At 42.9% G+C, this 264,739-nt stretch overlaps 1 protein-coding gene across 7 annotated transcripts; it reads left to right on the top strand.

The window, feature by feature from the left end:
- Positions 1-28,852: 28,852 nt before the first annotated feature.
- On the top strand, positions 28,853-264,202 carry TBXAS1 (thromboxane A synthase 1). 7 transcript variants are annotated; one of them, XM_075157658.1, is made up of 13 exons: positions 28,853-29,055; positions 81,905-81,998; positions 108,245-108,297; positions 132,638-132,734; positions 159,297-159,413; positions 166,723-166,811; positions 169,269-169,417; positions 171,132-171,262; positions 192,150-192,464; positions 252,059-252,147; positions 254,611-254,748; positions 258,083-258,245; positions 258,863-264,202. In XM_075157658.1, the coding sequence occupies exons 1-13, from the start codon at positions 28,958-28,960 to the stop codon at positions 258,935-258,937; spliced, it is 1,608 nt and encodes a 535-aa protein (XP_075013759.1). In that variant the 5' UTR covers positions 28,853-28,957; the 3' UTR covers positions 258,938-264,202. The 7 variants fall into 7 exon arrangements, with proteins under 7 accessions (XP_075013759.1, XP_075013791.1, XP_075013767.1 ...); XM_075157666.1 differs by lacking the exon at positions 28,853-29,055 and adding an exon at positions 30,065-30,333; XM_075157705.1 differs by lacking the exon at positions 28,853-29,055 and adding an exon at positions 30,368-30,628.
- The last annotated feature ends 537 nt before the right edge of the window (positions 264,203-264,739 follow it).

Raw genomic sequence — 264,739 nt, 5'->3', positions numbered from 1 at the left:
GTATTGTTGTCAGGGTCTTGGATCCTTTTCTTCTTATTATTAAAAAAGAAACTTTGAAATATAAAAAAAAGTGCTTATCAGATAATGAAATTCTAGCTGTGGTCAAGTCGTTCAAACAACCAGGGCCATGATTTAATTGGAAGTAATTATAGTCTTTTCTGAAGTATAATTTTTAGGGTATTTTTTCCCCTGACATTTGCAGTGTGGAAATTAAAAATAAAACGATGTCAGAATCACAAGATTTCAATCTGTCTTCAAACAATAATGTGGGCTAGTGTCAGAGGTTTGTCCTTGGCTGGAAGGAGGAAAAATTCACTGAAGAAAATCCTCCTGGTGAAAATTGCCAACAGCACCTAGTCATGCATTTTCTGTGCTCAGAAATTCCTGAGAGACTCCTGCTTCCCAGAGCTCGCTAGAAACCCTCCTACCTCCACTGCAGTGGGAAAGGGCACATCAGTACCTGGCTCCTGAGAGCACCGCATTTGTCATGCAGACTTCGTTAATTATTCCACCGGTAAGGCTGTATTAAGAGACACGCTTAGAGCAAGGAAAAAAAAATACCCGTTCTACACAACAAAGATTAAATGTAGTCCTTATATCCTGCTGAAAACAACCCAGGGTGTAACAAAGTTATTTCCATATTTCCCCCCCCCCCAATATTTTCCCAGTTTTTAAAGAGAAATTTTTCAAATGATCCTCTTTTAAATTTTGCCCTGATTTCACTTTGTAATTCCTCAGCTTCCTTTGGTGAAACCACCAGTGTGTCCCCTAAGCTCACACACTCTGTCTTACCCAAAGTGCCAGTCCTCAGGGAGGGACAGTCTCCGCCAGCATAAACTCAACCTTTTTGGTGGCCCGTGGCGTCAGCAGGGCCCCGCGGGCAGAGCCTCAGCTGCTGCCAGCCAGCGCGGCTCTGCCGGCACCAGTGAGGCTGCGGTGCCCACGGACAGATACGCATCTCTAAACACAGCCACTCGGAAGGACAGTTTGGCCCAGCCTTTTAAATCAGCTGCTCCAAACTCCAAATCATTTCTGTAGGGATGCATACGCGCAGGCGAGGAGTCATCTTGCACTCCGAACCCTGTGCTTCTGGATCTGAAATTTTAGATTTAACGCCCATTTTAAATCCATTCCTGAACACCAGTCAAAGGGGAAGAAGGAAACTATTTCAGATTAAAAAGGCAACACACATGAAAAAAAAGTCACATATGGGCAGGCTGTGATTATGGCGCTGTGTAAAGTGCCATGGAGGATTGTGTGAGGGATGCTGTGTTCTGCAAAGCGTGTTGTCTTTTTGATGAGGCATTAGGTGAGGTCCCCTATCATTATAGACTCCGTGGAGTTATTCACTGGCTGAGTTACAACCCAAATTCCCACTGGGCAACGCCTGCCTGGCCCACTCATGTACCCCACCTCGCCACTCAGCTTTATTTATCCCATTCTCCGCTCCCCATCTTAAAAAGACCCATTGTGTGGTCTCACCAGCGCAGAACAGCTATGCTTGATCTCAGACATGGCTTGGCTTCAACAGCAAGGGAGGGGACTTCCCTCTACTCTTCGGCCTCCAAAACAGCCTTTTCAAAGAAAGGTATCAGGACAGTAATGTTAACTATTTTATGGAAATTATGGGAAAAAATTTCTACAGACTGAGGTAAAATTTTGGTCAGGCCTTGTAAGACAAACTCAGTGACTTTGAAGTAATAAAACTATATGTGGCGCTTTGCCGAAGCTGATCTTCCATACTTCAGGAATAAGTATGGATGTACTGACAGGAACCTCATGGCTTCCAACCTATACGCTGTGGAGAGCCTCGTGGGATTTTCTGGAAAGCAACTGCTTTTTCTAAGTTGAACATTCTTATCCCTCCTCCCCAAATGGCCAGAAGACTAGCAGTGTTTCAACGACAAACATGCATGTTTGCCTCCATGACTTTCATGCTGTCAACAGAAAATACTTGAAATTGCAGGCAAAGTTTCCAAGAAAGCAGAGATGGAGATTTTCTTTGCTTAGATTAGATTTCCCAGTACCTTCCAGCAGTCCTCTTCCTGCCTTTGCAGGGCTCCCTCGCTCAGCCGGGAGCCTGGAGATCTGAGCCCATGACTCGACCACCGATCTGCTCGGGGACTTTGTGCATTTAGGTGCTGTGGGCCAAGGAGTACATTTGGTACACGCAGTGCCTGCCACGACACAGCCCTCAGCGTGGTGGGAGCCTCTTGGCCAGCGATGGGAAATCCTTGTAATATTTACACTTATTTGACTATTTAACGGAGGTCGTCTCCTTTTCCAGCCCAGATCTCTGTAAGAGCCAAACCTGGCCATGATGTCCATCACTGTTAATGCTGTACCAATATTAATAGCTAAGCTGTCAGTGATGGGTTCACACAACAACGTCGTGCCTTGCTGGTTAGCCGCAGCCTGTGACTATGGCTTTAAAAATTGTGCTGATGAGGTCTTGAGACCCTGCCGCCCACCCACTTCCATGCTGAGAGAGGCAAATAAATATTTACTACTTCTCATAATAACACCCAGCCGCACTCATCCTTACCGCTGCAGAGTAGTTCATCTAATTGAAATAAGAATATAAGTAAACTGTTTGTCAAGGCAGTTTATTAGGAAAAGCATTGCTGTGTCAGGAGCTCCCTCACTGTGAGAGATGCTGTGTTGTCTCTCTTAATATTTAATGCCTTTTTAATAATATTTCCCAGTTAGGGGCACAGGCTGATGCTACAGACTAAAGGCCAAGCCTGCCGAAGTGGGGAGGAAGGAAAGCTCATGGGCGGAGGTCAGCTCAACTCCATTGACTTACCCACTTGGAGGCTGGGCAAAGAGCAATCCTGCTCTTCTTCCGAGGGACTCAGCCACTCCTGGGTCCTCTTCTCAGCAACTTTATCTCAGATTTGTGGATATTGCCTTTCCTCACTCAGAAGGACACTTCAAAAGTTTGGGGCCACATCCTGAGGTGGTGGAGATGAGAAACCCACACTTCTCCTTTGGCAAACCCATTTCTCACTGCCATGCCGCTCCACTTGGGCTCATTAATTAGATAGTACCATAAACTACTGAATTTCTCTCAGGCTTGTGATTGCAGCCGCAGCTACAGCGCACTTACCTGTCTTTGGCAACTCTTGTTTTGGAAACCTCTAAACCTCCGGGTTAAAGTCAGAGGTGTTTTTGCCTAAGGAGTGGGGAGCAGCAGCTTAAGTATCAAAGTTCCCTGCTAGTAAAGCATCCACCAACGCTGCCTCCACGTCGCCCTCCAGCCCTTACAGACCCACCTGCAAAGCTGCTGCTCAGGGGGTGCCCCAGCCCCCATGCCATCCCCCAGGACTTCTCCTGGCAGTGATGCCCAGCTCAGGCTCTTCCTTGTTGTGAAAGACTCCTGGCTGAAGGAGCGGGGAGTCAGAGCCTTTTGAAGCTGCTGCATAATAAGCTGTATTTTTTTTTCCAAACATCACCAGAGAGTTCAATAATAATTACATGAACTTTATAATCAGCCAAACCAGCGTAGGCATCCACCTGGCCTACACGTAGCATTTGTGAGTAATTTTACATAAAGGGCAGGTACTTTTGAACTTAGTGCACAGGACTTGTGCACAAACAGCTATAGGAGGAGGGCCCAATTATAAATAAACCGTCCTTACTTGTCACTTTGCTGTCTCTGACTTCCCACGCATTCAAATGGTGAGACTGATTCATTTAATCTTACTCTAAAGCAGCAAGCCACAGAAGCAGTTTCCTGACAGTTGCTTAAAAAAGTGTAGCTGAGCTCTCTTAAATTGTCTTCCCTTGTTTTATATTTAGACATTGTGATTAGAATATCTGCCACGATATGCTTTTACTTTAAGGCAGAAGTTCAAGCCGCTCTCTGAAAGCAAACAGAGATGTTCCTAGGAACCGAAGGGGCACGAGCGCCGAGGTTTGGCATTTAGGAGCAGAGATCTTCAGCACCGCTTGCGCTGCCGGCTCCCCCGGCGCAGCCAGCCTTATGAAACCTGAGTTTTCAAATAAGTGCAACATTATTTACCGTAATGAGACTACTGGGAAGGGTGGAGGCAGCAAAGGACTTAGCGGCTGTTTCCATGCGTTTTAGCAATATCAACCAAGCAATTGTTATGGTCTTCCCTTCTCCCCTCCTTCCCTCTTGCCCCCTCAAACCTGGCTTTTCTTGGCAAAGGCTTGGATGCAAAATCTGGACACTCCAGTCATATGAACAAGGCTTATATATGTTTGTGTCACTGCAAAGCAGATTATAATGACTACACTTCATGCATTTTACTCTAATTAAGTCGGTGGAGGTTTCAACACAGATACAAACTCGATGTGCAGCTCTGCCCTTGACAATTGCATACCAAAGAGAATACCTGAAAGCTCTTGTTTTGCTAAATATGCTCTTTAAGATTTTGTAATGCTCAGGTAAATACAGTCGGTGAACGGGGAGTCTTACGCATTTCTATATTATTATGGAGGAGGTTATTAGAGTTATGCTGAAGGAGGTTTCCTCGTTACGTGACTTGCTTTGCCAGAGCCCTTGTCAGATACTGAACTGCAGGTTCCAGTCCTGCTGACCACCAGCTGCGATGAGAAGACCCCCAAACTCCAGCAGACTCTTAGCCACTGGTCTGGCTGCAGGAGCTCTACAGCAGGCTAGCCAACGTGACAAAACTCTGGCAGGCAGGACAAGGTGAAAGACCCTCTGGGCTCTAAGGTACATGGGGAGATGGGGAGGGCTCTGTGTAGAGGGGGAATGGTAGGGAGCAGATGCTGTACCTCCAACGCCTTTTGTTAACCTGGAATAAATACTACTGTGGAATTTAACGCACTGAATTGAAAGGTGAGTTCCTCTCATGTGCCAAATGCTGGTTTTTTAGGTTGATGTAGGATGCCTTCTTTCTCCTCTAGCTGATCTACAGAGATCTGTAAATCTGTTATTGCTTCCAGATACCCTCATAGAAACTTGTGCTTTTAGTTTAGTATGTAGAAAACTTGAGGTCCTATCTCAAGATCTTAACGTTGGTCCAAATGTGATTGGATTACCATTCTTTTAAGATCTGCTGTATTCCTTTTCTCTCAGATAAAAATGTCATGCTAGAAGATTTCCACCATCCCCATGTCTCTAGAGAGAGTCTTGGAGACTTGAAGGTGACTTTTCTGTGAAATGTTCTCAATATAATTCCAAAAATACTTCATAATTTGGAGCCTGCTCCTCAACCTCCAGCAGAGATCAAAGGGATCCCAGAAAAAAATTAAGCACCATGCATTCCTAGGAGCTGAGCCTTTGGCTGTAATGAATCAATCAACTACCTTTTTATCATCCAGATATAAATTGACTTGGGGCACTTCAGAGCCTAAGGCTAGTATAAGGCTGCTGGTTTAGGCTTTATTTCCATTAAAAGGTTTGACTCCAGAGGAAGACCTTTGTTTTCAAACGGTGTTTTTTCCATCTTCTTGTTATTTTCACCTTCAAGCTTGCTTGGCCAGTTGGGTATGAAAAGCTTGTTCTTGCTTCCTAGTGGCAAGATTATCTGTTGATGATATTTATGGGGTGCTAATTACTATCTGTCATTGGTATTTATGAGGTTCCACTTGCTACAGTACCAAGGCGCCAGGCACAATATTGAGATAAGCATAAATGGTATTGAACGTGGTCTCTGCTCTTCCCATCCTAGCGCTTGGCCCTTTTGACTTTACTTTTCTTTGTCCTCTCCCTCCTGCTCCTTTTCATATTATGAGGCATCTGAAAAAAGGTGAGTTTTGTGCTCCGCTATGAAACGACCCTGGCTTGTGAGCTCACCCGGGGGGGACCCGGTGCCCGTGGCTCCATCTCGGCGCGTATCGTGCTCCTGGCCCTCACGCTGGCAGGTGACCCAAGGCACCGGCGCTGTGACTGGCAGCACCGGGAGCAGAGCCCGCAGCAGCCTGGGTCTGCTTTGCCTGTAGCCTGTGCGCCGGCTGCTGCTGAATTGTTTTCCATAGGATGTTTTTCAAAACCCAGCAAACTGCGGCAACTGGGAGAGCTGAAATCAAACCAGGTGCTGCTTCCCAGCCTGTGCACCGTCACAGAAGGTGTCCTGGTCAGAGAGCATGGAAAGCTTTGAACTCTTTGGACCAGGAGCTGCCTAGAAGCCAGCGGAGAGCTGCTGGAGCCTGGCTGGCATTAACGTGAAGAATTTCTTCTGGCTACCGGTACTAAAGAGACAGTTTGCTGCTCAGACAAACTAGAGCCTTTGACCAGCTTGACTACCAGCTGTGGACAGAGACTGAGTCTCAGCCTGATTCTGAGAAAAATACAGGCCTGGGACTTCCTTCCTACCACTACAGAGAAATTAAAATGATCCCACAAGAAAGTGGAGATGAGATGAAAAAAATGCAGGTCACAGTAGCAGCTAGTTCCTAAGTGGGACAGGCATAAACTTCTTTAATGTGGATATAGAAGGGGACATATGTTGTTTTTATTATTACCTGATTATGGGAGAGTAGAGGGAAATTTGCTCACAACCTCAAGAAAGAAATGTTCGAAACATATTTTTAAACCATCTGAAATAAAAAAAAAAAAGAGGAAGGAAATTGAAATGAAGTATCTGTGAATATTTTTTTTCCCCACTTTTTGATCAGCTCTTACGGTTCTAATTGATGTCCAAGGAGAAAGCTGGAAATGACTTTGAAATGCAGAAGAAAGGGATTGCACCCTTGGTAGGCCCAGTACATGGGCTTAGTAACCATGGTCATAGGACAGTAACCCCAGGACATGCTGAAAATGCATAAATAAGGAAGGTGCCACGAACCAAGATTTATCTCCTGCTTACCCTTACAGCTATTTCCTTACCCTCAAATTTTCTGGAATGAAAAGCTGTAAGGCTTAGTAATTACGCTAAGACTTTTCCTTTATGTATCACCGCTCACTCCAGACTTTCAGCCCATTACACAAATAGCAGTGACGTGCTTGGCAGGAGCCCTTTGAAGCAGGTAGTGCCATTGCTGCCAGCTTGGCTTCCCCAGCAGAAGAGCAGCGGCAGCAGGAGGTGAAAGGACGGAGCCTGCGACGCCGGGATGCCCTCACCTTCCTCGCTCTCCCGAGTCGCTCGTGCCTCTCCTGCTTTGCCCCTGCATGGGTTTCTGGCCTCACAACCCATCTGAGGGCAGGCTCTGTCGGGATGAGCGTGCATTGCCAGATGCTGTGGTGCACCAGGTGGACAGCGAGTGGGCACCCAGCACCCAGCGCCCAGGGCCAAGTGAGACGGCAGTCCTGCTCCTTGGTTGCTGAGGGCTGCTCCATGATGCCAGCAGGTTTGCAGAGAACAAGCAGGGCTGGAGTCAGGTTACACTGACTCCCAAGGACCAGGCAGCAGCTTCCCAGGGAAAATATAAGCCCGCGTAAATAAAGAGGGAAATAATTATAAATGACTAACTAACTGAGCAGAAGTAAAAACGGAAAGCAGAAGCAGGACTGAAAGACAGAAGGAAAAGAAAAGCGCCTGAGATTTTTTGTAGATGCAGAGGTTTGCATTTTGCATCTAAAGAAATAGGGGAAGAAATTTAAATACATGTTTAGGAAAAAAAATCAAATGGGAAATGCAAAAAGAACCACAACCTTTTGTGAGGAAGCCACTGAAGAGACAGAGCTATAAAGGCACAAAACCAAATATCAACCTTTGTTCCTTCAGCAAAGGAAAAAAACCAAATAATTTATTTAGTACAGGGTGAAAGTAAACTTTTGGGAAAGCACCTGAGGACAGTGCTGGGAATTGCTTACCCTGTTATTTTTGCTCCAGTCATTGGGCAGTATAAGTGAGGTAGTTATTAGAAGTGTTATTTATTCCAAGAAACATTGCATTCCTTTCTTCTCACCATGACCTTGCTTATAGTCAGGTGTATTTATTGAAATGTGCTCAAAGCCCTGAGCTGCACTACCACCAGTATCCCAGCACCATCCGCTCAGCTGGCCAGCAGAAGAATAAAAGACCCCTATCCAGTGAGATACCCTTCTTCCCCATAGAATCATGGAATAGTTTGGGTTGGAAGCGACCTTTCAAGGTCATCTAGTCCAACCCCCCTGCCGTGGGCAGGGACATCTTCAACTAGATCAGGTTGCTCAGAGCCCCGTCCAGCCCGACCTTGAATGTTTCCAGGGATGGGGCATCTACCACCTCTCTGGACAACCTGTTCCAGTCTTTCACCACCCTCACGGTAAAAAATTTCTTCCTTACATCTAGTCTAAATCTACCCTCTTTTAGTTTAAAATTATTCCCCCTTGTCCTGTTGCAACAGACCCTGCTAAAAAGTTTGTCCCCATCTTTCTTATAAGCCCCCTTTAAGTACTGATAGGCTGCAATAAGGTGTCTCCAAAGCTTTCTCTTCTCCAGGCTGAGCAACCTCAACTCTCCCAGCCTTTTTTTCATAGGAGAGGCGTTCCATCCCCCTGATCATTTTTGTGGCTCTCCTCTGGACCCGCTCCAACAGGTCCATGTCTTTCCTGTGCTGAGGGCTCCAGAGCTGGATGCCATACTGCAGGTGGGGTCTCACCAGAGCAGAGTAGAGGGGCAGAATCACCTCCCTCGACCTGCTGGCCATGCTTCTTTTGATGCAGCCCAGGATATGGTTGGCCTTCTGGGCTGCGAGCTCACATTGCCGTCTCTTCATTCTTTCTTTCTTCCAGGAAAAACTGGAAAAAAGGATAGGCCTTATGGCACATCCCAAAAGCCAACAGCTGCCAATGACAAATCTCCCTTGGACTCAGATACAGAAGCTGGTTCGTAGTCCCTTCCTAGAAGGATGTCCTACCCCGTTAAACAGCAAAGCTGGTGGCGGGTGAAATTGGGGCAAGGAGGGAGGTAGAAAATGGCTTGTCAGGGAAGCAGGATCTCACTTACAGAGCTCCGGAACTGAAAACCCAGCCTTCAACTTTCTTCCAAAAGGCTAGATGGAAAACAAGTCTAAGTATGCTTTCTTTGCTCAACATCACAAGCTGCCTTCTGTACTCTGCTCTCTCATGTTTCTGGATGAAAAAAAATTCAGCAGGCAATTTATCACCAAATTAAAGTCACTGCTATCAAAATCATTCTGGATCCAAAAGAGCCGAATAAATTTGATCTTACTTGTAGAAACGTATTTTGGGCAATGATAAAGAGCCTGGACCAGCTGCTTCTCACTTAGCTCGTACGTAGGCAACACCTGCACGGATTTCAGTCGCGGACCGGCTGAGTGAGGGCTGGCTGGGGGAACTGCAGTGCCATGGGCTGAGCTGGAGACAGAGGGGCTGGTGCTTGGGGATCACACTACATTCCTCAGCCTGGGGTGCTCCAGAATCCCCGGAGACCTGGTGGCCAGGCATGTGCTGCCTTTTTTCCAGCCTGGTTAGGAGATAACGGGAGTGACACTGTAGGGAGAAGATTCAGGCAATGTGATTTAAAAAAAAGAAATAAAGAAAAAATCCCCTTGATGATTTTGTGGCTGGGTGGTGGGGCTGGAAGTACGGGAACACGGGCACAAACAGACTTTATTAGTTTAATAAACTAGAACAACTAGCATATTTTGACACTCCATCACTGTAACTAGCCTTTAATGAGACAGGGTCTTCGGCCAGTGCTATTTCTAAGGAGGATTTTCTTGTCCTTACGCTTGCCTTGCCTACCAGGCACGTGGGAGCTGTGCTGTTTAACCCTCCTTCCCCTCGTTTATATTCCCCATTCTCACACAACCCATAGGCAGTATTGTACAGCATTGCTCCCCTCCCCCAAACTTTCCCTCTTTCAATTGGTGTCACCACAAAGGAATACATTATTACTGACACTGATCCCAATTTAATCCTTTGAATAATCTGATTTTTCCAAGCCTATTTATGTCCTTGAAATGACAGTGGCGTTTAAAGTGATACAAGTACCTGAGCCTAAGCACTGGTACTATCTACACTATCCTACTCCAGTTTTGACCCTCCAGAATAAAGTGTAACCCCAAAGATTATGTGATAAATCCCTTCCCAAGTGTTGGTGTTGGTAGTGCGCGACTGGTCCTTGGCCCCTCTTTTTGATGAGTAACACTTTTCATGTTACAGGTTTACTCTGTGTTACACTGGTAACAAGCTGAGGTCCCAAAACAAGTTTTAAAGCTCATATAAATGTAGAATTTCTTTTCCCTTTGTGGATTTTTAATAACCTTCTGATGTCTGGAAATGATCAAGAAGTAAAGCTTTCATAGCAATGTAAGAAGTATAAACCCGTTCTAGTTTGTTATTTCATCCAGCAACTTGAGAACTTTTTTTATTTTCCTGGGCTTTAAGGTGATCAGCCAATGTTTTCTCCCATCCCCAATCGCCTTAAGAAGCTTATTAACGTTTTACGTTCAAAATAAAGACAAACCAATCTGAAAACAAAGCCATCCTTAGGGCTGCATATTCTAAATATGCTTGCTGGACTATTTCCGCTATTTGTAACCAATTCATTTTAATATTGCTCCTGCTTCTTGCTAGATCTGCAGAACTTCAGTTCACACGTAGCCAAGGAGTAGTTCAACCAGCAGTCAGCAGGTTTTTGTTCATTTTTTCCCCCCACTTTTATAATTCAATGCAATGTTTTGTTTATATAACCGAATCCTTTTGTTTCTCCAAAAGGGACTTGGATATTCCACTGAGCGATGACACCCGTGGTAGGTGATGGTCTGGTTTTTCCAAAGCAAAGACCTCCGTTTTCAGCAGAATTTACATTCCAGTAATAAATATTTAAAGGAATTATAACGGAACTGAAGCAAAGAATGTCCCTCTGAAACACACACACACACACACAAGCGTGCACACACACACACAGAGACACGCACAGAGTGTCAATTATTCTGGGGTCGCTCCGATGCAGATGGTGGCTCTGTTCAAACCCCAAAATATTTTGCTTTTTCCATTAGAAAACCTGGCCCCTTTGGACTTCTAATACCCTGTAAAAAGCTTATAAAATGCTATTCTTTACTGTCTATGTAGCAGATCACTCAAACGTCTGTGTCAAAGGCATTTTCTGCAGCAGGATCTCTTTCTGCCCCTAAAAAAGTGTAAGACAAGACAAAGAATACAAATCGTGCTGATTTCTTGCTGTCCTTTCTCAGGTATGAGCTTTAGGATTTTCCATCATCTCTATTTTTTCTGCAACAGGCTAAAATAAGTAGCACCAGTGTGGCAGTTTTGGAACATACCTGGGCTACACAACTACCTTTTGCCTTCAAATGTGTAGACTATTATTAAGCAAATGAGATACTGATGTACTTCTCTATTTACAAAGCTTGTATCTGCCCCTGTGGGCATAACACCAGATGATGTCTTAATTAATGATGGTGAAGATCGTATATATGACATAAACAAAAGAGCTGCTTTTTAAAAATAAAAAAAAAAAAGAAAATATTCCCACTCCCTTGAGCAAGAGGAATGAACTGATTCCAAAAAGCAGAATAATGAAAACCGAGAGGTAAAATAGGGAAGAATGCAGCATAAATATTGGAGTTACTTGCAAATGTCTCCCTCTGCAAACAAGACAGTATTTATTCTGTACGGTATGTTGTATCGTGCACAGCACTTCACATTACTCATAGGATAATCTGTACGTCTTTACATTTGCATTGAACCATGCCCACATTAGCAGTACTGCATCTGTATTATCCGCTGGCTGAGTATAGTGCCCATTGAGTGCTGCCCACTGAGGAGGAATCAGAACCTGCTGTCCCTTCTCGAGCCGTGGACCACCTTGTTTCATGAGCAGCTTCGCCGTGAGGAGGCTGATACCTGCGGAGGAGTTACCTGTGCAGAACTGACCCACTGAGACAGCACAGCGTGCTGGAGTCTGACATGGCCCTCTTCAAATTGGCAGATGAAAATGCAGTGGTGAGCACCCTGCTCACCTTCATCCGCTGTGTTATCTGCACCACAGCGATCCGGTGATGGGAACAACACACTGATGTCTGCTTATCAAGGGAAGACTATCATCTCTGACGTTCAAAGCTTGAAATATATAGGATGGGTGGGAGCTGCAGAAGGATCTGTGTCTCACACACAATCTCACCAAAAAAGCAAGTGAAAGAGATGAAGAAATGGGTGTTGGGGAGAATCAGTGTTGGAGAGGGGCCCTAAGGCAAGAGGGTGGGAGGGGGGGGCTACGTGTTATTTTTCTGTTCATTCCTGTGTCCAGGGCTAAGCGGATGGATATGTTCATGTCATGTCAGCAAATTAAACCTACTGAGCTAAGAATGACCAGATGCCCAAGGTGAAAAATCAGAGATGGAGGTTGAAATGGAGATGAAGTACTCTTCTTTCATGTTGATCCTGACTTAAACTCAGCAGAAACAGAAATGAGTGGAAAATAACCTAGCTGGCCACTACAGACAATGACACTGAACGAGTTTAGGAGAAATGGAAGGTAAGCACAGGTATGTGCTAGGTCTCCAGCTACTCAAGTTGGTCCACAGCTAAACAGCAAAAGGGTGGGTGGGTGTCTGTGGACATGTGAGCATGGACATGCGTGCACCAGTGGAGAAGCAGGGATAAACGCTTATACACTCATCAATGCTCCTTGCTGTGTTCAGCTTTCTGCAGGCACCAGTGCGAGGAGGCAGCCCTGGGAGAGGTTCACCTCTAGAGAGTTTTGGGATGGATCCTCCAGCCAAGGGAGGAAAGGAGAAAGACCCCCTGCAAGAATGGTGAGAGCCCTCCAGGGCAGGGGCAGGGCAGGAGAAGCTCCTCCTGGGAGAGGGGCAGGCGTGGATGGAGGCAGGAGGGCCTCCTGCTCCTGCAGCTCGTTCTTCCCATGCCAGCCCTGCTCCATCTGCTGGCAAGAACAATGCGGAGCCTCCTGCATTGTTCTTGCCCGCCCGGATCCAGCTCCTCCTGCGGCTTTCCCAGCCCAGATTCCCTCCATGGCCTCGTTTCATCTGCCACGAGGGCCAAGGGTGGGAAGAGCAGAGCCTTCCCCAGGCAGAGGAGGGAGAACAACCCTCTCTCTTGTGTCACAGGATGAGGAACTGCCCTCCCATGAGCTTCCTCCTACTTTTGCTTCTAACATGTCATCAAGGTTACAAAGGAGCAAATTAAGTATTGTGCACACTGCCTATTTGCCATCCGATCTACTGGTTGGGAACCTGGTTTCTCTGCTCGCTTGTGGTCAGTCTTGCCCCCGTGCAAATGCCCTGCAAATCCCCCGAGGCTGCGTGGCGGAGTGGGATACTGCTGGGGATGGGGTGAGATGGCAGCATCAGCTCCTGTCTCAGCAAGTGCCCAGGAAACCAGGGTGCAGCTGTGCAAGGTATTCAGGGGAAACATGAGCACTTTGGCTCTCTGGTTTGCTGCTCGGTACTTTGCAAGGTTATTGTTTTGGCTTTACCTCCATTTTCCCCATGCCTACTAGGTGTTTAAGAGAACGTGCTGAGGAAAGCTCTGGTCTTTTCAAAATACAGAAGCAACACAGAAAGCATTCGCCATGTATGAATGGCATTGCAAACTTGACTCGCTCTGCTCTGTGCAAGGAGATGGAGGCTGGAGCCCCAGTGCTGTGCTGGGCTGTGCAGGGGTTTTAAGAAAGCTCCCCTGTGAAAGGCAGTGGGAATTTTAGCTCTGGCACTGTTGGCACTAAATAATTTTTCCTCTTGTCCTGCCTTCTGCTATTGGGAAATCATCTGCACCTGGATTTTGCTTCTCTTTTCCATATGGGAAAAGCATCGTGTTCATCCTCCTGCGGTCCTTACAGATGGCGTCTCTTTCAGCTCCGCGTTAGAGGCGGTCAGGTGAATGGGGTGGCTGAGGTTCCCCACGTCAGCCATTCCCTCGGGGAGGGAAGAGGGGCAGCCAGTGTCAGACCGATGTTTACAGAAAGTTTAGTCCTCAGTGGATTTCCCTACTCCAACGAAACAATAGGAGGGTCTGGTGCTATATTATCCATGCTTCCTCTTTATTCAGATTTTATCTGTGAATTCTTGCAAATAATAGATGACTGAGACCATTATTGTTCTGGGAAATAGGAAGATGAAAACATTAGACAGACCTTAGCAATTTCAATGGACTTATTCATGGTGTATTTAGTTATGCAAGTCTTTGCAGAGTCAGGAACTAACAAAATACCTGTTGGAATAAGTAATAATCCTGTGTGTTCACAAAAGGAGCTCTCTTATGGCTCATTTTTAATAAGAGATACTGCCTCAGTAGACCAAATGCTACAGAGTTCAGAATAAAAAAAAGAAAACAAACACAGCTCCACTCTTAATGCCACAAGATCTCAGGAAGCAATCCATTCCAGCTCTTCTATGTCTCTGCTTTAATACAGGCATTCTCGATGTAAATTGCATGCCAGTGATTAATAGATCTTCTATCAATTGAACTTGAACTGAAGTCAAAAGAACATACTCTTTTTAAAATTTTTTTTTCTTCTTTTCTAAACCTGCATTAAAAAAGATTATTCAGAAATCTTGGAATGAAAAGTGCTAGGTCAAAACTCACATTTTTCTAGCAAGTCTATGAAAACTTTTAAAAGTCGCATACTGTAGCATCTCAATTATCCTGGAAGGCTTATCCGGGTTATGGCTTGAGTATGCTATTGATGTGCTGCCAGCTTGTTCTAGAAGTCTAAGATGGGCTGTAGTGCCTTGCAAAGCACCTAAACTCTTCCCTGGGCCAGACAGAGTCCAGAAGCAGTTCAATGGTTTGACTCGAGCGAAGAAGCCCTGCAGCCGCCCGCCAGCCCCGCGCAGAGCTGGGCTGTGCCTCAGCGCTACGAGCCACGGAGCCGCGTGGGTCTTCTGCAGTTCTGGCAGGACTCTGTGTCATCACATCCCGAGCTCTGGAAAGTCTTCTTCATTTAGGAACATTGCCATACAACTGCACAGAGCTGGCTTTGGCGTGGCGCTGTGTGGAAGCTAAGAAGTCTTCATGGGTACCACCTGTCTGTCTGTGGACTCAAACCTCCTGCATCGCTCATGTATTATTATTTTCCATTATCTAGGACCTTTCCTCCTCCTCCTCTTCACCTCAGGTAAAGGGGAGCTGTTTGAATATCCATGAGCTTAATACCTACTGGTCTTGGAAGAACTACTCTGGCTCGTTGTACATTAACATTGTTCACATTTTTGATGCATATGCAATTAATAAAATTTGGGCAAAACTTTAAAGCTTTGACTATACTCTGGACAGATTATGATTTGTTTGTTCTCAAAGAAGTATCGTTACTCACAAGGATAACGCTACCCACAAGGACTAATTACTAAGAGGAGATTTTACTCTGAAAGGAAAGCTTTCTATCCTCTGCACAGCCTTCCTCTCGGTCTTAGGAAAACAAACATTTCCAGTTAGGCAAATAGGACCATGCTCCAAAGGTTTTTTGTGGGTCTAGTAGCATTTAGTGTTCCTATTGATCTGCCAAATTCAGGACTGCAGCGATTGTGTGAGAAACTTCACTTCTAGTTTCCAAAAGAAATGACTAACTTTTGGGAAGAGATACCCAAGGTAAAAAGGTAAAGACAAGGTGAAAAAGAACATGCAGTTTAGGCTCACATTGCACAAGTCCATCAATTCAGGTGAAGGTATCTTGTGAACTGAAAGCCCGAATGGTGCAAACTAATTCAGAATAAAGCAGTATTAGCGTGAAATACATGTCCAGCACAGGGGAGGGGAGTTATGCAAGAGAAGCTACTCTGCAGCAACTCCTAATGTGGATAAGCCCTTAATTACTTATAAAATCTCACCATTACTAAGCCATGCTTATAATTTCTAGAGGCCTCGAGTTTCTGGAACAACTGGAGTATGAGATTCAATTGCATTCACTTCAGTGGAGGATACAGTTAAGTATGGGCACGTTCATAGGCTTGAGGCCAGTCATTAACTAATTGGTGTATGGGAACATTTAAGTTTTTCCCATCTGATTTTGCAAAGTTCTTTGGCAATACTTGCTCGTGAGCCTTTTTTCACTTTTTTCCCCCTCCCTTCCCAGCAAACCAAACCCCCACCAGAATCAGAATGAGCATTGCAAGTACACTAACTTCCCGTTTTCCCCTTACTGTAGGCAAAAATATTTCCTGAGTTTTACTTTTTTATGCATGCAAAGATATATATATATATATATAGGGTTTTGGTTGGTTTTCTTTTTTAAACAATAGGTTTCAGAGCGTTTCCTTTGCAGCCGTGCAAAGCCCCCCTTCCCAGCAAGGGCATGTCAGCGGGAGCGGCGGGGGGGGGGCGGTGGTGGTGCTGCCCCAGAGGAACTACAATCCCCAGAATGCGTGGCGAGGGGCAGCTGGGGGGGAGAAGGGCAGGGAGGCACGGGGCCTTCTGGGAGTTGTAGTCCCGCGGCCCCGGCCTCGCTGCTGGGCCGAGGGCAGCTTTCCAAGCACCTGTCTGGAGGCAGCGATGACTCCGCAGCCACCGCTCCCCTCGGGCTGTTGCAGTGCAGCTGCCTGCTGGCAGCTCAACCAGGAACCGGTGGAGGAGGCATGGGAGAAATTTAAAGGTAAGGATGTCCTAGTATTTGCTGTGGAGTTGGCGGAGGAGGAGGGGTGTAAATTCTGTTGCCCCCCGCCCTGGTCGTCCTCGCCCCGTGCTCTTGGCTGGCAGGTTTTGCCACGTTGTTCCCGTGGCATGTCGTTGGGCAAGTCATCTGGATTTGGGTTGGCTTGCCGAAACGTCTGCAGCATTAGCATGTGGGATTGACCGTGTAGGGATGTCATTCTCCCTTGCAGCAGTGGTTAGAAGTGTGGCTGTTGGCTCCTTTATGTAAAGGTTAGCGGGAATAAATAATCATTCAATCTTAGAAGAAGGTGGGGGAGGGAATCCCACTCCCTATAGGGACTGGAAATCTTTCTCTAGTGAATAAGGGTCTTATAACATCCAGCTTCTTGCTGATTTTAAGCTTGCTTTTTAAATTATTTTTAATTTTTTTTCCTTTTAAGTTGACTTTCTAGGTCTTAGTAGAGAGAAATAGTCAAATACAAATTTTGCATAAGTGGCTTGCAACAGTCTTTGCCTGCATATGTTTCCTTGTTCCAGTGTTTCTGCTGTTTGCTGAACTGGAGGCAACTGAAAGTCTCAGGCTGCGCAGATGACTACAGTGAAAATCCTTGGAAATGCTTCAGTTTCATGCTGCTGCTTAATAAAACAGAGCAGCGGTCAGGACAGTGCAGGGAGGAGAAACGGCTTTGTGTCAGGTAAAACACTCCTCAACATTTTGGCTGCAATCCTCTGACAAGTAGGTGCCTGGGAAGCTGTTGGTACTTACACCTGAGTGTAAATTTGCCAGAGAGTTTTGGGAAATACTTTGCACGAGGATGCTCTGCGGGCCTTCCAGGGCTGAACATACATCACATGGTGATCCCCAATGGGACTGGGTTCAATGACACAGTTATACCCTGGTGGTCCTTTCCTACAAATAGTTTACTAATTATGCTGAAGACTGCAGATTTGCTGTGTGTACTACTAACAGCCAGTGACTCTGGTTCTCAGCTACTGCTTCTGGGGTGGGACAGCAAGCAGTGGGCATGCTGAAGACTTTAGCTAAGGCTACGGATGCAAGAACCTATTTAAATGAAAAAAGTGGAAGCAAAGACAAGAGTCAGCCCCAGTAAAGGTCCCACCCTAGAGAAGATGTGAAAGGCAGTTCTCAGTTCTGCTGGGAATTGCGTTGCCCTTTTAATGGTAATAAAGTACCTTTGCCGTTAATCTCCGCAGACACTGCCAAACGCTGAACAGGTCTGGACAATAAGGCAATTCCTGTCCTGCTCGGAGACTTGGCACCTCTGGGTCAACGTGGAGGTATGGCTCTTGGGCGTGTTGGGTTTGTGCACTGTGCTGCTGTTGTATGGAAAGGCAGAAAGCAGAAAGTTAACGAGCAGGTGTCCTTCATGAATCAAACACGCAGAAATGTTAAACACAGTGCCCTCGAATGGTTACCCACAAGGAGGGGATATACATCTAAAATGAGGCTGCTGTAGCTAATGTTAGAGGTGTTGGTAAGAATTGCTAAACTTTTTGTGAACTAATCCATTACCTTAAAAAAACCCCAGCTGCTGTAGTGGGGAGGGCTCGTGGGCTGCTTTTCATGTTCATACACCTCATAGACTTCTGGCATACCTGATGTTCTCCCTGTTTACAGTATTAGAGACACTGCTAATACGTAGGTAATAATAGAAAATAATTTATGGGGGCAGTGACACTGAATCTGAAAACATTCCCTACACATGCAAGAAACTTTCCCAAATGTGAGCAGCACTAATATAAAAAATGGGGGACCATATCTGCATGCAACCTCTGGGTATCTCCCCGTACGCTGACACCACGTACACCAGCTTAACCCAGGCAATGACAGCCACTGTCTCCAGAGCAGTGGCATGGCCAGGGATGCCACCAAAACCCTGGGGCAGAGCAGGTGCCTGAGGAGGAGGAGGGTGGTGGTGGGACCTCCTGTTGCGCCGAGCCCCATGTAGGCAGCAGCAGTGGTGGGTGCCTCTCCCCGCTCCCTCCTGGAGGGGAGGGCTGTGCCAGCAAAATGCACGGACCTGCCTACTCCACCTTTCCCCATCTGCCGGTCGGGCTGCAATGTCTAAAACAGGCATAGATTTTCCTATTTACCCAACATCAGCGTACCTCCCAAAAAGCAATTGTGTCGGTTTTGTTTTTCTTTCCTCATACATATCAGAAGTCAAATAGCGTGATGTGGCTAATGGGATTATATTGACCCACCCCTGCCGTTGCTATTAATATCGGAAGAAATTCCCAAATGCCACAGCCCCAATGATAGTACAGTTGCCTGCCCATCTTTCTCTTGCCAAACAGACCGGGATAATTTTATGTTAGCAAGTCCAGTAATTGCTAGTCCAAATTTTGCTCCTTGGTAGTGTGAAGAAGCTAGGGACCAGATTATATATAGAAGAGCTTATAGAGAGAATATATAGAGAATATGCATTTTTGCAATGGATAGCAAGTTGATTTGCAATGTCATTTGAACAGTATCCAAATAGCCAATTCTTTTTTTAAAAAAAAGGAGGCTGAAGGGGTTTGTGGGGCATCGTGTCTTTTTCTTGCTGACCGTAGAAACATAACCCACCCTTTTTAAAAAAGTGCATTCAGAATCCAACTCTGGTGCACAGGCTACTAAATTTCAATTGCCATTTTTATGTCATTATTGCAATTGCAGTAACTCTGTAAAAGACAAGACAAAAGGTTGCTCTTTCCACTTTGAGCTCTTTCCATCCTCCACTTTTACAGCAAAGGTTACCCTGAGCAACGTGTACATCTGTCTGTTCTAAGTGTAGAAATACATATTATTCATACCTTGTCAATGTATATGCTGGAAAACAGAAGCTGAATTTATAGCTATATTTCCTCTCTGCCGGGGCTTTTAGAGTTGAGTGTTTCAGTGTTTCCATTATAAACCCCTGTTTTCTGAGGTTTATAACAGTCTTGAAGAGTGTAGCAGTCTTGAACCATAATAGAAAGCGTGTAATGTTGCATTTACAATACAGCTGTAACTGCACATTAAGAAGTGTAATCTTCTCAGTGTACCCACAATGCTCCAATAAGGTTAATTGGAGTTACATATACTAAGAGAAAAACAATATTTTACCCTTGGAGTTGGTGCTTTCCATCCAGAGAGCTAAGAGCATCACACAGGGACCAAGTGCATCTACCTGCACCAGACTTACAAAAATGCCATTCCTTGCTACACCATTAAAATAACGCCTGTGCATCTGCAAAGGCCCCTCCCAGCACCCACTTTCCTCGTTTGATGCCTCACTGCTTTACAGACTTGGTCAAGGGAAACCAAGGTAAAGGTGACTGGAAGAAACTGTATTTTATCAAACGTGCAGTGAGGCTTTTGTCCCGTGCGGTGTCTCTGCTGTTTCTGCCCTCGGCTTCTAGTCTTGCGTAAATATAGGTCCCATCTGAAACCCCAGGCTCTTCTCCATTTCCAGTCAGCTTGCTCCATCTGGCATCCTGCATTCATGTGTCACTTTGCTTGCGAATATAAGGTAAATGAATTACAGTTCATCATAACATCCCACTGTCCCTGGGCTGCCTGAAGTAGTCCCAGCTCCTTTGCCATGCATCTGGGTAGTTGCCGGCTTCTCCAGTTAGCCTGAACTGCCACAGGCAGAACAGGGGCTCTTAAGGAGACAGTACCCCATACATTGGGGTACCTGTCTGACAGGTCTGGCTCTCTGAGTTGCATCTCTTCCAATGCCCCTAGTTTAAATTTTTGTTGATGGCTGTAGGACTCTGTGCTGGGCCAGAGATCCCATCGTGCCAGTTCGGGTGGTGTGTGAGTGTAACCATCAGAGTTGGGCGAGGGAGAAGTGTCTGCAGGTAGTGGTGTTCTGAGTTAAATTGAATACTTTCAAATGGATGGTGAGAAAGGAGAGCTGAACTTAAAAATGGACAGTTGCCAGGCCTGCCGTACTCATACTAGAGCTGATTTATCATTGCAATTGCTCACTTGAGCTTGTTGGACTTAATTGGCTGAAGGTAAAGAAGGCAGCAGCATGTTCAGAGTAGAAAGAAACTTCTAAGAATTGTTTAAAAATAACCCCCGAGACTCTTGGAGCTTGAAGACACTGTTAGGCTCTGTGGCGAGTACAAAGTGGTCCTCTCAGATTGTCACAGAGCCAAGGTTTTCCATGAACCTTAGCTCTGATCAGCACCCAGTAAAAAGATAAGGTATGATAGCTAAAAGTTTTGTTCCATAGTTGTTTTTTTTTTTTAATTTCAGGGAAACTGAAAAGGATACGTATTTCATTTTTGCACTAGCCCAGCCACAGTCTAAGGTTGTGCTTATCTGCCTCTTGGTAGAAGGCAGCAGCAGGTAGGAAGGAGGCAGGAGGCTGGACTCACTGTGAACCTTAGGCTCAGATCCCATCTATGCTTCAGTCTGAGAGAGCAAGTTAACATGAGTGTCAGCAGGGTTGAAATCTTGTTGAGACTAAGTTCTTCTTGCTGTTTCAACTCGTATTTCATGTTATTTAGTCTTCCACTTAACCTCTCTTCCCATGGCTAACAGGTCAGCTTATTGGGTTCACGCCCTTTTGCAAGTATTGCTAACCTCAAGCATTCAGAAATCACAAATTTACTCTCAGATTCATGAGACTGCATGAAAACATGCTTTTTTTAAATTGAGCCGTTAAAATAGTTTAATTAGTATTTTAGCCCTGATCCTTTGAGTTTCACAGCTTTGGAACATTTTTTTCCTTGCTTTGAGGGCTTGACCGTCTTTGCCCCCAGTAAAACCTGTGTTTGTCACAATTGCACAAATGAAGAACTAGTGCTTTGGCAAAAACCTGAACTACGCCAAGACTTGCAGTAAGAACTTGAGATTTGGAAATGCTGGTTTTGTGATTGTGTAAGTTTGGTTTTTTCACTTTTTCTTTTTCTGCCCCCTCACCAGTTCTGCATGTCTGTGTTACAACATATCTGCTGAGAATGAGAGAGCTGAAGGGATTTCTGATTTGGTGAATTAGTGTACAAGGGGTCAGCTGAAAGGACTGCAGCAAAAAAGCGATGAATGGGAGAGCACAAAAGGCTGAACTAGAGTAAAGCCATCCGTATGTTACATGTGCTCTTCTGCAGCATGTAAGGGGCTGCAATTTCCATGTTATTTATCTGTGCTCCCTTTCATATGGGTAAGAAGGCCTTTGGGAATATTGGGCACGATCTACCAAGAATTATTTATCATGTGATGCATAAATTTAGGCAGTGAATATCCCCTGGATAGGGGCATGAGTGAAGATAAGGCTTTGCAGGGTATCTTATATTGCCCCTAGATTTGCCCCACAGTGTGAAGGTATTATATGTCTTCCTGTCACAGCTCTGTGGGCTCTGGTGCACCATATGTTTTGTGTTCTTACTGCCATCTGAAAATATCCAGCACGATTGTTCACACTGCAGTTACTGGCATTTTGAAATACTTACCATGGGGAACAGTTTCAAAGCCAAGAGAAGCAACAGGGCACCAACCTCCCCCTGCCTGTCTACAGGAGTCAGAGCAGCATTACCAGACCCTGCACCTGGTGTTCTCCAGGAGAACTTGTCCCGTGAAGGGATGTTTTTGCAGCCTAAAAGAGAGGTTCTGTGGATGCCGCTAAAGAATTGCTGAAGAACCGGGATTGATCCTCAGTGATTACTTTGAACGGCCAGGTTGAGTCTCTTTTTTCTTTTTCCTTTGTGCCAGCTTACCACCTCTTCTGTGCTGAGACTAGATGGTGGTAGTACCCAGGTTGTAATGCCTGTCCTGGTTTTGGCATGTTTGTATTGTCTAATTCATTGTACATTCTTTTGCTCTTGCTTTTTGCTTTCTTATTCATCTCGGAGGGATAATTGCATCCAATCACTCTGATTTTAAACAGTTAGAGATAAAGCATAAAGGCAGAGCTGATACTGCCCACAGTTCCCAGATGAGACCTGATTTTACCATCTTGGTCAGCCTAAGGGCCATAACTCATGGGAATGTTCTCTGTTCACATCTGTGGGGCTTCTTCTGGAAGCACATGCTATTTCAAAAAACAGTGGTGGGCCTCAAAGCATGCTTCTTTACCTCATCTGAGGTTCAAGGTTTTTATGACTTTTGGTGGCTTCTCCCTTTGTCATTTTGAGTTGAGGGTATCAATAAATGTGTTGTATTAGTGAATCTACTCTTTCAAATACCCTGCTCCCTTGTGTCTGTCATTATCTTTTTACCTGTTCCAGGCCTGAATACTGAGCCTGTCAGGTCCCTGAGGGCACCATTAGATCTTAATTGTCCTGACTGGCCTCACCTGAGACTCCCCACCTACACACTCTGCCCATGGGCCCGGGAACCCCACTGAAGGTTGGGTCTGGAGCTTCAGTTGCTAACTTGACCCCCTGGGTGGCCCCTGGTCCTGGCTCGCCCCTTGCTGTGCCAATGGACCCTGTTATCTGCCTCCTACGTTCAGCCCGGTGGGCCTTGCACCCCTTGGTGAGGGCTGGTCTGCGTGGGGGTTGCCCTCAGCTCCCAGTCTCGCTCCTGGCCCTGGCAGCCCATCTCCAGGGCACGTGTGCAGGCTGCTGGTGGTGGTCTGCATCAGCAATCATCTGGTGCTTTTGAAAGAGGTACTGGGCAGCACATTCAGCCAGCTTTTGGCTTGTCCTTTTCACAGGCAGAAGGTCGGGCGGATGGCGGCGGCTGTCCTCCCCGTGACAGGATGGTCAGATCTGCTTCTTCTTGGCTGCTGTTCTCCCCTTTGTCCTTTCTATTTGTTCTTCGACTCCCCTCCTCCCGTTAGGGCAACTCGAAGGATGCAATGGCCAGGGTTTCTCCAGCTGGCAATCCAGGAGCCATTGCACTGCTGTGGCCAAGTGCCTCCAAGGTGGGTGCCCCACTTTTAAGGAGGCCGTGTGTAATCTTTCTCTGAAGAAATCTCTTTTTATCGTATTGAAAGGATTCCACAATAAAATTATTGAACTGCAAACTGGAGAGGTAAGGTGGGGAATGTAGTAGCTACAGAGAGCACACAAAATATTTCTGTTAATTGGGGAAAACCAGCGGTCTACATCTTCCTCTTTGCAAAGTGCAGAAAAGGACTGGTATCAATCCCACGAGCTCATGGGTGAAAAAGAAGTTGATAAGCACAGCTTAGTTAATTAAGTTATAGAACAAGGTTCTTCTGTTAAGTTTTTCACAGTTCTTTTGACCTGTGGTCCAGCACTGAAACACAGTTTGGAGAATTCAAGCCTTGAGTTTGCTATCTAGAGTAGCTTTTCAATCAAACAAAGAAGGTTAGGGTTTTTTTCATGGTGTTTAAAAACTGAACTTCACAGAAGAAGTTATAACTTACTGGTTCTTACCATGATATTGTTACAAAGGCAAACATTTATCTGGCTCTCTGCAACTACAAGACTAGTCTAGGCAGGGTTCTTTGGCTTTTGCTGTCAATGTGGAGCTATTGATCCATGAACATAAATCCTTACTTATCTCCAGTCAAGTTTATAGGACAATGAAATTATAGGATTGCTTGAATCAATCAATGTTTCTAAAGCAAGCTATAGAAATATAAACAAGTTACTGATTATTTAATAAAGTCCATTTGCCTAGAAATGCCTGGCCATGGGCAGCAGATGTTACATTAATTTCTGCTTTCTCTGGAATTTCACTGGGGCTGCAAGATCTTAATGTCACTATTAGCAAAGGTAACTTTATTTTAGAAACTCATTCCGAGCTCTCACAGCAAGAGGAAGAAACTGTCATTCCTTTTGACCACAAAATCTGTGCTATTTCTAAGTGGAGTTCTTTGAAATAACTAGGATATCTCACAGCTTGTTGCTTTAGAGGGGACTTAGTACAGCAGCACTACATTTAGTTAGCATAATGAGTTTTTTAGCCCCTGTGATATTGACTGAGTTTGAAGTACCGTAACTTTTAGTCAGCTAAGATTAAATTTGTTAGTGAAGTACCACTTTGCATTATATTTTAGCTTTCCTAGAATTTTAAGCTGGGTCCCTGTTTTCTGAGAAGCATTTAGGTTAATATAACCAGGTTCTGACTTGGGGAAACAATTTAAGGATAAAAGTGTGTCTTTCTGTTTCTCACTAGGAAGTGCATGAAAGCGGCTTCCTCAGCGTGGTTTCAGAGCTACTGTGTTTGCCTTTCGAGATCCAGTTCATTGGAGTGATTTTATTCAAGGTGGTTCAAGAATCTTCCATGAGCCCATGGTGTCCTGTTAGTGCTCCCGTCCATTTTGAATGCAGAGCAGGATCTTTATAAGTGGACTTCGATGCCTCGGCGGTCTGTCTTTGAGTAGTTTGTCATAGTTTATCATGCAGGAGTACAAAATCATCTGATTAATCTGCTTGGTCAATACTTGAACAGGGATAGTAATAATGAAGTCATAGACGGCCACTAAATCCCTCTATTCCAATACATTAATATTCCCAGTACTTTGGCTATTAAGGTTGTTTTAAATATAACAAATCTCTCTGTGAAATCTGTCTTTGATCTTTTTGGTTGATCTACCTTAAAGATGTTAAGAATTCATTTTGGCTTTGGAAAGGTTTTTGTCTTTAAGATAAATTAATATCATATATACTTACACAGTTTTGTACATGGGCTTTGTTAAAGCTTATACATAAACGAGTCTCTGATTAATCTCATGTTTTTTTTAAGCTGTTCTGTGGTATTTCATTTGCAGTATTTTGTGGCTAAGCTGTCTACATAACAGAATTTCCTTGTCTGAAGACTACAAATTTCTATAGAGAAGAACTGCTGTAAAATTAAAACTTCACACCTTTCTAGACTTCCTTCATCTATCGTAAAGTTGGTGTGGCTCAGCCTTAATTAGATTATTATAGACCTAAAACATATGAGGTAGAATAGCGTGAGAGGATTTGAATTTGGTCATTAGCAGGAGTTCGTGGTTAGTCTAGCTGGTTAGTCATTAGGCTCTGAAATACATAAGACCACATTTTCCATTTGATATGCTTTGAAGACAGGTCAAAATCCTTAAGGTGCTTAGGTCTGCTGAGAAGGTCTATGATCCTGCTTTTTTAAATAAGCTCTGTAGCTCACGTCGGAACGATACTTGTGTATGTCAAGCATTGCTGAGGCTCATTGCCACACTTGTATTCATTCTGAAGTTGAAATGCATTGTTTTGGAAGAGCATTTACAGAAAATATTCCTGGAGTTGTAGCAGACAGGGCTTTAAGGCATGAAGGCTTCCTGGACAACCTGGATTGTCTGTGTGCTGGGTTTTTTTCTTTTTCAGTGGAGGAACACTTCAACTTCTCACACTTTGAATCCTATAATGTACTTCCCCTTTTTAGTATTTACTGCTGCAAACGTCCGTGCAAGCTGAAGCTCTGGCTGTTCGGGATTGAACTGCTTCTGTCGTGTAGGTCTGCCATTTGCTGGGGAGCTCCGAGGCTGCAGTTACGGCAGTGCCGGGGATTGAAGGATGAGATGGGTGTCTCAAGTGTAAGTTTGTGTTGAACATGTTTTTTTGTTGTTGTTGAAGTTTGTGTTGAACAAGGTGGTGATCTGTGGATTTTACTTGCTACGGGAGAGAAGAGGTCGGATGGCACTGCGTCAAGGAGCTGAGAACCTTGGTAGATGCAATCTTGAGTGAAGCCTTGTGGAGGCAAAGGCAGACAGCGCTGCTGACTCAGAGCAGTCTGACAGGAAAAGGCTCTCTTCCACTTCTGCTTGTCTCTGGCTTCCTCCAGCGTGCAGTTAGTGAGGACTTCGGATCTGTCTCCGTAGTTCTTTGATACCATTATCATAATCAGCCTGACCAGCGCGGCTCCACAAAAAGAACTGGGAGGTTGGTGAAAAATAGCTATGCTATTAACTAGTTAATTAGGATGGTGTTTCTCATTAAAGGACCTGTAAAGAGAGAGGGAACACTGGACAAAGGAGTGATAAATAGCCTGTTTTCATTGCTGTCTGCATCCCTGACTCCTTCCCCCCTGCCCTGGCCCCACAAGGCATCATGTGGATTTTTGTGACTCTTCAGGGAGCTGAGATCCTTAACTCTGGGATGATAACTGCGAGTGGGTCTGTGGTGAGGAGTGAGCGCTCCAGGTGGGTTTTAGAGTCCATGCTGCATGCACCCTTCTTAATGGTTGGAGGTGCCGAGTTAAAACCCTCCAGCAAGAAACAGGTGCCGAGGCTTAAAAAGCAAAACAAAAAGAAAACCCCAACATCAACAACAGAAAAGCATGGTGGTTGTTGTTGGGAGCTTGATTATGTGTTCTCTTCCAAATAGGATGCTGATGTGAGAGCCTATTTTCTTTCATAATGTGTGTGTTTAAGAACTATTCATCCCACCTACCTCCCAGTGTGACTGGGAAAAGGCTCCAGTGTACTTCTTAAAAAATAAGTATGGTCTGTACTTGACTCTGTGTTTGCTGATAGGAGTTTTGCCGTTGACTTTAATAGGAGGTCATCAGTCCTCTATGTGCAGATAAATATGTCCTTTAATTAAAAAGCCAAGTAAATTAAAGCACAGTGCCATCGGAATATTATTTCTTACCTTCTACACTTGTGGTGATTGGGTTTCTTTTTTTGAAGAGACTTTAATGCATATGGATATTTGATTTTAATTTTTTTTCTTCAAGTGCCACAGGATCAGTTACTGCTTGGGATTGGCCTGTGCCCACTGATTAATTCCTTGCGTCACTGGTCTTGAATCTTGTTGCAGTTGTTCTTGAAGAACTTGGCAGCAGCAGCACACCGGCAGAGCTGTTATTGACCCAGAATAGCAATAGCATTGTTAATACAATAAGCAAGGTTTTCTGTGAACTACCGTGCTATTCTGTGGAGCTGATGAGCTGGTTAACACCTTTTACTTATTCTGCAAGGATCTGAGGCTGGAAGGGAATTAATGCAGTTGTGAAGCACAGAGAACCAAAATAGCAGTGATTCAGTTAGAGTAGAGCCAAATCTTCTTAAAATTAAACTCTATTGTGTTAGAGACTTTACTTTTTTGATACCTATATTATTAACTTCTCTGATAAGAGCTGAAAATGTAATACAGTGATATTGGAGAAGGCTTGCACATTAAATCTAAGCTATTATCTTGGGGTTGTATGAGAAGAAACCACTCTTCATCTGGTATGTTATGGGAATCAGATGTTGCAGAATTTCTGTTTCTCAAGGTTACCATATAATTCACAAACCTAGTTTTTTGGGTAGTTTTGATTTCCTTAACTTTCAAATAGGTTGTATGGAGTACGTGGGAAGGCTGCAATACATATATGGGTATTTCTAGTTTCATAAGTAACAAACAATGTTGGACAGTTAGGGGAATTTTGTCATGGGCAAGAGTGTTTACTTGCAAGCTGTTGCTGCTGCTGATGTTGCAATCCTGAAGATTTTTTTGGTAATGGCATTTGGTAACTTTGAGTGTAACAGGTTGATGGTCTTCTCTCATAGAAATGCTTCAAGGTTTGCTTTCTGGTTGATTTTTCTAATTGGACTGGATCAGATGCTTGAAACAGGATTGACGTTTGCAGGCAGGAAAATATGGAAGAAAGCTGAGGAATTCATATACTACGGACAAACCATTTCCTGAACTGCAGTCAAAGCTTGACTGTTCATGTGTAGGTTGTTCAAGGGAGTGTGACAGCTTGACTGTGCCACAATGCAGAGATAGTAGATGTTAACCCTGATACTAGAAATATAATGCAGGGGTAGCCAAAGTATCTCTGGAGAGGCTAGTTAATGGTACCTCCAGGGGGGGCACTGCATTGATCCAGGAAAATTTGCTGTAGTACTCATGAACCTGAGATGATACAGCCAAACAGTGCTGTCTGTGTGGGTTAACCGGTGTGACAGATGCTGACTTATGGACCCTGGTCCTACAGTTGTTTTTTTCTGCTCATTAGTTTTTCTTTCTATATACGTCTTCTAGTAGTCACATTGGAAGAGTTTTCCCCTAATTCCTCCTTTTAGTTGTGATAATTTAAAGTTTACTTTGTTCCATTCTTTTAAGGTATGACTGGTTCGGAGATTAAGTGCTAATGAAGTTTTATGTTGCAGAAATGTTTTATTTTTGTTACTTCAGAGAATGCCACTGTTTGTATGCCAGTGCACCCCTGAAGGGTCTTTATATTCTTCTTCGGTGATCTGTACCGTGGTCAGGCTCTCTCCTCCTCTTTTTTCCCCATACTTTCCCCGGTTTCCCATACTTGATGTCTAAAACCTATTCAACAGCACTGATGTCTCAAGCAGTGGGTATGTAAATATTTACTGGCATGACAGTCAACAATAGCGGCGGGGGGGTGGAAATTGCTACATCCTACCATTCAGGGAACCTTCAAGTTCTCTCTCAGAGAGTGCAGTCGATGAGAACAGGAAAGGTTTGCAGTTTGTACTTGACTTGATGTATTTTTGCTCTCTTGGTTCCTGTTTTGTTGCAGATGTCATTCATATAGCTGTGGAAGGCTTTATCAGCTCTTGAGGAAACTTTCCCCTGCACTCACACCACTCGAGGCTGGAGCTGTAGTGGAGGAAAATGGAGCCTGTAGATCTCCTGGCATTTGCCTCCACAGAAATGAATAGTACAACGGTCACCCTGGCTTTGCTGGTAGTCTTCCTGGTTCTGCTGTATTGGTGAGTGAAAACGATGATACGCGCTGCATATCAGACACAAAGCCTGCTGAAGCTTCCCCAACATCTGTAGTCTTTTATTCATAAGGGGAAACTGGAAGATAATTGGCTAGAAGGGACACGGAGGGAGAGTTGGTTGGGATGCAGAGGTTGAAATAAATATTGACAAAACTCATGATGCTTTTTAGAGAATTCTCTCCTTGCAATATTTTCTCGTAAGTGCTTTACCAACAAACTGCTAACAAAAATTGTCTTCAAAATTAAGAACTTTTTTTTGTTTGTTTCTTATTAATTTCTGTAGGCGGCAGGAACATTGGTGCTGGTCAGAAATAAACCGAGTACTTGTTGCAGCATCTTGTTGGACCTCTTCTCTGTACTATGCTGCACACTTGTCCCTTGCCAGGTTTCTTGGCTGAAGTGTACAGACACTTTAACTGCTGCTTGAATTTCCTCTCTTGTTCTTTCCACACTGAGTAGTGGATACAAATCAGAATAACAACAGCCCTAATGGCTAGCACAGTAGGCATTGCAGTGAGCTGTGCTGAAATGAAAAAAAACACCCTGTCTGGATAATTTATTTCAGAAATTAAATTAGCCGAACTGGGAGTGCTTTTCTGACTGTTTTTACTTGAATACCTCTTCAAATCCCACCTTCCAGTCAACCGATGTTTTTTTCTCATTTGTATGTGTGTTCAAGAAAAAGTTTCAGGGACAGTGGTAGAAAAAGAACCTCGGAAGAAACTCAAAGCTAATCTAGAAGAGAATAATGATGGCACCATGAGTTTAGCACAATTGTTGTAGCAGTGTAAATAACAGATTACTTCTGCACATATTTCTTCATTCTTTGACCCTGTTGAGCTTTGTTCAACTTCCTTGTGTGTCAAGGGTGGGTCTAGAGAGACTAAAAAACAGTCAAGTCAAGCCCATATTTGATGTGTGTTGCCATATCAAGTAGTGGGTGAGCCTACTTTCTTAATGAGATCTGCCCAAATCATCACAAAGGCTGAGTCCTACTTCCTTTGAATTTTACTGGGAAAAAGAATGGCAGCACTAGATCTTTCAGTAAAACCATGCTGTTTAGCTGCTGACCTGTGGATGTCTGTAAGCTTAAGGGGATGAGAGAAAGGGCAGAGGCACATCCACAGTTCAGAAATGCAGCAGATCGGCTGGTGAGATCTGGCCGCCTGTGAGACAGCTGAAAGAGCCTGATGCTTCCATGTAGTACATGTCAAGATGTGCTGAGGTCTCTGAAGACACAGAACTGCTCCCTGTAAATGTAGGGTATGTTCCAGTGCGTGCTTCTTCAGAGCCTCATTTTCTGGTTCAATTTAAGGAAGGCTATTCCTCCTCTTGAAGTGAAGACATGGCAGTTTAGCATTTTAGAATTTGGTCTTGCCATAAACAAACCTAATTGCAGACTGAAGTCAAAGTTAAACGAGGCTCCTGGCTGTGGACAGTCAGCTGCTGAATTAACTGCCTACCATATAAGTTTCAAAAAGTCCAATTTAGGAGTGAGGTGGGAAATTGCCTTACAGTAGAGACACCCCATTCACTGTTCCTCCTTTCCTGGCTGAAGGTGAGTACTGTGAAGGCAGCAAGTAAAGGAAGCTCGAGTTTTATATGGGAAAGTGTTTTATACTCTTACCTGCAAATGGTTATTACTAACCAATCTTGTTGATCTACAAAAACAGGTTGATTTTAAGTAGCTTATTAGATACAGGTGCCTACAGAGTCACTCCTCCCATGAGAAGTTGGTGTTTCTTAAACTTTCAGTGAAATATGCTGGGCAACATCTGTGCGCTATTGGTAGGTTTGCCTGGTGGCTAAGCTATTCAGATCCATTTATTTCAGTAAAATGCAGTGACTGAACCTGTAAGGTTAATGACTTGAAGCATATCTGCAAGTGTGGTGGTTCTTGTTCAAACCTGTCAACCTATTCATTTGAGAGTCTATTTTTTACAAAGTTTTTTTATACTGCATGTCTGTTAAAACAAATAAGTAAAAACCAACGCGTGCTCACAGCTTCCTTTATTCATGGCTGAAACCTTGGGTTCAAGGAATTATTTAGAGAGTACATAAAGGGTTGCTAATAGAAATGCAGGTCCCTAATTCTAGAGAATGTTTTTATTACAGTCATGTTGCATACCCAATTGTCTGGCTCTTCTAGGAGTCAGAAAACACAAGTGTTATGTATGGCAGGAGTAATAATAAAGTAATAACTCTTCAAGTTCCTTTGACATTTTCATTCTAAGCCTTATTCTCGTTTTTTTAATAACTTCTGAATTCTTCTTTTTCTAGCTTTTTCTGCCAGCGTTTTATCTTTTCAGAAGGGCGGTCATGGCGAAAGGGAGGAATGAATATTTGCTGTTGTAAATTTTGTTATGGTAGTAGCTTATGATTGATCAGGGTCATATTGTGTCAACTGTTGTGTGAGTACAAAGAATAGGCAGTTTGTCCACCTTATTGGCTGTAAAAGGCTTACAGGCTAAAAGGAGGCAGTTGCAGGTAGAGAAGAGAGTCGATAGATCTAGCATAGTACACTAGAACACACTAGCACTAGAATACACTAGCACACTAGAATAGTAACATGGTGATGGCAACTGTCGTGTTACTGAGCTATTTCCTTAGCATGATTTTTGTGGATGAGGATACTCGGTGGTTTAAATGACATCCTTGAGCTGCCGCCCGTCGGCTCAGCCTCAGTTACTGTTAGCATGTGTATTGTAAAGCCAGCTGTGATTTATCACAGTTCAGCTGGCAGGTGGTATCTTGCTAAGTTGTGATAAGACCAATCTCTTCACATTTTTGGGTAAGGTGAGGTCATATGAAGCAAGGAGAGAAGCAAGGGTTGATTGGGAAAGGGAGGAGAGGCTGCAGCTGCATAAAAATAAACTTCTAGAGAAGATACATGTCTTAGGAGGAAACTTGGATGATTTGGTTATTTTTTTTAAACTGTTATTTATGGTACAATGAAGAGCATCAATAACTCTTTATAACAAATCCTCTAATGGCACACCTCTGATTTCTCATGCGTTGTCATCAGTGTAATATGATTGTAGTGTATTGTGTCAATTTTAAATCAGTGGAAAATTCAGCGACTGTAATCTCTCAGTGTTTATCCTCCACATGACTTTAAGTGAGCTGTAAGGAGAGGCTTTTTAAGGTAGTTGATTTAATGTTGGGAGTAGAAAGAACAGAGAAGCTTTTGGGTACGTAGTCTCTTCAGATTTGAAATGGGAAGAACAAACCTGAGGTTGCTTTTTTGGTAATCTGTTAATTTAACAGATGTGCTCAAGCCTGCTTGCTGTTCGCCATTGCTGAAGGACTTAGTTGTCCGCTACCCTCCCTGTCCTTACTACTTGCTCTCAGTAGGTCAAAGTCTCTTCTTGCAGACCTCATGTCATGAATTCTTCAATGGCTCTTGCTACCTTATTAATATTGTGATAGACAATGAAATTACTGCTTTACTGACCACAGAAAGGCATAATATGGCTAAATACATAAAATTCAGTAATACCAGTGGCACACCGTTGAGCACTCTTAAAAAATCTCTTGTCCAATCTCCCACCCCCTGTGATTTCTACTAGCCAAGCTGATTATCAGGGCAGTTTCTTTTAAGAGCACTTTCTTTCTCAATTGCAAGGACTGATGTCTCTATTCATAGAATCATAGAATCATGGAATAGTTTGGGTTGGAAGGGACCTTTCAAGGTCATCTAGTCCAACCCCCCTGCCGTGGGCAGGGACATCTTCAACTAGATCAGGTTGCTCAGAGCCCCGTCCAGCCCGACCTTGAATGTTTCCAGGGATGGGGCATCTACCACCTCTCTGGGCAACCTGTTCCAGTCTTTCACCACCCTAATCATAAAAAATTTCTTCCTTACATCTAGTCTAAATCTACCCTCTTTTAGTTTAAAATTATTCCCCCTTGTCCTGTCACAACAGGCCCTGCTAAAAAGTTTGTCTCCATCTTTGTTATAAGCCCCCTTTAGGTACTGAAAGGCCGCAATAAGGTCTCCCCGGAGCCTTGTCTTCTCCAGGCTGAATAACCCCAACTGTCCCAGCCTTTTTTTCATAGGAGAGGCCTTCCATCCCCCTGATCATTTTCATGGCCCTCCTCTGGACCTGTGCCAACAGGTCTATTCACTTAATCTCTGTGAATGTCAGTTTTTTTTCAGGCATGAAATAAAAACAAACACTTAAGGGAGGAATGAGGTTAACATTTACAAATCCCAGTGATAGTCTCTACTGAAAAATACAGTCGTATATCTATGCAACATATTGTTCATTTTCATTTCAAACATATGCTGAGTTGGGTATCCCATGTTTGGTTGTAGGTGCAAACATTGCTTTGTGTCTTTCTTTTTGCTGTCTGGGAAGATGTTTGATAAAATGAAAGCAGTTGTTTATCCTGCTTTAAAGTTTAATGTACCATAAGCTTAGCATTATGAAGAAGCTGTCACAACTTTCAGATACCTGTGTTAAAACTGGATTATCAACCCCTTGTCTAAACAACCCTGAGTTCTTTTAGAAACATGGAGGTTGGATGGGAGGTATTTGTTTATGTTTGTAAGATACACGTCTAATTGCATGCTTTCAAACATAGCAAAACATATACTAGCAGTGTTCTTGTCTGTTTCTGAAAAGCTAAATCATTCAGAAAGATGCCGTTGTTACATTGAAGTAATATTAATGATCACTTGTGTTACAGAAATGTATAGAGAGATTGAGAGATTTGGGTCTCACTGGGTTTAGATACTGTCCACCCATTGCATAACAAGTCAATCCTGACCCAAAGCATTTGCAGTCTCTGATCAAAAAGAATGAAAACTAAAATTAGTATTTTTTTCCTCTGGCCTCAAGCCTAGACATCTGCACACACTTAGATGCAGGAGATACTTAGACATGGGGGACAATTTGTGTTGGAGTTCATCAGTTGGTACCATGCCTGTACTAGACCACATCAGAAGTTGATCTCAGAACAGGTAGTATTTAGATACAGGTGACTTCGATACTATTGCTTGTTTGGCATTACTTTACATCTGTGGTTTTGGAAAGGACTCTGAAAGAGAAAGTTTAGAGATAATCTGTCTCCAAATAAAACTTCATTCTGGTTTTGCAGAACCTTGCTATTTGGGCTTGAGTTAGACAAAACTAAGATCAAATAGATCTCAGGTATTTTTTTTTCCAACTAGATGCCACCTAAAACTAGATCTTGCACCAGTTTTTGCTCCTCAAAAAATCAGTGTTTACAAAAGATGTTTGATTGCTAGAACTCTAGGCTTATGGCTTGAGTGCAGATACAGGGTGAGCAGGTTATTCTCCCTAATGCGTTCAGATAATGCTTCCGGACAGCTCCAGTATCAGGCAGTCGAAAACTTGGATCCTTTCTGAAAGGTGCACCAACCGTGGGTGGGTAAGCCCAAACTTTTCCAGCTATCACTGCTGCCATCAAAGGCTCAGGGCTGCAAGGACCACTATGGCTGGAAACAGGCCTAGGTACGGAGCATCAACATACCTCCGTAAAGATGTACAGCTCTGCTCTCATGTCAGGCTCGCTGAGTTCAGAGGTTCAGAGAGGTATCCTAATCCTTGGATGTTAAAGCCTGCTTGCTTCCCCCGCTGGCAGAAAGCACAGCTCTGCTGACAGCGATGCTGAGGGGCTGGTGCTCCTGCACCGCCGCTGAGCTTTGCCTGCTGAACGCTCCTCCGCCTTGCACCCCCCTCCCACAGCCCTGGCTGACCTCAGAGCTGGGCTCTAAGGTTACGGTCCCTAATGAGTCTTCCCCTGTTACAACCTTGTAGCTTCTCAGTTTGCAGTGAACCCTGCATCAGGTTTACAGGGTCAGGTGGCAGGGAAGTTTTGGTTTTTTTTATATTCTGTTAACCCCAGCTGTTTTTTTCCTGAAACGGCCATTATGTCAGTGGAAGTCATTCTGCTTCCCTCCCCTTCACTCAAATGGCGTATGAAAACTAGAAGGGTCTGACTCAACAGGAAACATCAGCAAACTGCTGTTGATGACAGAAAAAACTAACAGATTTGGAATTGTCTTTGTCATGCAGCTTTACATCAAGCAAATCTGGAATTCCCACTAACATGTTAAACATAATTTGATCCCACAGCTGTGCAATATATGGCCTCCTCTTTGAGCTAAATCAAGCATCTCTAGGTGAGCCTGAGAAGGAGCAGAGTAAGCTACTGAATTATAATTTGGAAAAGCACCATGCCATAAATGACTAAATGCTTTCTTTCTCTGAAAACAAGGTAGATTTGGTCATCCAGGATGAAGTTCACTCAATGCCCTGATTATGCTGCTTTTGGGTAGACAAAGTTCTTTTTTTTGGGGAGAGGTAGAACAGTTTTCCATCATTGCTTTTGCAGCTTCAGAGTTAAATTCTCTGGGATGTCTTCAGAGGCTGTTATAACTCCTTGGTTATCCTGATAAACATAGCTCAGCCTCTAGTGCTGTGCTCCTTTGGTTTTGCTTGCTTGCACTTCACTGCAAAACTCAGAGGCCTCTTATGTTCAAGTTTGGGTGTTTTTTTTTAAATTTAGAGATTATATGGCCAGCCATGTTTGTTTGAAGACCCTCAAGTGCTTCCTGTTTTTTTTTGCTTTTGTGAAGGTGCATTTTACCCTAACAACTCTGTGTAAAGGAGTAAATCTCCAGCCTATTCATTCCTCGTGGTCTTCATTTTCCCCTAAACCTTTTCATGCCTCTCCCCATAAAACCCCTCAAGCACAATTTGTTTTTAGTGCATGGAGATTATAGTGTTATTAGTATGTTAAGGTAGACCTACAGGGATAGGTTAGCTTCCTTTCATGAAACAAGTATATTTACCTATCTTCTGGCATCGTCTCCAGGTCTAATGTCCAATGAAACTGGCTGATGCTCACAAATGCCACCAGGCCAACAGGAGCTGGACGCATCCTATTTCTGCTTTCCCTTCCTGCAGGGCTTGGCATGGACTGGGTCTGGTCTGGACTGGGTTGCACTGGCAGGAGAGACTGGCAATGGGGCGAATTACTCTGGCTTCTCTCCATCAGGCAGTTTCTGCCTGGGTGTCTTCTCTGGAGCCTCATTTAGCTCTTCTGGACTAGCACTTTGGTTCTAACTTCTCATCTACTGTTTGCCTTGGGGCAGGTTGCTTTGTTTATCTTGGTGATATTCAGGCACCTCGCAAACTAATTTTGGGTGCTCTGAATTAGCTTGTAGGAGCTCCTGCCTCCATCTACTGACTGTATAAGGAACCTGAGGAACTTAACACACTGCTCTTGGTGCACTAAATTGAATTGAAATTAGACGATGAAAGAAGGCATCGTCTTCTCTTATTTTAAAATAAAATATTGACATATTATTGAGAGATTGTCTTTTATCAGTTCCCCTTGACATACCCGAAACCTTTAGATGGATTTTTCTATCTGTTATCTCCCTGGGTTTGTTTTTGGCTTTTTTCCCCATTGAAAACAAAGTTTACTGTTCCATGAGCTCAATGTGTGCTAACTGCTGAGAAACAGAGAGCAAAAAGAGCTGGAAGTATTTTCTGGCTTGGGTCTGGAAATGCATTTATTTCACTTTCACAGGAATAGTGGAGGAGCTTGAGAAAATGATGTTCAATGTCTGTCTCTTCATTCCCTTACTTTATGTGCCATTGCTTACACTGGTGACAATTGCTTTGAAGTTCTGCGTGTTTATTTTGTATGTATTTTCTATGGCTGGAGTGACTGTGCAGGTCAATAAGCATACTAGAGGTTTAATGCAGGGGTCATCTAGCATGTGGTAGATTCTTCATATCCATTCCTCTGGTAGTTTCTTCTCTGGCCAGTCCCTTCTTTCACGGTGCTGCAGAACCTGTGGGGTCGTTGGGAGCGTTTAATAAGGAAGCAATAAACAAGGGAAAGGGCAAAATCTGTTATATTGGTTTGTTTCTTGGATAGGAAAAGAAGCTGGATGCCCAGCAATGGCCGGAGAAGGACTGGGAAGAATGAATGGGAACAGAAGGATAGGACTCTATATGAATTTGAAGTGGGTCGTTACAGGCTGAGGTCAAGTATGTTTGGGACAGTTGAGGCTGGAGGAAAGGAGCTGAACTGAGATGTATGTTGGGAGTAGGGCATGGGGCAGTGGCTGTATGCTTGCATTCACAAAGTGAAGTCTACTTCCTTGGAAAGAATAGTTGCTTTCAGCTAGTAGAAACCTTGTGATACTTGTTAGGAGTTGAGGGGTACGGGAAGGATGAAAAGGCAGTGGACTTTAGAGGAGATCGGTAACTGGTAACTGTATGACCACAAGCTCCTGCTGTATGAATGCTCTTGGATGAGAACTATTGGCAGAGTTTTGAACCTGTAACCCTAAGTATTCTTTTAACTTATTCAGTAGCAATAAATCTGATGTAATCTGTGCATGCATGTTTGTGGTTTCTCATCCAAAAAGCTCCAAAGAGCTTTTATGTAAACACCCTCTCAGTAGAGCTATAACAAGATGAAGAGGTCGTCGAGGCACGTGGTTTGAAATGTGGGAAAGACATGAAATACAGCCACCCTGGGAGAAGAGGGAGCAGCTAAAGGATTTTCAATGTGTTGCATGCTAGCATGAGGGACAGAGAGTGATGGTGGTCAAGACTGCAGCGGCCTTCTTCCAACTCTTAAAATATCAATACGATCTGTTTGCTCTCCAAAGACTTTAACAAACCCCAGTTTTAAGATTTTCTGAAATATTCATCATGAGTTGAGATGCAGCAATCTCTCCAAGAGAGACCTCAGTATAAGCTTCATGGCAGGAAAACTGAGAAGCTGTACGTTTATATTAGGATAGATTTTAGTGAGTATAACACTAATGTTCTGGATTGTTTCATGTCTCTGAAAGTTATGACGTATTGTACCTAGCATGGGACTCCAGGTTGCCCAAATATTTCCTCGGTAGCCAGTCAGGTCAGAACTCTGGCAAAGTGAGAGACAACACAGCTTTAAGAAGAGCAAACACCCCTTGGTGGTTCCAGAAAGACTTCAGATCCACTCTGTAGCTAATGAAGCGGAGCTGTTCTGGAGTGACGTTTAGCAGCCTTCACTTCTAGATACGTATCTGGCCTGCTGTCTCTCATCTCCTCTTAAGAGCTAAGAATAGGTGGTGCAAAGATAAAGGATCCTCAGTTTTGTGATAACTATTCCTAGCTATGGCAACAAACCTTGAGCCTTTCAGATCTCAGAAGAATAGTATTTTAAACTTTGTTTGTCTACCAGAAAGTTTTAGGCTTCAGGGAATTTCTCACAGTTTGGACACCATCCTCAGTAGTTATGTTTTTAAACTTTAAAAAGTTAAAACTGTTAGCAGTAGTTAATTATTTAGTGGTTTCACAATTTATTTCCTTTCCTGAGATACGACTTTTGCTTAATACAAATGGAAGTGCTATCAACTTGAGTGGAAAACCAGCCATCTGGTGTTCTCCTAGAACACAGAGCCCTGTTGTTAAATGAAAGAGACCATCAGATCTTGGGTGTCAGGCACAGAGGAGTGAGGAGCCTCCCCAGAATAAGGTTGCAGAGAGAGCTTGGAATATCAACTGTGGGCACAAGATGGTGGGAAGACCGTAAGAATCTGTGCCTTCACAGGCCATGCATCTTGTAAGGACTGGTGTATTTACAATGTAAGGATGTTCATCCTGCCAGGACTCAGGCTGGGATTTGAGACTTGGGATTTAAGTAGTTTGTCCCTAACCTGCCTCCTCAGCTTTAGTAGAAGCAAGCTATTAACAAGCATGGTAAGGAGGCCTCATTTCCATGATAGCTGGTGATTCAGTTACTCTTTCAAACCTTGACTGTATCACTGATGGACATTTTCCTATTTCATTTTTGGCATTTCTAGGGATTCTGTGCAGTAAAGCCTTTTCTCCCTCCTCCCCTCCCTTTTTATTTACGTTCCTGAGTGAAAGCATAGCCAAGCAGTGAGCTCAGTGCCATGGAAGCATTTTATATTTTGAGCAGAGATAAAAATCTCATTCCTTCTATAAACAAAACAAATCAACAGATGATGCCCAGGAGAACCATTTCTCTATAGCCATTTTCCTCCAGCTGCTTTCTATTCTGTGCAGCTTGCAATGCACCATATGAAATACGTGTGTGCCTTTCCGTGTGTGCAAAACACAGGTTTCCTCCAGACAGTGGCAGCTCCATCATAAAAAAAAAAAAAACACCCCACATTTTTTCTTTTATAATGCTGTAATAATAAGATTACTAATAGAGTTGAGATATTTGGTTGTTTAATAGCATATAGCTTAGCAATGCAAGAGGATATGCTGGAGGAGCTCTGCAGTCACAGCCACTGCGTCTTCACCCTGAATGGGTTTGGATGTTGTCGTGGGAGGGTGAGAGGCAGAAATAATCTGAGTGAGTTTGAGTGCATCATAAAGGTGGGGGATGAGGGTACAGCCAAAACGCTCTTTTGGAGTTTGCTGTCCTGCGTGTGCTGTTGTGTGTCCCTGTGTCAGTGAGGAGCTCCTCGCCAGGGCTGCAGCGGCTTTGTGGCCGGGCACAAGCATGTTGCAGGCACAAGCCTGGTAGAAGGCAATGAGGAATGGCCCCTGCAGCCTGTTGGAAGCCCTTGGGGATGGCACCTCTTGCTTTCCTGCTTTTGTTTGGCCGTGGTGAACAGTTGGGAGGCTCAGGTGAATGGCCAAAAGCTGCAGGGGGGCAGGGGGTGAGACCCAGCAGCACCATGGAAGGAGATCATGCACGGGAAAGAGCAGAGAGTGCTGCATGAGGAGCTGGTAGAGAAAGTGCACGGCGAGGTCTCACATGCTTGGGAATAGTTGCAGGTCAGCCCTTGGCAGAGGTGCAGCTGCAGGTGTCTCTTATCTCAGCAGCATCTTTCTGCTCATCTCCCCGTCCCGAGATGTGCTTCTGTACAGGAGGAGGGTGGCTAAGCCAGATGTTCCTAAACTGGGGCCTGGGGGAGTAGTATTTATCCTTGCTGGGGCAAGGAAAGGTGATAAAAGTTTGAGCATTGCTAGGTTAATGGACTGTCTTTTTGCCATAAATAGTCAGTAGCTTCTGAGACGTGGAGGAACTTGGAGCTTGCAGGGGGGCAGGAGGGCAGTAAAATTTGGCAACACTTCTTCTGGTCGTCTTGATAAAGCGTGGTTTAGAACTGAGGGAAAATACTGTGGTTTCTCATCCAAAAAGCTCTCGAGAGCTTTTGTGTAAACACTCTGTAAGTATACATGTATGTACACACATATGTATACATTTATATTTATATATAAATACACAGCAAGTGACTCAGAACAAACAGCTTCTAAATAAGCAGCAGAACATAACTGACCTGATCCTTGGACAGATCGCTCAGTGCCCAAAGCAAGCCCCTTATCCCTTCTCTAGCCAAATGACTTCTGGCAGCTAAGGAAATAACCTTGGGTAAAACCAATAGAACTTTCATAACAGGGACGTTAGCTATTGACCCTGAATGTATTTTATGACACCACCTTGGTTTTGCCTTGTATATCTTCATTCTGTTGTTGATACGTTGTTCTGCGTTTTTGAAAAATGGCAATCTTTACACACCGCTCCAGTGTCTGTCGTGGCGGCACTCGGGCTGCGGGTTCACGCTCATCAGCACTGGACCATCCTCTAAGGCAGATCTGATCTGGACCGGGGTGGGCACATGAGACAATTTTGATTTAATTAATTGGAGTGCAAGACAAGTAATTTATACCATTTCTGCTATGCTACTGGGAGAAGATAGGCTGTACCTGATCTGGTTCAAAGTTCCCTTTTCCATATTAACAAATTTGAGTTAACTGAGCTTGTTTCTACCAGATCAATGCTTTGGGTGGTGTGGCTGGGATGGTTGTAATCAGAGGCTTCTTGCCCTAAACCTGGATTTACTGTGTCGTTAAAACAGGGTCTCAAACTCGCTTGAGAAATCAGTTCCGTTTATTTTGTGCAATTGCCCTGGTAAAGTTAGGGAGCAGCAACAAAAGGTCAGTAGAAATTTAACCGACTGCCAAGTGGACATGAATCAATTTTTTAAAACTTGTAATAGTGAATGTGTTTCCCAAGGTGATTTGCGTATGTCTGAGCATTTAGGCTTGTAGCATCTATGGAGCTTGAACTCAGAGCTTTAAGGAAATGAAAGGTAGGCGTTGTAACATAGATGACTTTTTTTTTTCAAAGAAGCAAAATATTTTAGGTGCTCAGTTCTTTTGAGAATTTGGCTTTAAATAGGGGTGGTTAACAGTCAGAAATCTTGTCCCAGTTGTTGGTGGCAGTGGCTGGTTGTTTTTCTGGATGACACTATTTTGTGTCAAGTTATAGAGCTGACTGTAAAATTTAAAAATGTTTTGTTAAAGTTTACGTGGACAACTTGTCTCGTTCGTTATCCAAGAAATTCTGAACTCTTAAATAAGTGCTCTCAGCTGATTTACTAGTGCAAGCCCTTTAAATTCATAGGCTGAATTTGGCTTGCATTGCTTAGACCAGTGATAAAACTGATGTTTTTTTCTTCTTTCTTACCTGAGAACAGTTAGAAATAATTCTTTCACCCTTCAACTTTCACATGGACTTTTTCTGACTGAAAAATGTTGTTAAACATAATATTGATACAGTAGAAGAGCAACTCACACAGAAACCCAAGCTGCACCATAAATCTTTCTCTGAAGTTGCTCACACTGGTCATGTAAATAAAAGAAAATTGATGCGGTTTGCAGAATTATGATGATATAGGGGAAATTGCTCTTACATGGTAGAAATAGTGTGCACCTATGTGCACCCATCTATCTGTCCACCTACCCACCCAACTCTTTGTTGTTTTGGTTAGCTCTGTAGCTGGCATCCATACCACAGAACCACTACCTGGGAAATGTCCTTTCTCAAGGTTTCAGGGAGAATAATTACAGTGGCTGTTTTGTCTTTTCCTTGCTTGGCAAAGACCTTTTGACTGAAAAATATATTGCTCAGTTCAGGAGGAATTACTATATGTAGTCAGACACTAATGACTTTCAGTTGAATGTGGTGGGTTTTGGTTCCCATTCCAAATAGTTTATAGAGATATAGTGCACTAAGGGACATTTCAGCCCTGATGACTGTTGATCCCCAAGGATGCAGCTGATCCATCTATGGTTTTTTTATTTGTAAATTGCATTGCATTTGTAAATAGCTGATGGCCAAAATCATTATCAATGTGTTAATTTAAAGATCAGTCAGCATTTTCAAAGGCTGGACAGTTTCAAGAGCTTTCTCTGAGCAAGTTGGAGGCTTTGTCTTGCAGGCTGTAAGCAAATTGTTACAAAACACAAGAGAGTTGGTAGGAGTTTGTGGAATCATAATTAATTGACAATGGTTTTTCAAAAACCACATTTTCCAATTTAAAATAAGCTGTTAAAATAATTTAGAACAGTGTTATGATAGTCCCTTGACACACATGGGTAGCTTTGGGTTAAACATATAAATAATGCTGAAAGGACTATATTTAGTTCCAGACTGATCCAAGGACAACTGAAAAACTGAAGGTCAAATAACAAAACTAAGAAAAGAAAATTACAGCTCTCCTTGTTCTTTTCTGCAGCATGCTGCTTGGCAGCCGTGAAGGTTCAATACTGGGGAATTTGTCACATACAACTATTTATGATTTGTACTTTAAGTAAAGCAAGTAAGCATGAAGTGTGTGTACTTATTGACAAAAGCACATCACTGAGTCTTGTCATACTGAATCTAGGCAGCAGCTCTTGAGTATTGCAGAATTTCTGGGGCCTGGATATTAAAAGATCTATGAAAGACCAATTAATCAGTGACGGCTTTCCCCATGCTCTGTCTTGACCCTTGGGCTCTAGCAGTTTCTGCCTGGAACTGAGCTAAAGTGTAACCAGGTGCCGAATGGTGGGCTAAGACCATTGCTTGATTTTCTTTTTTTTTTTGTACAAGCTATTAAAACTGTTGAACGAGAGGAACTTCAGGTCGCTACTGACTTGGGAGAACTAGGAGTTTGTGCTTGAGCTGGAGTTTGTTTAAACAGCCCAAGCGCAGAGCTCAATGCTTCCATTTGCAGAGATAAGGCAATGAGCTTCAACCCATCTAAGTCAACTCTCCTGTAGTGGTGGTTTTTTCCTCCCAGATGGAGGGCCCGATCCAGGCAGGATGCGAGTAGGTGCTAGGCTGTATTCTCTTCACCTAGGAAAAGCATTTCACTTAGGTGGCTGTGGGTAACACAGGCACTTAGAGGCACAGGACCAGATCTCAGCGGGTCATGCCCATTTGTTGAGCTGAGGATCTGCACAAGGATGGCAAAACTCTGAATGCTCAGGCTGACGATAAATTGGTGGAGATTGTCAGTGATGTGCAATCATGTTTATGCAATATTTCACTTGACCTAATCTTGCCTAGCCTGATCATGCCTGCCTGTCCTCTTGCACAGCTCCCCAGCAGGCCCAAAGCACTTGCCTGCTGGGCAACCAGGTCACAGTTCCTGGAGCCAGATCCCTTCCCTGGGGTATCCGCCACTTTGCTCCAGCCAGTCGATACATCCTGACTGCCATGCTTTTATTAGGCGATTTTGGTAGTACATGGTGTAATTAATTATTTTCAGAGGCTTTATTCCCTTTAAACTAGTTTCACACTAGCCTTCCTCTCCCTGAACTGTTTCTGAAACCTTATTCAGTTGAAACTGCAGGGTAGTATCTCACAGAATAGTGGGGTTTTCAAACTGATTAATAAACTTTACATCAAATGTGTGCATTGTATGGACAATGTCAATTCAGACAAAACATTGGCTACCAGTTGGGTGAAGATCAAATGCATCCTTAGTGGTCCTCAAAAATGAGTGGGAATACATGTGGTCCAACTTGGCTAGCAACTTGTCCCCAGATGGATGCATTCAACTCTGAAACTGCAACATTCAGAGAAACTGGCTTCTTTTTCTTCGATGGAAGCCATGTCTTGCATAATCTGTGTTTTTGAAATTTCACTTTAAATCTAGGATTTGCATGTCAGAGATAATGGGAAACAATGATTTCCTTCCAATTAATAGCTGGCTGTTGTTTACATTTCCTACAAGCAAATCTCTCTCTCTCTCTTTTTAAAATATTTTTGTGCATGTAGTGCCTAAAAATAAACCAAATTAGAGGCCCAGTAATTAGGGCCATCCCTTCAGCAATGAGTTAATCTCTTTGGAGAAGCAAAGAACAAATTGGGATTGTCCTCAGCCAAAGTCCCAGCTGATGCATCATTTTTGGTCTGGTTGTTTCTTCAGGTCCTGAATTTATTAAACGTTTAATTTTGTGTTTCAGAATGAGGCGTAAACTCTGTTATGATTTAGAAGATTGGCTGAAGTCTTATCTTGGTGAAGGCCCGTGTAAACTGAAACTTGAAGTCTGGCCTTAGAAGGTTGTGTAAAACACTAATTCTTGCAAATGTGTCTCTTGACAGACACGTTTCTAACAAATGATTGTTCGCCCACTTCTTTTTTCTTTCAGTGTTACAAGGAACACTTACATGAATGGCATATCTTTTCATTAGTTTAGTTGTGCTGTTCATTTATAGCTTCATTTCCTTTACCCCCGACTTTTACAGATTATTTACAGACTAATTCTGAGTTCATAAACTTAGATATACAAACACATGATTTTTTTTAACCACCAGATATTCGTATTTGGATGAGGAATCCCTGGGCAGAATAGGGAGTTCAGCGGTGCCACGGGTGAATGTGGGTACAGCTCTGACTTTGCTTTAGTGATGAAGCACGACACTTGCACGTGCGTGCACGAGAGGAGGAAGAGGAGATAAATTCCTGAAACCTCCATTTCTCTCGCTGTTGACTACCAAAAAGGAATTAAAAAGGAACTCCCAGCCCTCACTATGTATGGTATGTCACCGCAGCATATTTTGGAGTTGTTTTTGAAGGGCCATTAACCTCACTATCTAAAAGCAAGCAAGCAACCAGCATTCTTCTAACTGCCAAATGCAAGTTAAATGGATGCTTAAATTAGTTTTCATCTATGAAGAACATCTTGTTGTTCATGTTTAGTCTGTAAGGGTGCTCAAATGCCCCAGTTAAAGTCAGAGCCAGCCGCATCAGAAGAAATAATCTTTACACAATGTGCTATCTAACTATGCATGCCTTTGTGATGAGAGGAATACACTTTTCCTAACAAAACCAAGTAAGAAGTATCTTAGGAGCATGGAAGGCTTGATTATGATCTTTATTACCTTGCTGTAAAGCAAGAGCAGCACCACTGAACTCTGTGGAGTTGCTCTAAATTGAAGTGTGAGCTCTGAAATACAGAGCAGAATAAATTCACTTTATATACTTTAACTTGGAGAAGACAGGTCTCTGTGGCAGTCCCAGCAGGATTACCAGCATTCAATCAATTTTGGGGTTCGTATATCCCAGCATTGCAGGAAGGCTTGGGAAGCTTATTTTGCAGTAGAAATGTCACTGCTCTGCCACAGAATGCTCCGCTAACAGCCAAAGCTCCTAAATAATCGTCATCCCTACTGTTCAGCCTGTGAACACTGGGAACAGAAGTATTGGGGGAATCTTTCACAGCTCTGGCAGAAAACGTGTCTCTCGGAGAATAGGAGACTTTCCGCTGGCACAAGCCCTTACTCTTAGAGACCTGTCTCTTTGCTGAGACAACCATCTGGCCATCTCTGAGGGATGGCGGTTTGCGGCGCTGCAGCAAACGCTGGGGCTGGGTGTTATCTTTCCAGGTGGCTAGGAAAGCCTCGTACACTTGCATGCCATCGCCATGGGCAGAATGCACAACTGAAGGATTTTGAATGCTTCAGTGCATTATTCAGACTCCACAAGATTGTGCAATTTTTTTTTTTAGGGGGAAACCTGAACCCTGATGACTTTCACTTTTGCTATGTAAGCCATAAACAAGTCTTTACTTGCTCATAGGTTTTGGGACTTTGAGATTGCTTTTGGTTCTACCTAGCAACCACAAGCCTAGAAGTAAGTTTTAGTTGGAGCCCTTTATCCATGCCCAAGCTCCACTTCCTTATGCAATCGTGCAGCTTTAACACTGATGCTTTCAGAAAAATCCAAATAATGAGGGATTCGTGATAAAGCTGTGAGATTTTGTTGCCAGGTTTATTCTTGCGGAGCAGAACTAATAAAACTTTAAGGAAGAAACCTTAGCCAAGTTTTTAAAAGTAGGCTATTTTTATTGTGAAAAACAAAATAAAAAAAAACCTTGGAGGTTGAAACTCAAGTTAATTTAATTCATGTGGCCAGTGTAGGCTTTTTGGTGAGCTGGAACCAGACAAACAGGTGTCAGGTGCATAAAAAACAAAGTAGTATCGGTATGTTGGCTATGAACTGAGCCCTGCTTCCTCCTCCTCACATGCGTAGTATTACAATGAAAGATGGCAAAAGGAAATATGATTGCACGTGATTAAATGTTGACAGCCGAGGAGCTTGGCTTTCTGTTTACAGAGGTAAAAATGACAAAAAAGTTGGGGAGTAAAGCTTCCTATGTGTCTTTGCAGAGTCCTGGAAAATATGAGCTGAAAAAATGTAAGAAAGCCTGTAATAACAATCTGATTTAAAAAAAAAAAAAATTACGATCTCCAAAATGTTCTAATGAAAAAAATACTCTGATGCAAATTGCAAAGGAAAATCACTGCTCCCCCCCGGGTGTGTGCTGTATTCCAGAGCAATTGAGAAATGCATGCTAATGGGAAAGGGGGGAAAAGTTTTTCCCTTCCTGGACTTCTGATATAATTATTTAGCCAATGCTGAGAGAATCTCTGCATACTCTAAAACTTCAGTCATTTCTGAAATATTGATCTGGGAAGGTCCCTAAATTCCAGAGCTGGTGAGGTCAGGGTAATGAGATCAAGTGACAGGCCCAGTGGTACCCACTGATTTAGTTGTTTAGACACTGTAACCAAACCATGACCTTCTTGTTCTGCAGCCTCTTTGATCTAACTATGCGAAAACACAGCTGCTTACTGGATATCGCATGTTAGTGCGCATGTAGGCGTTAGGGTAACTTTTCATGACATTTACTTCAATTATTCTGGGGTCGGATTATAAAAATGAGTATCACCCACCTGTCCAGCCTTATCTGTTACTCAGAGCCGTGTTTTGCTCTCCATTGATATAACTAGTGAGAAGACGACCATGCAGGGTCTGTGAGATACTCCCCCATCTGACGTGGGGGTGATGGGGGAAGGTGGAAGAAAATCCTCCTGAGTGATGCAGGGAGCAAGACCTCCAAGTCTTCTAGAAAGATGTCTGTGGGGGCAGGGGAGCAGAATTACTGCTATTTTCAACCCTGGCAACTTTGCCTTAGGACTAGCCCTAGATCAAAATTTCTGCTAACAGACGAGTGGCTTCAGGTCACTGTGACTTGTGCAGTGGGAGCTGGCAGAGGACCCTCTGGCTCACAGGCTTTGCGCGAAGAGACTCATCGATGCCCCATTCCCAGCCTCAGTGCCGATTCCTTGGTGTCTGCTTTCCCCCGCGCCTCTCGGTGCCATGCAGCCCGTGGTACGGGTGTTCAGCAGGCAGGGCGAAGCCCCCAGCACGGGACCCAGGTCTGCCCTGGGCTCCACCTCTGCGTAAAACTGCCCGTGGTACGGGTCTGTTCAGGGGTGAACCTGTGTTTTACTCTTTGTCGATCTTTATATTTCTCTCACTTTTGGATAGCTGTTTGGTTTTTGACTTCTCTGCAACACAATGGTTCCCTCTGGAGATACTCTGCCATCAACTCTCCACTGCCTGTGCCAGAGTCCACATGGCATTTCCTTCCCCAGGCAGGAAAACACAGGTATGGAGCAGAAATTAAGCCTGCTAAAAGCTGTACCGTGCTCCCATGGAAAGACCTACCCAGATCCATATGAGATCATACACTGGAGCCCAGCTGCTTCCTGCCCCAAGTTTAAACACCATGAGCACAATAGTAAAGTTTCGTGATGTATGGATGTGACCTGGAATCACTTAGAGCAGAGGAGCGGGATGGAGAATTTATGTCTAGCCCAGGGCAGAGCACGTGGGCGCCTGGCTATTGTGTACTGTTGCCTTTCCACTTGCACACAAGCTTATCAAAATGTTTTTGCAGGCTTGCTCCAACTTCCCTGCACAGCTTTTAACTCTTCATTTGAGGACCTTTGTGAACTAAGCAGTAGCAGCCAGTGCTCAAAGAGGGTGAACGGTGAGAGCTCAGCCGGAGCCAGGCTAAAGAGCCAGGCTGCTGCCGAGCTCGGCAGGAGCTGGGAGCCCGCGGCACTGTCTCGGCAGGCATGCTGACTGGTGTCCTTTCCCCACAGGCATAAGAGTAGATGGATTTACAAATAAATAGGAAGGCAGCCTGGAGTGCCACTGTGTGTGTCCCTCTGAGCATGATTCAAAACTATGCACTGGGGAAGTTTAGCGATGATTAGACATATGGACTGGCATCAGAAATAGAAAGTGCATCCAGAGAGGCACCACAACTCCCTGCGAAGTCAAGCAAAAATAATTCTGTGATGATTTCTCTCCCCACACACACACGCACTTCCACGGAGACTGGTGTGGGGTCCGGAAACCCGGCCCCACAGTACTGGATGCTGAACAAAAGATGAAAAGATGGTTGCTGGCCTGATAATCTTGAACACATCGGAGCCCACTTTAGTTCATAGTCTCTTTCATGTGTGCAGTAAGCAATAAGGTTCGGATCCTTAAAGTATGTTTTTAGTAGGGAGATTGTTGTCTTTTGAGGAAGACAGGCAATACTTCAAACTTTCATCCACACCGAAGTAAAGAATTGAAGCACCTTCTTTCTATGATTTTTCTGTTTGTTTTTAAAAAACACTGTCTCTCCGACTTTGTGTGTAACATTTGCACAGTGCATGCATAAAAGGTGAGCAGGAGAACAGTTGCCCTAGGCACTGGCAGATTTTTGAGTATGCACAAAAGGTCTGGAAGAAGCAGTTTTGGGAACGTCTTCCCTCCTACCACAAAATGTCCCTTAGCTGCAGAAAAATAAATTACTTTAAGGTGGGGCCTTTTTCTTTTTGCACTAGAGTGTAGATGTTTTATGGTAAAATTAAGTAATTGAAATGCTCCGTTTTTTTTCTTCTTGTATTTATGTTTGTTCCTTGCTGTGGTTACCCATCAAGCACCAAACCAAATTGCTAAACATAGTACAACACCAAAGGAAAACTGCCAGACGTGGTCCAAATTCATAGCAAGGCAACAAGCATAATTTTTTTTTTTTTATTGTGGATATCTGAGGAATCAGCTGAGCATTTGTGAAGTACCTGTCTGAGCTTTTATCAGATTGATTTCTAATGCAGATTTATATCAGAATTTGTATAATGAATGTGTGTGAAAGGAATTACTTCTGCTGCTTAGCATTATCTGTATGAAATACTCACCTAGAACAGAAGACCTAGTTGAACATTTCAAAGAAAAATAGCTTTCAAAGCATGCACTTTCTCTCTGTTCTAGGTTAAAAGTATTATTCAGAGGCTTAAATAGCTAGCTGTATTCTGCCCTAATGCGATAGGGAATGATAATTTACTTTTGTGTTTAATATTGTGCAGCTGTGAGTTGGCTGTAAAGACTGGAAGCACGCTTACACCCATACGAGAGGCGTGCTCCAATTCCACTGTCTGTTGAAGAGGTGGAAGAAGTATTGCTAGAAAACTCCACGGAGTGCTATAAAACTCTGTCAGGAGCGTGTTGCTGCAGGGATGAAATAACTAAACCTGCAAAAAGCTCTTGTCTGTTCTTCTGATATGATGCATGTAGATAATAGAGTACTTCTCAAAGAAAATTCTGAAATGGCCAAATTTGAAGGGGGACGGAAAGTCACCTTGCGAAGCAATGAGCAGTTCATGTTTACTTGCTTTGTTACTTATACGCAAATTGAAAACATACACACGTGTATAGCAGGGAAAGTATGGCCAGAGCATTTTCACATGTGGCTCTTGAGGTGTTAAATCAGCCAGCACCTTGAATTGCTGCAACGCAGGAAATTGGAGCTGGGTCCTGCCGCAGTTCAGGGTGAGGCTGGTCTGCCCAGGAGACTTCTCACTGGAGTCAATGGGAGCTTTCATGGAGTGAGGTCTCTGTCTGTAACGCGCGGTATCGTGGCCCAGTACAAGTCAAGGAAATGGATTTCAAAGATGGTGTAGTCAAGGGAAAATCGGGAGAATGAAGGAAGTCAGTCAGTCAACACTGAGGCGCATGAGCAAGTCTCTGAGAAAAACGCTGTTTCAGTAGAGGGTGTTAGGTAACTGTGGGGAATGCTGGTAGTATTTTCTGCTCTACTAAAGATGGAAACACTGTTAAATTTAAACCCTTCTCTAACTTTTATCTATCCGGTTCTTAGAGCAACCCCGTGAAGCACGTATGTGATATCGAAATGGATTAGATGGGTTGTGATGGAGACTGTGGGATTAGAGTTCACTTTCCCGCCATGATCCTCTCGCTCTGGGCTGCGTTTTTGCTCCTTGTACAGCTGTACCTGGCTATGGGCATGCTCCGGCTCAAACTCTCCCTGGAGTTTGCCGCAGTCTTGCTGGTGTAACACTGCCAGCCGTGGAGCGTGTGTCACCCCAGCAGGCTGTCGGCACAGCTTCTCTTTTCTTGGAATCCTGGCATTAAGGCAAAGTGCAAAACACACGATGGGAGCTGGGCAGGAGGGGGGGGATGCTCAGGAGGAAGAAGGTGCTGCCACGGGTGGTCACATTTCTGTAAGCTTTTCTGTAAGCTTTGCTCTTCCCCAGTTTACAAGCTCTGCTGGAGAGAAGGGCTGATGTGCAGAGATGTCAGACTGTGCCAGTGCAGAGTTGTGTTCTTACACAGCTCAATATTATGCTGTATCTGGGAAGAAAGCCTGAATTATTCAGCCACTTGCATAACTGCGTGTAAGAGTGTTTATAATCAAGGGCTTGGGTTCTGTCCATATTTATGAATGACCAGGGCTGAGTCTGGGCGTAATTCCAGCACTGATACTGTGTGTGAGTTGCACAACTATTGTGGATACATGACATTGCTGCTCCACGCTAGGCCAGGGGATGGACGGGACATCTGGCAGAGTTTGTGCTCCCTGCTTTGAACAGCTCATGCACAGTGGGGACTGCTACTGTACAAGCACGCAAGCCGGGCACACTTAGAAGTCCTCCTTGGCCACTGTCTCTGGCTAAATCAGAGATCCCTCTCCTTCAGATCATTTAGTTATAAGCCACCCCTTGAATTTACCAGGAGCCTATCATCTCCAGCAAAAATAGTCATAAAAACCCCCACCCCAGCTATTAACTTCCCTGAGTACTAATTGTTGGCTCTTTTTGCTTTTTATTAACGGCATATGGATACAGGGTCTTTACTGTACTTGATGAAATGTTGGGCAAAGTGTTGCAGTTCCAGAGCTGCTTTGGTCATTGATGTTAAACACTTGTACTTCTCTAGAGGCCACTTTACATGGGAACCTGATCCAGGCCATTATTACCAACCCCTTTTGCTTTCACCTTCAGCTGAAGGAGTGGGAGCCTTGATGTTACCTGCGGGAGAAAAGTAGCAAACCTGCCGTGTCTCTCGCACCTCAAGGCTCTGCTCCGTCATGCGCTCTTCCTGCACCACTGCTGGGCTCCACCACATAGGGGATCAGTGTATTGCTTTCCTCCCCTAGTTACCACTTTGCATTGTATTTTCCTCCTTTTCAAGGTCCCCTGTGTCAGGTGGCCGGGTGAGAGCCCCTGCTGACAGGACTAGCTCCCAGAGATGGTCTTCAGCCACTCCTGGAAGTAATCAGGATCCTCTCAGCCCCCTGTCTCTGATTGTGCAAGGCATGAAGCAGAGAGACCTTCCTGCTCTGCAGATCCTATGGTCTAAAGCAGAGGACTGCTGGTAGTGCTGTATTCATTATCAGCTAATAGCTGTTGGCCAGTGTCCTGGATGAAGGCTTTGCCTGCTGTACTGACATCCATCCAATTTGGGTAAATACTGGATTAAGCAAGAGAGAGGCAGCGAGAAAATGTCATGCTGATCTCCCAGAAACAGCCTGTGATGTATGACTTCTCTGCCTCGTCCTAAATGAATTAACACTGCTGTAGAAAATGGAAAAAACCAAACCTCTCTATGCTTTCTACTTGTGCATAATAAGACAGGAAATCTTCCTTCCTGACCAGACGTTGGCAAGTCAGTAGATCCCTTCTGAAATGACACAGAATTAAGGATGTAGAATAATGTTCCTGTGGTAGCATAAGATAGTCTAATGTCACTTCCTTACCCAAAGTAACCTCTTTTTTTCAAGAAACGCAATTCCAAGTTAGTGGGAAGTTGTCCTATTTATTTCTAGCAACTATGAGTAACTACTGACAACATAAGAGGAGTTTGTTTTGAGGGGGAAGCATCATTCCCAATTGTAGCGTGTCATGGGTCATTTGGTCATGGAAATATTCTGTTGTTTGTCTTCTGGAGATACAGTGGAGTTCCCTCTGGTGCTTCTAGAAATGTGCATGTACAAAGCACACAGTACTGAAGCTCTGAAGGAGCTCATCTTTCAAAGTAGGTGCTTATCCAACTGCTTTTCAAGTATATGTTTGTCCAAAGCCAGGATGCAGCATGTCGGTCGTGCACTCTGCTTGAGGAGTTTTAATTCTTCATAGTTCTCTGACGGCTGGACCAGGGCGACAGCATCATCCCCGTCCTGCCAGGGCGGCAGGAACACAGTCCAGCCCTAAACAGTTAACTTCCTTGAGGTGGTCTGTCACCAATTATCAGGAATGGCACTTCTCTTTGAAGACTAACTCTCTTTGGGAGGAAGATGGTGGCTGCTGTTTTTAGAAAGCAAAAAATGCAATTACCTTTACCAAAGGAAGGGAGCAGCTCTAATAGGATTTTTTTATCAGACTTTTTTTTTAGACTATTTGGGTAATTCAGTGATTATTACTGCACAGCTCTTTTTCCTTAGGGGATGCTAGACTGTTCCAAAAGCGTTTGTTAGTTTACTTAGACATTAAAGGGGTCCTTATGAATTTAGATTATGCTAAAGTACTTCAAAGTGTCCCTAGAGGTCCAAGCTGCTTTGAACTTAACCTTTTCTGCCCAGCCTTGTCATATGTGTGAGCCCAAAGATTGTAAGCAAGAGGTCGGTGATTCTCAGTCTTTTTAATACTTTGACCTATGTTACAACAGGAAAAAATAAACAAACCAGATTCCCTCTGATCTAGCCAGGAAGAAAGAGAGAGGATGGTTTCAGTGGGCCTCTTTGTAACTCTCTTCTTAACCTGCTAGCTCTCCTGACCCATTAAATAGGACAAGCAGGAAAAAGCCAAACAAAACCCAACTTTAAATACCCATTGCCTTACTTCTAACTGCTTTCCTTTAAAATGTGTTTGGTCCTCAGGGCACCTTGAGATCTTAATGGTTTTTTTATATAAAATTTGAATAATGAAGCATGTGAGACACTTGTGATTGGAAAAATATGAACTTTAATAAAGCTGGTCATGCTGCTAGTGAGCTGTGTATATCACACAAAAATGTGTGGCTAGATCCTCCGCTGGGGCTGTTCAAAATAACTGCAGTGACTCCAGCGGTGCTGTGCTGATTTACGTGAGGTGAGAATCTGGCTTGCATCCCGTATTATCTTGCAATGTGACTGTGCAGCTGTAACGCAATCTTATTCAGCTCGTTGGGTTCGGGGGCAAAATAAGTGCCCATGGTTATTTCTAGAAAAGCACGTCATTAGAGGAGTTCATATGATTCTCTCTCTCTCATATATTTATTTTTTATTGCTGTTGACCTACCTGAGCTCTTTTGGTGTTTGAAGACTTTAAAAAGGATAATTCAATATTTTTCTCCACTGGGGTAGCTGCCTGGTTTTTTTTTTTCCCCTTTCTATTGCTTCACGGTGTTGGAGGCTACACAGGCAAGGCATTATTTTGCACATGATGCAACACAGCTCTTGTTTTTCTTGAAAGGTGGGTCCGACTGCACCTCTTTTCAGTTTTCAGATGTCTCTACACAGCCTGCATTCTCCTTCACTCTTTAAAATAGAAGTTGGACTGCTTGAGGGTTTTGTGGGTCATGTACTTCTCATTTTCCCATCTGAAATCTGAGCCCTCAGACCTTACAGTCATCTTGGCTACAGATAATTGTGATGGCTGTTTTTCCCATTTTGACCCTTTGCTTCAGTCCCTGGGCTACAAAAGGAGCATGAGGACTATTGGTGTCCTTGGGATCAGGGTCTGTTACCGATCAAAAAGCTTCTTGGACGTGTGCGTCCTGTTTATATGCCAATATCTCCGCTAATAATGTTAGAAAGGAGGAAATTTTGACTGTCAGTTATTTTTGTAAGCAGAAAGAGCTGCCTATTTCTCCGTGAGGCATGAGCAGCTCTTTAAGAACGTTTGGAAGCATGAAGCAACAAGGTACTACTGGGTGTTATCACCAGCATTCTTCTTTAAACTATTTTTATTTGCATGTACTTTATCTCCAGCATTTCTTCAGTCTGAGAAGATCAAGCAGACGCCACATGTACAGTGTAGCCCAGACAGCCAGATGACACAGTACTGTTTTGACTCGAAAGTCAGACTTCTGCTAAGCATCAAGGGGCAAACCTTTATCTCTGCACGTAGTGCTGAGGGGTGTAGGGAAGAATTCGTTCCCTCAGTCAGTGGAGCTAATCTAGATTTTCCATTGCAGTCTTTAACTGCGAGCCTACTAACTACAAGGCTCTTTTCTCCAAAGTAGCTCTGGGACCCCAAACGAAACTTAGATCCACCAGCCCTGTATAGGTTCCTCTCCCTCATCTATTTCTCCTCTGAAATTCAATTGCTGCAAAGAAAGTGCAGAAGCCTCTGGTGCTCACATAAAGGTAAAAGAAAAGTCTTTGCATTCTCTTTCCATCCCACCTCTTAATGAAGTGTAATCACCACCTTGGTCCTGCTGGAATGAAGATTGCCAGTGCCCCAAAGGAAGTGACTGGCTTGGCCCCAAGAAATATGTAAACCATAAAGGTGGTTCTTGAAATAAGAATTTGTCAGTAGATTGTAATGTATTGAGTCACTTGGACGGACATGGGTTCTGGGTTGCAGCTTGCTGTTAAGGGCAAAGTCTTGTCCCTTTCAAAAATCCTTAAAAAAAAATTTCTTTTAAAAGCATGAGGTCATCTTGTTCTGTGGAAAGTTTAGTGCATTTGTCTTCCCTGCTGCAAGGTAAGCATAAATCAGACTGTGTTATGATAGAGGTACTCACTGAAATAAATTCCTAATAAAAGAATAAACATGGAAGCAATCCATCTGTACCCTCCACATTCCTTAGTGAAGCCTTCCTAGAAGCACAACTTTGAAGGGAACTGGTGGGGTGGACGGGGGATACCGCTTGCTAGTAAACACTGACAAATGAGGAGAGGTGTGTTAAAGTCAATTCTGTTTCCCCAAAAGTAAATCAGATTCCCACTGTACTTTTATTTTACCAGCCAAGCTAATCCAACCCCTGCAAGCCTTTGCTTTCAAAAGCTGGGGTGCTAACACAATATGGAAAGCTCCTTCCATTAGCTCAGATGTGCGTCATCTGGACTTGCTGGTTGCAGTATTGTCCTGAATTTGGCTATTGAAGTTGGCAACCCTGTATATTTATAAATACCTTTATTAACCTCCTTCCCTGCCTATCCTTTCTCCCTTTCCAAGAAAACCGCACCGTCAGAAACAAACCACCTTGTAACAGGTCCAAATCCAAGTACACTATTCTATCTAGGTTAAATTTTGCATAGGCTTTGCCTGAGTTTGATTCTGGCTTGCAGTCTGTCTTGTCCAACCAGAAGACTACATTTAAATAACGTTGATAAATGGATACTTATGACAAGCGGCAAGAGCTTAAGAGGAATATCCATGGAGGAAGCATAGAAGATGCTTGACCAGTTTCATCCACAGTTCCAAGTTATAGATCCTAAAAACTAAACTGACTACTGAGCAGTGTTTAGATTTGAAAGTATGGTCACTGAGAAAGAAGTGAGAAGTGGCTGTCCTTTACGGAAGAGGAGTTACTCTAACACAACTTTAGCACAGAGTTGTACTTCTTATACCGGTTTCTGCAGCACCTTTTGCTTTAAGACTTCAACTGTTCAATAAACAAACCTGGAATTCTTACAAGAGCGTTGTTTTTTCCTGTCTAAAGGTGGGAGAGCTTGAACACAGAGAAATGATTTGCCACTGGTGCACAAGTCCATGTCAGAGCTGAGTGGATCTAAAATTTCAGGCTTTCTTGGCAGTGTGCTAGCTCTTAAGCATTATATTGTGCTTGTGTGAAAAATGAGTACCAAGAAACTATCTCTCCTCCCCAGTGTAGCTGCAGTGTTTCCTGCATATTGATAACAAAGCGAAGCATCTATAATAAATTCCAGGAACCTTATTTCAATTGTTCTGCAGATGGTGATTACAGAACAAGGGGACAGTTGTGGTAGCAATGAATGCCTTGTCACTGTCTGAAAGCTGACTTGGCTTGTCTGCGCCTTTCCTGCCCTGCATCATATGGACTGAGCCGAGTTCCCAGCGAGTTTGATGCACATGTTGCCTCCTAAATAAATGACTTGGACTGCAAGGAAGAATACACAGCGTTCCTCTCAACTTCATGCCCATCCTGGGCTGTTTTTGAAAAGACAGTCTGCAGTGTTAGATGGCTGCTGTTATTCTGTACTGTTAGAGAAAACACAGCTTCTTCTCACTTTTCATTGCTGCAGCTCCATGTAGCTTGTTTTACCATGAGGGCCCCCGTGCTGAATGATTAACACAGTTATTTGCCCTTGTAGACTGGGGTAGGTACCCAGAAGAGGTGGTCTGGAACCATGATGGGAAAAGGGGGAGGCTGTGGCCCGAGGTTTGCTGGTACACTTTGCGTTTCCTCACCCGCGCGCGTGCCCGAGGAGCCACCACAGACCCTCCAAGGTGTCCCTTACGCCGTGCCCGTGTGCTCGCTGGCTCTCGCAGCTCTGGCACAGCAGTGTCAGTCCCTCGGGACCATGGTGTGCCTGCCAGCTCAGCACGAATCCTGCTTCACCTGTCCCTTTGTAGGACCTGGTGGTATGCTTCCAGCCATACCTCACAGTACTGAGAGACCTTTCAGAAGCAGCATATGTATGGGGGCGGGGATGGAGGGGGGATGGGGTGGAGGGATAGAGGGGAGAGGGTTGTTTAAACTGTCTCCAAATAAAGATTTGCTCCTGCTGTCTGTGGTTAATATTGATTTAACATATTTTTGCTACAACTCAATTTAGTCTTTACTCTCACCCAGCTGTGGGAGCTCTGGTTTGCAATTGCCTGTGCGATTAATCCTTTTGTGCATTTCTTTCATTGTATGCATAGTGTCAACTCTCACCTAGAACATCACATGCTGAAAAAATCCAGAAACCTGCCTTGTTTTCATTTGCTCTGTTGTATGTACACATCAGTGTGGAGTTTTTTTAAACAAAAATATCCGTGAAAACAATGCTGTAGTGTTAAACTTATATCCCTCCCTCCTTCCCCTTCTCCCACACCCTTCCATCCTTCCTAAACCCGTTAAAGGCATATATAATCTTTTGGCTTTCCTGGCTTACTGCCATATTTATTACACGAACAGCAATGCACAACAGCACCTGTGAGCTTTATAAAGGTCTTATTCATCTGATGGGCTTGCGCAGCACTCGGCACGGAGACGAGGAATACGTACAAATGGAGCGGGAGGAAATACTGAACGCGTGCTTATGGGAGAAACTACGAGGAGCGCGGGAGGTAGGGTGAGGGGATTTTTTGAGTTGAGGCCTCTCTTGTGTACTTTCTACTGACTGATGAAGGCGAGCGCTCACCCCAGCCACCACCCGCAACTCACTCCCACATACGCGCACGTTCTTGCCTATAGATCATGCTGCCCTCTGGATGCACACGTAAAGGGCAGACGCAGCCGTCAGCTCTTCCCGCTGTCCTGTGCCTTCTGGGAAGGGACTGTCCTCCTGCCGCCGCGCGTGCTTGAGAGGGGTGGCAGTGGCACGCGATTTATGACTTTCTGCGCACACAGGCACGCCTGTGCGTCGGCAATCAAACAGGGCAGTAATATTTGTTGTGTTTTGCTCTTTCTTTTTTGGCATAGGGGATCATAAAAAACAGGGAAAATAGTTCGTGGAAGCTTTCCGTTCCTGCAGGTATGCACACACACCTGCACAGGTTTATCTGGAAGTTTGACGTTCTTTATACTGAATTAATAAAATAGTTGCAAGTTTTTGTTGGTAATTTTGAGAAATGTTCTTGCAATTTTTTTGTCAATCCGTTTAAAGAACGCCAAAGTGGTATAAATTGATTTTGAACTGGTATAAAGGTGTCCACACTATGTTGTCTGCGATGAATTTAATCAGTGGAAGTTTTATGTGAAGGACAAGATCTACTGAAATGAAATGCTCAACATCCTCCTCCTGTATTCTGCTCTGTTCTCGTAGTTTACATGCAAGTAACCCTTATTTTAACATCAGTGAGATTCTCCTGCTTGCAGACAACATAATTAATTAACTGAGGGGCAGTAATTCTGTAAGCAGTAACCGATGGAGAGTGTTAGCAGCCCAGATGAAACAGCCTGCTTGTGTATCCTCTGGAGCACCATCGTGGGCATTTCTCCTTCTACAAAGAGAGCCTGTGCTGGTGCTGTTGGGCAGCAGAGTCCGTTTCTGGAAGGGGCGGTGAGGGGTCGTGGTCGTGAAATCCCCAAGACCCAACATAGAAGCAGACGTTGCCTTCACTGACTGGAAGCCGGGCACGAATCTGAAGCTCTGCAGTGATGTGCCACCCCTCTAGTGTGAGTTCAAACTTTGTTGGAGGAGTACTTTAATTTGAGGTGAAGTGATTAAAAGAGCTGTAGATTTTTCCTCCCTTCTGCCAGAAGAGAAGCACCATCTGCCCAGGATAGGATGTGTCCCACCTTTCCATAGCAATGCTCCTTCCTTGCTCTCGGAGAAATAAACGGGGCTTAATGTATGATTCTGTACTACAAGATAGTGATGTGCAGGGAGTATGAAGAAGGGTGGTCCTTGATGGATACAAGTCTGCTGGCAGAGCCTTGGGTGCTCCGATTCCCCTGGTAGAGCCCCTCTTGGCCCTGGGCACGGTGGTTTTGCTACGCTGCAGTGGAGCACAGCTTTGCTAGTGCAGGGAGCGTCGTCGATGTGGTGTACTGGTAGTCCTGTAACAGTATGGATTTTGTACTACAGTCATAGTTTTGCCATGGCTGTGTGAAGGAGAACAGTGTTAAGATGCGACAGTGTTAAGAGCCCCGTGGTGCCTCCCCTCCTATCCCAGGCTCAGGCCAGCTGCAGTTCTGGGTTAAACCCTCAGCAGAAGAGGAGAGACTGGTCAGGACAGCGAGTTAGATATTATGAGGGTTGTAGAGTTTCTCAAGAAGCAGTTACGGTTTTGTTTACCCTTAAACACAAATTAGGTTATTTTTTTTCCATAGAAGTCAGTGGAACTATGTTGCTGTAAAATCCTGTTAGGAAAGATCGTACTTGAACACTGGCTTCTGGTTTTAGTGGGGTTTTCTGGGTCTTTCCTAAGACTGTTTGCCTGTTGGTATGTCAGTAAGAGACATGCATTTGGAATCTCATGTAGTCTAAGAAGCTTTAAAAATATTTTCCACTTGATAAGGTCTGTTTTTGAGAACATAATATGTTTATTACAGGTTATCAGATCTTATAACTTATAATTTTCTCAAAAAAGTGATCAATTTCTTAGAATAAAATGGCATTGAAAAAAAACATTCAAGTGTTTCCTAATATAGTGCCCCTTAGCCTATCTGTTGAAGTTTTCTTTTTCCTTGTAATATCTATTTGCACAGCGCCTAAGTGCTGAAGTGCATTTTCCTAGTGTTATGGTTTGCATGAAATGTAACTCAGAAAAAGTGCAGTACACTCTTTACGAAGGCTTAATATAAGACCTAAGCGCTACTTTGAGTTTAACGTAAGCCCTGTTTTGATGGGCTGAAGTAGGATACCTGCTGACTCTTTGCACAGTGATGAATTTCACCTCTACAGTTTGATTTGCAATTGATGTTAATAAGGGGATGGCTTACAGGGAAAGCAGTCAGCGTGAAGACAAGTGTGGAGGCCCTACTTTCCACTGGAAAGGATAATAGGTGTGGTGCTCTAAATTTGACATGGCTTTTTTATAGCTTGTGAAATACAGGAACGGGTAGGCCTGTCAAAAAATAAATGAAGGCATGTTTTCTACTTTCCACTGCTTACAGTGCAGCCCAGCAATAAACAGCAGTAAGCAAGCCAAAGGTAGGGATGAGAAAGAGTGTGTCAGGGTAAGTCTGGAAAGGGGGCTCCGGAGATGCTGAGCCCAATCCCCAGCGACTGCAGGCATCTGTGTTATCCCCTAAGCCTTTTCATAAACTGATAAAGCTTTAAAGCTCTATATTATTAGGTGATTTTGGCTCCTCTATGCGAATAAGCTCAGTAACACATGTCCTTGTCTTCATGCCTCAGAACTCATTAATTTGAGGAAATTTATTTAGGAGACCAGTAAGAGGTGTTGTTAGCAAAGAGGTAAAGGGGCCAAAAAATTCAGCTTAGTGGCTGGATTTGGGGAAAACTTTTGCAGAGGGGTGGGTGGTTTTCTCATATCTATGAAAACAGGAAAAAGAAAAGATGGGAAGACTGATGTCTTCGGTAGGACGGAAGGGAGGGGAGACACAAAAAGAGAGTAAGTGAAAGATGTAGGAAAGTGGTGTGTGATTTTTCAGTCCGCAAAACAAAGATGAGAAGACTTACATTTTTAATTCTGTTTGCAGAATATAAATATCGTGTTAAAGGGGAGGGGTTTTTTACTTCACTGATCGTAACAGGAAATTCAGGGACAGCCTTATAAAAGCTAAGCGCTGAGCAGAAGCCAGCAGTGCTGAGCAGTTGTGTGATACAGTGACAAGCAGCAGATGCAGAAAGCAAACATCTGTTGTGCTGCCCATCACTCACGGGCCAGCTTCGTGCCTGAAGAACAGGCCAGGGTCTGCATGTATATGGTTAAGACTTTGAAATGTCATTGGCAATGGGGAAGGGAACATATCTGAGTCCTCTATGGCACCGCCATAGAGTGGAGTGCGTGCACCCCAAGGGATGTGCAAGATAATCCATTAGAGTGCAGGAAGAAAATATTTTTTGTACTATTAATTAAAAAAAAAAATTTACTACATCTTTATCTCATCCTTTCTTAATTTCTATTTTTGTGTATGCTTTATAATATACATAATTTATTAGTACAGTAGTACATGTATATAATTTATGAATAAGTACATGTACATACATTGGGAGTGTCTGCTCAAACATGTTCTACTGTTGGGGGTGTGTGATCAAAAAAGTTTGGAGATCACTGGTCTATGGATCCCTTAGAAACAGCAAATGTAGCAAATTAATTGGTAAGATACAGTATGACAACTTGGACAATGCATTTTTTAATGCAGATATACAGTGTGTTGTGGACATTACTGCTCCGGAAGTCTTGCATAGGGATGTTCATCCATCAGAGAAGGCCAGAGCTAAAAGGGCTTCTTCACATTGCTTTGGGATGTGGCTGAGCATGGCAGTGAAGCTGGAGTGTTGGCATTGCCCATTTCTACCTCTGGCTAAAGTGTTTACAAAGGAGGGGGCGTTGGGAACAGGACCAGGTTGTCACAGTAAATTTAAGAAGTGGGTTAAATCATTTATTTGGTAGTTGAGAAGTAATAATCATGTTGCCCCAATTGTTTACATGTTTCACCCTCAGTCACCCTAGTGCCCGTACAGCAAGGGCAAAATCCTTATATTGCCTTTGTCACGCGCAAGCCTTGCTGCTGCTTTCCATAAGTCAGATTTTGTCAGCCTTCCTAATGCTCTGCAATAGTTTTTATTCTAGAAGTACAGCCAATTAACACAACCATATCAAATGAGATTACTTGCAGAGTGGGTCTGATCCAAACCCCACCGAGGTCAGCTGAGGAACTCCCATGGTCTTCAGCACGTTTAGGATAAGGCCCAGGATAAAGAGCTTGTTGAAATAGGGTGGTTGAATGAGTCCCCAGCTCTTTTCAATAGATTTGATTGAGCTGTGCTAACAATTTTTTCCAACTGGAAAAAAACAGATAACAGCATGTTTGCATACGGGCGCGTGCTCTCCTTTCTCTCCCCCTCCTCCCTGCACGCACATGTATTTAGCACAGAGGCAGACGCGTGGTTGTGTCAACTAACTGACATGAAGCAGCATATCTCTGATAAAACTGGGACTCTGTTTGATGTAGTTGCAGTCAAATGTGCTTGATTTGAATAAGAGACTTTTTTGAAATCTATTTTTATGCAGATTTTAAAGCCTGTAAGGTAATGAGTCAATAAGACAGCTATTAACACTTCAATCTTTCTGATACCCAGAATAAGAGAAAGAGATGGATGAGATCTGGCTGTTGTAGATTTAGCCAGTCTTTTCATGCTTGGGTTAAGTTAACCCTGTTTTATATGGTGAGTTTCGTGTTTGAGTAGTTCCAGATTTTTGCAAATGTGAGGTTCAACTACATGAAAGACTGTTTAGGTGTGCTGAGATGTGCATGAGTCAGATATTTCTTGACTGCATCATTCCTCCATTTCCACATTTATATTTCTCTGATAATGTTCGTTTTTCAAGGTAATCACACAATAACTTTCACTGACCTTAAAAATTGTATGCTAGGACTGCCTGCTCATGACTGTCCTCATGTTTTCTCTATATTGATCACAGCAGGCTTGAATAATGAGCTTCAACTTCTGTCATTAGTGCAGGCCATGGAAGCACTGTGTCCAATTATTTAAAAGAAAAAGCACAGAAAACACTTGATTATGTATTTAGAAAGGAATTTTCTGTTTTCATGTAAGGTCCCAGGATAAATGACCTATACTAAATCTTTTGTTTATTTTGCTTGCCCCTTTCAGGGGATGATCTTAGTTATACTTACTGAGAGTTGCCTGTATACAAACACAGGATGCTATTGAATGTATGAAGTTGCCTAACATTCACATATTTACAATTACTACATGTTCAGACTGACTAATTATACATGACAGGGCAGATAATTAGGGGTTCGTGTAGGCACGCACTTGGTAAAATTTTACAGACAGTTGTGTGTCTCAGCTGTGTGAAAATTGTGTCTCTACTCTTTAAATTACAGCTTCTGAGGGCTAAAGAAATTTTACACACAGAACAGGTAGGGCAAACCCAGCAGTTCAGTTGTTGCCCTGCAAGACACGCAGCAGGCGTGCAGCAGTCTGCTGCTTGCCGACTCGGCGTTTCTCGGGGCTGACCGACGGGTCTGTGGGTCGGCGAGATGGGGCACCCCGTTCCCTGTGCTCTCTCGAAGCCCTGGCCCCCTTTCTGAGACGCACACTTAACAGATTCCTCATTGTTCGTCTCATCCTTCCTCTCTTCTAATTTCCACTCCTTCTATACACTGTTATTTCTTCCTTGCGTTACTAGTACAGCAGCAAACAGTTTCAGCTGGGCGTTTCTGTCATCGTAACCGTTCTGGCCAATGTGGTCAAAACTTCTTTCCGCTGCTGTCTTCAGGTGCCTGTATTTGGACACTTACATGTACATAATGTGATGATTTCTTTTTTTCTTTAGAAAAAGTTGGGTGCCTGCAACTTCCCTTTGTTTCTGGAGAATTTCTGTGCAATGGCTAGTTAAGATAGAGCCCCTTTATTTGAGCAGCTAAATGTAGACTTAAAAGCTTTGTCTTTTGACACCCAAGTTTGAAAAATGTGGCTGCAGGCAGCAATGCAAACTACATAATCTTTCTCCTTTATAATGAGAGAGACACTGAAATACGTTTCTAATAAGTGAGGATAATGTGATGTGGAATATGCAGCCTCTGGGTTACTTCTTGTTGTTTTTTAATTAAATCCAGGAAAGTTTGTTTTGTTTAAGAGCTTTGTAAGCTGAGAGTTGTGGAGTTCCAGTTGCGTGCAGAACTGCTGTTTTGCTGCTTGAATAGAAACAAGACCACGGCCAATTCACTGGCAAGGTGGAGAAGCCTGAGCAGCTAACATGGGTGCTGTAATTACTGTGTGCTCAGGGTGCCTCGGCTGCCTGAGCTCACATACCATCTTTCATAAGCACTAAATTATCTTTAAAAACAAACAAAAACTACCACATGCTTGCACCGTTTTAGAGACGCGCAACCTATTTTATCACCAGCCGCAACTTGCTACTGGAACAATAGGAACCACCGTCGCCTCAGATGACTGGTCCGAGGATGTTTCATAAGGCCTCTGAGTCATCTCCCGTCTATTCGTTGCAATGTTTCACCAACCAGGTGCAGGCAAGTAAGAGACTCCTCTGCCCTTTTGCCAACATGCCAGCAGCTATAACTGTAAAAACCTCTTTGTCTAAGCCCAGTCACAAGCACTTCAGATAACCCAGTCCCTAAATTTTGTCCTATCACCATGTACTGCCATCAAACTCTTCTTTTCCTTTTTTGTTTTCCTTTTCCTTTTTCTCTTTCCTTCTCAAATGCTGGTTTCTAACATCACAGGTCAGCCTTTCACTGCTTTGCTCCATAGGAAGAAAAATCTATGATAGGGTGCATGTGAAAGCCTGTGCCAGTGGCTCAAGCAACAGGAGGCAAATTGGGCACACACACAAAAGGGCTATTCCCTGCTGTAAAATACAACTCTGTTCAAATAGACTTGTTTCAGAATCAAAAAGGCAACTGTTCTTCTGGCTCTGATCTGTCAGGAGAGAAAAGTAATAGCACAACGTTAATTTTCAGGAGGTTTAAGCCCACAGGTGGCCTGCCCATAGTAGTAAGTCTCAGGTGCTTCGTGTGTTGCTGATGGAATAATTAATCCTGCTTGCCTGCCTCTCATAGAGTGGTAAACCAGTGCAGGCATGGCTGCTGAAGGATAGGTGGTCTCCTCTGGATACTCATGTTTTAAAGTTGAGAATATACCTTATGAGGTCTAGTGTTCAGGAGCAGGCTAGAAGAACGAGCTCTTTCTCAGTTTGTTGAAGAGGAGACTTGGTTAGAAGTTCACTATATTAATATGTTCTTTAGAAAGTGCTGTACTTATTCGAAAATGCGTTTGGGTGCACTGACTTTGAAATGGTAGATTTTGCATCTTTTTTCCTCCTTCCTTAAAAGATGCTTTAGGTTATTGGCAGTTACTGTAAGTTGGAAACCATTTTTTACAGCTGTTCATACATCCACACATGCTCATCCCTCCGTACATGGACAGGGTAGCACAAAATCCTCTAATGATGTTGTGCTGTAGTTGTAAGGTTCAAAACGGTGACTATGTTGTGGTCTTGCATCTGTCTGTGATTGTGCCCTTTAATAATAGACATTCCCCTATGCACGTGTAGAAGAGTTTCTTTTGTTGCTTTTCCCCCTTTCCTTCAAAGAATCACTGTTCACAATAGCTGCCTGATTTTTTTAATTATGATGATTACTTTTTTTTTTTTTTTTTTTTTTTTATTTTTTTTAAAGTGGAAGACTTGTGGGATGATTGCTTTCCCAAACAGGCTTTTTTTGGTATGAGGAAGGGAGACATGCCTTTCTTCACAGAGGTCTTTGTGATGTCTTTAGATAGAAGGCTCCATGCTCTAAAACAGGTTTAATGAAACTGCATGGTAGGAGAAGGTACTAAAATAAAAGCCAAGTGCTAGATTCTAGTAAACCTTTCAATACAGAAAAGCCTAAACGTGTCTGAGACTGTTTGGCTAATTGTTAGCTGGCTTGGTATCTTTGCTTAGACTCCCATTTAAAGAGGCAAAGTATTTGTCTTTGCAGATAAGCTGTGGGCAATTTCTAACCAAAGCCTTTTTGTTGCTGCCTTTAGCTGTGTGACTGTATTGGTGTGGAAGGGGCCAGTTCCGTGACTTTGTCACTGATTTGTATTGGTAGCACAAATCCCTCCCTGATGGAAGAGGAGGAAAATAGTCCCTCTTCCATCGATAACAAACAACAATTGGAGCAATAGTTAATCACTTGTTTATTTATAGACCAGAATGAGCTACGCTTCCATCTAGTTTGACTTCCTGTGTATTCAGGCTGTGTGTTTTCCTTTAGACTTTGTAGCGGGAAATGCTGTGTGGTGTGGGTTGTCTTTTTTTTTTTTTTCCCCCTCTTTAAAAAAAAAAAGGGGGGGGGGTTTCTTCTGAAAGCTACAATGAGTCCACTAGCTTCCCTGGTAAACTGTTTTAATCTTTACGTGCCCTCCATCCCAAGAAATGGCATCTGAATTCAGGGTTACATGTCTGTAACTTCTATACCCAGCTCCGAGAGTGTTTTGGCTTTGTCAGGGAGGAGGGAAAGCTGCTCGCTGTCGAAGCTCGTTCCTGTGTAAGTATTTGCAGGCAGCAGTCAAGGCACCTCTCAACTTTCTGTTCAATGTGCTGCGCTAACTGAGCTCCTTAAGCTTCCCACTTAAAAGTTGTTTTTATTTTTTCTTCCTCATCCTTAGATCTCTTTCTACAAGCGTGGTTTGAGCTCCAGCCAGTATTCCCACGCCTTTCCTGAGGAGCGGCAGGGCAGGACTGTGTGTGACAGTTGTGCAGTTGTCTTACCTGTGCTCTGCCTGCTGTTTCCTCGCTTCTGCCTGGTAGCCCCTTTTTATGCTCCTGGGGATGATGTTGGTGCTTCTAGCCCCACCAGCAATGCTTCCAGCTCTAATTGAAGCAGTGACCTAGGACATGTCTGCGACCTTTCCAAGCGGAGCCTTCCAATCCTGGAGGTATGATCCGTGTTTCTGCTTCCTGGACGCATCATCAGGCTACCAGATGACTTCACTTCCCTGTTCCATAGCGGCGGCCTGTCCTTTTTGCTCTGTGCTGTCCTACCCGTCTTTGTGTCAGTGGTTAACTTTGCCACTGAGAGCAAAGACTCTTAGAGTCTTTTGACTCCAAGAGCTTTAGAGTAACTCTGTTTAAGGGAAACATTTCACGTAGTGACTGAGCTAACCTAATAGCTCATAGCTGCCAAAAGGGATATTCTCCTTCCCATCGCCCACTTGCTGGTGCTGACTCTGGCACTCATTTGGCCCCTCGGTGGACCTATGCATCTGACTACGCAGGCACCCTTCCCTCTCCTTCTAGATACAAAACCGCCAGCAAAATAAGTTCATTTCTGCTGGGCTAGTTTGCTAACTGGTTTAGTGGCTGCATCAGCCCAGGCAGGGATCAGATGAACCTGGAGAAAGCAGCAGGAGGGAATATGTGGAGGTGGGTGGTGGGGGAAGGGAACCACTTTTTTCAGCCGCAGTGAGCTCTCAGATTGTCTCAGCTGCCTCCTGCAGCCCTACTTTAATAGATGACCTGCTGGCTGGACTGTACCCATATAAATGCCATGGCCAGGACGGGTTTGTCATAGTTCGGGTGGGAGGGACCGTTGCTGGTGGTGTGCGATGCCCAACAGCTATCAAATAGCTGCTGGGACAGATTTACAAACATCAAGTCCCGTGGCCACCCCAACAGCTCTATGGCAGCAGGATGCCAGAGAGAGACCTGTGGACACGTTCTTTAGCACAGAAAATCTGGGTCAGATTTAAGTGGCTGTAACTCATGATTCTTTTTATTAGCGAATAAGAAACTATCCCTGTAAATCCTCCTAGTAAGAGTCCTGCTGTTTAATACCTCATGGTTATCAGCCACGTTTTGTGGCCAAGTATTGAGCCAACTTTTGTCTAGTGTGGTGTTACATTAGTTCTTCATGTAGCGTGAGGTCTTTTAGGCAAGATGTTACGTGGTCTAGTGATTCTAGCACACTGGACTAGCCCAAGTAGATGCTATTGGAAGAGTTTTATTTATCAACCATACCTATACCCCTGCCAAAAAAACCCCACCCTAGCCCAAAATGAAAGGCTTGTTTGACAATACTGAAAGGCATTAATTACATTTTTAGTCTCTCCTCAAATTCCTTGTTGATGGCATCCCGAATTGATATTTCCATTATTTTATCTAAGGATAATGTCAGGCTAATTGACTTATTACCTCTGCTTTCCTCTTGTCCCTTTACATTTTGGGATTATGCTGGCAATCCTTCAAATGCTCTGAGTTGTGTTAGTGTTCCAGGATTTGTTAAAAATCAGTATTGTTAGTACAGAGCATCTTAGCCATTTTGTTAGGCATGTGTTATGTGACACTACTTAATTTTGAAAAGGTTCCCCTTCAGCAGGATGCTGCCTCATCTTTTCCTCAGTTACAAATTGCACCTTTTCTATTGCATAAGTTTAAGAAATGCTTTTTCAAAGTATTGTTTGTCCAAATACCGATACCTGTGGATGCAAAAGTGAAACCAATCAATCTTCTAAACCACTCAAGTAGGCAGCCACTCCATTCCTTCCTCACATGACTTCCATTTTCCTCTGTCATCTTCCAAGAATCCTTGAGGTTTGTTCTTTTTGTATTTTGTCTTGAGGAAAGGGAAATTGTCACGGCAGAGAGCCTGTACACCAACTCGCGGGTCCCTAGGCTGCTGTGGTAGTCATGGGTGGGTTCTGTCCCTTTGCATGGATTTGAAGTAAAAGAAGTTGAGAAGGGCTCGGTTCTCCAGCAGACAGCCCAAACAATAGAAGAGAGCAGAACTAACTGTAACTGGTGGGACCGTAGCACAGAAAATCTTCAGCCTTGCGTGTTAGGCGTTCCCCGAGTGTTGTTCTGTAGGGAGCTTCCCGAGGAGAGGAAAAGGGCCCTTTCTGAAGGGGGCTAGTGTGAATGCTTAATGGCAGAGTGTCATCTTAACTCATCTGCTGCAGCAGATGCACCTTTTAAGGGACAGCTGCTTGTGAAAGATGGACGCTGAGTGTGAATAAAAGCGCGATGTACAGAACCCCTTGTGCAAAATGAACAGTTTCCAAAACATACAAAATTGTTAGGTATTCATTTTGTTCTGTGAGGAAATGAACAGACTTAGTGTGTGTGTATGCATGCACATGAATGTACGTATATGGATGTATACATAAATATAGAAGTATGGTTTCCTAAAGGTTTTGAAAGTACCTTAACTTGAGTTAGCTATTCCTAATGTAGTGACACAGTAAGTAAATAAAGCAGTCACTGTGCAGTGTGGTATGCCAGTATGGGAATGCATCGCCTTACCTGGGCTTTTAAACTGCAACCACTGTTTCACTTACCACTTGGGGGAGACATTAAAATTAAAGCTTATCTTCAGAGCTCTGGTAGTGGCCAGTGAGGGTCACCTTTTTCCAGATTGCCATGTTTGGCACACGGTATATAAGATTTGTGCACTACTACACTTTACTTGGTTTGGGTGGATTGTGCTAATGCTTTCCTGAGTGTCTTTTTTGTATTCCTCCAATTCAAAGATTTTTATCTATTGCCTTTTTGCCACAATTGGATATTCCAGTCTAGCTTCACTTAGGACAGGCACTAAGCTCGAACTGCCCAGCAGTAAGTAAAAGCATTTGTCTTCAGGCCTCCAGCTTTGTCTTATGGTTAGCTCCTTAGAGACAAACTAAAGCTGAAAATAATGATGCAGATCTGTAATAAGCCTAAAAAAAATTATCATTGTTTTAGTTAACACAAGAAGTACACAAATGCAACTGTAATAATTAATGAACCTGTTTCCTTGCATCAGAGTCTCTTCCTTATTTGTGGCTCAAGGTAGTGTTGAGGACCCTCAACATCCCCTCTCCAGTATGTGACTTCTCTGAAACTTTGACTGGCTGAGAGACCCTTTCCTTTTGACAAGCCTCTTTCTTCCTGCCAGCATTTCTGTAATTTGTATCATGCTTTGCTCTTATTCTTTTCTGCTCTCGATCCCAATTCTGTTGTGAGTCCTTTTATTTTTATCAACTTCTTAATCTCTTATAAAGCATCTGTGTATCAGCATCTAGTTTCTTTGTTCTGCCTCTGGAAAATATCACTGATCTGCACCCAGGCACTTGTGGAGAGGGTGAAGAAAACTGGCTTCTCTGGGCTTCAGCTGTCCTCTTGCCTCTCTTTGAAGGTGAATCGTTCATGGTAATGACTTGCTATCGTTACCTCCCTGTGGAATTTTAGTTCATTGTGGTAGTTAAAAAGTAATCGAATGACAGCGAGCAGACTTCCCTCCGCTTTAGGCGACCCCGTGATGATGATTTATTTATCGTTTTCGTTTCAGCAGGAGCCATGAACCCCTGTCAAAGATCAGGGCTCCACTGCGCGCATGAAGGCTGTGCGATGTAATGGAAAGATGGTTGCTGTCTCAGTGAATTTGCAGTTGAGGCGTTGAAGAGTTTTGCTTTCATGTGCCAGGAGCGTTTGAGACTGTTTGACTGAAGGAGAGAGGGTGAGCTGGGACAGGGGTGCAATAGCAGGTCCTTTGAGAGACGCTGTGAAGGGGGTCTTTAACGGATTCGTACGGTACATTACTCGTGCAACAGTATGTCAGATGTTAAAAACCCAAGAGTCAAAGGAACAGGCAACAGTAGTGGACTTTCCTTTGTTAGCAGAGAGCAATGATTACAAATTGCATCCAGGAGCCTGCCAGATAAACAGTTCGAGAAAGAACATGACCGATATGAGAGCGAAGACGCGTCATGAAAATTAGCTCGTCATGTGCACAACTGCTTCATGGAGAGGAGGACTGCAGCTGCTTGGATTATGGACGATCCAGAAAAGCAGGCTGCAGAGTAAGCTGTCATGTGCTATGACACCGAGTAATGCAAATCAACTCTGTTCCAGGAAAGCCATTTCCATGTCAGCCTCTACATGAAAATTATCTGACTTGAACAAGGGTTTCTTTATAAAGTTAAGAGAATTATTCTTAAGGATTGGAATTTGTCTGTGTCATGGAGGAATGGCCAGAACGGACTTCAAAGTGCGGTCTGAAGATGAGATAATGTGCAACAAGCACTTTTTTTTTTATAACCAGCAACCCAGAGGGGAACATGTCAGCTTAAAAAGTATATTTCTGTCTGAACGGTCCAACCTGCTGTTTTACAAGTAATGAGCGGTGTTACTGCATTTTTCAGTGATTAAAGAAGTCTATTCTGCTCTGGGTTTGACACTTTGTGCATACCCAGTGTTGCTATTCCTGCGTGTAGTTGGTTGCTCAGTCTCCTTACGGCTTGAATGGGTGATTCAGAGTTCCAGGAAACCCCAATTGCTTTTGTTTTGCTTTTAATCTGGATAGCACTTGGGAGCAACACTTGAGCCCACTTTTTTAAGGCAGTTTTTTGAGTTCAGAGGCTCTCCTTGAAGTTTGTTTCCTGTGATCCTTTCATCCAGTCTGTTTGAAATTCTGCTTTTCCTTTGGCTTTGTTTGGCATCTATGCAACTACCTTCTGTTTTGTAGTAGGTATCAGCCTTTGTTAGTGGCCCAGGATAGCTTACTCGGGCTGGTGATGGCAATTGACTGCTCAAGCACACTGAAAGGTGATTGAAATAATTTCACTGCTCTTTCTGTCTCATGCCTATGGTTGCTAAAGGGTATTCTGCTAGTGCTGGGGTAGGGAACAAAAGTTATGCATGTTCCTTGCTCTATCTACTTTGTCTCTTATGAGATGAATTCACATTATGAAAAGGACTGAGTTACTCCTCTTTCCTGTGGGCTCAACTCTTGTCAGTTCATAGGTACTCAAGAAGTCATGAATAAGGTGCAAAGGAAAAGAGGAGACTGAGTTTATTTTCTGTATTTCCACAAGCCTTTGAAACCCACTTCTGTACTTCCACTTGCTGTTCGTGTGTGCAGGAGCCTTGAGGTTGGAAGGATTGTCTCTTCTTCCCTTCAGAAATTAATGTTGTTGTTCCTTGGTGACCACAGTGCTTTGCTCCTTTTCACGAAGGGAGGTCCGGACACCCTTCACTTCAATTCTAGGGGTATTAAATCAATGCAGCAAAACCGAGCTCTGGACTCACGCTATTTAGATGCATGTATGGTAGCTTCTCTTGCTTAATTCTGAGGCTTTGCAGCCAGCACCAGTGCTACTTCGTGAAGTAGCAGATTGTCATTTGTTCCCTGAAGCATTCTCACTTCCAGTGGGTCCTTCTATGCTGCTTCATGTGGCTGGTTCAGCCACCTGCCAGGACAGGGGATCACTGCTCCAGAGGTGTTTGTGCCTCCTTTTTACCTGAATGGTGTGGAAATGAAGAGTGTGTGTGTGTGTGAAGTGTAATTTAATAATTTGTGGTGGTTTTTATTTGTGTTGGAAATGATGGAAAATGAGAGAAACAGAGGAATGAAAATCTGGGCAAGAAAAGAAAAATAAAGAGGCATCCTTTCTCCTTGTGGCATCAGAGTACTCCCAGGTTTCAAGTCGCGGGGAGCAGGCAGAGTCTCCAGTATTAATTTCAAGTTTATCATAGGCTGTCTGGTATGTACAGTATTATAGCATCTTTCCTGCAATTAGGGGTCAGGCAACATTGTCATTGTCACCCCCCTACTATAATGGATTAGAACTTGCATAAGATAACTAGCTATGAGCTGAGATTTTATGTGCGCTTTCAGACTGAGAGCCAGCACTTCCTTTATTTTTAATCTGGCATACTTAATTATAGGCGGGTCTGAGAGCACCACAAATTAAGGTTGTGTGATGCTCCCATTATACAACTTTATTTTCAATTGCCTATTGCTTTACCAAACTGTAAGCAACTAGACTTGAAGTTTTCCAGGGCTGGTGTCTGCTGTAGGTGGAATTATTGAAAAATTTCAGTTAAAATGAGCTCCATATTTTCTGAGACAAAGGCTAAAGAAAAATGTTGGTTTGTTTTATTTTTGGGATGTTTCTGGTTGTTTTTTTTTTTATTATTGCTCTTTAGAGATGGTGTTTGATTTTTATATTAGCTTTGACGCAGGGATTAAATATTTGGTGACAGGAGGTGTTTTTTGTCAGTGGATGTACTTTTTGCCTTTCTGAGGCAAATTCGGACAAATTGTAAGTCTTTGAAAAATTGCAGTTAGCACACATTCATGGAATCTCTTATGTTCGTATATAATTTTAAGCTAATATTTCTGATTCTGTCTTTGCTAAGCATATTCCTACCCTTTGTCTGCGCTGAGGGTTGACCAGACAGCAAGTCCCTGAGAGCAGTTCAGCTTGCTCCAATTACAGCGACTGAGAAAAGCGTTTCTGTAATGGATCCCCCATGCGATAGCATCAATGAGGCTTGGGCACAAGAACTGCAAGCGGGGAGCCTGTCTTGCCTCTCCACCAACCCTTTTCCCCTCGACTCGCCCACCACCTGTTTGCAGCGCTGCCGGGGAGGTGGGAAGGGTGGTGTCCTGTGGGTGTCAAAGTGATGAGAAAGGAGGGGATTTGTACAAGCTGTCCTGGGATAAATCGCTGCATGGAGGATGGCGAATGGCTGGTAGGAAACAGCATGGGACTGTGTTGCAAAAGGAGGGGCGAGGGGAGCAGTGCAGGTTTGCTCAAGTGAGAAGCAGAGATTGGGGCTGGGAGTGGCGGCAGGACTATGGATGAGGAAGAGCAGGGATGCAGCGGTGCTGCCAGAGGAGCAGATGAGGGCTCACTGGTGAGGTGTCGGCACCCAGCAAGGAGCCCAGCTTTTTGGTTAGGAACTCTTCAATTTTGCTGTCTTTTCTCTCTGAGCAAGTATTAGAGAGACCCTCTGGCAGGCTGTGCCTCGCAGCTCCCTTGCGTGAAAGACAACCTGCTTCTTCTGTCAGCTCCACCATTAGCTCACTTGGCAAAGGTCTCTGTCATAGTTCTAGGGTCTTTTGATGACCCCTGGGGATGCAAAATGATGCAATGTGATGGATTTTTAATGAGCTTTTAAAAAACCTGAGAACTCGCACAGAAAACTGCATTAAAGGCACATTATTGAGCTTGTAAAGTCAAGCACACACAAGTGAGGAAATGCCAGAACAAAGTTGGGCTGTGGACCATTAATTCAGGCTCTCTACACTATGAAATGATCTCTGGCGCTCTGATTCCATCTGTTTCTGGTCGGCAGGACCTCTGCCACATTCAGTGCACTGGATGGATGGTGGCCCCTTGATGTTAACTTTAAAAATAAATAAATTAAATAATTATTTCATGTGCCGTGTAATCAAGAGGTCTGTCTGCATTTATCCAGAACTGTCTAAAGGGAGGTGCATTGTCCCTGCAGTCTGTCAGAGCAGCTCATTTGAGTCTACAAGTGGGGAAGATGCCCGGAGGTTTGTTCCAGTAACTCTTTTTGTCTGTGCTTTGGTGCCTGCCATCCTGCCATATGTATACTGCCAGGCTGGTCTCAAAAAGGGAGGAAGGACTGTGTCCCCCACCTCGCCTTCAGGCAAGGAAGAAGTCTCAGGCCCAAAAGCACTGGGAGGCACTGAACCTCCTGAAGCAATTTTGTCTTTCCCAGGGGTTTCCCTGGCAGGGTGCGGCTCCATGCAGCGCTTGTGCCAGCTGGTTCTTAATAGCTCCGTACGTACTGTTGCTGTGGAGAAATGCGGTACAAGACCTGAACCCTCAGACCAGTTCCCTGACAGCAACAGACATCCAGCAAGTTGTCCGATAGACCAGAACTGCATGGATTAAAAAATGAAAGGCAGCTGAGGTATGTATGCGCTAGTGGGAATACAACTTGGCTTTGCCTGCACAGCACATCACTACTTGCTGTGTGTGCTAGATAACATTTCAGGAGTGCAGCCACATAGCACTGCAACCCCTTTTTGACTTTATGAAATAATGGGCCAGTGGCCTGGTGAGTCCCACCTCCTTTATGGCAATGAAAAGCTAGAATGATCAGGCTCCCAAGCAGACTTTCCTCTCTCGATTTAAGCATGAAACTGCATCCCTCATCCGTACCATTATTCCTGGTATGTAGGAAGGGTTGAGATGCATACAGAAACAGGTGCCATGTTTTCTGCAAATGGAGTTGCATCACTAGGTTATGAACTTGCATAACAATTAGAAAGACTAATTAAGCTGCAACTTCATGTCTTTTTAATTATGCAATTAGATGTCCAATTACAAAATTAAGATATGTAGTTACGTAGGGAGGAAGAAAAAACTTTACAAAATTTTACTATGGTTTCTGAAAACTGTGTTTCTAGCAATGCACCCGTTTGTGCAAACTTCAGTCTTCCTGGCTGAAGCAAGAACGTTTATGGCTTGAGGTGGTACCATTTTCTTCTGTGTGCCTCACAACATCTGCATGAATAAAAAGGAGGAAGAGGAAGCTGGTCCTTAAGAGAGGTACGGTACCAGTGGTCCTAGGGAGCGAAAGGAAGGCTTGGCCTGTGGTTAAGGCAGTGGGGCTGTGACATGAGAGCTGAGCTTAGCTATCAGCTCTGACCCAGGCTTCCTGCGGACATCGTGTATGGCCTCACATATGCACCAGACCTCAGATATGCTGTGGACACTCCTCCTGGTGAGGAGACCACCCTTTACATCCACATGGGGTGGAGGTCCCACCTCTTTTCCCAAGGGTATATGTTGCTATCAGGACACAGAGATGCAAGAGACAGTGCTGACCTCCATCACTTTGTTTAAAGGTGTTGAGCCAACGATGAAGGGCTGAAGCTGTGGATTTATGACTCTTGTTCTTTTGCTCTTTATTTGGAAAAGTCACCGCCCAGTGTGAAGGGGCTGCACTCTGAGAGAGGTGATGAAATATTGTCATTGGCCTGCTGTACGGACCATCTGTCTCTCCCAGGGCTACTCTGGAGCATGGTGAAGTGTGTTGCTTTTCTGTACGGGCTTTTTCATTTAATTGGCCTTGATTCAACTGCTAATTTTTTTTCCTTTTTTTTAAATCAAAGTAACCCCCAAAACTTTAAACATGCTGTGACAACCTGCAGCCTTATTACAACCAGTCCCTTGAGCCTTCGGTTCTCTTAAGATAAGAGACACTAAAAAAATTGTTCAGCAGACCAGAACAGTATGGATTAAAAAATGATTGTTAACAGATAGATGAGGTATAAATTTAATATTCGGTTTATAATTTGGCCTTTCCTGCACATTATTCCTGGTGCATTAGCAAATGTTTCAATGAAATAATAATCCTATGGTCATTTAGGTTTTGCAGCTGGAAAACATCTGCCCCTGTGGAGGCAGATGGTGCAAGTGTGTGTAATGTCTGTCTTTTTCTTGTGCAATTATGTCAAAATTAAAACACTGGGAGTGCATGCAAGTCATTAAGGAGAGCAAGTGTTACATGGAAGTTCTCATTATCTCTGAAACTGCTATTACAGCCCTACAAATTCATAGTTAAAAAGTATAGATTTGTTGAGCTTGAAAATGAAATTGCAGTACTCAGATAGCCTTATCCCAAACTGGCTAAAGCCTCTTTTGAAGCTTGCCTCTAGAATGTACTGAAATTATACTTGTGGATATTCTGAATCTTTTTTTGGAGGAATAGTAATCATTCCTTACTCTGAGCCTGGTATTCTACGCAACCAAGTGTATTTTCTTTCAGCAAACCCCTCCATTTTTAGGGTACTGCTAGGTAATAGTAAAGGGCAATTTGGTAACCTTTGTGGACCAAGGTTAGAACAGGTTCTAAGAGGGATTTACTTTCCCTATTTTTCTCTCTTCTGCTTTGTAAGAGAGTGCTTCAGGACCTACCTGTCTTTTGGGGATGGACAGCTGATTTAATTTTGTGTTTTGTTTTGTTTTTCTTTTGGTGAGTACACTTTCTGGAGGTAATAACCAGAGGTGGTTGTATTTATCTGGGGTGGTATCCACTTTGGCTGCAATACTCACCCACTTGCAAGACCTGGGTTCTGTGTGTTCCTCTATCAGAATGGGACCAGATAATGATTTTCTATCTTAAATATCCTGAGCATCAGACTAGAGGAAAGACTTGTGTGATGGCAGCTCTCCAGTGACCTGTAATGCAAAATTTCCCAGAGAGGGCTAAGAGCAGAAAGTCTAACTCTGTAGCCAGCCCAGGAATGATATCAATGTTTTGGTGAGACTGTGCTGTCTAGGCAGTGCTCCCAGGAATGCTTGTATATTTTCATATGAGCCATCACTGTAATGTTGGGGAGGCTACCATTATTTTGTATATTATCACTACTCTGTGAGCAAAACACATCCCAGTGTTAACTGGGATTTGGTATGGGTATATGTAAATAGAGGCAAATAGGTGAAAATGCATGAGGATTATCTCTTGTTTGGCAGGAATGATTTCCATTACCTCAGCAAAATACTTTGTTTTCCCATTCAGTCTTCCAAAATAATGCACCTCCCAGCTCCCAACAATGAGATTAAATAACATCACTTTTTTATCTGAGTGTCCTAGTTTATAGCTTTCCGATATTATTAGGTTGTGCATTACTTAGATGTAGAAGGAATGACGCACTTTCTCTATTGAGAGAAATTTGGGGTAATTTCACTGGTATGTTGAATTGTGTGATGCAGAATTGGCAACTCTGTAATGTTATCTGCTGCACAAATTGATTGCACTTAATGGTAGACTGTATAATACTTTTTCTTGCAGTACTAATCAGTACTGACCTGGCTGGGCAGATGGCTAGTTCTGTTGATTACATATCCATCACAACTTCTGTTAATTATCTGTTGATTTTAACTCTTTCTTCTTATTTTTTGCATGGTGTTTTGAGGAGAGAAGTTCGTATTTCAGAGAGCTTAAATCTGCCATGCTGGCCTACAAGAATGTATTTGGCGTGTTAACTTTCTTTTAACAGTCATGTTTAATATATACAGAGAGCATCTAGCTCTGAGAAGCCATTTGAACGTCTTCAAAGAGTTATTGAATTGTTTATTGATCTACTTCATTACTGCTGTTCCTCTGGTTTCTTTTGATGTCTTGTCACTTTGTTCAAAATACAATGCCAGGGTTTTAAATTAATAGTTGTGCAGGAAGCCCTACATGTGTAAATATTAGGGTATGTTTCTCCTTTGAGTGAGAATGTGTTAGATTGTCCAGTAAATATTGCTGCCATCAGAGTCTTATCCTTTTTCCTGGCCCTCCCTTTGCACAAATACTCCTTCCTCTTTTCCTCTTAGGAAAACTGAAGTGTCTGAAGTTTAATCTTTTAGGTTTTATAACAGTCTAATCTCTTATTCTGCCATTGGAAGCTTACAGACTAGTTCCCTTCTTAGGAAAATAAATTTGATTAATTTTCCCTCCTTCCCTTTAATCTTTTCCATGTGATTCTCTTATATTTGTTAAATTCACAAATTAAAAGTGCCTGCTGATTTTTTTTTCCTTTCATTAATTTAACACTTTTTGAAGCTTTTTAAGCTTCTGGAATAAACATCCTATGGCAAGGAGTTCCATAGTTAGTATATTGATTACTTGGAAAAGTGCTGCATTTTTAATCCTGCCACCTGAATATTCATTTGTGGATTTAAATTTTTTTTTTTTTTTAAATAGTGGGTAATAATTCTTTCTGTATTTTCTAAGCCGTGCAGGATCTTAAATATATTTGTCATATCGTGCATCAGTTGCTTCTATTTTCCAGGATTAAGATTATAGCCTGTTTGCTTATTCCTTGTAGAGAAGTTGTTGCATATCTTTGGTCATCTTGGTCACCTCTCAGTATCTTCTCTTTTTCTAGATTTTGCATTTGACTTAGCCCTTCTAGTCCATTAGCTGGTCTTCTACCCTCCGTGTGCACCCACAGCAACAGAAGGAGCTTGCCTGATACCAGATTAATTTTTGTGATGAAGTAACACAGAAGTGTGTAAGTGGCAGAGTGAGAAATAAGACTTCCCGCTGGTGATAAGGCAGGCTCAGAACTCTTTCATTTAGATGCTTCTCCAGACGAACGTCTTGCGACTGCCTACAAGGCAACCCTGCCTGTTTGCACTCTCCCAGCTTCTAGCCCACCCCCCCTTCCCAGCAACAAAACTCGGCCACTGTTTTCCCAGTGTGCTTCCCAGCACACAGCTCTGTGAGTTACTGGCCAAGTGTGTGTCATGGGTGTGCTGAGTAGCCGAATCACATAAATTAGCCTGTTCGAGTTATCGGTTGCTTCTGGCTGAAAAGGCAAAGGTTTGTGCCATGAAGCTGTCAGCTTCATGAATTGCTGATGTTCATTGTGTGTTATACAGGACAATTTTTATTTTCTTCTTTTTTAAAAGAAGCCCCCAAGTCGCTCCTTCCTCTCTCTCCCCCACCCAAAATGGTGGGAATGAGCTGAAATATTGCAGAGGTGGGGAAAAAGGCTCTTAAAATAATATTTAAGGTTGCAGAACATAAGCCGTTACATTAGAAATGGCCGAAGTCAAGATTACCCGTGCAATGGTAGATCGTCCTTCTTCCACGCATGCAGCACCATCAGTCTTTAAGCACTTGCATACTGTTTTCTTTTCTGCAAAACTGCAGATATTTCGACAATACCAGAAATATTGTGAAATCATAGGGTAGAGCCAGATGTGTTTATTGATGAGATTTCTTTTTTCCTGCTGGCCTTACCCTTTCGTTGTTATATTTCAGTGTGTAGCTTGACTACAGCACTTCTGTTTTCCATCTCACCGTAAGCCGTGTTTCCTTACCTTTTGAAAACCTACTTCAAATGTAACTTTGTAAAAAGCATCAGAGAAAACCACATTGGGAGGGGAAAAAGGAAAGCCAATCCTCAGCTGCGTGGAGCTGCCAGTAATGTTCAGAAGCTGACAAAGATGAACGGCTCATCTAAGCATAAATAGTCTTCAGAGTCTGGGTGTTTCTTGTCTTGTGAAACTGAGTGCACTGTACTCATTAGTTCTGCTCCTTTTTAAATATTTGGTGATCACATTGTTCACTTTGTGTACTGTAAGGCTCTGTTGCAGTCGCTTTTCACTTTGCAGTATGTGGAGACCGGGAGTCTACAGAGTGTCTGGTCTACAGTGAAATTAGCAGTTAACTGTAGCCCAGCCTGGTGTTTTGTGATCTGCCATGTATTTTACAGTGAAAACATCCAGGATAAAGTGCCGCAAAATTGACGGGTTTCCATTGAGAGAGATTTACATCTTTCCCACTGTTTACATACTGAAGATGGGGACTTTGCTATGACACAAAGACACTTTAGGAAGATTTCAAACTACAGCGAAAATTCCTCTCTTTAGGGAAGAAAATGTATCGTGTAGGCTGTTTGTTGTTTTGAAGTTTAAACACTTTGTTTCCCCAAGAGTATTAGCTGTTTCAATAAGGAAAAGCTCTTATATTTTTTTAAAGCGGTTAAGTAACCAAAAAGTCAATAATATGTATAAAATGTGTAATAAATGTCGACTTCTGTGCCTTTATTCCACGATACCCTGTCATACTGAAATAGTGCCCTTGCACAGACTGAAGACACATCATTTCTATTGATACGGCTTGTGTTTGTGAAGGTTTGTACTGCCCCATAAAAACAACATTGTCGCTATTTAAAAATGATCAAATCTGTATCTTCTGATTATGATTTTTGAAAAAAATATCTTCACAAAAGAAAACCCCTTAAGACAATAGGTACTGCGCTGCAAGGAAATCTCAGGGAACGGAAGTACAAAAAACTACTAACTCGATACTAACTCTCTTCTTTTCTCTTCCCTCTCCTCCCTGACCCCCAAGAATTGTGCGCTGTTTGCCCATTAAGTTAAACCGGAATATTCCTGCCTGCATCATGTAGGGCATTTCAAATGAGGCATGTGTCGATTATTGGACCTGAAGGGGGAGAGGTCCAAGTCATAGCAATGGGTTAGCATAGTTTTCAGAGTCAACAAGGCTGTACACTGGGGTTAAGAGGGAGTCAGCCCGTCGGGATCTAAGGGCACTGCTTCTGCTGTCTCTCTATTATCTCATTGGAATGACTTGCAGACTCGGTGGACTAAAGCAGTTGATATCGTGACCTCTACGCTATATGCAGTTCACCGTTTTTATTTTGGGCTGGATTTAATTTGCTCCCCAGGACTAAACAGTCACACTTGGGGTTCAAAGCTAAAGGACCGCTCATTAGTTCAGACCTGCCCTGGTAAGAGATGAAGGATTGGAGCAGAGCTTCAAGTTCAGTTTCCTCTCAAAAAAAGGATGGTTGCATGTGTCAAAACTGCCCCAGACATGGAACCATCGTGCAGGGGGAGAGCTTTACCACTATACTATTGCTCTGAGCTACAGTGTTAATATAGACACAGCCTTTATTAATCTTAAAGCTCTTTTGCCCTGGTCCTCCTGGTGATAGTGTTCAGCATGCTGGTATTCAGCATTATTGTGTTTTTGGCTAATCAAAGCTGCTGCTGTTAGCTTGGTTTCTTTCAGGTTTCACTAATTGAAGTCCACTGACTTAAATCCATTGTTTGTATTAAGAAATCAGGAGGGGAGGGAGCAAAAAAGACTTTGGGTTGGATTTTTCTTTTTTCTTTTTTTGCTAGCATTGTCCTTGTCAACATGCCACAGTTTCATCTGAAACAAGGGATGCATGAAGCTTTTCAGTCTGGGGGTTGTTTGCCTGTATTTTTTATCTTTGTTTAATTTGCTGACTGGCAGCTGGAAAATCACTTAATCAGCATATCTGGCCCAAATACTAGGCTTGACTTGAACATACTGACAGTGTCTTGGCTCATGCACAACTGAGACTAGTTTGAATTCTTGTTCTGTGATCTGTATAGGTAGCGGTGATGGAAGAAGAAGAAAATAATAGTCTGAAGATCTGTCTTGTTCCCTTCCCAGCTGTGCCACAGTAGTCAAGACCCAAATGCCTATTTTGATCTCGTTTGTAACCTCATGTAGCTTCTGACGTACAAGACCTCTGTGGGAAGAGGAGCAGCTCTCTATTTCCACTGCTCAATTTGCAGGCCTGTGTTTGAGTCCCTTTGTTCTTTTGCCCTCTCTGAAGCACAAGTGTGTTGCATTTATTTCTGTGACCTAAGGAGCTGCTGAGCAATTGGAAAAACAGAACATTGGCAGTTCTGTTTGACCAACACAGAAAGCATCTTCTCCCTCTCTGAATCCAGGGAAGTCATCTGAACCAATTACCATGGTAAGTTCTATCATGACAAGATTCAAAATTAACTTACTACCTTATTTTTTCCAGGTACTCCACTTCTGCATTCTCCAAACTAAGCAAAGTAGGGATCCGACATCCTCCACCTCTTCCTTTCATTGGAAACCTGCTCTTTTTCCGTGAGGTAAGATATGGTTTTCTTCGTGTCTATCCAAAGTGATGGGAAGAGTGGATAGGAAGTAGGAGGAATTGAAGGGAATCCTACACTTCAACAGTACCGTCTCTTTAAGCGTCTCCTTCTGGAAAGAACAAGCAAACATCAGCTTTTTTGAGTGAATTGGTAGAAGCAGTTGTGTGCAAGCAGCTCTAATTTCAGGGTAAAATAAACTTGAGGGAAAGAATATGTGTAAGCTCCTGCAGTTAATTACTTGAGCTTTTCCAAGAAAGTTCATGCCCTCAGTGAAACAAACTTAGTTATGTGAATAGAGCAGATTATGTTAACTAGCCCCAACTGGTTTGTTCTGAGTGGTTTTGGCTCCTACGACCTTTCTGTTTGTTTGTGCTTTTGCTGATTGTACACATTATTTTAAAGCTTATAATGTTGCTTGCTCCTAAGCAGTAACTGGAATTAGGTATCACTGAACGCTGTTGCTCTGTACCCCAGATATTGGGACTGGGAGGAGGGAAGAAGGGGAAGTATTGGGATTCTGCCTCCAGACTTCATTCCCTTATTTTTCTCACCCATCCCCTTTAATTAGTCTGCTAATGCTGCGTTTTTGTTCCTTGCTCTATTTCAACAATGCTTCTGAGGGTCCAAGATCTCTTAATAATGAGGCGCTGCCATTTCTCTGATTGGATCTTACAATAAAATCCTTCTTGTGCATCTCTCTTGCGTTCCAACTACTTTTCAGGAAATCTGGGCTAACTCCAGCTGCTGCCCAATTTCCTTTTTTAAGTGCATGGTCATCAATATCCATGCTGAGATTTGAATTATTAATGTGAATATAGTGCCTCTTACCTTGGTCTTCACTGTGATTGTTCTGTCAATACCTGACTCATTATTAGGTAAAACCCATTTAAATACCAGTTTTACATGTACATCTGTTTTCATTTAGAAAATAGCATAAAAGGGAGACTTGATCCGCTCTTGATTAATTTGAACTGGAATTGACAGGGTGACTTTAACATACAGGGGATGCTGGTAGTGTGGAATACAGACCAGTTCACTCTTCTGGTTTCAGTTCAGCTGGATGGCATGAAGTTACTCGTTCTGTAGCTCTTTGGTGATAAAATCCTTTTATCATTAGTCACCTCCTAACACTTGCTGTAGGAGAAGGTGCCTAGAGACTAAGTTATTTTGATATGCTGTAGATAGGCTTGCCCTGTACCAGCGTACAAGTGGAAAGTTTTGGTGAACCATTATCTATGATCTGTTAGGCAAATTTCATTACCAGAGTTGCATTCACTAAATTCACTTAAAGCAGGCTAATGAAGAAAAGACAAACTTGATTTAACTAACTTTTAGAAAAAAAAAAAATCAAAGGTAGCTGTGAAATTGTATCCTGGAGTACCAAGAAATAAGAATTCCAGACAGGATTTTTAAACAGAGTGACGCAAAACCACAAGCCCCACCAGGCTGTATGTCCAGCATTACAATATTTCACCACCTGTCTTCTCTATAGTCCTGTCGCTGCCAGTAGGAACAAGCAGGGATAAATCCAGGCTCTTTGTAATTTTTCTTTCTTCCCTCATATATTTTGCCATGTTTTCTGGATCTGCTCCTGTGGCCGCTTTCTTAGAAATAGTGCCCATAGCAACGTGCTGGTAATAGGAGGGCTGCTTTTATACTGCAGGCTGTTCTCTACGAGAGCGTTTTCGGGGGCACAAGTGCTCTCACTGCAGTCAGTAGAGGACAACTTCCACTCTCCTTTCCCCAGCAGGGGACAACCAGAGGTTGCCCATCACCTTCCTGGGGACGGGGACAGTTTTAGGGGCTTACCTGCAAGGGGCACAGCTGTGCACAAACAGCGGTTTGTTGGGGGCTGGGGTTACTTTTTTTTTTTAATAGGAAGTAGCAAAACATTTATTTGTTCTGTTGCTACATCTGTAATGTTAAGAAGTTCTTGCACTTGCATGTGTATGCAATCATGTCTTTTCACTGAACTGGCTTTTTAGAGAGTCTCATTTCTAAATAGACCAGCTCCTTCTTGGTATTGCCAATGTTGTGCAGGGAAAACGCACAAGCCGCACTCCCACTAAATCATCCGACTGGCGCTTTTCAACCCATGAACATTTATTTCAGAGGAATTCATGAATGGTAACTAAGAGGAATGAATTGATACGTGCCATATGGGAATCTGCATATGTGTAATTCATACGTTTCCAGTGTTGAATTTGGTCTGCAAATCAACACAGGTTGAAAAGCCCTGCACAACAGTGAGATCTAGAAGAGAAAAGGAAATCAAAACACTTCAACATATACAGCCTTCCAGTCCAAAAAGTGTCCTCATTTCATGGTTTTAGGCTTTCCTCCTAGAATATGATTGCTAGAAACTTTAGGAAAAAATAAAGGAGGAGAAGGAGTCATCATCAAGTAAATCTAGGCCTGGGCACTTAAGAAAAAACATTAAATATCAAAAGCTCTCAACAAAATTGTGGAAGTAAGCAGTATTTTTCCATTTGTAATGGCATAAATTCAAGGATTTGGTTGTCTTCTCCCTTACTTGGGTGTAAATCAGTTCTACTGAAGTGAACGGATGTTCCTGTTTTGCTCTACTGTATATGTGAACAGAGCATCAGGCTTCATCATCCCTTTTTTGCTATTCTTCTTCTTCTGTAAGTGTGCCTGAAAACGAATGAACAATGCAAGCAGGATTTGACCAATAGTGCTGGGTTGTGGGGTTTTTAATAAACTTTCAGATGTATTTTAAACAAGAAAATGTTTACTCCATGAGACTTTTTTGAAAGAGTTATTTCAGGGATTTCTTGAACAGTGTATTTTCTTTTTGTAAAATAAGAGTTGCTGTTAATACAGTGTCTCTGAGAGAGGAGGTGCAGAAAGTTAAGGGGCTAAGGGAAATGCAACAGGAAAGACCTATCTCCATCACAGAGCAGCAGACTTTAAGAGCTGACTTGGGGAAAACAAAGTTATTTTACTGTAAGTCCCCCCTTCTCTCTCAAGTACAATAAAGGCAGATAATCGCACCCTGAAACTAAAACATATCCAAGTTAATCAGCTTATCTCAAAAATGAGAAGATAGGAAATTATTGCAGTTCTGCAGCTGGGAAATTATCCGAGTCCAAGATATTAGATTAAAAATTCTTCCATTGCATGAGAACAATTTGTGGTGGGTAAGTCTGATGTAACAGTAAATATGATTAGGCTGTTTAAAAAAAGCAGCATGTTCAATTTTCCCAATAACCAAGCAGACTTGCAGCAGACAGACCGCTGTTTTGCTAGAAACTCCTGACTGTTCCTCCACGTCTCCAAATACTGCATTTTTCCTACCAGTCTGTGGAAAAACGTGAGGTTTGTTTGCGATGGCCGCGTAATGGGAGACACAAGGGTATACGCAGCATGGACTTTCACACATGGATCTGCATGGGCTTCGGAACAGCAGGTTGCAGAAAAACTAAACAAAACTCTCCTACTAATTCCCAGGTTAATGACTTTATTAGGTGACAAATGCTCTGAAAACCGAGAAGGCACACGCGCTGCATTACCCTTCCTCCCGAAGAACTGCAGCAAACACTTGACCTGTTGCTATGGCTGTGCTGTGCTTTTCTCCCCCTTTCCCATCCCTTTTCTAAAAAAGGCAGCTGTGCTGTTTTTAAATGTCGTTGGCTCTGACATTTGCACGGCTCTGGTCGCCTGGTACTGTACCTGCGTGCACTGCTCCCTACTCAGCCTTCCGGAGAGCCGCGCTGCGCTGCTGCAGCAGCCTTGGGGCTGGTGTCTCTGGTGTTTTGGGGTGGTGGTAGGTGTGTGGTTGGCTGCCTTGTTTCGGTACGCGGTAGGCGGGATGTGCAGTCGCGCCCTGTGTGCATCTGGGTGATGTGCTTTGGGTCCTTACAATGGCGTGATCATGTGCTGCTTTCCTCCCGGTACTCCTAGCAAGCTCCAGGGATGCTTTTGACTGGCTGTGTGCTTGTATCCCTGCCTTGCATTTTAATGAAAGACATCACTCTCTTTAGCCCCTCTCTGCTTGGACAGGATACTCTTTGTTTACTCTGTTTATTTCTGTCTGGCCTACTTCTAGATCCTGGGCTACCCCGGAGCGGCCCATTTCTGCTGAATGGAAGTGGGGGCTGTGTGGGTGCTTTGTCTTGCTTTCAGTTTGGGATCTGCCTGGGCTGTGTTGTTTTATGGCTGATGGGTGGGAGTGGAGAAGGGGGGAGTGCAGGGAGGAAGCGGAGAGCAAACATGATCTTTTTCCACTATGCATCTGCCAAAAGCATCCTTTGAGTTGGATGTAAAGAAAAATAAAAGGCAGAGTCCTTGCAGGAATGAAATTAACCTCATGTCTAATTTTCAGCCTAGAAAGCAGTGCGTCAGTGCTTAGAGAGAGAGGCTGCAGTGTTTACTGTTCTGGAATTTAATGACACAGCATGTAAACCCAAACAAGGTTGGAGAGAGGCAAATGGTGAGGGGAGCAAAACGGGGGGGAGGGAAGGAAAGGAGCTCTCAGATAGGCTGTGGACCTGGATTTAATTACAAGAATAATATGGCTTACACTGACAGTGAAAGCCTGCATATGGTTTTGTGTTGCTTCACGCAGACAAACAAGAGAGGAACGGGATAGGAAGCGTGTTTTTTGCCACTTGATAGCTATCTGTGTGGAACCAGAAAGGGCGGCTGTGGCATGGCCAACCAACCTGGCTTTATCTCCCCCAGTCGGCTGTGTGCATCCACCACGGGCTACAGACTGCCCGAACAGACCTCATGGGGTGCCTCAGGTCTTCTCTTACGTCCTGGGAAACCCCCCTTGATTGGGAGGCCTGTGATGCATGCATTTCATGTGACATGAATACATGTGGTGCAGATCTAAACCTAGCCATGTCACAGTCTGCAACATGACAGAAAACCTGGGGTGAGGCGTGTTTTTATGTGTATATTCATATGTCTATAAAACCAGTTTCTCTCCCCTTCAAATACGTGTATTTTCCTAGTTTCAGCTGATGCTCTGTTCTACCTCCTTTGATCAGACGTTAGTGTTGTCAGATACCCTGACAAAGTCGGTGCAGTATCTGTTTGTGGGAACCTAATGCAGGAAATCAAGACATCGCAATTAGCTGACTCTCACTTGACTAAATGCTATTTTCACCCTTCAGCGAGAGCTGGACTGCTGGTTTCTCAGAAGAGCGTCGGGTGGAGCTGTGCTGTGGCTCACCCCAGCTTCTCCCTGAGCTTCTCCCTGAGCTTCTGGGGTCTCAGCAGGGTGAGCCTGCCTCTGGGGGAGCGCAGCGTTCTCCTCAGAGACCCTTCTGTAGAGGCACAATGTCCTCGGCTTTTTTGCACTCGACGTTTCCGATAGCTGCGTTCACGAGGAATCCCTGGATGTGATGTCAACTTTACATAACTTTTATGGAAGCTGGCGACAGTATTAGGATACACAAAGCAACTGACGGGTCTTACGTGACAGAAAAAGGGGAATGAATCATTGCTGCTTTGCTGGTGAATAATGGTGACCCAAACTATGAAGGTGGTTGTGGTCATGACAGATGCTTTTGCTCTTTTGGACTATACTGTTTTTCCTTTGAGGGAAGAAACAGGTCCCTTTTGTATTCCAAGGAATGGTGTGTTGACTGTGGCTTCTGCCTAGAGCAGCTCCCACATCTATTTTCTGTTCAGGGCTGGTTGGGTGTTTCCTGTAGACCTCAGCAGTTGCCCTTAGAAGGAGACGCAGACTTCGTTGACGAGCAACATCATGGTTTCGGTATTCTTTAAGCCATGTTTTGGTGTTCCTTTTGGCAAACTTTATGCTTGCTTTATTAAACAATGCGTGAGGCGTAGAGGGAATGGCTGATGCAACTGCTAGCTGTATGTGAAGGTCTTTACCTGTTAAGTGGAAAGGGGATGATGTTCTCCATGGCAGCACAGCGAGCGAGAAGAGAGACTCTCCAGTCAGGCTTCCAGCTTTCCCCAGGCTCCCAATGTGATGATGGGCAAGTCTGAGCGGGGCAAATGTTTCTTATTTTCTGGGTAAGCAAATCTCCTTCTTTTGCTTCACCTTGTGCCTCTTTTTACCCACCTGCAAAATGACATAGATGGTGTTCTGGAATAGATAGGTCTTGCTTTTTCATCAGGTTATGGTGAAACACTTTGAGCAACTTCTCTGGGGACTTTCCCTGGTAATTTGGGGAGGCTGATATCACTGCTGTCTCTAAGTCTGGGCAGTTTGAAGGCTGGAGGGAAATTAAATGATTTGGCAATAGTCACAGAGAAGTGGGGCTGTGAATCAATGTCAGGCCTGAGCTCTGGACTATAAATGAAGGTGTCTGAGTAAGGTGGGTCCCCAAGATAACAGCACTGAAGGACACCTCTCTGCTGTTCCATTCCATCCTTGACCAAAACCATTGCTTTTTGATGGGTTTCTGGGGTCAACTGAGACATGGCTACCCAATATCCATCACAGCAGAAGTCTACATGATAAATGTCACCTGGCTCCCGAAGAGTGGTGTAGCGGAAGTTTGCGATCTGTCGTGCCTTTTGGAGACTATATTTGCATGTTCATCACATAACCCTCTGGAATTTGCTATGTAGCCCGCTCTTTAAGCAGCGTGTACTGCTAAATTAAAGCCAGCTCTGGCATGACATGTAGCAACAGTGAACACAAACCAGCCGTGCTATGCAGTAGGTGGGTTAAGAGAATGAAGATAATGTATAGTTGCAATGGTAGTAACATACAGATAGACCCAGTGTAATCACTTAAACTGGAATTTACCTTGGACTCCAAGATCCCTGTGAATTGTTGAATAATACACAAGGAGTAGAATTCCCACAAGAAATAGGGACCTGCACCTTGAAGAGCAGCGCAACAGTGATATATGACTGAATAGGAGCTATCATGTAGCTGTTGTTGTAAACTTAATGGGTTTGTACACATGGACTTAAAAAAGCAAGAATATTTCTTAGGTGTGATTGTCTTCTGTTCAATTTTGGCTGTAGTCGTATCAGTGTGACACTGGCCTGGAAAGAATGGGGTTGGACTAAATAAAATCTTTTAGTCCTTGAAATGAAAAAAGAAAGCAATAGACTCAGAGCTACAATGAATAAGAGCAATCTCTGTTGTTTTAAATGAAGTTGTAACTTGCTCACATTACATGTAAATCTGGTGTTTAGTGGCATCATATGCTGCTCACCTTCTTGTGATGTGGAGAAATCCATATTCAGAAAACCAGTTCTTCTATGTCAGCAGAATCAGTATGTATAATAATGGCCAGGTATCAGTTGTAATGCTAAAATTATAGCAGGCTCAGATTGGTTGTTGAGAACAGTTGTTATCCATGAGCCAACAAATTTAGCTGAGTCTTAACTTCATTAGCAGTGTCTAAATGCATTAGCCATATGCTCCTCAGCATATGGGTAAATACATAACAATTTATTTTCATTAGGGTTTTCTTACAAGTGCTGCTAACCCAAGCTCCACTAGAAATGTTTACAGCATGACATGCCTCTTCAAATAAGAAGTTGGCCTTCTGTACAGCAAGTCATCCTGAAAGGGTGGCAAGCAAGATACTTCCCCCACCCTTTCCGAGAGTAGGAAAGTACAGCTGCTGTGGGTCTGATCCGCTGCAGCTAGCCGGGCTTGGTTTCTGCAAGGCTTTATATTAAAACGAATAATAGAAGGCTTTGGAGAACTGCCTGTTCAAACATATGCCATTAAATCCCTGGTATTCATTGTGGGCTGTCTTCTGGCTGCCTACGGCGCACCTTGGGTGGCATCGCCTCCTGGTAGCTTTATCTGGACGTAAGACTCATGACCCTCTGGGTTCCCCCCCCTTCTTTGGCTCCCCAGGCAGGACGTCTCTATGTAGATGAAATATAACTTTCTCTGAGAGGGACTGAGTATGAAACTGGGTCTTAGTCATGGCCCATAGTCAAAGGGATGCAGTGCTGGGAAGGGCAGTGTGGGTTTGCAGGACGGGCACTGGGGCAGGGCTGTGAGGGCTTCAGTAGCTGCGGATGTGGGACAGATGTCAAGCAGCTGTTGGTGCTTGGGATTCTCTTAATTTGTCAGAAATAAGTGAAACATCATTTTCTGGATCACTCTTTTTTTGAGAAATATTTATGCAATTTGATCCAGAAATGCAAGTTGCCTAGAAAGACATGGAAGTGTAAGAATGGACCAATCTTGTCAGAGAGGTATAGAGATCAAAAGTTAATTCTTCACATCCTCAGAGGCCTCAGCACATGTTTAAGTGTAGATGGTAATGTGAAACCAAAGTCGACCAGAGTTGGATTCTAATCAGGTTTGTTGAGAACTGACTGGTTTTCTTAAAGAAAAGAAAAAGAAAAAAGGAGTTTTTCAACAGGAAGTCTAAACAAACCTGTGTGCTTTAAAAACATGTATTTCAAATTGCTGGTTTTAATTTCTGTTTTCACCATGCGATGCAGTGAAATGGATGATACAGTCTTGGGTTGTCCTTGTACTTTTTAACTTTTCATTTTGTTCCTTTGTTATTAACCTTTTTTTCCTGCTTCCATTTTGTAATTTTTAAATATTCTATGAATTTTAGAAGATTTCTAATAAGGTAGAGGGAAAAGAGAAATGTTCTTTGGACAGTTGCACTGCAGCACTTTTAAATATTCAGGTAGAAAAAACAACTCACTGAACATTGGTGATTTTTATTTTACCCTATGACAAGAAAAATGAAAATTATAAACAAAAGAAAAAGAAATTGAAACCTAAATATATGTTTAAAAATATTCTTAAATACACATTTTCATAATAAACTATGCAAAAAAACCCCATTAAAATAATTGCAAATTAGTCTTTACTATTTTATGAACTTCTGTAGTTTTTGTGCATTATATCTGATGGCTTTTTTCAATTCTGGGGATATGCAAAGCTGTTAACTTTTCATAGGTAGCATGATGTCAGAGGTGATTTAGGTAGGATTAGTGAAAGCTGGGTTACAGGAGCCATAAGAAGTCACATGTGATGATGAGGTAAGGAGTTTAAGTGTTCTCTGGGAAGTTGAGTGGGACTTTAAACACGGTGATTATGTTACACTCAAGAAGGGGGGAAAAAGATACATGGCAAGAGCAGGGGTTGGAGGGAAGTGCCCCTCTGGATACGCAGAAAAAGGGGATGAGGAACCCCAAAGTCTTCATTAATTTGCCTCTATTTGCCTTTATGTCTATATATTGAGAGGAAAGAGCAGGTGGTAAGCCCTGGGTAGGATGAGGCACCTTGTGCCTCTGGAGAGTAGTCTAGGAAAGAAGTACAAAGAGCTGTGAACAAGAAATTGGTGATCGATACATGATTCTTGCAAAGGTTACAGCTTGCAAAGGGATGAACAAATCTACCTTGATCAGTTAATATGCTGCAACATATAATGTGTTCTGAAAAGCGCGTGGCAAGGCAGCCGGAGGAAGAGCGGCGTTTGAGTTATTCTTCTTTGTGTTCCACATCTGAGGACAGTCTTGGACAGGAGCACCTTGCAGCCAAGGTGGGGTGGAAAAGGCACTTGATCACACACAAGGAGGACATGGGAGAGCTTTGGGGAAAAAAGCTGCAGTTGGTGACCTTATACCAGGGGTCTCCATTTTAATAAAGAGTCTCATATAGTTCATGACAGATAGAATTAGGGACCATGCAAGTATCCTGTAGTTATATTTGTGTTTATATTTTTCACTACCTTTTTTTTTTTCCCCTCAATGCCCCAGGGAGCCATCTTGAAGACCTCATAAATGTGAGATTTCATTTTCTAATGCTATTTCATTTCCTGGATGGAGGACCTGCCACGAGAAGACCAGACCTCAAATTATAATAGCCCTATAAATAACTCCCTAAGGCAAAAGGAAAAAAGAAAGCCTTTGAAAGACAACCGCAAATGCAAAAATGGAGGTGTTTGGGTTCTTGCAGAACCAGACTAAGCAGCTCTAGTTAGAACATCATTAATTTAGTCTAAAGTTTTTTTGGGTTCCCCTGTTTATCTCTGTGCACTGTTTACTTACAAACCTATATCTCAAAAGTCCTCTGAGGTGTTTTGCTTGAGCTTAATTTTCTACAGTGTTTTGATACCTTTTGGCCTGTCTTTAGAGCCTGCTAGAAAATGCAGTTTCCAGGTAAAATTTAAAACAATCCAACAAACTGACTAAAACAAATACAATCATGAATCGAGTAAAAATAGTCTGAAAACACAACTTTTTCTTCTTTCTGGGTGAAGTTGTTTTATTTCAGCAGACCCAGACTGTCTGCCTGCTTTCCACTGGAAATCTGTGCAGAATTGGCACATCGACTAGAATAAAAACATTCCCGAGGAATCGGCATGTTCTGTCAAAACATTTGAACAGCTCCCGTCTCCCGGAGCACAGCGCTGCTGCCGAGCCGGCAAAGGGAGCTCTGCCATGTGGCAGTGCCGGCTTCCCCTCCAACCTCCCAACTCGAATCCACCTTTTTGCATAATTACGGGCAAAGTGCTTCAGGTTAAATTTATGTTTAGCTATGATGGGAGCAGAGGAGGAGGTTTGTGAGAGCCTTTTGCACCCTGGTGTGACCTATGTGAGGGTTGTCCTTCCTCTGTTCCCACTAAGCTGCGTTGTATATGTGAGAGAAAGGTCAGGAAGGTGAGGCTGTAGGACCCCAGTATCTTCCTATAGCAGCCTGGGTCAATGTACTGGCCAGGGACAGCCGGGCTGGCAAAGCTGAGCTCCAGGAGAAGTCCTGCTGTGCAGGACAGGATTCCCCCTTGACAGATGCCTCTGTGCCATGCCTCTCGCTGCTGCGTGACTCTCTGCTGCGTGTGAGCTCAACCTCCAGCAGCAAAGTTTAATCTCTGTGTTGTGGAGTAATGATAATTTTTTTTTTATGACTTGATTAATTAAATAAAAAAGAAAGAAAATTGTAATACACAGCAATTACAGAATGTAACTAAGCAAAGTGTGATTAGCCTCAACCTTTGCAGCAGGACACTGATTACTTTACTTTTGCTAAGTAGTGTCTTAGTCCTCTAGCACTGAAATGAAGGGGGTCTTGCTGGTAGGCTCTACTTGGTATGAATGAGAGTGGTAAAATTGGGCCTGCAGCCAATTTACCAGAGGTGCTGTCTGTCTGTTATTGAGACCAATTGCTCGGGAATGTAATTGTATCATTCTTGTTACCAAAATTGATATCCCCTGACTGACCGCAGCTAAATGAGGTTTTATTTTTGCAGAATTTCTGAGCTGTTGCATGATAAGACATTGTGATGGACAGGATGCAGTCAGTGGTTTGAAGCAAATGAAGTTTTTCTTCATATTTGGAATAGTGATGTGTATTAAGCAATGTTTTACTGTGCTGATGAACTAGCAGATGGTGTCCTTTAAGGCTGCACATGTGACAGTAGCCTGTTTGAATGAGTATTGTACCTACTTGTCTAAGCCTCGTGCAGCAGAAAAATCCTTTATAAAATAACATAAAAGTAAACAAGGTGGGAAGGCAAGCAACCCTACCTATGTGCTTAGCTTATACACCGTGGCACATGCCCACATAGCAATTCAGAGCCATTTTGATAAAAGTGGCATCACTGAGAAATGTGATAGAAGAGAATGATCCGTGCCTTGCGGAGCAAGAAGGGCAGAGGTGGCTTATACACCAGCCCTAGCTCTGCTTGGGTTAGTGGCAGCGCAGCATCTTGCAGGGGGTGGGTTGTGAATGTGCATTCCTAACTCTATTACTTATCCCCTGGGCCAGAAGGGCCAGATGTGTTGCATTGGCAACATATTTGATCTGTGAATGATCATTCCTGATGGATCCCCTCCAGCCAGTCCAAACGTTACATTACTGGGCCCCAGCCCACTTCACGTAGAAAGACAAGACCACCCAATCTGGTGCCTTCAGGGAAGGGGGAAGGCGGAATTACTGTGATTACTATGGTTAATAATTTCACATTTTATGCAAGCGCTTGTACACTCTATGGCCAAATGCTTATATACTGGTGTCTAACCCAAGGCAGCTAAAGCCACGCTGTGGCACCTAAACCGTATGACTCTCACAGGAGTTAACAGGCATTGTTACTTTCAAATGTTGCTATAACTCCTTTTATTTAGTTATGCAAAGTCTAGCATGCTGCATTTGTAAACTTTGGCCTGAGTATAAACCATGCTGACAAAATATGGTCACCCCTGGGACTGAGGCGAAGGCAATTTACCACAGTATGGCCATATGGGAGGGGAAAACCTGTTAAAGTCCTTTTACGGACACTTATGGCAAATATATGTTAAAAGGCTTTGAGACCTTGCACAATGATGAGCCCATCTCTTCCTAGGAGAGGTAACAGGCTAAAACAACAGTGTCGGAATCGAGGCCTCTTAATATATTATATTACTGTCTTGCAAAGATCTGAGGCTCAGGTTTGTGCAGACTTACTGCTGTCCTAACACAGGAGCAGTCACTTAATTTGCTAAAAGCTTATCATCTGCAGAGGCAGACCTGGAAAAAAGGAAGTGTTCTGGCAGTTTTATGGGCAAGGAAACTAAGGGCTGTGGCTATAACGGTTTTGCTTCACTATCTGTTGAGATCAATGGCCGAGTGCCCGCTGTCTTCGCTGGGCACGGGAGCAGGTGGCGAGTGACTCCTCCAAGCTTGCGCAGAAAGAGGTGGTGGCAAGGCTGCGAACTGCATTCTCATCCAGTGGGCTTCTGGCTCAGCGCTGCGGTCGCTGTCGCCTTCTCAGAGCCTCCTGTTGCTGCAGGAAAAGTTTATATTACGTGGAGGAGGATAATGCCTCAAAACATCCCCACTGGAATACGTAAGCATCTTAAGTCGGGAGTTCAAACACAACTTCCTTTTCTGCTACTTCTGTAGTCAGTCTGGTAATTTTTGTTTGACTTAGGAAAAATAGGAATAAATGTTAAATTCATGCTTAAAAGATTGTCTCTCTTCAGAGAAATTTGTTACCCTTTTTCTCATTTTCAACAAGGAAAACTTGCTTTTGCAGCAGAGATTTTGACATTAAGTGTCTTGATAGAATAATAGGCGTGAGATGGATTGCAATCTATTGCCTCAAGACTTTGCCAATCATAAACTAAAATCAGTTAATGCATTGAGTTAAATCTTGCTATATTGTGCAATGTGCTAGTAGTATTAAAAAAATCAATCCAGAAAATATATTGATTATATTATCTCCATAGCAACAAACAATAATGGGATAATGTTAGCTTAATAATTGTGCTCTGTGAAAACCTTTCAGAATAATTACTGCATTGTGGTCTTTTCACAATGTGGAATGCAATAACGCTTCTTCCTTGACTGCAGTCACCATCAGCACTGCGTCAAGAGATGCTGTTTTTGTGTGCATGCATATGTATTCATGGGTAATTTTGCTCCGGGTGAAACAATTTAGCAGACTATTTTGGGATCCATTTTTAAATGGTCAAGACCACAAATTGGCAATTGTTTTCTATGTGGTTTGTTTTCTCCCACCTCCTCTGACAACTGGCTACTGTAAAAAGAGGCCGTAACATTCTTTCTCCTCTGTCTTTCTTTACAAGGCACAAAGATTTTGGCATGTCACGAAACTAAATGTCCAGCTACTGTGTTAAGGATTTGGGGGAGAGAGGAACTCTGCTCTAAAGGCAGTGCTTCAAAGCTGTTCCTTTCATCCTCTAGAAATGACCTGTACCACAGGAGCTAAGATACTTGCCTGTATTTTGGAGGACCTGATTCTCTTGTGCATCCTGCATTGTCATATAAATAACCTGAGGTTGTTATGAATAAATATATATATATTCTTACATATAAGTAGGGGTGTGTGTATAACATTTTTAGCTTGAAATTTTAGCAGGAGAGTCAGAGGAATAGATATATACACTCTTCATCTGGTCTTGCTTTTATTTTTACTTCCAGATCAACCCTGTAATCTTGGTCTTGAATTAAAAGAGGTGTTGACCCAAATCTACAACGGAGAAGCCAAATTTTTAGAGTGGTCAAAAAAACCCAGTTTAATCCCTGAAATTTAAGCAGCCCCTAAGCTGTCCTGTCTCTATGAAAGCCCTCGGGGACCTGGCAGTGGATCAGGTCCAACGATCGTGCCTTCTGGTCATGCCACTATTTCCTGACGTACCTGTTGTGCAAGGGTTGGGTTTAGAGATCAGCCAGCAGAGAGTAGGCTGCTGCCAGACCCTGCACCGGCAGGAGGTTCCCCATAGCTTTTGCAGGGTGCCCCGTACTATCCCCAGTGGTATGGTGGGATGCCCCTTTACTTCCCAGGGCATGAGTGGATGCCACGTTCTCCACCAGTCGCTCCTCCAGCCCTTTTCCTGTGGGACAAACACTGATGTCAGACAGGTTAAACTTTTAGCACAACTTCTTAACAGTGCATCAACATATTATTTTGATTCTTACTACTGGACAAAATTTGTCCTTCAGATGGCCCGCAACTTGATTTCTTACTGTTTACCAGACAGGGGTCCCCTTTTCTTTGAGGACCCCCAGGAGAAAGCCCCTGCTTTGGAACTACTGTTTACAATACGTGACCATCTTGGAGCCAGGAACGTGCAAACCCTCAACTCTATAGGTGGTGGCACTTTGGTACAGTATACATAAGAAATGCAGTACAGTGCAGGCGCTGACCATTTTCCATTTGAAATGACATCTTCATAAAGAGCTTGATTGTGCTGTTGTCCCCTGCTGTTGTTTTCCTCTACAGCCCCTCCAGGTTGTTGCTTTATGGAGAGGGTGTGATGGAAGAGTTGTTTTCTGTCCCAGGCAGTGGTTACTTTCTGCCAGCGGCCCAATCCCCTAGGAATGCGGTTAATTCACAGGGAGAGGGAGGAGCAGTGGTTGCTCTTGACTTTGTGCCTTGTGCCAAAGCATCTAGTTCTGTATAGCCGTTGTACTGAACGAGGGTGCCAAGTCCCTCTCTCCTTTTCTGGGTGCAGATGAATGCAGTTATGAAAGGGTAGATAAATGCATCCGTTCCTCTGGAAAATATCTGGTATTTGCAGGTGTGTAGCATCACTCATTTTTTAAAAAAAAAAAAAAAAAAAAGAGCCCAGATGGGTTGATATGGTGCTTTTTCTGATGCTGCTGCAGAATCCAGCCCTGACTAGTGATCTAGAAACAGAGCTGAATGGCTGACACGACCCAATTCAATCCCCACCTCCAAAACCAAGCTCTTCTCTCTATGAAACTGTCACAGTTGAAGCTATGTGCTTTTGCTTGGCACCCCCTGTGGTCACCCTGGGTGCTGGCCAGTGGCCTTGCTGATCCCTAGAGCTGTCCCAAATTCTCGTTCCACTGCAGCCTCCCATTTAGTTTCCTTGTGCTATCTCAGCTCCTACTGCTCTCCGTGATCCTCTCTCCAGCCCACGCAGGGCTTGGCACTGCATGTTTCTGTCTGTCTTCTTCCTAATCCCTTGTTCCAGGGAGGCTTGATATGGCTTTCTAGAGTGTTTGTTTTCTATGCTTAGATCCTACCAGCTACCACATGGGTGGCTTGGGTCTTAAACAGTGTTTGGCTCCAGGACAGAACATGAAGAGTAACTTACCTTGTGAAAACAAGATTTTCTTGGAATAATTATTTTAAGCTGGGCAAAGAGTCAACTGCCTTGTGTGATGTGGCTGTTGGGGCTGCAGCTTGTCTTACTCTCACAGGGATAAAACTATTTTCTGTTCTGCATAGGATCTCACAACACATTTCTGTCCGTAGTTGTATAGAGTAGGTCTGTCCTACCTGGTGGACTGTCAGTCTGGGAGCAGGATGAAGCACACTGAGTGTTTGTTCACGTGGCTAGGGTGAAGATGCTTGTAGCTCAGCAGCCGCGTGCCCCCTCATGCCCTGCTGAATGTATGGGCTCACCTCAAGGCTTGTGGGTGTCAAGCTGACTTGTCTGCCCTTAACCTTGTGGCTTTTACAGAGGTGCCATGTGATAGGTGGTAGTAAAAAGGGACCTGTCATGCCTATGCCTGGCCTGTCCATGCTACAGATAGCAGCATGCTCTGTTCTGCATCAGAGGCCAGTACAATCTATAGGGACATTTTTCTCCTTTCATGCTTGAGAGCCTGCATCCATACAAGGTTGAAATTAGACAAGAGGAAGCTGGGCTTGTCCAGCTATGTTAAAATACAGAAATAGTCCTAGTATCTTTCGTAATGCATTAAGTGGCATGATTAACGTCTGTCACATGTAATGCTCTTTCCAGGTCTCTTCCCTTGATGGACTACTCTGCGTGCAGCGTACTGCTTTGATTTGGGCACTGTTCTGTGTCTTAGTGTCATCAGGATAAAAGATCAAAATTTGGCAGCTGAACACAGATGGAGTTTGTGATAATCTTTAGTTCTTTCAGATGTATGTTTCATAGTTTCAAATTTGGTGGTCACAGATAATTAAGTGGCATTGATTTTATAATCAGTTCATAAACAATGGTAGAGACCCCTAGCACTATACAAGGGAAATGTCTCTGAGAAGGCCAAGATGTTATCACTCACTGAATGAGTAATGTTGCTTCCTAAAGCTGAGGTTTTCTTGAAACCCACCTGACTAAATAGTATCCACTTAGGCACTAGTGAGTTAAAGCAATATGAGATAGTTCAGAGTTTACATCAAAAAAGAAAGCTTAAATGCTGTCATCCTAATTCTGTAGGTGAAGATGCAAGATTTGCACTTGGACATGTAATTTTTCCAGTACTTATTTCAAAGTCTGTTTGCACTCTGTGGCACCTAAGAGAGGCTATTGCACAATGGCATTGGTTAATATCTTTTATACTTAAAAATGACATTTTCATAATCTTGAAGGAATCTGCTGTTGATGGATCTGAGAAGGAGGGGGACGCTCTTCCAAAGCCGAGAAACTCCTTAGAGAGAAAAAAAAGTCCCTGTCTCCCTTTCTTAGGAAAGAAGTCAACTTTCATTTCTCCAGATGCCAATTTGTTGCCCCCTAAAACAGTGCTGTGTTGTCAGAGTACTCCTGAGATGTTTGTTTTCCCTAGATTTAGTCAGCATGTCTGTCTGTCCTACAAGAAGTTGTTTCCATTTCTTTAAACTACTGCTTTGCTTCCCTTAAGGGAGGCCAGCAAAGAAAAGTAATGAAATTCATTCACCATTAGTAAGATGTGCTGAATGCTTACGCTAATCCATCTGAGAGACATTGAGCACACAGTGAAAATACCCATTGCAATGGTCTTCTGTTGCACAATGAATTCCCTCCTATAGAGAGCACTGTAATTCTCTGTTTTCCTGTTGTAATTTGAGGATGTGGTAATATTAAGAAAGGTAACGAAGATGGTTAGCAATCCAGTAGAATTATGTACAAGAAGAGATTCTGTAGGAGAGAATTACACTCAGTTTGGAAAGAAGACAACTTAGAAGAGATTTAGTGGAAATTACATAGTCCAGTAAACAAAAAAAAATCCATCATTCCTTTCTCTTTTCTTCTAGTTTCTTGACTTATTATAAATATATGTTTATCACAGGATCAGAAATTGCAATAAGTCTGTAAGACCTCATATGGAGCCTTTCATGAACACCCATTGCACAAATTGTATTTCTCTTTGTACATGTCTTCATAATGACATGTTTTCTGTCTTTGATAAAGGTTCCTAGAAGCCTGAATAGGTGTCTTCTGTGACATTTACTATTAAGTAAAATAAGGGCCTAGCAGGTTTAAGTGTTATGTAGACAATAGTCCTAATAAAAATAGTAAGGTGGCAATTATAGCTCTATAGCAGATATAAACAAGGTCTAAGCTAATGGCAGGCAACTTCCAAATAGATAAAAAGAAATATTATTTTAGCCAGTGTAATCAGTCTGGAGAATTCATTATTGCAAGAATCAGGGAGTCGAATACAGCAGCTGGAATAATTTGAGGGTCTGGATAATTTTATGACTAATTACATTTGTAGCTATGCATATTATGATAAGAGTAATTGAATCTTAAGCTAACAGTTGGGTGAGGAAGAAACCTCCCTCTATTTAAAGCATTTTAGAATTAACCGTGTATGTAGGGTTGTTTTCCTCTTGCCTTTCTCCAAAGCCTCAGGCATGTGATGTGTCTGAAAGCTCAGAAATAGATCGAATTTGTTGATATTCCTATCTCATATACTGTCTGTGTTTCTGTGGCAGAGAAGGAATGGTTTTGTAAGATACCAAGAAGGAGGACCGAGAAACCTGCAACTTGTCTCTGGCTCTACCATTGACTTCTTGTGTGGCATTTGGCAAATTGCTTATTCTTGTGTACTTCCAATCCCCCACCTGTGACAGATGGGCACTCACCATCCCAGAGATGTTGTGGAAATGAAGTTTGTAAAGTGAAATGAGGTTGAAAATAGAAAGACAAAAACAAAGTGAGAATCTCATTGCAGTATGCCAAATTAATGTCTCAGGCCATATCTATGTGGGAATGCTTTGGAAAGTTAAGGTGAATCAACTAGAAGTGTGAATGCAGTGTGCACATATGAAAGTGCAGTAAATCTTTTCCACTAGAGAAGAATCTCTCTTATTCTGGAAGTGGCTGTGTATCACCTTGAGGGGCTGGCGTAGATGGCCTGGGTTATTCATTTTTCTAAGTACCCACATCTTATCTCCTGTGCCTCAAAACCCTCCTTGAGGTTCTTGCCCCCACTATTCTGACTGGGAGGCTGTTCTAAAATCTTACGACTTTGATAGTCAATAACTTTCATCTAATTTCTAGCAACATTTATCCATGGCCAGTTTATACTCATTTGATCTTTCAGTAATGTAGGCCTTTATATTAAATAGTTATTTTCCCTCCCTGAAGATTACTCCCAGTACATTTATAGACAGCAAGCATGTCTCCTCCCTTTGGTCTGCTCAAATGAACCTTTGGTTTGCTAAAATGAACTCTCCTAATTACTACTTGTAAGACAGACCTTCTGTTCCCTGAGGATCCTTGTAACCCTCTTCTCCACACTTTCCATTTTTAATTCATTCCTTTTGAATGTGGCTCATCAGATTTGCATGCAGCATTCCAGAGAAAGTGTATCCCAGATATTCTACATTTGTAGTTTCCATCATACTTGCTGTTCATCATTATCCTGTGGTTGATGTGTCCATCCAGGTTTTTCCCTTCTCTGTAATTTTCAAACAATAATCTACTACTACAGAAATTCTTGGAGTTAACATAGTCCCGCTAAGGGCATGAAGCTTTGCCTTCAACTAAAGGCTCTCCTCTGTTGCAGTTTTTCAGGCTCTTTAGGTCATCCAGTTCTTCTGATATGACAATCTCAGTCCCTGCCTGCTGAGGAGAGAATCTGTCTTTCAACCCAGAATCATGAACGTACTTCACTAAAGTCTGTCTGTTTTTTGTGCCGAAGTCAGTCCTCAAAACATTGAACAAGGTTTGTCCCAAGACTGATCCTTGAGAAATCTATGGGTTTGCTCCTTTCATGCCTGTACTTTTTGTTTCAACTCAGTCCATACTCGTTTCCCTACAGCTTGCATGTTTGCTGTCTCTCGATTTTTATCCTGATCTTCATCCTTTTGGGTGTGATGAGTGTTCGCCTGCCACCAGACCAGACACATTACTGAAGTCTGTGTATATCTTCCACTGCTCCCTCACCTAGAAAACGCGTTATCTTCCCAAAGAAAGATAACATGCGGTGTATCCCATTTCCCATTCCTCTGACCCTCTTTTCTTTAGGCACTTGCTGTGAAGCAGGGTGCCAGGTTGTTACCGGTGGGCCAGAAGTGGTGCCTGGGGGACCGTTAACTGGCTGCAGCTGCTCCGTCCAGCCATGCCACTTGCACGGTGCTGGTGCTTACGGCTCCAATGTTAAAAACATATGGTGGGGTTTGTGAGAAAATCTGAGGACTGTGGGTGTTCCATGCACTGGGAAATCTTGCATGCTATTGAGGTCAGGCTCGCAATTGTGTATTTACTTGCTTGGCTTCCCCTCCCTCCTGCCGACTCTTCAGTTACCAGCCTATTGGAATCAGCCATTAACCTGGTTAATGGGGGGAGACAGCAAATACCAGAAAGGATGATGTGCTTTTCTTAATTCCCTCTTGGAAACCTGACTGTTTTAAACTGTAAATGTCTCAAGCAAAGGCTGAAAAGGGTCCAAAACATGTCTTGCTTTTGTAACGCAGGCACAGCCCGGCAGAGGAGAATGAGATGAGGCTGTTTTCTCCTTAGGACTTCATTGGGAAGTGATCTTTGGGGGTGAAAGGGTAGTGCCCTACCAAAACTGCCCAGGTGGCTTCCAGCTGGCTGCGTGCAGGCTTTGGGGTGGTGAATTGGCATGACTGAATCGTACCGTGCCATCTGATCCTTTTGGGTGACATGATCCATTGAGGTGATATCTCGATGCCATCTGATCCTTTGGGTGATATGACTTGATCCCAAGAGCCTCTGCCCTCTCTGAGCAGGGCGAGTGATGGACGGCAGAAGGAGAAGAGGGCGATGAAAGGCATGGGGTAAGGGCAGAGCGAAAGGGAGAGCTCGTGCAAGAGGGAAAACAACCATCTTCCAGGGAAGGACCAGTTTCTCTGAACGCTGATATGACAGCTCCTTGTTCCAGACAGCAAGGGCTAATACAGCACACAGAAATAAAGCTGCCCGCTTAGTTTTTATTAAGGACCTGAAAAGGTAGAACGAAAAAAATTTACAATTTGTTTGGTATTTAGTTCAGGTTTTTTTTTTTTAATTGTGTAATGAGAACACATTGTCCAAATTTTCATATGCAGATTCAATTAGTGTTCAGTTAATTAGCCTTTACAGATGAGGATTAACTTAATTACATAACACTAACCTCTCTTAATAACTACTCAGGGCAGGAAGGCTGCTTTTAATAAATTTGGAAGGACGATATGTGTTTTTTAAAATCTGAAATTTTAAATTTCAGGCATGTTGTTCAAACTCTCATGTTTAGAGGAACATCCTTCATCACCTGTCCCTAACTGCTGAAACACTGCTCTGTGCTGATGAACCACCTCTGCTTTTAATAAATTTGGAAGGGCTATATGTGTTTTTTAAAATCTGAAATGGCATACACGTAAATTAAACCAAAGTACACACTGAGGACAGCCATTAAGGGTAACGATCAAAGGAAAGAAACTATCTACCTGGCTCGGAATCAGGCTGGTTAGAAGTTCATGCTGTTTTCCTCGTCTTGTCTGCTGGCATCCTAGTGTTTTCACTAGGATTATTACTAGAGATGATGTACAGTCTGGGGTCATTCCTTCAAAGTGGGCCGCAGTCTGATACAAGGTTGCTTTAATTAAATGTTAGCTTGTATTAAAAAAAAAAAAAAAAAGGCAATTTGGGTACTAGGTTATTAGCACTTGTTTTTTTTTCCAGGTGGTCTAAGGAAAAAAGACATGTGAAGCCCATTGAATACTAAAAATCTGATCCATAAATGTCTTTCATTGTTATTATGTACCATAAATAACTGTATGGATTTTTGTCTCTTGATATGAGGTGTGCACTCAAACAATGATGCTTTGGTTATTAATATCATAGTGAAACAGAACATCATGTCTGGCTACAGGATGGTGAAGGTGGAGCGTACATGGGACTAGTGATGAGATGTGGCGTCTTTGGCTTCTGAGTCACAGGTTTGAATCTAGGCTGTCTTGGGAAGTGACTGACATCAGGTAATGTGTGATGCTTTTCAGAAAGGGGCAACAAAAGAAGCTTTTTTCCCTTGGCTGTTCTTGCATGGGTAATGTTTCCCACTTTCAATGAATTTTGATGGGCACATCACGTCACTGTCCACACAGCTCAGTAGCTTTTGTATCGTTCAGTATACTACAAAATTCAAGGGCTACCCTTACGCGTTCTGGAAGGCACTTTTTTGGAGTCCAAATTTTGAGCTACTGTCAGGAGCATGCACCTGCTGGATCCCAACTATGTGGCGCCCTTCAAACCATTTTATCTAGTGACCCTTAAGGACCGTAGCTAAGTTCATAAACCACATGATTTGTTTTCCAGCTGCAGCAAGCTGAAATGTTACAAAGCATCCTCCGTGCAGTCTGGGTCACTTTAAGCTTGAGCTTAAGTTTAAAGTCACTTAAGTCCCCATTTGCAGCCACAAGATGTGCAGGTATTGAGCAACTAATAAGAATAGGTTGGATATGCCTCATGTTAGACACCCCAAAAATTGAAATGCATGGTACGACTGCCTCTTTCTGAAAACTTTGGCTTAGTGCCTACACCGATTTTCCGCAAGGAGGGAAGATGACATTGCTGCAGATTTTTCCTTGCTGTGAGGAACCAGCAAGGTGAACATGCAACAAGGAGGAAATGGCAGAAGGATCTGTCTCGCAGTGGCAGAACCTATTGAAAAAAGGAAAGGGGATACCTGAGCCAACGCAGTCCTTTCTGAAGCCCTTTCATGTATGGGCTGCTCAGGCTGAAGTCTCAATGTTCAATGTCTCAAGATAGAAGGTTGGCAACAGCCAGACTTGGCTCTGACTGATGCAGACCCACATCTTGTTTCCTTCCATAGGGGTTGCACCTGTATTCCTGAGAGCAGGATTTGGCCTTGCGAGTGGTTCTACCCACAGATGCAGCTGATGATACACGCTCAGAGGAAGGGGAGAATGCAAATTCCCTGTAGGGAGGCAACCGCCAGCCATGTAAACAAAGAAGCTTCTGGGTGTGCAGCAGTCAGCCCACTTGAGCTGCTGTTTCCATGGTGTACCAGATGCTGTAAAATATGCTTTCTTCAGGGAAAGAAGCTTTTCATACTATTGCATTATCTTGTTTGATAATGGGCTGTCATCAGGCTGGTACCTCACTGCAGGGGCCACACGCAGCAATCCCCCCTGCCCCAACCCTTTTCTGAGCTGTTGTTGATGACAATTCATATTCTGCAGCTTCCAAACAAAGAAGCAGCTACATGATTTTTCTGACTTGGAACAGCATTACTGACTATGCTTTTACACTTCATTGTTATGAGTGACTGTTTAATGTGCTACAGTTCCTCCTGATGCACGTGGTGTCATCTCGTAATACCGTGCGTTGTTTTGCTTTTCAGTTTCCTTCTGTTTTCCTAAAAAATCAGAACGTATACGTTTGCATTTTTGCTTGATTATGCCCTTTCTAACCCCCACATTGCTTCGTTATAGCTCCTGTCTTACGGCTGTTTAAGCCACTGGGTACATACCAGCAGGCACCATTTCTGAGTTCGCTTCCTCTCCTCGTGTTTACTCACTGGGTGATCTTGAGTCAAAGAGAGGCCTCTACCTCCATTTTCTTGTAAAACAGTTGCTGCTGGTGGGCAGGTGCTTAGTTATCCTGTAGGTACTAAGTACAATTGCAATTATAAACCTGGACAAACCTGCAATAATGAGCCTTGGAGCAGATCGACCTCAGCTAGTGTAAATAAGTTACCAAAAGCACTTACGAGGCTTGCTGTGCTTCAAACATGACTCAGAGGAGGAGGAGGATGTTTTCAAGGTACCTGCCTTCTGGAAGCCATGTTCAGGGATGACGCTGCAAAACTGGCAGTGCTATGTGGATGTGGCATATCTCCTCGCTGTGTACTGAGACCATCACAAGTTCATTGGCCTTCCTCATGGCTATTGAGAAGAAACGCAAGTGCCTTCATACGACCTCAGCTTCCTCCAGCTGAAAGGCATGCCTTGGCTTGTGAGGGATGCACACACGCCTTCCCTCTGCCTTGCCTGTGCTCTGGCCACGGCAGCCTCGCAGGGCTCTGCACGTGCTTTTTGCTCGTCTTTCCCAGGCAGCCCAACGAGACCTGCTCCCGGCCGCTCGCCGTGCCCGTGAGGGGGGCCAGGATAGCAGTGGGTTCTGGGGGTGGATGGCGGAGGCAGGCAGTGGTGTGTATGTGTGTGCGGTGGTGCAGGACGTGAGACAGTGTCCCGGAGTGTAGAGAAAAAGCACTTTTTTTACTCCCGAGGATGCTTTCTCACAATCTCTCACAGATACTTTCCAACTCCTTCTTTCCCTGGGTCCTGTAGGCTTGTACTTCTCACTTTGAGGAAGAAAAACTAAGTGTGGTTAATTTTAAGCCAGTGCAATCATTTAGGAGACCTGGAGGTGGAAAACCAGTTATTGGTTAACAGGTTTTTGATTGAAATGTGTTCTGCCTGACCCCTCTACTGTAGAGAGCCAGGAGCAGCGCTTCCAAGAAGCCAGCTTTCTGGAAGGCTTTTTCACTGAATCATTTAAAGCCTAGGCTTCTTGTAAATGTTAATATCCCGCTGGCTCGCTGGAATGCAGCTGGTGGATACAGCAAGTGTAATACCTATGCGCGTGCTCGCAATCCAAAGCAAAACTTAGCAGGCAGGGGTGTCCTCACTGAAGGCGCAGGCTAGGGGGAAAGTGGGCTGGAGGGCAGACCCAATTCGGCATCGTCTCACAAGACTGAAAGTCCTTCTGCCCTGTGCAGCCGATACCGTTGTGATACAGCAGTGCTTTGCACCCCGTGTTCAACCCTGCCGGGTAACCTCGAGCAGTGCCCTGTGTCGCGCCGGTGCCTCAGCGTGGCTGTAAATCTGTCAGCTGTGTTGACGCCGGTTGGAGTCACTCTCCCAGGCAAAGTGGTCGGAGTGCACCGATCAGCTGAGCCTGCTTTACGCAGTCTTAGATGACTGCTTGGAGAATAGCGCTGGGGGCAATTTGGCCCCAGGATTTCCCCTTGCATCAGCAGGGGAAGGCAGTAGGCAACCTTTGTGGTGCTGAAATCATAACAGTTGCAGGCTGAACTGGTGCTACTGCTGAAGTATCGCTGTAGCAAAATGCAGGTTGGCGTGAATGCATATGTACCTTTTCCCCTCCCTCGGTGTCTGCAGATGAAAGCCCTTTTGAGTTAGCTGTATGTATTTGTGGTATCGCAAAAGCTTTGTCCGCTTTGGTTTTTGTGTGCCAATGGATGAGGCTTTTCTGTTTACCTTAGTAGTAAAGTATTTTTCAGGTGAGAATATATGTCTTTTCAGGCAATCATCTAAACCACCTCTTTAGTAATTTTACCTTTAGTGTGTTTTCTTACACGCCATCCAGTGCTTTAGCTTTTTGTAGCTTAAGGAAAACCTAAAGTTCTTGCCTTAACTAGAGACGTATTGTCCTGTAGAATAAACATATTGCAAGTCTAGGATTAAAAAAAAAAAGCACGACTCTATTAAGAATAAAAAACCGTTGAAGGGCTCTGTAACAGGACTGTAGGTGGTTGCAAGTGCTCTGCTAATTTGGGTGATAAGTTAGCACCCAAGGGTGATAAGTAGGATAACTACTTTTGATTACCAGATTTTCTTTTGCTTAGTGTGGTAAAATGCTCCCAAAGCATACACATATTACGTGGTCTTGTTTATTTATGTCTGCAGTTAATGTATTTACAATAGTTCATATTGTTCTAGCTAATATTCTGCAGTATGTCATAAAAAATAGGAAAGATTCAATATGAGGCATAAGTATTCTACTTTGTTAGTGAATTTTCTCTGAAGAATGAAGTTAGATCACAATGGTCTTTCTTAAATTAATATACATGCAGATTAATGCAGTCAAATGTGTTATTTTTCCATAGACAAGTTACAAACTCAATGCAGTATGATTCTCAAGTATCGCAGTTTTGTTAAACCAGATTTTTTTATGTTCACTTTTGGGGATACATTTTGCACACCTTCTTTCAGATTAATCAATTTGAATTCATTTAGTACACTAACAATTTAGTATAGTGGCATGTTTATTTATATAAATGGATACCAATTTTCATCAATTATGAAAATGAAACACACAGTAAAAATTCTAAAAGGTTGTTAAAATAAATCTGCTTACTATTCTGCAGAGTGTCCCAGGTGACTGCCTCGTGCTAAACTCCAACTTTGCAGGTTTGGAGGTTTTTTTTAATAATATAACTAAAACCAAAATAAGACAACCTTTCCACATTCCCTGTATTTCTCTTGTGTGTAGTAAGTCATATACTCATTCTGTTATTAATTTCTCTGTCAGTTTTTCCATCCACACACATATCAGAAAAAAATTATGAGTCAGGACCCCAGTCATGAAATTAGTTTAAAAAAAAAAAAATCATGAAATGATAACATATTTTGGAGTGTAAAATCCTGATGGAAAGATGTTTCATGGCTTTCCAGGTCTTTTTTGGGATTTTTTTTTTTCAGTCGTCGTTTCTAGACTCTACTGTCACAGATGGACAATGAGAGAAAGGTGAGGTTATGAGTTAATACCATGGTTCTCCTAGTTGAGATTCAAAGCTTTGGTGTGAGTGTTAGCAACACTGTATAATAGTTTCTGTTAAGTACTGTTCTAAAATGCTTTGTTATTTTTCTTTTATGCAGGGCTTTTGGGAAAACCACACAAAACTCATAACGGAGTACGGACCTGTTTGTGGGTAAGCTTAGCAGTGCCGTCAGCTTTCTTCTCTTCTGGCTCTTGCTGTTCGGGTTTGTTGGGCTGGAGAGGAGAAATTACCAAGATAAGACGTTCATCAGAATGCAGAGTGTGGTGTTTCAGTCTGGGGGACAGAGGTGGAGGTTGTTTGATTACGTGCAGAAAGTAACCTTGGCTTATTTTAGTTCAGCATTTGACGTTGGACTTCATTCTTCTCTTTCTAATTTTAATTATGCACATAAAATTTAGTCTTTTTCAGAACTGTACAAAGCTACCAGCCTTCAATATTCTCTTTTCATCTGCATATTCTTTATACTTATGGTGAACAGTGGAAATAAATGTCTTAAAAAAAACCTCACCTAATTTGTGAAATAGTATGAATTTGGTTCAGCCGTTGCTATCTATATTTATGCAAAATTCCTAAACTTAAAATACAAGTACAGGTTAGAAATGAGGCATTCCCCTCTCTATAGCTCAGCTGTGCTATCTTAGCAGTTTATGAGGAGTAAAGAGGGTTTAAGCAGTATATCCCTTCATACAAGCCCTTCCACATTTCTGTGAATGTCATTTCTGTTCCAAGAACTACTTTCCAGTTGTCATCATTTTAAGTGGAAATGCACTTATTTCATGGTGGCTTCTATTGTTGTGGTCAGTTGGTGTTTCTAGCATAACTATTATTTCAATATATAGGTATCAAACAATATCTGCAAAGTACAGACAAATGTCAAATTTTTTTTCCTGTCTTCTGCAAGGGGTTTAAGACACTTGTAAGAGAGCATATATGAATGTGTGTGTGCGCATATTTGATCATAAATGATATAAATGTGCTTTGTATGCTCTTCCAGCAAAAAAGGTCTATCAGAAAGAAGCCAGACTCAGGCATACGAAGCATTTGATGCTCCAGTTACAGCCGCCTTGTGGCATTTATGCTCAGCCCTAAGGACAAAGTGCTGCAAGAAGTGATGGAAATAATGAATTCCAAGGGTTAGGTACTCCTCTAAGAGGAAATAATACAGTGTCTTGGCTGGCCAGGAATGGAGAAAGATATTCATTAACACTGTGGCAATTTGTATGTTGTGTAACAAATGGAAAATGACTGAGGCTTATTATCTCTGTGACCTTTGGTGTGATGCCCTTAAATGACAATAATGTAAGAACACTGGCATTCATTCCTCAGTGTATTTCTCTCCTTATTAATATCATGCCTATTTTTTTCTAAGCTGAATTCGAGACAAGTTGCTATTTAGTCGTCTGTCTGCTCACTCGGCCAGGCAGAGGCTATGTCATTGGAGAAAGAGATGTATAATTACAGTGTGTGAGCGGATGGATAGAAAGTTTCATTTTTCCAATCTACCCACAGCTGTTAGGGAATGAAACCCCTGTGAGACTTGCATGAACTGCAAAGCTGGATGATGGAGGTAGTGGTCAGCCAGGACAGTTCTGCCTCCTTGGGATCCCCTAGGTAGGAGGAGTGAGCAGCAGACTGAGCATAACTCATACATAGCCATTTATTATGTGCATGAAAAACTTAATTTGTGAGCAACCTAGAAGCCTGGCAGAGAATAAATGCTGCTTTTTGATATCTCTCAGGAAAACAAAGCTGGGCTCAATCGTTGCTGTGCTTGAGGTAAGCTTTATTTGTAGTTGAAGAAGGATGTTTTAAAACCTGGCTTGCGAGCTGCTGTTCAATAGGTGTGGTATGTGTCTGGGGGTATTTATCACGGTCCTGCCAATTAAAGAAATTCCTTCTCCTTCCCTGTATGTCTTCTGTGTGACTCGTTCTGTGGTTCTTTGAAATAGGCAATAAACAGTAGGTGTGTTTATGTGTATGGTCCCAGCAAAGTATTGGATCTGGCAGCTGGAAGATGTGGCATTTTGCTTTTTCCAGATTGAAAACTGCTTTCCAATAAGCATAAAGAGCAATGATCTTTATTTCTACAGTGGTGAAGTGAGTTGAATACAAATCTTTGGAACTGAAGCCTTTTTTTCTTTCTAAGGTCACTTGAATAGTCTGAATGATACCATCACAACTGTTTTCTTTTGTGTGTGAATTGGTTTCCTTGACAACAGGATGTCAAATCAACTTTTCAGCTTTAATCAAGTCAAAACAATATATCCCTTCCATTCCAAAAGGCCTCAAGTCGTAGAGAATTATTTCAAGTAAGGCTTTTGTAGGTCACAAAAGCATTTTTTTTCTTCGTTCCCGTGTGTGGATCCAAAGAAGAGGTGATGATATTACTCTTTTATAGAGAGAGACAATGCAAATAGTCTTCAGTTGTGAGTGTGTGCTGTGAAAACTGCCTGTTTTCATACAGAGATGGCCTAAGATGGAGGCCAAGGCAGAAACAAACAGCTCTGGTTTGGTGCAAAAGCAGAGTTGGAGCATTTCTGTTCAACGGGGGAATCCAAGCCACTGACGTGACTTTTGAAGAGATCCTGCAACAGGGTGGTAGTTTTTGCTTGAGCTATAGTTTGATGTTTCCTCTATAAAAATACCTCCTCTAAAATATGTGTGCTGGTTCTTCATACCAAAAATAAAAAGTGAAAAATACCCTATTTGGAAAGTAATGTATTGATACATGTTAAGATTTGCGTTGAATCTTAGATGTTAATCCTTTTTATGGTAAGAGTTTTGCAGGAAAGTAGTCTTGATTTCTGTGGAAATTAGTGATTTATATGTCATTTATTTTTTGGATTAACTTTGATGTTTTGACACTTTATTTTCACACGTACCATATCCAATTGTTCCATTTCAATTTTAGGTTATGGCTACTGATTGGAAATAGGCAGTAAGAGCAGACAGAGAAATAAAGAGCTTCTGGGTTGAAGAAGAGAAATAAAGGGGGAGAGTGTACTTTCTAGACTATACTTTATGGAATCAGAAAAGCAGCTGCTACAACATGAGCAGAGCTGTAGAGGCTGTGAGTTAATTTTACTTTATGTACACACTTCGTATGCATTTGACCGCTCTACTGCGATTGCATCATTATGACTTTATAGCACTGTAAGTATGTATGGCTGATTTGGAGTTGGAGAATAGTGCCAAAATAAGTAATATATTCTTGGCCCAACAACACACCACCAGTGAAGGAACAGAAAATACGATATAACCCCAAGCGAGCAGGTGATTGCCTCTGGGGTGAATGAACCTATTTTGCCTTCGGCTGTAGCAATGCATTTGGATGTGGGGAAGAGTGTAAGAGTTCATAACATAGACCTCAGTGTGTATAATCAAAGAGTAAGAACAGAAGATTAAAATTCAGTGCAATTTGTAGAGTGACACTCTTTCTTCACGTCCTTTTGCATCTGAAACAGCTTGAAGCAGGTCAAACCCTGTTCTTACTCTTCCTTCACTTGATCTCTCAACTTCAACCTGCTGTGAGAAGTCTGACCAACTATGTAGTAGAATAAGTGCTAAGGAGGACAAGAACAAAGTAAGGTAGAGACGAAGAGATGGGTCTAGGAGTAGCAAGAGGATGGAGTTTGGATTAAACCACCTATAGAAAGCAGAAGACAATTGGGGCGTTTGAGCCCAGGGTTGTCAGGCTGTGAACTGGCGAAGAGAGTCAATGAGATCAAAATCTGCATTTTCTATTGCGGGGAGGAACTAATGAGAATGTTTCTGACAACATCCAGTTGTAAACCATTCTCAGTCCCTAATAAAACCACCAGCAGCAAACTGCATCTACCCAAATTGAGCCTCTACTGGGCTCCAGCATAAGCATCCCAGGATCAGCACACTATCGCAGAAAGCATGTCAAGGTGCAGCCACAGAAATAGGTGCATGCATGCACTGCTGAAGCATCTTGTGAAAACACAGATGTGAATGGAGCTCCATTTCCGTATAAAGAATATTTTGTTTTGCAGTGGGTTATTTCAGCACGTTTTTAAGTAATAGACAGAAAGCAACTTAAAATAAGACAGGTGATTTTTCCTAAGATGTCTATGGAATTACTCAATATCTGATCTATGAGTCGTGTTTTGTTTTTTTTTTTTTTCCTTAAAGACTTCCTAATATTCCTTAAATGATTTCCTAATAAGTCATTATTGGAACCAAGATCAAGCCTGGTCACTTAAATGGTTGGGTGGTTTAAAGGATTAGGCTAGATCATGGAGCCAGTCACTAACTTGAAATGTGTCCAGGGGTGAGTTGTGATTGTAAGCTACGCTGGCAGCTGACAGCTTTTCAGAAGTCGATGCAGCCAGAGTTGGTTCTGTCTTAACGCTTGACTTCTCCTCTCCCAAAAATATGTCACTGCAGATGGCACTAGTTAGCATTTCTGCAGATGCGAGTCCATAATCAAACAGTTGTGGGCAAGAAACGGGCTTTTCTCGCTGGTGCTCCTGGCCTTTGCATCAGGGCTGAGGCACACTGGTTAGTCATAGAATAGTTTGGGTTGGAAGGGACCTTTAACGGTCATCTAGTTTAACCCTCCTGCCATGGGCAGGGACATCTTCAACTAGATCAGGTTGCTCAGAGCCCCGTCCAGCCCGACCTTGAATGTTTCCAGGGATGGGGCATCTACCACAACCCGTGGCATCTACCAGGGCAACCTGTTCCAGTGTTTCACCACCCGCATTGTAAAAAATTTCTTCCTCATAGCTAGTCTAAATCTACCCTCTTTTAGTTTAAAACCATTCCCCCTTGTCCTGTCACAGCAGGTGCTGCTAAAAAGTTTGTCCCCATCTTTCTTATAAGCCCCTTTAAGTACTGAAAGGCCGCAATAAGGTCTCCCCGGAGCCTTCTCTCCTCCAGGCTGAACAACCCCAGCTCTCTCAGCCTTTCTTCATAGGAGGGGCGTTCCATCCCCCTGATCATTTTTGTGTCCCTCCTTTGGACCCGCTCCAACAGGTCCATGTCTTTCCTGTGCTGAGGACTCCAGAGCTGGACGCAGTACTGCAGGTGGGACCTCATCAGAGCAGAGTAGAGGGGCAGAATCACCTCCCTCGACCTGCTGGCCACGCTTCTTTTGATGCAGCCCAGGATACGGTTGGCCTTCTGGGCTGCAAGCGCACATTGCTGGCTCATGTCCAGCTTTTCATCCACCAGTACCCCCAAGTCCTTCTTGGCAGGGTGGCTCTCAGTCCCTTCATCCCCCAGCCTGTATTGATACCGGTACAGGTATCACTGACCCAGGTGCAGGACCTTGCACTTGGCCTTGTTTAACCTCATGAGGTTCACATGGGCCCACTTCTTGAGCTTGTCCAGGTCCCTCTGGATGGCATCCCGTGTGTTGACCGCACTGCTCAGCTTGGTGTCATCTGCAAACTTGCTGAGGGTGCACTCAATCCTACTGTCTATCTCATTGATGAAGATATTAAACAGTACTGGTCCCAATACGGACCCCTGCGGGACACCACTCATCACCAGTCTCCGTCTGGACATTGAGCCGTTTACCACTACCCTCTGATGTGACCATCCAACTAATTCCTCATCCACTGAACAGTCCACCCATCAAATCCGTACCTCTCCAGTTTAGAGAGAAGGATGTTGTGGGGGACCGTGTCAAAGGCCTTGCAGTGGTCCAGACAGATGACATCCGTAGCTCTTCGCAAGCCCACTGACGTAGTCACTCCATCATAGAAGGCCACTAGGTTGGTCAGGCAGGACTTGCCCTTGGTGAAGCCATGCTAGCTGTCTCGAATCACCTCCCTGTCCTCCATGTGCCTTAGCATAGCTTCCAGGAGGATCTGTTCCATGATCTTTCCCAGGCACAGAGGTGAGACTGACTGGCCCGTAGTTCCCCGGGTCTTCCTTTTTTCCCTTTTTAAAAATAGGGGTTATGTTTCCCCTTTTCCAGTCAGTGGGAACTTCACCGGACTGCCACAACTTCTCAAATATGATGGATAGTGGCTTAGCAACTTCATCCGCCACTTCCTTCAGAACCTGCGGATGGATCTCATCGAGTCCCATGGACTTGTGCACCCTCAGGTTCCTTAGATGGTCTCGAACCTGATCTTCTCCTACAGTGGGCGGCTCTTCATTCTCCCAGTCCCTGCCTTTACCTTCTGCGGCTTGGGCGGTAAGGCTCGAGCACTTGCCAGTGAAGACTGAGGCAAAAAAAGTCATTGTGGAGTCACAGTGGAGGTTTTAGGCTTCCTCTTTTGTGGACAGAAGAGGGACACGTGTTTCTGGGATCTGGGCATCTGGAACTTTTCTCAAAGCCTTATCCTTCCTTCTGCCTTCCTCAAGCACCTCAGGGTGAACCTACGGTGGATAGGGGCAGGATCTGCTCCTGCAGAGAACACCTGATGTCTTCAACATGCAGTTAATTTACCTGAAGAAACAGTGTCTTTATTGCCATTTTAATTTCAGAAACTTTTTTTGTTTTTAACCTCTCTGTTTGCAGCCTTACTCTGCTTTATGTGGAAAGAGTAATCCCAGGACAGATATTCTCATCTTTGTCTCTGAAGGGTCATATAAAGAAATAATTTAGTTTTATGAAACAATCTTATCCTGTTTGATTTCCTCTTTTACACTGGGGTTATAATGGACTTACTACCTTTCCTGTGGTCCTTCCGTTATTTTGATATTTTAAACAATTTACTTTTCATATTTCAGCTAGAGAAAATCACGCCTGGGCAAGGATAGGGGAGAGGGAAGAAAAACAGGCTTCCTATTTGTGATCTATAGCTCTTCATAATCTCTGTTTCACATTTAACCTGATAAAGATTTTTGGTATCCTTACGTGCCTGGAATTTTGTTTTCTTAAAGAGCAATATACTTTTATTGAGTCTTTCATATTCTTTCAAGATTTTTTTTTTCTCACTGTGTTTCCTCATTTATGTGTTGTGATAAAGTCCTTTGACTCTATAGGACTGTTGATCAGCCCCAGAATCGCTATTGTGAATTAGAGTTATCTCTTTTTCCTTTAAATACCTGCAAACTGTGGATACAGTACAGCAGAACCCTTAAGCATGTGCGTAACTGAGCACATGAGTAATCCCATTAAAGTCAATGGTGTAACTCAACATGCTTCAAGTTAGGCAGAAGTTTATCTACCTTGCTGAATCAGAGCCATAAAAGAAACAATTGCATTTGTGCCTGAAAAATATTTTAACTGCTGTTGGTACACATAAACACCTAGGTTTATTGTAGCTGAAAGAAGTTAATGAGGAGAAAAATATTTCTTCCCCCTACCCACCCTCTCTTTTGACAGCACTTTGCATGTAGGCAATTTTATTGCTCCTCTGTGTAATGTGCTAGCCATCCTCTCTGAAATAGAAAAGACTATCTCAAAAATTGACTGAACAATAGGAGAATCTTAATATTCTTAAGTTAAACTTTCGGAGCCCTTCTTTCTTTTTTTTAACTAACACTTTCAGAATTTGTTAATAGTAACCTATTTTTTTAAAAGTTGTCTTTTAAAAAAAAACCCAAACCCAACAATATTCCTGGCTAAAATGTAATGTCACAGTACAATGCTACACCTCCATCTGACTCCCCACACTTAACCATAATTAGGTATTGGGTCTAGTTAGTTCCAATGGTTAAATCAAGCTACTGGAATAAGTCCTGTGAATTACTTATGGGTATATCATTACCCGTTTCTCCTCTTCTCTCTAGAGCTAATTGGTCTTAAAGACATAGCCTTTTATGGGACTGATGCCTAAAGATTTACCCAAAAGGTGGCATACCACACTGTTTTGAGAATTGGAGTCTAGTGTTATTGTTACATTTGTAATCATTTTTGTGGGCTGCCTGATCATTATGGAGTATTTTACGTTCTGCGTACAGAGACCTGTGGGATGCAGTTTATAGGCAGAATTTATGGTAAATTAGTTGACTAGTTTAATTCTGGCATGTTTCAAATGTACTTAGGTCTCTGGAACATTGCAAAATAATGCTTAGTATACTACTAATGTTGAAGGTATTCATTAATGAGGTCTTCTTAGCCATGGACAAATCTTACGTGTGGACTATGACCTCCCATGAGAACCATGCAACTTGAGCTTGTCTACTCTGTGATGGCTGTTGATTTGTTACTGTAGCCTCTTGCTGTCCTGGTCAGGTTGAGGGACACTTGTGTTCTAGGTAATCACAGACAGAGACTCAAAGGCTCGCCGAAATGTCACAGTCTCAGCCCTCAGCGCAGGCAAAGCCGTTTGGATGGAAATGTTTGGTGCAAGTGCTAAACTCTTCTGTGTGCAAAGCTCTCCATCTCTTCTCTGAGACTCCAGACGTTGCCCTGGGATGGCTGAGCTGCAGGCATGTGCTCACTGCTGCGCTTTTTCCAAGTTTCTTTCCTCTATCCATGACTGCTCCATGACTCTACTGCAGCTGTTCGAGCCAACGTAAGTCAAAGACTGATGTAATCTTTTACACCTCTGGAAAGAGAGTGTGAAATCCAACTAAATGAGACAGACAACATTTTATATGCTCTTGGCAAGGCAGCAAAGGACAGTGCCTGTCACCTGCACCATGTTCCTGATGCTTGTTTCTGTACTCACGGCGTGTGCAAACTGCTGTGGTTGTAGCTTCAGCAAATTAGCTTTTGTGTAGAGGGAAATCCCCTGGCTGGTACGGCTCTACTGAGATGGCGTTGGCCGGACGCAGAAAGGCTCTGTGAGATTGGCCAGAACTGTATCAGCTCCTAAGATTGACAAGGGGAGCAGAGAGCAGGCCACTTCTACCATATCTTAGCATTTAAGGAACCTGATTAAATCTTGGTCTGCTTCTGCATGTGCAGGTAGCAGCTTTGGCTAGGAGGAGGTTTCACCTCCCTTTGCTCCCGGGGAGGTGTTTCTTTGTTCCCCTGTTTCCTGGCATGTTGGTAGTGCAGCACTTAGCTGTTAACGCATAGTCCTTGTGAGCTCCAGGTTAAGAGTATTTGAAAACTGAAGTTTCTTTTGAAAACTGAAGTTTCTTTTGAAAACATGCTGCCTGAGGAGTGTTTTACACCTAATATACAGCACTGGTGATCTTTGATCTGTACTGCCTGCTTCTTAGCTAATTAATGCTTAAAATCATCGTTTTAAAAGGCTTGGGATGGGACTGCTAAACAGATTGCCTCTTCTTATCATGTAACGCCGTCATGATCAGCACCTGCATACCAGACTGTGTCATCCTAATTCAAGACAGGGGGAGGAAATGTTCTGAGTGAACCCCACGGTTATAAAAACTAGTTTCCTAATTTCACCTTGATCTATCTTCTTCACCATCTACCAGACCCTGCATTTGTTAATCTTCTTAACAGGGTGTAAAGCCCACCTTGTAATTTTTCCCCCTTTCCACCACTTGGGAAGAAGCAGGCTGTGAGGGCTTTTAAAAGACTGAAAAACCTGAGGCATTATTTCAGTATACCAGTCCTACTAGAAAGTATGGCAAAACAGCAGTATTGTAGATTTTGCTGTGCATATTAAATGCTTTCATTAGAATTTCCTACAACGCCCAGTATTGATGCAAACCCGAAGTGGATACATACAATATGCAATGTTCAGTAGCTATTAATGATCTCTGGCTTCACCCGCTATGTATCTGATTATGAACTGGTGTTCCCAGTGCCATGCATGATAATTTTTAAATGCAGTTCCTGAATCATTTCTCCCCACTTTACATAGAGGGAGGAAAATGCATCATCCCTCCCAATGTGTGTGTGTGTCCCCTTCCCTTTCTTGGCAGCCTTTGAAGCAGATCAAATTTAAACTGATACTGCAAGTCAGGAGCAACTCCTGCCCTCCTTGGACACCCAGCACTTCACAGGAGAGTCAGGTGACTCCCTACTTAGCCTTCTTTGTGGCAGCCCAAAGAAATCCAAAAGCAGCTTGGGACTGCTTTCTCGTGTGCCATGAGAGCCATCAAACAAAAGGGATTTCCCTTCCCCATATATTCCCCACTGGAGGCTGGAGAAGAAGGATACAGAGAAGAAACTGCAAATCAGCAGCCCGTTGCACGTCCCCGTTCTCTGCAAGGCCCAGCACAGGCTGGAGCATCCGTGGCTCTGTCCCCTCCTCATGCCCACCTGCTAGGAGCTCCAGGATGCAGATGCTGGTTAGACCCTCTCTCCCCATGCTGGGGAGTCCTTAGACAAGACCTTGTGGGGCCTCTGCCCCTTAGGACACCAAAGCATTGCACAGAAATGGATTGGGGATGTCTCTTATTTAGTTTCTTAGAAGTAGTCATATTTTCCCCTTTGAGGATGACCACACTGTGCCAGGTATCTACGGAGGCGCTTCCTATCAGTTGCTGCCTGTTGGCCTTCGATGGTGCCACCACTTTGTTGGCTCTGGGGTTTGTTCTGTTTTTTCTTTTTACATTGACCTTGTCTTGTGGACTTTGTATTCATGCTTCTTGCTGTATTTCCGCCCCCCCCCCCCAAATATTTGCTCTGGCTTTGTTTTCTTTCTCTTCTCTCCATCCTCTTCACCCCTATGCTATCTTTCCTCTATGCTCTAATTTTTATTCCTCCCTGTTTTTCTCATCCATGTTGAGCTGAAAACAGTAACGTGACCTGACAATTTTTACGTCATTCCAAGGTTTTTATGTACTTCCATAAATCTCTTCATTACTTTTTTATTGTTTTGTCATATATAGGTTTTAGTTTTTCCTCTACCTTATTAGTCTGGGGATCAATTTTAGTCTACTATGTTTTATTAGTAGTAAGGGGAACAAAATATCTCCTTTTTCTTTGTTGGTTTGGCACCATCTTCAAATTACCCTTTTTCTCTGTTCGACTACCTCTCTTCTTCCCCTGGAGAGCCTGCTTTATGTCAGACCTTCTGCTGGTAGCGAACTGGGTATGATTTCATCAGGCAATAGGCAAAAGTATACCCCACTGCAGAGGAAGAAGTTGTTTTCAGCTGTATTCTGTTTTGTTTTGTTTTGTTTTTTTCTAGTTTGGGGAGCATGGAATGAGCTGAGCCACCATTACCCTGGGGATTGTGAATCTTTCTTTCCTTCCATTAAATTTGGTGGCTAAACCTGAAGGCTTGTCTTGAAGGAGGATTTATTTTAGTCATATTGATAAAATTGTACTGGTATAATTAAACAGCTATAGTAATGTCAAAAAACCTCCCATGCACAGACACAGCAGTTCTGGAATGACACAAACTACATCAGGGAAAAACTGACCATCTCCCCCAGCAATTATAGTATCTACAGGGGTGTGCTCCCATAGGAGTTTTTTCTAGTCTAACTTTATTAAGATTCAAATCACGTCTTGTCCCAGAATGTCCTCTCTCCCCCATGTAAACAAGCCTGAAAATAGTGGTCTGGACCTTCAAGCTATTGTTTACTTCAGTGTAGCTCCATTAAAGGCATAGAGCTGTGACTATTTGAGGATCTTGACCCAACGTTTTTAGGTCTCCCTCATGTTATGTAACTTCGATTTTTGGATGATGGTGCCTATTGAATAAAATTAGGTTTTGTACAGCAAATTTTAAGACGTACCCAGATGTCTTAAAGTAGTTTACGGAAAAAGGAGTGAGTTGGGAGCAATGTTCTGACTCTGTAAGGGCTAGCAGTAGACATTTTATCACTCAGCAATAATCCAAGCTTTTCTGTCAATGTAGGAATCTATTTTATTGAAAAAGGATCTTGGCAAGGACACTGGGAATTGCTGCAGAGTCTTTCAAAGTGACATTATGAGAGGATCTTGGTTCTTTGGGACCTTTTATCGCATGGAACATCTTATGAAATACTCTGTGTGAAGGGCCAAAGTAAAATGTTATCAAAGCAGCCTAACAATTTTATATGTCCACTGGCTGTCCATTTGGCCCAGTAGGAAATAAGTTATGCATGGGGCAGGAGAAAGAGAAAGTAGGTCTACAAGTGCAGCACAGAGGCAAATGTTAAAATAGGTCAGATGGTAACGTAATGTCACGTGGAAAGGCATTAGCCGTTAAATATTAAATTATTTTCTATTAAAATAATTTAAATTCTGATTTTTGAGGCAGAGAAGTGTATTGCAAAACAGGAAGATTAATACTTGAACTACCTAAACTTATTCTTACTACAGACCCAACTTTTCTCCTGCGTCAGTGTAATTTTATTTGCTTTTGCTCAATAACTAACGCAATTGGATTTTCATCAATAGTGAAGAACAGAATCAAGTTTGTGAAACTACGGTAATTTTCCTCATGTTCATTTCCTTAGCACAATATTTAAACAAATACACAGTTTGTAAGCCTTCAAGCCCACCCTGATACCCCTTTGATACACCACTGTGTTTATACATACTCACAGGACTGCTCTGGGCATTGCGTTCAGCGCATTTCCCCATCCTATGCCTCTTTTGAGCCTGTCGTTTTGAACATTGGATTTCGGCAGGCAGCTGTTTAGATGATTGGCTCCGGCTGGCACCCCCAAAATCCGCAGGCTGTCCCTGCGGAGGAGTGGACGCAGCGGGTTGCGCTGGGGTCAGAGGACAAGCGGGTGTTGCTGGCAGCGCTAAAACGGCCATGCAGACAGCGTTGCATGTTTAACTGTAAGGTCTCTGCTAGATTAAAAAGGCTCCAGGTGAGGAGAGCATGATTGATAATTACAAATATTAAAAGTGGTGCCTTCTCTTGCTTTCCTACCTTTTCCCTCTTCCTTCTTTGCCTACAGGACACAAAGCATCTGAATCCCCCAGACGATTGCTCATGCATTTACATTTTCATTTGCTTGGTTTATAGCAAGATTGTTCCAGCTTTTGGGAGGGGCAGCTATCAAAGATGTACAGGCACTGCCATTGTGTTTTATTGTTCCAGTCCATTTTTCCCTGTGAATGCAGGTGGGAGTTTTTCAGTGGGTTGGTTTTGTGTTTCTGCTTTCTCTTTCTTCTAAGCATTTATAACCCTTTTATTGTCAGTCTTCAATCATTTTTGATAGATCAATATATTTACTTCAGTGATGGTTCATCCCACAGTTGTGCTTGTATTTTTTGTTTTGCTTTGTTTATAGGGGTTATGAATAGATTCAGTGGGTTGTATCCCTGCTATACCTCTGTCGTTGCGTGAGGATCAAGTTGCTTGATCTTGCCCCAATACCTGTATAATTAGAAGGAATATGAAGTGTTTACATTGGTCTGCTATCAAATCTACTTGTTTTCCCTTTTTTCTAGGTAGACTTTGAGCAATTAAAAATGCAATTTTTGGTTCAGAAATGTTCTCCTCAGAAATCCTAGGTACGACTGCTGGTGTTTCATGTACGCTCAACCGTTTGGAGGGAAGGGCTCTAGGAAACCACTCCAGCAGACTCCAGAGATCCAGAAGGTTGGGGAGTAACATAGCAAAGCGGTGCTGGACGATAACATTTACTCAGACGACTCAGAGATGAGGCAGGTCCACAGGAGTCCTGAGGTCTTTAGCCAAGCAGCTGTGACCGATCCAAAGAGGAGAAATTCTCGAGTCTACGTCTCACTCGTGTCCCTGGGCAGCCAGATGTGGGCCTGGGACAGCTGTTTAATGCAGCTGTGAAGAGAGCTCAAACACGTGCAATGTGCACGGTGGAATCGGGTGCCAGCGTCGGTGTGATACGCTGCGCCCTGGCTGGCCGTCGGAAGAAGGATGTGGGTGAACGGGCTGGTGAAAGGGTACGTCCGTGGAAGAGGAGAGGGCTAAATGTACTCTTCCATCCGCAGGGATTTGGGTTGTTTCAGGATATGGTGACTATATGCCAGTTGTTACACAATTGCCCTCTTCTCCCCCCGCAAAAAAGGGAGCAGCAAAAGAAGCGTGTTTGTAATAACTGATAATACGTACAATGTGGTAAGTGGAAAATAGGTCAACTAGGCAGTGCTCTTACTAATATTACTGTTTGAAACATGATCTGTGACATGACTGCGCATGAAATATTCGGAAAAATCCCTGAACGTGCATGGGTTTCAGCGAGGTTTAATAATTTAAACCAGGTGAGCACGTTAGCTGTTTGTAGGATGTTATCCCCATAGTTGCCTTACCAGAGCTGTATATGTCCTGTTTTTCAGTATGTCCATTTTTAGGCTGAAATAATTTGCCATGGCAAAGTTGTGACTCAACTACTTCTCAGCAGCATGTTGTCCTTTTGTAACAGCAGATTTTCCTGGAAGTCATTACTTTGTAGTGCCATTGTCAGCTGTACACATCACTCCTGCTCCTCTTGTCCTTTGTGGCACAGATTTGCCCGTTGTTGTTAGGGAGGATGTTACCGCTGATACACAAGCTATCGGGTTTTTCCATTCTTTTCTTTTTTTTCTATCTCTGTTGAATTGCAGTTTCCTTTGTCTTCTGCGTGGTGCACTGAAAGAGGTTAGGAAATTTATCATGGTTATTTTTAATGGGTTTTTAAAGTCCGGCATGACACAGATTGAATTGATTCAGGAAAATTTCCTGGAGCTGCAGTGTTTTTTACTATTAAAAATATTTTTATCATTGCAATTTTTCTGTAAGAAAATACATCTATTTTTTCCTTCTAGTCCTATAACAAAGCCCTGCTTTCTAATGTTTCCACATGGTCAGATATTAGCCATTTCCCTAGATAATTTAGTTTGGTCATGTGTACGGCTAGCATTTTTATTGTAAAGAATTCTGCTAGTGGTTTCATGATAAATGCATAAAGCGTTGGGAAATGACTTTTATTGGGCTTAGTGTGCATTTAATAATGCATTAACAAAATTAAATGATTTTGTGTGTATGTGTGTAGATCTTAAGAATGTATAGAAAAAGTACACACTACCATAGGCATGCAAGGATTTTAAAAAAATGAATCTTTCCTGTGTGTATTTTGTATGCTGTAGCATAAAAAAGTACATTCCCAGGAGCTCAGTAGGTGGTTACTATCCTTTTTTTCTTTGTTTCAACATATTTTTTTAAGGCAGATCGGGAAAGAAAAGCAAGTCCCAGTGACTGTCCCCCTCGTGGCCAGTCTGGCAAACCTTTACTTGCCTGAGTAAGGCTGTCCAGTGTTGGCTGGGATCTGTGTCTTTATTGCATGCAAACCAGATGAATGGGTTGCCCATTGCTTCCCAGTTATGAAACCCTGCTTTCATTTGCTTAAACTTCAGATATCTTCAGGCTGGTAGCCATGACCAAGTCAAAGTGTCTTGTTTCTTATTCAACAAAACGGTGTATGCATATGTGGTTACGCAAAACTCAATTTGGCTTACTCGTTTCATCATGTTATGTTGCAAAAAATCAGTATATTGAGTCCTATCTATTATTGAGGAATTAAAATATTCTAACATTCAGACAGTATTATTTCAGAAATGCATGCATCTGCATTAACAGAGCAAAGGAATAAAAAGGGATGATGTGCAATATATTGTAACTCTCTCATTGATTTAAGATCAAAATGCCAGTAAGAAGGAGTAGACTGAAAGAAAATTATGTATATGTTTATTTCAAACACATGCGAAAATAAAATATTGTATCATCCACCGCTGCTGATTGTATTTACAAGAGGGCAGATGAGCTGTCTTGCCTATGAAGAAATCAAAGATAAAGTGCAGAATTAAAACAAACAGAAACAGCCCACTGATTTTGAATGCCTCTGTTCTGAATGCCTCTTTTTAAGATATGTATGAGGACGTGACTTTTCAGCAGATCGAGATACTCATTGTATTCTGAAAGCCTTTTCTTTCCTTCAGGGCTAAAATGGCTAACCAAAACTGGAGATGTGAAAAACTCTAGTCACACTTGAGTCCAGGCCATGATAAGTAAAGTATATATGAGATGAAGGTTGCAGAAATGCAGACTTACGGATGGCTTTTCTTTGTACCCTGATGTCAGGTCTCAGGGAGGAAAAAAAATACAAACCTCAATATTATCATGGTCAGAAACACTTTATGAGAGGCAGAAGTCAGATCACAGGGGTTTTGTTTTAGTCATCTTGAAGTGTATTTGCTTATATGAAGTTTAGTGATGGTTGTGTAACTAGCAACTTTATTACACTTGTGGTTTTATTATAGTCAACCTGTTTTATAGCTTGCTGTATCTTGCAGTGTCGTAGTATCACAAATTATATTTAAATCCTTTGACCTCCTTCCTGTTTCATTTTCTCCGTATGGTCGCACATATGCTCTCCTCTTTTTGTCTCCTGTCCCCAAATTTTCCTTGGAGCCTGCACCACGACACGTGCATGCTCTCCTGCTTTCTGGGACACGGAGGATCCTTCCTGGCTTCACGGCCACCCGTTCGGATGGGTCGCCCCTGCTTTGCTAGAAAGCAGCCCTGCACTGCTCGCCCCTCTTCTACGTGTTCTCTCAGCCATATTATTGGATGTAGCATCATAGTCGTATCCCTCATCTTCTTCAAGTGCGCTGCTCTGTCTCCATTTATCTTGTACGAAATGGCTGAAGCCCTGCCAGGGTAACACGGCCTGTTGTTTCCCAGAAATTGCTTACCTGTCTGTCAAGGGAAGCTGCTTAGAGCTCCTGACTAGAAATCAGGATAAGCACTCTGCAGATCCCTCTCTCTCCCTTACGTGGAAAAAAAAAATGGAGAAAAGGCTGCCCTTGTTTAGCCCAAGTAACAAGCCCTTATCCTCCTCAGCCACCTTGCAGCCTTTTTTTTCGCTGGACTGATAAAAATAGGTAGCACTGTTGAATATAAATAATAGACTCATACAAATGAACACTGTGTAGATGGTAGCAAGTAAAGTTTGGAGACACAGAAAGTTTACTATCTCCCAAAGATAGCATTCCCTAGAAATAGTAATCCAATGTTCTGGAAATAGTAGCCTGATGGTTTTTCTCTCAAGATACAGCAAAGGAGTACTTTGGTAATGAATTAGTTGCACAGAGCCCGAGATGAGACTGCTCTCACACCGCGTCTCACAAACCCGCAGAAAGGCCGGGCACAGAAATATGCTGAAACCCACAGGAAACGTCTGCTGCACCATCACATGCGGTCAGTCAGGCATACTGTGCTTTAACGAGCACAGACAAAACAAGCTTTGGTGAAAATGTCACAGTCTAAACACGGGTAGCAAAACACAGGCTAATACAGTCCAAGCTCAGTGGGAAACACCATGGGAAAAGATTTAGAAACCTTCTTCTGGCGATCTTGCCGAGGTGAAGAGCTATGAGCGCTTTCAGCGTCACCCAGTAGCAATAGCACCGCACACCCAGGCGGGAGGAGCGACTGGCTTCTTATTAATATCACAGTACTTCTCATTTCCAGTAGCATTCTATAAAAGCAGTACCCTATTTACAGCTTTCATTTCACATTAATGAAGTGGAATACTGATGTTAGCTAATCAGCGCTAGCAGTATGATGCAAGCACGCGGAGCGGCGGTGGTGGCAATCATCTTAGCCCAGTTGCCAGGATAAAAATAACCCCCGCCAGCCCTGGGAAGCGGCAGCTCCCCAGCTGCCGGGGAGCACAGCCCAGGACGCCACGGCTCTGCACTGCCCTGGCTCCCACCTTCTCCCACAGCCCACCTGGAGCAAGAAAAGAAACGCTTCTGTTATCCCTGTCCATCCCCTTTGCTGCCTCTCTTCCCAACCCCTGAATGTGAGCGTGAGTTTTTGTACTTGCACTTGGATCTGGACTCAGATTTCCTCAGAAAACCAAATGGACATAGATTGCCAAATATGCTTGTATAATTCAGAGGTGTTTTTTTTTTTCTCTTCATGGCACTTTGTGAGCTTAATTTAATCCCTGTCATTCTTTATATGTGGGTAAATGTCATCTACTTCATTTCATGAATGAATTAACACAGCCATGCAGAATCTGCCTCTCCCGCACTGCTCACTTGGAAGGGGGAAGGGATTAGTAAATGTGTGTGACACCCTCAAGTTGCTAAACCCCAGCCAGGGTTACAGATGCCCAGAAATAGGTCTCGTTTGCACCCTGGTGTAAGGTACTTGAAAGACTCCACCAGCTCCGTACCTTGTAATGGCCCCAATCAGCCCTCCTTCTCCTTATTGTCAACCCTAAATATATTACTTTCATACCACGAGTCTCTTACTGCACCTGACAAGGGAGGAGCTCCTTTAAAAATAGCTGTGCTTTTAGTGGTGGGGAGAATATAAATAATCCCAGAATTTTCTTCCTTTTTTGATACTTCCTTAAGCATGTCAGAAAGCAGAGGTCTTTTGGCAAGGTGCAAGTTTGAGATAGTACAGAGGTTCTTGGTATGTAGAAGATAGCATTTTTAATCCCGGGTATGTGGACAAAGAGGTGCATGCATAGCAATACAGAGTGGCGCGGAAAGTGTGCGTGAGTGTCTGGGCATCTTGTTACATGATATTTTTAATACAGTCAGGAATTAAATTAATAGTTCTATGTGCTTATTTTAAAGCTTTCACGGCATGAAAAGAAGCGTAGTTCATTGCAAAAGGAAATGAGGAAGAATTTATTCTTAAATAGAAATCACTGCGGCCACGTCCTCTTTTTCATGAATTCACACAATGGGTTGGATTAGTCTCCGGCTGAGGCGTGTGTGTGTGTGTGTGTGTTGGCAGAGCTGCGCTTTGAAACTTTTCTCTCTGCCTGAGACTGCTCAGTGCTAGCGGGGCTTCATTTTCATGTGCAATAAGTTCACCTGTTTCTAGGGTATTGTGGTTTGTTGGGGTTTTTTTTTTCTTAAGTGGTAACGTACATTTCTCAGTTCTCTAATCCAGAGATACTCAGCTTGTCAGTGCTTTATAAAAATAGTCCAGGAGGGCACCCTGCCAGCTGGAGTCACAGCCTGGGGCGCAGGAGAAGCGGCACGGGAGTTAGCTCCCGACTTTCCAGCAGAATTCCCCCTGCCTGAAGAAAGCTCGCGTGGGATTTCTAGGTCTACGTGGCAGCCGAGGAGCTCCGTTCTCACAGGGTGTCAGCAGAAAAAAAAATAGGCCGTTGCGGGCAATTCCCGGCTCCTCCGTACCTGCCTGTCCCCCGGTCCCTCAGATGGAAAATGGAGGACGTTGTTTGTTTTCCCCACTGTTTGTCACTCCAGGTTATTTACATTGTAGGCCCCACAGGCCTAGAATAAGCCTTCTACTTATGTATAACTCCTGCCAAATTAGGGCCCAGGGACCTTGGAGGCCTCTAGCTGCTAATATAACACAAATAATAATGGGACTCACGGTACCTGACAGGTTTTTGTCCCCTCCTTTCCTTTCCTCTCAGCCCAAAGTAACCCTTTCCGAGAAGACTGTGTTTGGGCTTTGCAGCCATTCGTTCCGTATCGCTTAGTCCTACAGAGTCTGAATTGCCTGCAAGAGCTGGAAGGGGACAGTGCTCGTGACAAATCGATTTGCTGACCTCTGAAATAATTAAGCAAGTAACGCCAGGCTTCAGTCCTATTTTAAACAAGCAGCGTGCTATTCGTTTTTGCGTTTCTCTGCCTGCAGTGAATGGGTGTCTCTGAACAAAAGAGGCAGAGTGATCGAGGAACTTTTTTTTAAGGAAATGACTCCTAAGAAAATTAGCCTTTTCCCCTACATCTCTGTGTCTTTGCATACCTCTCCTTTTTCTCCCCGTTTTTTTTTGGTTCTTTGTTCTTTGCTCTTCCCTGAGGAAGGTAGAGATGATAAAATTTTCTATTTTCGTTTAGCTTTCCAGATGATCTTTGTGTACTTTACCAGACTGCAGCATAGAAAACAAAGCCCCGTTTATTGCCTAACAGCATATATGTGTTTTATGATTAATGTGATGTGTTTGTAATACATGTGACTGATAATAGATAGGGAGATCAAAGTCTTCTGTGAATTGACAGCAGCACTATAAACAAGGTGAAAGGGTTGCAGGTGTTTCCCACACGGGTGTTACACAAAAACATATGGCCCTTTGCCACGATGTACTGCGGGCGCGCTCCATCGTTTCCTGCGCAGCAAGACAACGTTGCTGTGAGATTTGCTCAGAGAGCAGGTCCGAGGCTCAGGACCTGGGGGATGCTGTCGGCCGCAGATGACCATGCAGTGTGACCAGAGCGATCTTGGGGGCATAGAAAGGATAATGCTAAATTGGTTCTTCAAATTAAAATTAGCTGATTGATTTGCGACACTGCCTGAGAACAGAAATCTGCGTTCCCGGGGAGGGGGCAGTCCCTGGCGAACGTTGGAAAGGAAGATGGTGTGCTTGGGTGTTGCAGGAGGGACGGGGCACTCCAACCTGCCTCTCGTCTCACTGCTCCTACCTCAGCTCATGGTTGGGCTCAGCAGCTCATCTCCCAGGCATCTCTTACCTCCATGGGGTAACTTCTGTGGCCATGGCCATGGCAGGTACTAGGTGTGTGTTGGGACACCTGGGCCACATCTCTACAGAAAGCAATGGTGGGGTACACACAAAACAGCAGAAATCATTGCGGGATTGCTGCTTATTCTTGCCGATAGAAGAAAAGATGCATTTACGAAATGACTAAACATTTGCCAAGAGGACCGCAACACCCTGGGTGAAACCTGAACACGAGGCAGAAGTCTCTGTCCCTTCCATTAATTGCCCTAAGAGTGGTGCTTGTCTGCTCTTGTGGACCAAACTGCTGCAGTTCAGTGTGTTGGGTGTTTGAAGCCTCTTAAGTTATTAAAACACTCTGAATGCAGATTGACTTCTTTTGCTCAATATAATAGAACGTAACCACCCCCTTAACCTGCGAGCCCTTTGGTAAACACACTGGAGGGCAGCCTGCCTTTTCTGTAACTTGTGGGAGTAAATCCATGCCCTCCATTGAACGCTGCTGAAAAACTTTTTGCCTGGTCCTCCTGGGAATGGTGCAGCACACGGCTGCCCACTTCTGCACCGGCAGCCCACTGGGGCGACGGCTCGTCGTCCACCCTTTCATCTGCTGGAGGAAGCTAACGCTGTCCTCATGCTGTTGATGTACTGGTACATCATGTCTCTCCTTGCAACGGAGCTAAAGTTGCTGGTCTAAAAATGTGGATTTTTTTCTCTATTTTGGAGGGCTGCAGTTTAAACTGGAATTTAGTAGAAATTGCCCTAATGGCATAATTTAAATAACTAAGGCCTCATCTACACTTGAAAATTACACTTATATGTGGGTCATGAAATTTATTTTTACCAGTATGGCGGCATTACAACAGATTCCCACGTGGACAGAGTTGCATCGCTCTGAGGACGCCATACTACATTCACGCGTTCTTGTTCCTGCGCAGGAGTGAGCTAGATAGTCATGAACATTTGTATTACATCCTGAATGCCCTACATGAAAATATTACAAAGGGTTGGGTCAGGCAGTGTAATGGTACTGTATCACTGTAGTTAAAGGTAGGACTTCTGTATGTGGACAAGCCCTGTGAAAAGATTAACCTAGAGAAAGTTAATAAAAAGTGCTGTCCTAAATTATTCATGAATCCATTTGTAATGCACTTGCCGGGAGGCTTTTGTTTTTCTCAAACTCTTATTTATTAAAATCTGACAAGAATATCGGGTTTTGTTCGATAATAAATCTAAGTCTGTGTGAGGCTGGTGATATCCTCATGTAGTAATACAGAATCAAAATGAAGTTACATGGCAGGGGTGAATATGTTATTTACTTGGGAAGAATAGATTATTGTTCAGGAGGATTTTATCTTTTACTTGCCATTTCAGAACAAGTAAAAAAAAAAAAAAAAATCTAGTTGGGAGATACCCTCTTGGTTTGTGACCGAGGGTCTTGATCCTGCAAAGGATTTTAAATATGTTAAAACTTAAGCATATTTCTGGTGGCTTTGCAGGTTCTGGACCTGTTTGCTAAATGAAATAGCTCAGATGATCTTGTTTCATACTTAGCTGTTCTTGTCCTTTTTCCTTGACTTCAGGGGAAGATCATGGAAGTCATGCTCCTAGCCTGTGGATTTTGATTTCCAAAGCATGTCCATACACACCTTCTTCTTCTTGTCTCCTGGAAAAGGTTAGAAAGATTATATACAGAAAGTAGGAGAATGGAAAAACGCCAGGGAGAGAGCTTTTACTGTTTGGGATACAACAAAAGATGGTAGTCTGTGTGTGCTTTACACCAGTCATTCCTTAAAAGCAGGCAGAACTTTGCTTAAAAAGCAATTTAAGATATTTTTTCAGTATTTTCAGTTTATTAATTTTAGGAGATTTTTTTCCCTTCTCTTCTTTCTCCTTCTCTGCCCTTATTTATAACTGGGTAAGGAAAGGAAAAACAGGTGCCTATAGATAGAAAATTAGAGAAGAGTAAATAAAAAAGAAAGAGCTTAGCTGTCGAAGCAGAACTGGGAGTTCGGGTGACTGGTCTGAGTTGGAGGATGATGAATAGATTTGTTTGCATAAACTTGGCTTGTGAGTCACTTTCTCATAAAAGCAGCTTGAGTAGGAGATGCTCCTGTCCCAAATTTTAGTCCTGAATTCTTTCAAGCACAAAGTGCACTGTGACATAAGGGCTCCAACTGTGAGTACTGTCCTGTTATTCCAGCGAACCGGAGCTGGAGCTCTGCAACTTCCCAAGTTTGAAATAAACTAGAAGCGTCTCTCGCGCACACACACACACGTGCCTTGCATGGTGTATCATGTGGTGCCTCTTGGTGGTCAGGGTTAAGCTGTCTGGGTAGACATAATCAGCTTCTGATTCAGATCTGGAATCTGACGTTAGGGATTTGGTCCCTATGAAAAGCTGTGTGTTGGAGGACCATTGGTCCCTAACCATTAAATGAGACAAGGAACTTGATAAACTTGGAGAGGGGAAGAGAAAAGCAAGGTGTGAGCGTGAGAGGTCAGTATTCATGGCTGATCACCCCGGCTAGGTTTGGAGCGGCACAAGTCTTCGCCTCGGGAACTTGCTTTGTCTCTCTAATGCCAGAGAAATTGTACAAAGTACACGTGGAAGGGGCAGGTAGGGCACTATCCTCTTTTGATCAAAGCACTCTTTAAAATGAGGCCTCAGCTCTTTCTTATGCATCTGTTGGGATTCTGAAAAGTTCGACCATTAACAGACACCTACTTCACTGTGGTTTAGCAAACTGGGAGAGGTGAAAAAGGTTTATTTTAATAGAATGTAGAACCTGTATCTAAGGTTCAAGTGGAGCCTGTGGGTTGGATTTGGGAAATAACAGTTCCCTCTTGAAACCCACCAGAGAAGAAAAGAAGATCTCTTCCTGAAGAAAATTATTTTCTTTTTCTTCTCTGCCATTTGTTTGTTATGAGTTTTGGTGGTACGGGGGTCAAGGTGGACTGTGAAACCCTGCTTTGGAATCAAGATATTTGTCTGACTTGTTTGCCCCCGGTGAAATCAGTGCTGCTGCAGCTTCATTGCCATGGGAACCTCCAGTTACTAAATTTAATTCAGCCCAGGGTTTGCTTGTCTGTTCTGTTGCTGCAGTGTAGACAGGTGATAAGCAATATATTGATACAAATATGTATCATACCAAAATGATTAGGCATCGATATTACCACGATATTGCAGCACCTGTGGTATTGCTCTTGTGTTCTGCTCTGAGCTGCCCGGCCTTCCTGTGCCTGCCTCCAGCCTCCTCTTCCTCTCTCCTGGCAGAGCAATGGCACTGCCGCCTGCGTAGTCTTTCTGGTCCAGCAAAGGTAGGGACTTCAGGCAACCTCTGCTTGCTGGTGGTACTCCTTCCTCCCCCTGCAGAGCAGCCGAGCACGGAGCACCCGTGGGCCTTGGGGGGAATGCTGCTGGAGAAGGGAGCGCTGCACCCCTAGGGGTTGTGGGGTTGGGGTGGGTCCCAGTACCTCTGCGGCATCCACAATGGTGTGAAGTCCCCCAAGGACAGACCTTGGCTCCAAAGATCAGATTAAACTGGAAGCGGGAGATAGAGGGTGTACGAGCAGCGAGTGAGAGACCTCTATCACCCAGTCTTCTTCTAGACTTTTATTAATTTCTTTATACTTGGTGGACCTTTTTTTTTTCTTCTTTCTTTCTTTTTTTTTTTCCCTCATTGGTGTTATGTAAGGTTCAGATGGTATCTGTTAGATGTTTATGTTCGTGGTGATGCAGAGCCCGGGTCTGAGATGCGCTCGGTTCCAGTGCTAGTAGAAGTGGAAGTCTGCCTTTGCTGCAGCCACGCTGCAGGGACTTCTGGAAAGGCTCGTTGTAGACAGGGCTTTGCCATGGAAAGACATTTCGTGTAGCTAACTGCAGGATAATCGATTTTGTAGGTCTTTCATGATTGTTTGGGTTTGTTTGGGTTACTAGTATTTTGCCCCTCTGTAGTTTGGTTTAGTGATACTACATCACTTTGTACAGAATTCACAGTGAGCATAGAGGGTGTAAACCTGCATGTTAAAATGTTGGCTGAGTATCAGTTAATCAGTAAAAGGTTTTAAGCTGTTTCCTTTAAATTCCAGGACGATGCATCTTAATTTGATAGTTGAGAGGGATAGGGAAAGATACTGATTTAGCCAAGGGAATATATTTTCTCTAATATTTGTTCATGGCAAGTGTTTTCAAGCCAACAGAGGTATTTCAGGGAAGGTGACGGTTCTCTGGTTGACGTCATCTGCTAAAATGACTCTCTACTTTCTTTCTTTGTAGGTACTACATTGGTCGCCAGATGTTTGTGGTAGTCTCCACACCAGAGATGATCAAGCAAATCTTAGTATCAGACTTCAGTAACTTCACGAACAGAACTGTAAGTAGATAGAAAGGTTGGCTTTGTGGATGGAGGTGGTAGTACTGTTAATCTGAGCTCAGACCAAAAGTGACTGCAAGGGAGCTGGAAATAGAGAAGGGGAAAAGATACAACATGGTTCAATGAAACTTGAAGGTATATAAACTCACTATATACATTTCAGCCAAAGACTCCTCTTACCAGGACACTCTGAGGATGAAAAAGAATGTCCTTAAAAGAGATACAATGCCCTTGTGACTGAGGCACCAGTCGGATGCTGAAGAGAGAGGCTTTCAATATCCAGTTTTGCCACTGACCTCCTGTGAAATCCTGGGAAAATCACTTACTAGCTCTCTTCCTTGTTCTCAACCAATAATATGGAGACAGTGTTATTTGCTTTCTCCCACCCATGGTCTGTTTTGTGTTTTTAGACTTTCTAAGGCAGGAGGAGGCTGCTTGGGACAGGGACATGCCTCCTGCAGCTAACGTGTGTGGCTTTGTCATACTTACCGCTCTGAAAATAACAAATAGCAAATGAATTTGGGGTTAGCAAGGACTTACACATATGCTGTTGGTTACTTATTTTACTTATCTATATACACATATATATTATAAAGCTTTTTTTTCAAGAACTGCTTAGAACAAATAATGAGGGGGGAATGGCCAGAGGGATAGTAAAGATTTCCAGCAGTTCCTCAGCATTTTACAAGGAAATACTGTCACTGTGACCGCACGTGGCCTCCGTGCCATCCATTCCCTGCTTCCTCCTGGCCCCTTTGTGTGCTCAAACCTGCTCGAATAAACTCAAAAGGGTTGTTTGTGCCCTCAGGGAAAATTTCATCTCTGATCAGCTGTCTATCTCCTCTGTCCCTCTGATCCTCTCTGCAAGCAGACAGTCTCTTTGCAGACTGCTTGTGTCCTTTCCTTGCTTCTTTTGGTACATGAGGTTCATCTTGTGACTACCTGTATCTTATTGAATAACCACTTGTACCACTCGCCCTCCGTTCTGCCTCACATCTCAATGGAAGAATCCCAGTGTGCAAGCTTCTTAGGCTGAAGTTGTGTGTAGCAACGGTCTTTTCCCTATTTTCTCTATATTTGAAGGAATTTCCCACCCCTTCCTTTCTTCCTCCCCCAAGCAGGAAACCCTATTTCTTCCTGTCTGTAACTTTCCCATGCTTTTCTCCTGTATATGTGGTAGGAATAGACTGTACCCACTATTCATAGCAGTAGCTGGTGCCCAAATAGCACCTCCCTGAAATTAGAGAGATTCCTTTGAGGGTGCATTCAGATATTCGTTCTGCTCTTAATTTTAGTCAGCCTTGTCATTTGAACATATCTGTCTGTGCATTGTCACCCTTCTTATTTGGTGAATTTTTTTCTTTCTCTCCAGGCTTTTATGGTCAGAGGTTTATCTCTCTTTCTTGTGGTTGTATATCCATCTGTCATGGTCTGTAACGTCTGTGTTCCTCTCTAAAATTCAGGTAGGTCAGGTCACTATAGCCAGTCTCTCTCTCTCCCGCCCCCCTTTTTTCCTTCATCAGGGATCTGTTAGATATAGCTGTCTGTGTAGGTGCATATCTTGCCCTTATCACTTGACTGTCCCCTGAACCATTTGTGGCTTTTCTGCACAACACCCTGCTGTATGGATGAGGAACTGAGGCACAGACTGAGTGACATCCCGCCACTAACCAGAAAGCCTGTGGCAGGTGAGAAAATTTAACTCCTAGCCCTCTCTTTAACAAAATGAACAGTTTCCCCCCTGTGCACTGTTGCTATTTCTGGCTTGCTTAATGCCCATGAGTCTAATTCAAATGAACTCACTTCATCTTATATGCTTTTATCTGCTTGTTCCATGGTCTTCTCACACAGCTGCAATCTCTGAGAGTTGTTGTTTCTCACTTTCCACTTTGTTCCCCCTGTTCCAGACATTGCTTTTCACTTATTGAAGACAAGCAGCCTTCTGTTTCCGGGTCCTTCCACATCTAACCTGGGGATCTTTTCCCCCACCCGAATTTTCACACTGGAAGCTGCATCTCCTCTTTAATTCACAATCAACTCTCTCGGTGAAGTGTTCGGCTATCCTGTACACATTATTTATTTTCTATATGAAAATAAATAATGCTGGATGGTATGTAATGAAGGCCAGTGGAATTTATTCAGATGTGATTTTGGTTGTATGTGAATAATGGTTGAAAGGTGAGAGTGAGAAAAGCACTTTCCAAGTAATAGAATTCTTTCTTCTCATATTGACTGAATAAATGCCATTTTAAGACTTTTAATAGGGTTGCTTCTGTTTGTATATTTTAAAATTACTCAAAGCAAGCTCCCCTACTTTAAGTGAGGGTTCTGTTTGCCAGTGGAGAATTCAAAATGCGGAATAGATCCCCTTACCTCATTTTACCCATTCCTTCCCCAAATGATCTACTGATGAGCGGTTATAGAATTGACTTTGGAGTCAGTGCTGTTCACAAAGCTAGGCTAATATCTTTCAGTCCAGACATGGCACACGCTTATTATTTCAACTCAAAGCCTTTTTTTAGCTTAAGAGTGTCAGTCTTTAAGGGTGAGAAGGATGGGAAAGGGGGTGAGACCACTGGGTTTGAACAGGCCTTGGGAAAACCCACCATGCTTTTCTTTTCTTCCCCACCTCCCCAAATGCATTTCCAAGATCAAGATTTGTACCTCATCCACCAGAGGTGAAATGTGATTTATCTAACCCAGAATGCCACAAAGAGAGATTATTCACCACACGTTAGCAGTCATAGCAATCATATGTTTAAAAAGTGTCACCAAGTTGCAGGCTGTGCAGGACTAATTCTAAAAGCTAAGTAGAAAACTAAGGGGTAGAAGAAGTTTATATTCCATGTCTATTTTGCTGTTCTTTCAATTAATCTTAATATATATATTAGGGTAAGAGACAATGGGAACTAGAACTTGTGAAGGGTTGCAAACAGTGGATGATGTACTTGATAGACAGAAGTGGATAAGGTGATGATTCAGTGAACTCCAAGCTTTTAATAAAAGCTGTCTATAATGTGGTGTCACGGTTTTGAGTGCTTATAAGGACAATGACCTTCATCTGGGATTGTGCTCTTGCTGGCTGCTTGCTGGGAAGTCATCAGAAGACCTTTACGGAATCAGGATGGTTTTAATCTGCTGAGAGGACTCTTTTGGAAGCATCTTGTGTCCTGTCTCCACATCCAGAGAACCTGGACCACTTGTACACTTCTCTCACATTGAACCTATCTGCTCACTCATTATATGGACAAAGTAGACTTTGCATGTGAACAGAAGCCAAACTCCTGTTCATTTTATGCAATTATGTTTCCCTTTGATACTATACGTTTCACATCTTTACTATGAATATCTTTCAAATACTGCTGTAAAAAGCCTTTTAGGTTCCCTTGCCCTCTTCTGTTGTTTCTGAGTTACTGATTAGTAATTCTTGTGAAAGAAGTATATGGTGACTGCAGATCAAATCTGCATTAATGTTCACTTCCTTTTAAAACAAGCAACCCAGTCTAGCACACAGGGTGTTATTCCCCTGCAGGCATGGGGTACATTTATTGTTAACTGTATAATCACAAGAAGGCAATAATGACATTTTACTTTCCCACTTAATTTTGACTTGATTAAGGTGAGCATTGTAGCCATTTAAAAACAAAAATGTGTGTTGACTGTAATGTACCTTCATACTTGAGGCATATGAAGCCTTTCCCCTATGTTTTTAATTATAGTTGAAGAAGAAAAGATGAAAATTAGCTTATAGACCTTCTGCCAAAAAACATGGAATTGATTTTAATTTAGGTTAACCATGGAAACCTCAGCCAGCATTCTAGGCAGGGCTGTGCTGCAGTAAATGATACCTTTTTCTCACAACTATGGTAAGTCATCTCTTGAATAGAAGTTTTCTTTTAAGAGCACTAAGACTGGTTTTAGCTGCATTACTGTGTTGTGAGTAAGATAGGTTTATGATGTTCGTTGCATTCTGCCAGGCAGGATAATGATACATAATCTGTTTTCAGATTGTTTTTAATTTCTGCATTGAAAATTGGGTTTTGAATTAGTACTTGAGAATCGTTAAACTGTACTTTTAAACATGTAGGAGCAGAATGTTAAGATGAAGCAATGTGAAGAAAGATATTACCTGGTACGTAATTTAAATGATTCAGAAGTTGTAGGCCAAAGCATTTGCTAAAAATGTGGATCAGTGAGCCCAAAGGCAAAGGTAAATACTGGCTAGTAAAGGTTTGTCAGGCTGCTGGAGTCAGTACTCTGCCAGGACCCATGTGGCTATCACAAGTGGAAACTAGTAGTTGATCCAGACCAAACCCTTAAATCTGCATGCCAACCAGCTGGAGGAGGGTGACATTTTAAAATACAAAAATCTACACCGATTCCAATAGCTGTAAGAAAACATGACTGTTTTCTCATCATGAGCTTTGCTGCTACAGTGGAAAAAGTAACAATGGATTAACAACAAATAATAATGAAGTGGTAAAAGTAAGAAAAAAAAGTAGCATGGGAGTTGATATAACATGGCAGTACAAATTCCTTGTATCCCTCTTGAAGGAAAAGACAGTTGCCTGAGCTGCTTTTCTTTTTGCTTCTGTCTGTCCTTCCCTTTCCCTTCCTCCTAGTTTATCTGTGTGGGACATGACTATTCTTTTCATGTGTAAAATTTGCCTGTTACACTAAGCTGTTGGCCTCATCTTTATTTTGCTAAATCTGTAAAGCTTCAGGCCTGCCTGTGGCATTAAACAAATAAAATACAGCCACCAAATAGGAAGGATTCTATTTTCTACATCTTGTTCAGCTGTGGTCCAGGAGGGCTGCCATACCCCTGCATCAGCTCTTCTTTCTGGTCTCTTGTTAGGGGACACAGTACTGGCAAGAAAAGTGTCGGTGTATATTGCTCTATCAAAAGGTCTATCCAAATTTGATACAAGATGCCCTCCAGAGGTCCCTTCCAACCTCAACTGTCCTGTAATTCTATGAATTTTGGGTCAGGCCCTCAGCCAGCATAGATCAGCATACTTCCATTAGCTTCAGATGACCCTACACCGACTGATAACGATTATGTGTCTCCGGAGCGGGGCTGGGATGCACAACTGGCTTCAAACAGCTGTGTGTGGTGCCTCAGGAGCTGACTCTGTGTGCGTGTGTGTGTGTTCTTGGCCTTTTGCAAGAAGTCACTCGCGTGTCTTGTGCAAGATCTTACTTGATGCCTTCTGCCTTGATTTTTAGAGTACAGGCAAGGCCTGTTCGCAGCAGCCCCACTTAATTCAATAAGCACTGGTAATTCAGTTGTGTATCCAAACCCACAGTCTGATCCAGCTTATGGGCTGGGCTGTTTCTTCAGTCCCTCTCTCACAAATATAGTTTATTGTTTTGAAAAGTAAACCCACTAACATATTCATTTGGAGACATGTCATGTAAAAATAGTTAAGGAATGAAAAGTTTTGTACTGTTGTCAAAAGACGCATATACATGCTGTCTTGACCCTGTACCCTTGGTTGTTTGGTTTAGAAATGTTTCTTTTCTTGAAATTAAACGTCCTAGAATTATTTCCGGTTGTGTCAATGCCATCATCATCATCCTTTCATGTGAATCTCTTAGTTTATTTCCAAATTGTTGTTGCAAAGTGCGATGAGCTCGGTTTGTAAACAGATGATGAGTGTGCTTTGTTAGAGGCTCACCTTCGCATGGGCGCGTAGTTGGAGCACTAGTGACGCACAGTATGACGGTGGGTAAGTCAATATTTGGAAAATGATTCAAACATATGAGAAAAAAAGGTGAAATACATATAATGAGATCTTCATTTTTCCACCCTTTAAAATAACTGTTCAGTGGGGTGGTTTAGGACACAAGTGATGTTCCAGTGTGTGCTAATAATTTGATTGTGATATTTAGTTTTAAAAACAAGCTGGGTTTTGTGGCAGCAGAGGGAAGGAATGTGCTTTACATTTGAGCCATATCTTATTATGGAAACTTCACAAAATGTGCCTCTTTGTACGTGCCATGGTGACATTTCAGTTCCTGATGCAGCCAAGCCATCACACCTGATGGCAGGCCGTGCCTTGAACATCCAGTTCTTTCTGATACAGAGCTGCGATGTTCTCTCCTCCCTCCCTCCCTCCCTCCCTCCCTCCCTTTGCAGGGCAAATTCAAGCAAGTGTCGATCCTGCCACATGTACAATAAGGCTCAGTCTCATTGAGCTGAGAATATTCAGTGCTTCCAAAAATCATTCTGTGCCTTACGAGGATAAGTGAAAAGGTGTCCAAGCAGTGAATTTATTAAGATTTACTTTTTTGCCTAGCAGTTTTCTCCAGCTGCTAGATCATAGTTGGTTTGAAATCTTGGCTGGTACAGCATCATTATAGAAAGGGAATTATGCTAGCAGGGAATGCGTTTGGCTGTAGAGCACTTAACTGTTTAATATTAATTTGTTTGACTGCATATTTGTGGGTGCTGTTGTACAGCCACGTGAGCCCAGATGCCTGAGTGATTTTCCAGTGCCAGTCCCCATCAGGGAGCTGAGCAAGGGCTCTTATCCTTGTTTTGACCTGATGGTTCTCACTGGGCTGTGCCGGAGTAGGAGCTCCTAGGCTCAACAACCATAATGATGTATCTGCTTTCTTTCCCCAGTGTGCCTCCAAGGCTGTCTTCTAGACATACTAGGATACCTTTCTAGCTTGGTCAATGTATATGTAACTATTTTGCCGCCGCCTTTACCTGGTAAAATAGCTTTTAAGTCTGGGTTTCTTTTTCCTTTCCTCTTTTTGCTTTCAGAGCTTGCTGGTTAATTTTTCTGAGCAATTAAATCCATTTTTGTTTAAATGTTTTAAAGTAGCAGTGCATATGCTTGCAATAGACACTTTAAAATTAAAATAATAAATATTGAGAGGGTCATTTCTTTCAGGCTGTGTATGTCTTTTTATGCATGCACAACAAATTGCCCCTTATTCCCCATATGCTGAAGCTAATAGCACAAAACTAATGTTGTTCACAACATTAGTTGATCATCACTGCTATTGACTGTAAAATTAATCAGACTTTAGCTTCAGTTAGCCTTAAAGAAAGACTTGACATATTAGTAGACTGTGTTCTGGGAACCACCTGATCCTCTGAATCCCAGTGAGATGAAGTCTGGTTTTGTGATTAGGGCTCTAGGTTGGGATTTAGGAGCTCTGAGCTCAGTTTTTGGCTTTGCTGCAGAATTCCTGTGTTCACAAGGGCAAATCATTTAGGAAGTGCTTTGTCACCTTAACAAATGTAAAAGAGTATGTTGGGAATTTCCAGATGAACATTATCGTTAGTGAATGTTAGTGCTTGAGAACTGATGGCAAAGGGTTGGTATTTGGTTTATCTGTTAATTCAGATAGTTGTGGTGGGAGGTTTTTTTGTTTGTTCTTGAAAGAAGCTTCAGAAATGGAGAGGAAAAAGTTTTATTGAAAAGCTTTTTTTTTTTCCCCTCCTTTTAAGTAACTTTCTATTTTGAAGTATTTAAAAAAGCCTAATGTAATAAAGTTAGTGTTAACAGAGTCAATTAAATGTATTTTGAGGATTATCTTCGCTCAAGTTTGTCATTTTTATTTGTAATTCTAATTCAGAACAGGCAACCAAGTGAAATCTCTGTCCTGCAAAGCGGGAAAGCTCATTTGTACTTACCTTGAACACCTGGCATGTGCCTCTGCTGACTACTATTCACAAAAAGATGTTAGCATTTACTTACTTCTATGCACATTCTTATGTCTCATTCAATTCAGTGGGCCATGAGTGTATATTTACCTAAGTATGTTTATTAATAGTCTCTCCAGAATGGGGATGTTCCCTTAAATAGGAGCCTTTGTTTTTCTGTGCCTCGCATGGTAAAAAGGGCGAACACAGTCTCTTCTCACACGTTTCAGTATTTGATAAAGGCTTCTGAGCGTTTAGGAAGATATCGATAACAATAGTTCGGAGTGCCACAGAACAGCTTACAAGCAATCAATCTAAAACTGCTGACTATAGTTAAGTCCAATTAGTTTGAGGATGGTCTGGTTGACTGACTTGGAAAGACCCTCTGTTAAAGAGTAGAACCTCTAACTGACATTTTACTTCCTTTGAGTGGTTACTTAGATGGTTTGCTGTTTGAGGAAGGTTTTCTGTGTTGTTGTGGCTGGAGGGAGCTCTCCTGCAAGAGGTCAGAATATCCCCAGCAGTGGTGGACAGACCGTAGTTGGTTTGGAGAAAGAAAGCCACATTTCTTGTAAGGGTGCTATTTTAACCGGCTGATATATTGTTGTCCAGGTAGGTCACGTGAATTTGTTTGCTTGAGATTTATGAATCTCTAATTGAGTAAGCAAACACTAATATTTGTCACATTTCCAGGTAAGATAGCAAATAAAACCAGCTGATCCCTCCTGTATGAAGGGCTAGCAGTGATGGTGGAAACAGATGGGTTACACACAGATGGAATACAAAATAAAAACTTTCCACTTTTTCTCTTTTCCAGACATGGGTTTTCTGTTTTCAGATGCTATGGGCCATAAACCTTGGCAATATAAAAGCAATGCAATTGACTGTAAGGAGGCTAGAAGGCTTAAAAACAAGTTTCCTCTTCCCTTGCCCCCCATCAAGACATGATGAATCAGTAGGTTGAGACCACGGCTGATGTTGAGATGCACAGTCATCTTATCTTTTACAGGATTTATTATGAAGTGAGTTATTTTTCAGCATGGGTCTAAGTGTTTGAATCTATCCCTGAGTCTTTCTCTGGTTTATTAATGGGCTGCAGTGCTGCCATCACCATGGTATCCTGCTACCTCTTCCCCTGTGAAGGCTGCAAAACCGCGTGTTGATGAAATTTACATTTTTAATTCTCCACTCTCCAGGCCTATACGTGTAAAAATGGTTTGCAAAACCATGGGGGAACGCAAATACAAGGACAATCTGGTATCGAGAAATGAGTTAGGGTTGCTGTGTTTTTTTGTTTGTTTTTAATGCTCTTTCTTTATGCCATTATACTGCAGCCATCGTTGGTTCAATACCTGCTCCTAGGTAGACACCAGAACACCAGATGCATTACGTACTTTACAGCACTAATGATAGCGGCTGATAATGTGTGCAAATCTCCCTTTCACTGATTGTTCAAGGCAGTTAAGAAATACTGAATACAGCTGTACATAATTACGCTTCTTTTGAAACTAAACCAGCCTGTGAAATTTCTGTTCCTGGAAAAATGGTCAAAATTAGTCAATAACAAAAAGAAAACAAACAAACAACAAAAACCCAAACCCTTTGCATGTACTTAGTTAATGGTATATTGTGACATTCTGTTTCTTAGACACAAGGCTTCCCTGCCAACTCTATTGAGACTTAAAGGGGGGAAAAAAATGCTGCATAATGAAACACCAAAAAGGTGGGTTTGCTGCAGGTGTAGGAAGATGCTGATTTGACAATATTCTGTGCATATGCACTTGTTTATATGAGAAGGAGTTTGTGTAGGACTAAGTATATATGTCTTAGTGTGTTGCAGGTATGTGAAGGGGCATTCCCTCTTTCTACTCCCTCCCTGTTTCTTTCACATGTTTCTTTGAGGTACTGTAAGATCAACCTTTGAAATTATTTTTTTGGCTTGTTTATCCTCACCTTTTTTTTTTTTCCCTCTATCATTCTGCAAAATTTCCTTTTCTAAACGACTGAAGAAAACAAGAGCAGAGTTTTATTAGGTTTTGCCTTCCCTTCCCCCAGTTTTTCTCCTGTTGAAACTTGCCAATCACTTTTAAAGCCTACACTGGGCTTTTCTGCAGCACAGGAGATATCATAAAGGCTTTAAACCCACTAATGAGGGAAATGTGCGCTGCTTGAAGGCTCCTGCAATATTAACTACATCCAATTATGTTAGGTAAACGTATGAGTATAGTCAAAACAGGATGAAAGCATATCTTTCTATTCAGGCCAAAAGCAGTCTTCTGAGCCAATCTTTCATCAAACTTACATTGGCTATTTATTTACTGGTTTTGCAGCACTTTTTTTTTTACACTGCAACGCTGAAGACAAACAACACTTATAGACAGGAAAGGACTATCTATTCCCAGGGCTCTGTTCCTTATTTAAAGAACACATTTTATTTCTGGATAAAATATGTGAAATCTTAAGGCTGATAAATATTTTTTTCCTGTTTAAATATAGTATTGCTTCCTTATCTAATCCTGTCCTTAGCTGACTGTGTTATGAGTAGGTGTGATACACGTGGAGTGGAGGTGCAGGTCATGCTGGTCTTTGCTGGTCCTGACCTTTGATTTCTGTTGGTTTGTTGTTTTTTAAAGGGAGGTTCAACTTATCCTACTTCTTTACGCATATGCTGTGAGGATATTTTTTCTGAAGCTTATTCAGTCTAATAGCACAGGTTTTCAACAGTCCTTCATTTCTGACTTCTTAAACTGTTATTTGTCAGTAGCAGATTGGCTGTTTTGTTTACAGTTTTCTCCCTTTTTCCTGCTCTTGACATATAGTAGAGTGTCATGTCCTTTGATTCCTGCCTTTCCCAGTCTGCTTTTGTTAGGAGAAGAGTAGTTAGTTCGTGACTTGTTCGAGAATTGATATAGGCTCAGATCACAACATTCAGTTGGCCTTTTTATATACTTGAGCAATCAGAGTTCAGACCCAGTACTTTGCTTTGTTTTCATGTCTTTGTCCACATTTGGAGATAACTCACCTGCTCATGAACAAAAAGTCCTTTTGAAGCATCTGGTGGCAGAGGAACCCGTTCAGGTCTATGCAAGTGATGTTTCACAGCACAGAGAAGTCATTTACAGGTACATACCCAGAAGCCTAGAAGTTCAGCACTGAGCATTGGAGCAGATGTGACATGGCAACATATGATAGTTTGAATGGTTGTCATGTATCATGCCTAAGATCTGTGTAGCCTAGCTGAATGTCCTCTTTCAAAGGTGGCCGGCAGCAGAAGTCAAAAGACTAGCGTAATAGCAAGACAGACAGTGACAGTAATCTTCCTTCTGGCTTATCTGCCCAGCCTCCAGCAACCAGTGCTGTGGTGACTTTCAATGCCAGAGGTTGCATCTGGGCATCATTTCTCCTAATGTCTCCATTGGCTACAGATCAGTTTCCCCCCACCACTTTTGAATCCTTTCTATTAACTATTACGCAAGCAGGTGACTTTTTTTCATGGATGAGCTTTTTGTTTCGAATGTGATAGAAGTTATATTTGAGGGCGTGTGTGTGTGCAAGTGAAGTTCATTCCTCTTCAGTGAGAGCTAATGTGATGCACGCAGGCATTATTATACTAATCCTTGCAAGCCTCTGCTCTTCATTTTAAGTCTTTTAAAAGTAGTATCGTCATCTCAAAAATAGTGGGAATAATTCTCTCTTCAGTCATTCATTCAGATAGCTTAATCCATTTACCTGCCTTTATGTTTATATTTGAACTTAAACATATGAAAGGTTTTTTTCCTTTCCTTTTTTTTTTTCCCCTAATCTAATGATAATATTCTTATCTAGCACAATGCTAACAACCTTTTGTTAAGATGTCTTAGCTGGACTTACCATTCCCACAGCAAGGCCTACAGAATGGATCATGTGAGCATTCCTCACCTGGTTCAGCTCAGAAGCTAATCCATCTTAGTTTATGTATCAGTGTGGACTTTTTCAAAACTATGCAGGCTGACTTGGCACTGAAGCAGATGATGAGTGCTCACACGGGCTCTCCACCAGCTCCATTTCAATGGTGGTAATCTCCAATAGACGAGGGGTGGCGAACAGCTGATGGGGTAGTAGCATCTTAAATTGATGCAGCTGTTTTTGTAGTGGTTCTCTGACCAGAGCCTGGAAAGTTGTCTTCTGATCTTTACAAAATTATCTAGCAATTAACTCCAGTAGATTTGTTCTAAGCAAAAATTTTTGCAATCCTGTTTTGTTGCTTGTGATCGTACACTATGTAATGTTCATTCTGCAAGAGTAAAACCTCCATGGGAAAGGATGTTGAGAGACGATGCGCTCCTTACCACTGACAGTGTGTTGCGGCTATAAATCTTACAGATCATAAGTGAAAAATGAGTCGGCAGGTCTTATTTTAGTCTCTAGTGAGAATTCTTCTTTGTTTATATAGCAACCACATATCTTGGCACCGTTTGTTGTAAATAGTTGATAGCAAATAGTTGGCTGGTCTGGGAACACGCTGCAGTGTGTTATGCAGGTGCAGGGGAAGCGCTGCACTGTACACGCGATGCTCCCGACCACGACCAAGGAAAGATGCAGAGCCCTTGCCAGTGCTGCTGACTTTTCGTCAGCGTTAAATTCCCCACACTTAAAAGAAAAAGGAAGGAGGAAGAGGGGTGCAAAATTCAAGTCTTCACACTGCATGGCTTGCTGCCAGCTTTCCAGCGTAAGGAGTGCTCCCTACTTTGAGCACACCTGGCCACTGCTCATTTTCATGTTGATTCACCTGTTTCTGAAGGCTGGGTGATGGCTAGAGGAGGCTCCGTTTAGCCCCACAGACACATATGCAGCAACAGATATATGCACGGATCAGGAAACAGCTATCCCACAGCAAAAGAAAAGGATTGTTGATCATTGTTAATTATTTACTCCTGCCAGTCTCCTCTCACTGGTGTTAAGCAATAGAAACTAAAATAACTACATTCTTTACTGAAATAATGTCCCAATCTTCTTTTCCTTTCATGCTTAATCTTGCAGAAAAAGGTTTGGGGAAATAAGTAGTAAAAACAAGAACAATCTTGCACTGTTGTCCTCTGGTAGATTAATTGTAAGTTAAAGATACACAAGCTACTCTTTTTTTTCCCTTTTCAAGGCAATTGCAAAGGACAGTTTCCCCATTTCCCTTTCCATTTTAAGTATGCGCATTTAGATGAAGCTAAAACTGCACTCTTGCACTTTTTATGCAGCTTTCCTAAAATAATTCTGAATAATTTAACAATGGCTCAGAAACATTCCAGTTTAACCAGTCGTTGACCTTCAGTCAAGTTTTAATGTCATCAGGATTATACTGGTATTTCATCAGTTCCAAAGAAGCTGTATAGTAGCAGAGGCAGTGGTGATATCTATAATTAAAGTTGCCCAATGTCTTCCGTTACAATGTTTACCTTTCAGTAGATTATCAAACTTTAACTACTTCAATTAATATTTTCCTTTTAGAATTTTTCAGTCAAAATGGTCTTGCTATTTCAGAGAAGAAGCCTAGGGAAAGGATAGGGTTATTTATCCATTGTGGGGAAAAATAAACCCAAAGTCTTTTTCTTTGACTTTGGCTTTGTTCCCTCTAGTATAAGGGCTGGATATAAAAACCACTTTAAAATCTGACCAAACTGCTTAAGTTTATAAGCCCCTGAAGAATCTCGGTAAACACAGACTGAACAAAAATTATTAAAGAACAAGGAAACTCACTTGCTAGTATCGCTCTCTGGTGACAGGGCTCTACAGTTCACTAACAACTTCTACAAGTTGTCATGTGAGCTTTATGTCTAAAGGTAGAGAATCCTGAGTTTGTGACTATTCATTTCACATGCAAGATTTTTTTAATATGTAATATTAAAACCTTTCAGGACATTATTTTCTTTATAAATGTTACATTTGCAAAATCAAATAGAGCTCCTGTGGGAAAAAGTAGTATAGGATAACATAACTAACAAATTGGACCCGTTTTTGCATGTGCTTGGATACAAAGGCTGCACTCAGTCTAAGATTTTCAAACCTTTTAATGCTTTATTTTGCTCTCTTAATTTCCTCTTAATATAATAATTGTAATCGACTGCAATAAGAATAGATGGCATGCTATGTTACCAGCATCAAGAATTTAAAAAAAATATATACCTTACATGGGCCTTAATGTTTTCTGAGATTTGGTTAGGAAATGTGTGGAAGAGAGAAGTTTCATGTTGTGGCTGATTTTGAAGAGTCAAAAGCCGAAATAAAAAGTTGATTAGAATATTTTGTTTCAGTTACAGCTTCTAGTGTAAAGTCAAAGTTGTTTCAATTTGCAAAGTAAAGTTATTTTGTTCCAAAAACATATATAACAAGATATTTTGTTGGAACTTTTCTCCATTTTTTCTTCCAGAAAGCCTGGAAAACCAAATTGATTTTGCAGTATTTCCAGTTTCTCTCAACCATGCGGCTTTATTTAAGCTTCTCTAACCAGCTCTGGTTTTATTTTGTTTAATGTTCGATTTGAGTTTTTAGAGGGCACGCCCCCTTCCTAATTGGTGTTTCACCATGTCAGATTAGACGTTCTCTGGATGCCCTGGCTGCTGGATGGTACAGCCTTGGTTTTTCCCTCCTCTGTGGTCAAGTGGGGCAGCTCTCATTTCCTCACTTTTTTTCAGCTGTTCCCTTGGCGCTCCTGGTAGCTTTTATATTATATTGGCAGTGCACAGTCAGTTTTGGCTGTAAGAACTTAGGCTGGTCCCAGGGTTAAGATTTATTCTAAGTAAAAATTTCAGCAGGGTTTTAGACATGTTGCAGAGGTTTATTTTTTCAATTTCAAGTTCCCTTTTTTTTTTATCAGGCTGTTGGATGCTGGGGGGACTGAGCACTGACCTCAGATGTGGGGGAAGCAGCTGTGCAGATGCGAAATGAGTTCTTGTGATGAGGGAGCGCGTGCTGCAATGGCCAGCACTGATGGTTGGGAACTACAACCCCTTCTTTTCTCCTTCTCCCACCCACCAGTAAAGCTGGGCTTGGAAGTGCAGACACCGATAACTTGCAAAAATGCTAGGTGCGTGCAATCAAGTGTGATGTGCGCGCTGAGTAATGGGTGCAGCCTGGCAATTTCACTGGATGTGTGGTCTTCTAGAGGGTGAGTCCTCTTTTCTCCTTCAAATGGGAAGTCCCAGAGGGCAGGACTATGGCAACCTCCACTCCAGTTCCCCGTTGTCTTTCCGTGTGCGCCTGGCTGTTGTGGGGTTAAAGCTCAGTGAAAGGTTGCAGGTGTTTCATTCTCACAGCTGGCACACGCTCCTTCCCTGGGCGCTCGATAAAAGAGAATCTAAATCCCAAATACTGCTCTGTCCTAGTGTGCATTTGCTGAGCTTCCAGCTTGTCTACACCTGAAATGCTAGCGCTGGCTTTTTGGGAAACATAATGGGGGGAGAATTCAGGATCTGACCCATCCCTCTAGTTCCATGTTACGGTGACAACGCAGTAAAACTGAAGCAATGGGGTGGTGAAACCAAGGCCCTCCAAACGCTGTGTCGCCTGAAGGAGAATTGTTTTGCAAGAAAGGGATCGGTGAGCTCTGGGGCGAGGGCGCCAGTCTGCGGGGTTTTTGGCTGTTTTTAAATTTTATCTTATCCTAGAACTCTTAAGATGACAGGATATGGTGATGTGCTTCACGCTTCATAATCCGCACTGCTTGCTATTACAAGCCTAATATGTTTGAGAATGCAAAAGAAGCTGATACTGTTAATTTATTTTGAACAAGGTACTTGCTGATACTCAGAGGAGCATTTTAGCTGCTCTCCTGGAAGAAATCAAATAAGAGCGATGTGAGGAACAGTCTGGTTACAGGTTGTTTGGGAAGTGAGGCTGTTTCACTGAAATTGCGAGCTCCAGGGAACTCATGATAAGTCCTGTAATATTATCTGTACGCAATAGGACTTTATCTTATGACAAACACTTAATTCTCAATGTGCTCAAATTAATTTGTGAGAGTCAAATGAACAAACGCTATTTCATATAAGCATTATAAGCATGTTTTGACATGCTTTGATAAATTGGGATTTTTTTTTTTTACTTGATTGAAACCAGACAAATAACCACAAATATGAAATCTTGGAAGATAAAATCCTGAAAGTGTGCTATGCAACTACTTACAAAGTTTTATAGCCTAGTTCTTCTTGAGGGACAAATAAATGAGGAACGCAAGCAGCTACTACGATCAGGAAAATGCATTAGTGTTTTGACAGATAGATGTGGAGATCTTAATACATGAAGTTTGTTTTTTTCCCTGATGTGTAAATATACACTTAATGTAATTAGAAACAATTGTGAAGTAGCAGGCAGGGGATTCAAATTCTTCAGTTAAGCGGATATTGCAAATGTGATTTGTTGACAGCTTGTCATGCTGCCATTACAGCTGACCTGGAGTTTTCTTTCTGAATGACTATTCAAAGGAAAACTAACATAAAAAGAGACATACTTGGCCAGGGAGTGCTCTATCTCTGACTAGCAGCAGATGCTTAGAGAAAGAGCAGAACAGGGCAAGGGCAGAGTGGTATTTCCTATAGAAGAGCCCCCTAACGTCTGACTGTCCATGGCTTTTGGACTTCCTGAGCTGGAGGTTACATCCACGTTTTTAATTTTTAATAGCCCTTTTCTTCCAGTAGTTTGATTTAAATAGTATCTTGAACCCATTTGTATTTTTGAAAACCATGAGGAGTCTTCACAAGCAAACTTTTATTTTCTTTGTTTGACGTTGTTTTCAAATTTCCATTTTGGCATTGTGGGGAAAAAAGGTGAAATACTTTTTCCTTGAGTTGTTTCACACGTACTGGAGATCATTGGTCTGAAGTACTGATTCCAAATGTTCTGTTTCAAATTAGATAAATGACAGTTTGAAATATATTTTGTTTATCAGGATGTTGTCACACAGGAAATGGGGTATTAGGCAACAACTTTAGGTGCTGCATGGGAACTTGGAAGACTGATAGAAACCCTTTAAAAAGACTCTCAGCTTTAGGTAAGAGTTTACTACTTACTCACTTATTTACTTTTAGTGTTTCTCAGTGCTTTGAGATTTTAAGCTAGACTGGCCTGTTTATAATTTTATTTCTATATTACAACATCTGAGTGAAAGAGGTCAAACCAAAATTGTTAATAAAATATGAAATACGTGAAAAAGTGACATTTTTAATATATACTCTGCTCTGAAGATAAGTTTTGCATACAAGTAATATTTTTAAACTAAGCCATTGGTAAATCTCCTCTTCACCTGACTAGTTTGCCTCTACTAGTAATCAGAAAGTCTTAAGCATTTAACCCCCATTTGAGGAGCTTAATTTGAAAATACCCTTGCTCAGCCGTATCTAGTGCTTGGAAGTGTCTTGAGTCCCTTGGAACTGGTGATTTCAACACCGACATTTCTCAGGCACCTGCAATTCTTTTTCTAAGTATCATCAAAAGCACTTTGATGCCAAAGTGCTTAGCAGTTTTGAGACCTACCTCGTGTTCAGCCTGGGAGACCTATGCACATGATGTTTCAAGAGGAGATAGACCTCACAGGTACCTTCGAAACTGGCTGGTGGTTCAGGCTCTGTAGAAAAAGTAGCAGCAGCAAACACGTTCCTTCGAGTCACAAGAGAAGTTGATGGAACTGGGCCTCTTCGATACAGTCCCCGGTGACAAGGGAAGCCGCCCAGAGTGCATGAAAAAGGCTTTCATACATTTTTTTCCTGGAAATCGTTCCAAGATGCTCGTCTCATCTCCCTGGTGAGTGCCCTACCTAGCAACCTATAGGTAATTCTAGGGGAAGATGCACTTGCAGCCTTATGTGTTGAAGCTACTCCACACTCCATGCAGTCTTTGGCATTCATGGTAGAGAAGTTAGTGAATCTCTGCAGGCTAATAGGGTAGTCATCTGGATCAGGGAGGCCACTACTACAAAATATTGCTGATCACAGAGGCCAAGGTTTCAGATATTACTGCAAAATATTACTTATGTATCTTTATTTAATGACAGTTTTATATAAACAGACCTTGGAGAGGAACTGGGACTGTAGCCCATTTCACAAGGGGAATGAATGCTCTAAGTCCAGTCTCAGTTCACTCCTAAGTATTCCCCTGGCAAGGACAGGAGGGTTTGGGACTATCCCGCCCCACGCCTTGCCCTAGGCTGTACTCCTGCTGTGATAGTTCTTTCCTTCTTCATTATTCTTATTTCCTTACTCTTCTTCCCATCCTTCTCCCCAGGAAGGAATTACAACTTTTTCTCCCATGTGTGAGTTCGGTTTCCTCAGTGATGTTATGAAAGGGAGTCACCGCCATGACTTCCTTCACTTTTCAGTTGAAATAAAGGGAGTAATCCCTGATCACAGCTGTACTGGCCTCTCTTCTGGAGTGCACTGTGTTATGATGTTCATGAGAAGGGAGGTGGTGGGGCCCTAGGGAGGTGTGGGACTCTTCCCGCATTGCTGTCACAGCAGCTTGGACAACTCCGTTCTCAGCTTTGGTGAATCCTCTTCTGAGGTATCTAACTGCAGACCCAAGGCATTTGGCTAAGGATTATGACAGGATCAGCAGCCTAGAGGACAGGCAGTGGGAGGCTGGGTAGTACTTACAATCTCTCTTGGTATATTCTCCAGAATCTCCAAGGGTGCTGCAGCGATGTCTCTGAACGAGCAGACGATGCAATATGATGTTCCTATGTAACGGAAGGATCTAGCCCAAGTTCTTATGGGCATTGCCTACCGTTCCTATGTACGCCAATGATTAAAAGCATGGGAATATATCTGTAGCAAATGTTACTGGGGACTGTTTTTCTCCAAATTCTCCTTACATTCCTGTAAAAGGAACCTTCTGGTCCTCAACTTTTCCTCTAGGAAAAGTGTGCATAATCAGAGAGGCTTTTAAAAGACTTATGACTTTATGCAACATGAAAAAGTCCAGTTACGTCAGTTGGAAAGTAGATTTAAACACTGTGTTTAAAAACTGCTTCTCAGTACAGCAGAAACTGCATATAGAGCACAGGTTCTCTAGTACAACCTGAATTTGTTTGTAATACCAAAACTCCTAATTAATTGACAGTAAATTTTTCTTTGGTTCGATTGTTTTGACCCCAAATATGCAAACTCACCACCATATGCAAACTGATGAAGGCGTGGACTTAATTTTGATCCTGCTTACACCAACAAATGGAATGATGTGTGACTTGCATCAGTCTGGGTCAGACTGCAGGAGGCCATATGTGTTTATTTTAGCATTTATGAATGGTTATATTTACCTCATTGCAATGACTCGCTTTGGTTTCTATTGACAAAACCATGACTTAAGAGAATATTTGCGAAGACAAGAACAGATGTTTCCAGGCTGCTTGCCACAGAGAGAAAAAAAGCCAGTATTTACTTGTAAGCTGGTGTTGGCTGTGCCATTTTTCCAATGAGTAATGATGAACAGTAGCCATTAGTCAGTTGCTGAAGATCCTGACTTGACAACAAAGGCATGGGCTTGGAAATGCCTTTTTTGTATAGTCTGATCTATACAGTAGAGCGGAAGGCAATTGCTATAATCACTGAAACCAATTCCACCTTGTAACACACTTTTGAAATATCTGAATGACCAAGGAGAACCTAAAAGCTTAATGAAATAGATAATGCATGGATATTTTCTCCCCTTCTCTGCAAGCATGTTGGTTTCAAATTAAGCTAAAAACTTTTACGAGACACTTTTATGAAATTGCAGAGCAACATAAGCTTTTTGGAGTTAGTTTGGTGATTTTCTTTTTCCCTCTGCAGCCATAAGAACACCTCCTAAATCACAGATACTAAAATCAAACTTGTTTTAAATGGCCTTTTACAGAGGGGAAAAAAGTGTAATAGACTATCAGCAGGGTTAATGATGATCTGGGAGGGGTTTTGGAAAAGCGTTTGTGAAGAAATGTGTGTGCACAGTTTTAATGGTCAAGGAAAGACTGACTTCAGTCACCTGGGAGCGGCAGCGTGGGGTGTGTGGCATCTGAGGATTTGGATATGGAGTTTTGGAAAGGCAAATGAAGAGTGAGTCTGCTCTGGCAGAGACACCACCTGTGTGTAGCGATGGCCTCTGGTGTTATATGGGTGGGGGGCCCCTCGCAGGCGGAGCAGAGGGGTGGGACAGACCCAGTGGTCTCCCGCACTGGTGCTCAGTGGGCAATGCCAGGCCTTTGCCCTCCATGAAAGCTGTGATCTTTGGGTAAGGAGTTGAGTCTTGCTCCAATATAATGATGATTTTTGAAGAGAAAAGTGATACATATGTTGAAGAGATGTGGCTATAACATCTGTGTAAGCAGGAACTTGCTAGATGGAAGTGATAATGAACTACAGGGTACATGACATAAACCAACTCTGTTTTGTTTTTCATAACATGCAACACAGTGCTCTCCTGGTTCAACCAGAAGCCACTACACAATGTGTCTTTAAATGTCATGAATGCAGGAAGAGCTGAGCATGACTTTTCCTCTTACAAAACACAAAGCAAGTTTGAAGGAATATACTGTATCAGTTTACCAACAAGGAATTTTCAAAACTAATATATGGAGGCATCTTCTGCCTTTCCACTTTCGTGAATCACTTACTGCAGGCTTGGTAAGATGTATTTCTGGAGATATCTCGGGGGGATGTTTCTGTTACTTTTTTTAATAGGAAGTGTTATGTTGATCTGTAAGTGTCATGCCACTGCTACTGGCTGGATGAAATACCATCTGAGCGGTTCATGGGCGTACTGGTTCCACCTGCTGGCTGACCTGGTGATGATGAGCTGTCAATCAAGTGGTACAAGCAGGGCTGAACAAGTAATCTTATGAAAAGATTTTACAAATAATTCCTGTCTGAAGGATGGTGATAGAGCCTTGTCTTCCTGCTACAAACTTTCTCTCTGGTTTTTCATTAAATTTCATTTCATTAAATTCAATTTAAAAATGCACTTTCTTAAGCAGGATGGCAATACCTAACCATTTTTAGCAAGACAAAGACAGCAACCCTCTTTGAAAATAAGATGAACAAATTAACCCACTGATGTGCCAGTGCTGCTGCCTGCTCATCCTTCAGGAGCTCACCCAGGGAGAAAAAGATGAGACCCGTTCCCCCTAGAGCTATCACAGATGCTGCATGACATGACCAAGAGCTGGGAGAAGGACGACCCCTCGCATTGGGAACATACCCCAAAAATTTCCCCAAAGAGGGAAAAGGGTGGGGGTGGGAGTTGGGGGAATCCAGAGCTGGACTTAACCCTGGTTACTGCAATGTCCATGAGTACAGAAGAAAGGCTGGAGGTGAGAGGAGCGAATGGCTCTCGTTAGCATGGGTTGTAGGGTTGAGACTAGGGCTGAAGTTCAGGGCAGCGTGGGCATGGGATTCCAGTTAAAGTTGGATCCTACAAAGCCTGCAGGGCTAGAAGAAAGCTGAGGACTTACATGAAGGAAAATGGTGTTTGCTAGGTATGACTAATGCCAAATTAATGTTGGAGTTACTGTTAGGATTTGGGATTTTGGGTGCTCTAGAGCTTAGTTCCTTGTTTGAATTTTACCAGGCTTTCAGTGCTGAGGGTTGGCTCCAGCTGAAGTAAATCTTTTTTAATTGGTTTTGTTAGCACTAGGCTATGATTAAGCCTAAGTTTAAGATAACAAAGTTTCTGAGATCCTGTTTTATAGAGTTCCATTTCTTTCTGTGTTGTCAAAGCACGTGGAGTAGATTAGCAGCTGGTTCTATGGAGGTGAATGCTTTATATTGTAGGTTTTGGAGCTAGTAGGTTTTTAAAGGTCTTTAGAGGTGCCCTTTAGATTCTTTGAAGATTCACCTATTCAGAATATTTTAAGAATGCGTGGCTGCATTAACTTCCTTCTGCTGGTTGCAAACCTTCATCCCTCATTTTTCTATCAAAGGAACAAGAGAAGGTTTCTGAGGGAACATCGCGGTGCTGCTACCCTTCCTCCTGCTCCAGGCAGTCATTGCGGGCTACCAGAGATTCAGTCTAGTGACAAACTCAGAAAAGGAGCAGATGATTTATGAATCACACAAGGCTACAGTTATACTCCAGAATAAAACAGCGACAGGATATTAGTGCATGAGTAGGTCCTACAGCTGTCCATATTGACATGCTGCTTAGCATGGTTTTGTCCTGTATCGATTAATTGTCCCTCAGGCATGGTCTGGGCACAGTTCAGGAGGTGAACATGCACCATGATCATAAGCAGTTTGGATGTGGCCGTTCCCTTCAGGAAATGATTTAACCTCGGGGACAGGAGGTGTTCTGTACCACTTGGCCTCAGAGCCAGAGAAGTGTAGCTTGCCTGAATTATTTAGTAATACACAGTAAGCCAAATTGACTCGGGGACAAACAAGCCAATAACTGGGTCTGAAGGGTCAGCCTAAGGAACAGCTTAATGGGGAGGGAATTCTTGCATCAATTGCAGAGATGCTGCTCATCTGCAAACGTTATTCTGTTTTCTGTTTAAAAGCACTGGTGTTTTAAAGGATTTGTTGGGAAGCAAATCCCTCCAATTTTCTTTGTTGTTTCTGATGGCATGTCTGTGATTGTGGGAACTCGGTAGCACTGTGCAGGTATGCTGCAGCAGATTACTGTGCTGCCAGTAGTTTTCATGCAGCATTACTGTACCACGGTCAGAAATGGTTGATTACACGGCAGAAGGAAGCGCAGAGCAGTTGTTGAGTATTTAGATAATGCTAGATGGAATAGGAGTCTGATTGCATTTGACTTAAAAGCAACCTCCATCCCCGCCTAAAAACCAAAATCCCACCCCTGAAAATATTACAGCTACCTCCCATGGTAATTTTTTTAGTGATTTTTATAGGCTCAAGAATTCTCAGATACAGCTAGTGCTTCGTCTATTCGGAGAGAGGTGACACTTCATCTTTCACTAAGATACTTCAGGCTCATTCTCATACCAAATCCATTTTCATTCCTACTATATGAACCTATAACATAGGTTATGCAATTAGGAGGAAAGTGTTTGCAGAAACGATAAGGAAAACCTGATAAATGAAATCGGCTATACACTGTCAGTCACACTGATGCTATTCCAATAAACACAAACATGTTTGTGTACCCAGTTTAAAGAGACAGAATAAAATAATTTATGGCCAAAATTGTCTTTCCTTTGTTGCAACGTTTATATGTATATAATACTATACATACCAAAAATAAGTTAAGGGAGCATTACTGACATAAAGTAGTGCTAAAAAGGCAATGCTATGTTTAATGTTGTAGTTATAACATTACAGTTAACAGGCTTTTTGGTCAGTAACTGGGCCCCTCTCTGTGAATGCGCTATATACAGTCTTTATGCAATTAGGAGCATTTTTTAGGGTGAACGTTTGATTTTAGGAAGGGGTTTTGCTTTCAAGGCAAATGCAGTCAGATTTATATCGCATCTGTTATTATCTAAGTGGAGCCTTGTCTTCCAGAGGAGATTTGTCTTACAGAATGCACAGACTGGGCAGCCTTCAATTTAGGAGTGGATGCAAAATACTTTTCCAAGTGTTGCCCTATAATTTTTTCCTTTTTTTTTTTTTTCCTGTACACTATTCAAACCTTGTTTGGAAGACAGAATCAGTCATTTCCTTGTGGGAATTGTTATTCTGCTCTTTCGCTGTAGTTTCTGAGTGCCTCAGAAATGTTAATGTATCGTTAGCAGTTCTGAGGAGGTGATGTGATATCTCCACTTTGTAAATCAGGAGTGAAGGCTGGTGGTTGGAGCACAGGACCAGAGTGTTTGCTAATTTGGGGGCTCCATTCAATGACCTGATTTCTTGGACTAATGCATTTTGTGTGATCAAGGCACATTCCCTGTTGTTGATTTCAGTGGCATTAGTGAGTGCTCAGGAGCTCTGCAATCAGCCTCTGGGCTTGAAACTGAAGACCAAAGAAATAAGGAATACTTATTTGGTGACCAGCTGAGTCAAGATTTAGTGTAAAGGGCTTCCCTAGAAGCACATAACAACTGTGGAGCAGAGGCTAGCATACAGTGCTTTCTCCAAGGATGATGCGCATTTCCCGTTGTCCAGAGCCTCTTTCTTCTGATTCTACTATGCCTTTGAATATCTGTAACAAATGAGGCAGCGCTCCATTGAGTCATGGTCTCTCTAGCTGCACTTCTGATTCTCAGAACAGATACCTACTGGCAAGTTAGAAAACAGAACATTTCTTTAAAGTGGATACTCAGAGAAAACAATCCAAACCACTTCAGCTTTGACAGCCTGTCCCAAATTTTCCTTGTTATTGCACGAAATAGGATATTCTATGTATACATTAAAAATGTGCCCATATTTTATCTTACAGTAGTCATCTGATGAGAGTACCTGAGTCAGTCTCTTCCTTCAGCTTAATATCCTGTTAGATACTCTTCTACTTGAAAACAGCTCATCTTTGCTCAAAGCTGGTCTGTAGTGTCAGCTCAGTGACATTAGTTTACTACACTGGGTGGTGTCGCTGAGAATGTAAAACTATCCCATTGGCCTGTTTGCAATATAAAATAGGCTTCTGCATTTTACAAGCTTATGCGGTGTAGCAAGATTCTGGCAAGTGTAAAGGAAAAAGGTGTTAAGGAGAGCTGGCAGCTTCTTAAAGAAACAATATTAAGTGCAAACTCTTCCAATAAGGAAGAGAGTTAAGGAAGTGCAGTAGAAGACCAGTGTAGCTAAATTGTCAGCTCTTCATGGCCCCTGAAGAGAAGAAGTTTTTTTACAGAGTGGGAAGTAGGTCAGATTTCCAAGAACAAGGAAAAAAAAATAGCATGTAGGGACAATAAAATCAGAAGTCTCAAAGCACAAAATGAGATGAAAGTATCCAGGTATGTAACAGGTGGTCCGAACTCATTTTTCATGTACATTAGTAATAAAAGAAGGACTGAAAGAAAATGTTAGAGGGTGAAAGGGATCAACAGATGGCATTGGGAAGGCCAAAGTGTCTTTGGTTTGTTTGAGTCTTTCCCAGTAAAGTGGATACTGCTGCTACTGATAGCATGAGGGACTGTACTGCCACTGCTACCCTGGGCAGGTAGGCAGGGGCCTGGGTGCCAGCAGATCTCACATGCATAAATGATTGTCTCTGTACAGCCTGATATCTACAGAGGTGTACACCTTCCACCCCCACCCACCAATTTGAGGATGGTTTGTCTGGAGGACAGGTACAGTACCTGAAATACTGATTGAAGATGACTTGGAAAGTGTTTTAGGAACAGCCCGCTGTCAGAAGGGAAGCACGAGCTGGGAGGATCCCAGAGGTGGCTTCTTTGCAAGTGCTATTCTGTACTTTTGTTAATGGTTTAGACAGTGGCACTGAGGGCAATAACAATTTCTATAGAAGGCACTAAGCTGGTAAGGATGAAAGACGCTATGAAAGAAAGGGCTACAATTCAAAGTGGTCTTGATCAGTTGGAGAAGTAATCATAAAAAGAATGGTCGCAGTTCAGTAAGGACATGTTCTATATACCACTTTTAGGAGTAACCAACTTTAATAGTAAAGGCTGGGGAATAACTTCCTGTGGAGCAATTATTCAGAAAAAAGTCTGAGAGTTGCAGGGACCCACAAGCCAGTACATGAGTCGACATTGTCATGCTGTGGTATGTAGTATTCCGGGGTGAATAGAGAGGAATGTAGCCTGCAGAACATATGAACAGAAATCCTTCCTTGTCTGGAGTACCATGTCAAGTCATAGGGACTATACCTTTGGGAAAGATGTAAATCAAGACTATGCAGAGGGACAGCAACAAGACTGAACAAACGGTCCCGGATAACATGACTGATAAGTATGTATTGAGCGAATTGGTGTATTTTGGGGTAGATGGCAGCAATGTGATTAGTGGTTATTATAGCCTTCTGTATATATGGGCTGCTGCAAAGAGGGAGAGAATAACCTGTTTTCTATGCCTGTGGTAGCACAAAGACTAAAGACCATAAGTTCCAGCAAGAGAGATGGAGCCTCTTACCATGGTAAGAGTAGTCCAGCACTGGAAGAGCTTGCGTGGGGAGATTATTGAATCTCCATTGTTGGAGGCCTTCAAGAACAATGAGGAAACATCCTCTGGCAATAATATAAGTTGTAGTAGATTTTGCGATGGGGCTGGACATATCCTGAGGCCTCTTCCAGGCGTAATTGCATTGTTTTCTGACACGCTTCCTCTTTCATCTTTTTTATCCTTTTACTCCTTGGTGAATATCACTGTTCTCTGGATAGGGATTTCTTAGTTGGTGGGGAGGATTAAAATTTAGCAAATCCATAGCAGTCATCTTGGTACAGAACTTCATGGGGCAGTGCTTTAAACTACTATGTTTGACCAACTGCTGAAGCTGTAAGAGTCCCAGGCCACAACTTCTTCGTGGGAGTGTTTCTTATAGACAGAGTAAGGACTGGGACTTGCTTTCTAATCAACATATTTTCTGAAGACTTTTAAAATGCATGTAACAGTCTGACATACCAGCTGTCACCAGAAATTGTGTCCCCCACCGACACCCGCGTGCGGTGCGTTGGCACTCATGTCACACGGAGAGGGAGTGTTGACAGGTCCTCTTGCTAGTCACCTTAGAAAAGGAGGAAAGAAGCCAGGGTTCAGCAAAGCAGAACTGGCAATCACAGGAGAACACCAGGAACGGCAGAACCAGAACAGTCTGAGCAAGGAGTTACTGGACTGGCCCGTGGCTTTTACAAGCCCAAGAGGAAGTGCGTGCAGCAAAATGAGAAATTTTCTCCAGCCTCATCCATGTTTAGCTTGGTGTTTGGGACTGATTTGAACCTCTCTTGTCGTGGGACAGCAGTGCAACGCCATTCATGGCCAATCTTTCTGAGTTCCAGAGTCTCAAGTAGCTCTAGTTGCATTTGTGTTAAAACTGAATCATGTTTTCTTTTGACTTAGAAGCCGAACTTGATTTCTAAGCCAATGCTTGACAGCATCCTTTGTCTTCGTGACGACAGATGGAAGTATGTCCGGAGTCTCCTGACCCCAGCCTTCAGTGATACCAAACTGAAAGAGGTAAGGTGTAGACAGTGTTGCTTTCATAATTTGGAAGACATAATTGTTTTCTTTTGTGTAGGCATCTACTTTATATAGGTCCATATTAAGAATAGGTAAAACCCGCTACTTTGTGCCAGTTGATTTAGACTTGAAGAGCACGTGCAGTAGAGCGTACGTACGGTGTGGTCCACGTCATAGATTGGTGAAAATCAGAATAGCTCATCTGAGGATATGATCCTCTGTCTTTCTCTATATAAGCCAGCTTGTCTATAAAAGTGTAGCAAACTCAAAAAGGACCCTTACACCTTCCTCCCCACCACCCTGTTAGGAGTAAGCTAAAGTATAGGAAAGGTTATTGCTCCCAGCTGGAACATAGCTTTTTGTGATTTGCAGAGTCAGCAGCTCTTGTGTTAACACGGGAACTGCTGTCAGTCTATTTTCATTTCTCTGTCTCCTTCCCCCCCCCCCCCCCTTTTATTCTTTAATCCTTTCATATAATAAAATAAGTCACTGGAACAGAATGTCATTGCCAGATAAATACCTCTGACTGAAAATAAATGTCTCTGTGATGACCTGCTGCTAATTTCCTATAAATGTCTCAGCATTTACTTAGTCATGGGAACCCATTACCCAGTAACAAAGTCCTATTCCAGTGACACGACATCTCTTAATTAAACACAGATAAATGATTGACTGGTTAAAGTCTTCTTTCAAGGAAAAAAAAAAAAAACACAACAAAAAACCACCTCTTCCTTTATGTATTTTATTCTGAAAGGGAACCATGCCTCACTCCGGTGCCCAGTCCTGGGTTGTAAAATTTTCCACTGGGCAGACGCTTGTGTTGTTTTGACATGCCGCTGTCGAAATCCACAGTAACATCTAAATGTGTCTGGCTCTCCCAGCCCTATAGACAGCGGTCGCTTAGCAACGCCGGCTGTCACCTCCTTATTATGGTAAATTCTAATTGGCCGCCAGCCTGGCGGAGATGCTGATTAATCACGACTGACAATGCCATTGGTTATGCGCCCCGACATTTGCTCTGTCACTGGCTCCATCGTGAAATTTTAGCAAGGCGAGGATGTTTAAATATGCAAGTGATCAGTTGCTCATGGCGTTGTGGGGAGAGGAGAGTTTTGCATTTTCCTAGCGGAAATTAATCTGCCTTACTGCAGGTCGTCGGCTCTTTGCTGGCGGACTAACAAAAGATAAAGCCGCGCTCCCCTCAATTTGCGGAGAGCAACCTCTGCCGGCACCAGCTGGGGAGACTTGACGGAGGGGAGCGGTGAGGGCGAGCAGGCGGAGGCCCTGGGCGTCGTGCTTTGGGGCCGGGCAGGCACGGGTTTGCAGGGTTTGACCGATTAAACCGGGATGGGAGGAGAAGTCACAGTGCTCACTTTGCACTGCTTGGTGGTGGAGCTGCAACGCAGGAAGAGGGTGGTGGTAGGAGGTAAAATGGAGGGCTGGCCAGCACCTGGTAGCTGCCTCACATGCAAAAATTGAGATCTTTATTTTTAACCTGATAATCAGCTTTCCCTGTGCTGCCTCTTCCAAACTCTGTGGAAGGGGTGTGATTGTGTGTGGGGCTCAGGGTGACCTGGAAATGGTCACTTTCTCCTCCCAGTCTACAGAAAGTGGGAAAACGAGGAGTGGGGAAGGTCTCTCTGAAAGGCCCAACTTTGTTCCTCTGACCCATGTCTTCACCAGAAGACCATCCATCCCTACACAGAGAGACGCTTGCATTAAGTCCATGTGAGACTAAGAACCTCTTTTGAATGGATGCACTCTTCAGCCTTGCATTTTATTTCCTACCCAAATACATGAACAGTCCTGGGATTTGAAGTTAATGCAACTTAAGTCCTCGCCCATGTGCTTCTCTTGCTGTTGCTTAATTTAGGAGCCATACCAACACTTCTCAAAGGAAATCAATGCTCATTAATTATTATCTCACTTTTTAACTCTCCTATATTTAGTACTCTCTCAGAACCTCTACAGCAGCATGGAAACAAAAATACCATATTCTAGTATTGGCCATACTACAGAGTATTAAGAGTTATGTAGAAGACATCCTGGATATGTTGTTTTATACATATTTATAAATATAAATACCACTAGACACATTCCTCATTTCTTCTCCTAAGACATTGATTCCTTTGCCACAGAAAGCTGAGCTCTGACAAAACCCTACACCAGTCTTCCTCTCTGTTCACTTTGGATGTCTGCTTTGCCTTTGTTCCCCTATGCAAACTCCCCGGTGATGCTAGAGAGACTGGAGACCTCCTGAGTAGCTTTGGAGAGTGGTTCCCCTTGAGCACCGCAGCCCCTAGTGCCACTCCAAACATAGACTTGTCTGTCTGGATGCTCTGGGAGAACTGGGAGCTATTAGCTTGTGACAGAGCAATAAATGTTCATGGCTCCTTGTGCTCCCCACAGCAATCACTTCAGATAAAAGATGCACAGAGGGCTGGAGACTTGAGTGTAGGTTCCTGATATCTCCATTTCGGAAACACAAGAATCTACTACTAGGCTAAAGGACAGCTTCAGCACTAGCAATAACAAAAAGCCGGTCATCCAGTCTTTGGCCTGGCTGCTGGAGGACAAAACCCAAGACAGAGCTAGTGTACGTTGCTAAGGTTTGACCTGTAATGCCCCACAAAGGCGTCTGGGTGCTGTGGCTGGGGACAGAGGCGTACTTTGCCCTTGTCTCTCCACGGAAGCGGTGTAGTGTCACTGAGAAGTTCACTAAGCTTGAGGAATTTCCCCTTAGTTTGGCATAAATCTCCAACAGCCAGTCACCAAATGAGGAAAAGTTGATCCCAGAAATTTTGAAGTTTGCAAAGTTATGAGCAATTAACTGAAACTAGAGGTTACAGAGCTCTTGGGTAGCCAGTGTAGTGATTGCTGCGTGTACGCAGAGAGTTGTTTTCCTAACATTTTTCAAGCTTTTCTGGCATCTTTTCCAGTTTTCTCTCTCTGTGTCCTCAATTTGTCTTTAAAAGCCGTGCACCGTTTCACCGTTGCTTTTATGGATTTCTATACATTGTGTGTTCTCCCTTTTTAATTTTATTTTTCTAACGAGTATGTAAAGATTAGTAAAGCAGTCCACTCCAACTGAAGGAAGGTTTGGCTCTAGATAACATTAAATTCAAATACTATAGTGGTGAGCATAGCATAAATCAATAGACTTGTAAGCTTGATCCTGCTGTAAGATTTGGTAGCATCCCACGTGAGATGCCACTGGAGTTGGTAGCAGATCTGATAATAAGCCCTTTCCAGTGAGACCCCTGAATGCACCTCATAGTGCCATTGCTATGGGAGCGCTAAGAATGAGAAATGAGAGATAGGAGGCAGGAGACCCAGAAGTTTCACTTCCAGCTCTGCCATTGACTGCCTGTGGGTGATCTGGCAGAAGCTACTTAAATTCTCTGTGTGTGAAACAACTTTCATCTGTTAAATGGGAATAATACCGACCACTGAAAGCTGATCCAAGATGTAATTCATGAGGAATTGGTGAAGTAAAATACCTGGAGGTCCTTAAGTAAAAGACACCGGTGTTCCTGTCATGCTCTCCTCAGCGGTTATGTATTGAAACAAGCTGATGTGTTAGTGATCTTGCTGTAGCAACCTTGATTCCCTATTTAGTATTTCTTATTTTGTTCCTCTTCTTTTTGCTGTGGTGCCTGTGATGATCCTGCAGTTCTAGACCCCTTGTCAGACTTGATAAATAGTTTTGCTCTCTTTTACAGCCAACACCAGCAGAAAACCTATTGATTTTTATTCATTCTGATGGTGCTGCTGTAGTCTTGTCATCTTCTATCAGTATGCCGGGAATCCTCTCTTCCATTAACCAACCATTAAAACAAAACAGAACACAAAAATTAAAGAAGAGAGCACAGCATAATGTAGCATTGTCCTAAATAACCTGCAAAGTGGAGTTTGTGTTGAGGCATTTTCTTTCAAATGAAGGGAGACACAAAGCAGAACTTGTAATAACATGGCAGAACAGTGCAGGAAAATCCTCTAGCGTCACTCTCAGGCACGTAGATCTTCCGGGTCCCACTAGGACATAAGATCTGGCAGCCCAGCTGTTGAGGTTTCCTTGATTTGCTCTTACTCTGCTTGCGCACATTGGTCAGAGGCATTTTGAAAGGGTCTCTCAAAGTGGCTACTGTTACTCAGCAAAGCGAGTGTGTGCGCCTGAGAGAAAGCAAACCACTAATGTAAAAGCTGATATGTGAAATGTGCACATCCTTCAGCCGCAAGTCAGTGTCCGGTTGCATTGCTCACTTTGGGAAGTTGTGCCCATGAATAGCACGGCCTCACTGTGAGGTGATGGAAACAAATCCTCTCACAAATATCTTCCTGACGCTCCGCTCTTTTCCTGGTTTTAATCGGGGACTAGAAATCTGGTACGGAAGAAATTCTTATGTTAGGGATGTATCCTTTTTCCTTCTCCCTCCTTTATATTTCATTCCATTTGTGGGACAAGAGGCCCAACATGACCTCTGCATACTATATCTGAACAGTAAAGTCTCCGGTGTGTCTGTTTACAGTGAATATGATCCAGCCTTCTACTTTATAGTTTGGGAGATAATAATAAGGGGAATAATAATAGTGAATACTGAGGACCACATCTGACTAGAGGAACGTGACTCTGATGCCGTTGAACAGTACAAACATCCCCATGCACTGTGCGTACGCGGAATCAGAAACTAATTGTTGTTACGTGCCAAATAACATATTGGCAGGATTTATACAGCAAAGCTCCTGGCATCATGAAAACCCTAACCCCAAATGCTCTTCTTTGGCAGAAAGAAAGAAATTTGGACTCTGGGCTACTCTTGCTATTAGATAACTGGCAGATCAAATATTTACAGGGACCATATTGTTTAGATTTTTCTTCATCCTGTTACTCTCAGCGAATCTGAACACAGAGCAGCTGGGGTTTGTTTACCCACCAAGAACTGAATCCCAGGCAGGTTATGCAGCTTTTATGTTCTGACTGGCAAATGATAATGTATAGGAAGTTGGTGATACCCAAGGCGGTGCAGGTCAACGTGTCTGTTTCTGTGCTGGTTTTCAAAGTTTGGTGTAGTTCACCTCCCCCAACACTACTTTATTTTTCTTGACAATTGAACAAAGAGTTTAAAGTGTTAAGGGACTTGAGAATGTTTCAGTCTGTGGTCTTTGTAGTTAACAATCTTGGACTAATTTATGTCCCTCAGGGGAATAAAAACCCAAATCCAAACCCAGGATTCCTGAGTAGATATCCCCCATAGCTTTCATATGCAAATAATTGTCTCATTGATATGACTCTGTCCTATCATGCTAACAATAAATCAAATCCATGTGCCCCCCTCCCCATTTTCCTGGTTAGATTTGCTAATAAAAATATCTTATGGGTAGAAATGATTTGCAACAGTATTTTGAAAGACTGGTGGAATGTGGAAAGTGCAGAGGTGCTGTGAGGTGCCCTGGCCAGGCGTACATGCCCCTGCCATCTCTGCCAGCTGTTGGAAAGCAATAGCAACCAGCTGGGTGGTTGCAGGTCTGGTGATGTGATGAAGAATAAAAGAAAAAATAAGGCAATAAAAGGAAAATCTGAAATGATCACCATCTGTTTAGGAAACATCATACCTGTTAAAATATGGATTTTCATTTTGTTCTCCTTGACTGGTTCAGTTCGTTGGAGGGGCTGGACCCAGAGATTATAAAGCATTTCACCCTGGTTCAATCTGTTGAACAGAAATGTGTTAATTTTGTTGAACCACTTGAGAAGAAGCTCGCTGCAGGGGACCTTCTTTAGAAAGCCAAAAGGGGAAGAAAACTGCCACATAACGTGGTGTGCACCTCCCAAACACATACCAGCTACTTTTACCGAATACTAATCTGGCTTCAGAATTGTCTTGTGAGTCTGTGGCAAAGCCCAAATCAATCCGGCTTTGAACTGAAATAGCGACAACCTGCTCCGACCCATATAGGTACGGGACCTCGAGAGCAGCTAGACACATTTTTGACTCAGACTTCTGCCTTTGGAAAACATGTTGGATGCTCCCACGTTGGCCTTTTGACTGCGTATAGTCTTGCCCATGTGTTAGGATGGCAGTGTGCCTGTGCACAAAGTGTTATGCCAGTTTCACAGAGGTAGAAGTGCCAAGCAAAATGGACTTGGCTGGGTAGACTGCATAGCTCTCGGAGTGTGCTGAGAGGCTGCAGTAAGTCTTTTTTGGTAACAAGAATGTCAAAGGAGTAGGACAAGTCTGTTCTCATGTTTGTTGACATCCGTATGCTGAAGGAGGTTGTTGAGGAAGGAAAGGCAGGTTTCTGTGCGTATGTCTGCTGATGCTTGGCATAATTGTTGAGGCAAGACTGCGGTATTAAATTGTAGGCTAGAAGGATCTCCCGGCAGTCTCTATGGAGAAAGAGCCATAGCAGATAATGCCTTTAGGGTCACGGCTGGATTGTTGCTACGCCCTTCTTCTGCCCCCCAGTAGGCGTGATCAAGGCAAGTGTCTGATGCTTTTCATATGTAAAAAGTTAAAGAGAAAGAGAGAGAGAGACTTCAATGAGGTCTTGATGGTTGCCTATGTCATGGTTTCCATGAAGAAAGGAGAGGAGACTAAAGAGGAGACTATTGCACTGTTAGCTACAGCCAGGCTGTGGGTAAGTCTACCTGACCATCATGTATCAGTGACTGGAAAGAACCATGAGCTGAATAAATTCATGTAAATGTCCATTTAATGGCATCACCACTCCAGAAAACCCATTCCTCGTGTAGGAATAGCAGTTTGCCCTCAGCAACTTGTAGTGGTATACATGGTGCTTTTCTAATGTACGTGTTAAATCCCTCAAACTGAGGGACAGTAGGATGGAAATGCTGGGCCTCTGATACTGATATCTTTACAGGACTTTGGGACTATGGAAAATATTATTCCTTCTGCCCTGGAGCATATGTAACGTAAATGTAATGTACTGTAAATATGGATCGTGATAAATCGTCAGTTGGAACAGGGAATGATTAAAAAGAGAGGGGGATGTCTTTGCTTGATAGCTGTCTGTGTATATAGCCACAGGTGGGCAAGAACCAAAGATCAGGTAAGCGACAGAGCCTCTCGTATTTAGGCCCAGAGCTGGAGAAGGGCATGCCTGTAATGTGTAGGTTTATTTTTGGCAGACAATCCCAACATTTCATCTTACCTGTGCAGAAGTGCCTGGCCACACCTGCAGAGGATCCTGAGAGCTCTGTCCCATCTACTGGATAAAACTAATTTAGAATATTTTTTTTTTTAACATTTTAATGTTTTTCACAATACAATGTGTTCCTTTCTAGATGACACCGCTAATAAACCAGGCCTGTGACGTCCTGCTGTGTAACTTGAAAGTCTATGCAGATTCTGGCAAAGCTTTTGATATCCAGAGGTATGTTCAACATGCCAGAAATTAGTAGCAGATTTAAAAAAAAAAACGTCAATAGCAGCAGTTATTCTAAATATGCGCTTACTGCATAAAAGAAGATTTCTTTTTTCCTCCCTTGCTTTTATAAGTGGAGATCATAGTTTAATAGAGGATGTGTCTGATAGATGCCTTTTCTTCCTGGGGGCAGCCATTGCATATTTGAAAAGTAATTTTGGAAAAGCATCTAATGTATTTCTAGCTGTTGTTTAATGAAGTTTTAACAGCTGGAAGCAGAAAGGAAAGCTGCATCAGTCCCTGTCCAGTCCGCTCTTTACTGTCTGCCAATAATGTAAAAATATAGGAATTGATCTGGTATCAAATCCCTCTAGTCTATCACCCTCTTGCTTTTTTTATATGAGTTTTTTTGAGCACTTAATCATTCTTACCACATTCCTCCTAACCCCCTCTAATGGCACGCTAGCCTTTTGTGAAACGATGGGATTGGTACTCTAGATGAGAATGCATCACTGATTTATAAAATGACACTTTAATATTTTCCATACTGTGCTTCCTCCCATTTGTTATGCATTTAATATCCTATTATCTTTTTTGTTGCTCTTTCATCAGAGGTCTTCACTGAACGGTTCACAACACTGTCTAGCCCCTTCTCTGAGCAGATGCATTTCTTCTAGGACCCTGTACGGCATATGAGTACTTCAAATGCATTCTTTCTAATAGGCACTATTTTGCATACACTTCATTTGCTAGGTTGGTCAGTGCCCTCTGAAGTTCTTTGTGATTTCCCCCAAACTGCAGCAGTGCAAATAATTTTGTTTCATCTAAAGAAATAGATATTTAGCCACAATTCATCTGTCTCTTTTCAAGTACATACGCAAGTGTATGTGTGTGCACAGAGATCTCTTTATTAAACATCTGAAGAGATGCTATGAAACCTTGAGATACATTATGCTTAGCATAGTGCTCTGATGAAAATTGACCTTTTGAGTCCTTCCAGGCTTTTCCCTTTTTTCCATTTGTCCTTTTTCTTTGCCTGGTCTTTTAGCTATTGATCCATGATAGGGTTTCACCTCTCAAGAGGCACTTTGGAAAAGACCTTTTGAAAGTATAAACGAATGATGTTGACCATCTCAGAATATGATCTTCCAGTTATTTTATCATACTACCATTTCAGCAGGTTTGACATATATTAATGTGATTTTCATTGCACTTCAGTTTCCCAGAATTGCCTTTGGAGCTATTTATTGGAGGTAAATACCCTATCTGCAACCTCCTGTTGTCTTGTACGTTAGCTGTCTTTAGCCATTTTGTGTTTCACCAACAACGCAAAATTTAGTTTTTAAGATTTTTCAGTACCTTGGAGAGGTAGATGATCTAGTGCTTCTGAAATTATTGTTTTAATGCAGTGCCCCCTCTTTTAACATTTCAACTTCTAATAATGCTTTTTTTTGTGTGTGAGAGTTGAAAACCCAAAGAAGTTACTTAGCTTTGCAGTTCTATTGTTATCTTCCAAATCTGCTCTGGTGTCATCAGAATGACAGTGCCCAAAGGTCATAGTTTAGAAATGCTGCTTCACAGTAGATATACAGGGCATACTGGGCCTGAGTCCTGTCCTTCTCTTAATACATGCTCACTCAGGTTAAAACACGAGAGAATTTGATATTAGGTTTTTGTAAGGGAACGTACATAGAATAACAGTCATTGCAGACTTGACCACAGATCAGAAGAATCAAATTTCAAGGATATTTTACATTCTCAGACCATTTATCTCAAAACTAAATATAGCTGCTAATGCCCAGTAGAAATAAAGATGGTGAGACAACTGGATAGATGATCAGATACTCGGGGAGAGATTCAGTAAGTTCTGAAGTTTCTAGATCATGGTCCACAGATCATTTGTAGTTCTCAAAGCATTTGCTGCGCCTCTGCAGAGATACAGATTTCACATGGTGTCAGTTCCTCTTGGTTTTGACCACAATTTTACATTACAAAGGAGCTGTCAAGAAGACGAAGGAAAATCCTTAACAGGAAATTTTACTTAAGCACCTCTTGTCACTGAGAGTTTAGGCTGGACTGGTAGTAGATGTGGTTTCTGCAGTTTAAAATGAGAATGGAATGATCTTTTATTAGGATGCATACTAACAAAATGCTTATGAATCTCTGATATGTTGCATTCGATTTCTAGCTAGTAACAAATGAAATTGTTTATTTTTTAATAAATTTCTAGTGGAATTATTGAGCTATATGAAAATATGTTCACTCTGTAGACAGAGAGAAGGTGATCGTTATTAAGCACCAGCATTTGTCAGAATGATGGAAACATGTCTTGTTGGCAAAGCTCAAATCTAAAAGCGAAAAGAAAATCAGAGGCAAAAATTAATGTTATGTGATATTTGTAGAAGCAAGATATTAATGGATATGTAATTTGTAGCTAATGATTTATCATTCTTCAACTCAATGCAGGTATTACAACTGTTTTACCTTGGATGTCGTTGGTAGCGTAGCTTTTGGTACTGAGGTGGATTCTCAGAAGAATCCCGACGACCCCTTTGTTAAGAATTGCAGAACATTCTTTGAAATGTCTTTGTTTAAGCCTCTCCTCATTCTAATCCGTGAGTATAGTCTACCTTTGTCTACTTCTTTATGGTAATTTTCTGAAAGTCATTCTCAAATTGCAGAACATGCTGAAGCAGGAGCAGGAAGATGTATAGCAGACTTTATTTCAAAGGTGTTCAGAATGCAACCTACAGGCCAAGTATACCTTCAAGATTTCTACCATATGCTCTACAGCTCTTGTCACCATTAATGCAACTTCCTCCAGAAGCTGAGAGTCTGGGAAGGCAATGCTCCAGGTTGATCTGAGTGGAAGGTTTCTGGGACCTGTTGTTTCTATGGTATCTCTTTTAATACATTTTGGCATTAAAACAGAGTAACTGCCCTTCGGAGCCTGAGAGTAAAGTTTTTGTGCACCCGGTTTGCTTGGTAGAGATTTAAATCCCACCCATAAACAACAGCGGGCTAATAACCCACTAAAGAAAAGAGGTGGAGAAGCATAAGCAGACAGTATAAGTCCTCCAAATTCTTACTTGAATAGCAGCAGCAGCAGCCTGGTTGATGGCTATAAAGGATAAAGATGGTAAGTGCCAGCATAGGCTGTATTAAGAGAAGGCATTTATTTTCAGGTGAATAGATAGAGAATACAAGAATGGAGTATAAAGCCATTTAGTTCTAGGGCATGAAAGCTAAGGCTTCACGGTGTCAGTGGCATTGTTAATGCAAGGGCAGTAAGAATCATAGCTGAGGAAGCCAAAGCATAATCAAGGTTGTTGAGATTTTACCATCTTGCTATCTAGACCTGCTCACAGTAGTGTCAGGTGGCACAGTGGCAAAGTTTCCTGTGCCCATCTGATCCTGCTGGCATTACAGATTGCACCTGTACTAGCAGTACATGAACTGTTTCCTTCTGGAATTGTGTATCCAAAATGTCCTGGGGTTAATGTTTAACCTGATTGCAAAATGGGATTTGTGACTCATTTCTGAAGGGACAGAAATGTGCCCCTATGTGTCTGAGACCATGTCCTTCATTAAAGAAAGTTTCTGTAGGGTTTGGGGTTGGATTCCTTGGTTGATCTCATTCTGCTGGTACATTATGGGGTCTGAATTTCCACACTGTGTTGCCGTTTTGGCAGCACAGGGGTTTTCTGATTTGTTAGTCTTAAGCTGTTCATAAGTTAATGAGGGGTTTATTAAGATGCAACATTTCACGCAGGTTTCTAGTTCCTGACTATAAAGGCCATGGACTGGAGACCATCCTTGTGATAACATCCCTCTTCCAGAGTCTGTGGCCTGTTTAGAGAAGCAAAATAAAATAGCAAACCAATATCCTAATATTGGAGAACTGTAAATGAGAATGACTACTACACAATTTCCTGGATCAGTGCCATGAGCTGCTAGGCTAGTTCAAGATCCCCCACCTTCTGTATGTAATTGTTTGAGTAGGCAAGGAAAATAATTCTCCCCTTTGTTGTGGTGGCCCTGTGGCATCACGAAGCTGAACTGAAATCCTGAAGCATTGTGGAAGCAAACTTGGAAGGCATCTGTCTGGCACGGGAGTCCTGGCCAACATGGAATTTCTAAAAGGAAATCCTTTACCAGCCTACGAGGGTGGAAGAAAAAGAGGGAGAGGAAGAGAGAAAGAGGAAAAAAGAGATTTCACAAAAAAAACCACGTCCCACTTGATGAGTTTTATAATATTAATGAAAGGAGGGGGATATTATATGCTTTTACAGTCTGATTCTGTGTTTTCTTCTTTAAAATCCCTTACAGTTTCTTTCCCATTCATAATGATCCCATTGCTTCGGATTTTGCCAAACAAGAAACAAAAGGAACTGAATGGATTTTTTATCCAAACCATAAAAAATGCAATTGTCTTCAGAGACCAGCAAGATGCAGCTGAGGTAAGGCCATTTCTGTGATAAATATATGGATAAGCAAATGTTTTGAGGAAAAACTGGAAGTGGCATAAGCCTCAGTTGAAAAAGCAAACTCAGTCTGTTTGAACATTCAAAGCAATTTAGTGAAGATTTTATTCATTTTAGCTTTATGTACCATCAACCAGGCTTGGTGTTGATGCAGAATTGTTAACACATTACAAGAAACACTGCTTCTCTTAGCTTTTCTGTTCAAATAAGGATGCAGAAAATGTTACATCTGGGAGGACTTTCCAACCCAGTTTCTAGACCGAGAAGGAAGGATTCACCCTGTAGAATTTTTTCTTATCTTAAAGTCAGGTGTTTTGTCTATGCTACTTTTCCTTAACGACCAGAGAAAGGGGAGCCCCCACTGAGTGTTTCAACCCAGTCATTACCTGGGAGCTGAGGCAGTTTTATATAGTCCTGTGACAGTTCCTATTGCTTTTGAAAATGGAAAGAACCTGAATGTCTGGTTAAGAGCAGACAGCTGATATTGAGATGGCTAAAGAGAAAGGTAGTAAATTCTACCTGAAATATGCAAACTAATGGGTATGCATTATTAGCAAATAATTCGTTACCCATGTATTTCTCTTTCGTCTGGACATAAGGCCGTTCTAGGGTTTTTTGTTTTGTTTTAATCACTGTTGTTTTATGAAGTATCTGAAGGCACATACATTTTTATTAAAGTCTCTCTATTTTTGATATACGAAGCATTTGGAATATAGGCATGTACTTCAGTTCTGTGACAACAAAAGTTCTTCAGGTCTACTCGTCCTTTTGGACCATTCTTTACTGCAGACTGCACGTAATACCCCTAAAAATAAGTTAACCACTTAATTATGGGTGTGTAGTGAGAAACAAAGAATATCAATGAGAATTCCATTTTAAAGGTAACTGAGACAAGTTTTGCATATCAATTGACATGAGACATGCTACAACATACACATTAAGAAGCTGTTAATATTGAAATATAAGAGATGTTTCTTACCACTTTGAGATGAAGAGCAGTTTTGATGGGGTAACAGCACAGGTGAGAATGGATCCTCCCAACTTTTTCTCACAGCTTAGCCCCACAGCTGTCACCTTTCAGAAAAAATGGATTTTAGTTTACATTACATTCAGGACACACTTAAAAATCAAATTGATTTTCAAAGATATTGCTGCTCTTTACTGTGTTGCGTATTCTGCTCTTTTTCTTTGACTTTTTCTGCAGTGAAGTCTCACTTCTGTATTGTTGCGCTTTATCACTTTATCACTTCTGTATTTGTTGTGCTTTACCACAGCTTTATCATGCTTCTTGTCTTTCCTCCAGCCCACCTTTATGAGTCTTTGCCCCCACTAGCCTTTAAAGGTCTTTGTCTCCGTCCTTATTTACATCCAAAAGGTTGTAAGCACCACTGACTGGCCACAAACAATGCATGATTCATAAACATGGTTCCTGACCCAGGCTGAGTACTGGAGGAATATTTTCTAACAGGGATGGTGTGTCTAAGCTGCTTGCAGACACCTCATTTCTAGTGTACAGATCCAGTGTGAGCTTTTAATGGCATACTGGTGTGGTTGTATGTATGGAGAGTTTTGAATCCAAAATGTATGCTGAAGGGGTCTGCATGAAAAGTCTATTCTGTATCAATTATAAAAGGATAAAATTGACAATGAAACAATCTAATGTGGATTAAAAGTAGTTAATATTTTAACTACTGTTAATAAAGTGCAATGTATTTCTGTGGCAGTAGCACTTAGGGCATCGATCACGGGCTAAATCCTTCACTATATTAGAGGTGGTCACTCCCTCAAACTGCGGACTAAGATAAAGGACAGCAGGTGGGTATGGTTAGGAGAAAACACAAAGAAAAGCAAGATGGTAGTGACAAGAGCAGGAGGCAGGGTTCTCTGAATATGCAGCCTGTATGCAGGTTTCAGTGGTTGATGGAGCAGAGGTTTAAGGTTATATTGGAAGGGATGTCGGGAGAAGCTGTAAGAGATAACACATGGCAGTAGCTGCCCAGTATCAGGGCAGTGTGGAGGAAAGTACAAGGTCCATGTTTGCCTTAACAGTGTATGCACAAGTCCATGACTGGCTGTGGTCCCGCCTGCTCCTGGACTTTTGCCTACTTTGCAAAATTGGCATATGGGAACTATTTCAAATGCTGGGAGTTAGACACTTAGGACCAGATTTCTGAGAGCCTATTAAGTCCCCTTTGCAGTCCAGGATCATTAGCACAGCTTCCAAAAGCGACCCGAAAGTTTGGAGCTTCCTTTTTTTTTTTTTTTCCCTTTTCACTGCCTGTCTCCTAACGTGCTCTTAGAATTTTGACTATGTTAGGTTGGTGGCACAGGAGTCTTGTAACAAGTATAGGCAACTTAATAATTTGCCAGGAACATAAGAATGGTATGTGAAACAGATCAAAATGCAGCTATGTCCAATTTAATGCAGAAATGTAATCTGCAGAGATTAGGTGTCCCAGATAGCCCTACATTGAAGGAGAATTATGTCCTGTGTCCTAGGTCGTGAATGATGAAATGTACCCACTGAAGTCAGTCGGAGTTTTGGCACTGAATTTTAATGAGGCCAAGATATAACCGGTTGCTAGTGGGTCTTTGTGCTTAATAATGGAGCTATAAGCAAAGTCTTACGGTCTCCCTGTGCTGCATTAGGCCAATGGGTATTCCTTAGGTTGCCACATTCCTGGATGTTACATTGTGTGCGTCTTCTACTCCTCATTGATTTTATCACCATTAAAAATGCTTTTGCGTTTTTTTTTCTTTGGGGGAAAAAAAAAAAGAAGGAAAAAAAAAAAGCCTTTGGAACAAACTGTAAACAATGAAAAGCTCCACAAAAGTGATTCAGCTGAAGCTTGTCTTCCTCTCATCTGCAGCTAATGTGAACAAAGAATAAAGAAAGGCCAAAAAACAATGGGACAAGCAAAGTCAGCCTGTTATCATCCCTGTTCTATCAGTAAATGAAACAATGGTTCTGAATGCCTAAAGATAATCCCATGGGCAGATAGTAATTTTACAGCCAGGTTTAGATCTAATAATACGCTTGCAGCTTATATGAGACCTATGATGTCACTTTCTCTCATCCCATCGGTTAGTGCTGCAGATGTCATTTTAATTATATATTATCTTTCTTTGGTCAGTCAAATAATTTCAGTCCTGGATATTCCACTCATTTGGCTTACCTACAAAGACATTCAGTGGTCGTACTTTAGAAATTTTAATATATTACATTTATTCATGGATTCAAATTATTGTAAAATGCTTTTCCCACTATTTACAGAAGAGCAAATTCACCCTGCTCAGCAGAAAGAGCACAAATTTAATGCACCACTTAACACCTACTTTGAAGACTCCAGCAGGATTTAAGTGTTCAAATACCTTATCCTGATTATCTGCCCAGGTTTAAATTTTTCCCTTAGGCAAAATGTTTCCAGAAACAGGGCAGACAGACTGTTTGTTTACTTCAATAAATGATAGTTTGATAGATTTTCATTTAATAATCTGATATGCAAATCATTATTCATGTAAGAGTTGTTTTTCTATCATGTTGTAGCTCAGTTCTTAACCTACCAGTCTGTTTTAAGTGATGATATCTAGATGAAGGAGTCTTTCATGGTGCTCAAAGTTGAGACTCCTTTCTAAAACTGTGGGTTGAAACTAAGCCCCCTCAGCAGATGAAGGGCCAGAATTTCATTTCTAATCCATAGTAATAACAACAATTGGAATGTAACAATTTAAGAATATTGCAAAACATTATTTTTGGAAAATCACAACAGATCTCTGGGAAAATCCAGTTTTCAAAATATGTGCCTTTAACAAGAACTGGAGAGTTCATAGAGGCTACAACACGTTCTTCTGGCATCTCCTGATTTTTCCAATCATACTGTCTGCTGTGAATGCATAATTCAAGGTCACTGATCCATGCCAGGCATGTATCAGCGACCTGATGATGTTTCTGATGATGATCAGCTGTTTCTTGGTGGTCTCAAGCTGATTTGAAATGAGAGGCTGACAAAGCACAGGGAAGTATCACCAGAACTGTATTCATTGGCATCTCGGTCGGCAGTTTAGTCAATCTGGCTGGAGACCTATGGACTACCTGAATGCTTTTGGTGTAAGTGCAGAGCAGACAGAAGGAACAACAGGAGAAGAGCGTGAAGGCTGTGCTGCTGTGAACCACGCTGCCCGTCAGCCATGTGGTGTAAAGCCACAAAGAAGCTGTACAGTGCTGTCAGTCCTCCCGTGAATTGGTATGGCCCTGGGACGGTCTGTACTCTACTGTGCTAGGTCTAGATCAAAAGAGGTTTTCCTCTGGTCAGCAATTTCCAGTGAACGATTCCAACACCCTCCAGTTTTCCCCACTTCTCATTCTCATTCCTCCCAATCCTTTCCCTGATGCCTGGTAAGTAGAGTCACTGACTCTGCTGCCTGCCGGCTGCCCGCACACCCAGGCAGACACGAGTGATTCTGGTGTGTGGAGATCCTTTGGTTTTCCAGCATCAGCCATGGGAGCCTAAAAAGCTCAGGGAACTGAATTTTGAGGAAGTCTGAAACTAAGCTGTTTAAATGCTTGCAAAGGGGAGAGAGCTGCCCTTTCACTATTGGGAAGCAATAGTAAGGTACTATAAGGAAGTGGTATCTTTTAATATCTTTCTGGGAAATGATGGCCTGGTTACAACTTTAATCTCTGGAACACTGATTCCCAGGGAAAAACGTGCAATGAGCTCCCCTAAATGCTTTACCTGAGGGGAAGAGGGACGTGTGTGTGTGTGTGTACCTGCATTCTGGAGGATAAGGGACAATCTGAAAACCTAATTACTGTGGCACTCTGTTCTTTTCTCTTCCTTCCCCAGCAGTTCCCTGGAGTTTTTCCTTTTCATGAACTAATGAACTATTTTATTCAAGAGCTGCTTGAAATGAGTTGAGCAGAGGTAATCCTCCTGAAAAAGTCTGATCCTCTCCTTGTCAAGGGAAAACTATACAATTACTAAGAAAACTTAGTTAAAAATTTGCTAAATACTATGTACATTCCAGGAGCTATGTGTGTGTTTGAACTGTGGAAATGCAGTACAGATGTTAAAAAGTAAATATTTTTCTAAGGAAACAGCAGATGGGAGGATTAGACACCTTCTAATAGTGTGCAGTTTTCCTGCCTTTGTAGAAAACCAAGCAAAACTTGTTTATATTCGAAAGAAGGTGGTGTCCATTTAAGGATACACACTATATGGCAATATTAAATGATCCATTTTTACTGATTAGTAAAGTCAGTAAAGCAAAGGATCAGTCTGGTCCTTTTGTTTTTCTAAGTCTGTAGGAGGGATGCTGTGATTCTGTTCCGCTGGGCTGTTCTCACGGTTTGATCCTGTCACTATCCACTGCCTTTGTCGGGAAGAAATGTGAAGTGGGCTTTCAGAAAGGTAGATGAGTGTCTTAAAGATATAGGGGGAATTTGCACTAAATATGGGGTTTGAACCCAAATCTTAAACCTGTATCTCTGCTGTTTGAAGTAGAAGGTTTTCATTTCTCTGGTATATGTTAAAAATCTTTTGAATATTAAATCTGGTGTCTGTGCTTGGGCAGCATACAGTGATTCTAAGAGGAAAAAAAAATGGCATTATGTTAAGAGGCATTTTAGTTATTCACCCTCTTTCTTTTAAAAATCAAGCCATTACTGCTTGCTTTTAAAATTGTGTTCCTTCCTTTGCACATTTGAAGAAAATCCTTTTTTTCTTTTTTTTTTTTTCTTTTTCTTAAAGATGTAAAGAATTTTATAACTTCTTCAGAATTTCTTAAGTGGGCATTTAAACATAGCAAGGCCTCAAAACCTCGAATGGAGGTGAACTCAAAATCCCTATTACTTTTGGTCACCAGTTGAAATTTCTTGATCAGTCTGTTGTTATCTTTCCAACGATGAATTGCAGGCCTACGAAATGTGATCTTCTGGTTTCAGGCCTGGGCTGAAGTGTCTGGCTGAGGTGCTTTCATCATAAAATGCAGTTCTGCAGTCTCTCTGCTCAAAAGAGATCAAGGACAGAATAAGTAACGACAGCGGTGACTTTCTCACCTCCCTGAGGCGCGTCGATGGAGAAGCAGGAAGAGTTTTGCATTACTGCTGCATCTGTCCCAGTTCTGCAGCCCAAGCACACCTGTGAGCCCGGCGCTTTACGAGCACTGCAGTCACAAGAAGATAGCAAATGTCTGCTCGGTTACCTGCTGCCAGCAAGCACATAACCAGGTCTGCTTGCTATTGCTCACTCTTTGCTCTTATTGCACCATTTCTACTGCCTCCTCGGTTATGGATCAGAGTACTTTATGGATCCTAGACAAGGAACAGGCAGATGGTATCACGTATGTATTATCTGCCCCCCTCCAGCAAACCCTGCAGCAACTGTAACAAAATAATCTTGGCATCTGGGACTCTTTCTCCAACACCTCCATCTCTCCCCAATCCCTTTTAGTCTTTTTCAGCCACTGCTGTGTATCTTCATTTCTTCTTCAGGAGGTGACAGGAGCGGTGCCCTTATCTCACATTTCATGTGTCCCACCTCAGCTACAATCTGGGGTCCAAACTGCCATCGTGCACGTGAGCAATCTCATTGACTTCTTGGACCACCGCTCACATGCTTCAGTTTGCAAGAACATAGACTTGTACCAAAAGACAGAAATGAAATCAAAGGACCAGGGTGTTCATACTGGTTAAGCTGGTGAAGTTTTTGGGTATCCAGAGTTGCCAAGAATCATCTTGCAGACAGTACTGGGAAAATGTGATATCTATGCAGGAAAAGCTAACCTCACTTTCTAAGAGGTGTGGGGTGGAGCTCCTTCAGAGGGTCTTCCAAAAAATGGTATTTTTGCCACTGTCTGGGCAGAACAGGCAAGGTTCAGATGCTCCCTATGGCAGCATTAATCCACAGGAAGTCATTAGGCCAACAGGATCCCTTCAGAGTTACAGGGAGAAAGGACTTAAATGTTTCTGTCAATAAGGTTTGCATGTATTTTCCTCCTGTTTTCACCAGCCGTTGCGGGATGTGAAGAAGGACATTTGGCTTTGCTGATCTACAGCATATGAGAAACATCTTTTAATTGAGAAGGGTGGGATTCTTAGTGTTGAAAAAAGGCTTTTTCATCCAGAGTAAAAATAAACAAACCCACATGCTCAGTTGTTGGTAATGTCAAGGGTTTTAGTGGCTTTTTAAAATTGTGTTTATATGGTAAAATCAGTCACTTAAAATATTGTTTATCAAAAATCCAGGCCAAAAGATAGCTTAAGGACTCTTTCAAATGATGTTTGCAGTAAAATTTCTCTGAAAAACTGAAGGAGGAAAGAATTAAACGGCAAACCTGTCTTTTTGAAAAAAAAGCCCCATCCTGGAAGGGGAGATCAAAAGTCCACTTTTTTTTTTTTTTTTTTTTTTGCCAGCCCTACTTACACCTCCTTCTAGGTGCTGCTTGTTTAGGCTATACCCTGTTTTTCCTCTTCTTGATACTGAAGGTGTGGGAGTGGTTGCAGCTCTGTTTCATGTGTCCATAAAACTAAGAGCAGCAAGAGCTCATTGTGCTTTGAAGGTGGGATCCAGCAAACGCTGGTCTGTGTCACTGAGCTTTGTGGTGGCTTGACCAGCACAGGCGAAAAATGGAGGATGAGGAGGCCAAAAAAAAGGTGGCTGTTCCTTATAAGGGCCTGGGTCTCTTGCTTCTCCTCTGCAACCTAGACCTGGCCCACCCCATCATGAGTTTTTTGCTTTACCCTCCCTTCTGATGGCAAGGGGACCCTGTGCTTGTTATCCAGCGAGAAGTTAAAACATTGAAAATCCTGTTTATGCCTGTGGTAATTCCCTGTAGGCAATAACGTCAGTGCTGGCCACTTGTCCCAGCCTGATCCTGTGCTGGTAATGAGTATTCGCAGCATGCATTTCAATGTCTGATTAAACCTTTCTGAAAGGCCATCTGTTTGAGGAGGATGTGGCATAGGCTTTAATACTCTTTATACCTAGTACTCAATACTGCTGTTTCATGACCTTAGACATAAAGTTTGTCCCCTGGTTAGTTAGTATCTCTCCTGATACTCCAATCAGAGAAAATAATTGGATCAAGGCTGTTGCAACCTGTTGGGTCACTGTGTGTCTTTGGGGAAATGTTCCTGGGTGGAGGGTCACAGAAGTTACACAGACCCAATGAGACTTTGCTATGTGCAGGGCTGAGAAAAAGGTATCTGTTTTCCGGGAAGAGAGTAAAGCATCTCCAGCTGCCTTTCTTTTCTAGCACTCGGGGCAGAATCTAATGTAGTCATATATCTGTTGATACATGCCAAATCAGTAAGTAATCTGGCCTTTCTGTTGCATGTTCTCATCTGCGCAAAATATCCAGCCTAAGCAGTGTTACATCTGTCTTTTGGGGTCATTTTCCTATAGGCTTGGAAACACAGTTTCGCTTTACGATTCCCTCAGCATAAAGTAAATCTTCTCCAACTTGTCTTTTCCTTCATGGTATGGTCTCGGTACTCATCCCTATGGCTGAAAGAAAAAAAGTCACCCTGAAGTTGTGCACATTCCCTTTTCTTTGTAACTTCTCTCTCTCACAGTTCCTCATCTCTTCTGTATGTTGCCCTTGCGGTCTCTCCCTCCCAAGTTTCTCAGAAGATCCTACTTCAGATCACTGAAAACCCTTCCTTTTTGCTGCTTAATCTGTGATCTGGTCTTCATCCAGGGTGTGGGGTTTTCAAATCAGCAAACAAAGGGAATCTTGCCATAAAATGAAATCATCTGGAGATTAATTTTCTGCATAACAGGGTGGTGGCCTTTAATGCCAAGGTGGGATATAAAATCTAATCTTCATTTATATAGCCCTTTTTTTTTTTTTACTTACTCTTGATCTAAATCTGCAAGGGATCTGTTGGCTGGGAGTTTTATGTATTTATTTTACCTTGCTCTTCAGAGCAATAGCATGTTTGGGTACTTTCCCTCTACAAAGAGACTTTCTTCTGACATATGTAACTAGAGTGTAGCATCTAAATTCTTAATTTAGAAAAAAATCACAAATTTACTGACCTAATTGCAATAACAGAGCTTTCCCTTTCTCTGTCAGTTTTAACCTTTTCAGTTTTATCTTTCATATTTCATCCTTTTTTTTTCTTTTATCTGTTATTGGTTCACCATCCTTTCTCCCTGAGTCGCTCCCAGAACTAGGAGGGGAGTTGCAGCACTTGTGGTATTAGTGAGTGATCTTCAAATTTGTCTCTGTTAGTCTCTCTGTGTCTCTATTTGCCTACAGTGACCTCTCTTAGCCCCACGCACTGCCTTCTTTTTGCAATACAGTGTGACCTTTTCTGAAGCAGTTATGAAAAAGTCGTTCCATGATATTTCATTCTGGTTCAACTGTCTTGTCCACCGGTTGGCATGTTTTCATCTCTGGAGGTTTTTCCCTTGATCTATCTCCACTGTTGGTATCTACTTTGCACTCCTTTGATATTTCTCCCTTTTCTCCTGTGTCTACTTACCTCAGCAGATCCATACTCCTACTTATAAGAGACACCGACAGCCCGTCTTGCCAACAGGGAACCCATTTATGTGGCCAGCCTTTGGATGCCAAGTGCATGAAGTTGCTTTTCTTTTGAACCTGGTGGCAAGTCAATCTGACCGTCTCAATGCACAAAGGTGACCAACTTTGTTTACCAGGGCAATTCTCTTCTTGCCACTGTGCCCAGGCTGCCCCGGGGGCTACCTCTCCCCCCGCCCCCAGCCTGCTGGAGCCAGCAGAGCCGGAGGCCTTCGCTAGACCCCGTCCGCTTATGACCGTATCTGGATTTTGAGGATAATTTAACATTAGAGTTACTTATTATGGAAAACGACAGATTGTCTGTCACTGGAAACCTTGAGGAGAGGTTTTCTGAAATGTGCCCTCGATGTCAGGTGGCTGCGAGGCAGGAATCCCTGCATGGCATTCCTCCGTCTGCCTTTTGCTAAAGAGCAGCCTGAACGATTGCGGCGATTCCTCTCTCTCCCTGAAAATCCGCCTAGGAAATCCTGCATCCGCAGCAGTCAATGGCAGCCTTGCCCTGGCTTCATAGCCTGTGGCTGTGCAGGGCTTTCTCCACTTTCTTCGCAGCGACTTTTCCCTCCCGCTGGGATAAGCAAGCTGTATCAAAGAGAGACAGAGACTAGAGGGGAGCCGAGCACCTCCTTTCTCTCTTCAACAGAAATGTACACTTTTTAATAATGTAATCTCAATTAAAAACATACCAATTAAAATGGGCTTTTTAGTAGGTCTCTGGGGAGAGGGAGCTATAATTCACATTAAAATGTAAAGCTTCAGAAGCAGGGAGAGCTAGGTGCATTGCAAGTGCCCAAATATTCAGTGATTTTAATTACAATGGAAACTTGATAAATTGCTTTGTGCCACAATCCATTATTAACAGCTTAATGAATATCACTGCTGCCTGTTTTAAACTGCTCCACGGTGAAAACTGTTGTCAGTACTTCAGTTGCGAACTCTGATTTTTAGCATATTTGTAACTTGGCCCCTTAAAAAGGGGAGGAGGGTGAAAGTCTGCAGGCTTGGCTTTGGGTCTGGGTAAGTTCTGCTGGCTGCAGCATCCCAAGAGAGAGACAGGGGGAAAGATGGAGCTTTTGTGTTTCACCGGTATTGGGACTGGCCAGGGGTTAAATCTGCTCTTTGCACAGTTTAAGAGGAATGTCACAGCTGTTCTTTGGGCATGCAGAGGGCCCTTACGCCAGCTGAGGGGTCACCAGAGCACGGGGCTACCTTTACAGGTGCTGTTTCTCTGCAGAGTACCCATGAGGCTGGAGGACTGTTTGGGGTGTCTGCTCAGGAGCAAAGGGAAGCAATAGTGTAACAGCCCATGATCAAGCATGCTGATGAGCTTATTTTGGGGTGAGCAAAGTCCAATTGGTTCGAATTTTCCAAGTTTTAGCTAGCAAAAACCTGACTGAGGTATGGAATTAGGCAAGTCCTTCTGGAGCACTGAAACGTAAACAGTGATTGTGCTCAGCTTTGAACAGGGACGAAACATTTATTTTTTTCTTGACAATTATGGCTGTAATTGTGCTAATGTTAAGATGCTATATATTTATATGTATTTATAGTAAACTGGTACCTTTCTCTCCCTTTTCAAAGCAGCTTAATATTTCAAGGATAAAGGTTATTATTAGGAATGTTATTATTTTAGAAGCTAACAGCAGGTGTAGTGGGCTTATAGTTGTGCCCCATTGGAGTGTTAAGCTGTGGGGATTTAAATAGCCATGGTCTGGCTTCTATGAGATTTATTGTTTATTGTGGGTGTTCTGTTTTCACTTTTCACTTGATCGTGTGGTCTGACCGGAGGGTCACAATCCCCAAAGTGGGGTTACTGCCAGGTGTTTGACAAGATCTGAGTGAGATGCAAGGTAGATCTCAAGACAGAAATGACTGGGAACTGCTCTTCTAATTCAGAGAAGTCACAAGCGTGTATACGGGATAAACATGATTTGTCTGAATGTAATTAATGTCTCAGGTTTTGCTATTATTATTCTGATTATGTTTTTCTGGAAAACAACAAAAGCATATTCACTTTCCCCATCTCAGAAATGGCAGCATTACTCATAATGATGTTAACTTGCACCCTGCCAATTACACAGAGCTCTCCTGGTTCATTATATCAATAATTACACATAGGATTTTTTTTTTCTTGTGAAAAATTTTTCATTGACAGAGGAGTAATGATGCCTGTAAGTTGCTTAAGTATTGCTCAGTCAGGGATATGTAAGATGTGGGAGATGTCCTCATATTTTCGGGGAGAAAGACAGCTGGTGTTCTGGCATGCTGTTAATATTCATGTGTTTCTGAAGTTGTATTTTTTTTTTGTTTGACTTTAGGAAGCATTCCAGACTACAGGGCTGCCTGACTGTGATTTTTCATGCATCCCTGTACTGGCAGAGGACAAAATGTCATGAAATATATAAAACACCATCTAATTTTTCTTTTGTTCTTTAATTTACGCACACATGCTTCTTCTGCGTGTTTATCAGTGTGCACAAAATGCCTATGTTTGCAAGATAATAGCTGTGTAAATATTAGAAAGTTGTATTGAAACTCTGTGAAGGAAAGGAGAGCAGGGGGAGAATCCTTCCTGCTACCGAGGAGCCATCTATTGGATAAAACCCATAACTGAACCGAGCACCCATGAAACTGCGGAGGATAACACAATTTGTTATTGGTCACCGGGTAGGTGAAAATAATCCTTTCCTTCCCAATCCTGGTTTCACCCACTGCGTTAGAAATCTGTACCCCTTCATGCACACAAGTGGAGAGTCAGATGTAGAGGCGATTTGTGTACTCTAGGTAAAAGCCAGTTTAATATAGCCAAAGATCCAGGATAAGTCCTAATGCAGGGTGCAGGTGTGATCATGAATGGATAAACCAGCAGTAGGATTGCCTGCCAGCAGTGGAGAGCAGTTGCTCAGAGAAGTAATAGAAAAGACAAGTGTTTTTTCCATATTGTTAATAAAGAATGTAAATAACATTAACTGTACTTTTTTGTGACAGTACATGTCATTTATATCAGTCTCACAGCCATAATTACTTTAGTTAAAAAAAAAGAAGATATTTCTTAGTTACCCAGATTTACTTAAGGCCATCACAAAACCAAATAATGAGCTGTTCCTTCCCTCAAAACGTATGCAATCTATATGTAATGTGATGCAGAAAGAGAGAATCTTGAACAAACCATGGGGAGAGATGAGGGAGGACAGGATGTGAACAGTAAATTCCCAGGATGGCCCCAAAAGGTCCTGATGGCTCTTCGAAGTGAGTGGGACTTTGCAAGCATGTTAAAGAGAGCATATGGGGCAGGAAGAACAAAGGATAAAGAAGCAATAATGAGATTCCTGTGCATTTTCTTGAATGTCAGGCAACTGCTAAGAACAGAACCGATTATTAATCAGGAATTAAATTTAAGCAAATACAATTATAATCTGTGGCAAATAGAAAAGGAACAGAGGGCTGCCTGCAACAGCAGCCTTTAGTCAGCAATTTGAGTCAGCAGAGGGTCAAGCTTCTGGATGTCAGACACTTAGCCTAAAATACTCCCTTCCTGCATCCTCCCTTCCTCCTGCGAATAGCGGAGGGGAGGAGTGTTGGAGGGTTTACTGGGAGGCCAGATAAGCTTTGGGAGAGGATGCGTGCATACAGTGTGCAGCAGGGTGGTCAGCTCGCTGCTGATTTGGGAGTTGGTGCCTGTTCCACACACTGGCATGCATGGAGGGGCCCGGCCCAAGCTGTTCTTCCCCAGCGCCCAGTTATTTCTTCTCCTGCTGTATTTGCCCACTGTGTATTCTGATAACCTCACTCCTCCACCTCCAAGCAGCAAAACATGTGTGGGCCAGGAGAAGCTCAGCTACCACACACACAAATCCAATATTTATTGTTTGTACTCTGATAATGCCGGGAGTCGTTATCGGAGAGTTGTTATCCTAAATGTTTAGCAAATACAGAATAAGGAGGTTGCAGTCCGCTGTTATTTGCTACCAGTGTCTCTTGCTCACCATGATGCAGGGATTGGGAAAGCTGGATGAGACTCTCTAGCCATTGCATTTTCTGAGCCTTCCCCACGTGTGCATGCAATGGCGGGAGTGTGGCGGTTATACTGTTGTGCTTGCTCTGGGCTGAGGCTGGCAGCCCAACGCGGCAGAGATGCCAACCAGCTGCCACAAAGTGCATGACACTTGTTTGCCGTTAGACTGAATTTCGTGGAGAAATTTAGTGCTTCTCTTAGACACCCAGCTCATTCTGCTCGGCGTGGTATTGGAAGGAAACTCCCCAGAGTCAGAGACAACGGTGAGTTCATTAGGGGTACAAATGGATCAGGCTGCAGGCAATCTCTTGGTTTTACACTGAAGAACTACTGGAAGGGTTTCCAGCTCTCTAGGCAAGCCATAGGGCCCACATAATTAATGAAACAATCAAATAGGTGTGTGCCGTATTTTCTTTCTCCCATAATTATAGTATCTCTATACATAAATGTACTTCAGCCAAGTTAGGCCTCCGGCTAGGATCTTTGCAGCTCACGGTCAACAGGTCCACACACTTAAGATTAAAACCAGCCTCGTTCTACAAGAGCCATAAAGAGCTATGTTAAGCTGGTCTCAACTAGTTCTTTGCTTTCTCTCCATTCACTAATTTGAGCTGAAATTTAAATTCATTTTCGTCCCTGGACTGTGTGGGAACATCTCGAGAAGGAGACTGTTGTCTTTCAAGATGTCAGCCCTCTAATGCCACTTGCAGCAGTTTAAGCTGAAGGGAGATGGGTCCCTAATAAAATCTTATTTTTAAGAAGTCCCCCCAGCTTTATTTTCAGGTCAACTCAGGCTTGCCCATGCCTCTGTAGATTACTAACTTTCTTTAACTTTGCATTTTGAAGGTCAGAAAAGTGCAAAATTTTTGAGGAAGAAACCAGCAGTACCTGAGCACTCTTCTCCCTCACCTCATGAATGGAGGCACTATCATGTGAAAATGGTTTTGTATTTTTTAGCAGTATGATTTTTCTGTTATCAGCATACTTTGTTAAAGACCTACTGAAGTAATATGTATAGAGAGAGACACATATACAAGTACAGGTTGTGGAGCCTCAGGCGTTACAGGTGTAGCTGGGAGAAAGCTAATGATCTGCAATATCTGCAGTGACTCACTGGAGGAGGGGAAATCTCTCCAGTGATGAAAATGGTTCAGTGCTGGGGTAGACTGCCTGGGGAGGCTGTGGGAACCTGGAATTTGGCTGGGTTTTTCAGAACAGGTTAGACAAACAGCTGTCAGTGTTGGTTCAGCTAGTGCTGCCTCATGGCAAGGGGATGGAGTAGACAACTTGCTGAGTTCCTTCCAGGCCTCTTTCCCCGATGTGATGGTGCTTTTGCCTTAAATTCTTTGAGTCTCTGTAAATCTGTTTTCATCCTAGGTCTTAAAGGGTTTTCTGAGATCATCATTAGCTTTTCCTCATGGGGTTTTATAAGATTTGATGCGTGTTGTACCGATTTTACAGATGGAGAAGCTGCACCAGTTATAGCTGTGTTTTAAAGGCAAAAAAGGGAGTGCAGCTTTAAGCATCCCAGCTTCTGTGGAGGTCAGTGCTTTAACCAGTAATTCATATCGGCCACTCTGCAGATTTAGTGGCAAACTCGGACAATAAAATCTATGTCGTTCTTGAATTTACACTTACTCTTATTTTTATTTTTATTTTTTAAAAGAACATTGGTCACATATAGAAGATACGTTTTGTTACCATGTTTAATATTTTCCATGCTCACATGCTTTCATCAATTTGCTGACGTATCTGCCCCTTCTGGGCCTGCTCGGCATTTCGTGTAGCATTTTTGCAACATTATTGTAGGGACACTTCTTTTTTCATTCAAGTAGAAAGAAAAGGCATTGCTGTGGCTTCTGACATCAAATGCGGTGTCACTGAATACTCACAGTGCTCCCTCATTGCTGTGAACTAGTGCCAGAAACTTGCATAGGAGTTTAGTGATGATAATATATGAAAATATCAGAACAAGTCCAAAGTTATACAAAATCTTCGCAGTCTGAAGTTTCACTACAGATGTTAAGATCAGGCCAGGCTGGTAAAAGGCTGCTCCACTTTCCAAGTGGACACTCAGTGAATATTTTTTTTTTCTTTAAATTTACTCAGGTTTTTAATGCAAGCTATATTGCTTTGTAAGACATGCCTGCCCTCAGACATTCAGCTCATTTACAATAAAAACATTACAGTGGTTTCACCAGCTGATGTTAACAAATGCAAACAAAAGAGGTTTTTCTGCCAGATTGAAAGTCTCCCAACCACTCTTGAACAATGGCTGTACCCTGCAGTTCAACAGACTCCAGGTCCTTCCAGAACTGAGCATCACCCGTGAGAGCACCATGCCCCCAACCTTCAGATGCACAAATTTGAGGGCTGTCAGTTCTGACCTCTCAGTTAATTCCAGCTTCTGGGTTCAAGCACAAGGCAAAAGGATGATCTCTCTGAAATGTTTTGGGACTGGATGTATTGGCAGAAAGACTGGCTTTTTTGTGATTTCACTGAGAAACCAAATAAAACCTGGAAGTGTTAGAGAGAGGTTGAATTTGATCCTTTCAAAGCAGTTCGGCAAAATGATAGTGTTAGTGGGACTGCATTTTGTGCTTCTTTTTCAAAAGGATCTGGGTAGCTACCGCAGTGCTTTACTGATAACTTCAGGGTGATACAGGTTTGTCTCACCTAAAAAGATCGTTGCTAAATCAAACTTACAAATAGTGATGTAAACTGGATATAAACTGATACAGCAGTGTTTGTACAGGTTTGTAGGAAACTGAAATAATATGAGATGTGAGCTTTCTACCTGTTAGATAAGGATTCTGAAGCTTAGCTTCTGCTTTTTTGAGCTGCCATCAGAGCATTTGAGAAAGGCTGGGAAGGTCTGCACAGTCTATTGTGAGTAGTATTATATTAGCAGCATCACATTTGTGTGACTTTTGCACCACAGCAAGTGGTTTACAGAATACCAACCGATTATGTCATCTAGTTTGATTCCTTGATTTATCTTTAAGTTGCTTTTTGTAGTTCTGGGCTCTTTTGAATTCAAAATGGGGAGCTGAACTATCAGAGTGGTGCAAAATTGGAATATAGTTTGCAGAAAACACAACTGAAATCACAGCAATAAGAACAAAAATTCCAACTGATATATATTTGGTAGTTTTCCTTAAGTAATTTTTGACTTCACCTTGCAGAGAAGTTGACTGGCATAACCCAAAGGTCCCCTGGATCCCCAAAGCAGCAGTGAATTTGCCAAAAAGTCAGCTGGTATGTCAATCTTAGATATGAAAACACAGTTCCTTGTTTAAGATGGAAAGAGTTGGAGACATCCCCCACCCCCCAGGACCCTTGCCTCCTGTGAGAAAAGTCATGATACATCACGCACGTGAGCGATATCTCTCTCTTCTTCTGACAGCCGCAAAACTTAAAAGCAGTGATTTGAGGAGGGGTGATAGATACTGACGGATTGGCCTTCCCCAGTATAGCACGTATCTATTCTTCCAGTGTGTAGCACATAGCTCGTTACGGTTCTGTGCAGAATGATTTCTCTGCATGGCCAGGTGATGTTTAAGGAGACTAATGAGAGAAATGATACGGCCCAGAACACTGGTGTCAGGAAATATATTGCAAGGTGTCTATCTTGGGGAAGCTGAAAGCGGGGCTTGTCTTATTATATATTTTAAAGGGGATGTCTGTGTCACCACCAAGTTAGACATGCACCCTGTCCCATACTGCATTCAAATTAGATTTTTTCAAATAGTAGCTTTCCATTCAATTTTCATTGGCTTAAAGATAGGCTCTGTGTTGTACGGGGGCAAAACAAGAGTCCGTCGCATTGGCACGCCGTTCTTTTGAGCAGGAACTTATTTCTGAGGCCATTGTAACATAACTATGCAAGTGTCAGAGGACAGGATAGAGGCTATTATGGGCTTCTGCTTTTTGTGAGGAAAATCAAACAAATGTCCCTGATGGAAAAAGGAAGCTAGCAGCTGTATGTGATGACCAGAGAACGTTTTTGTGCAGTGACACTGTCAGTACCTGGTCTGTTGTCAAATCGAAAAAACTGCAGGTTTATTTTTTTTCTGCTGTCAACCAAGGTGGAGAAAACCCCCGTGAATTTTCATGAGATACCTTTTCCTCATTTCGAGCACTTAACAATCCAATTATATTTGGTTTTATGCTAGTGTTTGTCTCCATTGCCATTGTTAGGTTTTTGAGTCAGAGTGATTTTTCCATCCTGATGGTGCGGAAGAAAAATATATTTCATTATGATCGGTTATAACCCTGGAAATCTTTTCTCTCGCTTGGGTTGATGACGATTTTTTATGTTGCATTCTATACTGATGCCTAAAGTGAAGTAGAATGAACCATAAGGAAGAGAAGCTTTGCTAAAATATAGCTCCTTCCACTGTGTAGAATTATCTTGAAAAAAGCTTGCATCTTTCTAATTTTATGCTTTTTTCCCCCCCACTGTTATTCAAGTAGTTTTTACAAATGAATGTTGTTTTTGTAAAGATTGTTTATGAAGCCATTGCTCTTAGCAACCCCTGCTCACCTGTGAGCAAATTACATGGCACAGATAAGGTATCCAGTTGTTTCTCGATAGGGTGACCTTATAAACAGATTCTGCAACAAGACAAGCTTTTAAATTCCTGACCAAATATATTATGTGAGTAATAAAAAGAGCTTCTCAAAATGGCCACAGAGGCATTTCAGAGCACATTCTTGGGAATATTCACTTGTGCTAGCATTCATTAAGTTTGCTTTCAGCAAAAATTCTCATGAATGAAATTTTATTCACTAGTCATTATGATTATTACTTTACTATTGTAGCAATAACCAGATGCTTTGTATAAAGCCGGGACCTGATTTTGTCTAAGGCTGGAGAAACATCTTATAGGGTCTCCAGAGTGTATTGTCTAAATATAAGACCAGACTCAGCTAACAGCTCATGACTGGGAACTGCAAACCCTCAGAGAGCAATGGGTTTGTTTACAAGAAAATTCACAGCTAGAGAAGGATGAATGCAGAACTATAACAAATGTTATACCATTTGAACTATAGTATGTTACAGTGTTACAACTCCACTGAATATGAATGTAATTATACATTTTTATGTTATAAAGGTAGTTTAGGTGATGATGACTAGTCTTATGGATAAAAGGGAATATCTCTACAGATGCAGTTCATTACTATACTGGACTAGTTTATCCACACACTAATGAACACACTGGAACTGGATTGTTCTGGTTTTTATTATTTAAAAAATGGCCTAACCCAAATATATGTACCAGGAAAATCCCTGAAGCGTAGACTATGCCAAAGAGTTGGACTCTGAGTTGTGCAATACATGGACTCCTAGAATGTGAATAAAGCCCTTCCTGGAAAAGTTAAATGAGATTTTTAGCTATGCACAGCTGAAGTATGCGTGAAGTCTTGTTTCCTCCAGCCTAGAGGAACATAAAAGAGCAGAGGCATCCTATCACGCTGGAGGAGGATAACTGTGGCAGGGCAGTTGCAACTTTTGGCTTGCTGTATTAGAAATGAGAGACCAAGGAAGCATGGCCAATCTAAATGTGGCAATTGTGCCTAAGTCTAGGCACAAGGAAGTATTTTCAGAGCTGGGGTTCATTTGCTGAGCACAATTTGTATAATGTTGCTTTGTGTGTCTTCACTTACTGGGGGAAAAGCATGTATCCCGTGCCTTAGAGGCGATGCAGTTTGACTGGCCAATTTGTAGAGTCCTTCAGAGTGCAGTGACCGGCACTGGCTGCTATCTGGAGCATTGATTCTTGGGTGTACCAGGGTGCAAGATGCAGTATGGTCATGGCTACGAGGTGCATAATGTACACGTGCAAAATGAAAAGGTTCTGTGGAGTGGAGGGGAGGAGCTCTTAAAGAGGCAGTGTGCCAATCCCTTGTATTACTCAAACCTCAAAATAACCATTCCTCTCTGCCTGTAGGTCAGTCAGAACAGTTTGTTGGCAGCAGAGCTAAGCACAGGACACTAAGTATTTCTGCTCTTTTGTTGTCTCACTGCTCTTTTTCCCCATGTCATGTGAAAAAAAAAAATCTGATTAAGTCCTTTGACGTTTATAATTAATTAATCAATCCTTCCTTACTCTTATCTTGTTTGCCTGTCCTTTTCTCTGGCTTTTCCTTTTTCTGCTTTATCTCTCAACGATCAGATCCAAGAAATCATTCAGATGATTTCTTTTTAACAGATAAATGCAGCTTTACAGCATTTTTTTTTTCGTTTGAAGAAAGACTTGGTCCCTTCTTTTGTCGATCCCACTGCACAAGTTGTCATGTTCCAGCGCTGCAGTCACTTCTAAGTCCTTGAGCTATCATGTATTCTGTTGGTATTTGAGGAATTGAAAATCAATCACATAGCCTTATGGTTTAGGTTCAGCACAATTCTGTTATGCCCACTCCCAAAAGTCAATTCAAACCTTTTGGGTTATATTTCAAAGCCTAATCAAGCTTGCTGTCCAGACTGGTTTGGAGTCAACTCACTCTTGTCCGTAGGTCTGTTTATTAGAGTTTTTCTGTCAGAAACTAGTGTGAAAGAAAGCAGTTTTCATAACAGTAGAATCATTCAGTCGGCATTTTGCAAAGAAAAGCCACCCAAACAGGTTTTATGGTAGAGGAATGCTTACTGTTGTAATGCGTTTCTGCAAATATGTTTAAAAAAAAATTTTAAAAATGCTGTGTTGGTACAAGTATTCATAACTGTACTTTCTCATAAAAAGCTGCACCAGTTTACTAAGATCAGTTTCTAGTCCTGTCTTGTTAAACTGGCCCAGAAATTATTGCAGATGCAACCCTAAACCTAGATGGTGACTTTCATTCTTTGGACCATGTGAACAAAGGAGGATGGTGCCCCCAAATAGATGGGCCAACTCCTCCAAGCGTGAGTTGTGCCACCTCTACTTGGCAGGTGCACATGGGACCGTGCATTGACTGTGTCAACCCCCTTACTTCCAGCAAGTGCCAAGAACTCACCCTGAGGATGAAAGAAGCTCTGTATGGAGCTGGCCGTTAGCAATCCTCTGTGAGAATATGTACCTGTTATGTATGGGGAGCAGATCAGTCTCATCCCACTGGGAAGAAAGCAGTGACCGGCTCTTAGTGATGGCATTTCCAGCTGATTTATAGAAGTCTCCTAGTTCGCTGAAAGGCGGGTGGCCATTCTCTGGGAGCCAAGTGGGCAGTATAAATAGGAAACAACTCTCTCCTTCCATCCCCCATGAGTAAAGGCATTGCTCTGTGACCCATTCTTTGTGCTTCTTCTCATCCTGTATTCTGCAGAGGCGCAGAGATTTTCTTCAGTGGATGCTCGACTCCCGTGACTCAGCTGACTCCCTGGCAGCCGGGTGTTTTGATGTGATCAGTCCATCTGCCACTTCCAGACAGAACGAGGCACCTCTTGCTGGCAGGGCCCCATCGGAAAAGGTTCAGAAGACGTTAACGGAGGATGAGATAGCAGGCCAAGCTTTCCTGTTCCTGATCGCTGGGTACGAGACCACCACTAGCACACTGTCCTTTGCCACGTACTTGCTAGCCACCAACCCAGAGTGCCAGGAGAAGGTGCTTCAGGAAGTCGATGAGTTCTCAGCAAAACACGTGAGTACGATGTGCTGGTGTGGAGCTTCATGCAGGGAGCAAGGCAATGTGAATGTTGTCATGCCACTGTGGCACCTGCATGACCCCTATTTGTCTCAGTTATGTATGGATATATTAACATTTTATTAATATTTTCAGCCAAAAATTCAAAATTAATCCATATTGTTTAGATTTTTTTGGAAACTGTTAAATAGTGTCACTTTATAGCAACTGAAGAGGTGGCCCAGAAACTTTGTGTCATAGCGAAAGCTTAACCTTTACAAAATATTTTACATTATTGAATTAAACCAGCTGTCGCCAGACTCTAAAACTACACATTTCTTTTTTTTTCCTCTTGTCCAGATACTTTTATTGTTTTTGTGGTCAATTTTATTTACTTATCTTTGTAAGGACATAAACAGCGTTCTTAGAAACCATAGACTGCAAAGTTTTGCTTTAAATGTTCATACTTCATTTTTTTTCTTGAGCAGCAGAATATATGTGTATGCTTAAAAAAAAATCACAATATCTCATTTGCTTATACTGTGTTCAAATTAATTCTCCTTTACTATCTGTATTTACCAAGGGCACTTATGTTTCCTGGATAACGGTTGACAATATTTTGTATATCTAGCAGACCATGCAGCAGCCGTTCTTCCACCCTACACTCTCTGCACAAGTTGTTAGTTATGAGAATTCAGACTGAGGGTCTTTTTCTTTTCATGAGCGCTTTTATAATGGATCACGAGGCTAACAGGAATAAAATGACACTAGGCATGGCTGTCTTGCAGGATTTTAGCTGCTTGATTTGCATGCTGAAAGCTTTAACTATACAGTTTTGGGAGTTTCATACTTTTTACGCATTCCATCCTCTGTGTTGTATTTACAGAACAAGAAAAGAGTTGTATAATTTTCTGCTTTGCTGGTGATAGAAAATTCTCTCTATGCAGAGTGTGCCCATTCAAAAGCTACCATTTCCCTCCTTTTGCTTGTACAAACATAAAAGCCATGATTTGTGTATACAGAGGATGTCTTCTTTTGTCTTGCATGATGAGGTTCTGAGCATGGTGGTTCTCCGTCTAAGATTGCTTTTGCTCTGAGGGTGCAGATGGATGACAGCAGTGGAGGTCAGGACTGCGCAATCTGATCTACAGAGCTTTTTCTCGGTGCATGCCTCATACCTCTGGTGTGAGTTAACTCAATACAATGAAACCGTTGATGTGTTACGTTCTAACCTATAGGGCCTGGGTTATATTCTTAGGTTATTAGCTCTACAACACTCCAGCTGGAGCGTATTTACTTGTTTCATTCAAATACGGCAGACCTGATTATGCCCTCGTGTCCGGTTAGTTCAACTGGCTTCCTTAAGGCTTGCAAAGATGTGAAGGTGCAACTTGGCCTGGAGTATGCGCAGTTTACAGGTTAATACTCGTGGCAGAGTTGCACACAGCAACCCCTGTTATGCAGCCCCAAGGAAAATACGGTTCATCTCCTCGCCAGTTCCTGAAAACCGACAGCCTAAGAAACCAAAGTGAAATTGCTGGGAGAGGCATCCAATATGATAGGTTCACGATGTCATTCATATCTGTCTGTAGATGGGGATATGAATTAGTAAACTTTTCCATGTAAGTGCATCGAAAGCTGACTGCAAGCAGTCATTAACTGGCCGATTGCTTACAGACATTTCACATAGGGAGACCATGTATATGGCTATGTCTACGTTAACAAGTAGTGTGCTCCCGTAGACACAGATTTGTCATCTAGCACAGTTGGTAGTGAGGACTGTTGGGTGCACACTGGACACACCTCAGCAGTTTATTTTGGGTTAGTTCAAATCTGGCCCTGTGTACCAAATTCCCCTTAGCAGTTGGACTGATCTTCTGGTTTAGTTCCAGTTAAAGGAGCCCTTGCTGTGGACTTGGAGACTGCACTGTGAACCAGTGCAAGAGACTTGCATGTGTGTGCTCCTGACCCAAGCTAGAGAACGAAATGGACCCTATGTTGTGTATGGTCTGTCTGAGCTGTCACTCACTATTAGTAGTATTTCAATAATAATCCAATTCAAACGCGTAATGCTTGACTCTCTTGGTTCTCTAACAGAAATATTTTGCTAATAATTTCAGCTTTTGCAGTATCTAGGAGAGGTTGTGGAGCTAGGGACACTTGTGGCAGAGAACTTAAAACTTGGTGTAGAGAGATGGCACTCAAATTAAATGAATGATTTTTGCACGTCAGCACTGTACACAGTCTGTGTGTTGCCTCAACCCAAACTGGTGACCTCATCCCAAACCATGCTGTCCCATGTCATATATTGATTGCAAGTACCTTTCAAATCACTTCCCCATGCTTTACTAGTTTTCAGGTTTAGCTTTAGATGATGCATATACGGCTGTATGGCCAAGGAGAAGAGGGAGAGAAGGATAACTATTCATCTGTTGTCCTTGATACCAGGAAATTCAGAGATCTAATCTGTGCAGCCCCATCCTTCAAAAGATTTCCTATTATAAACATGTCATGATTTGAGGGGGGGCAATGCACTGCTCAAGGAGCCTATCCCAGAATAAGGAAAAGGATGCAGCAGTACAGTCCCCTTAGTGACTGTAATTACGTACTTTTAGCCTAGAAAATAAGATCTATGCAAACGGTTTGCAAGTTATGGGAGCAGAAGCTATTTTAAAACTGGGAATATATAGATGCTATGTTCAGTTGTCATGCAGGGGAGACGAAAGGAGGGGGCATAGCAGCTACAGGCTCTCAGTTAGTTATCAAGTCAGTTGCTAAGAAATTTGATTAGGTTATTGCTTGTGCTCAGCACATCAGCTTTGCTCTTATCAAGGTGCTTTGCAATTTTCAGAAAGGAAGGGCTTTAGAAGGCCAAAACATGGAGAACGGTACAGTCAGGTTGTTTTGACAGGTAGTGGAAGACTGCTTTGATTTGCCGATATGCAAGCGTTAAACACAGTACCCTCTTCAGCCATATTTATACTCGGGTAATTATAACTACAAAATGCTCTTCATGACGTTCCCCCTTCCTTCCTCCAACCATTTCAGTTGCCTCATGCAGCATGTTTTATTGCCCTAATCTGTGTTGTAGAGCTGCGGTCTGATTTTACAGCAGCTGCTGTGTATCATCCCAGAAATGGCTGTACTTTGGTGGTGGACAGAGTGATTTATACACTCATTTACTAAAGTTTATAAAGACATGTGAGAGCCATCTGAGAAAAGGTGCTATAAATGACAGGCGCAGTTCCAGGTTTTTTGGCACACCAGTTAAAAACTCAAAGCACGGTGACTTTGTGGCAGCTGGTAAGGAGAGCAAGGTCGGTCCATCTGGGCGTACAGCAGTATTTTGGTGGCTCTGGGTGTTGTACTTGAGGATACCCCTGAGTTTGCTCTGATCTTCATCTGTCTTGCTTGCATAGTGGTTACCTTAGCAGAATGGGACAGCATGAAGGGGAAAGAGAAAGCCAAGGCACTGCCCTGTTAGAGATCCCTGCGCTAGCTTGGTGCAAGCTGCTGCGGTGTGGTGCAAAAATACAAGGTTAGGTGCTGGAAGTGGTCTAGCCCCAGCGCTATGCTGGGAGTCGGGATCCCAGAGGAGAGGCAGGTCCGACTGACCGTGTTGTACTGCTGTGTTGTGTCCAGCTAAGTTTGTCTCAGAGCGGTCTTGGGAGACCCGTCTGCCTCTCTCCACCACATTGCCTGAATACACTGATGGCACTTCCAGGCAAGTGTCCTCAGAAAACAGTGCCTGGAGCAAGTCATGGGTTGTCGCCTCTTTTTTTACCTCCAGGACCTTCCTCATCTGTTCGCTAAAGGACTGTTTAGATCTTCTCTTGGCTCATAGCTCAGTGTGGAGGCTTGATGATGTCTCTTTCCCTGAAAGTGCGAAAAGGCACCTGGCCCATTTCAGAGTCTGGCAAGCAGAAGAATCCTCTGTCCTCGATTATTGTAGAGGACAAAACACACAGGTTATTGCCCTTATCAGCTCTGTCTGGATCTTTGGGGTGTAAGGAAAGGGAGTGCACAGCTTTTCATCGTCTCTGGGGAAGCAGAGAGACAGGGTACTGAGTGGTGACTACTGTCACCACACGCTGCATCTTCCCATTCTACCTGAGAATCCCTGTGTCTGTTCCAACTGCACTGGGAAAGCCAAGTTCGAACATTAATTCCTCTAACAGACGAACTGAAATTAAAATTGTAGAGACTCTGACCTGGCCCTCTTCATGAATCCCTTGGGGGTGTAGTATGTGCCCTGTGCAGGGCCATCCACTGAAAATAAGATGCACCTATTTGCTGCAAGCTTGTTGCTGGATGTGCAGCTTGCTTTGATACCATGAAGACAAAATAAACAAGATGAAAAGAGAGTTAAATGTGAGCTAGTGGGGGCAGGACGCCTACATCTGTGTGTGTATAAAAGAATATGACTTTCTGCAGAGACCACAGATCTGTTTCCAGGACAGCAGGAAGGGGTCAGATCTTCAGAAGGTTGTAAACTGGCACAACGTGTTTGGTATTAGTACAGGTATGATGATATGCATCAGCTGAGGAGCCAGCCTGTATATACCAGTAAAAGAGGACGGGGGGAAAAAAAAGGTTGCTATTTCAAGACTCGATTATTTTTATAGGGTTTGTGGCTAACCATCCCTAAACTATTAGAGGCTATACAGTTGTGAAAGAGATGTTTTTATCCACGTTAAGCAGGTGAGAAGGAATACACCTATGGTCTTCACCCTCTCCATGTCTGTCAAAAAAGGATTCCTGTGCACAGTTGTTAAAGAGTCCTTCAGAAGACATGTATTTATGAACAGTTTTTGCACTTGTGACTGATTATTTTGTTGTAAAAGCAAGTTGATTTTTATTTATTTTTGTGTGTGTGCGCTTAGCAAAAGCATAGCAAGCCTGCAGCACGCATTTGTTCTGAGCAGATGGACACTTGTTTCTGAGCCCCACTGCACTCTGAGCTGCTCTGTGTGTTTTGTCCTAAGCCACAGTGCTTAAAGCATGAAAAATTGCTGCATCTTCCATGCCAGGGATTCCCTTGATATGAGATCTCTCTTTCTTACCTCTCTTCCCATTTTAGCATGTAAATGTCGCTCTCCCTCCCTCCCTTCTCCCTCCTCTCAAGCATGAGTCATTCACAATTATAAATTTTTGTTGTTGTTGTTGTTTTACTGGACTGCACAATTTTAGACAGGAAGAGTAGTGGCACAAAATAGATTGCAAAAACAGGTGATCAAGTTAACTTCTCATAAGAAGTTATTTGTTGCCCTTAGGTGAAATGTGGTAAGCGGCTATGTATGTGCTCGTGATCTGTTGCAAAGTAAACAGATCAGGTTAAACCACTCAAATGAGGTCATTTTCTTGAGGGAGGGAAAGCAAGTATGCTTTGGGGAAGCTAAGGAGGGCAAAAGAGGTATAAGAATGAACTGCTCTGCCTCCAGGTAATAAAGAAATGCATACTTGAAGGTGCCGAACGTAGAGAAATCTGGAGCAAGGAGCACCCTGAATTCTAATCTCAGCTTCAGGAGTAATTTACTGCACATTCTCAGTAATAGACAACCGTGTCTTGCATTAATAAATGGGAAGACTTGGTACTTACAAGTTTTGTTTTTTAGCTCGTATCTACATAAACCTCTCATTACTTAAAGCACCACAAGAAAACGTTGCATTAAAGGCCTAGTGCTCGTTACAGAACCTGAGACGTGTTGCTGCACCGATACACAAGGCTGCAGGGGCTCTGTGCTAGCCAGAAGAGGTCTGGTAGCAGCTTGCTCCTCCTTGCTGCTAATGCCTAGGAATACTTTCAGGACCCCTGGCAAAGGTGAAGGAGAACACAGGAGTCAGGAGTAGTAAATAAAAGTAAATAGGTAAAAGGGCAGCTATTACTGTAAAACATTCGTTGGAGACTGCAAGACCAACTGGGTTTTCCATTCTATTTTTAAAATGCCATGTACAGCTCTTGTTTATCACTGCTTAGAAACATCAGTGTGGAGAGGAATAAAGAGCAGGATAAGCCCCAGCATGTCTCTACTCCATCCAGTTTTCTATCCACACAAAGCACTAGCGTAACTGTTCAGTCCTGGTGTGTCTTACCAACATTTTCACCGCTGGCTAGAGCCCATAAAGTTTAAAGAAACTTCAAAGTCCTGCCATATTCTCTCACTATTTAAATGGAGATTTGGTGGTTTTTCTTTAATGGAAAGAAATCTTCCTGTTCCCATAAATATTTGCTTTTCTATTGCTCTAGGGCCCAGGAATATTTTCAGTATGTCTAATTGAAAACGTTGACCAGACTATGTTTCAACTGTATTCCTTCATGTCGATAATATTGAATGATGCCAGCCCAAAGTCATTGCAATCCATAGTTTCATTTATGAAAAGGCACAGTTTAATTCCATTTTAACTGCTGTGTGTGGTCAGTTGTGAATGGGCCGGGTTGAACTGGACTGATACATAAGCTCCTCCTTTACCATTTATGACTTTGGCGCTGTAATTTATCAGACATACTGGTTGTGGCAGTTGCTCATCTGGGGTAACTTGGCACGTCATCATTGACTTGAGTGGAGTCATACTGTTTTACACTGGCTTATGATTCTGTTCTTTGCATTGAAGAGCTCCTTCACTAATATCTCTGTAGTCTAACGGAAATGTCTTATTGTTAAGAGATTTTGCCATTTCAAAATTTTCCCTTCCAATAAAATTCCCAGAGAGCAGTGAGAGGTAGGACCATTTTTATGGTGTCTCTGTGCCTGATTGAGTACTTTAGATTTTTAAGCTGTTTATGCAGAGAATCTCCTTGGAAGCACAGACTGCTTTCTCTGAGCATTAGTGAAAATGAGAGGTGAAAGTCAGAGAGATGGCACTGTCAGGGAATTACCACAACAATTTGCATGAGTTTGGTGCCTTTCATGTAGTATCTCAAGGCACTATGCTCTCAGAAGCTTGCAACTACAGAGACTAAGCTTCACTAAGCAAATATTGCTGACGGTGGAGGCTTGCATTTATCAAGGGAGACTGAATTGTAAATAGTTTGCAGAAAAAAGTCCACAGAAGAGAGTCGCTGTTACACATGCATACACATACACGCACAAAACATACAAAACCAGTAAGCACAAGCAATATTGTATGCTGTTGCTTTTTATTCTGTTGAAGGAAATGACCCTCCGATTTCTTTATTTGTTTGAAAAGATGTTGCAGAGCCTCACATCATTCACAAGTGTCAGCTGTCTGCAGTCGGTTTTGTTGTTAACAAATAAAAAGATGCTTTTAAACATGCAGAGACTGAATGCTGTTAGGTTATATCTCTGCAGTTCTTCATACAATTGCTCAGTATCTGAAATTAGTTAATTATCTGTCTCATGGTGCTTCTGTATATACAAGTTGAAGATTGCTAAGTTAGGAGAAGACAATAAGCCCTTCCCTGCATTTCCCTCCTTCTCTTGGTATCTGGAATCTACTGATTTGAATGCAGGCTTTGGACTCGAGAGACCTGAAGTCATTTTTCTTGGGCAGAGGTTATTTTGGTTCCTAACTCTTCCTAACTTTCAACCACTTAAGGACCTCTGAGACTCAGGGCTTTGGTCTCTTTACTGACTTGTGTCTCTGCTGTATAAGGAGAGGTGGCCTGAGAAAGCTCTTGAGCCCAAGCCCGCCTCATGTTCGCGCACTTTGCCACAAGCCTGTTCCTAGACTCAAACGCTGAAGGGAAGCACCTAGGGGGGAAAGCTTGGGCTCAGTTTGCTGGCTGTGCAAGCCTTAGCAGATATCTCTTTGCATGGGTTGCCTTGCTGTCCCAGGCACCCTCACAGCGCCCGCCAGAGAAGTTGTCCTGGAGGCCTCTCTGGAAGATCCCTGTTGCTTGCTCCCGCTTTACAGAAGCTGTGGTTTGTAGGCAGCCTTTGGCAGAAGCATGGGCAAGCAGGGAGAGTGTGACCAGCCAGGAGCCACATGAGGGCAAGTCTTTTTCCTTACCATGTATTTGTAGTTCTTACACTGTATCTACGGGTCTCTGCTCTCCACAGGTACCTCTTAAAAAGATAAGCACTTCCTGGAGAGTCAGGTTATTTATAATATGGAAAGAGTTGAGTTGATCAGCTGGTAAGTCCAGGGTGTCTTTTTGGAATGTTTTGGCTTTGCTTTTTTGAAAAGTCTACTGTTAGCTTATAGGAACAAAGTCAATGTTTTAAACCCCAGTGGTATATTGGCATTGTCCCCCTTCCTTGACTTTTCTAAGAACCCTACCAAAAAGACAACCTGGGTGTGAAAAACACTTATTTCTTTGCTGGGGAATCCTTTTGACAGCTGGGAACTGGTGATTCTATAGTGGCCTGGAGTGAGGTGTTGTTGAGATGATTAATGTGCTCATATTTCAAGGAACTTTTTGTTGTTGTTGACATTGCAGGGTTCATTTACCCCTCTTCACCAAAGTAAAAAAAAAAAAAAAAAGACTTTTATTTTTCCATTTGTTCAGTTCAAGCTTATCAGTCTTTTGCCCATGAAGATTAATTTATCTTTTGCTTGCAATGTCACATGTTGCTCAGTGACTCTGCCTTATTGCTATTCTTGAGCAAAACGGAGTCTCAGGTAATGTATGCTAGACAGATACTCATATTCACCCCTGAATTTTCCTGATATTTTGCCATCCTCGTAATAATTGACCCGCTATCACTGCTAGAGGGTTCATGTTAAAGAATAAATTTTTCTAGTGACATGGAACATTTAATGGTGAAGATGTTAATAATACAGTACTTTAAATGTGATTAGACAGATTTGTTTAAAGAGGAAGTAAAGGGAAGGATGCATCTTCCCCGTCTTTCTATTCCTTCCCCCCTGCCCCTCCATCTGAGGCTTTTATGGAGGAAAGAGCATATTTGCTTTTAATCTAAGGAAAAATATCACTGCTGAATAAGAAACTGGTTACAGATTTCTTCAGGATTCGTATCCCAACTGCTCCTGTGTACCACTCTGGACATTATATAGCAATCCACATGCTTCCCCCAGGGACAGAAAAAACCAAATTCATACCAATATCAATGTTTAATCAATGCTAACTACCAGTATCAGTGTTAACTTTTTAGCTACAGATAGGTAACATTATTTGCAGGACGGAGTGTAGTTCCAGGTAGAATTGGTAGATCAAATTTTGCACTGGGCAGTTGAGCCTTGCGGAAGTGAGTAACGAGATAAGCTCCAACCGCAGTAAATAACATCACCCTTCTCCACGACTTTGGGAGGGACATACTCTCACCAGTCTTGCCAGAGGAGCTACATATGGCAGGAAGGGGGAGGTGCACATGGCATGACTTCTCAGGAATGGGGATGCCCTTCACAGGTACTGCCTGATCTTTGGATGGCAGTCTGTCTAGCACTCAGGAGTTTTTTCTGTGTGAAGTAGGGGTCAAGTCTGGAAAGGTATTATGCTAATATATATATATTGGGTTTTTTTCGTGGAAGTTAGGCATCAAAATGTTTTCCATAATTTATGTGCTGCTGAATTGTAAATACCTAGCAATGAAAGGGAGGACAGCCAGCCATAGGCACAACCTCAGATGCAAGAAATCAGAGAAACCAAACCATCTGGCCCTGAAAGAACTTACAAATGAGAGAGGGTGGCCTTGGACATCTGTGTCAGGACCCCACACTGTGTCTCAGCGTTAGCAGCCAATTGCATTCATCAGGCAGGAACTCGTCTCCTGGGGAATGTTAAACACTAAACTAAACAAAGAAGCATTTTCAAGCTCTATGTTAGTTAGCATCCATTTGGAATGAGATCCCTCCATGTATCCAGATTGACAGGCAGATTCTTCAGGGGATGAAGACGTTGGTCCAGCCTTGACATCCTCGTCTGCTGCGGGCATCTCCACTGACCTCTCTGCTTCTGAGATGCCTTCAAGACTCAGGAGTAAAATCTTGCTTTAATAGCACTTTCCCTGGTCAGGACAATAGTGACTCTTGAGATTCATGAAAACAAGTACCACTTTCTTGATAAGGACTTTTCATGGGCAGAGGAAGAGAAGGAGAGTTATTGGGGAACAGCTCATAAAACAAAACCAACTAACAAGTCATGTCTGTGCGCACATGCCTGCATATGAGAGACAGGAGGAAGGAGGGAATGAATCATGGCTGAAGAAAAGAAGGTCTTTCATCTGGAAGTTCAACACAGATTCCTGAATTGCACATATTATATGCATAAGGTGCGAAAGCTGAGCTGAGGAGAACACATGCCTAATTTGTTAAGAAACAGCAAATCCCCAGCAGCAACCAAGAAGAAATTAAACTTGTATTCAACATATTCATAGCTTAAAAATGATCTTAGCTTGTATGAATGTGAGGTCAAAATGGAATTTTTCCTCCAGGTATGTACGTAAATTAGGTAGCATTAATAGGAAGTAACCAGTCCATTTATTTGTCAATAAGCATTCAAAGTGAAGGCTGAATGAGGCTGTGCCAGAAGGAATGGAAACTAGTTTGCATTTCATGATTATGTAAAGCAGTTCTTGTAGAATGAACGTCTTGTGACCTCCTCCCCCCCCCTTTTTTTCTTTCCTTCTCTACCACCCTGGCAGCACATATGTATTTAAATAATTTCCATTTCTAACAATGTGTGTGTGTGTTACTTTTAATCAGCATGAGATGGCTTTTGTGTTGTTTGTCCTGCTTCATCTTATGCTTCCCTTTTAATATGGAAAGAAAGAAAAAGTGGTATTTCTGGGTGTGCCCTTGCTCTAGAAATGTAGTGGTCTTCCAGTGATATGAGTGAACATTTCCTTACTTAACCAGATAGCAAGACTGGTGCAGAGGGAGTAGTCAGAAAAACACAGAGAAAAGTAGGAAACGCATGCTATTTGAGGACTGTTCCGTTTCACACCAGTTAATAGATTTTGCTGTCTCAGAGAACTGGATGATACCAATTTTTCACTAGTATTGCCAACTAATTTGATGTCTGGTTTTCAAAAGACAGGTCGTGGGTCTTTTCCAAAATCAAATCCTTTAAAGCAACTGAAAAACTTGTACCTCAGTGTAATTAGTCACGTTTTGAATGTTTTGGTCAGTGACCCAAAATGCTTTCTGTGGAAGCGGGCTGGTCAGAAGTGGAATTTCACTTCTGTAGCAGCTGCTGAGATAGGCATTCGGGGCCTCGATCAGGGGAGACTGAGGGCTTTTATACACTAAAAAGGCCAATAGCTGGTATGGACTGGACTGATGGTTTCTAGACAACACTGAGTGGGTAAATAGGTGCTTGCATGAAGACCCATTTAATAACTGGTACCAAATTTTGTGGTTTCCTTAGTCAGGTCTCAGATGTAATGAGACTGAAAACTCAGTTACCTTCTCAGTCCTAGGAATTATCCTTCCTGGCTGCCACTAAGGCATAGCGCATTAGCGCATGTTGTGCAAGCAGAAGAATTCATTCTTTAGTACTGTTGACTCAATACTTTCCACCTGTATGAAATCTGTGCTTTCAGAATTCAACAAAATATTCATATTATTTTATATGTAAAACATTTTGATTTTACATGCATCTTAAACACAGATTGAATTTCAGAAAATCTTCTGTTAATAAGTGGGGGGGGGAAAAGCATAATGCTTTTTATTATTTATTTATTTATTTATTAATACTTAACACACCCTCAGGTCAAAAGAAGGAATGCGTTAAAATGATTTTGACCTTCTGATGCAATAGAAATTTTGAATAAACTTTAATATCTTTCTCAATACTCCTAGTTACACTTCAAATTTAACGGAGAAATTTGAGAAGAAGTGAAAGAGTTCTGAGCATTGGGCAATTATCCACAGCCCCTTGCTGCTGCTGTTGATCCAAATGAAGGAACAAGGAAGTAACAAGATGTCAGAAAGTCATTGTATTGTGAGCTGGAACAAAACACATTTAAGAGATCTTGCTTTTTGGAATTTGTTTTCAAGATGCGTCAAGTTCATACGCACTCAGGATACGATACGAAGAAGATTTTGTGCAGTCAGGAATGAAGATTTAATAGCCTGATAAGTAGAGAACCTTACAGATAATTTCAAGGTGTTAATCTAACCTTGCTGTGCCTTTAATCTTCTGGCATTCCGGAGAATGTAAAAAACAAAAGCTGACTGTTTTAATATCATAGAGTAGTCATGGAGAAAAAATTTCTTCCAGCAGAGCAGCTTTTAAATAAATTATTACTTTTTTTTTCCGTGATGGGGAAAAATAACTGTAAGATGGATTTAAAGGGAAGTGAATTTACTAAGTGTCCTGCATCTTTCTCTCTCGCTAATTAGTAACAGTCAAACGCTCTTGTTCTGCAGACAGTGACTACAAAGAAAAGGATAAAGAACTTGGGAAAGACTCTAGAGCCGAAATAATTAGGCAATTTATCATTTAGTGTAATTGGACTTGTGCAGAGCAGCATTATTTACCACAGGTTTCCATTTCTTCTAACCGGGTGTGAAAAATATGGCTACATTGATTGGGAAATGCTCTTAGTGCTTTTTCCAATGTGCATTGTGCCAGGGACGTTCAGTTCAAAGTGTGATGTTCCTCCCAGTGATTTCTTTTCCCTCAGTGATCTTCAGAAGCAGCCTTCAGCTTCTAAAACCTCAAACCAAAATTAGATTAAAGTGCCCAATATGGGGTCAGAAATGGGAGGGAAAGAGAGAGGGGTTTCCACTGGGGAATTTTCACTTAACAAATGAAAGCCTTTGCTTTGTTTCAAAGGAAAAATTGCCAAGTGGAGGCACATCTTAATCACATCGGTAGCCAGCTGAGATGTTTATGCTAATTTCCAAAGGTATGTAAGTATAGGAATCAGGGGGTCCAAAACTCCTGCCTCTGTGATGTGAAAAACACAAGCATTTAAGCACGACCGGCAGATAGCTCTGATGTTGTTTCAGCATAAGGGGAGAGGGAGGGGAGCAGTCTCGAGGGCTGTACTTGAATTTCACTTCACAATTTGCCAGCAGTATGAATGCCCCTTCACCCAAAGGTGAGTTTTTCCATTGTTTTTCCAAGGAGGGCCCAGCTACCCCTTTGAGGTTTGTCAAATTATGGCACTCTCCCAGCTTTGTGCTGTTGCCCTCCGCTCTTGAAGATTACGTCCTTACAAGCAGCTTTGCTTGCGATGGATGCTCGAGAAACATTCAGACTCCCTGGACTTCACCACCAAAGTCTCTGGTACGTGGTGACCCCACGGCTGAATTTCTGCCAGACCCCGGGGGTGGCCTGGGGTGTCACATCTCACTCCAGCATATGTGGCTTTACGCTGCAGGTACTTTGTGGTGCTGGCACCCCAGTGCTCAGACACCTGTCCCCCAGGCTTTGGGGTGGGGAAATGAAGTAGTGGGAGAAATTGTTATTTAAAAGCGATCTTGCTCTACCTGCCTGGTAGAAACCAGCCAGTGGATATCCCTGCTGGGATGAGAAGTGGGAGGGAATAAAGTGATGTTTTAAAAGCATTTTATTCCGTGCCTGTGAGAAATTCACAAATATGCACTGCCGGGCTGTCATAGGTGGGTGCCGCAGAAGTGCTTTTAAGCGGAACAGCTTGACACCAGTTGCATGCGTGTCTACAGATAGTGTCACAGGTTGTGGGTTTTTCCCCCAACGGCTTGTTATTTTAAAAGATTTGTATGTGTTTGATACCTTCTTTAATAAGAAAGTCATAACTACCAGCAATTTCCTATGGAGACAGGAGGAGCAAGAAGTAGTAGGTTGTTACCTGAAACGCTGCCTGTTGCCTGAGCAAGCTCAATGTGAGATAAAATGCACAATTTGGATGCAAACTGGGAGTGCTTGATTCCTCACCAAAGGAGTGAGTGAGCTCCGGTACTGAAAGGCATACCTCTGCAGATGTCGCCACATTGGCAACTGAGAAAGATCCCACCATTTGTCAGTTTTTGTGCCATGTCATAATTTGTTGGCTGTTTAGTTTGATCACCTGTGTTGAGCAGAGCAGCCAGCCGAAATTTCAGGGCCTTTGAGTTGTTTGGCTTAGAGCTAGGATCCAAATATCTTTGAAGTGACCCTACTTATTTACAAGGAATGTGCAAACTGTCTTTTTGCCCAGCCCAGCAGGAATCGAGCGGCAGGACATGGCTCCTTGCACTGACAGCTCCGTGGAGCAACCCGGACGGTGGCAGTCCTTCGCCAAGCTGGGATTGCCATACTTCTGAGACCGCGCCTGGTGCTTCCTCATCTCCTTCTTTGTTTTCCTTTTCTGATTCTTTTCCTTCTCTCCTGAACACACAGGTCTGTGCTGAGAACTTCCCGGAGAAACCACCCTGCCCACAGATGCCTTGTGCGTAATGTTGCTTGTCATTTTGCATTGCGAGAGTCGCCTGTGCGACTTTGCACAGGGGCTGTAATCCTCCTTACTTGATTCTGTAATGGAGCTTATCTGTTTCTTGTATTTACCCAGAGAGGCGAGTGGTTGCTTTACCTACAGGTTTGAACAATGTTTAACCCAAACTGTAACTGTCAGGTGAACGACTTTCTTTTCTTTTGGTTTGATACTCCGCCACTTCGACACTGCAGACTTCTGCCAGTGGGAGCAAGATACTGTATCTTTTCTAAATGTTTTAGGTTATTTTAGTACTTTTCATAGGATAACACCCAAATGATAGATAAATATTGACCTCTAAATGTACCTAAAAGGCCCTGTACCTATTCATGGCCCTGCTTTTTCAGGTGAGGCAGAGATTTTAAAAGTTTTGGCATGGGAAATAAAGAACTCATCAAGCAACATTTGCATGTTCTGGTTAACTTATATGCCACAAGGAATCCTTTGTAAAATCATCTGCTGTTTCCCCTATGGGTTTAAGTGAAAATACAGTGATTTTCATCAGAGGTCTGAATCACTGAAGTCAATAGGTCTACTGGTGTGCACAAATTAAAGGATGTGCATGCATCGACCTATGCAAGGACAGAAATGCAAATTGTGTTTTTGCCAGTGTTTTCAGTAGTCCCTACAAAGCACACTCCTTCCCATTCTGCAGGGGGGAAAAAAGAGGCATTGCCTATGAAATTCATTAAACCATAGATTTGAAGTTTAAGAGTTTGTTACTGTGCTGCCTAATCTTGTGTACAACCAAGGTTATAGTACTTCACTGAATTAATTCTGTTTAAATTGGTATATCTGTTTAAAAAAAAAACCTCCCAGTTGTTTTAATTAGATGGCATAAAATGTCTTTCCTGACTTTGAAAATGAAGGACCCCAAGAAGAACAAGCAAAACAAAATGCTTTAGTAATCTTTTTTATTATCCTTGTTCCATTGTTGCAAGTTTTGCTGTTCTAGAAATGTTGGGCAAAACTTGTTGGTCTTTAACATGTCTATAGGATCGTGGAACCTTCCACATTTTGCGTTAATTAAACATATAAATCCTACAAACTGTATTCAGGGTAACTGCAAACCAAGAGCCTGATTCTCAGTTTATGTTTATGCCCTCTTTCACCGCTCCTGTAATGAGAATGGACTGTCAAGGTGTGTGTACATCATCCTCACACTTCATCTGCAGCACTATTATCGTCACCTCATTCCTGCCTGATGCTATCTTGTTAACATATAAACAAGCGCTTGCGAGTATGGTAAGGCCTGTTTGTGCTGCCATAGTAGGACCTTAGTGCAACTGAGAATCAGGCTCTAGAGACACACCTCTGGTTCTTACAATCCAGTTATTTAAAGGAAAGGAGCAATACTCATCTTGCTGGCAAGGAGCACAAAGCAAACCAGTAATTCAGAAAATGATAAGAGAAAGAAAAGACAAAACATGACACACTCCCTTAAGTTTTCCTTCTTTATTAGTGGAAAGAACATGGATGGTTTTGTCATGCTCTGTACTGACTTTGGTATAAGAAGTGTACCCCATGCAAAATAATAATTTTCTTATAAGAGTTAAAGATGGAGTGGAAACAATTTTTTTTATTCTTTTTTGTTCACACCACCTTCTTTTATGTTCTCTGTCGGACTGGTTCATTCCTGAATCTTGATACAGGAATGCAGATAATTCGATTAAATTTTGGATCTTACTGGAGCTTAAGTTGAGCTTGTAGAGTAGTAACGTAGAGATACCTGTCATTTAGAAAATCTGCAAAGACTTGACCCAAAGCCTCGGGAGGGTGTTGCTTTGGTTCAGATCCTGAGTGAGATCTGTGCTGTGCTTTTGTAATCAAGAGGCTGCTGTTGCTGGGCTCAGGGTTACAGTTGTACACTCAGCCCCAGAGGACCAGCTGCTCTGCTGTAAATTGGGGCTGGTACTGAGGGGGAGTGAGAGACACAGTAAACACGCAGAGTAGCAGTAAATGACAAGAGGATATGATATGTAACATTAACCAGGCTCAGTGTTTGCTTAGGTTGTAGAATGGTCTTTTAAATCAATCTTTTATTATCAGTGGAGCCTTAGCAGTGCACTTAACTGGAGAACAATGCAAGGACACAGAGACTTGGTGCAAAGTGAACATCCTGCTTTCTCTCCTAGCTCTACTTTTACAAGAAAAACCATCAATAGATCCAGGTCATTACATTCCAATGTGAACTTTTTCCATGTTTGGCAACGTTTGGAATTGGGCTCTGATTTCATCCCCGTTCCCGCCTTAAGGATTCATCTTGCCACCAGTCCTGACATCCTGCATAAATAGGGCTGGGAAAGTCATGCAAGGAGTCCTCCTGTTTCTACCTTAACCTTTCTGGCAACAGTGAATTTACCAGTTTTGTTTCATCTCTTCCCATAGTTAATTATCCTTCTCCTAAATAAAGATCCATTTTCAATTTATTGCCCTCAGATTCCCCTGAACTTCCATCATTCTAGGACTACAAAAGACCCCTTGCATAGGAAAAGTATTTTCTCCTCATTGTGCAACTGTAATTGTAAATTGCAGTGATATCACCTGTTAGCATTTTCTTGTGTTAAAACTGTAAGTTCCTAGAATTATTTCTTCTTATTTCTTTTTTTTTTTTTTTTTTAGAAGTTGGACAGTATGTGTGCCTGTTTTCAGAGGTTCACCTATAGGTTTTTAACATCCTGTGGAAAATGTGGATATTAGAATTGGATAGAGTATTCTAAAAACAATCTCCACCAGTGTGAAATCTTACCAAGCTTACCTCACAGACCTGGTTTTGCTCAGCGCGCCCTTGTTTCAAGAGTTCTTGGTGGTGGTGGAGTTAAGTGTTTCTAAGTGTTGTTAGATCTTTTTGTCAATATATTATTTTCCTGTTTCTATAGTTCTATAAATACACAAAGAGAAATTATGTGGAAAGTGTTGTCACAAGTTGGGGGTTAAGGTTTTGTTTTGTAGGAAAACAATGTTACTAAATCTTTTAACTCCCACCAAGTCAAAACTAATTGCTGGAATGGTTGCTTGAAATTGAAATCTGAATACTGTCTTTTATATTTTTAGCATTTCAGATTAAGGAAGTAATAATTTTAATCCCACTAATGCTCAGACTTTGCAGAGAAAGGTGGTAGCCATGAGACACTTGCTGTGCATAGGCAGATATGCAAATTCTAAGCAGTGCATTGGCAAACAAGCCCTCATGTGCATCTTTATGCATCTACATACATGTACGCTTATATATCCTTCAGCACCGGATTATGCTATGGGATGGTAATTATAGACCAGGTCATTCTTGGTAATAGATTTTTTTGAAGAAGCTCTTGGGAGGACTTTCTTTTCCAAGCCAGCGATGGGGAGAAAGGGTTTAACTTCAAAGTGTTATCCAAAGGGTACCACTCCTCAGTGGTGCAGTACACCTCATCTCCTGGTCCAGCTCTGCATTACTGTCAGCGATGCAGTAATCAAACCAAGCTCTGGGATTTTAACCTCTTCATTTCTGGACTGCAGGAGGCAAACAGAGAATCAAATGAGCCCACGTTACCAGCTGGAGCTGGGAGGTTCCCTCACTGTGCTGAGAGATACTAGACTGAATGCTGGTCCATCCACTGAACGCAAGAGATATTAACTGGAGCTGTTTGGGTCTGCTGCAGAAGGGAAAGCTGTAGGAAGTGGATTTACATTGTTCCTCAGAGCGAGGCAGGAAACAGGTCTCTAAGTTAGAAATCCAGCAGGGCTTCTGGATGCATTCTGTCTGGATTCGGAGCAGGGAGAAGCAGAGCTGCCAAAGGAACACTCGGAGATGTAATGTGCAGTTAAACCCGCAGCACTGGTAGGACTGGACAATCACTAGTTAAAGCTAGTTAATTATTTAAGAAAAATGTTATGAAGTATAAAATATTCAAACTGCCTGTGCCTGACGCGTGCCGTTGCCACAAAGGCGCACACACCTGGGTTTTAAATTCTTGCCTGTTTATTACATTTTTTTAAAGTAAAGTTATTTTAATACTAATAATGGAATAATATTATTTGTGAAACGTTAATAATAAACAAAACATGGGGGAGAAACTTTGCTAATTGTTTCTTCCAGAGGGGGATATGCCTGCTTTCTTTAAGATGAAAATCATTTACAAGGTTTCTTAGCTCTCTCGGAAATGAATAACTTACTAAGTGTTGTGATAATTGTGCAGAGAACCCGTTATGGTAACACAGTGTAGCTACAAACTGACTGGGAAATTGGTGCCTTGAGTCTGAAATTACACGTTGCAGTTACCAGGCGTCATTTCAGATTAGCTGTACCTGTTTCGTGGGCAGCTCATCAGGAGCCGCACCGGTGAGTCAGAGAGACCTACCATTTTCTTCACTTAAAAGTTGGCCTGGCGTAGAGGACTTAACTTAGAAACAAAGACGAAATAAAAATCAGGCTCTGCTGAGCTGTTGAGCCCAGAGACAGGGTCTGCTAGAGAAGCAGTTTGTTGGAAGCCTCAGCAAAAAATAAAACCTGCCTCCTGCAAAAGCTTGGAGATGGTGTTAGGCAGCTTACATACCCAGTGACAACTCTCGAGTACCTGGCACTCGCCTGAACTTGCTGTTGACATCTGTACACCTGCTCTTAGCAGGCAGAAGGCAACGTTTCTCCGACTGTATCTAAAAATGGCATTTCTCACAAAAAAAAAAAAAAAGGCTGTTAGTCGCGGTATCTTTGCCAAACTCCATTTACATGTTGGCTGTTTAAAGACCCATCTGCAGCGTCGATCGCCTGACACCGGTTCACTTCCTGTCCTAAATTGCTGAAAAATCCCGGTGCATAAAGTGCTGGCGCCGTGGCTTTTCGTCAAATCCATGACCTTCTCCCTCCCCGCCTCTGCTCTGTGTGCTCTGGGCTCACCTTCCCATGGCCTGCCCTTCGGGGTCTCTGTGATAAAGCTGGGTTGCGTGAGACCTCGGGACCTGGCCCCGCAGACATCAAAGCTGGCACTTCCCAGCTTCTCTGCTTGCAATGCCGTATACACTTGTATTTCCACAGTTGTGATCTGAAGTCCTCACCCCTAATCTGGGGACCATTGCTGGGTGTGCGTGAGTGGTTCGAGTCACCTTGGGGGGCAGGACTATCTGTATGTGGAAGCACACATTTTGAAAGTGTACTGAGATCCTTCAGGGTATAAGTTTTATAAATGACAGATACTATAAATCCTGGCTGCCTGATGGCAGGCACTAGAGTGGAACATTTTGTCATCAGTGCTTATTATCTCAAGATTCTTAATTAGTTTCATTGATAATTTTCTCGCACTTGAATGTTTCAGATGATTAAATATTTCAGTGCTTGTTTGGTGGAAAGTCTCTCCGTTGTGTACAGCAGGACATAATACCGACTCCAGATAGTCGGTGGAAAAGTGGTGTTCACCGTCCCTTTTGCAGCCCCTCGTGGGAGCTGCTCTCTGAGCGCGGAGGTTGGGTCTCATCGCGGCCGGTTGCAGAACAGCGAGGTGGCTGATTTAGGAGTACCAGAAGGGGGAATGGTGAAAAAGCCTAGTTTTCCCTCTCAGCTTTGAATGCAGTATTTTTCCTTCACTGTCTAGTCCACCATTGAGGTGTCCCAGCTGAACGCACAGGAGTCGTTTGCCCAGTTCCTGCAGAGAAAGATATTTCAGCTAGATGGCTTTTCCAGATTTAAAGAATTATACCTGGAGGAGGCTGCCTGCAGTTTTCTTTCCATCTCTTTCACACTTGTGCTGAGGGCAGCGGGTTCCCATGTCATGGCTGCGGATCGGGGAGTCTCTGTTTTGCATTTAATGTGCATGTCTTCGGCTCCTGCCCACCCTCCTGGCCGGGGTGAGATGTGCCTCCAGCATCTGCTGGGGCCCAGGAGGCCGCTTGTGCAGTGCGTGCACCCCTGTCAGCGGAGCACAGGGCCCGTTTTAATCCCTTGAAATGCTAACGATAGTTCATGTCCAAGCTAAAACCTGTCCTGAATCACAAGGATTTTCACCACAGCACACAGCGTGTCTAGTTTATATGAAAGAAAAAAAAAGAAAACACCAAAACCCTTTAAAATGCCACTTTTCATAATTATTTACTTAAGCCATAGGCCTGAATGCTGAATGTCTGTTGTAAATTGATGGTATAAATTCCCTGTTTGCTTCAGCAGAGAATTTGGCTCTGTGCCTTGAGACTTGTAAGAAGAGAACGTTTTAAACCTATGGTTAGGAGACGCAGCACATTCATATCATTGCTTTAATCAGATTACTTTTTTCCTTTTTTTTTTTTTATTTTTTTTTAGACGAAGTTGTGGGTTTTTTTTCAGAGCCCTGTTCCTTGAATGTTCCCCATAGGTGGAATGTAATTAAACTCCACTGGCATCTCCCCCTGCTGGGATTTAGACTAGGGACAGATCTTTAGGAAGCATAAAACAAATACTGTGAAAAAAGAAACCTTGTTAGAAGAGTTGCCAGAAAATCGGCTCTGCTCCATTTACAAGCTGATAGTTTTGAAAATCTGCCCTTTCTCCTTTTGTGAATTGGTTTCTAGAAATTGTTAATTAATCATTTAAAGATTGGGGGCAGGGGGGAACCCACAAATCTTTTGCAGCTCTCGCTCTGCTCATGGGCTGAGAGTTCTCATGTCAAGAAGCACTGTCTGCCTCAAACCCTGGCTTTTGCTTAAAATAATTCGGTGAGGAAGGCACCACCGTGGCACTGACGGTGCCAAGGAGGGAGGGCTCCGACAGCAGTGGCAAGCGCGGTGGACACTCGAGCCCTCAGCGTGCTGGCGTGATGGTGTCCTCTTCCCTGGGAAGTCCCCATCGCTGAGGACATGGGGCAGCTCCTTCCCCAGCGGGTCAGAGGCGGCTCCCCTCCGCCTGGCCCTGTGAGCGTGGACGGCCTCGTGCTACTCCTGCCCGCGAGGGGCTGCTCCCTCGCAGCTCCTGCGAGGCTATTCCCATGCTTCACCTCAGCTACCTCCGGCCGCAAAAAAATAAAATATGAGACCTGCTTCTCAGTTCTGGGGGTATAAATACGGAATAACCTTGTCAGCTCGGAGGGTTACTGTGCTGTAACCGGGAGGAGAATCTGTCCCCAGATAATGCTTGACTAATGGCTATCAAAGGCAAAAGTGAAGTGGTAATAGTTTGGGATCAGCTCCTAGTGAACTAGTGTCTATATTGCAAAACAAACTGTACCGTAACTGGGACTGCCTTTGATGGTCCCCCTGCCTCGGAATTTAAGATGTTCTCTTTGGAATCAGGAAAAGACCTAATGCTGGAAATGATGTATTTCTCACCTGCCTGATACGAGACTGCTTCCACTTTTCTACATACTCTTGCAACAATGAAATGAGAGTCCTTATTTCTTGGTCGGCAAAGTCCGTCACTGTGGATGGTGGAGCAGAGCTCTCAGCCTGGTGGAGGAGAAGGGCGTTGTGCTGCTCTCCTCGCAGGGCAGCGATTGTAGCTGCTGAGACCCAAGGTGGGTGCAACCCTCCCTCAGTTGCACTGAAAGTAAGCTGCCTTGTAATAGTCCTTCGCTAGGCGGTGGTAGGAGAAGCAGTATTAAGAGATTTTTTAAAACCAGTTGGGGAAAAGCATACAGCGTGCTATGCAATGGCTAGGAACATTTATAGCTTGTAGTCCAGTCAAAAGCAGTTTCTAGTGGTTTATGTATTAACCCTATTAATTCGCTTTTTTCCTGCCGTCTTTTTATCTATGCCAGTTGCTTTAGCGGCTGGATGCCAGACATGCAGGTGATTACCACACTGCTGTAGAGTAAATGGAGTACAGGTCACCGCAAAGTCCTTGCTCCCCACTTCTCCCCTCCGTTATCTGTCCCCTCTTCCACGTTCTTACTTCCTTCTTGCTCTCCTTTGTGTTGTTGGTTTCACCATGGTCCCTCGTCCATGAGGGTGCTGGGCTCTGGACTGCTCTCTGTTTGGTGAGGGAGCTTTCTTTGTGTCAGTCAGGTGTGGCGTCAGACTGACCATATAGAAATAGGACGTTCCCATAGGTGTTGTGATCTGAAATCAGGCTTGCTTCAGAGGCCACGCGTAATTTACAAAAAATAAGTACCCAAGTTCACTACGGAAAAAACAACCCAGTCTGTGCATCTGTTCTCTGCTATTAGGAGTATTAGTTTTCAAGAGCAATCCATTATACTGTGAAGTACCTTACTTTGTTAGACAAACAAGAAAACCCACTCTTTTAATCTCCTGAAGCTTTTAATGGCGTCACAGGATGCAGGTACTTGAGACACTGATACCTACAGCAGAGGGATGAAATGGCCTTAGCTTCTCCTTACTGCTGGCCTGAAACCAGCAGAAAACAGAGCTGTGCCATTTTAAGAGGATTTTGCCAGCAAGGACATTTTTTGTAAGCACATCAGGTGCATGCACTTGGGCAATAAAGGCTATAGACGAGAGAGAGGTCTGTGCTTTGAGCGCTCTGAATTTTCTATAGCTGTATATTAAATTCAAAATAGCAGTCTAAAAGCGTACCTTCATCGGCAGAGACTGCTGAAGGGGGGAATAACATGGGGTGGGAATTAGCTGAGGCTCTGTCACCTCATAGGTGCAGTGTTTTGGGGGCCAGGGAGGCTTTAGTTTCAGCTGCTAAAGTACGGCAGGAGAAAGAGCAGCGGCAAGCTGGGGAGCAGGCTGCTCACCTCTCTGTGTAGCCAGAGATAAATTGCTGCAGCAAAATTGTGAGCAGTGTCTTGTAAAGAAAACGGAGGAGCTGCTCTACGGGTTGAGGGAGATGAGCCATTTTTTGGGGCTGTAGGGAGCAGAGTGAGTTCAGGGTGTTCTAACACGTTCCACCTGCAGCAAAAATATGAAATGGGGGCGAGGAGGCTCGCCTACAGCCAGGCATATTATTATATTATAATTGTATAATAACTGGCTATACTTTATGAATTGTCTCTTCATGTTTGTGTACATATTGTTTGTGTGGCATGAGCAAGGTGTGGGGATGTTTTTGTGCACACAAAGTGATGAAGCTAGTGTTTGCTGCCATGCTTCTGCATCTTCTCTAATGATCGTTGTAAATTTGCCTCTTCCCTTTTTGAACTACACAGCCAGCACTGTAATAAAATGCTCTTTGTGAAGAGAATATTGAAGAGAAGGGGAAAAAAGGGGGCATGGGTGTGCTTAATAAAAAAAGACTCTCTGCACTATCGCAGGTGCAGTTGATGCTGTTTAGAGCAGTCACTCATCTCGCTCCAAATAAATAGTAATGACTGTTTCCTGTGACTGTGCTGTGAATCATATTCAGTCCATGTAGGGGAGTAGAAAATAAAGCTGCATGCAATCCACACGAGATGATGGCTCTTGTAATATTCAGCAGTTGGGCCTGGTTAGAAGCGTTTCATTATCTCAGAATTAAGAGAGAGCTTCCTGCTGTCGCAAAAGCTTGTTTATTCTTCTGCCTTCCCTCCCCCTCCCTCCGTTCTTTCTTTCTTTAACATATATCCCCTCTCTCTTTCTCCCATCTCTGAAATGTTGGCTTAATGTTTTTGAGCAGAACTGCAGGGTCAAATTAGGGATAGTGGCCCTGGAAGTATATTAGTAGTTTATTGCACGGGTTTTGGCTTAATAGGAGGGCGCCTGAATTTTCTTTTATCTTTTGCCCTTTGCTTCTTTTCTTAGCTTACACTCAAAATTTATCAGGAAGAAGTAGAAGAAGCCGACCTTCTTTCCCATTTCTCAGTGAACTTGAGAGTTCTCCTCCTTATCCTTGGCTTAGTCCAAAGTTAATCAGCGGGAGGCTTTCGGTGAACTCCAGTTGCTGTTGCCACCTTAAGTCACGACACCGTCGCCTCTAGCAAACGGCTGCTCTGGTGATGCAGATCCGTTTGTGCATAAGAAGGAAGGTCAGCTAGCAAACGGGTAGTAAAAGCAGTCAGATTCCCTCCTTGACTGGAGGGCTGAGCCAGAGCTTCTTGCCTAGACCCTTAAGGAGGAGGCCAAGAGCCAGAGCCTGCTTTTCAGGCTCCACCATCTCTGCAGAGTGGCAGCGTGGAGTGAGTGAACCCGTGTGAGGCTCACGTGAATCCACATCAGGGGCTCCCTTTGTAGTTGGTGGAGAAGGATACACATAGAGGGAAATGTGTCCTGTCCTAAGGTCTGAATGATCCCCTGCAGACTTTTCTTTCCCTGTGGGCTAGGGAAAAAGGGAGTTTAAGGTAACTGCGTTTCCAACATAATTGCCAAAATAACGTGCGGTGAAGCTGCATGTGCCTTTCTGCTTCAGAGGCTGTGGAGGATGAGACACACACAAGTTCCCAAACTCATTGTCCTATTTAGAATAAGCGTGGATGTGTGCTGTGCCTCACTAGAGTCAGGATTGCTGGGGTGTCCCACTTGCATATCAGTCACAGTCAGCAGAAGCGCACAGCTGGGAAGTTGAAGGACCATCTCAAGCCAGATGTGATTCAGGAAGCATCCCATCTCAAGAAGAGCTCTGACTCAGGTTTCCACAACTGGATGATCGCTTTGATTCCTTACGGGTGTAGGAGGACAAGGAGGCTGTGCGTCCCTTGAAGATGGCCCTGCTGTGGCCCAGCACATTCAACACTAAACCGGTGCAGCCAGAGCCTTTATGGGGTATCTGATTTCAGCTCATAGCTGGAGAGATGCAGGGACCTGTGTGATCCTTCCTGGCTCCTCTCCAGCAAGCTCTGAAACTAGAGGAAGAAGTGTACTGCCCTAAGGACACTGGCTTACATGGATGGTGCCCTCCTGGAGGGTGAATCCGTGAATAGTAATGAATTCATTAAACCTCCTAAAGCATCCCTGTTTCAGTAGTGTTTGCCTCAGCAGCAGTCAAGATGGTTAAAAGGCAATTGCAGCCACTGAAATATGTAGCAAAACTATTATCAGAAGATGTCATTTTTCGTAAATGTCAGTACGTAGATTTTTTATGGGGATATGGTGACAGGTAGTGAATAATTTAACATAAATTTACATAATATAGTGCAGCTGTTAATTTATGGCCATATTAGACTATAAGGTTATGTATCTAATGGCTTTTGGTGTCTTCTTTTTTTTTTTTTTTTAAAGTTAAAGCTTTCCCTAAATTGTCCCACTTTACTCATAATTCATGAGACACCTGTCTTCCCTCCCTTGTGCCGTACAGAAGGCTGTGCATGTCATACCCTTTTTGTAGCCATATGATTCACAGTGAACTCATTGCCATCTCCAAGCTCAATCATTTCAATTCAGTATATCCCTGTTTTTATTCAAAGCAGGCCTGTGAGGGGCAAGAAGTGCTGTTACTACTGGTTGACTTGTATTCCTCAAGGCTGAGCTCTTGGACATAGCTAGAGACATGCATTGCTTCTCCCTAGTTTGAAAAGCTGGAGACGTGCAGCTGAAGCTAACTGCTCAGTAATTCAAGATCTCCACCTGCCTACCCTTTCCAAAATAGTCAGTGGAGGTGGCTTCAACTCAGTGCTTGGCATCTGCAATTGAGCATAAATTTTTTCCAAACATTTGTTTGGTGACTTTCCATGGTACAAATACTTGCCTAAATGTTAGAGAGGTGTCCATGAATCAGTCCTTGCAGGACACTAGTATAGAGGTGAGGCTTGAATCTAGAGGGGCTTGTCAGGGCACAAGCGGTGGCAGGGCCTCTTGGAGTACTTGATCTCTGGAGTAGAGATTATAGACCCCGCTGCTGCTTCCAGACAGGCCTGAAGCTCCGTCCTGCTGCCATTTTAGCCAGATGATGTCCAGCTTGTGGGGCAGAGCAAGAAAGGTACGTGCCTAACTGCACTTGATGCCTCTGGAAGTTTTCCCCATTTAGGCACTTGAATAAGACTTGGGCTTTCAGGACGGCTGTGTGCATCTAGCACACAGTAATACCAGTATAACACCAGTAAGCCCGGCTGTTTGAGTCTCAGATGCTTGGCTGCCCCTTGCATGACATCTAGGTGGGAGGTGAGCTCTCCTTGGAAACCTGCTGCAGAAATCAAACCCTCTGAACATCCAAGCCTCATTGTACAATGTGCAGCTCGATAGTGAAGAATTACGATTAGAAGCCAGTGTTCCTAACTAGAGCAGAAGCCATTTTTGTGAGGCAGGTAAGTTTACTTCCAATTTGTTGGGGATATTATTTGAAATATTTTTTAAATGCCCAACTATAGCTTTCCTTCCCTTGATGGATCTCCAGATGGACATGAGAAAGCATGATTCACGTCAAGCAGATAGGTTTGCACCAACGTGTAATTTGAATAGGGTTAAATTGTACACAGTTTTGCATGTAAGCTTTGGTAAAAGGTAGTTAGAGCAAAGGGTGAATATTTGTCCTTTTGTCCAGGGTGATGGAGTGAGGGGTTTTGTTCTCTGCAGAGAACAGTAATCATTAGCAATTTTTTTCGGATGATGTACAACGTATACAGCTTCACCCCCCCAGGAGAGTGGCATACGCTTTTTCTTATTTGCAGGCCTGTATAACCCTGGGGGCAGGGAAGAAGAGTGATTGTTCCATTTCACCCTTGTCCCTGCCTTCATCATTGTGTCCCTCTCGAGGCTTTTGGGAATAAGAAAATCCTGTGTGCCTTTGACCTCAGGGACTATGTCCATTCTGCGTGGAGTCACGAAAGAAGTTGTCTCCTCTGCCAAGGCAGGTAAAGCCTTGAGAGCAGTGCGATCACTGTTTGTTTTTCTGTACAGCACTGTGGAAAACGATGGGTGTTTTAAAGAGCAAGTAAGAGAAGTGTAATTACGCTTTACTGTCTCACAGTGGAGGGGAGAGCGAAGGAAGCATTTGGTTACGTACAACAGGGTAGTTCACGTTCCCTAAAATGAAATATAGTTCCTTTAGTTCCAAAGTCTCCAGCAGACACCGACTCTTGTCTCTCCCCTTCCAACCAAGAAGCAAGTTGCCCTGTTTTCCCAAGATGCTTCTCCGTATGCTTTGTTTCCTCATGAAACATGAAGCATCGTGTGCTCTGTTACCCCTCTGAGGCCAAAATGTTACACCCGTGGCTGTACCCCAGGCTCAGTGCAGAGTTAAATCAGCACGATGGAGCCCTGAAGACCTCTTCTTGGAGCTCGCTGCAGCGTAACGATGGCAGGCGAATGCCTGTTCGCCTCTCTAGGGAAGGATCTCTATTAAATACTCGGTATGTTCCTAATTTTTCCATCTTGCTGTTCCACCTTCAGTTAAAGCTCCTCATCATAGCCAGATAACAGGGAGAGCCGTGGTTAAACAACATCTCCCTGCCCCTGCCCCCCTCATGCCTGTTGTGTTTCCAGAACTCCTGATTCAATAATATATTAGGTTGATTCATAGAAAAACGGTGGACCAAATGCCTACCTCTCTTCTCATGTTTCTACAGGGCTTCCAGGAATGAAAAGAATTAGCACACAGACAGCCGATTTCTCTAGCATACCACAGAGCTGTATTTAGTGTGGCCTTAAACGTAGACTGGATTCCCGCTGGACATGATACAAATGTTTAATAATTAATGTCTCTTTTTAAAAAATCAAAGGGGGTGGAAAGAGGTTGATCTATCCCAGTAGTTCTTAAGTGAGAGATGGTAATGGGTTTAAGAAGGCGAAATTCTTCCTACCCTCTAGTATTTCTTGTCAGGAACAGTAAACAAGCCCTGCATTTTTGGGACAGTGGTGCTCAGCATTCCTGGAGCTCTAATTGGAATATTAAGTATAAGACAGCTATGAGTGACTGTGGTCCTCATTCAAGTCAAAAGCATAAATAGCACTTCTTATATATCCACGCTGTGTCAGTCAAAGATACTGCATTTCCTTTCCCCTCTGCCTCTAATAAACATCCGCCGACCTTAAGCTGCTATATACAGGAAACAGCCTGTTGGTTATTGTGTAAAACTGATAAGGTCCCCTGGGATGCTTTATCTGTCTCTGCTGTGCGTATAAATTTAGCTTCAGTCATTGTAGGTTTTGTTCTTCTACCCTTTTTCCTCCCCTCCTTTTTTAATGCCTGCTAAGTAAACATGGCATTGTGGAAAAGGGGATAAAGTCATTTTTTAGCATAATAAGATCAACATCCAGAGACTTAAGGATCCATCAATACACTTTGCCTTTCAGTTCTTCTGCCTGCATCTTTCTTACAAATAATGGGTTTCTCTGTTTTGAAATCTATACCTGTTATTTGTTACTGTACCCTACCCACACCCCTATTTCATGCAATTGTAAACTGCAGCAGACCAGAGCGCCTGTCACTATGATTTTGCTCTGAGACATGATGGTATTTACAGCAATACTGTATTCCTGTCTGCATTTATGGCAGGTTATGGAGCTTTCCTGCTCGGCACAGTGCTGTGAGGTGGCAGCCAGAATTATCTTTTAATGCAGCGCTCTCAGGAGGTTGAGTTCTTGAAACTGTAGAGCAATTAACACTCTTAATACTTACAGCATTGCTTAAGGGTTTGGTGTTGAGAGGCTGGAGCTGGGGTTTGGATTTGTTGTTTTGTATTTAAGAGAGTCCTATCTCTCATTCTTAATTGTTGGTACATGGGCCAAAAATATGGCCAGCGGTGTCTCAAAGGTGGCTCCAGCTTCTGGGTGGGACGTGTGTGGTGCAATACCATTGTTCCTCACTTTTGCCTGTGGTGTGCTCCATACTGAAAGCGTGTTGGAGAGCTGAAGGATGTGGCTGGACGTAGCAATCCTTCCTTACTCTGCAACCTCTCAGGGGCCATTTGAATTGGGCTGTCCTGAGGTGACTCAAGCTCTTTTTAAGGTTCCCTCACTACCTGCTGTTACCACTCCTCTTCCGTTCAGGAGTTGGTGAGCCTGATGCCCTGTGGTCTGTCTTTTGTGTAATTCCTTCTTACGCAGCTCCAAGGTAAGCACCTTGAGCTGTGTTTTATGCTCCATTTGTAAAAGTATGACTTGGCAAGGTGCTGGCCAGAGAATATTCAGGCCAGACCTTTTACCAGCTACTTCTCAAAGGCTGAAGTCGTAGCTGGGCAAGCTAGCTTCCATCTGTGCTTTGGAAGATCCCCTGCAATGTTCTAGCCTAACTCTCACTGTCCCTCGGTGGAAACTGGGCACCTGCATACTGGTTTTGGCTTTCAAAATGTCCTCTTTGGTCTCTTTCTCTGAAGATGGCTGAGTGACTCCCTTTATTGCTGAATGAGCCAGCAGGGTCCTGCTGCTGCTTCTGTAAATACTGTTACGGCTGCGTATGGGGCGTGTTGAGGGCCAGCAATGTACATTACTTTTGGTTTCATGGCAGAACATCTATCTTGGCCATGAGAAGCCAACAGCCAACAGGACAAACAAAACAAGTGAGGAGGGTTCAAAGGGGCAGGCCATTACCAACCGCAGACGCAAAAAAGATGCTGGATTGGGCCAGCTATGTAGACCCTCTGTTTTCGATAGTATGGCTGCTACATAACCAAGATAATGGGTTTTCTTTGCTTTTGGTTAGCTAAGTAACCTTGGCCCAGACAACAGACAAGTTAATTATCTGAGCATTAACCTACTCAGGTGATTTTCGGCTCTCACTGACCTTTCTGCTTCTGGTGTGGTTTCCATTACTCCTAGCTCACTCAAAGCTAGCTCAGCAAGTACATCCACATTAGTGGCCTTAACTGCAGTATAGACTTACTTTAAGAAGCTTGGTGTGTTTTTTAGGACAAAGGAGATGGGATCAAAAAGTCTTAAAAAATTATAAGGTAAAAAAGCTGGAGAACGTCCTTTTGGCACCTTGTCCTTGTGTCAGCTTCCTTGGGGCAAGCGCTACACCTCCTTTAATATTGAGAGCCTTGGGAAATTTAAGTGAAAGCAAGATCCTCAGGAAAAGGCCAGATAAAATCTTCGCAGCACTGATGCTTCCCCAATTTCCCCAGCCCAAGGTAGTCCTTGCATTTAGACTTGCAAGACAGTTGTTGGAGATCTTCTATAGTGTTTGGACGAGGAATTTGTCCAAGCCAGCCAGGGGTGAGGATCTTGCTCTGCTTTCTTCAAAGAGGATTTTGTCATGAGTGGTGCATAAAAATGCATTAGCACTTTTTGTCAGTAATGAACTTCTTTGTTCATTAGGTTAACATTGGCTGCTGTCACTAGTAAGTACATTTTAATGAGGAAGAGAGTATTCTGAAATTGTGGAAACCTGGCACTCTTGGGTCTAATTCACAGCTCATTGAAGTTGGTGAACAGATAGACTCCCACTGAATTCAGGTCCCATTCAGAGCTAAGGCAATTTACCCTGGTTGAGGACCTGCCCCTAGTTTCCCCATGTGGCTACTCAAGTGTAAAATGCAGCTGCCACTGGCAGGTTTTTTTCTTCCATTTAGAGTTCTGAATCCGTCCGGTATTATTTTCAAGGCAACAACACAGCAGTTGAAGTTTTGTTCTACCTCCCCAAATTAAACATAATTCTCTTACATCATTTACTTCCACTTGCTGGTTTGCTTTCATTTGACCTGCTAACCATGTCACACTGCATTAGCTTTGTAAATGCTGTCACAAACTTGGTTTGAAGGTTTGTGCCAGGTCAGTTGTAATTCCCTGTTTTTCTCTTGTATGCCAGAACAGGCAGAGAAATGTATATCATGGGTGTGAGCCCAGGTTTGCAAAGCTTTGGTTGTAAGTAAAATGAACTTTTAAAGTTTGAAGAGTTTTCTGCTACTAAAATAATTGAACAGGTTCTCAGTTACTCAGTTACTATATTTTAAAGCCGCTATTTGCTTGTAAGTCCGTCAAACTTGCTTTGTATCCCTGTTTCTGGTGTTTCTGTTTGAAAATGTATATTTTTTAAAAACAGACAAACCAGACTTTCACAGTAAATAGTTCTGTGTACAAATTCCACTTGTTGCTTTGTGGAAAAATTACGGATGTGTTTTAAAAAGTTCCTTCTTCATTATTTCCTTCTCTTCTTAAATAACAATTGTACTTATTTTCATACAAGCGCTCTTTTCCTGCACGGTACATTTGAATAATTTACACATCCCTGCTGCATGGGAACCAGAAAGCAAAGCAGACTTCCTGAGGGAATGTTGCTGCAATCCTTATTCCTGTGATTATTGCCACAGTACCGCTGAGAATTTCCACCCTATTCTAGGTTTTATTGGAGCATACAATGTTCAAAAAACCTAGGACATAGATTCTTAAAAGGTTGTGGCGTCTCCTTAAACTGACAAAACAATGTGGATTTAAGGTTGTATATCACTGTTAGAGATGTTGACTCCTTTCCTAATAGAGGGACTGCAGATGGGTATACCATTGCTCGTCAGTGAAACACCACTGAACTGATCAGGACCCTGAATAAGTACTCGGGTTCCCCGCGTCCTCTCTGTGGTACTAGAGCCTGGATGTCTCCTAAGGTCACCATCAAAGCTTCTGACTGTGATCGTATAGTCCTCTAGATGCACTCGAGCTAGATGCAGGACAGCAACAGTTGGTCAACCAACCTTTTGCCTGCACCACAGCTTACATTCCCTTCAAATCTGCAAGCCTGAGTAGTTGCCCCCCACACCCGCCTCAGTCAAAATGACCCTATTTAGGGTGAAGAAATTTTAATTTAGTGTAAGACTTCATCATAAAGTAGTAGGGATTTTGGACTGAATGAGTGGAGAGCAATTACCTGAGCAGATCTGGTGTCAAGATCTGAGGGGTTGGCAGCTTGCAGTTGAGGGTGGTGATAAGCAATGGAAGCAGTAACTTTGTCCAGCTCAGGTGCACGCACAATGCATAGTGTGCCTACAACACAGCCATATGCTGACCTGCCCAACTTACTACCACAGGGCAGCACTGTCCCATAAAGCCGCTTCCAGCGGCTTCTGTGGTGCATTCGTGTGAGCGTGGACTGCTGAAATGAGTCCACTGCCCATTCTGAGTAAAATTTAGAAAGTTAAAGAAGTAGCATGAAGGGAAAATGCAATCTTAGATTTTTGCACTCCTTTCTTAAGAACCCAGGGAGACCACACGGATCATCACAGCACATGTCTTCATCTGGAAGCAGATACTCGGAGTCTCATTTGAAAGGGCCCACAAAACTCCTTCTCCACACACTACCAACACATTGTGGATCATGGAACATGTCCCAGGCCTTCATAGCCAACTTGAAACCTCTATTAAAACATCACTAGCTGCAATTATAATGTACCACAGGAAGAAAGAAAGAGAGATCAAGATCTTAAGTCCTGGCAGTAACAGGGCATTTGTTAAATAAAACTCATCTTTAATGATCAAAGCTGTTATTAGTACATGGGTGAGCACAGATATCTTTTTAATGGTTTTCATTTTCACATTAACCTTTTAATAGTGAGTGAAATCTTTCTAAACTATAGAAAGAAATTACATTTTCACAGCTTACCATGTCAGAGGAAGTCATAAAAAGGGGGCCTTTTCCAAATGCTAATTTTTCTGAGAACTGAATTTCTCAGGACACTCCCATTAGGCAATGGTTGAATCTGCCATCACACAATCCAAGCTTACTTCCCCAAAGCCTTCGGTTTACGCAAGGTTTCCCTCAGATTCCCATAGGCAGCTGCTGCAAAGGATTCTTGCTTAACTTCTCCAGGCTCATGTGTTTTTGGTTGCTCTTTTAGTACAGCCTTGACCTCCAAGGTCTTCAGATAGGAACAGTGCACATCACAGTTGGGATATGTTTTCCTTAAGGGTATTGTATTGTGGCCCTTTCATATGAGTGGATTGAACTTGATTTAGGAGGAGCAGGAGTAGAATGAAAGGGATGTTTCAGTTTCCTAAGGGAAAATGAAGTGAGCTGTATAATCTTAGCTGTTTGTTTTAACTCTTGCTGCAGACTCTGGCTTTCTCTAAAGAAAGCCCTTTGTCTGCTGGCAGTGACTGCAGAGTGGTTTATAGCTTCCCATGCTTTAGCTTTGCGTCATAAGAGAAGCGGTACATATAGGCAGCGCTGTAGGCAAAGCCTTTTATGTTTTAGTGGGGAGTGCTTTCTCCTTTAAAAATGTCAAGCTTAATACTGTGATGCAAAGGAGCAGGGCCTCCATTAACCCTCCCCAACAAGGAATGATCCCAAGATCCTACTACTTCTTTATTAGAGCAGTGGGGTTTCCCCATAAGGCATCATTTGTTATATTACTTCCACCTTGTAAATTACATTTTCTTTTTTTTTTTTTTTCTTTCTTTCTTTTTTTAAATTATGCTCTGGGGAGGAGAGGGGAGGGAAAGGGCAAGGTACGCCTCTGAATTAGGGTTTAGGGAGTGGAGGGGAAGAAAGGAGCACAGTGAAATCCTTTCCATCCAAATGTAGGGAATAGAGCAGGCTCCGTAAGGAGAAAGTGTCCTGCAGAGACATGCAGAGCAAAAGAATTTTAGGAGGGATCTTGGATCAACTGCATCGGGATTATTTTTGTCAGCCAGGTTAAGTGCTTTTGTAAACCTGTACTGTTTGCACCTTTATTTTCCATCTAGTTGATCCTTTCTTATATTCTTGGGAGGGATCCCATCACCCGTTGCATTCTTGAATACAGCCAGAAAAACAGTGGTGCTTTGTGCTTAAAATGATTTGATCCACCTCGGAACTGCTTTGCTGTCAGTGATGAAATCTGTGTGGTGATGAATCTCTCATTCTTCCTCCCCTCTCATGAAACCACGCTGAGGTCTTTAAGCTGGTTGAGGACTACTGAGATTGGGGACACTGATTATCAAGCCAAAATGAAGAAATGAATGCCTTAAGAAAGAAAGTGCATGTAGCATCTGTAAGCTTGAAAACATTTCTTAACAGCTGCTTTAGCCAGTATCGGAGTCCCTTCATGCTGCCTTTTGCAAGCAGACATGAAAGCAACAGGGCTGAAACCTAGTCAGTGTTTTAGCAACATCTGTCTTCGTAAGATGTTTATTTGCATAAACATGGTCGCTTCCTTATGCCCTTCCTGGATACTGTTAACATAGCTGTGATACTGTGATGTGATGTCATATAAATCAATCCTTATGCATCCGTTGTTGATCGATTACACGACGACTCTTAAATATTTATCTGGTATTTTTCAATTGATCCCACAATTTCAGCATCCAGGTTTCTTACAAAGTGTAAATAATCTCTGTGACCTATACAAATACCCAATTAAATTGAATATTTTACTATTTGTGTCACTGGCTTCAAAGGAGCTATGCTGGTTTGCTCCGGTTGACGCTCTGGCCCAAAGCCTCAGGCTCAAATCCAGAGTGTTCACAATGGAGAGGGATAGTCTGTAGCCCAGAGGCAGAGGGCAACCGTCTCTGCTGAGGCAGGTTTTGATTTTAATGTGTTAGAAAGGTTTTTCAGATCTTTTAACTACTTTTAATAATCATAGTGTTGAAATCGTGACATTTAACAGTTGCAACTTCTCCTTATTTATTTCTTCATTGTCACTGAAAATAATGAATACTGGATCTTTAAAATCCTGCTACGGCAGGTAAATTGTAATTAATCATGAGCCCTTCATCAATAACTAATTATTCAATTACATTAAAGATAATCTTGTTTTCAGTGAATATCAATCATTAAATGAACTATTGTTTCTTTCTAATTCCTAACATCAACACTATTAATTCTGTAATTGCAAGTGTCATGAAATGGTCAGAGCATAATAAAACATACATGCCCTATAACGTCCATATTAAATCAGAATGTCATTCGGACAGATACTGTAGTGTTGCAGATAAGTCACCCTCTTTGCAGACACCTTTTTCCAATTGAAATAGCTGGGATTAAATGAGAAATAAATACTGTCTGTGTCATAGTTAAGCCCGTTTGGAAAGGTCTAAAGAAGCAAACTAATAGTTAGCAGACTGATAATTACAGACGTTTAAAAATAGATACGTAGCTATTTATGGTTTCTGGGGTATTAATAACTTTATTTACAACTGGAATAAAACTCAGCTGGGAGAGCCCACCCCTATATGACATTTCCTTGTTCCATATGGGAGCAGAGGTGGCTCTAAGATTTTTAACTAGCGGAGATTTTACCAGAAAATTTTGTAGCAGATGTTGTGTCTGTATGTGTGCACAAATAAAGCGATGGAGATTTGAGAGAGCATTATTGTGCAAAACAGAAATGGTACAGGTTATTCATTATCCAAACAGCGCAAACAAGATGAGAATATTTTGTTGTGATACACTGGCAAACAGAGGGGAAAAAAGCCCATTGCCTTGTAAAGGACCTTGTAACTTTTTGCAACGTGCCATGTTTACGCTCAGCCCATGTTACCATATGCTTGTCTTTACGAGCTTGGAAATGGCCAGGGAAATCCCTGCTGCGGGCCGCTGCACAGGTCCTGCGTCCTTCCCGGTCCGGCGTGTTGTGGTGCCGGGCGGGGTGCTACCAGGGGCACCGTCCCCAATCAGCGCAAGGGGGAAAATGGGGCTTACAAAGATTTTACTGAAGGTTGTAAAGTTCTGGTGGGGTTGGAGGTAAGAGCCGCTCCAGGGTGGGAGTAAGAAAAAGGATGCAGTCACACAGGATTATCAGCATTTAATGAACTGGGGGCTCAGGGGGTGATCCAGGTGAGATGGGCTTTCAGGTCAAGCGGTGGTTGCCCCCAGAGCTCAGTGCCAGCTGCTCGGTGCCCACAGCACCAGCCCCAGCAGCACAGACGAAGAGGCGATCGTCTGTTCAAAGGCTGGTGCCAGTGATCTTTTAATTCCCCTGTGAAATGGAAGTAGACATTCCCATCAACGCCCGGCTTTGCTGCTTCAGCAAGGCAAGCTGTTTATATTATTAAAAGACGGGTATTTGAATTTGCAAAAGCAGTTTTCCCCTGTCTCATTCAATCTTTCTGCTGCGGCAGTTTCGGTCACTGAGCAGGGTCTGTGTGTGTTGTTAATAGGCAGTCGCGCAGAAGGCTGGGGGAGCAGAAAGGAGAGGAGGGGAAAAGGACGGGCTAACTCTTTTCCACCCGCAATCCCCATCACCCCAAACTGCCCCACTTTAGACACGGGCAGCCAGATGCCGTGCGGAGCAGCCCTGTGCTGGCCAAGAGCCATCCAGGGCCGACATGCAGCCCGCTCCCCGTGCTGCTTGAGGGCACCTGCTCGGCTCGTGGAGTTCAAACCCTCCATTACTATTAGAGGCAGTGGGCCTGCTCAGCAGCAACGTAACTGCTGGCAAAAACAGGGGTGTGAGGCTGTAGCTTCTTGTGTTTGTCATGCTGTCGGTCTCCCAGATGAGATGGTGTTCATCACTGTTAATGAGGACTTAACACTTTCTCTGGCCTATGCTGCTGTAGCGGCAGGTGTTGATCCTGGCCCCCTGGGTGCAGTAGGTGCGTTGCCTCTGTGTCCAGCATTGGGCTTGTATCCGCTCAGATCCTCTGCCGGTGAACGGGCTGAATTAAATTCACAGGTCTACTTTCTCACTCCCTGAACTAGCCAGGGATAAAGCTCCCGCAGGAAGAGCCCGGGTGGTTTGAGATGGAGAAAGGCTGCCTGGCGAGGCTGCAGCTATCCCCGGGTTGACCTAGGGACAGTCCCGGAGACCTCAGGCAGGAAGCCCATCACACCGAGCCCTTCATCCTGGCAGGAGGAAGGTGCCAGGAATGACCTTGAGCAGGAACCTGCATGCAACTTTGGCTGTTGGCTCCTGGCAGTCAAACTCTGGTCGTACGGCTCCAAGGGGAAGAGGGTAAGATTTTAAGGGGTGTAAACCCTGCATCTCGGGTTCTGGAGTATGTAAGAAGTCATGTAGCTGTAAAGTTAATGATTGCTGAGACATCCCTTAGCTCTCTTCTCTATCTGATGCGTGCCACTTTGGTACTGTTGGTATATCAACGAACAACAAGGGCTTTGTTTATTAGATTGATATAGCGGCATGTAGTTTAACTGCTTAATCAACAGTATTGCTCGTGAAGCTGTAACAGGCTTGTCCTAATAGCTGCACCCTGCTAGAAGCTAAACGGTTAATCCCAAGGAAGAGAGAGAGCTGCACGGTGGAGTGGCAAGTCAAAAAGCAGACCCATCATGCCACGGCTTAATTGTGGGACATAAGAGCTGGAGTGGGTGACAGAGATAACAGCATCTTCAGAGTCATAAGAAGATGTGGGCCAGCCTTTTTGTGCATGACTGCCTCTCTTACCCTGTGCCAGCTGGCACTCGGATCATCTGCAGAAGCATATGTTTGACCAGTCCTTCTACCAGGGGAAGGTGGTAGCTTGGGCTGATTTAAGGAGAACAAATCAGTAAAGAGCACAGTGAGCAATACAATTGTTTCCTTTATCAGTATGGGGTTTTTTTTAGTAAACTCTAAGCTGAAAATGTTGTTGCCTTTTGATTCAACTTTGGCATGCACTCAGACCTACCTATGGCATAGCAGTCAACATCCATGCTGTTGGGCTTCTCAGAAGGACTATAGGAAACGTGCTGAGAGATGTGCTCTTCGTCCTCCTCTGAACAGAAAGGGGAAGGCTGGTTTCTTGTTTGGGGAGTGGATGCTGGCTAACATCATTACTTGAGCTCCTTGTTTCTGACTTTTCTTAACTTCTGACTGGCTCTAAGACCACAGTCTGTTCATGTGGTAAATGAAGTATGCTTATATTTCTCTTAATGGATGTTTGAGATTTTCGGCCGAAGGGCATTAGGGGAGAGAACATATTATTATAATTTTATTATATCTCCTACTTTTTCATGACATTATGGAAAGTTCATAGTAGTATTTCAGCATCAGCCTACACAAATAGTATTTAGCAGTGGTATTTTCAGTCACGGGTGCCTAAAGTTAGGCTCCTGACTCTATATTTAAGCATCTAAATAGATGCCTGAGTTGGTTAGAAAGACTAACCACTGTCAATCTCCGCCAACGTGAATGAGAGTTTTAGATGTTCAGTGCCCTTTAACACCAAAACATTTATTTATGAGGGTTTTCCTAATCTGGCATCTCATTTTAAGTATCAAAGACTGAATATAGTATGTCATCACTGATTTTGTCATCCTGATTTTGTAATCAGCATTTAACTGCAAAGAAGCAATAACTAAGTGTCAATGTAGTTTATGCAGTTATCAATGACAGTTGGTGTCTCTTTGGGGCTTATGCTTAAATCATCCACTCCAGGAAACACAACTCACATGTTTAGCAGTGTTAATGTGAAAAATACTGTGTATTTTTGAATTAAACCAGGCCCTGAAGTGTTTTCTGGATCTAACGCCACTTATCTTCCCCATCAAGGTGCACAGCAGTGAGCATGGCCAGGCTGTTATTGCTTTTACTGTATTCTGAACACGCACATGCATACACACACATCTGTATCATCAAAATCTGGCAAAAGTATTTGTTGTTGTCTCTAAGAAGGAGTAATATTCTCCTACAATGTGCAATTTATAGGCACTAGTTTTTGCTGCCTCTTATTATAAAAACAATTCATCTCATTGCAGAATGCGTGCTTAATTATAATTTGCTAATGCCCTTGAGTTTTTAAAAGTCTAATTTATTGCTCAAGTGTTCTGCAGCCAATATTATCTGGTGACAAAGCAAAAGAATTAGCTTAAGGAACTCTGGTTTTTCTAGCACTGAATTTGTGATCTGTGACCTTACACAAAACATTTTACCTTTTTCATGAGTCAGCTTCCCCATCTGTTTTTTGAAAAATGGCTGGAGATTACCAGGTGAAAGGTGCCATATTTTTATTTTGTTAAGTGTCAGAGCACTGGATACATTCAGCACATTATTTATAATGTACAGCTCTGCTCATCATATTTATACTTTTAATTTGGCTTTACTTTTGCTATCGTTGCTAAACATAAACCACCCACAGATTAAGGACATTGATGTTCATAGTAGTCTAAGTCGTATCAGTGATTCAACCTAAACTTAGCGGTATAACCAGTCAGTACTGCCAGTGGTCTTAGGGCTCGATCACAACAAAGCAGCGTGAGGAGTGAAACCCATTTTTCTCTTGGCATCTGGTTCAGACCAAGCCGACATTAGCCTACTTGTGCAGTGGCCGAGGCACACGGGCTGCATCCACGTGGTGCGTGGATCTTGTCTGCGCTTTTCATCGGCTCCAAAGACCCTTTATCGGCTATGCCGAGGGAGACGAAAAGCTGAGGATGTTGTGTGTGATGGGAAGGAGAGAGAGAGAGCGAGATCAGCTTTTTTCTCCAAAGACATGAGCTTTCTCTAGTTTGTGGCAACTTCAAGTAGCCTGCTAACAAATCTGCGCCGCTGCTTCTGTTGCAGAAGGCTGTGGATGTCATGTCAGTGACTGCTTTCAGAGCAACCCCAGGGGCATCTGAGTGAACGTTTCCTCCAACTGTTGACATCTTGGTGGCCTCAGAAAGCTGGCCCCCTGTGGCTCATAATGGGATGTTGGCTGGATGAGATGAAACAGGGCGTTTAAACAAACCACTGTTGTTTTTCAGTTCTTGCTTGCATTCCTGCTTAGCTGTGTATATATCATGTCACATAATGCATCTACATCCTGTGAGGCATATGTAGTTGATAGAAAAATTTCTTTGATGGGAGTATGCAAAGAAATTCCACTATTTTTTAAGCAAAACTGCCCCAAAATCTTTGCCTTGCTGCTGGCAGCGCTGAGATGTTTTCTTTCACAGTTACAATGCGAGTACCATTGGGGGAGCCCTGTGTGCCCCGGGGGTACACATAAACTCCTGACCCTGCTTAAACTGTGTGGCACACGACATTGGGCACATGTCAGCACCACCGTACCAAACCATGTGTTATAACACATCGTTCATATCCAGCTGACCACGGGTCCGGCAATAATGTTGCAATCACTGGTCCTGATCACTTCCTGCCAAATAACAAACACAGCCTGACCTCCCTAAAAATAGATCTTTCTTTCTGGGCAGTAATCCCAGTGCCAGCACCAGAACCATACCTCTCCATAGTCTGCTTCGAGTCTTAAAATATTTTTCTCCTACTTTCTTTCTGGCATAAAGCACAGTTTGGGAAATCTATCAGAGCTATTAATTTTGTTTTGGGGAGCGCAGGGGTGCTAGTGTTTTATTAACACAGTAGCTCTGCTCAATGGCAACATCTGGTTTTCAGTGAGGTTTCAGGGTTTTTTTTACTCCATTTTCCAGCTGTGTTGACTCAAGTCAGAAAGCAGTCAGCCACTTGTGAGAGTGAAGTCTCCAAACACTTAAAGAGCTGAGATATTCTTTGAAACTCCTGAATCTTGGAAAATTAGGGCAGAATCTGACAATACCAATTTTTCCTCCAGAGGCTTCCAGCACTCACAGTTCTGTTCCAGCCAGCACCAGGAAATTAAAAATCACATGGAAACTTTTGCAGCGCTTTCAGGATGGCTGTAGGTTAGATCTGCATGGAGGCAGAAAGTGCAGGAGGAAGACTTAGTTTTCCCAGCTCATTTGTGTTGCGTTGTTCATGTATCCTGCAAGACGATTTACCCTGCTCGAGAAAACGTGTAAGTCAGAAGAATAAAACCTAGGTTGTCTGGAGCAAAGAATGAAAATGCAGCTTTGGTGTCAAGGCATTAACCATGCATGAGGCTTACCTGTCTCCCAGCAGTGGGGCCAGCCAAGAGGCAGATACTCTTATAGCTAACACCGGCTGCGTGTCTGATGCGCGTTATAAATCCCATCCCGTTGGGACTTCCATTAGCCAGGTGTGGGTACGCGCCTGTGACTTGAGCTCCAACAGAGCAGGGAACGAGTGGCCAGAAGGACGCATGAGACGTGCCCCTCCACGCTGCTTGCCGGCTCTCCTGCTCGCTGCTCCCCGCCGCCGCCGTCTGGCCCCCAGCCTTCCCCTGGCCTCAGCCCTGCGGCACCCTGATAAATTTCAGAGAAAGGTCGAGGTATCCGAAAGACTGTGACCACTGGCAGGGCAGCTCCCCTGCCACTTCGTCCACCATTGCTTCTGTCTTTGCCTCCTTCTCTCTGTCCCATGACACCGGCTTTTTATTCAGCTCTCCTGTTTTCTCTCCTTTGGCATTATTGAGCTTTCCTTCTCTGGTGGTGTTTTTGCCTCCTCTTTCTCACCTCTCGGCTCACCACGCTCCTCGTGCAGGAGGAAAACAGCAAGCTATGCGATACGACCTTGTAAGCCACCACTAAGGGCAGAATGAGAGGCAGAGGAGGGAGGGCAGCTTTAACACCCAGCACCTGGAAATTAAGCTTTCGCTTTTTCTGCGGTCAGTTTTGTTAGAGGAGCTTTGGGGTTCTTGTTCCCGTCCCAGTTACCTGACTGAAGCAGGGGGCTGTGCCAGCTTGGGATGTGGACTTCAAGTCCAGACCCGACCTCTGCTTCCACTGACCAAGCCCAGAGGAACTTCACTGGTGCAGCAGAAACTTGCCCAGAGTTAAGCTGCTGCAGGCGGCGTCCGCTGGCCGTGACGCCTCGTGTTCTCAGTTTCCAGTATGTTGCCCCAACTTGTGCCCTATTCTCAACCCTCATTTTTTTTCTGAAAAAAAGCCTAGCTGAACCTAGGAAAATCAGTCTGCGGAACAGGAACTGTTGAGTTGTTTTAGGGTTAAGTTACAACTGTGTTGTTTTTTTCCATGCATGATTTTTCTTCTTTTTTTTTCCTTTCCCAGAGTCCTAAATTCCCCCTGTAAATCTGCTTTCTGTACCATCAGTTCTCAGAACAATGAACCACTTGATATAACTGATAAGAGTTAACATGAAAAATGAATAAATCATTTGCTACTCCCTTTTCTTTTTTGCTGTAACTGGGTGTTGGTCTATAAAATGAAGGAAGTTACATTGAGCAGGAAGTTTAAAAATGCTTAGACAGATGTCATTAAAAAAAAAATCAAAATTGGCTTCCTGCCAAGCGACTGTAATTAAAATTATTCTTCTTAGTGAGAAAAAAGCAGATGCAAAGGGAGGTTTCCTGTCTCTCAAAGTAGGAAATATAAATAACTGTTAGTCTCTCCTTTGTGTGTGCATGTGTGCACGCATGTGTGTTTGTGTGAGTGTGCGTCTTAATGTAGGACTCTGTTGCTTATTTTTGAAGTGGCTTGTGATTGAAAACTTTAGTCAATACCATGTGGATGGGTGCTTTATTAATCTATCCTTTTTTTGGTTTTGTTTTTAAATTAGATCTTCGTTGAAAAATGATGTATATAAATTGCAGTATATAAATTGCCCTTTCTGTATTACAGATTACTGAAATGGCTGCTCTTGCAGAAAAGAACAGTAAATTTCTGTGTACAGTGTTGAAGGGAGAACAGGATGTGGGTGGGTGTACACATGTGTATATAGCTCTACACATCTATACCCATCATATAGCTATAGCTGATAGCTATATTAATTTAGAAACCAATGAAGTTCATGCCATGCAACTTCTTGGCATACATGGAAGTATACAAGCATAAAACTGCTTCTATCAGCATAACTTCTTTTTTCCTGTACAAGCATCTTTAGTTTGATATAACGCCTTTACATTATACTTTAATTTTGTTTTAATTACAAAGGTTTTCCATCTGATATAATTATACAAGTCCTAAAACAATCTATTAGCCAAATTAGGCAAGTCTACCATCAGGGGATGCACTCTGTGGCTCTTTTCTGTCACCACTGTTTAAAAGGGGGCTGATTCCTTTTCTCTCCTATGCATACATAGATTAATGACTTACGCAGGTTGAAGAAATTCTATCAATCCATTTACTCTGTTTTTTTCAGATGTTGCACTGAATTTTGTAGTTTTGTTTCTTTTTAAAAAGAAGTTCCTTTTGAGGAATTGCAGACGAGACATAGGCATGCGTTTCAGTGTTGATCCGTGAGAACTGGTAGACGTTGGTGGAGCAATACCCCTTGGCAGTTGCTAAGGCTCCTACCTAGCGCATTAGTTTGTGTAGGGTGTGTTCCATATAGCTATCTGGATGGGATGTTGTTTGCTGTTTTTAACAGCCTCACATTTACACAGGTCAGACGTACCGTATGGTTCTTCCACCAACACTTGTTTATGAGCTTTAGTCGTTGCATATCTGTATTGAGATGTATTATGGCATAGATACAGTTCCCTGGCAAAAGTGTCCTGGTAATATTGTTTCTTCTCCTCACTGTATTGGGTTAAATGGGTCCAGTGAAAGGAGTCAGTAAAAGTGCGCTTGTACTGACATGGGTTTTCCTGATTTATTATGCTATCTAACATTTTTAAGTAGACTATGCTTGAATTTACCTTCACCTGTGAAAGTAAGGTTTAGCCCCAGCACCATTCCACCAATCAGTACATACCACTCTAACATATATCAAGTAGCATATCAATACAAATATGCTATATGCTGTACAAATAGCATAGAGTATAGGTGTGTGGATGCAAGGCCTCAGTTTGATATTAAGCACATGAAATGAGGAAGAGGAGACAGCAGATAAGCCCCCCAGTGTGTTTTGGGGGTGGTGACCACAGGCAGGCATACTTCTTCTTCTCCATGAGCGCGCTACAATACAGAGGAATAGCTTAATTTTACTGCTGTTTTCTTCAGGACTCCACAACCGCTCAGCTTCTGTTTGTGGGCCAACCGGTCTCAATGCAGTAAGATACCCGCAACAAGAACCACCAAGCTTATATTGATAAACCCTGACTGACCTGAATATCAGAAGCTGGATGGCATGCTGGTACAGTGTGTACTGACCTTTGTAAACAATTCCTCCATGATTTTGGCATCTTTGAGTGGTCCTGGAAAAACTTTCCTTGGAACAGATAGCAGAACTCACTTCTGTATTTTGAGTTGCCAGATTATCTGGCGAGAGAGCTGCTAAAAAGAGGTTATGAGAATAGCTGAAAAAGAGCAAGTACATGCCTGCTGCAATCAATAGAGCAACTGGCACGCACTGAGCAGGAGTAGCGGTGATCTGAAAACATGCAAAAAGAATGTGGACATGTACATCCTATGGGTGTTGTAGTGCTGTGAAAGCCAAAGAGAGTTCTTAATTGCTCAGAGAATATAGAGGGACTAGTCCGAATGGATGAGTAATATAGGCTTTGGAGATGAGATCAGGTTACAAAAGCTATCCCCAAGAACTCTGTTGGAAACTTTAGCAACAGCTAAGCTTATAGCTCTTTCAGAAAATGAAACAGAAACATCTTAAACTCACAACTCACTTTACAGCGCAGCCCAAGGCCATAGGTAATCCATCTCTGCCAATCCTAGGATGTCCCCAGTAAGCACATGTTTAAGAACTGCATTGCAACAATCCTTCTTGTGTCCCGAAAAGAGATTCCTGTCTCTGTTGAAATCCAGAGGCCCTATGAAAGGGTAGGGAAGGTCAAATGTACAGCACAAACCATGAGAAATCCCTTGTTGTTCCTCTAGTCCTGACTCTATGCTCTTCTGGAGGGCAGTTTGCCTAAATCTAATCCAGTTGGGTTTGCAGTTATGACTGCTACTGCTAGGAGAAGTCTACCAAATGCGCCTTCCAGAGAGGTCCAGGCAATCTGCTGGAGAGGTTTTATTGCTGCTTCCCAGGTGGGAAGGGGAGCCACGGCGGGATTAAATGGCCACTTCTGTGGCAGCACCCACAGCTCCCAAATTCTCATCTGATGCCCTAGACTCCGGATCAGCAAATGCTTAAACTTTTGCCTTACTTTAAGCTGCTCAGCCATTACTTGGAAACGGTAAGACAGTCTCTGCTGTTGGCAGGGATGCCTTCCTCGCATGCTTCCCCCCGTAGTGGCGTGGTATGTCTGCACGGGGGGAGATGTGCTGTGAGGGGAAGGGAATGGGGCAATCTTATTTGGGGCAGGTAGAGGAAAGATTGATCCTTCTTTTTGACAGAAAATACACCAATGTTTTTCATTCTTGTACTGCTCTGCTGCAGACATTTTGGGAGCAGAAAAGGAAAGCAACGAGGTTTTTTGTTGGCATTTTGGCAAAGCATTTTCATGAGCTCGGCTGCCCATTGAAGACATCTGTTTAAGTTCCCAACCCAGGATAACAAGCAGATCTGGGCAAACGTTCGGGGCTGCATTTTTCCAGCAAGTTCGCTTACGTTTCGTACACGTGAATCCAGGGATGAGTAACAGATGCCCTGAGCAGGCCTGGCCAGTGCTTTCAGCTGAAACACGTGTTTTGTGTCCGGCGCATGGGAAGGAGATTGCATTCCCGAGGAGCTCTTTTGAGGAGTGCTAAGTAAACAATAAATCTCTCCACAATGGAATTTATTCTGAGTGAATTATCAGGGTTAAAAAAATACTCCGTTGCTTTCAGCTCTTATCTTTGTTTACCATATCGCCAAGGACAGTGACCTGCCTTTGTGCCCTAATACTGAACTGTCAGCAAGAGGGACAGGAAATGCTGCCTTCTCTATAGGCTCAGCGTATAGGCTTAACGAGAAGAATAACATCTTAGCAGCGGTTGTTGGTTTTGCTCAGTTCGGTTTATTCTCTTTTGTTGTCTTACTTCAGCAAACCTACATAATCTTAGAGAAAGGCCTTTGTGCCAAATTTCTGCACTGTGTAATTTAGTGACCTTCAGATATTTAAACATTATTAAGACCAAGTCGAGCTGACAAAAGAGCCTATATCCTTTTCATTTCCCACCGAGACAAGCATGCTGCATCCTATCTGGAGCCTGGTCGCACGCAGCGCTCTCTGAACACGAGCCATCTTTCAGCTCGAGCAAGGAGGGAGTGCACCGACACCAAGCAGAGCACCAGCTCCGTCCCTCACTGTGGTAATGCCAGGTTTGCGGGAAGCCTCGTCACACCTGGGTCATCATGCTCCCCTTGATGAAATAAGGAATGCATGATGGAAAAAATAATCAAATAGGGAAGCACCATCCAAGCTGGAGCAGACGTGCTGGTAGTGCTGCACACAGTGGAGTGGCGTTGCCTTGTCCCGACAGCCTTCCCTTTGGATTTTGGGGAGCGTGGGACATGAGAGCAGCATGAGCCTGACTTCTGCACCCGGACGCTGGCTGCAGGAGCCTGTCCTGGTGTCTGCTCGGGGAGCGCTTTTGGTGCCGCTCCCCTTCCAGAGGTCCCATAGCAGCAGCAGTTTCCCTGCACGATTCCCTTTTCATGATTTGAGACGGCAGAGGTGCAGGGAGGATCCCCATGGATCTCAAGCTCTGTTTGGGACCCAAGGGCATCATAGATAGATAAACCTTGAAAGCAGATCCCTTAAACTTCAGATGACAGCTTTTTTTTCCATGCAAAGGTAGGCAAACAGTGAGTTTCTTTGCCTGTCGCTGGTGTGTGGGTAAGCGTATAACACCCATTACAACTTTTTTCCCCCAGCAATTGCACATCGTAAAGCAAAGCTTTAATGGCGGGTTAAGTTCACTTCTTTATTTACACAGAAGGAATGTGTACAATTTCTGTTCTTGTAGTCTGTCCACAATTTTGTTGTCCATTCAAGATTTACCTTTATTTCATATAATATCAGCATTAACTGCCACGACTTACCTTACCCATGACTTAAAAAATTTCAAAAAAAAAAGCAGGGGAGTTACTGTTAGTACCGTGTAATGATCAGGCTTTGAACAGGAGCATCATATGCTGCCTGCCTCTGAGCATGCCAGCAGTATCCACACAATCTCATGATTAAGGTTTACTGGTCTTATTAAAAGTGCTGGAGGAGAGGAAGAGACTTTCCCAAATTCGCTTGGAAAGCTGCGTCAGGACTTGACCTCCTGACTGCGAGCCCCGTGGCTTCGCCACACAACGGCTACTCCCCGCGCTCCTCCTGCCCTCGCAATAATGTGCCTGGAATCTGACCCCGCATTTCCCGCTGTCACGTTGGTATCAGCTGGAGATAAATGAAGCCTTTTGTTAACTTGTTCCTTGCTTTGCAGGCTGCTTTTCTCTTCTGGTTTAAAGAAGAGGCAGTAGTGATGTGGCACGGAGGCAGAGCTACGTACATGCACTGTCTGTCAGCACGGTATTCGTAATATACTGGCCGAAGCGTCTCTTGTGGTAGAGATGAGACAAGACTCCATTATAAGCAACACAAAAGGGATTTTTCTATCATCAAGTCCACTGGAAGCAGGGAGCAAGCCTTCTTTTCCCTGGCTCTTCAGTTCCCAGCCTGTGTACCAAGGAGCAAAAGTGGTGACGTGCATATGCAGAATGCAAAAAAAAGTCTTCCCACATCCTGACCTAGATAAATAGGACTTGGAATGAATTTTCTGACTTCACAGCACTGACACTTTGAATCTTCTGAGATTTAAAGATCAGATTTTTTTTTTAGTCATTTTTATACCGTTTCAAATTGATGGATGTGTTACAGAAAATACATGTGTGCACACATGAAGAGAGGCCAAAAGTACTAATACCAATCTCTCTTACTGTGCCATAATGTGAAATGGGAAGCAAATGTGTTAGGAAAAGCAGTGGGTATGGACAAAAGTGCAAGATGCTCTGGCTCTTCTGAGCTGCATTGCAAATGCCTTGGGTGCTAAGGCAGGGAAAACTGCGAGGTTGCTCTGTTACGCTGGCAGAAGGCAGGTCCAAGTATGCAAGAGGTGCAAAAGGGAATCGCATCCACTGCAGTTTTTCCCAACATGTTCCTTACAAGAGGTGTAACTCAGGCAGAATATGATCCCAAGTAACCTGCTTTCCAAAATCTTTTCCTTCATAATTGATCCAAACCCCATTTTTTTTTTTAGTGCATCGTAGGTATTATATGACTGGGACTACCAAGATGTTGCATGATGTCATTTAAACTAAAACAGCAAAGTTGGAATAGCAGCAACATGCCATTGGCTTTGTGATTATCCTGCTTGTTCACTAGAAAGAATTGTAGGTTTCTTTACACACATGGAAGTCAAAGAAATAATAAGCACCCTTCATCAGTCAGATAGTCTCTATTTATATATAAGGGTAGGTGTGGGAAGCATGAAGTCCTCTTTTTTCTCTGTTTTTCTCTTGCTGATTTTCATTTTTTACTTTTTAATTAAATTTCTTCATTTAGAGTCACACAGCTGTCTGGGCTTCAGCCATAGATAAGTGGATCTGCGTATGACAGCAGCAACCAAAATTTATCTTTCTTTTCCTTCTCTCCCCCTTACTTCCTCCCTTCCCCACACCCCCTCTAGTACCCAGCAGAAACAAAAAGCTATATATAGACTCAGCACATTTTCCCCCCCAATTACTTTGTCTGCATGTTTCAATTTCATTCTGTGTGAAGCTTTGCCAAGGTACCAAGTTTGGCATTTTCAAAGGAGGGTGGATGCTTAATCCCCGAGGCCCTCTTGCAGTAACCCCCCTCCGAAACACGTGCTACAAAACCGTGGGCACTCTGAGGGGCAGCTCACGCTTGTGTGATGTTTATTCACGTGAAGTCCCCAGTTTTGGTCTTGTACACCTTTTGTTTCTTTTAAAAGGTCTGTGTGATTCTAGCTGAGCGCTAGCAGCAGATGGCCAAAGGGCAGGCAGGGATGGCCCATGGTGCTCTGTAAATGGAATATTACCAGCATCCTGCCATCGCACTGCGAGTCTCTGGGTATTTGTTTGGTATTCTCTCAAATCACTCGACACTGAAGTCAGGTGTATAACCAGAATCTCATCTTTCATTATTAAAACAAAAAACAACCAATAAAAATAAAAAAGGAAAAAGGTTTCTAGTTGAAAAGGTAAGACTGAAAACATGAGTCCTGGTTCAGAAGCCAGAAGGCAAATAAAGTTCAAAATATTATTATTTGTCATAAATCTCATGTGTTTTCCAGCCAATTTCTAAGTATGCTGGGGCCTCACTCACAATGTTTGAGCGATTGGGGTTGGTAATATTCTGAGTATGCCTAGCTGCTCTTGTGTGTGTGGCAGGGCCTTGACAGGAAAAGCCTACAGCTGTGCTCCGTCTTTGTACTCTCAGAAAATCCCTTCCCACCCACTCCCCCCCGCCAAATTAGCCCATAGGCTAATCCATAGATCCTTGTGCCACAACTCGTGGTAAAAAGGGCAAAGGATACTGTATTTTATGTGGGCAAAATTGCTAGTGAACCCCCTGCAGACCACTATGGCTTATGCACTTTTCTGGCTTAAAAGTGCTCTTTCATACTGAATGATTCAGCAAATGTGTCACTTCGTGGGTGCCACCTTTGTGTCTCCGTGGCACCTGGATCGAGGGCCTCCATGTTCAGGGCTGGCTTAAGTCCAGGTGGGTACCACCGTATTGGGCAAGTTCTCCTGGGTCTCCACACTGCACCCCAGAGCTTTTGTGACTGGATAGAGCAGGACAGAGCTTTAAAAAAGAAGAAAGGAAAAAATACTGGGCATTAAAGTGGTGTGGCCATAAGTGGAACGACAGCACAGAGGTGAGGTGTGGGGAATTGTAAAAATAAGGGTCTCCTTGGAAATACAGAGAGGTAAATGAGTGAGGTGACCAGGCACTGAGACAGGAAAGGGTCAGGTTCAAGAAGCAAAAATATCCTCGAGAAGCAAGAGAGAAAGAACAGCAAATTGGTCTTCACACCAGGATCGTTGTGGGACTGTGAGGTAATAAATAAATAAAGGCCAAAGCAGCTTACTCATAAAGCAGAAGAAATCGTGAGCAATACTTTCCATTTGCTTTCCCTGTAAATTCTTATATCATCCTAAAACATGCTAGAAATGACCTTGTTCAGATTACAAATGAATTCTGTATTTTCTCACTGCTGACCCTACTGACTTCATCCTGCAGCTTTTTGAGTTGTGGTTTTTTTTTTTCCCCCCTCACTCCCGTGTGCTCACGAGGGCCAGTGATTCAGTACGCATGGAGGGGCTCCCTACCTGTGGCAGTACGCAGTGCCCCCCAAATGGCTGCACTGCCCGGGTCCGTCCTCAGCCGGTGCAGATCGGTACAGCTCCTCTCACTTTGTGATTCAGGTCTGTGCTAAAGGAGACCTCCCGAATTGCATGCTGTTCTTTATAATCTCTTCTCCAATATGCATCTTGAAACGTCAGAGGGACCCAGGTCTCGGTTTCTCTTTTTGTCTTCTCTTCAGTTTTTGTGGATCATTTGGACACTGATAATTGCAGAATAATTCCAGATAAAAAATTCAATTTTTGTTTTTCCTTCCTGGGATTAAGGACAGGAAGGCTCTCCTGGGGGAGGCCCCAGTGGAGTTTTTCCACTGGCCTTTTTTGATTGGAAACGTTCCCACGATTTGGGTACGGTTTGAGTGTCATTACAGAGGTCCAGTTGGCCCTCAAATAACCTACTGTGCCTATCAGTGTAATCGGGACCAAGTCATTGTGTGAAGTAAATCATAAACAGATGGGCAGCCGTGCCATGCTGCTCTACAAAGGGTAGAGGAAAGCAAAGACACAAAACAGCGCCAGAACACGACACCATGATGGCTTCACTAAATCTAAGCGTGAACTGGCTTAGGGAAATTTCTGTGTTCCCAGATGGAGAAGAGATAGAGTAAGGGAAGAAAGGGAAAGAAATCCTTGAATAGGCATCTGCCAGGATTCGTCGCAGACAGCTTTATCTGAATATCTAGAGAGGTTTGTCATAGGATAGTGTCATGGTAGCAGACACCCCTGCTCACAGCCAGCTCCCCACTGAGCTTGGGGTAGTGGGTTTTGGACTGGCCTCTAGTTTTTTTGAAAGATCATGTTCATGCATTGGAGGCAGAAAACACAAAAGCTGTTTTAAGTGCTATCAAGTTTTTTCACATACCAATTGTAAATTGCTTTGTTGTACCCAAGGCCGTCAGCACTTTCCAGAGGGAGCAGAAGAGGAAAAGGCATTGCATAGCTTTGGTCAGAAAAAAGGCTTTTCCCCTTTATTTGTCCATCTTTCATGTTTTCAGCTAAAATGCGAGAAGTTTCAACAGAAACAGACTTTTCCCTCATGTCTTATAGAAAGGACATACGCTAAAATTTGGAGCTAGGACTGGACATGGCATAAGCCACATTGTCAGTCAAGAAATGAGGCAGCAAGTGGCAGTGACACAGAACAGGAAACTTAGGAAAGTTTGCCAGCGCTGTCTGGACAGGGAGAAAAGGGAGGTGGAGGTCAAGAGTTGCCACGCAGGTGGGACGTACCAGCGCTTCTCTGGTCCAAGGCTTCACACTGCTCATCAGTTTTAAGCCATATATTAGAAAATTATTTCTCCCTTCAGCTCTGATCCTTCGCTATGGGGAAAGTAAGGGGAGAAGGGTTAAGATTTTAACCTGTAGAAGGCAGGAGGTGCAGGAGTCTGCAACAAGGAACTGGAGCTTTGACACCAGAAAAGCTTCTTTACTTTCTCTACTTTTAGTACCATCAGTTTCTCAAGGACAGGCTGAGCCCTGAGTTATGATCTTGGCAGCTAAAAATAAAAAAAGCTCCTTTTTGTTTAAGACATATTTAAATGTCCTACAAGGGATTTCTTTCTTTTTTTGTCATTTCAAGTCTATGCATTCAGAGCAGTATTTGCCTATTTACTCACAGGAGTCACACTGAGGCTGGAAAAAAGAAATCAGGCTACTTATGAAGGCTTGAGTTTGTGGGTGCTCGACTCTTAAGGTTGTAAATTGTTGGCCTCAGTCTTCAGCACCTCTGCTGGCCCCTTGTGTACAGGGAGGGAGCATTTACCAGGAGCACCTCACACATGCATTTGGAAGATGACCAACTAATTAATGTTTGCTAAATGCTTCGTGAGCCTCAGGGGAAAAGCAACTATGGAAAGGCAAAGTTTTATTATTGTTGTACTGCACCTAATGTACATAAAATGTTTTCAAGGCATCAGGCACTACATAAATGTTGTATGGTATTAAAACTGACCTGCCCTTGTCAGAGCAAATAATAATTACGCTGAGTGATGGGAGAATCTTGCAGTTTCTTTGCTGTGAATGTTTGCCTGTTTACTAATTCAGAAAAGGTCTCATCCAGCAACTGCTGAAGCCAATGACTTAAGCAGGCACTGGCTCAAGCCCATATTAAAGTATCTGCAGAAGGGCGAATTACCGTAGTAATTTGTTTTGTGTAAAGCTCTGCTCGCCTCATAGGTTGGACTGTGCTCTCCAGGGCATATTTCCCCAAACTGCATGCCTGGGGCTGAGTCACCTCTCAGTCCGTAAGGCTGCCAAGCCTACGAGGCCATAGAGATGAAGAACGACCGTAGAGGACCTCACTACATAGCCCATATGATAGCCTCTATTTGCAGCATGAAAATTCATGCTGATGCCTTTTAATATAAACGTAACGTGAGGAAATGAACATTTGATTAAACTAAACACACGGGCCTTTTATACGCAAGGCCCTAATTTAAAGCACTGTCACCTCCATACAGAAAATACCAGCTGGAGCAGGAATGATTAAATTAAATCATCTGGCTCTTATGTGATACCATGAATGTCTGCTGAGAGGGAAAAAAAATCCCTCCTCTTTATTCCTGTAGATCTGCAGCAACCACCAAGGGACACTTCTATAGCAGGAAGGATTAAGTCTTGCACGAACTTCAGTGCTTAATGTGCTTTGGACTGGTGACATGCCCTTCGGACAGACCTACCCCAGTTTTATAATTCTCTTTCTCAGCCTTTTGGGCCTCTGGCAGTCCTTTCTCCTGTTTAATTTCCTCCTTGCCTCCCTCCCACTGGGATCCTTCTCCATTCAGCATTTCTACCACCCAAGTAGAAATTTTGATTGTGTCAGACAAGTGTAGAAAGAGAGATTTTTGAGCCTCGGTGGGCTGAGGAGAGAACCAAGGGGGGATTTCCTGGGGGCTGAGTGGTTTTTAAGGAGGCGAGAAACGGGCAGTCTCTGTGCCTGTGATGGGCTTAGCCTGCTACAATGCACGGCCAGGGATTATATCACATCCACAAATAGCTGGAGCGAGGCACGCATTGCGTACAGGTAGGGAGCCACTTCTGGAGAGGAACTACTCTTCCCCACCAAACCTAAGTAAAAAAAAAAAATAGTATAGTGAGGGTACTTGTGTATTAAAAGCTGCCTGGCCGGGCACTATCAGCACACTGGGGACCTGCCCCTTCCTTCGTGACAGCAGAGCACCCCAGGTGCCCCGTCTCACTCCCAGTTATTTATTTGCTTTTCATTTGAAGGCACCCGCTTCTCTTGGCACAGGAATCTGGGACTAGGTGGAGTTGACAAATATACAAAACCGAGATCGAAACAGATTTTTTTCTCCTTTCTTTTCATTTGGAGCTTGCCTCATAAAGGATTTCCTTAGTGATTTTCTTCTCTTTTCCTGCCTTTTTTTCCCCAGATCTTCTCCCTGATGGCACTTGTTCTGTTCTTGCTGATCACCATGTGTCAGTAGTAATGTAGGTGGAAGAGAATTTCTGACTGTTTTGGTTGCAGCTTTTGCGTTTATCTGTTTGGTTTTGGGACACAGTTTCAGGAAGTATTTTTATCTCACGGAAGTTTCCTTGTGAACAGTGATGCTACGAAGACCTTGTTTTAGCACCGCGAAAGCTACTGGAGGTAGTGCAGGTCTGTCTTCTGTCAGGAGCTGAAGTCTTGGGTTCGAAAAGCAAAGTAACATTAAAGAGAGTCGACATTGGTGTAACCTTATACTTTCTGGCTCTTTCCCCAGCGCTATTGGGCACGTACTTAGAACCGCGTTTTCCTCTCCCTAACACTGATACAACCCCAGGGAGCTGCGTGGATATGCACCAAAGTAACGGAGGGAATTTGGCTGCAACGTCTGCGTGTAATGTGGTTATCAGTGCGTAACCGGTGCACCGGCGTTTCCCACCACCTCTGAACTTGCCCTGCGAATCGGCACCTGCCTCTGCCTGTGCTCACGCGACTTGCGTGGCAATGGACCCGGCGAGAGGGGAACGTGAAGGGTGGAGTATAGAGGAGGTGTGAGGGTGAGTGGCAGGTGGTTTGACCAAAAACCTGTAATACTGAATTTATTTGGCACGCACAGTCTTTAGGAGGAGCCGGGAGGAGTCTGTTTGAGATGTCTGAAGCACTGAGTGCTGCTGCAGCTTGGGAAGTGCCTCAATGAACAAAGTAACTCTCCCAAACTCAGTGAGCATCTAGCAAGGGTGGGGGTGAGAGGCTGCGTGCTGCATTTCCATTTGAATGACAACCCAAGCAGATGAGAGAGGTGGCAGGTAACCCACGTGGACTGAAGAAGTAAAGGGAAAACTTGGGAGTACATGTTTTGGATAGCCTTTGCTTGCTTCTGGGGAAAGAGGCATGAGGGAATGGAGCTGAGGACTTGCTTTAATGTTCATTTCTGAGAGCATGCGGGAAGGCACAATGCTGCTGGTGAGGCTTTAGTGCTACCAAGGCATGCCATAAGGATTCAAGAGGAGAGGTGCTAGGCAGCTCAAGAAGCCTCTTGCTGCTGCATCTTAATCTGGAAATCAGGCTTCTTGTCCTATTTTTCGTTCCTGAACCTTGTTCTCAATTCTATAGTCAAGAACTGAATACTTTGCTAGAAGATATCCTTCTGTAGGCCTCTGTCAGAAGAAAAGACCAACAGACACTTGGTGTTTTTAGGTAGGCTCTTCTCTAGCAGTGTATCTTAAAACAACACCTTCTGCCATGACCTGCCTCCTGGGACGAGTGGGACTCAGGAGCTTCAGGGTCCTGTTTCCCCAGTGGCAAGGGCTGGTTCTGCCTGGTGCCATGTCTCAGGGAGACATCTCACTTGGCAGGTGCGGGCTGGATCGCAGACAGCAGAGAGAGAGATTTTGCAGTAAGTATCGCATGAGGACTGCCTTAAGCATTTTTTTTAGTATTTGGTCCAAGTTCTGAGGATAAAGCCAAGAAATTTTACTTCATCAACCACGTCCTTATTTCGCTGCCTGACATTGTAGGGAGGTTTTTTTAGTTTGATGCTTTACAGGTATTCCAGCATGTTGCTGTGGAAGTGGTAAAACATGAGGCAAGCTTTCTTTAAGCCAGTTAAAGATAGGCGCCTGTTGAACCACCCACCCCTTTTTTTCATTGATCTGCATCTTGAGTGCTGTCCTGCCTCTAACCTTTCCTTTCTTGATACGGTTGTTAGAAAGGTTGTCGTGGGACAACTCTAACTTGACATAGTATTCTTGCATTTCTTCCCCTTCTCCCAGGCTAAGCGTGGCACACAGGCTCTAGTTCTGTTAGGGGACAAGCAGCTCCTAGAGGTGACCAAAGAGAGGTCAAAACCCCAAGCAGATTCTTTGATCTCTTGGCAGCTTTTGATCCATTTGATCAAGAAACATTGTTGACCCGTATGTGAATCCTACCTATGGCAATGGTCAGAATAGCTCTTTTGGCAATTTGAAAGGGAGGTGGGTGAGAGTCACTGACGATGATGCTGGCTTGTTGTTGACTCACGACCTCCTATCCTATTGCTATCCAAAGTCTACGTTTTGGGGGAGTGCCGATGTGGGCTGTGTAGCTAAGCATACACAGATAACTCATGGATCTGCATCTGCACTGAAGCAGATCTGCACGTCATCTCTCTGTCATGGACTTTGTCACAGTCACACCTGCCCATGAGGCATTTGATTTGGATTGCAATTTCTCAGAAACTGCAGCCGGTTCAGTCTCGGGCCATGACTCAGCAGCGCTAGTTATGAGGAATGTGGTCTCTGCAGCCTTCGCTGCTTCCAAATCAATTTCAGGTGCACGTCACATTCTGTCAGCTACACAAAATTTTCTCTGATTTTTTTCATTTCTGGCTGCTGAGCACCACCAGACCATGACCAATAGGAGAAGTGGAAATCTTTTATTCACTGATGTGTACTTGGATTACCATTCCCAAAACAGAGGTGGTAGAGGAGGATCTGTGCCTCACTCGGCAGCTACTTTGGGGAAAAGTTAGTATCTTGTCTTAAACTGTCGCTGAAGATGGGTTCATGCTGGACGTTATACGGAAGCAAGTGAGGTGCAGGCATATGTTCCCTTCTGCTGACTTGGCTGTGGTGACGCTAACCACAGCCAGCAACGAGGAGCGAGCAACTGGGAACAGTAACATCTCAAACTGCAGCAGAAAGATTGGCGAGACCTCTCCTGTCAGCACTTGGATTCCCTTGGTGTTCATTGAGGAATTAAAAGTTAACTGAGGGTGGTGGCAAAAAATAGGTTTGCCTGCCTAGAAAATGCTAAAGCCAATACTGAAAAGCAGAGGTGGATCTGAAGGCAGTTATCTCTCTTAGAATTTATATAGGGATTAAAACACGAATCATCCTTGTAGCACATAGGCAATTTTATAATCACTGCTGGTATTTCACCTCAGGGTACTCTGTGGGGTGAAGAATTAATTTCCCATCTTTTTCTAAGATATAGAGGCCTGAGATTTGCTGTTAGTCATAAAGGAGAGTTTGTGGCCAAACTAGGTGCTTTCTGGACCTCAGAAGTGATTGAATGATCTGGGATGGGTCAGGGTGTACCACCACACCTCCGGAAATCAAACTGGGGAAGCGTGCATGCAGAGAAATGCCACAAGATGTTACATGGCCATTTCACTTCCACGTCAACAGGACAAGATACTACAAGGCTGTGCAAAGAATAAGACAAACCGCTGTGCAAAGCAGTGGCTGCAAAATTAAAATATAGGACGTTTTATTACATGCAGTGTGGTGTCTCCTTTCTCCCCCCCACATCTCTACTTGTTACAGAAAGGAATCTCTTTCTTAATGAAAAAGCACCCAATCTTGAGTAAGAGACGATGTAGACTTTTTTTTTTGCAGGGGGTTAAAGTGGCATCTTTGCACACCACCACCCCCCACCCCAGCAAACCTGCCAGCATTTGAAAGATATAAATAGGGACATTTAGGGAGAAAAGCATATTTAAGTTCCTTTGAAATGTGCTTGGCTAAAAGAATATTTTGGAGAGAGGGAGTGGAAAAACAAATGGAAAATATTTTCTTTGAAAGGGAAAAAAAAGCAGCAAACGGTCCTTCCTAAATAGAGATACTTGGCTGGTGTGTACTTTACGCAGCCCTGGGTCAGACCTTGCAAACAACTACTAAATTAGGTCCAGCTACTTTGATGCTAAAAGCGTGGAAGTGCCAATAATTAAGTTGCATCAGATGTAGGAAATGACTGATGTGTCTGCCATGCTCACGATAGCAGAGTTCACTGTGCTGCCATTTGACCGACCCCTTTTTCTTTATGTAAGCAAAAGGAATATTCTTCTAAGGCAAATCAGCTAGTTTTTCACCTTTGTTTTGTTTTCTGAACTGCTAATCCCCTGAAGGTATAGAAGCTATTTGAAAGAGCAAATCAAAGCTCCCATAATTTAGTGTTATATTATTTGTTGATGTATGGTTTGATTTAGTGGCTACTTATTATATCAGGTTACCATATAATTATCTTAATTATTGACTCCAGAAGTAAGTAGAGGGATTATGAGAGAGACAGGAAGGCCCAGTGGAAAGACCATGGCTCAGAGAATCGAACACATCACGGTGTGCTCTTGGCTCCACCACTCATTTACTCTGAGCCTGAACTCCTCCCTCAGCCAGCCCGGCCATGAAATCAGGAGGGATTGCAGGGACGGGACTCAGATGCTGACCCAGAATTCAAAGAGATGCAGGAGAGCAGTATAGAAAGGACAGAGGAAAGTTCTGAAAGAGAGATACAAAATCAGCAGGGGAAAAAAATGAATGCAGACCACAGCATGCATTTGCATCAAAGCATGGAGCACCTATGTGGTTATGGAGAAGGGTAGGTTTGCCACGAAGGCCTGAAATTTGAATCTGATCACAGTTCATTTCCAGCCTCTGCTACTGATTTCCTGTCTGAAATCAGGTAGCCCTCGGATCCCTTTCTGCAAAACAAGGATGATAAAAATCATCCTCCTGTCTTTGGTTTTAGCTATTCAAATTATTGGGGCACAGCTCCTCGCACAGCCTTCAGCCATGGTTCTCATGACATTGCTGCCGTTTGTGGCTTTTCGTCTCCTAGTCCTTTGTCTGATAACCATCGACCAAAGCCAAAGGTTTGAGTTAGTAGCCACTACTGCAATATAAAAGCAACATTGGAAGGGTGTCAGTGCAGTCTATGCTTCCTGTATTGATAATATTTGACATATACTGACAAAATACTTCATCTATTGACAAGCTGAGTTGCATCTTTTTCCCTAAGAGAGGCGCAGACACACTGGTTCTGCTCAGCCTGTGCAAATTACTTTCTTTGGTTTTGCTTTTTCCTGAGCCAAAAAATGGGGATAATAGAATGTATCTATTTCCTTCCTAGAAAAGATCAGTTAATGTGAAATGGTGCATGGTGGCTTAGTGCTGAATAAGTGGAATACCCTAATCCAGCAAGGTATCCTCGTTCTATTGTACGCCTTTTCTGCATACCATCTGGAGTTGTTCGCTGCTTAGTATTTTCAGTATGTACCATATGTTTTTGCATGAAAATTCAATAAAATATGCATTATACATGAAAAGTGCTGTAGTAAATAAAGGAAGGATGGAATCCAGTCCCCTTTGTGAACGGCAGGGGCCCCAAATCTTCATAAAAGGTTTAGCCTAGTCTGACGTCTGTGCTTTTCTCCAATTTACTCTGTGTCAGTCTTTAGGAGATGCTCTAATTTAAAACAAAACTCTGCTTTCCTGACGAGGTTATTAGATGTACTTTGGCTGCCCTCTGCTGAGAGCACTGAATAAGACAGGGAAAATGTCCTTTTTCCAAGGAAGGTAACAGTGGGAGAAATTATCTGTTCGTCCATGCACTGAGTTGTGTCACTGCTACTGGTGGTCGTCCGCGGTTTGGTGTCTCTTGCTGTCTGCTGCCTGTCAGAGGCCAAAGTCTTCTGAGCTACAGCCCTGTTTGGGTTTTAGTGCCCACCACTCCTCGTCAAGGGCCGGGTGGTTTTGTAGACTTATGAATATGTGGGCTCAGGCATTGCCCGCCATGCAAAATTAAGCAGCATTACCCAAGGGGTGGTCACGGGAGGAAGCAGGCTTCTCTCCCCAGGCAGTATTGCAATCCTGCCCGGTGGGATTTGAGCTGTACCTCAGCACCCTCTACTCAGCAGAACAATTCGCTGCTGTGTTCTGTTCCTTATCGGGGTGCCGGTTTCTTCCGGTGCCGTCTCCCACCCCTCCACAGACTTCACAGCACTAGCACTTGCTTTATTTCTATAACTGGGAAAGGGCAAAGGGTTCGCTCCAACATCAGCAAGAATAACTGAAGGACTTGCTGTTTCTTGGGAACAAAGTGCTCCTGGTCTGCCACGCTCCCGTCTTTGGGAAGAAACAATGGTCCTGTGCAGATTTTAGTGCATGTATAATACAATAGCTCTGTTGTAGCTATTAATGCGGTCTGTAATGCCCTGTTTTTAATACTTCCTAGCAAGTTGATTTATTATTATATCTTCAGCTGGGCTGTGGACCAAAGTGTTTTGATGATGAAAGGAATGTTATACACACATTTAATTACTGCCCACATTTTTGTATAATTTTATCATTTACTGTTTTAGATGAGACATCGAGTTCTTCTACAGGAAAAATGCCCAGTAAAAAATAGATGATTTAAAAGCTAATTTGAGATGAGTTTGGCACTTAAATGTGAGAAAATGTAATTGTTCCTTTCTTCCTGGCTTTTCAGATGGTCCCTGATTACCAAAATGTACAAGAACTCCCTTATCTGGACATGGTGATTGCAGAGACATTGCGCATGTACCCACCTGCCTTCAGGTATCATCTTTTTTCTTTCCCCTTCTGATTCCACAGAGTAGATCCCTAGCTCTATAAAATGGAAATCTGCTGTTGGAAGACGAATGTGCCCTTGGTCTCTGTGCCAACATCAATACTGCTTGTGCATTTGAAAGGTATAATGCGGCCTATTGAAGGAAAACTGGCTAATACTGGTATTTCTAAAGCAGTCTTTTACAATGGATTGGCCAAGATTGCTTCCTCACCATTCTTTGCATCCCCTAAGGTTAGAGGATGGAGCCATTTTGCAGCAGGACTGGCCTTAGAAAGCCAGAAGCTGGTGCTTCCATATGCCTCAGGCTTCGGGGATACACAGCAAAGACCTATCCCAGCCTGTTGGCTGGTGGATGAGTTACCCTGCTGGTCATTAAGGCCCTGATCTGTGGAAGGGTTGCACATTCAGAAAGCTGTATTTTACATGTGTGTTTAACTAGGACCCATACTGTTTTGCACTTAGTACTGTGTTATACTAATACAGCTAAGCTAATAGCTACATCCATTCAATTTTGAAAGTTTTGCCCCAATTCACACAAGACTAATTTTACTGAGTTGTTACATTGATGAACTGAAAACAAGGGGGAAGGAAATTAGAAAGCTATCTGATTGTCAAATTTCCAAGTTATTATCACAAGCATAAATGCAAATGTTAAGAATGGAACTTTTCGAAGAGGTCAGCCTGTTGCACTGCTTCTCGTGAAGCCAGGGGAAAATTTCAGATGACTGGAAAGGAGCCAAAGCTGAGCTTGGTGTGAGAACCTTTGAAAAATTTACCCCATGATTGCAAGCACCTTAAAATAAAAAAGTTTAAAATCGTATTCTCTTTTATATGTTCACAAAGATCTGAAGTCAAGATTTTTCAATGGACATCTGCAGGATTGTTCACAGTAAATGTCAAAGATACTTTCTCCTGGATGAGATGACTGGGCTTTCCTATGTTATACATGGTATACAAGTGGAAATCGTTTTGCCAGTTAAAGCGTCAGGGATCTTTGCATTTCAGCTGAAACACTGGAAAACAATCAATGTTTGTCAGATGGGAAACAGAATGAGAATGGAGCAAGGTTGTTCCGAAATTTCGATTGGCATTGTCGGTGGTGTTTATTGATCCGGCTTTTACTCTGATGGATGTGGAATGGATAGGACAGCCCAGCGCCTCGGAAAGATGCTAGTTGCCTATGACAAGGATAATGCCGAGTTAGGGGAAAATCCAGTAGCAGCCAAGCTTGTTATAACATGAGGGTTTTTTTTAAAAAATTAATTTATTAGCCAGAGAACTTTCTTCCACAGAACTCATGTTTCCACTGTCACCAAATTCATGTGAGGATGAAAAGGACACCTTGTCAATGTGTTTTTTAGCATGCCAGTGTTTTGTTCCGGGTTTGGAGCCTCGGTTATTTATTTGTCTATGAGAAAGTGAGAGATGGGTGTCAGCATGGAAAGAATGTGTTCCTGTAATGATACCAGACTGACAGTCCTGAAACTGAAATCTTTGTTCAACTTTTTAGGCACAGCGCGGGGAGCAGCAATGGGAGCTCCTGCACATTGTCTCGCCCTTGTGCTCCCAGCTGGTGCTGGGGAATAGCTCCTAGGCTGAGACAGCAGGGCACCCGCCTGGGTCCGGGCTGGTTTGAGGTCTGTAGTGACCACCCAAGCACTAAAAGATCTAGATCAGGATCTGCCACCACAGATGCACAGCCACCCACCGGGTTTTTACAAGGTTTACAGACCCAAGCTCGGCTTTGGCAGGTGGCTTTTCTCAGTCTTACTGTCATGATGAGGTTCCTAAGGACAGTCCAACTCTGTCACCTGTCACCACAGGGTGGGAGGAAACTGGAGAGTTTCGTTGCTAACGTCATGCCTATCTTTGATGAGTATACGTGAGCTGCAGTTTTCCAAGGCTTGTGAATTGGTTGTATTTTTGTAGCAGCAGCAGCAGAACACTTAGACCTAACATTAAAACCATCCCTTGCTAAGTTTCAGGTGCTGTCCCAATGTGAAGGAGCTTCTCAAATAAATAAACTCAAAACCTATATTTAATTTAATTTTTTCCAAAGACAAACCAGCATACTCTTTCTGCCTGTTATTAGAGATGACTGACACATTTCATCTGCAGTTTTCATAAAAAATGAGTCTAAAACCAACATTAGCAGCAAAATTGCAGTTTAACAGTTAATGTTTTGGAAAACCATAAGCAACCAGACATCCTTTACTGTGAAAAGGGCAAAAGTTAGCCAGCTGGGCTGGAGCTGTGTGCTTCTAGGTGGAGATGATTGTAACTTGAGAAGACACTAGCATCAGCAACGGTTGCTGTATTTATCTACTGGGAAAGTGTTACTCCCGAAATTGCGGGGTCAGTCCAGCTGAAGAGATTGACTTTTATGGTTCCCTCCTGCTGTATTTTTACCTTTATTAATCATCTGGGATACATGACACTTACTGTTGCAGGTTCACTCGGGAAGCAGCTAAAGACTGTGTAGTGCTGGGGCAGCGTATTCCAGCTGGGGCTGTCATTGAAACCGCAGTTGGACATCTCCACCACAACCCTGAGTTCTGGCCAGAGCCTGAGAAGTTCATTCCTGAGAGGTATGTGGAGTAGTGCTTTCCATTCTTAGGTTGGAGTCCTTATTTGGGCCTGTTTAGACCAAAGGCCTGCCTTAAATGCTGTTTCACGCGTTAGGGTGGGCACAGAACTCCAGCCTGTCCAGTGGAGACACCAGATCCTGCTGTCCTTCACAGCCACCGTCACCCACTATTCACCCGAAGCAGTATTTCCACCAAGAGGAGCACAGTTTAATTTAGATTATAACATATGTTACTTCTACCAAATTAGGCAAACGGTGATAGTGGCGCATCCCACAGAAGGTGCAAGGTCTGGTCAAGGTTGAAATGTGGCACAGGTTTTCAGACCTGTTTCCAGATCAGATGCTGCAAATAGTGTCACCTCTGGATGGAGAAATTCTGAAGTGAGATAGCATATTCAATGGTGTGGAGCTACCCAGGAAACTCATCCAGCTCCTGGCTGGTTTAGAGCAGCCCTTTCACCTGAGATGTTGTAACGATGTGGGTACACTGGAGTGGGGAACCTATCCCATCTCCCACTGGGAATTTGCTCTCTGTCCATAAGTTAGGATCCTGGGTTCTTAGCACTGCTTGGCAAGACATATTTTCACATGAAGCATTTATTCTGTTCAGCTGGAGGGGGGGACTGTCAAGTTGTGTTTCTGTACTCTGCCCTATCTTACAGATGCTGAGTTGACCTTTCAGGGAGAATTTCAGCTGATGCAGTGCTGTGTGGAAGCACAATTTTGTTTTGTGGGCAGCAATATTTTAAGCTGTTCTGTGGGCAGCTGCATTTTAAGCTACCACTACGTTGAAAAATCTACTAAGAAAAAAGGTGCATAAACAACTGGGTGTGATAAAGGCAGCCCAGAACCAACACATGTATGGTGTAGGTGGGTTTGCCCAATGCTCCTTCTGGAGCAAATCTTGGCATATGCCCTATCAGGCACCTTAGGCCATGAAGAAGAGCAGTGCCAGGGTCAGAGAGGCCTAGAGCTTTTGTTGGGGAGGAATCTTAGCAATAACTGGAAGTCTGGGGGTTTTTTTTAGCAGTGCTTATCTAGAAATGCTGTCTTAATTGTTTATTCACCACTTTAACAGTAGCATGAAAGTGCATTACAGGGTAAAATGGATAGTGGGGGCTGCGGTCCCCTTGACTCATACGGTGCTGTTTGTAATGTATCTGAGATGAATTCCCTTTTGAAATTTCCCTGGGGAATGAAGCATAATTACCAACACTCTCCTCAGCTTGTATCAGTTGGTAATGTTAGTTAGAATTATAAAATAAGAGCTTAACAAAAAATAAATTAATTCAGCTACAGTCTTTTGTCCCCTAATATTTTGTTTTGAAATCTGCCTCAGGAATAATACAAGGGAGACTTTAAATTTACCAGAATGATATATGGGGGTGAGCAAGGCAAGAATTGCATTAACATGTTTGCATGGGATATGCAACAGTGCTCAGTTAGTTAATGAGTTAATGGTCCTTCAATCACAAATTATGGGCTTCTATAGTACCTTCTGCAGTAGCATCCCAATTTTATTAAGGATATCTAAACATGGGGATGGTGTTAGTGGAAATACATAATATTATTTTTTTCCAAACCTCAAAATATCCTGTATTACCTCTCATCACTTTCTATCCTGCATGAGTTCTCTGGGCCTTAGCAGTCTGAAGTTCTTGCAAACTGTATCCGAACAGATGAGAGATTTTCAGGAATGACCCTATACATGAAGAACAGAACCTTTATCCACATATAGAACTGGAAAAGTAGTTCTGTACTACTAGAACAGCTCCAAATACCTTATGACATGGGAGGACTATGTAGATTTCCAGGGTAATGCCACCAGTGAACGGGCTTGCTTATTTTAAGGAACAACTGTGATCAGTGACTCAGCGCAGGCCAGGATGAGCCCCACCTTGTTGATTATGCATTGACTGACGTGGTTTAACCTGGCAGGCAGCCAAACCCCATGCAGCTGCTCGCTCACTCCCCCTACCCGGTGGGACGGGGAGAGAATCTAAGGGTGAGAGTAAGAAAAACTCTTGGGCTGAGATAAAGACAGTTTCATAGAACAGAAAAGAGAAAATAATAATAATAATGATAGAATATACAAAATGAGTGATGCACAATGCAATTGCTCACCACTCGCGCTGACCGATAACCAAGTAGCGATCGCTACTTCCTGGATCACGCCTACCATTCATATACTGAGCACGACGTCACATGGTATGGAATACCCCGTTGGCCAGCTGGGCTGGCTGTCCTGATTATGTTCCCTCCCATCTCGTGTACCTAGCTCAGTCAGTAGGCACGGGAGCTGTCCTTGGACTAGGAGGGCACTTAGCAACAACTGAAAACATCAGTGTGTTATCAACATTCTCCTCCTACTAAATCCAAAACACAGCACTAGGAAGAAATTTAACCCTATCCCAGCTGAAACCAGGACACCCTAATAACTTGTACTGACTTGTACTCTGTACTCTTGTCTGTACATACTCTGTCCAGTATACATCCATCTTTGCAGATGCTGGCAAAGAGATTTTACTTTTTTTTCCTTTGGACTGCTGTTCGAATAGGAATTTTGTTTCCTTCCTTGTGAAAAAAAAAAAAAGAAAAGAAAAGAAAAAAAAAAGGCTCATTTCTAATGGGTTGATCAAGTGTGTTAAAGCTAGCTAGTTGATGCAGATCTGCATACGGACTGCCACATTAATCAGTCTTTCCAATCAGACTGAGGTACTTCAGCTCCAAGAACAGAACTGCCTGCAATTTCAATGTTTCCCAACTGGGAACCTGGTCTCTTTGGGCCAAGAGCAGAAAGAAGGGCTGTACTGAATTGTAATAACTGTCTGCCATGGCCTGTCCAATCCCATGAGATTTCACCTCCCCTTGCAAGCTTCAAAGAGAAATTCCTGTTGATCCGCATCTGCAGTGCACAGCAGGGAAGCGCTGTTGCTAATTCTAGTTACTTCACATTGCAGCCCATTAATTTCCTCTTAGCTGTAATCTCTCCCTCATTCACGCAAAGGTCTACACAGTAGCATGTCCGCACCTGAAGTTACCATTCTTCTGAGTGTGGTCATCAGATGAAGGCAATTCATTAAAGATAGATTGAAAGTAATACTAATGTCTGTCTGTCCTTTCCTGGAATCATCAGCTGACAAAGGCTGATGGCCATAAATCAATTATCTGTTTACTTAAGAGTGTCAGACCCATCAAGACATAATCTGTCAATAGTCCCCTTGACCTGTCCATTAAGACCAATTGAAATATGCACCTTTTGAGATGTAAATGAAAATGTGGAATCAGGAGCAAAAAGCATTTCTTGAACGGGTTTCCATCTCTGCACCTTCTAGGTTTACAGAGGAGGCTAAGAAGGAACGACATCCCTTTGCATACCTACCCTTTGGGGCAGGACCCCGTGGCTGCATTGGCATGAAAATGGGTTTGCTGGAGACAAAAATGACTCTGCTGAGGATTTTGCAGAAGTTTCAATTTAAGATCTGCCCAGAGACTGAGGTTTGTACATGCAGAAGCTTGAAGGCCACACTTGCCAACTTCAGTGAGTTGACAGTGTGTCCTAGAGGATGGCTTACTCCCCTTTGTGACTTTCTCTTCATCTGAGAAAATTGCTAGAGCCACTTCCATAAATAAGGAGCAATAAGAGGCCTGGACTGAATGTTTTAATCAAAATGTGTTTTAACCTTTATGATTTTTCCAACAAAACAAACAGTTACACACCCCTGCCTTAGTGGAGAGAAGTGTAGCAACACCGCAGTCAAAATATCTTGATTTATACAGGGTGAGAATGGGTGTACATCTCAGCATTTTAGTAGATGCCTATTGCTATATATATGGCATCTGGCACTTACTCAGCAGCTCTAGAGTTTACAGAGTTAATTTCTTTCTGTTCAGATCTACAATATACCCGGGCAACCACTGCGTCAGCCTCTGGCTGTAAATTCTATTTAATATTATACTACCACAGCTGACTGTAAAACAAGTACTTTACAGCTTCCACAGTAATCCTGGTATGAATTGGTCCCCCAGCAAAAATGTCTGTCTGTATGTGGGGGTGTTTTACACACATAAACAAAGACATACAACTGTACATAAGATGCTCTTTTTTCTTTCAGATTCCTTTGCAGCTGAAATCAAAAGCCACACTTGGACCAAAAAATGGAGTCTACATTATGCTAGAATCTCGCTAAAAGAAAATGTACATCCTGAAACCTCCTGGGATGGGAGCTCTTATTCAGTGACTCACTGGGTATAATTATTTTTCAGAACCCCAAAGACAGGTAGGAGCCTAAGTCCCACTGATGGTCAGTAGGTGCTGCCTCACTGCCCTCCTGTGGGAGATCCTCCAGTCACTTCTTGAAATGAGATGCGGGTTCCACAGTCATTTGGTGGTTTTCAAATTGCTGTGAATAGTATCTGTAAAGAAGCATCCCACTTTTGTTTGCTTTTCTACATTACACTTCCTTTCACTCATCTTTGAGAATGCTTTTTTCATGCTCAAGTTCAATGAAAGGAGCAGGTGTTAAGCGTACACTAGATTTACACTGGATTTTAATTACAATTCATTATCTCACACATCCTTCTCACGCACTTCTAAGTCCCTACTCTAGAAAAAGCCCAAGAAGCACCACAGTTATAGCAGAAGACGTGGGATCCAGTACATTGGATTTTATCCTGAACTCTGCTAAAAATCAAAGCGGAGTCTCCTGCACAATGCTTAATCTCTCCCTGTGTCTGTAAAGTGGAAGGAGTTGCACCTTCTTCATGCTTTTGAAGTGATTTGAAATACACTTAGATTAACAATTTGCACTTGGCACATTGCATTGACATGATTGAAGAGGAATGAAGAGTTCCTCTGTTTACCAGCTAAGTTCCAGTAGCTAAGACCAAAGAAATGAGGTGGCAGCCGTTTTGCTGGTTACTGAACTGCTGTTGGAAAGGTGGAGAAAAGAAGATACAAATTTAATGAAAGCAGGAAGACTGGAAGAAATTTAAGGGTATTCAGAAGGTGTTGGTACAACATCTGCTTCACTGCTTTGAGGCCTTTACTTTCCAACATTGCAGTTGGCACCATCCTTGTCTAGCTCATTGACTCAAGGAAATTAAGAGCGCTGTATGCACTAAAGCCAATGGCAAGGGAGTGGGATCATCAGTCCCAGCAGCTCTCTTGATTCCTTATGTGACCCTGGAGCAGGTCATGTCCCAGGTGCCTCACTCCACTCAGGAGGGAACTTGTCAGATTGCCAGCTGCAGCAGCACCATGGATCCATTCAAGCTCTATGGCTGCGCACATGCATCTTCACAGCCAAAGCAGCAGTACGCTTTCACGGTTCGCATTCCCTCCATGCTCTTTCCTGCTCCTCTACAAAGCCCTTCAATAGCATCACACAGCAGTGATCGATTGACCTGAAAAAAAACATTTCCTTCAGTGGGCACCACAAGCTGGTTGGCTTACAACAAAACCACGAGGGGAGATGGTCTCAGTCTCAGGGTCCTTTGTTTTTCTTTTTTTTTCTTTAAGTTTTTATAAATATCAAAAATTCTTATGGCACCATAAGAATAAGGAAGCACCTTTCAGTTCTTTGCAAGTGTTGACTTTCTGCTTGCTGACGTACTCTGCTCCAGGTTTCCTTAGGTACAGCATCTCTCTTGGTGGTATGCACAGAGAAGTGTCATGGCAGCAGTAGGAAGAGACTGACTGCTCAGCTTCACTGCAAGGATTGGTGGAAGGAGCCATCTGCTCACTGATCCCTAGCTGTAGTTTCTCTCCAGCAAGCACCTTTAGCTGCCTTCTTCCCACATGCTGCCTTAACACTGATCAAATTACTGTTTCTTGCTCCTGGAAGATTTTGTCTTTCTCTTTCCTAGGATTTTCTTTTTTTTTTTAAACCAGAACTGTACAGGTAGTAGTGGCAAAGTACTGACCTGGCAGTCTTGGAATTGTTCCTATTTCCATGGAGTATCTCTGGCATGCTCATAAAGTGCCCTGTTACAGACACACTGATTATATGAATTACTGATGGAGTGATTGTTATTTATTTGAAAAGCAATATACTGTATATACCCTAATTTCTACACATTATCCATCATTTTTCCTTCATGAAAGTCATGTGCTGGCAGCTGATTTACTGTACAGCTTATACATACAACTGGCAAAAAGTTGGATGGACCTTGCCTAAAAATGTCGCACCTACCTGAATGAGCAGGAAGTTCATTTCAGTCTGAAGTCAGCTGTCAAAGGCTTGTTTGTCCCTTCAAAATTTTTTTACTGTTCTTCTTCCTTACATGACTTAGCAGGTCATTGTGTGCTTCATTTTTGAACAAATACTCAAGCCTAAATCAAGCTTATGTCTTTCTTCAATGCATTTTTATATCAAGTGTTCTACAGCTTATCTGAATGCTGTTTATATCCTCAATATTTGTCTGAGAGAGTGCCACTAACGTGTAGGGTAGTTGAACAACTGCCTAAACAGAGCGCTATTATCTTGAATACCATGTTGACTCCACTGGAAAAAAACAGTACTGCAGTGGCTGCAACTGTGCATCACGTTTTACAGGCTTGGAAACTGCACCACAGTCTTTCCCAGCCACTTCCAAGTTGAACACGGACAGTATATGTGCAAGTAAACTCACTTGAGTCTGAGCTAACGTTTTTTCAACTGCCCTGCAAAGTTTTCTGATTAGGAAGTATTATCTATTTTCACCTGTTTGTTTGTAGTAGTATGGAATAGAGGAATTATTTTTGCAGCTGTGGGCCAAGCCAGATTTCTGGAAGTGCGTCGTCCCTTGTTCTACACGTGGGTCTAGTGAGACAGCTCGAGAAGTAAGACAGAGAAAAGGCTGCCAACTTTCCAGTACTATAGGAAGAGCCCCAAGCCATTTCTTCCTTTTAAACAACAGCTGCTGATACAGTCACCAGACACTGCAGAGTCTTTCATTTTACCAGCATCCTTAATGACGCTGGCCCTCTCCCTGGCTGTGTGGGCTCAGCAACATACGTAAAGAAAGAGCCGCCTTGAGGGACTGGCGCTGCTCTAGCCCCGTGGAAGCACAAGTTTGCAAAAAAGGAGACACGAGACTGACGGCAGCTCTGCAAACCAGAAACTGGTAATATCCTGTTAATCACAGTGTGTTTGTGCACCCGTATAACACGGTCCCAAGCCGATCCTGAGCAGAGTTGGCTTTAGTATTCGTTAAAGAAAAAACTACCAAAAAAGGAGTTGTGTTTGTAGTTGCAACATCAAAACATAACTTTATATCCTTAAGTTATGGTGACTGTTAGCGTTTGTGGCACAGCATGCTTCAATCAACAGCAGTTGATTCTAGGGAGGAACAAGGAAGCTGATTTAAAATAATTTCTCTCCTCAGCAACAGTGAGTGTGTTGTCTTGCATTGCTGAGCTGTGGGTTTGTTTAAAATCAGGCATGTCTGTTTTACAAAAGGGTCTTAGTCATTCTCTGACAGCTGATACGAAGCAAAGGCTGCTTGGTAAAGGAAAGCTTCTATTAAAAACATCTTCTGGGACTTTGCAATGATTACGGAAAGCTGTCAGTATAAAGTGCTATTTTTAATGAGAGTGCTGAGATAGAAAACCTTTACAGTTCTGTACTTTATAAATAGTATTCCTGGAAAAACGGAGCTGGGTGTTAAAAATCATTATGCTTGATTGATTGTGAATTTGTACTATCTATTCTTACCTGTCATTAAACTGCAGAATTTCCTCTCTGTGTGTGATACTTTCTGAAATGACCACCTTCTCATTTCCCTTTGTTGAATGACATTTCCATCTTGGACACAGCTTCACCTAATATGAGACTCTTCTGTGCATTTACAGTAGTAAATATGCTAAAAGAATTTAAATCTGATTTACGAACTGTTTCTTTCATTGCTTGGTTCGCACTGGCCCCACTCTCTTTCTTCTGACTGTGAAAAGGTTGATGAGTCTCTAAGATGTTTGCTCCCTGCACTGACGGGTGCTATGGCTACTTTCAAGGAGGGAGCAGGATTCCATCAATCGCTAGGATTTTTGCAAGTAGAGATGAAGCCGTGACCGGGCCTGAAACAAGAAGTGCAAGGGAGCTATTCAGGAAGCCTATCCTCTGGTAAAACAGGTGAGCACCAGTAACCCTGGCCATATAAGACAGCCATCCTCCTGGGTTTTGTGCTGGAAGAAGTATTCCAAGTAAAGCAGCATTTCTACAACTCCCACTTGCCCGTTGGCTCGAAGGCAGCTCTGAGCAATGGTTTCTAAGAAGCAAAGTGCAAGTCTTCTCCACACCAAGCAGCTCCGAGCACACTACCATAGCTGGTGCATGCCATACACCCAAGTTCCTCTTACCCACCACCCCAACTTTGCCAGGCTGCAGGTATCCGAACTGGGTAGCGTACTGCCACTCTGTTGTGGTTTAACCCCAGCCAGCAACTAAACACCACGCAGCTGCTTGCTCACTCCCCCCGCTCCAGTGGGATGGGGGAGAGAACTGGGAGGGCAAAAGTGAGAAAACTCATGGGTTGAGATAAAAACAGTTTAATAATTGAAATAAAAACAAAGTAAAACAGTAGTAGTAGCAATAACAAGAACAATAGAATATACAAAGCAAGTGATGCACGATACAACTGCTCACCACCTGCCGACTGATGCCCAACCAGTCCCCAAGCCCCGATCGCTGCTTCCTGAACCACGCCTCCTAGTTTATATACTGAGCATGATGTCACATGGTATGGAATACCCCATTGGCCAGCTGAGTCAGCTGTCCTGGCTACGCTCCCCCACAGCCCCTTGCATACCCAGCAGAGTGTGGGAAGCTGAAAAGTCCTTGACCAGTGCAAGCACTACTTAGCAACAACTGAAACATCACTGTGTGTCGTGGTTTAACCTGGCAGGCAGCCAAACCCCACGCAGCCGCTCGCTCACTCCCCCTACCCGGTGGGATGGGGAGAGAATCGGAAGGGTAAGAGTGAGAAAAACTCGTGGGCTGAGATAAAGACAGTTTCATAGAACAGAAAAGAGAAAATAATAATAATAATGATAGAATATACAAAATGAGTGATGCACAATGCAATTGCTCACCACCCACGCTGACCGATAACCAAGTAGCGATCGGTACTTCCTGGATCACGCCTACCCTTCATATACTGAGCATGACGTCACATGGTATGGAATACCCCATTGGCCAGCTGGGCTGGCTGTCCTGATTATGTTCCCTCCCATCTCGTGTACCTAGCTCAGTCAGTAGGCACGGGAGCTGTCCTTGGACTAGGAGGGCACTTAGCAACAACTGAAAACATCAGTGTGTTATCAACATTCTCCTCGTACTAAATCCAAAACACAGCACTAGGAAGAAATTTAACCCTATCCCAGCCAAAACCAGGACAGTATCCACCCCTTATTCTATACCATTTACGTAATGCCTAGGTCTCACATTTTTTTTTCAATACATTCCAATTAATCACCACCACCTTTCTTGTCTTTTTATATATATATATATACACACACAGAGAGAGATATCATTCCCTTAGTCTATGGGCCATCCCTCTAAAATATCCATTGAGTTCATTTAGTCCATGGCTTTGGGCTCCATCTGTCATAACAGTCCTTCAGGGCAGTAGAGATGATGTGTGGCATTGGACTGTTGCATCCTGAAGCCAGTTCTGATTTCAGTATTGCTGCTCTCATCCGGTTCTATCATCGTCGCACTTTGCTCGGTTTCATTGGAGTTAGTTCATTCTTCATTAATCTGGGTGATTTTACTGCTATAGCAACCACAGAAATAATGATGATATACAATATCATATCACAATTAACATCATACAATTCAGTTCATTGGCTATTTTCACCCAAAATTAAATCCCCTTGAGGTATACACCACACTTCCCCATCCTTTCGCATTACCTACCAGGTGCACCCAGATCCTTGAGCAAAAGCAATCCCACGGATGGGTTTTCCCTTGCCAGAGGCAGGAGTAACCCAGACTGTCTTCCCCAGCATACTT

The sequence above is a fragment of the Calonectris borealis genome, chromosome 1 (assembly GCF_964195595.1).
Source record: "Calonectris borealis chromosome 1, bCalBor7.hap1.2, whole genome shotgun sequence".
NCBI lineage: Eukaryota > Metazoa > Chordata > Aves > Procellariiformes > Procellariidae > Calonectris > Calonectris borealis.
This window is presented reverse-complemented; position numbering and strand designations above follow the sequence as displayed.

Excerpts from the sequence above, each read along its gene's own strand:
- TBXAS1 (XM_075157658.1), top strand. The coding sequence starts at position 28,958 with ATGGAGCCTGTAGATCTCCTGGCATTTGCCTCCACAGAAATGAATAGT. Across the intron at positions 171,263-192,149 it reads ACCAGCAAGATGCAGCTGAG|AGGCGCAGAGATTTTCTTCA; the intron begins GTAAGGCCATTT and ends TGTATTCTGCAG. Across the intron at positions 252,148-254,610 it reads ATGTACCCACCTGCCTTCAG|GTTCACTCGGGAAGCAGCTA; the intron begins GTATCATCTTTT and ends TTACTGTTGCAG.